This window comes from Macrotis lagotis, chromosome X, assembly GCF_037893015.1.
Source record: "Macrotis lagotis isolate mMagLag1 chromosome X, bilby.v1.9.chrom.fasta, whole genome shotgun sequence".
Taxonomy (NCBI): domain Eukaryota; kingdom Metazoa; phylum Chordata; class Mammalia; order Peramelemorphia; family Peramelidae; genus Macrotis; species Macrotis lagotis.
Genome location: NC_133666.1, coordinates 440,025,384 through 440,292,903, shown reverse-complemented (window position 1 = coordinate 440,292,903; position 267,520 = coordinate 440,025,384). Strand labels below are relative to the sequence as shown.

General features: G+C 35.8%; 1 protein-coding gene across 2 annotated transcripts; it reads right to left on the bottom strand.

The window, feature by feature from the left end:
• Positions 1 to 53,981: 53,981 nt before the first annotated feature.
• GAREM1 (GRB2 associated regulator of MAPK1 subtype 1) lies at positions 53,982 to 266,945 on the bottom strand. Of its 2 annotated transcripts, none has more exons than XM_074203178.1 (6): positions 266,689 to 266,945; positions 188,984 to 189,124; positions 99,680 to 99,810; positions 76,558 to 77,724; positions 62,558 to 62,724; positions 53,982 to 61,771 (listed from the first exon to the last, which is right to left on the bottom strand). In XM_074203178.1, exons 1-6 carry the CDS (start codon positions 266,807 to 266,809, stop codon positions 60,868 to 60,870), a joined length of 2,631 nt encoding a protein of 876 aa, XP_074059279.1. In that variant the 5' UTR covers positions 266,810 to 266,945; the 3' UTR covers positions 53,982 to 60,867. The 2 variants fall into 2 exon arrangements, with proteins under 2 accessions (XP_074059279.1, XP_074059280.1); XM_074203179.1 differs by having other exon boundaries at positions 53,982 to 61,768; positions 266,689 to 266,944.
• Between the last annotated feature and the right edge of the window lie 575 nt (positions 266,946 to 267,520).

The window sequence follows — 267,520 nt, the reverse complement described above, 5'->3', positions numbered from 1 at the left end:
GTCAAGATGACCTGAATTCAGATCTTACCGCAGATGCTATCTAGTGGTATGACCTTGGAAAAGTCACTTAACTTCTGTATGCCTCAGTTTTCTCATCAATAAAATGGGAATGATTATATATGATTCCTAGGGTTGTTATGATGATTAAATGAGATAATATTCTTAAAGTGCAATGTAAACCTTAATACTCTCTATAGATACTAGTTCTTATTCAAGAGATTATGTCTTGAATTTGAGTGGGTGCCAAGTAAGAGAGAAAACAAAGACAACCATTCAAAAGAAATTGTGGAGGAAACATCTTTAAGATTTAGCAAGTGATTAAATATTAGGCAATGTAGTCTTCTAGAAGGATGCAAATTTGTAAATCACGGTGACTTAGAAGTATAGTCTTGTCTTTCAAATAAAATGGGGAAATTTGGAGCAGGAAAAGTTTAGGAGAAGAAAACAAACCCAGTCCATATTGCATCCAATTGCCAAAGCAATATTTCTTAAGTACAGTCCTAACCTTGTTACATCCCTTTCAACAAGCTCCAAGAAGCTTCTACTTTTTGTAGGTTCAAATCCAAACTTTTCTGGTTGGATTTTAAAGACCTTCACAATCTTGTTCCAGTCTACCTTTCCAAACTTACATATTTCTCCTATTCATGTACTAATCATGGTCTATTAGGTGCCTTTCACTCAATATATTCCATTACTCATTTCTGATGCTCATTCCTGAAATGCTTTTCTTTCCCACTTTCCTCTCTTAGAATTCTTGGTCACCTATTGCACACCATAAAAGCAATATGAGGGTGATGATCAAACTTAATGTACTTGCTCATTTCATCAGGGATAATTTTAGGATATCTGCCACAGAGAATAACATCTATATCCAGAGAAAGAACTGTGGAATTTAAACAAGGACCAAACACTATTACCTTCAGTTAAAAAAAAAAGTTGTCTTATGTGCTACATAATTTTGCTGTCTCTAATTTTTTTTCCTCAAAGATAAGATTTTCTCTCAACATATTCAATTTTGATCAATGTATAGCTTGAAAAAATATAAATATTATCAGACTGCCTTCTGGGGGAGGGGGAGGGAGGAGGGAAAAGAGAGAGTGAGGGAAAAATTTCAAAGTTCAAAACCTTACAGAAAAATGATAGGTAGAAGCTACTATTGTATGTAATTGAAAACAAATAAAATATTTCTATAAAAAGTAAAAGAAAAGAATTCCTGACTCCTCCTCTTGAAATTAACTTGAATTTATTTTTTATTTTGTACAATTACATGAACCTGTTTTCTCTATATTAGAATGTAAACACCTTAAGGGCAAGGGCAAGGTGCCATTTTTTCCCTTTGTAACCTGCCACCTTGGCTGAGGGTAGGGTCAGAGGCCTGAGGTTCATATCTCACCTTTGATGCAGGGTAGCAGTATGATCTTAAGCAAGCCAAGTAACTTTCATGGACCACATTTCCTCATCTTTGGGATGAAGAAGTGTGACTTGATGGCTTTGAGGTCACTTTCTTTTCTAGATTTATAATTCTCTGGCCCTATGCTTAAATGATATGGAATTCAGAATTGATTGATTGATTGATCATGTCAGTGTTGAGATGCCAATAAAATATTCCTGTGAACTTGCTGGTAACTTGGAACTTTAGTATAGGAAAAAGATTAGGAATAAATCTTTAGGAGAAAGATTAGGAACAAATAAATACACACACACACGATTACTTATATATACCTATATAGATATAAATATATCTAAATTAATCTATCTATATCTTGGAGGTCTTATTTGAAAAGAAAAGATTAATTTTACACATGATGGCTTAAGCAGTCACCAAAGGAAAGAATGAAGAGAGAGACCAGCAGCCCAGTCTTGAGCCTTAATTGGATGCTCACACAGTAGTCACAAGGAAGCTGAGTCATATTTATTCATCCATTTAATAGTGGATTAATCTAAAGTTAAGGCAGAAATGTATTTCTAAGTTCATCTAAAGCAAAGCTTGGCAAAACAACAGCATTATCATTTGGAGATAAAATATATCTGAAAGTTTCATAGTGTGTACAAATTATTTATGGATGTTAAATCTGTGGCCAAAAGATTTCACATATGCTGACACTGGGTACAATGGGCAAATGTCCTGAAACTTGTTCCTCCAGCTAAAGTTGAAAGATGGCTTGGTTGAAAAGCATCAAGGTTGAATGATTCTGAAGAGGAGAGAAATGTGAACAGAGAGGAAAGGACCAATGAAGTTAGGTGGCTGAGTAAAGTCAAGATATCATCCAGTAAAAATGTAAATATTATTTAAGACATGGAAAGTCTAGGCAGTTAAAAACATGCAAATATCATCACCATCATCATCATAACACATAATTCATTATCTTTTCCCTAAAATTTCCTCTTTTCCTAACTTTCTCCCCATTAACCTAGAATCTCATCCTTGAGATGAACCTCAGCTTCTTACTCTCTTTCCATATCCATTCAACTTTCCAGCTCTATCTTAATGATGTCTTTCCTTTGTGCCTCCTACTCTCCTCTAACATTGCCATCATTCTGGAATAAGACCTCCTCACTTCCCTCCTGGACTTAATATAATAGCCTTTGGGTTGGGCTTTCTCCTCACTCATCAGCTGTCAAACTGATCTCCCTAAAGAGATCTGACCATGTCATGCCCCCATCCATTCAATAAATTCTAGTGACTTCCCAGTACTTCCAGGATCAAATACAAAATCCTTTGGATTTTAAAGTTCTTTATAACTTGGCCCTTTCCTACTGTAAAGTCTAACAAAACCTCAATCCTTCCTTTTGTTCTTGTGTTTTCATATAATATACTTCATATAATACACTCATTCCTTCTCCCAGCTCTACATTTTCACTAGCTGTTCCTCATGCCCTGAACTCAAACTTTTTAATCTCTGGCTTCCTTCAAGAGTCAACTAAAGTCCCACCTCCAAAAAAAAAATAAACCTTCCAATTCCCTTTAATGCTAGTATCTTCTCTTAGAGACTACCATTAATTTATCTTGCATTTATTTTATGCCCCATTAGTCTATGATTTCCTTGAGAGCAGGTCTGTTTTTTTTATCTTTCTTTGTATACTAAGCACTCAACAGAGTGACTGACACTTAATGGGTAGATTCTTAATAAATGATTCTGACTTGACAATATATTTCTTTAAGTTAGACAAAGCACTTCATATTTGCAATGTCATTTTGATCTTTATAATAACCTTTTTGAAGTAGAGGTTATTAATATCTACTTTATACAATAGGTAAAGAAAAAGGAGAAAAAATGATTTTTGAAAAAAGAAGAGAAAACAATTCACTTTTACATATTGTTTTAAGGTTTGTAAGATTCTTTCTTCAAAATAGTCATAAAAGAAAGGTAATGCAAATATTAATACCCTTATTTTAGTGAGAAAATTAAGCCTGGAAAGAATGAAATGTGTTAATGAGAGAGAGATTCTGAGGGATGCTGAGTCAAGATCCTGAACCATTTTTCCAAATACTAGATATCTATTCTCAACAATTAAATACTTCAAGAGAGGGACCATACCTCACTATAAGCTTTCATAGGCATCTCACTGTTAACCAAGGCTGTGGGGGAAGACCTAGGTCAAACCTTAAAGAGATCTATCAAAAATCGTGCCTACCATAACATTTCAGAATCTATATAAAATAAGTCTTATAGGTCAGATTATTCATATGGACAATCTCCCCAGCAGCAAATTTTCCTACAGCTCTTTATCTTGTCTTTATTTGGCCCCTTCCTTGTCATGTTTGTTTCCTATATATTGGATTAGATTTTAGGTTCTTGTGTGCAGAGACAGGGTGTTTCTTTTTTTCTTTTTTCTGTTTTTGCTGCCTAGCATATTTCCTTGCTTATAAGAATTAAATAATTTTCATTGAACTCAGTCAGTTGAATTTATTGAATTTCAAAGGCAGTGGGTATGACTGGATAACACCATTCTAGAATAATTCTAGAATACCATTGATGGGGACTTCATTTTAAAATTTAGATCATTTCATTGGAATTCATTTAACTCATAGTTTTAATGAATGTTATTAATTTTTCACTCTCTTCTTAGCAGAACATTCCTTCCTGAAACCATTTCTAAAGATATAAAACAGCAACGACATGGATAATAGAAAAAAAACTGGAAAATGTCTTGCCTTCTCATCATGGATTTACCCAGGAACAAATTTCAGTTTTTTGGAACTGTAATCACTTTGCTTGTTTTTTTAAAACATGACCTCTTCAGTAATAGAAAAGATTGGCAATGGATTCCCCCCCCCCAAAGTCATTCAATTTCACTGTCATTTCAGTTGTATTGATGTGTTTGAAAGATATAGCTCAGGGTTTTCATGTGGAAAATCCCTGTTCATCACAGGGCTCTGCAACCCTTGAGAAATCTCAGTATCAAGTCTCCAATTCTATTCTTGGGGTGTGGACAATGGCATCTTTCCACTACTTCAGACACTGTGTCATTTGAAACTATTTTCTATGCCTCCTTTGGCTAAAGGTGGCCTAGCTCTCTGTCTGAGGATGTGGGATTGGGCAGAACAAATGAGGAGAACCAGTACTGGGTTTGGTGTCAAGGGACACCAAAGTGCCTCTGCTCCTTTATCTTTATAAATTTAGGTAGGGGTGGGGGGCAGGCACCTCAGTTTCTTTATCTGTCTCATATCCAATCAATTAATAAGTCCTATTTTTTCCACATCTACAAAATCTCTTTTATCCATTGCCTCCTATTCATTTCCACTGCCCCTACCTTCAGAACTACCTGACTGGACAGTGGTGATAACTTCTTTCCAGGTGCCCTTTTCTCTAATTCATCTTTTACAATTTCTTCTAGTAGAATTTTTCTTATGTTTAGGTATTGTTATGCCACTTTTCTTCTCAAAAATCTTTCTTGTCTCCTTAATACAATTTACTCTACTCTGCTTGACATTCAAGTCCTACCACAACTTGGATCACCACATCTTAATTTGAGTCTTATTTCATATTTTTTAACTTTAAGCACTTAACATCCACAAGCAATTATGACATCTCTCCCATTTCTAAACATGTACTTTGCTCTTATGCCTCCAGGGTTTTGATCAAGATATTTTCTAAGACTAGAATACATTTTAATTTCCATTGTCTCCTATTGTAATCCTACCCATCCCTTAGAGCAGTAGTGGCAAACTCAAAGGGAAAAGAAAACCACCAAAATTTTTGAGATTATTTTCCAATTAAATTCTAATCTGGTTCAAGCTATACTTGAAAGAGTCTGGGGATGGGTGTTTAGCAATTTTACTTTAAAGTATCCTCCTCCCTCTCCACAATCATTGATGACCTTGCCTTTCAGACCTCACAGAACACTGCACAACTCTCTAAGGCAATTGCCATCTACTCTGTTGGTGTTGTATTCTTCCACTAGGCTGTAAGATCTTTTGAGTAGGTACTCTGACATTTAAATTTTATTCAGCCCAGATGTCATTGTGGTCTAAGCTATTTTTCATATCTAAGATGTCTGATACAATTACATTCCAATTGACACCTGCAGAAATGTAATGCTTTAGATATAGGATAGAAAGCACACAGGCAATAGAAGGTTCTTCTTCATGCCTTCATGACTAATGCAGTTTGGGTTAACTATTTTCAGGTAGCAGAGTGGTCTAAGCAAGGAGAGTGGCTGGATTTCTCACTTAGGCTGACAGATATTCCCTTGTGAAAGTGGCATGCCATTATTTGGGTAATAACACTTATTAGAAGCTTTTATCCAGAGGGATAATTGGCTTGTCATTGAATCAATAAATATGCTTTTCCTAGGATGCCAATGTGCTTAGCATTGTTTTTTTTTTTTTTTTGCAAGGCAATGGGGTTAAGTAGTTTGCCCAAGGCCACATGGCTAGGTAATTATTAAGTATCTGAGGTCGGATTTGAACTCAGGTATTCCTGACTCCAGGGCCAGTGCTCTATTGACTGCTCCACCTAGCTGCCCCTTAGTATTATGTTTTTTGAAATAAATCTCCTGTAGGAGAGATTCCCATTCCTGTTTTCAATCCAGAATGTGGAAGAACAACTTGGCTGAATACCCTCCCTCAAAGATGGGGTACTGGATTAATCCTTTGTTTCTGGACATCTTTGATCAACTATAGACACAGTAGGAGATTGTTTCTTCATTCAGCACAAACCACTCTCTTTCTACTTGCAGAACCCCTACTCTGGTATAGACTCTTATTGCCTCATGTCTAGACTATTGAAATAACCGGGTTGGTCTCCATGCCTCAAGTCATCCTATTCCAGTCTTTCCTCCAGTCAACTATCAAGGCAACCTTTCTAAAAATCATCCACATTATTCTCCCCATTCTAATCCTAATCAAAAACTTGAATTCTCTCCTATTACACCTAGGATTTTTTTGATGTTCATTTTTAAAATTTTGATTTCTAAATTATATGTTGAAGATTAAATATAAAATCCTCTTATAACCATCCCTGGGAGGAGCCTGGCTGCCCACCCAGTTCAGGAACAGAGAAAACCAATAAGATCTGACTTCACGTGGGGGAAAATTGGAATCTTTTTGCTTTTTTTCCCCTTAATGGCAATTGAAGGGGGAGGTTGGAGGGAGAAGGGTTGTTTTAATTTATTTTGTGGGGATTCTCAGGGAGAAGGGGACAAGGAGAGAAGAAGGGAGAGGAGACAATAGCACCCTGGTGGCAACAAAACCAGAATGGCAATTGGTGTCTGGCACATTTGTAGTTCCTTTTTTTTTAAGACCATGAGGGATGACTTCTATCTAAACAGACAAGCTAGGAGGTACTTTTTTATATTAAGCAATCATCCTAGGGTCATGAACAGAAAGAAACAAACCAGTGGAAAAGGAAGATGCAAGATTTACCCAACCTCATCTTAAATCATGTTTTTGTTTTTCTTAAATTTTTTTCTGCTAAAGATTAAATTTTCTGGATTTAATATTATTTCTCATAAATTCATGTGGCTGCTATCTTTAGGCTGCTGGGTGTCCTTTGTTTGCTGCATGAGGGCACAATGGGAGATACAAAGAATGCAGGGCTGAAACCCTACACATTGTAAGAGCATTGTGCTCACTTATTGGGGTCATATGACATTTTATGATTACCTTTCTTTTTTGTCTTTAGTTTTTTTGCAAGGCAAATGGGGTTAAGTGGCTTGCCCAAGGCCACACTGGATTTAACTCAGGTACTCCTGACTCCAGGGCCTGGTGCTCTCTCCACTGCGCTACCTAGCCACCCCCTGATTACCTTTTAAGTGCAGAATGATTATGAATATGGTCTCATATAAATCTGCCTCATAAATGTAAGTCACATACTCCTTGTTTGATTTTTAAAGCACTTTACAAACTAGCCTCTTCCTCCATTTCCAGGCTTCTTACATTTTATTTTACTCCACACACTTGATCTAATTACAATACAATACATTTTATTCTACTCCACATACTTGATCTAATTACAATACAACAACAATGTTGTTGCTTGAAGACAACACTCCAATTCTGTGAATGTTTTTCATCCTTTTTTTCTGGTTGTCCTCCATGTCTGAAATGATTTTCCTTCTCACCTCAGCCTTTGACATTCCCTGGATGACTTCAAAACTCAACTCAAATCCCATTTTCTTCAAAAGACTAGCCCCAGTCAATGCTAGTAACTTCCCTCTGAAACTACCTTCCATTTATACTTTATGTCTGCTATGCTTCTTTTAACATTGTCTCCCCCTTGAGAATGTGAACTTCTCGAGGGTAGTCATCATATTTACTTTCTTTGAATCCCTAGCAAAAAGTTCAGTACCTGATAAATAGGAAGTATTAATAAATACTTGTTGATTAATTGGTCAATGAGACTATAGCGTAACTATGACTAAAAAGGAAAATGATCAATATTGGAGGGGAAGTGGGAAAACTGGGACACTACTGCTTTGTTGGTGGAATTATGATCTTATGCAATTTTTGTGGAGAGCAACGTGGAACTATGCTCAAAGGGCAATAAAACTGAGCATACCCTTTTATCTAGCATATCCCAGAGATCATAAAAAAGGGGTAAACTCACATGAATAAAAATATTGGAAATTGAGGGGATGTCCATTAATTGAGGAATGATTGAATTGTGGTATATGAATGTGATGGAATGCTATTTTTCTATAAGAAATCATGAGGAGTGGGACTTCAGAATAGCCTGGAAAGACTTGCATGAACTGATGCTGAGTGAAGTGAGCAGAACCAGAAAAACATTATACATACTAACAGCAATATTGAATGACGATTAATTGTGATGGATCTGTTCATTTCAGCAGCACATCAATCAAAAACAATTCTAAAAGAAATACCATCCATATCCAGAGAAGGTCTAAATGCAGACCAAAACTTGCTATTTTCAATTTTTTAAAGTTGTCTTATGCATAGTCTTTTTTTAAAATTTTTTTCCAATTCATTTTTTATTCTTCTTTCACAACTTGATTAATATGGATCTCTGTTTAGCATGTTATACATGTATATCTTATATTAGATCGCTTTCTGTCAGGGGAGGGAGATGGAAGGGAGAGAGGGAGAAAAATGCAAAACTCAAAAAATTGAAAATGTAAAACTCAAAACCTTGCAACAATGATTATTGAAAAATGCAAAATACAAAACCTTAAAAATTATTATTGCATGTAGTTGGAAAAATAAATAAAATATTTAAATAAAAACAAAAAAACAAGACTAAAGAGTAGTAGTTAAGCTGAATGTATTCCTGGGAGGCATAGTAATGGTAAATGGGATTTACTAAAAAAAAAAATTGCTCTGGAAGGTCAACTTAAGATGGAGGAGTAATACAAAGTAGTGTGGTAGGCTTCCCTCCAGAAATTCCTCTAAATAAATCTAGAAAATGTACTGAACATGCTCCTGATGGAGAAAACCAGAAAAAGTCAGAGAGAGTTGTTTGTCCAGTCCAACTTCTCACAGGAGGACAGTTAGGGAGGTATGTGGACACTGGGGACTAGATTGGCCAGGAGCACATACCACACTGGACATTCCAGAATCCAGGGGAAAGCTGTTGACCAGGGCAAAAGGAGATCTCAGGCCATACCAACACTTCACCAGAACTATATTGGAATACCATGATGTGACAAGTCCAGTGAAAGTGTTGTTTACTTATGATCTGACTAGCAAATCCAGGATAGACCAAAGATGAGTCCTCTGCACATGATGGAGTTCCTTGATTGGGTGACCCTGGACAATTTATCAAGAAAAAAAGGAAGTTCAGAAGGCAGCAGGGCCCAACGGCTTAACTCAGACCCAACTCAAAGTAGGGTTACACCTCCAGCATCTAGCATAACTTCAAGAGGAATAACCAAAGTTGGAATCCCACACCAAAGGGAAGCCTATAATTCTGCCATTTTGAAGCCCCAGAACTTTCCATGGGGCTAAAAGGGACAGAGTCTAGCAGCAATTTACTTTTGCAAAAACCCAAACCCAAGTCAGAATTGTACAGAACCCAGACCAGCAAGATAGCATTCAGACTTTGCCCTGGACCAGATCACTCTGAGAGCACTAAAAACTTACAAGTTCTCAGCCTGTCCCTGAAATCTAGAATAACACCCAACATCCAATACCCTAATAAAACAATAACAGGACAAGGTCAGACCTTCCCTCCTGAAATGTGACAGAGCCCAGACCCAATATCAAGTCTAAAGTTAGGAAATAAATTGGAAGAATGAGCCAAATCTGCACCCTCCCACTAATTTTAGCAATTATGGTGATGAGGAAGCTTGACGGGGAAGCTTAAGATGCAAGTGTAGAAGGAGAGAGTCCAAAATATCTACAAACAAAGCCTCATGAAAATCGCTCCTTGGTAACAAATTCATCTAGAATTCCAGTAAGAATTTTTAAAAAATATTTTCATAAATGGAATGAGAATTCTTGAGGAAAAATTAGAAAATGAATGTGAGTTATTGAAAAAAAGATTGGAAAGGGAATTTATAATTTGACACCAAAATTATCAAGCCTCACTCAAGCAAGAAACTGGCTCAAAATTAAAATGTATCAAAAAAATGTAATATACTTATTGTCATACAACAAGAAGAAATAGTAAAACAAAATCAAATCTGAATAGATGAAAGTGTAGATATATCAAAGGGAGATATTTGAGGATAAAAGACTATTTAGAAAGCATTCCAGTTGTCCGGGTGAGTGCCTGTAACAGGGCTGATGCTGTATGAGGGGGAAAGAAGACAAAAACAAGAGATATAAAAGCTAGAATCATCTTAAGATAGGGATGAGTTAGATATGTGGGATGAATGAAAGAAGGGAGTCAAAGAAGACACTGAGATGACAGTGTTTAGGTAACTGGGAAGTTAGCAGTATTCTCTACAACATTAGCAGTATTCATAAGTATACATTTGGAAAGATATGCTGTCAAATGAAGTTTAACATTCGATCATTTGACATATGTATGTGTGACTAAAAGCTGATGAGTGTGTGTGTGTATGTTTGTGTGTGTGAATTTGTACGTCTGTGTGTGTGTGTGTGTGTGTGTGTGTATCCAAGGAATATTCTTAGACTTATCACTGGAAGACTCATCACTAGAAGACAGGCAACCAGTTGATTTTTTTTCCTACAGAAACACATGAAAATCATCTACAAAGTCGTAAAGGATCTAATGGGATCTGTGTTGATGAAGGGTGTATTCACACTAATATTGAGCTATGCAACCAGAAAGGCAGCATAATATAATGGAAAGCATGTTGGAGGTGAAATCTAGAATTCAATTTGTTCAGGCTCAAACAGTTAAATGTCTGAGGACAGATTTGAACTCAGGAAAATGGGTTCTTCCTGATTCAAACATCTATCCATGGCAGCATCTAGTTGCTCACCAATTGATAAAAGGTCATATTTACATGGTACATTAAGGATTGCAAAGTATAATATATACTTTATCTCATTTCATTTTCACAACAACCTTACATTGTTGTGACGTTAAAATAAACTTAATTAATTATTTTATTATCCCCTTACAAATGAGGAAACAGAGGATCAGAAGGAGTAAGTGACTTTTCCTTGGTCCCATAGCTGAAAATTTTCAGGGGCAGGGTTCTCTTGGCTCCATTTTAACTCTCTTTCTCCTACATCATGGTGCTTCTCTATTCTGCCTATTGTATTATTAGCACTATGTGAGAAAAATCACTGCCTGGTAGCAAGTTTGTATATCATATTTTAGGGGATTATTTTCAAGACTAGAGAAATGATCAGTTCTTCCTATCCATTCCTGACAATTTAGCAGCAAATGCTCTCTGAATGGGTGGTTATGCACTGCTTGCTAGGATGGCAGAGAAATGAAGAGAAACCCCACACATAAAACTATATATCCTAGTAAAGTTTGTTGAAAGATCTAGGCTGCAATTGGCTAGGTCTGGATGAAAAAAATCAAGAACTAACAAAACAGGTGCTTTGATTTTTCTCCAATATGTCTTTAACTGCCCCTACTGATTAAATCATACTCAAATCACTTGTGCCAAATGTTTTGGTATCCCCAGATCATTTCAAAGAATATTACAAATAGTTTCCCAAATTTTCCCACATATATAGAAAGTATCCCAATATTTTCTGTTGTATACTTTCAACTGTGTCAGTGATACCTCTTTTGTTTCTCCACTTCTTGATCTAGTTTGAACTTTCTAGCATTGTTATCAATATGAAGATAATGTATTGTCTCTGTTCCCAAATCTATGATTTTGAGAAAATAAACTTTGACAATCAAAATTAATTGGGGCAGCAAAGATGGGGGGAGAGAAGTCTGCCCACATCATGATGAGAGGTGCAATTTGATGGCAAGTGTCAGTCATGAAGACCTGAATTCAAATCCTGCTTCAGGCATTCCCTAGTTGATCCTGGAAAAAAAATCACTTAGTCTCTCTGTGTTTCAGTTGTATTATTTGTAAAATAAGGAAGTAAGGTTTGAGGGCCTCAGCTCTAATCTTTGATCCTATCTATAACTTTTCTTGAGGATTTGAGCTATGTTTTGAGAATACTTTTTTCTGTTCATTCTCAGTGCTAAGCAACTCACCCTTGCAGTCAGATGACCATTATCTATAAAGGCATAACTTCTTGGGAGTTTAGAGGATAAACTCATGACTGAGATATACAAGGTTGGTTAACAAGCCAAGTTAAGAAGTTGGTCCATTGCAAAGATTTATTACAACTCTCCTGAGTCTTTCTCCAAATGACAAAAAAATATACTATGTAGGTGCCATAAACAAGTAACCACTCACTCAGAATTTTTGTTCCATGCTTTATTTTAACCAGTAGATGGCGTTGATAATTCTTTACTTTGTCCTGTTCCATTAAGGGGAGGTCAGTTCTGGATAATCTCCATTTATTCTTGTGATTTACACAAGTCTTGATGGTTAAAAGTTTTGATTGTGCTTGCCATGATTCTATGAGAGTCAGCATTGGGATTATTAAATTTTTAGTGTAAACATTTAGATTTCAGAAATTAGAAAATACTACAAATCAGGACTTTTTAAATTAATTCATTGATTGTTTATACTTAGGAAAGTGATAAAAGGAAATTTTAATAATGTAGCAAATATAAAAGTGTGAAAAGGAAAAAGATTTTTCCCTAGAATAACAATTGTTAAATATTTGCTAGTACATTCCTGTTTCTACCCCTCAGATCTACCATTCTATGGGATAATGTCAACTTGTAAAGAGTTCTATGAATTCATGAATTTAGTCAAGTAGAAATTAACTCTAAGTTCCCACCTATTGACCAAACCCATCTCCTTCTTGAACTTGTCATATTTCTGGTAAGATGGAATTTGCTCTCTACAGATGAATACTAGATATATTGTTATTTTCCCTTAACACAAAATCAGTAAGCAAATAAACAATATCCAAGAAAAAATAATAAAATAATAAGTAAGAAGCATTCAATAAGTATCTAGGAGCCTGTTGATCTCTCTCTCTCTCTCTCTCTCTCTCTCTCTCTCCTACATTCATATACCCCAACTCCCAATTTCTATACAGCAGAAGGGGCAAACAGAGTAAGGAGTAGGAGAACTTGCATTAATATATTCATATATTAGAGCAGATTGCATCCATCAAACCATTCAGTGGGAATAGAGAGGGAAGCTCCTTTAAAATGCTTTAAAAAGATGCATTTCTTTCCAGACTCCATGTGACCTACTGCTACATGGTTTCCCTTGGACCAGAGAGGACTTTTTCACCAGGAAATTCTCTTCACTGAGAAGAATTTAGTGCAGGAATGAATTTCATTATCATTGAATTTTTTAAGCCCAGTCTTGTGATTTCATTGATATAGGGAACTATGTATATTTTAAAAAAAACCCACCAACCACTTATTCATTTATTTATTTGTTCATTAATTCATTTATTTATTTAACTTCCCATCAATTGATTGATTTTAATTTATAGATAGATTCTTCTGGTTGCTTGGAAAATTTAATCTGCCCCCCCCTTTTTTGCCCCTGCTTAAGTAGCCTTAGTAAATCTCTGCTCTGGTGACTAAACATACTGGTGACAAAATTAGTGTCAATACTCACCATCTCAGGAATTATAGGCCTACATCACTATGCCCAGCAAAACTCCCTTTATTAATGCACAATTCAGATCAGCTTTGGCACTGAATATAAAAGTCTTAAAGCAAGGCCACATGACCTTGTTTTTTAAAAAATGTTCTAATAATTGCATTTTAATATTTTTGCTCTATATTTCATATTAATTTTGTCAACTTAAAAACATTTTTTCTGAGATGTCCATAGGCTTCATCAGACTGCCAAAGGAATCTGTGAGAGAAAAGCTTCCTTAGAGAGTTTCTTGGGGGTGCCATTTAATAATAGTAATAATAATAATAATGATGATGATGATGATGATGATGGCAAAATACCTCATATTCATATAATGCCTTATAGTTTGCAAAACGTTATTCACAATAATCCTCTGAGGTAAATAATACACGTATGTTATTATTCCCATTTTTGAGATGATGAATGGCAGAAGTTAATGTTGTGAATAACATCAAGGATAATACATATAGTAAGGGCCCAAGGCATGATTTGACCCCAAGTTATTCAAAGTCCAAGTCTATAAGTCTATCTACCATAATATTCATTGACCTTTTTAAAACTAGGACTTGAATTGCAGAAACTACCAGAGGACTATCTTTTGGCTTTTAGTAAATTTCAAACTTTGTAGACTTTATTAGAACAATAGCATCTCTATAAATTAAACTTAGAGACAGGTTTGCAAATGATTGCAGCATGAATAACATAGTTAAGAATAAGCAATTTTTCCCTTTTAACTTTGAATGAATTTTATTAATATTTTTAAGGAACTGAAATGAACTTTAGTAACATAATAAGGAAGGCCATAAAGCTAGCAAATGTCAGAGAGTGGATTTGAATTTAGATCCTCCAGAATTTAGATCCAGTGCTTTATTCACTGTGCCAACTGCCTGCTATGAAATGATCAACACATAGTTGGTAATGTGGGACTGGAGTTTAGGAGAGAGAATTAGATATAGAGTAGTCTGTCAAGAAGCTAATGGAAATTATGGGAAATGCTAGGGTCACTAAGACAAAGAGAATAGAAAGTGAAAAGAATGAAAGAATAAGAGATTTTTTCAGCAATAACATCAATTTCCTAATGTACCAAAATTTTTGAAATAGAGAAACCAAGTCTACTAGTGCTCAAATTACTAGGACAAAAGCTGGACAAAATTTTATTTCTTCCTTTCAACTTTTCAAACACTGTACAGATAGTATTTGATATTATTATTTTTTTTAGGTTCTTGCAAGGCAATGGGATTAAGTGGCTTGCCCAAGGCCACACAGCTAGGTAATAATTAAATGTCTGAGACAGGATTTGAACCCAGGTACTCCTGACTCTAGGGCCTGTGCTCTATCCACTGTGCTACCTAGCTGCCCCTGTATTTGATATTATTAGGGAAGGTTATGTTAGGAAAGCTCCAACAGTCCCTACCAAGTTATGTTAGTTCCTAACAGTTTGTGATGAAGGTCTGGTGATGGCTTGAATTTCTGTCATCCAAGGACAAATCAGTTCTGTGTGCCTAATCTTAGAAAGAATATTACCAAGTCAAAGCCACAGAAAGCAGAGGGGAATGTTGTATATGAAGTGCATCTAGGAGTCAATTAGCTAGGCCAAAGACTACATGAAGGGTAATAATGTATAATAATACCAGAAAGGTAAGTTGTAGCTAAATTGTGAAAAGGTTTAAAAAACAAAGAAGTTTGTATTTGATCCTAAAGATATGCTCTGGAGGTTTTTGAAAAGGGGAGTGACATGTGCAAGGGATATGATCAGACTTTTGATTTTGGAAAATCTGTTTGATAAAAATGTGCAATCTATTCACTTTAGCTTTATAGAGATGGGCAATGGACATGCCCTTGAACTCCTGGAGGAAAACTTCCTCTTGCCATGTAACCCTTAAAGTTTCAGTCAGTTTTAATTTGAACAATTGTAAATCTCAGCTGAAATGGAATCAGCACTACATGTTTTGCCACATGAAAGTAGTCTAATGGCATTCAAAACCTCTTCTTCAGTTGGAACTTCAGCTAGGGAGGGATTGACTTCAGGTCAATCCTAAGGTAAACAGTCAATGACTTAATCATTGATTGATGATGGTTTCTTGCAAATATCTTCCTCAGTTCATATTCTTATCACTAATCAAGGTAGTTCCAACAGCACTGAGCAATTAAGATGCACCATAGATTTTTGGAACCATAAATAGTCTTCAGGGAATAATAAAAATATTTTGAATTGTTACTATCAACATAAAACTGAATTTCATCTGCCTTTTGACTGAGCCAAGGATCCTCTAAGCTTTGCTTGTACTAATAATGGAATTGATGCCTTCCTATAGATGAATTAACTATCCTGCCAGTGAACTCCGTGGCATTCTTGTTTTTCATTTAGCAGCTTCTGAATTTCCCCATCATTTTCATCAAACCAGTCAAGGTGTTTGTAAATGTTCTAACCCAGATAAGCAAATGCAATGCTAAACTTTCTCTCCAAGTTAGCAACAAACTCTTTCCTGCTTAGAGGACTCTAATCTGCTGACTTTAATTCTTTTAGTAATCATTTTGCCTTGGAGCTGCCACTTCATTTGAAAGTGAATATTTAGGTTGGAGCAGATTAGTGTATATTATGGCATTTAGGTAAATGGAAGTTAGTATTGGTGATGAGATCATGACCAGTCCTCAGCAATAAGTGACCATTGCTTTTTCCTCCTTCTAACTTTATTCCTCCCAAGGATTCCCTGTCATGCCTACTCTAGAATTAAAGTCACCCAGAACTATAATTTATCCTCTTTTGGCACATTGATCATGAGGGTGTCCAAATCTTCATAATTTTTTCTTTGACCTGATCAGAGCTTTTCATGGTGGGAGCGTAAGCACTGATGATGGTGGTCCTATGGAATTTTTCTGCAAGTGTCAATCACATTGTCTTGAGCCTATCATTCATTCCTTTTGGTAGGCATACAAGCTTGTTGAAGATTCATTTTGATTGAAAAACATACACCAGCTTCATGGTGCTCCCTTTCATTGAGGTCACTCTAGTCCAAGTCAAGTACTGAGTCTAGTCCAAGCTGATTTTAGTAAGCTGGTCTTCATTTGCAAGCCAGTGCTGCTATTTAGATATATTACCTGCTGAATTCTTTTTCAAGAAGAGCTGTTTTGTCTTTCAGGTCTGTTGAATCTTGTACTGTCTATGAGTGTATACACATTTCATGCTCCAATGGTGAGTGGAATCTTCTTTGAAGGAGTTTTTGTAGATTTTTAGGGTTTCAACCACAGGATTGAATCCCCTCCTACCAAGGTAATCAGGCCAGGCTTGGTTAAGCAGACAATTTTTAGAGCATCTTTTCTAGGCCCTTCCTCACAACCAGGAATTGAACAGTGCAATCTTTAAGAAGTGGTCCAGAGGCAGCTAAGTGTTGCAGTGGATAGAGCACTGGCCCTAGAGTCAGAGGACTTGATTTCAAATCTGGTCTCAGACACTTAATAATTGCTTAGCAGTGTGACCTTGGGCAAGTCACTTAACCCCATTGCCTTTAATAAATAAAATTTTAAAGAAACAAAGAGGCTGCTCGGAAACCCAGGGGTCACCAAATCCCCTGTCTACTTCCAGTGAGAATATGAATTCTATGATGTAGATCAGGGCTGTCCAAAACATGGCCTGCAGCCCGCAGTGTGATTTTATGCGACTGCATATTAGATTAATTCCATCACTAATAAATAATCTCACTGATGTTAATTTTCTTTGGTGTTTTTAAACTGTATTATGGATGGAACATACTATGTAGAATTTTCAATTGATCTGTGGGATGCCTTCTGTCTGTATGAAGCAGATTAGTCAGTACGCACCTACCTTTATACTATTGTGTTGTTGCTTTGTTGTTTTGTGTTTGCTTTCATGTTCTGTGCCTTCACCTGTTGTATTGATATTTCCCCACTTTCTAAGGAGTTAAAAGTACCATGACTTTTTGTAGTGCTTGCTAAATTTAACTAAGACTACAAATTAACTATTATAACAATGTACCATATTTTTTATTTTGGGTGTGGCCCTCAAATAATTTTTTAAATTTTAATGCAGCCCTAAAATAATCTAAGGTTTTACAGCCCTGGCCTAGTCATCTGTATGCAGGGTTGTGACCACAGCTTCTAGTATTTCTGCACCTGCTTTTTGTCACTTGCTTGTCACCAGAGGACTTTGAGAAATGGTAAAATAGTATGGGTGCTGTTATGTCTTTTGTGCATAAAATGGATTTCAGTAAGGCAGAGTTACATGAAGTCATTGATCTCACTCTCCCCCAGAGTCATCACAATCCAGTGGAAAGACAGAGTCAGGACAACTAGTGATAACTTGAGATGCAGTAGATGACATTGATGACTTCTAAATCTAAATAAGTTTGAAGTGCTCCACAACACCTGCTTCAACTGCCTCCATGAGTATTGAAGGATATTGTTTTCATCTCTCTATTCCACCAGGGTAAGTTTTAACATACTTGGGGGTAGATAGCCTCCTAATTTACTGATGGATTTGAGATCCTTCAGTTACCCTCAACCTGGTTTTTCCCATCTGTCAAAATGGTTTACTAAATGAGACCCACGTGAAGGCTGTTAGCCTCTTGGACCCAAAAGTGACAGTTAGGTAGATTAGGTGGCTACCAAAGATGGAAAGTAGCCCTGAAAGGGACTTAGCAACCCTTACACCAGAGGTACTTATCTTCCCTGAATATCCTTTCTAGCCTACATTATAGCATTTTAGGATATACAAAAGGTTAGAGTCTTTATGATCTCATTCTTGAATGTCATCCACCCCTCTTGGGCCAACAACACCTGTAATATTTTAAGTCATGGAATCTTATCTGCATTTTCTCTATAAAAAATCTAAGGTGCACTTCAGCTAAGATCAACTTTTTAATTTTAATTTACATTTTTACTTATTTACACATTACTAAAATAGTCTTAATTCCCCCTTTGCCCTCCCCCCCCAAATCTTTGTGAGAAATAAAGTGAAAGAAAGAAAAAATGTGTTTCAGTCTGTGTTCTGATACCATTAGCTCTGTCTTTGGGGTGGCTCACATTCTTTATCATAAGTCTATCAGAAGGGGTGGCTAGGTGGTGTAGTGGATAAAACACTGGCCCTGGAGTCAGGAGTACTTGGGTTCAAATCCGGTCTCAGACAATAATTACCTAGCTGTGTGGCCTTGGGCAAGCCACTTAACCCCATTGCCTTGCAAAAAAACCTTAAAAAAATAAGTCTATCAGAGAAGATATTTCCATATTTTTCCAATTGTTGTTGCTGATTGTAATTCCCTCCATATGTTCCTCCCCACTACCATTCATTGTATTTTCTCTCTCCTTTCACTCTGTACCTTTTCAAAAGTGTGCTGTGGGGTAGTCAAGTGGTGCAGCAGACAGAACACCAGCCCTAGGGCTAAGAGGTCCCAAGTTCATATACCACCCCAGAGACCTAGCAACCACCTGGCTCTGTGGTCCTGGACAGGCCACCCAATCTCAGAACCTTGCAAAAAGTAAAAAAGAAAATGTGTTATATCTGATTATCCTCTCCCATGTTCTACCCTCTCCTCTATCACCTACATCCCCACATAGCTCCCCATACTCTTTCTCCCATCCCCTTTCTCTCCTTTTTCCTCAAATTTCTATACCCTATTAAGTTATGTATGTTGTTTCCTCTCTGAGCCATTTCCAATGAGAATGAAGGCTCCTTCATTCCCCCCCTCGCCTTCCCCCCCTCCATACCATTGCAAAAGCTATTTATTGACTCATTTACATGAAATATCTTAGCCTATTCTGCCTCTCCATTCTCTTTCTCCCAGGATATTCCCTTTTTACCCATTGACTCTATCTTTACAATATATTATACCTTCAAATTCAGCTCCCTCCTGTGCCTTGTCTACATATGCTCCTTCTAACTGCTCTAATAAATGAGAAGATTCATATGAGTCTTATCAGTACCATCTTCCCATGAAGGAATACATGCAGTTAATCATCTTTAAATCCCTCATAATTTACCCTTTCCATCCACCCTCTCTATGCTTAACCTGAGTCCTGTACTTGAAGAACAAATTTTCTGTTCGGCTCTGGCTGTTTCAACAGTAACATTTGAAATTCCTTTGTTTCATTGAATGTCCCCCCCCCCCCCCCAGAAAAAGATGTTCAGTTTTGCTGGTGAGTTGATTCTTGGTTGCATTCCAAGCTCTTTTGCCTTCTAGAATATTATATTTCAAGCCCTATTCGCCCTTAATGTAGATGCTGCTAAGTCCTGTGTAATTCTGATTGTAGCTCCACATATTTGAATTGTTTTGTCTGGCTGCTTGTAATATTTTCTCTTGACTTAGGAGTTCTGGAATTTGGCTATAATATTCCTTGGGGGTTTCTTTCTTTGGATCTCTTTCAGGAGGAGATTAGTGGATTTCATAAATTTTCATTTTACCCTCTGCTTCTAGGATATCAGGGCAGTTTTCCTGTAGAAATTCTTTAAAAATGAAATCAAGGCTCTTTACCTGATCATGACTTTCAGGTAGCCCAGTAATTTTTAAATTGTCCCTTCTGGATCTGTTGTCCAGGTCAGTTTTTTTCAATAAGATATTTCATGTTTCCTTCTAGTTTTTCATTCTTTTGGTATTGTTTTACTATTTCTTGATTCCTCACAAAGTCATCAATTTCCCTTAGCTCCATTCTATATTTCTAAGAGTTGTTTTCTTCAGATAGCTTTCTTATCTCTTTTTTCCATCTGGCCAGTTCTGCTTTTTAAGTTATTCTTCTCCTCATTAACTTTTTTGGACTACTTTTTCCATTTGACCTAAACTGATTTTTAATGTTGTTTTCTTCATCATTTTTTTGGATCTCCTTGACTAAGTTCCTGACTTGGTATTCATTATTTTCCTGCATCACTCTCATTTCTCTTCCCAATATTTCCTCTACCTCCCTTGTTTGATTTTCAAAATCTTTTTTTGAGCTCTGCCGTATCCTGAGTCCAATTCCCATTTTTCTTGGAGACTTTAGATGCAGAAGCTTGGACTTTGTCATCTTCTGAGTGTGTGTTTTGATCCTTCATGGGACCAAAGAGAGGCAAAAGCAAAACAAAGCTTGCTGTCTTAGTAGAACAAAGACTCTCCTCACAATTCCAGGGAAGAAAGGAGTGCTTGTGGTCACCTATAAACCAGATCACAGGCAAAGAGAGTAGTAAAAACCTCTCATAAAAGAAGAACTGAGAACTTGCTGGTCCTTAGAAGTATCTCTGAAAATAGCCGTAAAAAACCCTCAAAAGCTTGGTACATGTGTCCTCCACCCTGGATGCAGAACCCCACTTTACCAAAGAGTTAAAATCAAAATCAATTCATAGGCTGGGGAAATGAGCAAGTAACAGAAGAAAATTCCAACTATAGACAGTTACTATGGTCATATGGAAGATCAAAGTACACATTAAGAAAAAGATAACAAAGTCAAAGTTTCTACATCCAAAGCCTCCAAGAAAAATATGAATTGGGCTCAGGCTATAGAAGAACTCAAAAGGAATTTTGAAAATAAAGTAAGGGAGATAAGGAAAAATTGGTAAAAGAAGTGAGGGCAATGAAGGAAAATTATGAAAAATGAGTCAGCAGCTTCCTGAAGGAGATACAAAAACATACTGAGGAAAATAACATATTAAAACCAGACTGGGCCAAATAGGAAAAGAGGTCCAAAAAGTCAATGAGAAGAATGCCTTAAAAAAACCAGAATTGATTTTGGCTCACTGAAGAAAATAATACCTTAAATGTTGAATGAAGCAAAGGAAAGTAGAAGATTTTGTGAGAAATTAAGAAACTGAACAAAACCAAAAGAATGAAAACCTAGAAGAAAATGTGTTCACTGGAATTCACTGGAAAATCACTGACCTGTAAAAAAGATCCTAGAGAGATAATTTAAAAATTATTGACTACCTGAAAGGCATGTCCCCCAACCCCCCAAAAGTCTAGACATCATTTGTGTAGAAAGGAAACTACCCTATGTTCTAAAAGCAAAGGGTAAAATAGAAAAATTGAATCTACCAATCACCTCCCAAAAACTTCCTGTAATATTACAGCCAAACTTCAGAGCTCTCAAGTAAAGGAGAAAATATTGCAAGGAGTCAGAAAGAAGCCATCCAATTATTGTGGAACCATAGTCAAGATAACATAAGATTTAACAGCTTCTATATTAAGGGATCATAGGGCTTGGAATGATATTCCAAGAAGGCAAAAGAGCTTGAATTGTAACCAAGAATCAACTATCCATTAAAATTTCTTGATAAAACAGATAGAGTTGAACAGAAAATTTGATCTTTAAATTCAAGACTCAAATGAAACATAAAAAGATAAAGAGAAAAGGCAAATCATAAGGAACTTAATGTTGTTGAACTGCTTATACTCCTGTGAGAAAGTGGGACTGGGGTAGGTGATAAAAAGAAGGGAAGATTGTGGGAGGGGTGAATCAAATGTAAAAACATTTTTGAGGAGGGAATGGATGAAAGAAGAGAGAGAATAGAATAAATGAGGGGAATAGGATGGAGAGAAATGCAGTTTAAAAACTTGCATGAGTAAGTGTGGGGAAAAATACTGAAACAAGTTTCTCTGATTAAAAAAACTCATTTCTCAAATATAGAGAATTGCGTCAAATTTATAAAAAAATAAGAGCCATTCCCCAAGATATAATAAAAAAGACATGAATAGTTTTCAAGTGAGGTTATCAATGCTAGCTATTTAAATCATTTTTTAAAATGTCCTAACTCACTACTGACAGGAGAAATGTAGGTTGGAACAATTCTGAGATTACTATATACCTAATGGATTGGCTAATAAAATAGAAAGAAAAAATGACAGATGTTGGAGGGGATATAGGGGAAATGATACATTAATACACTGTAGAGCAATTTGTAACGGTGTTCAAAGGGCTATGAAACTATGCCTACCATTTAACCTAACAATGCCACTACCAGGTCTATATTCCAGAAGAGATGAAAAACAGGAAGGAAAAGGAGTTATATGTAAAAGGATATTTATAGCAATTCTTTTCTTGTGGCAAGGAAATGGAAATTGATGGGATACTCATTAGTTAGGAGATGACTGAACACAATGTAGTTTGTGAGTAAGATGAAATGCTTTTCTGTTATAAGAAATGATGAACAGGATGCTCTCAGTAAAAAACTTGCATGAGCAAGTACAATGGGAAATATACTATATACCAAGTAACAGCAGTGTTGTAGGGTGATTCACTGTGAATAACTTACCATTTCTCAGCAATGCTGTGACCCAAGAGAACTCTGAAGGATTTATGAGAAAGAATACTATCCATCCCAAGGACAGCTCTGATGGTGCCTGAATACAGATTGGAGCATACTTTTGTTTCACTTTATTTTTCTTGAGGCTTCTTTTTTTTGGGGGGGGTGGTATGTTTACTTTTACAACTTGACTATTGTGATAATGATTTTTTATGACTACACATTTTAAACCTGTATCAAATAACTTGCTTTCAATGAGGGGAATTAGGGTAGGAGGAGGAAGGGAGAGAATTTGCAACTCAAAGTTTTAAAAAGTAAATGTTGAAACTTGCTTTTGGCATGTAACTGGGGAAAAATAGAATAAAATAGAAATAGACAAAAGAAATTATCATTAGAGTAAGTTAAAATTTTATAAGCTGTTCTTCTTTGGTGAGTGGTGGGGAAAGATAGAGAGAAACAGAAACAGAAACAAAACCAGATAAAGGAGAAAAAGAGACAAAGAATGATAAAGAGAAAGGCAGAGTTAGAAAGAGACAGAGAGAGAGAAAAAATTATATTAGTGTTATTATAAACCACATTTATAGATGGGGAAAAAACTGAGACTGCAAAATATTGAGTGATCTACACAAACTCACACAGAAAAAGACTAAAAAGAAAGGGACAGAGATGGGGGTAGCTAGTACTAGTAGATAGAGCCCCAGCCATGGAGTCAGGAGGATCTGAGTTCAAACCCGGATTCAGACACTTAATTACCTAGCTGTGTGACATTGGGCAAGTTGCTTAACCTTATTGCCTTGCCAAAAAAAAAAAAAAAGACAGAGACAAAGAGGCAGAAACAGATAGATACAGAGAGATCCACAGGTTTAGTAGATATTTAAGTTTTCTATGTCCCCCCCACCCTCCCAGCTATCACTGTTATGCTTCAGTGTCAGGTTTGTGAATTATGTTTCCTAAACTCATCTATTTTTGCTTTCTTTCCATGTTATTTGTAAACCCATGCTTCCTGGGTCTCTTCCCTTGAGCATATCTTTCTTTATAAATTAGAGTTTTTTTTAAATTTGCATTTAATGTTCATCATATGCTGCATTTCAATAAGAACAATATTGATTCTCTATCTGTGGTTCCAGAGGTACTAATTAGCTTTAAGTTACATTTATTGAATGAAAGTGATTGAGTGATTAAAGGAGGTCAGGAAGTAAAGAAGAAGAGGAAGGATGAAAAATCAAAGCACTAAATATACCTGGTAGCTTAATAATGCTACATTCATTGCTAAGATACCCTGAGAACAAGCAGGAATGAGTGGCCACAAATTGTTGAACTCTTACCAGGATCATGCTTTTAGAGCAAATTTTGGCACTGGTTATTTTTTTTTCATTTTTTTTAAACAGCAATATCACTTCATTAAACTGTACAATACAATTTGTAACCAAGCTAAACACCTAATTAATTTTAAATAGTGATTTAAAATTCAGTTTAGAGATTATTAAAAAGAAAAAAATGCTATCACTTGTATCCTAGAGTGAAATAAATCTCCTAAACTTGTTTTACCTCAAGTCTAATGATTTTTGACTGTAATCTCTATTTCTAAATGTTATCTTGCTGCATCTAGAATGAAGAAAACACAGTCATACTAATACAAAAAAAAAAAAAAAACAACCCGAAACACCTTATGCAGTCCTATTAATGGCTTCAAGAACCTAAAATCTGGGTTTTACTGGGACTAGTACAAATATACAGAAATTCACCCTTGCCTCTGGGAACTTTGAAAATTGTTTTTAAAAGAGTGCAGGAACCTATATTCTGAGATCAAATGTAAAAGCCAGATTGATTGGTTCTCCGTGACAATGGGGAATTTGTTGGGGAATAATGCAGTGTTGGTGAGAGATGTATTGTCTTGTTGACTATGAAGTCTCTTTGGTTTTCATCTTCCATATCATAAAGACTAACCCTAACCCTTCTGCTTTTCATCATCACCTTGCATATCTGAGGTCCAGACTATCATGAAACAATTGCATGATAAACATACAGTCTGTAATAGATTTCTTCATTCAGTGTGAAGAATCACTTCTGTGATTGTGTCATCAAAAGCAGCTTTTTCCAACCTCAAGGAACAGTCAGTAGAATTGAGAATTTCAGAGTATAATACAGAAAGCAGATTGTGTTGAAGTCATAAACTGGTTTATAAGATTAAATCATTGTCTATAGTCTGTTCCCTGGAAAATTCAGCCAGATTTTGTCCCCCAAAATCTTGGATCCACTAGTGCTTTTTATTCAAATGGCGTTTGTCTAATACTTTCAACAACAAATTAAATTTTTTTTCCATCTCAATGATTGCCAATATTCTATATTATATCTATTTATTACCTCCTTTATTGTTTTATTTTAAAATATTGATGGTTATCCTTCAGGAGGTTCTTCTAAATCCAATTATATTTTCATATACTGACTCTTTTCTCAATTGTCATTTCCATATCCATTTTGTAGCCTCTTTGCTGTTTCAACTGACACAACAGATCATTGTAATTCATAATGGCAGTAGTTCCCCCCAGTATTTGCACAATGGTTGACGATAGATGATGACTCTGAAACTCTTCTCAGGCTCTTGCTCACTATTCCACATAACAAGATACATAATGCTACTCAACTGCCCCCTTTATCTATTCTCAACATTTTGAACAAGGTATACTCTTCCAGAAAAATATTCCATCTATAGTCCATTCAACAAAGTGTCATTGAAATACATTAGGATCTCTAGACCACTTTGCTTGTTTTGTACACCTTGTCTTCTTGTGTATAAACAACTAACACTATGAGTATGAATTTTATTACTAGTTCTGTTTTGTGAATTATTGATCCTCCCTCCTGTTATCTTTTTTCCTGTGATGTAGCTGCTATTCAATAGTATCAGGACTGGCAAATACTTATGGGAAGTTTGTCCCTCTTCCTCCAATTTTAGTTTTATGATGTCTTCATGCCCCAGGCAATTTTCCAAGACTATAAATTACCATGATGGTACTCTATGGGGTAGGAGAAGCTTTTTTTTTTTTTAGATTCTTTGCAAGGCAAATGGGGTTTAGTGGCTTGCCCAAGGCCACACAGCTAGGTAATTATTAAGTGTCTGAGACGGGATTTGAACCCAGGTACTCCTGAATCCAGGGCTGGTGCTTTATCCACTGCGCCAACCTAGCCTCCCCGAGAAGCTTTTTTTTAAACTTCACTTTCTTCTTCTGAACATCAAACCAGATTTTCTTTTATACCAAAGTAACTACTGAATGGTTGGGTTCTTTTACGTTTGCTTACTCCTTTCTAATGGTACCCATGGGGGTGGGGGTGGGTTGGGAGGGAGAGCATAAAAAAGGAAAGAAAAGAAATTTACAGGAATACTTTGCTGTATATTTGGAAGCAATAGCATTAAATACATGGTAAATTTTCAGATTTGCATGCAATCATCTTTTTTAAAATTGTACTGTTATAGAAAACATTGTTTTGTTGCATGAATTAAAAGTAAAATAAATTAAAAATAAAAATAAATTACTATAAAGAAGGTGCTAACATGAATTTTTAGATGAAGTTTTTCTCATCTAGGATTTCCCTATATTTATGAAAACAGAAATCCAGTCCCTGTTTTGTTCATTCCTTCCCCTTCTAGAAACAAACTATGAAGATAAGAATCATTTTTGGTTTATGTCTGAACCTGCCACACTGCCTAAGGTAATACCTTGACTTGTGTCTGGAATCAGTCTGGAATCAGGAAGACCTGAGATTAAATCTGGTTTCAGACATTTACTACCTGTGTGGCCCTGGGCAAGTGATTTAACCTTTTTTGCCTTAATTGATTGGAAAAGGAAATGGCAAACTACTCCAAGATTTCTGCCAAGAAAACCCTATGATCTGCATGGTCCATGGAGAGTATATAGGGTCATAAAGAGTTGAACATGACTGAATAACAACAAAATAACCTAATAAACATGTATTAAATGAATGAATATATGAGAATAACATGACATTACAATAAAGAACAGTAAAATAATTTTTACTATATTAGAAGACAGTAAAATAATTCATTGCTGTAATAATTATTCTGGGTAACTATGAAAAGCCCAAGTTGATTGATCATACTCTCTTTAGAAAGACATGGATGACTATAACATATTTTATAAAAAATTTCTTTCAAAAGTGGTTTAAATGAAATGATTTTGTCACTTAAGTGGGACTAAAATGAAATCACCAGAAAAATTCTCTTATGTGTGATAATAAAAATAAATAGGAAATTATTACATTTTTAAATTCAATTAAGATGCTAGAAGATAAAAGAGAGTCAAAAAATAGTGAAGTAAGTGATATATAATGTGGAATTTGTAGGTGAAGAATGATAGGCACTGCAGGAGGAATTTCTTTCTGTACCTAATTTACCCAATAACTCCATGCTATTGCTCCATTAGTGGTGAAGAAACTATGAGAAAATTTCAGTATTTTATTTAGATCAAGTTGGAGGGTATTCTAGAATCTGTCAAAAGATAGGACTGGAAGCTCCAGACAATTACAGAGAGATGAAAGAAGAAAAGATACTAGAGAAATTAGTTCCTCAGCTTTGAATTTCCTAAATTGAGGAGTCAGTGAGTCTCAGGGAAGTCTTGAGCATAGTAGCAAAGGTAATGTTGCTAGCTCCTAATGGGATCCTCAGATAGGGAGGCTTAAATGTAAGTGGGTTAGCTGAGAGGTCCTGTGAATTAATTACTAGACCAGGAGGCAAGAAGACATGAATTTAAATTCTATCTGAAACTAACTGTGTGACCCTTGGCAAGCCTGACCCATTGTTGGCTTCAGTTTCTTCATCTGAAAATGAGGATAATATAGTGCTCACTTTACAGGGCTTTTGGGGGATCAAATGAGATATTTGTAAATTGCTTTGCAAATCTTAAAGTATTACATGGATGTTAACTATTAAGTGCCTGAACTGTGTACTAGAAACATTTGAATTTAGAATGTGTTAATAGAGTGATCAAGAACTATCTGAGACTGCAAGAAGCTGTAGGTTTACTGCTCTGCACAGAAAGTTATTTTCATTTTGTGATTTTATTATTTTTACTTATGTGACTAAGACTAAATAATTGTGTAAGGTCAAACTGTGCTTATGTGAGCAACTAGGGGCTGCTAGTTGGCACTGTGGATAGAGCACTGGCTTTGGAGTCAGGAGGATGGGAGTTCGAATCCAGTCTCAAACTAACTGTGTAATCTTGGGCAAGTCATTTAATCCTGATTGCCTCATATTCAGAACCATCTCCAGTCATTCTGATTCACTGGACCTAGATGGCTTTGGAGGAGAAAATGAGGCTGGTAACTTAGCATAGTACTCCTTCACTCAAATCCAAGGTGCTTGTCATTTCATCACCTCCCTGATGCCGTGGTCTTCTTTGGGAATGAAGGACAAACATTATGTGAGCAATTGCATTATGTCATTCTAGCATAACTGAACATAGAAAGGGAAAGGATGATTCTCTAGTAGGTGGAAGCTGAACCAAAAGTTTAATAAGACATATGTACATAGACCTTAGTCCTTAACAGGAGAGGAGCTAGACTTTCTGAGATCTACAAAGCTTAGAGTTTCCCCTACAGTGCCCTCTAGTGCTGACTGGATAGAAGAGTTCTTGGAGTGAGCAGTGTATTGACAAAACTTAATCCTTATTAGTTAGAATTAGGCGAATGGCTAACACATTGTTGGTTAAAAATGCAATGCATCATATAAAGTCATACTTCCACCAAAAATATACATATATGTGTATTTATGTATCTGTGCACACACATATACACACACACAGATATATAAATATCCAAATTCAGAGCATAACATCTGTATCCTTTCCTAAGAACCAATTTCTAAATATCACTATTCCATCAACAGTTCTTCACTTGCCAGAATATAGTAGGAGAGGACTTGGAAATCCTTCCAAAAATGGAGTGTATATGCAAAAATGTAGAAGTTTAGTTCTATTTTTATTCTTATTCACACTAAATCATTAAATTCAAACTGAAAAAACTGAAAAAAAGTCACTCTCTCCTTTTATTCAAATTAACCTGTCCATCTGCTTTATAATCTTTGTTTCTCTCACCATGGCTCATTCTATACCTTTCCTCAAATTTATGAATATTTCTTAATGCCTTTGTTCCCAAATTGTTGGGGCATTTGCCTGACCTACCAAGTAAATGACAAGGGGAATTATTAGGATAATTTATATAGACTGCACTACAAAGAAAAAAAATACTAAGCTTCTGGGGATTTTATCTTCTAAAGTAGCTAAAGCTTATTTTTAGAGCTCAGTCCAACAGACACTACTATTTTTCCCAGAGACAAGGGAACCACAGAACTAAGAATTACAATAGTTTTAGGGGGAAGGGAATGAAGCTACCCAGGCAGCTGAGATTCTCATATGGCAACAAATCCTTCTTTGACACATCCTTTCCATTTGGATCATCAGTACTATCTCATGCTTCATGGCATGTTCCCCCAACCATTGAAAACATGAAATGAAACAAGAGATGCATTCTCTTTTTCCTTGTGCATCATAGCACACACCACACATTAGGACAGTGTAAAGCATTGCCAGATAATGAAAAATTTCAAGTAATTACCTGAATGGTCAGTCTTTGTGAAAGTGCCTTTAAAAGAGGCCACATAAATATGAAATTTGAATCATTGTTGTAAATCAGCTTGTAGATTTTTTTTAAAAAATACTCTGAACTTAACACCAAATAAAATGAGCATTTCCATATACAAGGACAGAAAGAATTATATGTGAACCATGAATTTCTATTATACATATTCTTCCTTTTTTGTATAAAATTCAACAACAAAATAATAACTTTCAAAGCTGTCTTTTTATCTATTTCATTTTATCCTTCCTTCTGTAATTCTCTGGGCATTTAAAATGAATTAATTTTCCTTTCTTTTTATTGACAGTTCCATTACTTCCATTACTTCCTATTGGAAGAGAGAGAGAGAGAGAGAGAGAGAGAGAGAGAGAGAGAGAGCCCTTATAACATGTTTAGTCAAGCAACATTTATTGGCCAATAATATCTCATTTCTCTGTTAGGAGTTGTGTGGCCTGCTTCATCTCCTGTCCCCTGGAATCATCATTGGTTTTTAAAGAGCTTAAATCTCTCAATTTTTTTCTTTAAAATTTTATGTTATATATTTTTTCTCTGGGTTTTGCTTGATTCTCTTCCTCAGATAATACAAATTTTGCTTGATTCTCTCTGTATCAGTTCATACAAACCTTCCCATTTTCTCTGAAGTTCTTTGTTAAATAATTTCTTAAACTGGGGGGTGGAGCCAAGATGGCAGCAGGAGAAGAGCCTCTTTTAGGTGTTCTCTCCAAAGTATTTCAAAAACATTAAAATTATGACTCTAACTAAATTTTTGAGAGACAGAATACACAGAAAGATCCAGTGAGGCAATTCTCCAGTCCAACCTGGAAAATAGTGGAAAAACTCTGTTCTACAGGGTTAGAGGAGCAGTCTGCCAGCATAAAGAAACTTCAGCCTCCTGAGAACAGTCTCAGCATGTCTGGGAGTGCCAGCTCCCTGCAGCAGAAGAAGTTTCCTGACCTGTACCCCAGGGAGCACCAAGCACAACTTGGAAGATCAGTAGGGTGACCTCTGCCAGAGTGAGTGCGAAACCCAGACTCTCAAAGCCATCACAGCACTCTGCAAAGCCCAGGTCCTTAGTGTGGTTGCGACAGTCAGCACAGCCATGGCAACCCAGATCCAGGAAACAGAAGCAGGCTTGCTGAGTCGCCCAGCAGGAGCCTCCAGGCTGGTGTGCCCTGAGTGCTCAGCCCACCAAAGGTAAGGGAGTGGAGGGAGACTCCCGAGGTCTGTCCTCTGTCCCTGGAACAGGACTCTGGGGCTCTGACCACATTCACATCCTGATTGCAGTCTAGGCCCCCCATACAGCAGGGACCCCCTCCCCCAGCCCCGTGGCAGAGGGGTGTGCTTGTAGTCATTCACAGATCATGAGAATAGTCAGAGCCTCACACACTGAGGTCCTTGTGGGAGGATGTCCCAATAAAACTCAAAAGCTCAGGAAACACTCCAAAACCAGGCACAGGCTGGGGAAATGAGTAAACAGAAAAAAAGGAACCAGATCATTGACAATTACTTTGTCTATGATCCCAAGGAGGATCAAAATACTAAATCTGAAGATGAGAAAGTACAAGCTTCTGCATCTAAAGACTCCAAGAAATATAGAAGTTGGGCTATGACATAGCTCAAAAAAAGGATTTTGAAAATCAAGAAAGGGAGAAAGAAGAAAAATTGGGAAAAGAAATGAGAGAGATGCAGGAAAAACATGAAAATGAAGTCAGCAGCTTAGTTAAGGAGATCCAAAAAAATGTTGAAGAAAATAACATGTTAAAAACTAGATTAGGTCAAATGGATAAACAATTCAAAAAGTTATTAAGGAGAAGAATGCTATAAAAAGCAGAATTGGTCAGATGGAAAAGGAGATAAGAAAGCTCTCTAAGGAAAACAAATCTTTCAGCTGTAGAGTGGAGCCAAAGGAAGCTGATGACTTTGCAAGAAATCAAGATACAATAGTTCAACACCAAAAGAATGAAAAATTAGAAGAAAATGTGAAATATCTCATTGAAAAAAACTGATCTGGAAACCAGATTAAGGAAAGATAATTTAAAAATTATTGAAATACCTGATAGCCATGATCAAGAAAAAGAGCCTTGACCTCATTTTAAAAGAATTCCTACAGGAAAATTGCCTTGATATCCTAGAAGCAGAGTGTAAATTAGAAATTGAGAGAATTTGTAGATCTCCCCTGGAAAGAGATCAAAAAAAAAACAACCCCCAGGAATATTATAGCCAAGTTCTGGAACTGTGAACTCAGAGAAAATATTACAAGAAGCCAGAAGGACATAATTCAAATATCATGGAGCTGCAGTCAGGATCATACAGGTCTCAGAAGCAATTACATTAAGGGTTCAATAGGGCTTGGAATATACTATTCCAGAAGGCAACCAAGAATCAACTCCCTAGCCAAAGTGAACATCCTCTTTCAGGGGAAAAGATGGACTTTCAATGGAAAAGGGGAATTTCAAATGTTCCTGTTGAAACAACCAGAGCTGAACAGAAAGTTTGACCATCAAGTACAGAACTCAGGTGAAGTATAGAGAATGGAGAAGGGTAAATTATGAGGAACTTAATGATGATGAACTGAATGTATTCCTGCATGGAAAAAAATTATGCTGATAATATTCATATGAATCTTCCCATTTAATAGAACAGGTAGAAGGAGCTTTTACAGATGAAGCACAGGAAAGAGCTGAATTTAAAGATTATAATATATTGTAAAAGTGGAGTTAATGACTAATAGGGAAATGTACTGGGAGTAAGAGAAAGGAGAGGTGGAATAGGCTAAGATATTTCATATAAAAGATATTTTTTTTTGCAATGAGCTTTTGCAATGGTATGGAAGAGGGAAAGCAAGGCAGAATGATGGAACCCTCACTCTCATCAGAAATGGCTCAGCAAGGAAGCAGCATGCACACTCAGGGTATAGACATCTAAAGGAAAAAAAGGAGAGAAGGGGGGACAGGGGGAAGTGGGGGATGTGGGTGATAGAGGAGAGGGTAGATCATAGGAGAGAACAGTCAGATATAACACATTTTCTTTTTTACTTTTTTGCAAGGTGCTGGGATTGGGTGGCCTGTCTGGGACCATGGGGCCAGGTGGTTCCTGGGTCTCTGTGGTGGTATGTGGGCTTGGGGCCTCTTAGCCCCAAGGCTGGTGCTCTGTCTGCTGCACCACTCAGCTGCCCCACAGCACATTTTAGAAGAGGGACAGAGTGAAAGGAGAGAGAAAATATAATAGGTAGTAGTGGGGAGGAATGGATGGAGGGAATTACGATCAGCAACAGCAACTGTGGAAAAATATGGAAGTAACTTCTGTGATGGACTTATGATAAAGAATGTGACCCACCTGTGACAGAGCTGATGTTATCAGAACACAGACTGAAACATAGTTTTTTTTCTCTTTCTTTTACTTTATTCCTCATGAGGTTTTATATTTTTGGGGGGAGGGGTAATATATTTACTCTTGAACAAGAATATTTTAGTAATGTGTAAATAAAAAATAAAGAAAAAAATTTAAAAAATAAATAAATTTACATCTTCAAAAAAATAATTTTTTAAACTGCAATGATGTTACCTTACATTTTATACCATAACTGAAAGGTAACCCCTTACTTTGTTTTTTTAAATTTTATTTAAGTCAATGGGGTTAAGTGACTTGTCTAAGGTCACACATTAGGCAATTATTAAATGTCTGAGATCAGATTTGAACTCGGGTGCTCCTGACTCCAGGACTCTATCCACTGTGTCACTGAACACCTTACTTTCCATTTATTTGCTAGAACAAAAAAAAGCTGCTAAAATATTTTTGTATCTATAGTTTTTTTCCTATTATTTTTATTTCTTTGGAGTATAAGCTTAATTTGGAATATTGCTGAGTGGTTCACTTTAGTCACTTTTGGGTTGTGTTTAAAATTGTTTTCCAGAATGACTAGACCAATTCACAGCACTACCAATTGTAGACCTAATGGATTTTTTATGGGTTTAAAGACTTTAGGTTAGAAATACTTTTTTTTTGCATTTACATTTCTAGTGGATGCACCCTTATATATCAAGTATAGTCCAATCTCTACCTACTTTTCCCACCACTTTTGATGCTTTATTATAAGAACACAAACTGGTAACTTAGAATAACTACAATTTCTCAATACTTTGGTAGGTCCATGGTTTGGGGGTAATATATTCCCTTCACTGTTACTAGCTGCAACTCCTCTAATGTTTTCTTGTACTGAGAAATATGATTATCTTTTTTTCCCATAAATCTTTTACAGGGAGTTCCCCATTATAAGATGGGGAAGCTGAGACTCAAGAAGTAACTTGCTCATGATCACACATAAAAGGATAAGAATCACTATTCTAATTAAGTCATAAGAAATTGTGTCAAAAAGAGAATTTTGTCAAATGAAAAAAAAGTAGGTCTCTATAGTTTACAAATTCATTTGTCTAGTTGGTGAATACATAGTAGCATAATACAAAATTAAGTGTTGGGAAATACCAAAAATATTCACATTTTTGTCACAGCTCTTCTCTGTGGTCATAATTACAGTCTAGTGCTTTGTGGAATTCTGAAAACACTGAAAAAGGAACACCCAAAGATTCCCAGCTTCTTTTATAAAAAGCAGGGCAATACATTTGGGTTATGGGAAGCACTGGGGAGGTGGCACAGGAAAGGAGTGGGAATTAAGGATACACAAACAGAAAGGTAAATTGAGTTGTGGCCCTAACTCAAGGTGAATTAGAATCCTATGAATTCACAAAGATAACAGGACACAATTTGGGATCAACTGAGACAATTTTATAGAATATAATTCTGAAAGACAGAGACAGAGTGAAAAGAGACAAAGAGACACAGTCAAGAGACAAAAAAAGACAGAGAACTGAGGTTTGAATACTTTTTGATGTTTGTAAGTATATTTCACAGAATTGCCATGAGTCTCAAATGTACTTGCAAAGTTTAAAAATACCATTTCATCAATGGTAGTTAATTGGTAGAAGCAAAGGAAAAGCAAAACTCCAGGTTTATGGAAAAATAAGGTCACAGGTTACTTTGCACCTCTCTTGGGCACTCATCATATTGTTATGGTTATTTGTGTAACTCCTGTATCAGAGTTCATTTTGCCTGATATTATCTTCATTTGTGGAATCTGGCTATTAAATGCTCCATCCTTGTGGGAGGAGCAGGTTGGGGGGAGCTTGAGAGAAGAGAAATTCTGTTTTTGTTTTGTTTTGTTTTGTTTTTTAGTTTCTGGCTTTGAGGGAAAAAAAGGACACTGAATTCCAGATTCTCTCTAGGAAGAGGTCTCTGAAGACAATGAAAAACCCTGAAAAGAAAAAGGTAGAAGAATCAATAACTCAATTATGTCCCTTTCCCCATTTTACTAGATTAGAGACTCCAGGGAATTTTCCCTTGTGGTAGATCTGAGATTTTTCTATAGCTGTGCTTGCTAAGAGTTTGGATAAATGAATTTATTTGCTATTTACCTTGTGTGTTCATTATGGAACTGATAGTGAGTGGAAAAGAAGCTAAATCTTGAATATTTAGCTTGAGGTATCCTTCCCCATTAAGAGATAGGATTTGAAGTGACCTTGAACCTAAGAATTATTTTCCCTAGAATTTTAGCAGATATAATTTTACCCCACCTCTCTAAAGAGAGCAGAGCACCCAGACTCTGATGCCAATCTCATACTTCTCTTCATAACATGAATTCAGTCTCCCTAGAAAATTACATCTAGAGAGACACACACACACACACACACACACACACATAACCTATGTAGGCAATACAAACACATACCCTACACACTTGACTAAATTGCAAGTTCAATGCGGACACGGAATCATGTGGTAGTTGTCTTTATATCTCCCTCAACACCTAAAACAAAGTTTGTCTAATAGATCTTGAATGGATTTTGACCCTCTTCTTGTGAGAAAGACAGAAAACTCAAATTTCCTCCAGAAAACCTTCTAAGCTCCACCCAGTTCACAGAATTTCTTTGTGTTCTTATAGCCTTATAGACTATGCCCTCATTTGCTCCAAGTAGACTATTTTTTTGTGATATGGTTTAACAATTATAACTGACATTTATATTATACTTCCCTGGCTTCTTTCAAAATTCAGCTAATAATCCCACAATCTTCAGGAAGTTTTCTCCCTCTACATCCTTTTCTGGTGTCTTCTTACTCAGTATATATCTTGTATGTACCTCACTACTTGCATGTTGTCTCTATCATTAGAACATGAGTACCTTTAGGGCAAAGACTTCTTTTTTATGTAGCATTTTTAGCACAGTGTCTGATACATCTTAAAGATTGCTAAATACTTTGGGGGGCAATTAGTTAGCACAGTGAATAAAGCACTGGATTAGAAACCAGGAAGACTGATCTTCCTGACTTCAAATCTAGTTCCAAACACTTACTAGCAATGTGACCCTGGGGAAAGTAACTTAATCCTGTTTATCTCAGTTTCCTGCAAAATGAGCTGGAGAAGGAAATGGAAAACCAATCCAATATCTTTGTCAGGAAAATATCAAAGAGAGTAATAGAGAGTAGAATACAATTTAACAACAACAAAAATGCTAGTTGACTACTTAAAGGTTAACATAGTGCTTTATTCATATCACATTTGGTCCTCTCAACAAGCCAGGAAAGTATTAACTCCAGTTTATTTTATAGGTATCATCCTCATTTTATAGATAAATTGAAGATCAAAAAGATGAGGATCAAAGGCAGGGTTTCAACCTTGGTCTCTCTTGACCACAAGGTATCTATTCCTTTAATTTTTAGGGTTGCTTAGTTGTTTTCAGACATCTCTGACCCCTTTTGGGGTTTTTAAGGCATAGGGTGGTTTGCCATTTCCTTCTTCAGTTCATTTTACAGATGATGAACCTGAGGCCAACAGAGTTAAGTGACTTGCCCAAGGTCACACAGCTAGTAAATGTCTAAGACTGGATTTGAACTCCAGAAGATGAGTCTCCCTGACTTTGGAGTGCCCTATGGAGCCATCTAGCTGCTGTTCCTTTAATTACCTGATGCTATTTCTTAAAAAAAAATTTTTTTTTTAATTCAGCCTTTTATATACCTTCATCTTGACTCTTCACCAGGGAAGCTGGGAGGTAAAAGTGCTGAAGGAGAGCATTCCAAGCATAGACAAAAGCTATGGGAAAGATTTGGAGTAAGGGGAATGTTGGTACCAGTAACAGAAAGGATGGCAGTGTCACTGGATTGAAGACAAGGTAAATAATGTGCATTAAGATTGGCAAGTTAGAAAGGGGCCAAGTTGGAAAGGGGTTTAAACATCAATCAGAGGAGACCAATGCTCTAACCTTGCAGTATGTTGCCTTTATAGCAGCTACTCAATAAAGCACTAAATGAAAGTCCTAAAAAGAAAAAACATTCCCCTTCCCAAAATAATTTTTAGATAAAGTGAGTGAATGAAGGGGAATATCCTACATTTATAGGAGGTCTAGCCCACATAAAAGCAAAGTTGTCAGAATTAATTTTAATGGCACTCCATTCCTGTGGGACTGTTGAGCTATCATCTTACCTTCAACCTATAGATTCCACCTCTGATTGCTGGTAAAACCTGGAGGAGAGAGTCAGCATGTACTTGGGGAAATTTAGCGATGGGAAGAAGAGGAAATATAGGACATGAGATGTTAAAAGAAAAGGAGAAAGAAAGGTCAGATGCTCTTTTCCAAGATAAAAAACAAATAACATTTCCAATGAAAAGGCAACCCATTTTTATCTGAGAAAATGATGACAGGGTAATTTTATGAGTTTGCCTTTTTGTTTTCTTGCTAATAATCCATAACAGAATCACAGAAGCATGATGAGGAGAGGACAATAAAAACAAGTTATCAATGCACTATTAACTCAGTGTGCTCTTACCTATTAAGACGACATTGATTATTCCCATGCGTGGTCTATCTTAGAGATTTTTTCATTACCTCCAAGCAGCACACACATACACTAACACACATACACACATACACCTATAATGGTCTTTTTAATATTCCCTTACTTATGGATGCTTGGTGCTAAAAAATTGCTTAAATGGTCAGAGTTCTCCTATTTAAGAAACAGAAACACTTACACTGCACATTACACAGCATTGGAATGGAATCTCATTATCCATTAGCTGGTATTGGTGCCATTTATAACTTTCTTTAGATTGAGTTTTATGGAATTTCCTGATCTTTGCCACATCATCAACTGAAAGCAAAGGTGGCTCCATCTCTTTTCATCAGTTTGGTGATATTAGCTGGGATTATGACTTTGGATATGTTTTCATGGCAGCCAAATTATTTTAAAGAGCTTTTGCTAATTAACTATTAAATAAATGTTGGGATAAAGTTATCTTCATAACAGAGAAGTGACTTTGAAATTGCTCTCCACAAAATGGGATAAGTTAAATTTCTAATTTCAAAATCTAATCTATCTTAGTTAACCTTTGTTCCCTGACTGCTCATACAGAACTCCATGTTTCTTGGATTTTCTTTCCAAAGTTTAACAGAAGGCTACACTCATTCATTACCAGAACCTTTCCAGATTCTGTAGCTTTGAGTGAAATGATCTCCCCAGCATTTGGATAGCTAATCTAATTAGCCAATGTATTTCACATTAAGGGAAAGAAGATGTCTGTTTAAAAAAAGATGTATCATTTTACATTTAAAAGGCAAAATATCTTATCATCTTTAAGAGACTAACTATATGAATACTTTTCACAGAATTGCAAGGAAATATTGTGGTCCTACATTTCTTTCACCATACTGCATTACTACAGAAAAAGATAAACCAATGGTTCAATGTTTAAAGTAAAAACCTTTCATAAACAATTAGATAGCAATACAGCAGGCAAGGGGCAGAGCCAAGGTGGTAGAGAGAAGTCACCTCTGATTGCTGGTAAAACCTGGATCTCTTCGGTTTCCCTCAGAAAGAATATTAACCAAGCCTACAAAAGAGCATGGTGAACCATCGTCCAAAAAGATCTATCTCAGGTGAATCATGAATGTGTCCAGGGCAGGGAACAGAAAATCAGTGCATGGGCAGCAGGAACTAAATGGAGGTTCTAAGCTGCAGGAGAGATCTCTAGAGGAGGCCCTTGGAGTCCAGGCTCAGCAGGTCAATGGCACAGCAGGGTGAACTTCAACACAGTAACCCAGGAGTCTCATTCAGCTGGCAGGACTGGACCAGATGGTTCAGTTCAAGCAGCAAGCTTCTAGCATTCTCAATCCAGAAAGCCTAGCCTAATGATCATGCCCCAGGCTTTGCCAAGTTGGACACTCCAGGCCAGTGAGCAGATCTCTAGGGTTCTCAACACCAAAAATCTCCAAGACATCCCCCTCCCCCAATACAAGAACCTTCGGACAGTGCCCAGTAACAAAACTGAAAATAAGTAAGAAAGGTCAGAAAAAGCAAGGTCTATAGAAAGTTATCTGGGAGATAAGGATGGGCAAAACATCCCAAGTAAGGATGGCAGTTTATATGTGAAACCGCAGAGGAAATATATTGGTCTTCAATCCAAAAAATGATTTTTTAGAAGAGCCCCAAAAGGTTATTAAAAATCAAAAAGAAAAATTGGGAAAAGAAATTCAAGAGAAATTCAACATCTTGAAAAAGGAGCACAAAAATGGACAGAAGATAACAAATCCTGTAAAAATACAATTGGACAAATGAAAAATAAAATGGGTCAAATGGAAAAGGAGATACAAAAGCTAACTGAAGAAAATAATTCCTTGAAGAATAGGTTGGAGCTAATAGAGGCAGATGACAGAATCAGTTAATCAGAATCAAAATCAAAAAATAAAAAATAGAAGAAAATATAAAATACTTCTTGGAAAAACAAAAGACCTGGAAAATAGATCCAAGAAGAGATAACGTAAGAAATGCTGGACTACCTGAAAAACTATGATATAAAAAAAGAACCTAGACAACATCTTTCAGTAAATCATAGAAAATTGCCCAGATATCCTAGAACCAGAGGGCAAAGTAGTCATAAAAGAATCCATCAATCACCTGCTGAAAGGGATCCCAAAATGAAAATGCCAAGCAATATTGTAGCCAAATTCCAGAATTATCAGATCAAGGAGAAAATCCTGCAGGCAGCTAGAAAGAAGCAATTCAAATACCAAGGAACTACAGTCAGGATTATGTAGGATATGGCAGCATCAACATTAAAGGACTAAAAGACCTGGAATATGATATTCTGGAGAGCAAAGAGCTTGGTTAACAACCAAGAATCAGGGGTGGCTAGGTGGCATAGTGGATAAAGCACTGGCTCTGGAGTCAGGAGTACCTGGGTTCAAATCTGGTCTCAGACACTTAATAATTACCTAGCTGTGTGGCCTTGGGCAAGCCACTTAACCCCATTTGCCTTGCAAAAACCTAAAAAAAACAACAACCAAGAATCAACTTCCCACTATAATTGAGCATGTTCTTTCAGGGGAAAAGAAGGGTAAAATAGGTGACTTTCAAGCTCTCCTGATGAAAAAACCAAAGTTGAACAGAAAATTTGCTCTTCAAACAGGAGGCAAATGAGATACATAAAAAAAGATAAACAGAGGAAAAGAAAAAGACTACTATTCCATAAGATTAACCTGGATATGTCTCTACATGGGAGGAACATTCTCATAACTCTGGAGAATTGTAAATCTATTGGAGGGAGTATGCTTAGGCTGAAGGTATGAACTATATTGATTTTGATGGGATAATTTTAAAAAATTAAGACATTGTAATGAGATTACATTAAGATTGTAATGAGATGGGAGGAAGGGGGAGGCAGGATGGGGTAAATTGCATCACATTAAAGAGGCACAGTAGAGGGAAAGAATGGAGGTAGTGAGAATTACTTGAATCTTACTCTGATCAGATTTTTGACTCAGAGAGGGAATAACTCTTACACTCAGTTGGATTTAGAGATTTATTTTATCCTTCAGGCATTAGGAGGGGAAAGGCAGAAAGGAGGAAAGGAGGGACTTACAGAAGAGAGGAAAGGAAAAAAGGGAAAGAGGAAAGAAAAGTGAAGGGCATTGATAGAAGGGAGGGAAATTAAGGGAGGCAGAATTCAGAAACAAATACTGGGGAGGAGGGCTAGGATGAAAGGAAAAAGAAAAATACATATAGAGGGGAGATAGGATAGAGGGTAATAAAGAGTTAGTAATTATTACTGTGAATGTGAATGGGATGAACTCTCTCATAAAATGGAAGTGGATAGCAGAGTGAGTTAAAAACCAGAATTCTATAATACAGTGTTTACAAGAAACACATTTGAAGCATAGAACAAAGGTAAAAAACTGGAGCAATATATATTATGCTTCAGCTGAAGTGAAAAAAAGCAAGGGTAGCAATGCTAATCTCAGACAAAGCAAAAGCAAATATAGATCTCTTTAAAAAGGATAAGGAAGGAAGCTACATACTCCTGAAAGGTGCCATAGACAATGAAGTAATTTCAAAACTAAACATGTGTGTACCAAGTGGTCTAATCTCCAAATTCTTAGAGGTGAAGCTAAATGAATTACAGGAAGATATAGACAGTAAAACTCTACTGGTGAATGCTCTTAAATTCGGTCTCTCAGAATGAGATACATCTACCAAAAATAATCAAGAAGGGAGTTAGGGAGATGAATTGAATGTTAGAAAAGTTAGGTATGATAGACCTGTGAAGAAAACTGAATAGGAATAGAAAGGAATATACCTTTGCTCTGCAGTACATGGCACCTACACAAAAATTGACTAAGTATTAGAGCATAAAAACCCCATAATCAAATGCAGAAAGGCAGAAATGTTAAATGCATCCTTTTCAGATCATGATGCAATAAAAATCATGTGTAAAAAAGGACTGTGGAAAGATAGATTAAAAATTAATTGGGGGTGGCTAGGTGGCACAGTGGATAGAGCACTGGCCCTGGAGTCAGGAGTACCTGAGTTCAAACCCAGTCTCAGACACTTAATAATTACCTAGCTATGTGGCCTTGGGCAAGCCACTTAACCCTATTTGCCTTGCAAAAACCCCCCCAAAAATTAATTGGAATCTAAATACCTTCATTTTAAAGAATGCATGGATCAAACAACAAATCATAGAAATAATAAATTCATCCAAGAAAATGATAATAAGGAGACAACATATCAAAACTTGTGGGATATGGACAAATAAGTTAAGAGGGGAAATTTTCTAAATTCTTGTATGAATAAAATAGAGAAAGAGGAATTCAATGGATTGGACACACAACTAAAAAAGCTAGAGAAAGAACAAATTAAAAATCTCCAATTAAATACCAAAATGGAAATTCTGAAAAATCAAAGGAGAGATTAATAAAAATGAAAGTGAATAAAACTCAAAATTGATTTTAAGAAAAAAAAATAATTAGATGAAACTTTGCAGATGATATGGTATACTTAGAGAATTTTATAATATCAACTAAAAAGCTACTTGAAACAATTAACAATTTAAGCAAAGTTGCAGAATATAAAATAAGCCCACATAAATCATTAACATTTCTATATATGACCATTAGAGCCCAAAAGCAAAAGAGAGAAAGTGAAATTCTATCTAAAATAACTGTAGACAACAGAAAATTCTTGGGAGTCTACCTGACAAGTCAAACCCAGAAACCAAAAGAAAACAATTATAAAACACTTCACACAAATAAAATCAGATCTAAATAATTGGGCAAATGTCCATTGCTCATATGTAAACTGAGTTAATATAATTAAAAATGACAATTCTATCTAAATTTTATTACTTATTCAGTGCCATATCAATCAAACTATTAAAAATTACTTTATTGAGCTAGAAAAAATAGTAACAATTCATTTGGAGGAGCAAAAGGTCAAGAATATCAAGGAAATTGATGAAAAAATTAAAGGAATTTCAGGTCTTATATTATGAAGCCATTTCAGATCTTAAATTATATTATAAAACATCAGTCAACAAAACCATTTGGTACTGGTTAAGAAACAGAGTGATGGATCAGTGGAATAGATTATGTACAAAAGAAACAGTGATAAATGATTATAGTAATCTACTGTTTGATAAACTGAAAGAATACAGCTTCTGGGATAAGATCTCCCTCTTTAGTAAAAATTTCTGGGAAAATTAGAAGACAGTATGGAAGAAATTAGGCAAAGACCAACATCTCACACCCTATACCAAAATAAGGTCGAAATGGGTACAATATTTAGACATATAAGGTGATACTATGAGCCACTTAAGAGAAAAAGGAATAGTTTATCTGTCAGATCTTTGGAAGGGAGGGCAGTTTATGGTCAAAAAATAAATAGAGAACATTACAGGATAGAAAATGTACAATTCTGATTACATCAAATTGAAAAGTTTTTACAGAAATAAAACCAATGCAACAAATTGAAAAAGAATGATACAACTTGGGGAAACAATTTTTACAGCTAATGTTTCTGATAAAGGACTTGTTTCTAAAATTTATAGAGAACTGAATCAAATTTATAAGAATACAAGTCATTTCCCCAATTGATAAATGGTCAAAGGATGTGAACAGGCAATTCTCAGATGAAGCAATTAAAGCTATCTATAGTCATATGAAAAAAATGCTCTAAATCATTATTGACTAGAGAAATGCAAAATTAAAACAATTCTAGGAACCACCTTCCACCTATCAGAAAGATCAATATGACAAAATAGGAAAATGATTTATGTTTGAGGGAATGTGGGAAAACTGGGACAAAATGCATTGTTGGTGAAGTTATAAACTGATCCAATCTTTCTGGAGAGTAATTAGAAACTACCCAAAGGGCAACAAAACTGTACATACCCTTTGATCCAACAATACCACTACAAAGTCTATATCCCAAAAAAGATCAAAAAATGATTAAAAAAACCCTACATGTACAAAATTATTTAAAGCAACTCTTTTCAGGGGGGCAAAGAGTTGGAAATTGAAGGGATATCCATCAATTGGAGAATGACTGAACAAATTGTGGTATATGAATGTGATGGAGTACTATTGTTCATGAGGTATGGGACTTCAGAAAAGCCTGGAAAGACTTGCATGAACTGAGGTTGTGTGAAGTGAGCAGAAACAGAAAAACATGGAACTACGACTAAAAGCAACATTGTGTGATGATCAGCTTTGATGGACTTGCTCATCTCAGCATTGATTCTTGTCCTTCATTATCAAAGAAGACCAAATGACATCACTATGTTTAAGACAAATTACAGTGTGTCCAACTGTGGCTGATTGGACCAATATGATCTTTGAATGTTCCACCACAGGTTGGGCACAAATAGTTCATGTGAACATTTGGGGTGCAGCTCTAAACTTAGGAATGTCATGTTTCTTTTGAGCTGCTTCAATTCTGCCTTCCTCATAGAAAGCACACCCCTCACTGATGAGGGCATGCCATGCTGGATGGTTCAGTGCCAGTCTCCCATGTTGTACAATCAGTTCTAAAGTTCTTCAATGAGACCTTCAGGGTGTCTTGGTATCGCTTCTTCTGACCCCCTTGTGAGTGCTTGCCCTGTGTGAGTTCTCCATAAAAAAAGTTTTTTTTGGCAAGTGTATTTGGCAAGCGGCATTCTAATAACGTGTACAACCCATCGTAGTTGCCCTTTCTGTGGTAATGCTGGAATGCTAAGCAGTTTAGTTAGAGAAAGGACCTCCAGTATCTGGTATATTCTCCTGCCAGGTGATCTTCAGAATCTTCCTATAACAATTTAAATGGAAGTGATTCAGTTTCCTGACATAGCACTTGGTAGAATCCAGATTTCACAGGCAAATAGCAATGAGGTCAACACAATGGCTCTGTAGACCTTCAGTTTGATGGTCAGTCTAATATCTCTTCTATCCCATATTTTCTTTTGGAGCCTCCTGAATACTGACCTAACTCAGGCAATGTCAACCTCATTGTCAATGTGTACCACCTTGGAAAGGACTCTGCCAAGGTAAGTGAACTTGTCCACAGTACTCAAAACTTCTCCATCTGCTGTAATTGATGGTTCCACATATGGATGGTGTGGTGCTGACTGATGGAGCACCTGTGTTTTCTTGATGTTAATTATTAGATCAAAATTAGCACAAGCAAAAGAGAATCAGTCTATACCTTGTTGCATCTCAGCTTCAGAGGCTGCATTGAGTACCCAGTCATCTACAAACAGAAGAGACTGTACTAACATTCCCTTCAATTTGGTCTTAGCTTGTAGCCTTTTCATGTTAAAGAATTTGCCATCAGTGTTGTAGTTGACCTTGAGGTTATGTTCTTCTCAGCAGAACATTAATCAAAGACAATTCTAAAGGACTTGTGATGGATAACAGCATTCACATCCAGAGAAGGAAGAATCTAAATGCAGACCAAAGCTTATTATTTTCAATTTAAAAATTTTATTTTAAGTATTATGTTTTTTCCCTAGATTGATTTTTTTCCCAGGGGAAGGGAGAAGGGAATGAGGGTGGAATGAGGGTGGAAGGAAGAAAAATATGAAACTCAAAATCTTATAAAAAATGATTGCTGAAACTATCTTTGCATGTAATTGGGAAAATAAATTAATTTAATTTAATTTTTAAAAAATGAATAGGCATTTAAAGATAGAGAATGCTTTGGACTAGCAGGTAGGACTACGGACCATCATCAGTTTCAGCATTGTCTTTACCAAGACAGATTCCAAGCCTTGGTGGTGGAAAGGAAAACATGAATCATTCCATACCACCATACCCAGTATACCCAGAGTTGAATCTTTGATCAACCAGTCCCTGGTTATATGTTTTGGGGTGCATCACTTCATTGCTATGAATTTGTTTTCTCATCAAATAATTTCTCCTGCCTGGATTTCAGGGTTCCCCTTATTTTTAAAATCTGAAGTTTGGAAAAGATCATGGGTTCTTGATCTGAAGACTGTGATTTTAAAACAATTGATAATTGTATTGCAATATATTTGTAATCCTATCTATTTTATGTTATACATTTAAAAACATCATTTTGAGAAAAGGTTCATAAGCCTGCAAAGGGGACCACAGCAAAAAGGTTAACAGACCCTGGACTAGATGATCTCAGAAGATCCCTTCCAAGTTCTGATATCTGTAAAATAGGGACAATAATAGCTGTAGTACATCCAGGGGTTGACTTGTACCAACTCTGGGAAAGCCAAATGTTAAATTTCAGTGAGTATATTTACACCTCAGAAATTGGTGAACACTTCAAATCAGAGCTTGATTTATTATTTAGTTGATTGTCTAGACTTAAGAAAGGGAGGGAGAAAATGTTTATTATGCAACTTAAACTTAAAAGAGTGTTATGTACACATTTTTTTCCTTCCAGTGAGCTGGTTATTAAGCACCTATTTTATTACACTCAGAAGAGGTAAGTACTTTGTAAACCTCAAGTGCTTTGTAAATCTCAAGATCAGAGAAACATAGATTTAGAAATTGAAGGAACTCCAAGGGAAACTGAGGTCCAGAGAACTGATGAGATTTGCCCAAGGTCATAGAGAGAGAAAAGTTTTGGAGCTAGATTTTGAACCCAGACCCTCTAACTCCCAATTCAAATAATTCTCTCTTTCTGAGCTCAAAAAGGATGAAAATATTGTTATTTAGATAAAGAACAAATTGTAACATCTTAGGGCAAAGGGATTTGGTTAGATGTTAATGGCTGAAAAAATTTGCCACCTGGGTTGATCTCCTAGTGAGGAGTCTGAGGAGATAGATTGTAGGTAATCCAAATCTTAAGTAGTATTTGCCAGAGTTATGGTAGGCATATTCATCCTTTGAGATCCCTGGGTCTTTCATATCACATAAAGGACCAGCGTGAGAATAGTACTGTAGATCACAGAGTGTAGGATAAGTTATCATATAGATCATAGATTTATATGTACACACACCCACAAACACATCCAGATAAATACACATTCTTTCTCTGTCTCTTTCTCTGTATCTATCTCCTGTCTCTGTTTCTCTTTGTCTCTCTGTCTTTGTCTCTCTGTCCCTCTCTCTCCTCTCTTTCTCTCTCTGTCTCTGACTCTTTCTGCACCTGTCTCTCTGTCTTTCTCTCTCTCTCTCAAATAGATTTGTGATAAAAATCAATATGGGTATTCCTTCTAGTTAAAAGTAACTAGGTAGTACATCACATAAAATGTCAGACCAGAAAGACCTGCCCTCAATACTTATTAGCTATGTAATCCTGGACAAAATAATCTTTCCATATTACTCCTTTGCTTTTAAATAGCTTCCCACTGTTTACAAAATAAAATACAAATTCTTTAGCCTGGAACTGAAGGTCTTCCACCTTTCCAGCATGATTTCCTAGTACTATCCATTACAAATTATACTTTTCATTTAACAGTACAATTCACTGTTCCCTAAATGTGATAATCCATTTTCCAAGGACATCCATTCTCCCTCTCCTCAACCCCACATGACCAAAATGTGCTCACTTCTTATCTTTGCCTTTTTTCATATCTTTTCATATTCTAAGGAATCGGTCCAACCACTTCAATGAAGTTTTCCCCTAATATCCCTAATTGGTTACCATATTTCCTCATGTTTAAGATGCTCCCATGTATAATATGCACCTTAATTTTTGGGACTGAGATTTGAAAAATGTATTGCATATAGTTATTGAACTAATTTTATTCATCATGAAATTCAAGGCCCTTCTGCTCATAGCTTTCAGGCATCTTTTCAGGGCAAGTCTGCTGCATGTACATATGCTTAATCCATTCTGTTTCATAAACCTGAAGCACCAGTTGTGTCCTTTGAAATCAGTCACTTCTTTTTCATCAGGAATTCTTCTTGCCTCCTGCTGAACCATCTTTGTGGATGCAGGAATTCCAATGGCCCTTTGCTCTTCAATCCATTTCTTCAATTTCCTCTATGACTCAGAAAATGTTGCTGTCTTGCCTTCTTCTGCCATGGTGTTTTTAGTGGGTTTCTTCTTCCTCGAGCTAGTCTTGGATTGTTTTCTCAGTTGGAGGAGGACTGAACTTACATTCAGCAGCATGATTTCCATTCTTTTTTTAAAAAAAAATATTTATTTAAGACAATGGGGTTAAGAGACTTGCCCAAGGTCACATGGCTAGGTAATTATTAAGTGTCTGAGACCAAATTAGAACTCAGGTCCTCCTGACTCCAGGGCTGGGGCTCTACCCACTGTGCAACCTAGCTGCCCTCCATTCATTTTTGCAAACTGGATCACTTTGAATTTGAATTCAGCATTGTAGAGAAATCTTTTCTGAGCCATTTCTGGGCAAAATGTAACCCAATATATCTGTAACAAATGCGAAATAATGAGCGCAAAGACTGAAAAAGTGGGAAATGCAAGTTAAAAAAATCTACATCCACTGTATAAGATGTTACCAGTTTTTAGATCCCACATTTTTTGAAAAAGGGTGTGTCATATAGGAGGAAATATGGTAAGTGCTTTCCCCTTCCTCAATATGTTTTCTTTTAATCTCTTTGCATGATATATTCCCTCCCTCAGTAAAATCAAAAACTTTTTTAAGTCATCTTATCCTCAACTCACATTGCAGTATTTTGCATAGATTCTTAATGAATATTGGCTTGAAATAAAGCTTTAGAAGGAAGTGTATTTTTGAGTAGAGTCAGTCTCCTTATAAGCATTTATTAAACATCTATTGTGTACCAAGAGCTAGGTAAGGCAGTGGATAGAACACTGGGCCTGTTGTCAGGAAGATCTGAGTTCAAATCCAACCTCAGATACTTACTAGCTGCAGGACCCTAGGCAAATCACTAACTCTCTATTTCAAATTCCTCATCTGTAAAATGAGTTGGAGAAGGAAATGGTAAACCACTTCAGGATCTTTACCAAGAAAACTCAAATGGGGTCATGAAGAGTTAGATGGGAATGAAATGACTGAATAAGGACAATATGTTCCAAGCACTGTAGGCAAAAGACAGTCCTGGCTTTTAAGACTCTCAGTGTCTAATGGGGGAGACAATATGAACTTAACAATATATACACAATAGCAATGTTCACAAAATAAAAAAATATATATAATAAATCATATTCAGGATAAATTAGAGTTAATAAGTAGAGGGCACTAGTCATAAGGAAGATAAGGAAAAGCTTTCCTGAGAAAATAGGATTTTAGCTGGACCCTGAAGGAAGCCAGGAGAATCATGCTTCATTTTCCTGAACCTTATTCTAGAATAGTCTATTATTACATTCTGGAAACAATACACAGTGAGTCCTGGCCCTTCAAAACATCAGATCAACAGACTTGTTGAGGACTTTGTGGAGGAAGGTCATGCTTCAGAATGATGTAGGACCAGAAGGACAATATGGCTCCTTCCATCTCTAGGGCTCTATGAAATGATGGTGAATTGCAGCATGATGTAGTAGAGTGACCCTTGGATATGGAATGACCTAAGCTTGCCATTTACTACCTGTATGACCTTAATCAAGTCACATGCCCTCAATGGGCCTCATTTTGCACATATGTAAAATGAAGTGGTTGAATTCAGTGGTCTCTAAGGTCCCTTCCAGTTATATATCAATGTTTCTATGAATTCTGATTCTTTAAAATGAATAATATCTGGCATTTTCAAGTGATTCAATTTACATAGGTTGTAACTGATCTTCCAACAACCTTGTGAAGTAGCTGCTATTATTATTCTTGTTTTGCAGATGAAGAAATTGAGGCTGAGAACAGTTCAGTGAATTGTCTAGGGTCACACAAATATCAAGTGTCAGATATAGGTTTTAAATTAGCGCTTTATTCACAATGCCACCTAAGATGCCCTTTCAGCTCTAAATCTATGATCATGTGCATAAGTCTTATTTCTTTGACTCCAGTGCTTTATAAATTAACTAAAATGCTCGGGGGCAGCTAGCTGGCACAGTGAATAGAGCACTGGCCTTGGAGTCAGGAGTACCTGGGTTCAAATCCGACCTCAGACACTTAATAATTACCTAGCTGTGTGGCCTTGGGCAAGCCACTTAACCCCATTGCCTTGAAAAGTCTAAAAAAAAATGATAGGTCTCTTGTTCTACATTTGTATGTTCCAAAATGATCTTAACTTCCTCAAATTTTGTGTGTATTTCTTGAAATGAGAGCACTTGCTTGGATCTGTAGTTGTTGGGTCTGTCCTGGGGTTCTTTATTGAATAATCACCCAAAAGGTCTCAAGGTTCACTCCATGTCAGCTTTCAAACTGGAGCTATGTGTACCAGTCTTAAATCCTAGTAATGAATAGGCTCTATGCCTTAGTAGATAGAACACTGGACCTGGAATCAGGAAGACCTGAATTCAAATTCATGTCTCTGACACATAATGGTTGTATGATCTTGGGCAAGGCACTTAACTTCTTTTGCATAGGAGGTAGCTAGGAGGCTCAATGGAGAAGAGCACTAGGCCTGGAATCAGGAAGACCTGAGTTCAAATCTGCTCTCAGATATTTTAACTAGTTGTGAAATCCCAGGCAAGTTATTTAACCTTTGCTTGCCTTAATCCACTGGATAAGGAAATGGTACACCATTCTAATAACTTTGTCAAGAAAATCTCATGGACAGTATGGTCCATGGTATCACAAAGGACTCAACAACAATCTAGAATTAAAGGGTAGTGATCAGATCAATTTTCCCCCAACTCCACAGATAACTGAAAAAGCATCTATGTGGCAGCCTGTGGAACACACACAAAAAAATAATTCATACCTGGAATAGAAGGTCATCTTTGAAGGTTTTTAAATATAGGATACAGTTTCTTCTATTTGAAAAGTTTTGCATGGTTTTTGTCCTTCATTTTCTAAGAAGACCATGACATCAGGTAGATGATACCATAAGAAGCATGTGAATTGGATTTGAGTGCTGTGCAAAGTCATCAACCTCACGTTCTCCTCCAGAGCCATTTGAGTCCAGTGGCCAGATATGAATATGTTGACTAATATGAAATCAGGATGACTGGGGATAGCCCTGGATGCAAGGCAATCAGGGTTAAGTGACTTGCCCAAGGTCACTAGTAAGAGTCAAGTGTCTGAGGCTGGATTCAAACTCCTGATTCCGAAGTCAGTGCTCTATCCACTGTGCCACCTAGCTGTCCTGAAAAATTTTGCAAAAGATCCTGTCTAAAACATCAAGTGAAGCAGATAATCTCTCTGAGTCTCCAATTTTTTCTTTGAGAAGAAGACAGGACACATGTTCACCACCAGCTTAGCTAAGCTTGGATGTAATCTGCACGCTATGGTTCCCTGACATCCAAGACTAGTAAAACACCAAAGCATACCAGGAGACATAACTAACCCTTGCACTTCTCTGAACTGGAGACCATGCTCCCTACAATCAAATATCTGTGCAACCCCTACTCCTGTACTCCATTTCACTGAAACCTGGTCAGAATTAGAGATCTGCCCATCTTAAAACTTATCATTGCCACTTTGTTCTGAGATGGTAGCTTTAACCACAAGTTTAAAGTTTTGCTTGTGCACCAACTCCATCCAAGTCAGTCACCTCTTTGGAAAGTTATAGCTAAACAGACAAACCTCAAATGTGGAACAGCTGAGCTGAAAAAGAGAACTCAGTTAGTTGGTCCAATAACTGCATTGCCAGCGTCAGTAAATAGCAGTTATAAAACTTCACACTTTCTAGAAGAGAGAGAGAGCTGAAGAGATCAAAGTTTGGCAGTATCATGGATCTCCCTAATCAGGATTTAGCTTTCTTTGGTTTGCTTAGGTCAATTCCAAGACTTGTTATATTTTTAGGAGGAAGGGCAAGATTTGAGAGAGACAACATACGATATTGATTCTAACATTGAAAATTGGTTCTGAGGCCAATTACCTAATATATTTCATTTTATGTAGGGCATTTGGTTGCTCATAATCAGCTAGTGGATGTTGTTGAGTTCTAAAGTAATGAGCTACTACTACTATTACTATGGAAATGGAATGATATCTGGAAAAGCTGACCACCCACTTTGAATGTTCTCTCTTGGCCCCCTAGGAAGAGACTCAAGTCTTCTCTACTTGACTTGTCAAATCCCTTCTGATATTCTCATGACCAGTCAAACCATCTCCATTTATATTAAATGATCCTAAAATGCTTGGGTTAAAGGTCATAAAAGGAGCAGCTGAAGAAGGATCATGTCAGATATAAGGATAATGAAAATAAAGTATTTTATATAAATTGTGACTCCACAGGATCTTTAATTTATAAATGAGTACATTTAGGCTTAAAATAGGTAAGTAGTTTTTCTTGGGAGGAATTATAGCACTCTTCTTCCTAATGTTTTCACAAACTAGCACAATATCTTTCCTATGATTTAGAGCTGGAAGGGACCTTAGAGATAATCTAGTTCCCACTTTTACAGATGAGGAAATTGAGGTTCAGGAAAGTAAAGTAATTTGTCCTGGACCCATAACTAGTTAGTATCCAAGGTAGGATTTGATCTCATTCCCAGATCCAACTCTATTCAATGTTACTTTTTATTACTGACAAAACTCAAAGGTGAGCACTGTTTTCTGTTTACCTGGAGATAATTTAATTACAAGCTGCCTTCAATACAGAAGGGAAAGAACTTTTAAAGATTAGCTCTGTAATAATCTGAAATAACCTATCTGACTCCCCAAGAGAGCAGACCAAGGTTGTCTGAGAAAGTCATAGGGCACATTTTTAGACTTTAGGCTAGTTGGGGAAGACTGGCATCATGTGGTCACATTAGGTATGACACCACTTTAATTTATAAATTCAAATCCGTGTCCTCAAGGAGCTGGTAACACCATAGATAATTATAATAAATTATATCACATATATTAACTATGTTACATGACCATAAACACATCACACACATATAATATATATAGGAACAGGCTTTAAAGAGTCACAAAACAATATATTGCATGAGATCCAAGGGGAGGGAAAGGATATTAATGACAGGACAACAAGGAGGCAGTTTGAGCTGAACTTTGAATGACAGTGTTCTTTGGATATATCATTGGGATATTCCAGGCAAAGAAAGCAGTATAAGTGAAGGCACTGAAACAGAGAAGAATAGATTCTGTGATGTATAAGGATAGTAAGTAGTATAAATTGTCTAGAGCAGAGATCTGTGAAGAAGGGGTGAGGTAAAATCAGGTGCTATGGAGTTTGAAAGTAATTTAGTAGTCGATAAGAAGCCATTGAAAAGTTCTGAACAGAGGAATAATGGGAATGATTTATGCAAAAGTTCTTTGTGAAGGTTGTTTTAATTTGCATCTCTGCAATAATGTTTTAAGAAAAAATTTTAAAGATTAAGTCATTTTGACTATTATAAATACACAAATTAACTACAAAGGACATATGAAGAAATCTGCATCCAGAGAAAGAAGTAATAGAAGTATCTAAAACTTTCTTTCTTTCTTTTTTTGCAAGGCAGTGAGGTTAAGTGATTTGCCCAAAAGCTCACACATCTAGGTAATTATTAAGTGACTGAGTTCAGATTTGAACTCAGGTCCTCCTGACTCTAGGGCCAATGCTCTATACACTGCACCACCTAGCTGGTCTTTTGACTTTGTCTCCCTCTCCCTCCCCTCCCCCCTCCCTCCTCCTCTCCCTCTCCTCCCACCTCCCCCTCTCCCTCTTTCTCTCTCTCTCATTCCATCTTTCTTTCCACATATTTGTATCTAATGGTAGCCATTTCGAAGGAAGGGGAAAAGAACAAAATTTACATGATAACTATTATATATTTAAAAGGAATAGCAAGATTGTACAAATAGATTTGCAATTTCATATGTAATCATTTCTTTATTCTACTGTTATAAAAATGCTTATTTCATAAATCAGAAATTAAATATATAAATATAAAAAGTTCTATCGGCAGTATATTGGATCGGTTGGAAAAGGTAAATAATGGGTCCATGGGAAAGGGAAAAGAGCTGGCAGGTTACTGGAATGGGTATATGTGACAACATTGAAGATGGGAGCTTTTGGAGGTAGAATCAACTTATATGACTTAAGAAGAAAGAAAGAAGAATAGGTGATGGAAACCTCAATGACTGTTCAAAAAACTTTCAGAACTCTTGAGCTCCAATAGTCCCAGCAACTCCACTGGTAGAGATTATAAGTGAGCCATCACTCTTAGCCATTGGGGGGATTTGTGATGAAAACATAAGAAATAACAGGCAGGCTTCCTTCCACATGTGCCTCTCTACAGTAGACCACATTTTCACAGTGTACAACTGATCATGAAGATTATTATTATTTGACCAGATCTGTGATCCCACTGGTATAGTTTCCAGTGATGAATTCCCTTGAACAATGCTAGTAATCATCTCTGGACCTTCTAGTCTTTCTTTTTAAAGAAAGATTTTATTTGAGTTTTACAATTTTCCCCTAATCTTGCTTCCCCCCACCAACCTTCTAGTCTTAAGGTTGTTGTATAGGGGTACTGAAAAGTTAAATGACTTGCTTAGTCACACAGCCAGTGTGTATCAGAGGTAAAAATTGAATCCAGGTCTTTCTGACTTTAAGGCTAGCTTTCTACTCATAACTCTATGCTTGTACAGAAAATAAAATAATAGCTGTTCACTTAAATATATATATATATATATGTATATATATATATATACATATATATATATATATATTGCAAGGCAATGGGGTTGAGTGCCTTGCCCAAGGCCACACAGCTAGGTAATTATTAAGTGTCTGAGGCTGGATTTGAACTCAGCTCCTCCTGACTACAGGACTGGTGCTCTATCCACTGCGCCACCTAGCCGCCAGAAAATTACATATTTTCAGAGAAACAGATTTACTATTCACACAGGAAACACAGCAGTGGGAGTGTTTCCTACTACTGCTATAAGGTTGAGTAATGGATCCTAAGAGCTGATGAGAGGAAGTTTGGTATAGTGGATAGAGATCTGATCTGAAACAAGAAAAACCTCATTTCATGTTCTGTCTCTGATAGACACTGGATATGTGACCATGGGCAAAAGAATCTCTCAGTTTTCCATGAAATCCTTTAGAACTAGAAGCTGAAGACTAGGTAGATCTAAATGGTCAGAAGGAATTTATACCAATGAAATCACAGGTCTGGTGCGTTAATAATAAAAATTGTAGGTGACCTTCAAAGGTCAATGAAAAGGATTTGATGGTTGTAGTTTGGTTGTAATATATTTCCAACGATTATCTATGTAAAACATGGTGCCAGTGATGTCACTAGGGCAGATATAAGCAGAAATGGAGATGGGAGTAAGAGCTAGTCAATGGTCAACATACATGATGCATTGGTATCCACTATATACTAAAATACATAGAGGAAGGAACTGGCACATCGATAAAATCCTTTAGCAAGCACAGTAGTTAGTATTGAGGATACAAAAGTAGCAAAACAGTCCTGCCCTTAAAGAGAATATATTTATCTGAATATACCAGGAAGGGGCACCAGACAAACTCTCCTGAAAGACTTGTTACAGAAAATGGAATCCTATAGACATTTCTAGTTACAACCATAGGTTTGGGAACACAGATGGAGAGTGGGGTATGGCAAGTGTGGCCTTGCATGCAACCTGAGGGAAGGATGGAAAGAGAGCAATATTGATGATATAGGTGCAAGTGATGACTGGGACAGAGACATGGAGACAGATTTTAGTTCATTTGAATTTTGAAGGATTATTTTACTGAACAAAATTATCAGAAAGTAAATTATTGAAGTCTTACACTCAAGGTTGTTAAGCACATTACATAGATTTATAAATCTATTTGATTGTAAATCTCATTTGATCTACATGACTCTAAGAAATAGGTGCTATTCTTATTTCCATTTCAAAAGATGAGGAAACTGAGGCTGAAGGATTGTGACTTGCCAAGAATAGGGTACCTAAAAAGTCTCTGAAACAGGATCTGAATTCAGATCTTCCTGCATCTAAATCCAACTATTAAACCTAGCTCCATCTGCTAGCCTTAAAGGTTTCTGTATTTAATCCGTTCCATTGGCATCACTACCTTTTGCTGCTTCTTTTTTTTTAATGAGCAGATCTAATTGTCTCCTCAAATTCTGGTTTGAGAAGACAAATGTCCAGTCTGGTTCTTTGCTAGTCATGATGTGATGCTATGCCATGCTAGGCCATGCAAGTGGGTTTGATGTAAACGATGTGTGCTATAGTCACCCTTTAGTTGAAGACAAAGCTACCAAGTTGTCTTGGAAAGAAGTCATGATAGTCTTTTCTGAACCTGTCAGGTGACTGGCTTCTTTCTTGATTCAGAGAATACTGCAATTCTTGCCAGTATTTTCCAGAATCTTCCTCAGTTCTTGATAGGTTTCTAACATGAGAGAATCCTTTCAGTCTCCCCATCTCTGTTTCTCCAAGATATAAAATTTTATAAAATGTCAAGTAAAATCTTTGCAATATAAGAAGCATTATACAACAATACAAAAAGAATTATGCAGAAAAAGTACAAAAAAGGAGCAACTTTAACAAAGTTCCTTTTATTGATGGACATTTTTGTAATCATTCAACAATGAGTTTATACTTAAGATACTGTTGATCTTGAGGTACACAATGGATCCATTAGGCAATACTTCTGAAAAGAATGTATTTGTTGATTTATAATTGACAATCCAAGTTTTCCAAGAACTTATATAAAAATGGTTACAAAATACTTTTTAAGAAACCAATACATCTTAGATTCAAGTCACCCCAAACCTTCAGAATAACTAATCATAAATTAAATTCTTTCTAACTTTAGACAGCTCACACAATGTTTTAAATGGGACTTTAACATGGAAATGGGGGAGGGGTAGATTTTTAATCCAAAATATGCTAATACATGCATTGAAGCCAAGAACCTGCAGACCTGAGACAGGGCAATTTAACTGAAGGTACCTATAGTTTGCAGAACAAAGTTACAAAACTCAGCAAAAACACAGAAACCACTTGAATACAATTTTTTACACAGCCAAATGCCAAAGAGACTTAATACTGATTGTTTTTTCTTTGATTTAAAAACTTAAAATGAGGTGAATTTCAAAAGCCGGAGTTTTTATTATAATGCTTTAGCCAGAAGTATTTCTAAGCAATATCACCCCCCCCCCAAGTCTTTTCGGTCTTTTCTTTAGAACATAATGAACTTGTCTTTCAGATTGAAATCTTGACCAAGTTAATAAGATAAAGAAATTGATAATAATTGATCTAATTAATGGAGGACACCTTCTTAAAGTCATATACAATAGAGTACTTTGCTTTTTTTTTTTTTTAATTAGCTAGTCTGGGGATTTTTGGGTATTGGTTCTAACTCTGACCCTAAGGTCTTCACTGACTTTGGGACTATCAATTGTTCAGGAAGTCAGTCATCCCAAATATTGAGGTTACTTCATAAGCATGAGGAATGGCTTCTAGAGAGAGAAGATAGGCCAGAAAGAAGCTTGTAGCTATAGGCTAAATTTAATATAAACTTAAAAATTAAAGCAAGTGGTATATAATAGCAAGCTATGGCTTCATGTACAATCTTTTTCTGTTCATATACACATCATGTGTATACACATATATACATGTTTATGGGCATATACATACATGGACACACATACTTACATATCAGAAATTTAAAAATCAAAACAAAAAAGAATGGCCTCTTGGCTGCTCAAAATGCTTAAAACAAAATCATTAACAGCTATACATGTCCACTTCTTGGGGAAACCTTGCAGATAATATAGAGGTGAATATGGTATGGATTAGTATGTAGTGTATATAAATCAAAATGTTTGATACCAACCCCTTTTATAACATTTTCCATAGAGCTGATTTTTTTTTTGTGGGGTGGTTGCTGTGTTTTGCTACTACCATACAAGGAAACCTTCAATATAGTTACTCTGGGTGGCAAACTGAACCTTCATCATACTGAATGGCAGATTTCCTCATTTGTAAACAAGTTAGGCAGTTTGGGTTTAAGAAGAGAGTAGTCTGAGAAACCTGGAAACTTGTGAATTTAATTTCCCATTTTACAACTGTCTATGCTTTCCTTTTGAGTTCCTGGGATGAAAGAATCTGAAAGTTTCCTCTTAAAATTAGCCCCATTTAAGAGTTTAGTGGGTCTGTAGCCTTATTTCATGATTTCAGAAAGATTACTTAATAGATGAAATAAAAGAAGGCCTGTAGGGTTGAGTTGGGACACTTTCCCTGTCATTGCTGAGTATTTGGTCTCTATTTACTGTGTGGACTTCACCAAGTGCAAAGGAAAATCTACATCTTCTGAGGGATGAGGTAGCCTCACTGACTTTTCCTAACCTTAATGGGCAGTAGGAGGCTTTGCTTCTTCAGGATATATGTACATACTGAGTTCTGGTGGTGAGAATGGAAAGGTTATTTCCTTTCCAACTCTTCGCCATGTTACTTGTTATAGCTATGACTATTTTACAGAGCTATTCATGCTCTGTCTAGTCCGGGTGTCTGAGTATGATTGACGACAGCCACCAAGCTCTATATTTGCTTACTGTAGCTCTTGGAAGAGAACATAACTGATGCTTATTTATGGTTTGGAGAACACAGAAGATATTTATTACAACTGAAGAAAAAAGGGGACCCCCTAATCCATAACAGAAAACACACAGGAATGAATTATTACTAGGAGATGGTAGAATTTTGCTATAAAAGTATTTCTAATGTTAAAATTTTAAATATCATCAAATAGCCTTTTTTAACATCACTTCTCTTCAAATTGACTGGGAAGGAGGGCAATGAAGGGAGAGAATCTATTTCAAAAAAAATTATGTTTATCATCAAGTCTAACAAATTCAGAGGAGTTCATGTCAATTAAACCACATTTTTGTAGGGACAAACAAAAGACAATTTTCAATGAATCACTTTTCTTAAGAAACTTCTGTTTAGGCAGAAACAAACCAATAAGAGAAGAACTGAGCTCTTGTGTAAGTATAGAGTGAAGACTATGCAAAAACTCAGTCCTGCTTTCCCTCCTAAATTGGGGAACTATGCAGCCAAATACCAAGAGACTTAACACTGATTCATCAGGGTGCAGTTAAAAAGGAACCCATCTAGTCCGTAGGTTATGCATATTCTTTCCCTTCTAGAGAAATAGATTCAAAAAGGTTTAATTTGTGATATATTTTTTGATTTTTTTGATTTGAATTTTTGATTTTTCCCTTCACCAATAAATTAGCTCTTTTTTCTGTACCTTTCAAGTCTTAGAAAGTTGACTTGGGTGGAGATTGGGGGGCACTTAGGTAGCAGTGTGAAGTTAAGTGACTTTTCCATGGTCACAAAGCTATGTGTCTGAGGTAACACTTGAACCCAAATCTTTTTGATGCCACAGTTGGCATTCTTTCCAACACATAATATTATTGACTAACCTGCAGACAAATCATTTAACTTCCTAGGGCCATTAAAAAAAATCTATACCATGAGAGAATTGCTTTAGATACCTTTTAAAGTCCTTTCTAGGTTGATTACAAATTTGCATAGGAGGCTATAAATCCCCCCCCAAAATCTTTTTTTTTTTTTTTTAAACAGATCCATGATTTTATTGGTTTAGGGAGATATAGAGAAGAAATTTCCTCTGTGGATGCAGACTAATATCTGCTTTGCAAATTCTAGACATCAATTCTCCAGCAGTGCCTTTTAATGTCTAACTTCAGGAAGGAGTTTTTCAGGTGTTTTAAAGAAAGGAAAACAAAAAAACAAAAAACCCCTCCTGTCCTCCACACCAGCATAGATACTTATGAGAAGAAAAACAAAACAAAAAAAAAGATGAGTGAAAAGCAAAAATTAATTCTTTTTTGTTATGCTACTAAATTGTACCTCCATTGTCATGACATGGATTAAAACTAACTCCTGAATAATGAGAACAAGGGCTTATCATTTAGGACATGAACAAAATCAACTTGTTAGATTGCATCAGGTAGGCCTGCCAGTGCTATGAAGTTGTTCTCCTCTTAAGAACAGACTCCTAAAATAAGATGATGGAATAAGACTCAGGGGAGGGTACCTGCCATGGGGCAGCTATCTCAGCATGGCCCAGTCTAATGATAAAGTTTGCCAATTGATGATGCATCGCAAATACAGAGATATATCTACAAAGAATGACCATGTTGGGAGGACTCAGCTCATGTAACTGAAAGGGTAGAAGAGGTCTTTAAAACTTTGAAGGAAGACCTTGAATACTACTATTGAATTTTAAAACATTTAATCCTGTCAAAAACAATAGGCCAGATTACTATTCCTTAATTTTAGAAGAGAAAGTCAGTAATGGATTTTGGTTGGGGGTAGGAGGTCAGATAGAAGAGTTAATGAAAATATTTTCTGTTCTATAAAGAGGATCTCAAAAAGTCTTAGGTCTTAAGTTTTAATAACCTAAAACTGTACTAAGATCTTTAAGACACAATTTTTTTTTTGTCTCTAATTGGTAGAAAGCTCAGAGAATACAACAGGATAAAATGAATGCCATTTCTGGTTTCTGGGATCAGCCAATGCATGAAACATATGGTGAACATATTTAGATTGATATTCTCAAATTATTCCCTATCAGAAGAATGAATCTAAATTGGATGCACACTGAGTCTCAGCATCCCATATTGATAATGATGCAATGATGCAAAAGGCCTCTTCTCTGCCTCCTAAACTGGACTAAAAAAGATAAAGTCAATCTAAAATGATCTATCTTCTGTTTTTTTTTATTAAGAAGTACAAGGTTCACATAGGAGTCCTAGGGTTCCAAGAATTTTTAGTAGTCACTTCATCCATGCTATTTTTGTGAAAGTAAATGACATGTAAATGACATTTCTAAGTCCTAATAACCCTGATGGAGAGTTTAAACTATTATTTAAATGATATGACTCAGAGCATATTTTTAAAGCATATTGTATATATTGTAATTTTTCTCTGCTTAGCAAAAGCAGCAGCAGTTACAGGTAAATTACTATTATAATAGTTTATTATTACTTAGGGCATGTAACATAGCCTAATTCTATCAACATGTGACTTTCAGAACATTGATAACTTTGGGTAAAAAGAACTGCGCTAAGCTTATATCATTTTCATTTTCAGAGGATTAGCATAACCACCTTTAAAACATTCTCAGGCACTAGAATCAAAAGAATCAGCATTAAGCTGCCAGACAAAGCATAGCATCTAGTTAACGGTCTGAAGTCAACCCTCAAAAGAAAAGGATTCTTGGTCACAAGGATATTTTGGATTTACATCTTTCAGCTTTGGTGGTTCAATAATAAATATCACTTCTTAGTACAAACCTACCTGGGCAAACATCCTAGCATTTCCTTTTCTCTTTTAGCAGCTGCTGGGTGGTGAGTGATTAACAAGGCACACCTCTGAAGTATTCTCTACGGCATTTTTATTGACATACAAAATATAGCCTGGGTTCACCATCCAAAAACTTAATCTGCATAGTAAAAGTTCCTACCACTATATACAGAGGGGTTTTAGTGCAAAAAAAACAATAATAATGAAATTTTGTACCAAGCCCTACCCCTTCCAGCACATTAATCCATCAGTTTTATTTAGTGCCAGATGGGTCCCCGGGCTATATCTTGGGCCTCCAGCCATTAATAAACTGTAGTATTTTCTTCACCTGGAGTTTGCTAAGCTTGAAGTCCTCTGAGAGGATCTCTTCAGTTAGTTGGACTAGCAAATTCCCATCGATCTTTTCAGTAACAAAGAAGGAGATGACATCTTCTGACAAACCAATGAACCGTAGTGATTTGGACACTTCCTCTATAGAAAGTCCTGACAGGTCAGTGGGTGGTTGCCATGGAGAACCGTCACCGCAAGATCTTGGAACTAACTGGAGGTGAAGGGGTGAGGAAAAAGGATAAGAAATGGAGAAAATGTCTTGTGTGCCTTTTTTAACAAAATACTGATCCTCTGAGAGGTCTGGTGAGCCAGGTTTGGGGTCTTCCTCAGCACCATCGATTTGCAAAGGCAAAGGAAATGATTCTGGAGCCAGTTTCTCCTCTGTTAGTTTGGGTGCTCTTGGGGGTAAGGCTGGGCATGAGTGACTCTGTTTTGCTGGGCTAGCTGCCAGGGTCTTCTCATCTGTACACTCTAAGGAGTAACTAGCTGACTTGGGACAACCAGACATCCCACCTGTGAACTCTGTTGGACCTGTCTGGGAGGAGCCTGCATAGAGGTCACACCCTTCAAAATCAAAGGCGGATGGACAGTTTCTTTTTGGTGTGCCTGGTGTCTTCTGTCTAGGGTAGCTATAACTTCTGCTTGGATCCAACAGGAAGTCATTCCTATTCTCACTCTCAGTTGCTCCCAAAAAATGGCTAGGCCAAGACAGTCTAGAAGACAGAGTTTCAGCAGTGGGGCTTCCGAAGGGAGATCGGCTAAGTTCCAGAGACTCAGTCTTCATCCTGTTACATGGATAGCAGGAAACAGAAGCACTTTCTGAAGGACTTGTTGGGTCACTTTCAGTAACACTGCTTAAAAGAAAATATAGAAAAGAAGGAAAATTTCATCAATCAATATCCTCAACTATTAATTACAGACTAAAAGAGTATGCTAAAACTCTTATGAGTATTTCTCAGAATAAAGCATTTATTTACCTGAAACTTTTTAAAGATTAGGTTTTGAAGTGTTAAAAATGTTAACTAAATATCAATAGAACATCACAATAATCCATATTATTTCTGGGGCCTCTTATCCCCACCTCAATTTAGCACCACCCCTGGGGGAAGAAAGAATTAAGGATGCATACTTTTTTATTGAAACTAATTTATCTAACAGCAGGGACTTAGGCCCTAGAATTACCAAGTAAGTCTGAAGGAAGTATTCCTTTACAAAGATTAGCAATTGGGATATTATGTTCAGTTCTGAGTTGCCTTGAGACCATGTATGCTCTCCTACTGTCTTTACTGAACCAACTTCTATTAGTCATTTCCACTGAGTATCCAGTTAACCCGTATCAATGATAAGGTATATCGTTTCCTTTTACAGGAAGAGAGTATAGTCCTTAATAATTTAATACTGAGCTTCACAAAGAACTCTGTTGTTCTTTCTTCTTAGGATAGTGGCTCAGGTCGAAAAAGCAACATTTCAAACACTGGCTCAAAGAGCATCCTCTACATATTTTGAACCTCAAATTCTTTCACAAGATTTTACCTCCTGATTCTTCCTTCCCTTTGTTCATAAACCCCCAAAGAGCAGATGATAGGAAGTACCATGTTGAAAGGTGCTTGCTGGGGAGACCTCTCAGCTCCAACACTTACATGTTGTGCAGCCCTGAAGAATAGTAGGACAGGGTGGGGCTGGGAGAACGAGTCTGTTGCCTCACAGGTTTAGCTGATCTAGGAGGAATGGAAGGACTTGTAGAGGAAGGCTTTGCACTTCGGGGAGGAACAGGTGGCGCATTCAAGAGTCGGCATTCTTCCCTAACCTAGAACAGGAGAGGAAATACTCCAAGTTAGCAACAAAACTAGACAAGATCTTAGGTGCTGGTGTGAATCTGTTGTATTAAGTCTCTCCCCTTAAAAATATCAGAATCAGAAAGGAAGGCAACCAGGGAAGGACTGGCACTCAGGGCAGGCAACTGATGCTATCAATCAGAGATGATATCAGGCACCTGTCAAATACATTCTAGAACAAATTGATTTTGGTGAGTGCTGGTGACTGTTCAAGTACAGTAGTTAAGTTTCCATTAAAAGCTAGTAAAAGAAAAGGCTTAAAAAAACACATTAACAAGTGAAAAGGAGATAAGATTAATATGACATTTAAATAGAATTAGCTGAAGCTCCCATACCAGGGTATTGTACTCATTCATTGCCCTTAAAATGATTCATCTTAATCTCTCAATCAAGATCATGGTTTTTGAGATGCCACTCAGAGACAGTCCTCTAGATCAAAAAATAGGCTTTCTTGCAAATGCAAAAAACTTTATCTTGCAAATGCCAACCTTTAAGCATTCATCATCCCTCCTCAACTTTCGTGTGAGACTGGTTGACACCTGAATTGGGCCTGGGTTCTGGCCTCCATTTTCTCATGGCTCATCTACCAAAAATATATTTTAATTGTAATTGTCTCATTCAGACAGCAGGGGGAGGCTTCTATCTAACTCCAGAGGACAGGAGCACAAGCCCCACATCACAGCTAAATAAATAAATAATTAAACAATTAAACAATCAAATAAATAAATAAATGAATTAGAAATGGGGGGGGGGGGCTCTGGAGGGGAAGTTGATTAATATTGTGGAAGTGCCAAGTCTGTCTGCAGGGTGGCCCCAGCTTTTAGCTAAAGCAGCTCCTATGAGTTCATCCATAGGAGGGGGTAGATTTCTTCACATATATTAATATTTAAAGCTTTACCTTTGTGTGGAAAAAAAGGCAAGGCTGGAAAGGTTAAGCCAAGATTCTCAAAACTACAGGTACTCTTACCCTTCTGTACTCAGAAACTTTTTTTTGGGTTGTTCCACCAATTCCATCCACCCCTACCCCTCTTTTGTTGTTTATTTCAGTTATAAGTATCCCTTATAAAAAAAAGTCACTGGACAGAAAATCAGGAAGACTTGAGTTTCTAGTTGGGATTTATCACTAACGTGTACAATTCTCTAGACTTCCGTGTTTATCAAATAAAAAAAAGCCTGGAATAATTGCTATCTAAGGTCTATTCTGGTTTTAAAATTCTATGATTAAGCCAAAGTACCTGCCTAGGGGTCTTAGGATCAATCAATATTAATCAACAAGGCAGGTTGGGGCTCAGTTGTGAAGGGCTTTAAATATCAAATAAAGGATCTGTAAAGAGCTTTAAAAGCTAAAAAAGGGCCCTTTATATTTGATCCTAGAAGTACTAGGAAAGCCACTGGAGCTTAATGAGCAGGGGAGTAATAGGGTCAGACCTCAGCTTTTTTTAAAAAAAAATCACTTTTGGCAGCTGTGTAGAAGAAAGATAGCAGAGAGAACCATGAAGCAGGGAGGCTAATTAAAACGGGATACTTGGACTGAAAAAAGTAAGGCTAGAAGAGAAAGGGGACAAATAGGAAGAGTTAGAGAGATGGGACAAATAGGAAGAGTTTTTCCCACAAAAGTCTACATGGTGAATTATAGAGTGACTTTTAGTCCACTTGTTTTCTATAACTCAGAACTCTGGGACTCTGATTGTTTTGGTTCCCCTCCCCCATTTCAAATAAATCTGAATTACCGGTAAGCCTACCCAACAGGGAAGCAATGTATCATATTCCTCTTAGCTTACTTTGTAGTCTTATCTATTCTGCAATGGCCAGCAAGATAAACTAATTTTGCAGTCACAGATCTAAGGAATCAAACTCTGAGGTCAACCCAGTCCTGCTTCCTCATTTTACAGATAAAGGAATGGAGCCACAAAGAGCCTACACCCTCTACCTGCCAGGGTTATTGCCTGTTAGTCACTTTCTAGATAGTAGAAGGTGAGAAAGGGGAAAGGGGGATACATTATGAAAAATGGATCTGCTTTATCTAGGAAGCTCTGAAATTGAAGATAATGGATAGAGTCCTAGCCTGGAATCAGGAAGGACAGAGTTCAAAACAGGCGCCAGACACTAGTTGTGTTGGACCTTCAGTTAGGAAGACTCATCTTCCAGAGTTCAAATCTGCCTCAGACACTAACTAGCTATAAATCCTGGGCAAGTCACTTAACCCTATTTGTCTCTTTCCTCTTCTGGAGAAAAAAATGGCAACTCTAGTATTTTTGCCAAAAATCCATCCCCCCCCCCCCCCCAGGCCCAAACCAGTTCATGAAGAGTCAGAAGCAACTGAGCAAAACAAAACTATAGAAGGTGCTACAATCACTTCTTTCAAGGTGTCCTCCCCACCAATGCTATTTGAAAAAAGATTTAGGATTTGATTCCTCTACCTCTTTCCTTTGGATGTCCAAGCATGGCCTGTCTTTAAGCTATTGGAAACTGTGAAGGAGGTTATTGCACAAATTGCCAGGTGAGTAAGGGGCAAGGGAGGGTAGGGAAGAGAAGACATCCTCTACCCTCCCTCCTCTGTGGTAATGGATATTTCTAGTCTTGGTATTTCTGGGAGAGTATAAGATTTGCAGCCAAAGGCCCTGGGCTCAAATCCCAGTTTAATTTCTCTGGGCTTTTGTCTCTTTTTGTATTCTCAGAGATTAGCACTGTTTACTCAATCTATAAAACAAAGAAACTAGACTAAATAACTTTCCAGATCTCTTTTAGCCTGAATCTATGTCCCTATCTATGACAGCACAATGGGGATACCCTAAATAACCTTTATCATACAGCAAACCACATTTATATTCTAATTATAGGAAATGCCATAAGGAGAAAAAATGGAATTCAAGGGAACAATAAAATTTATCTAAGAGCTTCTTTACCCTGATCTATTTTTCCCCTTATCATTACATCATTGGTTAAAATGTATAAGACAAAGACTAAAGGTAGGTTTGTGATTAGAAACATACTTTTTACATGTAAAATTACAGTTTACATATATGTAACATATATATATAGCAAAAATATGAAATATTTCTATATTAGACAAGTTGTAAAAGAAAAACTAGAACTAAGGAGGGGAATAGAAAACATGAGAAAGAAAAAAACACTTTAAGTGTTATTTTTTAAATTTTTTTTTTTTTTAGGTTTTTTGCAAGGCAAATGGGGTTAAGTGGCTTGCCCAAGGCCACACAGCTAGGTAATTATTAAGTGTCTGAGACCGGATTTGAACCCAAGTACTTCTGACTCCAGGGCTGGTGCTTATCCACTGCGCCACCTAGCTGCTCCACACACTTTAAGTTTTAAAAAGTGAACATTAGTATGCTTTGCTCTGCATTCAGAATTCACATTTTTTCCCCCCATGTGAATGGCATTTTCCTTACCGGGTCTCTCAGGATTGTCTTTGATCACTGACCTGCTTAGAGGACTGTGTCCATCATAGTTGATCATCTCACAATGTAGCCTGTGAGTATTTTCTACTACTATGTACACAACAGGCAAAGGTAGTCACTTCAGATTGTGGAGAGAATGCAATCATCCCAAGACAGATTGCAGGAAACATTTAACATTTAAATGTACACAGTATTAGATAGGGTGGTAGTGTTTCTAGCTAGCTAGAATTTAAATAGCTCTAAGATTTGTTAAGTGCTGTACAAATGTCTCATCTCCTCTTATCTTCACAACATCCAGATGTAATTATTATCCCTATTTTACAGATTAGAGCACTGAGGTAGACAAATTTAAGTGACTTCTGAAGATCACACAACTGGTAAGTTTCGGGAGTTTTATTGAAATAATAGATAACTTTGGCCTTGGAGTACAACATGGAGCAGGGCAGAGACTAAGTGTTGTTAAAACAACATACCAATCATAGCAAATTTCTTTTCCAACAACCTAAAAGGTGAATCTACAATGGACAGTTCCAGATGATCAATAATGAAATCAGATAGATGGGTTACATTGTAGGAAAGGTGAAAAAAATTAGACTTTACAATTAGCTAAAGCTGATTGTGACACAGGTTATGAGCTTATTGCAAAATTCAGATTTAAATTGAAGAAAGCAGGGAAAACCACCAGACCATAAAATAACATCCCTTTTGAATATGAAGTGGAAGTAAGGAACAGATTTAAATAATTAAATCTGGTAGAGTGCTTGAAGAACTATGGAAAGAGGTTGTCAACACTGTATAGGAGGTAGCAACAAAAAAATATTTCAAAGAAAAAGAAGAGCAAGAGAGGCTTTGCAAATAGCTGAGGAAGGAAGAAAAGTTAAAGGCAAGGGGGGAAAAAGGGAAAAATATACCCAAATGAATGCAGAATTCCAGAGAACAGTAAGGAGACATAAGGAAGTTTTCTTAAATAAGAAATGCAAAGAAATAGGAAAAATAAGCAAATGAGAAAGAAATCTCTTCAAGAAGTTAGAGTTCTCAAGTGGACATGATAAAAGACAAGAATGGAAGGGATCTAAAAAGAAGAAATTAAAGAGGTGGTAAGAATATCGAAAAGAATTCTACAAGAAAGATCTGAACATCACCAATAACCACAAAGGAGTGGTTACTGATTTAGAGCTAGACATCTTGGAGAATGAAGTCAAGTGGGTCATAGGAAACATTGCTAACAATAAGGCAAGGAGAAGTGATGGAATTCCATTTGAATCATTTAAAATCCTAAAAGATGATGCTGTTAAAGTGGCTGTATTCAAGATGCTAGCAAATTTGGAAAACTCAATATTGGCCACTGTTTTGGAAAAGATCAGTTTATGTCTCAATACTAAAGAACGGCAAGGAATGGCAAGAATGTTCAAATTACCAAATAACTGCATTCAATTCACATGCTAGTAAAGGTAACTGCCTAAGATGCTGCTATCTAGGCTTCAGTAATATACAAACCAAGAATTACCAAAAGAACAGACTGGTTTTCAAAGTAGCAGAGGAGAATCAAATTGCCAACACTCACCAGAGTATGAAAAAAGCAAGGGAGCTTCAGAAAAAAAATCTACTTCTGCCTCATTGGCTTTACTAAAGTCTTTGAATGTATGGATCACAACAAAATGTGGCAAATTCTCAAAAGAGATGGGAGTATTTGATCATCTTACTTGACTCCTGAGGAATCTGTATGTAGGCCAAAAAACAATCATAGCACCAAATATGGAACAATTGATTGGTTTAAGATTGGAAAAGGAGTACAAGGCAGTAAAAACTGTTACCTTATTCATTTAACTTACATGGAGAATACATGCAAAATGCTAGGCTGAATGAATCAAAAGCTAGAAATAAGGTTGCTGGGAGAAATAGCAACAAGCTCAGATATGCAGATGATATCACTGACTGCAAAAAGTGGAAAGGAATAAGAAGCCTCTTAATGAGGATGAAAGAGAAGACTATAAAGGCTAACTTAAAACTTAACATTAAAAAAAAGCCCCCCAAAATCTAAGATCATGGCAACTGGTCCCATCATTACCTGGCAAATAGAGGGAGAAGAAACAGAAGCATTGTCAGATTTTATATTATTGGACTCAACAAACATTACAGAGAGTGACTGCAGTCAAGAAATAAAAACTGTTCCTTGGAAAGGAAGGAAAGCTATGGCAAATCTGGATAGCATACTAAAAAGCAGAGACATCATCTTGCTAACAACGGTTCACATAGTCAAAGTTATGGCTTTTCCAGTAGTAATGTATGGCTGCAAGAGTTAGACTCTAAGTAAAGTGGAGCACTATGGAATTGATGCTTTCAAATCGTAGTACTGGAACAGAATTTCGAGAATCTCTTGGACAGCAAGATCAAATCAAAATTAATTCAGGATATTCACTGGAAAGTCAAATGCTGGAAAATGAAGCTTAAATACTTTTATCACATAATGAGGAGACTGGAAAAGATAAAACTATCCTCCTTACCACTTCTCAAACATGCTAACCTATCTCTCTCAGGTTGTCTCCTATGCTTGGAATGCATTTCCTTCTCACTTTTGTCTCTTTATTTAAGTACCACCTTCAAAATAAGTCTTCTCCTGATGCTTCTGCTTCCCTTTCTAAATGATATGTTTAATATATATATATATATATATATATGCATGCATCGGTGTATATATATATATATATCTGATATATATATATATTCACATATGTATACACACATATGTTTATGGGAAGAAGCCATTTATTTCTGCAGGATAGACTGTAAATTTGCTGAGGGCAGAGGCTGCTTTTATATTTGTATAATCAGTGCCTAGTTCATTGGTGAAACTTAATAAATGCTGACAGATTAACTAAATGATTACAGCTTAAATTCTGCAATAAGCCCTCCTTTTCTTGGAACTTCTGAATTTTTATGCTTTGGAAAGAAATGACATTCTCACAGACTGTCTCTCACTTCCTGAATTAAGGAAACAGTTTAAGAAAGGTAAACAGAGCACTTACTATGAAATATTCTTTGCTGAACAAGCTTCAAACTCCGTTTGAGGGGGGGAAAAAGTGTTTCAATTTCATAACTGGGTTTGCTGTTTTTAATGAAGTAACTAACCACAAAAATGAGTCAAACAGGCAGAAATCTTTAAAAACCCTAGTTTCACCTTTAAGTTCCTGATTGCATATGCAGCTAAAAAAAGGCATACATAGAGTGCACATTTTTAAAATTCTCTTGTTACCTTTGTAATTTGACAGAGAGTTATTGATAAGACTAATGTACTAAATACAAAAATATGGCTAAACTTTATCAAGGCAAACCTGGGAAATTTTAGAAAGATATCATAATTCCTATTAAAACACCTGAAAGGGGGCATTTGTGCAGCTGGGTGGCACAGTAGATATACTGCTAGGTATGAAATCAGGAAAATTTTGAGTTCAAATTTGAATTCAGAAACTTCCCAGCTGTGTGACCCTGGGCAACTCACTTAACCCTGTTTGCTTCAGTTTCCTCATTTGTAAAATGAACTAAAGGAAATGGTAAAGCACTTCAGTATCTTTTCCAAGAAAACCCCAAATGAGGTCATGAAGAGTTGACATAGCTTAAGAACAATTGAATAAAAAAAGAAAAGGGCAAAATTCCTTGGCATGAATTTTAGACTATTATTATCTGGGTAGACCACTTATGACAAGGTCACAGAGACAGAGCTGGAAGAGGCCTCAGAGACTGTCTAGTACAACTCATCTTTCAAAGGATCCTGTATGAAGCCTTCCCAGATCCTCCCTACCAAGCTACCTTTTACTTAAATTCTTTGGATTTATTTGTATTTATTCTGCATGTACCATTTTTGTCATCCCTCCTGTAAGAATGTAAACTCTTTGACAGTATATAATGTTTCATTCATGAGTCTGTATCTCAGGAGCCTGGTTATGGAGAAACTGAGACCCGTCATCACAAGGGCAGAAAAGTGTCAGAGTAAGGGATTTGAACTCACTTCTTATTCTAAAACCATTGAAGAAAAAAGAGAGATCATTTTGCTTTGAAATATGCTTTGAAATGTAAACACTGAAAAGTATCATTTAGTATCTGTGTTGAGAGTTATCTAGTTGTTCTATCTAAATCAGATTATGTATCCTCTATGGAATAATTTTTGATTCATTCAGTGTTACTTTTCTTCAGTAGTACTTTTCAAGATAAAACAAAGGGAGCTGAGCTAATACTAGGGAAGATCAAATGAGAGAACATATAATTTAGTGTTTTGTAAACCTTAATATGCCATGAAAATACTAGTTATAATTATAATTATTATTAATTATGTAATAGTTTTATAATTGTACTGCTTTCTAACTTTCTAACTTTGCTTTCAAAGTTCCCTGGCTCTGGATTTCATGGCCCTTGGATTCCTTCCTCCTCTCCTCCCTGCTAACCACCATTCCCTCCCCCCCATAATAAAATTATTAGAGCCTTAAGAAATCTTATGTATAAAAGGGGCTTTTATACAAAAAGTTCACAACCCCATCAAGTAGCCATATGTGGATGTTTTCAGTCATAGAAAAAAAATTAAAGTTTAGAGCAATGATATAGCAATTTATTAATTGGCAAAGAAGAGACAGGAATTAAAGAGTCAAAAATCTTGTGACTCTCAGACAAATTTAATTTTTAATTTTCTACTTTTATACATTAAAGACAAGGACCTAACACAGACCTGGCTCTGAAATGGACCCTGATATTCCAAGCCTCCGGCAAGAGAGGCAAGTGGGAGGGAGCAGGCAGTCACCAATTGGAAAGCATGAACATCAGCTGGTTCTGAAAAGAAGTAGTTGTTTAAACTCTAGGCAGGCGGGGACAAGGATACTGCCATAGTGCCAATAGAGAAAGTATGCTATTAAAGTGGGGGGAGGGGAGAACCACCAGAGATATGCAAGAAAGACTTGTATTGCTAGAATTCTGAAGTTTATGAAAATTTTGTGAAAAAAAGGTCTTTAGCAAATGGCAGCTGCATTATTTATATGTATATGTATGTGTGTATGCGTGTGTATACACACATACACATAAACACACACACATATATATATATATTTTTTTCTGATAGCATCTAATAGTTGAGTTCAAGAAAGGATCTACCCATAGATTAAATTCAGTATTTTAATTAACACTCTTTTCCTCAAAAGGGCAGTAATTAACAAGAAAGGCACATAGGCATATAGGATTTTTTTTAAAGGTGGACAGTAATCTCGTATAATATGCTTCTGATATAATAAACTTCAAAACTTTCAAACTATCCTGTTCCCCTAGTCTTTCTTGCCAAAAACTACATAGAAATATATTAAATAATGTAAGAAATACTTACATAATGGCTGTATTCTTGAAAAATTTTAGGTAATTTAAAATTTGAATTTCCTAGAGTAGCTTACTAATTAATGAAGCCCTATGGTGATTTCTTTTGTAAATATTATTTTGCAAATGAATGACTACCCCAAAATTTGTCCTTTTCTTTTTGGGATAAAAGACTTTTTCATGTCTAAAGTCCATCATTTCTATCAATATAGAGTCCTAAAAATGAATTATAATCACCACAACTTCTTTTACCCCCTTCTAGAGTAACTGTCATCCCAATTTTTCATGATTTGTTGTCCTAGGATCCTGCTGGAACTAGCCTCAGTGGCTTTGAGTTAGAAGACAGAGCCTTGTTCCCACTGACCACAAGTCGAGGAAAGAGTGGCTGACATATGACTTTCAACTTAGGATTTTTCTTTGTCAAGCTCAAGTTCCATATTTGTTGTCTATCTTCTGGGACAGTAGGAGCTGTGGGTTGAGGGGGGTTGGTTCAATCCACATACTTTCTCTCTATTCTAAGCTGTGAGTGTGCAGGTTGAGTAGCGGCCTGAAGCTGATGACATCATTATTTACAGTAATATTGAAGTATTTCTTAATAATTTAACATGCATAAAACTGTCCTACTATTTTTGTTAGGTTTCTATCGTTTAACTGGACATTGACAAAGTATTTGAGTGTTGTGTCTCTGTCCTCATGTTACCCATAAGCCCTATGGTTTTTATTGTTCAATTTTACATAGTTGGAATTTTGGGAACTCACATACCTATAAGTTAAGTTATAGTAGAACACCTGCATTTCAAATAACAGCCAATAACCAGGAAACTGAGATTATGACTAGAATAAAAATGATTTACAAAATGGAAGAATGACCATGTGATTAGAACTGATGAAGTTTTAGAGAATTCTTTTAAGAAATTAGTCAAAATTGTCACACATCTTTAATTTCTGTGGCCAGGGAGGCTAAGTCTGATGGATCTCTGAAGTTTGCAGGTGATGCTAAAGCTGATCAGATGACTTCACTTAGTCTGAAACCGATATGGTAGAGCCCCAGGAAATGGAGTGCCACCAGGGTGCTGAGGAATGGATGAACTAGCTTGAGTTAAAGCTTCCATGCTTAAGAACTTTAAAATTGGGTCCATTAGTGGCTACAATACTTCCAACGGGGGCAAGATAGGGAAACTCCTTCTCACCCCACTCCTAATAAGATCAAAAGTCCAAAATACAAACCAACAAAAGAATCTACCTATAATAAATGGTCTAACAGGTCCCCAGCTCCTAAGGCAGACTGTGCAAAATGCACATGTTTAAAAACAGAAAAAATAACTACCAAAATAAGTTAGGCTGAATTCAGAGCCATCCAAACCAATTTTGGGTAAACAGCAGTTATTTCATATAACCACAAAAAAAGGGAACAATTTGCTTTTTTTGGTTAATTAGAGGAGGGAAAGATTTTTTTAAAAAGTTCATTCTTTTATGTAAATATGTATTTGAACCTAAAAGATAATTAAAAATCAATCAAAATGATATCCTTTTTAAAGAAAAAAAGGATTTAGTGTTAGATCTTTCATAATAGGTAGCTACAAAGTCACATTAAAGTACATTCATAAGTGCCAAAAAAAAAAGATAATTCTTCCAACAAGCTACTGTCTATTTTACTTCACACACACAAAAAATTAATCTACTTACAATGTAGATAAAAAGAAACCCAGATGTTTTCCTTTTGAATAGTGATGATTTCATCACAATCACACAGAGGTGGTCAGGATATTTTTAAAGGAAAGGATGTTTTGACAGAAGAGGCTAATGAATAACACCCAGTATTACACACTCAGTGTAAGAAAAGATTTTTTAGACCATCTAATATAACCTCCTAAAGATTTATAGATGAGAAATTTGAGGTCCAGGAAGTTAAGTGATTTGCCCACATCACAAAAGTAGTAAATGACCGAGCTGGGTTTAGAACCCAACTATTGGTGACATCAATCCAAGCACTCTTCACTGAACCAGGCTGTCTTCAGAGCTAATGGGAAGTGAAGGCCAGGATAATACAAGATGTAAGAGTGTTTTTTTAAAGATATTTTTAACTTCTATCAATCAATTAAGAATGATTTTTTTTTCCTGAATCTAAATCCTGCCTCAGACACTTACTAGTTGTGTGACTTTGGGTAAATCACTTAACCCTGTCTGCCTCAGTTTCCTCATCTGTAAAAAGAGCTGTAGAAGGACATGGCAAAACTACTCCAGTATCTCTGCCAAGAAAACCCTTAAATGAGTCACAAAGAGTCAGAGAAGACTGAACAACAAAACAATTCAATGAACTATTTTTCCTTTCTAGCTTGCTTTCAAATAGAATTCCTTTCTAGATCTCCTTTCTAAGTTAAGGAGAGATACTTGTAGACTACTCATTTCATGGCTTCTTTTGATGTTCTTCTAAGAGTTGTAGCCCTTCTAACTCTAAGGACTTAAAGTGGTAGTTATCACCTTCCCCGACAAGGTCAAGACTGATATTCCCTGAAACCTTCCTACATCTAGAATTATCTGGAGGAGTTGCTGCTAGACACATGGCACATCTCTCTCCAAGGACTCCATTTTTACCATCTACAGCAGAAGTTGTATTTAATTCTGTGGGAGCATTTGGGTTTATGCCCCATTAAAGTTTCCCTTTGAAAACTGCAAACTAAAGCCACATCTAACAATTATGACTTTTTTGGATCCCACGCACATCCTAAAAATGGAAAAATTTATTTCATGGTCATAAAACTAATAAAAAAATGACTACATATGAAATGTCTAAAGTTTTCTTTTTTTAATTGCTAATTAAGTTAAATTATTTCAGGCTGCCCTCCCATCCCTCCCCATCCAAATCATTCTTATGTTTATAGCATGTCATTAACACTAATTTAACTTGGGAAAGTCTTTCTGACTCCTGGAAATTATCCCTTAGAATTAAGTGGTCAAAAATATTTCTCTCCTGTTCTACAACTTTGATTTAAGGTTTAAATTTAATCTAAGCATGAATTTTGAAAGATGGACAAATAATTCATGCTTTAGGTCTCAATATTTATTTTTCTTACTTGTGCATTAGGTTACTCCCTACCACTCTCTCTTTCTCATTCCAGCCTAAGTAACATAAATTGTCTTCCAATCCTTCCTCTTCAAACCTCAGAAGTGTAATGGAATGGTGCCTCTAGTGGTATCTATTTTCCCCCTAGCTGTGGCCAGTGTTCTACATGAAAAAGAATTCTTTTTCCTGCTTCCCTGTTGGAGGAAAGAGTACCCACCTTCAGGTGAACTGTTTAGACTAAGCAATCTCCAAATACCTATAGCATCTGTAGAAAACAGGAATTTTTAGTTCCTACTTTATTGTCTCAGATATCATTCTATGGACCCAAATGTAACAAAGGGCCAAAATAGATGAATAATTTAACCTAATTATGATGTTTCTACATTAATAATTTAACAATTAGGAAGTTATGATCAGTAGGTGGTAGAGTATCATCAAGAAGAACTGACATCAAACCTGGCCTCAGATACCACAACACATGGCTTAATACATGGCAGGCATATATCCATCTATCTATCTCCATCCTTTTTTCCTCCCTTCCCTTGTCTTCTGTTCTTCTTCTCTTCCTATTTCCTTGTCAAATCACAATGCAACTTCAGGAATAGATGTGGCGGATACAACTACTTCAAAAGTAATTTTCTACTCCAGCTGCTGTTGCCTGATCATGGAAATTTCATTAAACCGGTTCCACCATTGGATTTAAAGGTTACACTAATTTGCTAGGACAACCTACAAGCTTAACTATTCCATAGAAGGGGACATAGAGGGATGCAGAAAGTAACTTCTCAATAAATGAAGATGAGCAACTATTGTATACTTCCAGTCAAAGGAAGATGACCAAGTCAAAAATCTGGTTTTTATTTCTGTCATTTTCAGAGCACATCCTGCACTGAATCATATCATGTTGCAAAAGACCATGTGATTCTTTCTAGCTAATATGGAAATGTGTGCATTGGCCAAAACGCCTGGATCATTAGAGGTGGAATGAGCCTTAAAGATCCTCTATTCCACTCCCCTCATTTTCTTGATGAGGAAACTGAAGCTCCAAGTTTCTAAGTAACTTATTCAAGGTCATAAGAGTACTTCTCATATGTGATGTCCAATTTCCGATCTCTATGCATTTTTGCTACTTGTCCTGATTTCCTTCTGGGTATCTTTAGGACTGAACTCAACTATCTTTTTACAAAATGCTTTGCTTGATCCATCCTTCTCTGAAATTACCAGGCTGTAATTTTTTGCCTTTCCTTGTATCCTCACTTGCTGACACAGTATCTGGCAAATAGTAAGTGCTTAATAAATTGCTTTTTGATTAATTAAAAGAGCCAAGATTCAAAATGAAGTACTGTTGCTGAGTTCAGTCCTCTATAGCAGTACCATGGGAGAGATCTTTAAGTCACTCTGATGATAATCCCTAGTGAGGAAAATTATGTTCTAAACTTTCTGATGTCTGTAAATTTAAGTTATGTAATAAATGTTTAGACAACAGAGGGAAAAAAATTACTTTCCAGCATTCAAATCAGCAATAGAACCAATCACAGCATAGTACAATCATTTTGCACAATGCACACATTTCTATATTAACTGGAAAGAATCTCATAATATTTTGCAACTTAATATGATTCAGTATAGAATGTGTTCTGAAAATGACAGAAATAAAAACTAGATTTTTGATTTGGTCATCTTCCTTTGAAGGAAATATACAATAGCTATGATGCCACTATAATGTATTATATGCCATTTCTATTCATATTCAGAAATGATTCTTTGTCTAGTTGTACCAAATTTTTATTAAAATATATGATACAACAATGTGGCCCTCACTATAAAAAATTAATGTAAGTTTTTTCTGAAAATCCTTCACTGTGTTTCACTTCTCTACCCATCCACTGGGAATAGAAATAAATTAGAGAGTAAGGGAGGTGGAGTTAGAAGCAATGGTTCCCCCCCCCCCCCAACAAGTGAAATTCAAGACTTACAGCTTCAGATTTGGGAGGCACTGGAGGTGGAGGTAGGGCCACATCTGAAGAAGTCGCTGTTGCCAGCGTCCCAGCAACAGGGAGAGAAGTGCCACATTTTGACCGGACAGAGCTTCTGTAATTATCACATTTGTTTTTTTCGCTCAAGGAACCAGTAAGGGGTTGGCTGTCTGTCTTGCCTTGATCTAGCCACAGCTCCTCATAAGGGAGTTCTGGCTTCGAAGGGAGACACACAGATTCATCACCAATTTCAGGGAAAAGGTAATCACTGCCACTGTCACCGGAGTCCTGGTACTGGAGGGGATCATGAGAAAACGGAGTCCACTCCCCTCCCAAATCCCTACAGCCATGGAGGTTCACTTCACTATTGCCATGTAGATTATTCCCATACACGCAGACAGAGAGCCGGTGAAAGGACTGCGTTAATTCGTCTCGGGCATAGCTGAGAGAATTGGGTATGTGACTGTGACCAGAACATCGACTCTTCTTAGGACTTTTACAGTCATCATTCCAGTCTGTCTTCACGTCACGGACAGCACGGGAGTACTCATCGATGTCAAACTGCTCTTGGCAGACCCCAAGCCAATGTTGGACTAGGGTATCGGGCCAGGCCTCTCCCTTGACAAGGTTTTCAGGGAGACTAAATTTGGGGACAGTCAAGTGCAAAGGGAAATGCATGGGGAGGACTTTGTTGCCTCGTAGGACGCAGCAAACCACCACTGTCTTGGTCTGAATGTTTACAAACTTGTACCGGTGACCTTCACGAATAAAGTGGAGGTCATATGGGTTTCTGGGAGGAGGGCTGGGAACAATCACATTGACAGGTAGCCTGGTTTTTTCCACGATGTTTCGGATAGTATGTTCACCCTCTTGCATCTGAAGCTCCAGTGGGCTCCGGGTGCTAAATCGACCCTTGCACTGAAATGGAAGGCTAATGCTTTCGTTGGTCCTGTGGTTCATGCAAATGAGGCATGGCATTTTACCTTTACCCAGCTTGCCAATGGAATTGAGTTTTCCAATCTTCTTGAAGATTGTGTTGAATCGTGACTTCTCCTTGTATGTCTTTGCATAAAGGATTTCTGCCTGCCCCATTAAAGTGAGTTCATCCCCAGTGCAAAGAGTGATGTTGTAAACTTCTGTGTCTTCATTGCATTCCCCTGCAGCTACCTGCAAAATACAAGGATCAGCTTTAGAGTTGGTGATTTCCTGCTCTGCTCAGATAGAGGAAAGACTTTTCCATTAAGAAAAAGAGCAAATAGAATTTTGTTACTAGTCAATGAGGCAACATAACTAAAATCAGTAGATACTGATAGCTATTATTATTGCTAATAAAAATTTTTTGTTTCTTTTTGTTATTTTTGCAAGGCAATGGGTTAAATGGCTAACAAAAATTATGAAAAAGTTTCTTCACCTGTACCTTCCTGATTAATTCAATTGATTCATTCTGATATTATGGAGACCCAGAGGCAGCGAGGTGGTACAATGAATAGAACACTGGGCCTGGAGTCAGGAAGAACTGAATTCAAATTCAGTCTTAGGTGCTTGCTGTGTGACCATGAGTGATCCATATAACCTCTTTTTGCCTCAGTTTCCTCAATTGTAAAATGGGAATGATTAATAAAAGCACCTTCCTCTCAGAAATGGTGTGAAGATGAAATGAAATAATATTTATAAAGTGCTCTTATATAAGTTATTGAAGTCCTTCCTTCCTAAAAGAAGTTCAGATAGTAACTGAAGAAACAGAAGATAATATCTATTCCACCACTGTGGTGATGTTAGACAAGGGACTTAATGGCAAAGCTTAGAATACTAAATGGTTTTAGTAAATCCTGGGTGAAATTTTTTTTTTTGATAAATGGGAATACATTTTAAAATTTATTTGTATAAAAACTTATCTCAAAATATAAATAAATAAAATGGGAATAAAATAAAGCACAGCTCTACATATTTTATGAATGTTAAGCTCCTTCAGGACAGGGATAATCTCATTTCTAACTCTATGTACTTCTCAGGACCTGCCACAGTCCCTGTAACGTAGGAGGCACTTAATCAAAGCTTATTGAATGATCTAATTGATTATGAATGGAGGGCTTGCAGCAGATAGCAATTTATACTCTGCCTATGCAAATAAGTTTAGTTTTCCAACTTTCTCCAGAAGCAAACTAATTAAATACTTCTAGCTTTACTTCATAAATTTTATGGTAAATTTTTCTATTACTGGACCATTCTTGAGTAAACAGCAAATACTCAAACAAAGCTTGGATGACAAAGTACTATTTCAAACATATATGGCATTCATCAGTTGACTGCTCTCTTATTTCTGCTTTCATAGCTTTAAATTGCACCAACACTTGAGACACCTAGGATTTCCAAGATCACTCTTTAAGAAAGGATAATGCTATTATCAATATTTTATAAAGGAGAAAATGAAAAATTTGCCTAAGATCACAGAACATTATCATTTGGCAGGCCCTGGATTAAAACAAATGAGCCCTGAATACCCAAGCACACTATGATTTAAGGAATTTTAGGATTGCTACCTCTTACATTATTCTAAAGGAAAATGGATATTCTTCATGATGCCACTCCTTGGACTCTTTGTTTAATTTTTTCCCCAGGCTTCACATTTCATTCTCAGCATTTTATAACATGTGGGCACTTTAATGTAGCTTGCTAGTTTGACCTCTGGAGATTAGTAGAGAAAAAGCACTGAATGTTGAGCCAGGAGACTTGGATTTTATTTCTTGTTGGTCCTACCTAACCCTACTAAGGGAACATTGAACAACTCTCCTACTCTTCAAGGTAGCACAATAATATCTATCTTAATTGAAAAGCTTAAATAGCTAGGATCTTTTCTTTTTTTTTCTCTCCCTTTTTTGTTCCTTCCTTTCTTCCTCTTTCTTATTTCTTTCCCTGGTATGTTATTTTTCCAATTACATGTAAAGACAATTTTTAACATTTATTTTTTAAAAAATTGAATTTCTAATTTTTTTCTCTTCTTTCCCCAAAATAGTAAACAATTTGATATATATGCAATCATATAAAACATATCTATATTAGTCATGCTGTAAAAGATGAAAAAGATCAAAAGGAAAAAAATCCATAAAAAATAAAGTGAAAACAGCATGCTTCACTCTGCCTTTAGAGTCCATCAGTTCTTTATCTAGTTATGGATAACATTGTGCTGTGATACTTTCTAAGAAAGATGATTAAGAGAGTTAAAGTTTTTTATTGCTTTAATTATTTTCCTCATATTAATAAACTTGACCTATGTAAAGGAAGGTCAGGAGCCCAATCTTTGAAAGTTAACTTTTTGCTGCTATTTTAGTTCCTCTGTCTATTGCATCTTCTCTAGGATTTCAGTTGGACATCAAAATTTTAAGAGGAGATCTCTAGTGTATCTTGTAGGATAGAAGAGGATCACATTTTAAAAAAAAACTAGAAGAAGCCTTGAGTGTCCAAACCCTTAATTTGCAGATGAATGAAGTGGTTTATCCAGGGTCACTTGAGAAGTAAATGGCAAAGGGAGAATCTGAAGCCAAGTCCTGACTCCAAAGCAGTTGCTGTTCTTTCTACTATGTTAAAATCCCCAAAAGGGGCAGCTAGGTGGCAACATAGTGCATAGACTACTGGGTCTGAAATCTGGAAGATGAGTCCTCCAGGGCTCAAATCTGACCTTAGGCATTTACCAACTCCTTGACCCTGGGCAAGTCATTTAACTTTTTATGACATAGTTTCCCTATTTGTAAAATAAGCTAACTAGAGAGGGAAATGACATTCCAGTATCTGTGGCAAGAAAACCCTAAAAATGGGATTGTGGAGAATCAGATCCTGACAAAAATTTTAAAATAACAAAAAAAGCTCTTCTTCAAACAATGGCAAGAACAAAGTCTTGGAGCCTAATTTGTTATCCCTATTGTAGCTGCAAAGAAACTGACATTTAAAGGAACTGAACTTCAATATTTAAGGAAGCACCTCAGCTTTGAAGATTTGACTATCTTTTGACTTCTAAGGCAGAGAGCTCATTATAAAGATTAGCTTGCTAAAATTACCCCTAACCTTTTAGCCTATCATATAATTATTTTGAAAGCTTTCTCCTTCTATCTAGTATCAATTAAGAAGGAAATCATCATATTTCCAAATGTAATTTTGCTTGATATGTGGGCTGGGGAAGATATTTCATTACTTCTGCCTTTTCAAAATGAGCATTAACTTTAACCATTGCCTCATTATTTAGGAATATTATGTTCTTTGGTGTTCAGCCTTTCTAGTTTTAAAAGTAGGACTAAACCATTACTCTGAAATATTAGCCTTCCCTAGGTTGAGCAGGGTTATACAGGACTTATTGAGGATGTATTATCTCATAGGCTGTGTAAGCTTCTTCCTTTACAGAACTGTATAGGCCACTTATGTCATAGGGGAAGTGTATGTGCTACAATATTTGGTCATTGGATGAAGAGGAGAACTAAAGACCTGAGGTGTTGCTGCTACTTCCTCCTTATTGCAAATCTAAAAAAAAGTTGGTTATTCAGGTAAAGGACAAAAGCAGGAGGAATTCAGGAATCTGAACCCCATGTAACTCTGCTATTCCACTCCCCAAGGTCATGTAGCCAACTTCTGCCAAAAGGCAGTGACATAAAATCCTGCCTGAACTATCAGTTAAGTCTGTCTATCTCAAAGCTTCCCTGATTTTCTCATTTGTAAAATGAGGAGGCTGACTGAGATCCCTTTGGAGCTAACAGTCTATGAATTTACCTCTCTTCCATCTGAAGCACTTTTTGCTATCTTAAAGATTGATCCTAAGAAGTGATTAACATATATCCTTGTCCAATTTGCTTTTACACACCCATATATACACCCACCCACACTCATACCTCCCATCTTCATCCCATGATATCTCTCTCTCTCTTTCTCTCTCTCTCTCTCTCTCTCACACACACACACACACACACACAGGCCCCACCTTAGACAGGTGGTAGTTTTTGAGACATGGGCACTAGTTTCTGAAAGGTTCCTGAGCTCATAAATTATTTTTTTTATATTGCAAGAAACCAGAAATAAAGGAGCTAAATGTACAAATTAGAGAAATCAAAAATACCTTTCAAAATATTGCTAATCTGGTATGTTCATCAGGATTTGTATGTGTCTCTCTGTGTGTGTGTGCATGCATATGTATGTTTATTTCTAAAATAAAAAAGCTGTTGCTACCTCATACAGAAAAGAAACAGGATCTATGTGAATAAATCTGAGATTCTTTATTTCTCCATTTGATACCATCATTCATATTAGCAATTAGCCATTGCATAAATTATAAGGTTATCTCACTCACCAATTTTATGGTCAATGCTTGTGACAGATAAATAATGCCATAAATAAATATTCTTCCTCTGGCACTGGAGGTCAACAATCTACCCAGATTTGTGAAGAGATGATTGATTTACTTCTGATTTGCTTCTTTTTTGCAGTCAATAGAAAGTATGCATTCCTCCTGAGCATTAAAATATGTGTGTGCTTAGTTACCATCCCCCCCCCCCCACAGTTTCAATGTTTCCTGAGAGGAAGTCATTCAAACTGTGTTATCTAAACAACCCTAATAGGTCTAATCCAGGAAACTATCAGAATTTTATTATCCATAATACCCATCTAGAATTTATACCCCATGGTAAAGCAACATTTTTAAACACTGATGTAATAAAGAAAAATGTATATATAGTTTTATAGAAAGCTTTGGCAACCATTCTATCTGAGTATCAGTTCTACAAAGGTCCAACCTAAGTAAAAAAGACATAGGAATTCAGACTGGGGGAATTAAGTGTTCAGGATCAATTATCAATAGGAATGCTTATTTTATGAACATTATGACATTTCTTATCAATAGCGATTTCCAAAAAATGTATTTTTTCTGTGAGAATTGATTTTTAACAACCATCACCATTTTTCTCTTTTCTTTATTTTGTTTCTAGAAAGATAATGACCAGGTCAAGGTTCTGAAAAAGTATGATGACGGTTTAGTCTGGGCTAGTAACTACTGATAACTGGGAGCTCAGTAAAGAATCTATAAAGTCTTAATGGTTGAAAATATTTAATTATATCTTACAATACTAAATTTACTAAGTTTGCAAATTTTCCAAGTGTTTCCAATTCCTTAATGAATTATGAGAATAAATTACATCTCTTATTTAAAATATTCTTAGAAGTGGCAAGCATAGGGGTGACTAGGTGGCTCAGTGGATGAAGCACCAGCCCTGGAGTCAGGAATACCTGGGTTCAAATCTGGTCTCAAACACTTAATAATTACCTAGCTGTGTGGCCTTGGGCAAGCCACTTACAGTAAAACTATCTAAATTCTACCCTCTAAAGTGCCTTTTTTCAGTTGCCAAATTTCCTATTTACACTTTATCTATGTGGAAGTAAAATGTTTCTCTCTCTAACACACAAACACACACAAATATACAAATACAGAAAACACAATCAGGAACTCAGAATGTAATTAGAAAAGAAAGGCTTCTGGAACTTTACTAATAGTAAAGCTGTATCAGGCTCACTCAGAGTCTAATATTTACCTATATTATAAAATATAATTGTAACAATCTTGGTTATCTGGTTTCCAAGTCCACAGCAGATTAGAAGGAATAAATCAAAACAAGGGAAAGGACTGTTTTAGGTAGACTAAAAGCAGTAAAAACTTACAACAATTGAAGAGACAAAAATGCTCTAGAATTCAAAAATAGAACAATATATAGTCATGAGATTTGCATAACCTCACACCTCAACAGGTCCTAAATGCAACTGTTAGATGATAGCATGTGATAATGATCACAAATCAACATGAAGATATTAAATTAGGTCCACCATGTTCTGCTTAGGAAACTGTGAGATTTACTTTGAAGAGAATTATATCTAAAATGATTAAAATTCAAATATGGTTAAAAAATTTCTATGATTAAAACTATATGTGCTAGTATTGCTGAGTTTAACTATATGGATAGTTTTTCAAAACATCGATTTATTCACAACTTTTTTTATATTTTTTTATTTTTGGCAAGGCAATGGGGTTAAGTGACTTGCCCAAGGCCACACAGCTAGGTAATTATTAAGTGTCTGAGGCCGGATTTGAACTCAGGTACTCCTGACTTCAGGGCTGATGCTCTATCCACTGCGTTACCTGGACACCTCTCATAACATTTTTTAAAAAAGAATTTATTTTAGAATTTTGAACACCCTTTTAGAATCATTAGATACTTGCTCTACATTAGACAAGAAAAGAAGATTCTCTCCTGAATATAAAGGATAAAAAATAAGTGTTATTGTGGCAGTACATGGGACCTAATAAAAAAGAATGAAATGGATCAAAAAAAAAGTATTGAAGATATTTTGTGATCTAATTTCATGATACAATAAGCACTGACCATAGACAACCAGTTTCAGTGCAGAAGCCCTACCACTGAAACCATCCATGAGAAAAATGTCCTTATGCTGACTTTTACATTAAAAAAAATTACACCAGGGCAGCCAGGTGGCACAGTGAATAGAGCCCCAACCCTGGAGTCTGAATTCAAAATCTGCCTCAGACATGTAGCTGTGTGACCTTGGGCAAGTCATTCAATCCCATTGTCCTGAAAACACCGCCCCCCCCTTGCAAAAAAATTCACCTTTTCTCAAAAATAGCAAACTAGAACAAATGGAATTTTTGACAACAGCAAAAAATAGACATTCACTTAGTCTTCTATCATAATATCAATATAGTGACTTTTGAACATTTATTTGATAAACAATTTTTTTAACCTGGGATTCTCTTTGCTACAAATATGAGAGACATTTTTTGGGGGGGGGAGAGGCAATGTCTCTCTGATTTTAATTTTATTCCACCAACAACCTTTGTTCAGCACCTCCCATGCCTAGATTATAAATACAAAGGAAACAATCCCTCTAGAAAACAAATCACCTGTAGGTGAATGTGACACATACACACCCTACCATATTTTCAAGGTCCCTTAGGTAGCTGAAAATTAGAGTTAAGAACAGTTGTGATCAAGAACTGACTTTTGTCTCAGTTGCCAGGAGGATGGGAAAAATTCTCTAAATTTCTTAGTTAATTGTACTAATTTCAGTATGCTTTTAGGTCTCAACTAAAAATCTCACTGGGCAATATGAAGTATTTGGTGCTTAATCATCTCTTCCAAATGAGTGCTTCCAAAAACTTTTTTTTAAATCTCTGCTTCCAGTAAAAATCTCAAGTGCACAACTCTGTTAATCTAGTTCTACTATGAAAAGCAGCTGTTCACCAAATTTATTTATTTATTTGCTTGTTTGGAAAGTCTGACACTGCAAACTTCATCATGCTCTGATACAGTGCGAGAAGCTTCATGCTATTCTGCAACTTAGCCTTGCCAAAAAAGCCTCTTTAGGATTGCCTGGGGAAACTGAGAAGTTGAAAATAACTTGTCCAGGGTCACACACTCAGAATGTGTTAAAGGTGTGTCTTGAACCTAGGTTTTCTCCAAGGCCACTACACCAAAATGCTCCTAAATAATTGTTTTCTAAAAAGTGATTGTTTGAAGGTCTTTATTTTGCAATGCATTAACCTAATGGACCATTCTTGCTTATACTAACGATAATAATAATGACGACTAGCATTTATACAATGCTTTCAGGTTTGAAAAGCACTTTAGAAATATTATTTCATTCAATCCTTAAACAACCCTGTAAAATAGGTAATCCCTCTTTGACAGAAGAGAAAATTGGCGTTGAGAGGTTAAGTGACTTGCCCAGACCAATAACTTGAGTCTCCCTAACTCCAAGTTGAGAACTTTGAACTGGTAAACATTATTTTTATTTCTTGGATGATTTTCACTCCTCCTACTGAAGAGTAGGATAGTTGAAGACATGAAATGTGCATATCCACAAACAATTCTAGTTGCCAAGCCCTGATTCTCTCTATATAGATATACAATACAGATATCTCTCTCACTACACACACACACACACACACACACACACACACACACACAAACATATAAATATTGTGTGTGACATACCGATAGTTAAGGAATGAATGGAAAGTAAGGAATTGTGATCCAATAAATTGCCAACTATTGCCATTTCTACCTCCTATCATCTCTTCTATCTAACCTTTTCTGTTATACTAACACAACCACATTAATTAAAGGTTTCATCACTTGTTATTGAAACAACTTCCTGCTTGGTCTCTCTGCCTCAAGTCTTTCACCACTCCTTCCTTAAGCACAGATTTGAGTTAGTCAACTTCAGGAACTTTCAATTGCTTCTAGAATAAAATATTCTTGTCTGTACATCTTTTAAAACCTTACATACCTCAGCTTCAGCTCATTTTTACAGTCTCATTAGAAATTACTCTTCCTGAACTTTACAATTCAGTCAAAGTGACTTCTCTCTTTCTCTTGTCCATGCTTTTGAGTCAAAGGCTGGTATTTGACTTTTAAGGCTCTTCATAATTTGACTTCTTCCTACCTTTTCAGATTTACTTACATCTTACTTCCCTCCACACACTCTGTGATCTGATGATGCTGGATTCCTTGCTGTTCCTAGAAAATTATACTCTGTTTTACAAGATTGCACATGTTTAACCTATATTAGATTGCTTATCGCTGCCTCAGGGAGGGAGGAAGTCTGGGAGAATTTGGAACTTAAAACTGAAAGTTAAAAATTATTTTTACATGTATTTGGGGAAAAATAAAATTGTATTAAAAAGAAAGATTTCCATAACATGAATAATATGGAAATATGATAAACATGATTGTTTATGTATAACCTGTATAGATTATTAACTGTCATGGGGAGTGGGAAGGGAAGGGAGGAAAATAGAAAATTGTGGAATTCAAAATCTTTAAAAATGGTAAATGTTGAAAACTACCTTTGCATATAATTGAGAAAATAAAATAAAATAGCATTAAAAAAATAAAAAAGAAATGAGGGAAAAATAAACCTAGCAGCCCCCTGAGTCATATTTTTAAAACAAAAAGCCATTCCCCAATTGACAAATGGTCAAAGGATATGCAAAGGCAATTTACAGATGAGGAGATCAAAGCAATCCACAGCCATATGAAAAAATGCTCTAAATCATTAATTATTAGAGAAATGCAAATTAAAGCTTCTCTGAAGTACCACCTCACACCTCTCAGATTGGCCAATATGACCAGGAAGGATAATGATCATTGTTGGAAGGGTTGTGGGAAATCTGGGACACTATTACACTGTTGGTGGAGCTGTGAACTCATCCAACCCTTCTGGAGAGCTATTTGGAACTATGCCCAAAGGGCAACAAAAATGTGCATACCCTTTGACCCAGCAATACCACTACTGGGTCTATACCCTGAAGAGATGATGAAAAAGAGTAAAAACATTACTTGTACAAAAATATTTATAGCAGCCCTGTTTGTGGTGGCAAAGAATTGGAAATCAAGTAAATGTCCTTCAGTTGGGGAATGGCTTAGCAAACTGTGGTATATGTATGTCATGGAACACTATTGTTCTATTAGAAACCAGGAGGGATGGGATTTCAGGGAAGCCTGGAGGGATTTACATGAACTGATGCTGAGTGAGATGAGCAGAACCAGAAGAACACTGTACACCCTAACAGCAACGTGGGGGTGAGGATCAACCTTGAAGGACTGGCTCATTCCATCAGTGCAATAATTGGGAACAATTTTGGGCTGTCTGCAAAGGAGAGTGCCATCTGTATCCAGATAAAGAGCTGTGGAGTTTGAACAAAGTTCAAGGACTATTCCCTTTAATTTAGAAAAAAACAGATCTTATTGTCTGATCTTGTTACCTCTTAGACTTCTTGTCTCTTCTTTAAGGATATGATTTCTCTCTCATCACACCCAATTTGGATCAAGGTACAACATGGAAACAAAGTAAAGACTGACAGATTGCTTTCCCGAGGGGGGGGGAATTGTAAAACTCAAATAATATCTTTAATAAAAATAAATTAAAAAAAAGAATACTTCTTGAGTCTACTGTGAACCTCTCACATAAACTCAATGGTATAAGACCAGGAGGCAAAACTGTGTTTAAGTAGCACTATGGTACATTAAGGGTTTAAAAATATATATTTCCTGTTGATTCAATTCATTCATACAATTTCTCCTGATAGAAATTAGTTCCTTGAAGGCAATAGTTCTTCATTTTTTCTTTGTACTCTAGTGCCTCACTAAAGCTGGCACATGTTGTTTCAGTCTTGTCTGACTGACTTAATTTGGAGTTTTCTTGGTAAAAATACTGAAGTGGTTTGCTATTTCCTTTTTGTGCTCATTTTAGAAGTAACCGAGGCAAAAAAAGGTTAGGTGACTTTCTCAGGATGACAGCTGGTAAGTGTCTGTGGCTAGATTTGAATTCAGGATTTGAACTATAGACCTAGGGCTCTAACCACTGCACCACCTTTGTTGACTGACTGCTGAAAGAGGGGGCATGAAGAAAGTATTGAGGGAGAAAAATTTTGGAAATAGCTTCTCAAAGGAATGGGACAAGATCAATCAAGCTAATAAGAGTTTTTCTGTGTATCAATGAAGGATAAACTGAAATTAGACTAATGAATTTGTTGAGGACTCAGTTGTCATGGTATTGTTTCATCATCTAATGGCATTCAGTAGCCTGGGAGAATGGCTAGAGAAGAAAGATGATGGAGCCGACTTAAGGTTGAGGATTGACAGAACATCAAAACTAATATACAGTCTTTACAATCATTATGGATACTTATAATTTTAGGGTTTTTTAAAAATGTTTCTTGAACTCTTAATCTATGACCTACATAGTTCAAATCCATAACAGAAGCATTGGTAAAGCAGGAAAAAAACCTAAATAGAATGATAAGATCTTACTTTCAGTCTTGGCTCAGTTACAGACTAGCTAGCCAGTTGATGTTAGGTCAATGACAGACTAGAAGAGAGAGAAGCAGAATAGATAGGATACTGGACTTGGAGTCAAGATTTGTGTTCAAATCCTAACTGGCTGTGTGAGACTGAGTAAATAATTTAACTTTCATGCTTCAGTACCCTGCTCTGTGATGATGATGTTTGTCCTTCCTTGAAAAAGATCATGACATCAAGGAAGTGATGCCATGACAAGGAGAGGAATTGGATTTGAGTGGGGGAAGGGGTGCTGCGCTATGTTACCAGTCTCATCTTCTCCTCCAGAATCATCTGGGTCCAGTGACCAGATATGAATTAAGACTACTGGAGATGGCCCTGGCTGTGAGGGAATCAGGGTGAAGTGACTTGGCTAAGGTACACAGCTAAGTATCCATCATGTATCTGAGACTGGATTTGAACTCCTGTCCCCCTGACTCCAAGGCCAGTGCTCTATCAGAGCATTTATCTTATAAAGGACTCTTTTGGTACAACTATACTATAAATTTGAAAATTCAGAGTTCAATTTTTTAAAATGAATATTAAAAATTGTCTTTAAATGTAACTGAGTAAAAATAAAATAGTATTTAGAAAAAATAAAAGATGAATAAAATTATCAAAATTAAAAAAAATTCAGAGCTCACATGTTGCCTCATACTAAGAATTGAAGATTTTTATAACTTCTACTAAGTTGTTTTATCCTTAGTCATTTTTCCCAAAAAGGTTATACTTTCAGCTGTCCCTGAAGTTTTCTGAGTCTAAGCTCTTTTTTTAATTTCACCTGTCAAAAAGGAGGTAATGCTGAAATATTTTCTCACATGCTTTGGTAGCTATGGTGATGTATACTCATTGCCTTGCCAAAAGCTAGGTACCAAAATAAGTGACCCAGACATCACATGGGTAAGCCGGGGCTTCTATCATGTAGCACCTCCAGAGGTCACTGACTCTGGTTTTCAAGTCACGTGGGGGGAAAGTGTTATTCCAGATCTGAGTGGACAGGGATAACTTCCTACCACCCTAAAACATACCCTGTAAATCATGGTGCCAAAGTTCACATTTCCTTAGAGGATTTCTGTTCCCTGGTCCAAGAACTATTAAGTCTCTGCTCTGCCTCAGGGAAGTTGGTGATGGAAATAATCAGAAATAGGAAATAGTACTGCTTGTAATCATATCTTTATGGAATTTTAGAACATAATAACTTTAGAACATCCAGAATTTCCTAGATCCAGGGTCGGGGGGTGGGTCACAGAATTAAGACTGGAAGGGATCTGGAAAATCATCCAGCTCAGTCCCCTCAATATACAGATGAAGAAACCAAGTCTCAGAAAGGAAAAATGATTCACTCATGGTCACTGAGGAAAGAATAGTGAGTTAGAATTGGAAGAAATTTCATAGGCCATCTTATCCAACCTCCCCATTATACATTTGTAAAATGTGTATCCATCTAATACAGAGAAAGTTAGCTCACAAGTGCTATGGATAGAGATTGGATGTGGGAATCTGTACTTTCATCAGGAGCCTAGCTAGCACTGGTCTCTTACATTGTCTCTCCTCAATTCCTTGCCAAAATGTTTCCCTCCATGCAAGTATGTAGCATCAAAGGTGTAGCAAGTTCTCAGTCAACCAGGAATCACATCTCTTTCATACAATATTACAAGGCTGATCTTAAGGAAGACCTCAGGCTTGGACAGAATTGGAAAAGTGGAAAGAGATTCAGGGAAATTAAGTGAATTGCCCAAAGTCACTCCAAGTTGAAGCCTCGCAGGTGAGATGGAAACCCAATAGCTCTCACTCCAAATCTATTGCTTTATCATGCTAGAAAAGCTGGAATTTGAACCCGATATTTAGTAATTTTTTCTCTGAATCATACTTTCTCTGTCATCAAGTACAGCGGGTGATAGATCTCTAGTAGAACAGAAATGGAGAACAACAGGCTCCATTGCTACCAACAGATAATTTCCACTCTTCCCTCCTTCAATTTGCAAAGATACTGGTAAAATATTCAGGCAGTTTTTTAGCTTTGATTAAAAAAATGATATTTGGACAACTAGACTGTTTACCCTGTAGCTGTGAAGACATTCATCTTCCTGACTTCAAATTTGACACTTCCTAGCTGTTTGCCTCAGTTTCCTCAGTTGCAAAATGAGGTAGAAAAGGACATGGTAAAGTACTGCAGTATTTCTGTCAAAAACACCCCAAATGGGATCACAAAGAGTTGGAAGTATGTGTGTGTACTACAATGCAAAGGATATGAAATTTCTAGGCAGACAGTTCTAGGGGTAGGAGTGGGCTTCTAGATTATTTCCAAGGTCTCTTCCAGCTGAAGGTACTAGAACTTTGTTTCTTCTCCCAATCACCTTGCTTCATTTAGTAACAGAGAGCAAAAATGATTCTTGCAATAATCAGAGCTACCTTACAGAAGGTGACATTTTATAAAAATAACAATTGTAGAGTGATTTTAAAAAAAGTCGCTTTCTATACAGTGATTTGTCTGCTCTATATAGTTTTAGCTGAAGTTCTTGGATTTCTCATTTTTGAGAGATACTTGGCATTCATTTGGGGCTGGACTTTAAAAATAATGGAATTTTTAACATTTTAGATTTTAAAATGAAATATTTTTAAATGCCTCTTTAATTTGCAAGAACTGATGATGAAGTGAGTAGCACCAGATGAACACTGTACACATTAAAGACAACATTGTGAGATGGATCAACTATGATGGATGCAGTTCCTCAGCTAATCAATGATTAAAGACAACCCTGAGAGACCTGACATCCACATCCAGAAAAAACAAAACAAAACAAAAAACATCATAGGGTCTGAATGCAGAGCAAAGCACACTATGTTCATGTTTTAAAAATTTCTTTCATGTTTTTTCTTTTTTTTCTTATGGTTTTCCCCCTTCAGTTCTAATTCCTCTTTCACAATATGACTGATGTGGAAATGTGTTAAACACAATTGTACTCATACAGCCATGGGGGGGGGGGGGGGAAGGTAGTAACAATGTGGAACTCATAAACTTCTAAATGACTGAATGGTGAAGACTACCTTTGCATGTAATTGGAAAAAAGAAAATTTTAAATGCCTCCTTAATGAACAACATGGTTAAGAGTCTTATGACTCATAAAGCTCAAGGCCAGGACACATTTCAATGAGGTAGAAGACCAAACTGTCAGCTGGAGCAGCTGACTCAGGCAGATACCTTTTGCCTTTCAGAGTAAAGTTCATGAGGGTGTGGAAGAAACTGAGATCAAGGAAGCTAATATCAGTCCTTATCTATCCCCACCAACCCAAAATAAAACCCTCTAAACCAACAAAACAGAATTACGTAATAAAAATCAAAACTGGTGATACAGGGGCAGCTAGGTGGTGCAGTGGATAGAGCACAGGCCCTGGAGTCAGGAGTACCTGAGTTCAAATATGGCCTCAGACATTTAATAATTACCTAGCTGTGTGGTCTTAGGCAAGTCACTTAACCCCATTTGCCTTGCAAAAACCTAAAAACCAACCAACCAAACAAACAAAAAAACTGTAGATACAGTCACCAAAGGTAACAAAACTGGTAAAGATGGGATTTTTTTTTTTAAGGAAAGAGAAAAATAAAAGCTTTCAGTATAGAGTAGTGAGAGCTCCTGTGATCTAGTAGGGAGAGAGCCAGACTCAGAATCTAGAAGATTTAGATTCCCGTGCCAGCACTTACACACATGTTGGCTGTCTCTTAACCTAGGTAAGTCTCTTAATCTTTTAGTACACCAGGCAACTCTGTAAGACTACATGTTGTAGAAGGGTTGTTGTTAACACCTTCCTTCCTGGCATCCTTTGTTCTATCTCCCAATTCCATGCTTTACCTCCATGATGAGAATGCTCTCAGTCTTGACTTCTGCCTACTGGCAGTTTTCAAAAGTTTTGTCAAGATTCAGTTCAATTCTAACCTTCTGAAAGAAGTCATTCCCTGTCCTCTTTCTTCCAAGCTGATAAGAAGCACAATGGTTGGAAAGCAGATCTTGGAGTAGGGAAGACCTGAGTTCAATCTTGCATCTGAGATGCATTAGCCATGTGATCATGGACAAGTCACTTAGCCTCTGCCTGCCTCAGTTTCTTCATTTGTGAAATGGGGCTAACAGCACTTATCTCCCTGGGTTGTAGTAAGGTCAAATGAGATGATACTCATGAAATGCTCAGCAAAGTGAGTGGCACAAATTGGTACTTAATAGCTTTTTTGCTTCCAGTGCCTGCCTTCTGTGAATGCTCTTCCATAACTTCTGTATATAGACCATATGTGCATGGTTGTTTGCATGCTATCTCCTCAATTAAAATCTGAGCTCCTTGAGGGTAGGGTCTGTGTTCTGGTCTCTCTTTAACCTCCCCCAGCATTTAGCAAGCAATTAATAAACCAATGTGGACTGACTGACTCATCTGCATTTGTAGAAGGAGTAAGTTACTAAGAGTTCTCTGCACTGATAAAATCACAAGTTTCAAAAACAACTAGAAGCAATTAAAAGAAGGGTCTGTCAACTTCATCTATGTATCATCAGCATCTGGCACAGAGCCTTACCTGGCATGGAGTAAGCAGTCAATTACATCTGCTAAATTGAATTAGATCACCCTTGACTGTAGTACTTAGATTCTTTAGTTCTAAGTTTCCTTTTCTGTAAATTGAGGGCCTCTAAGTTGCCAAGATGGCCTCAAAGGTCCCTTCCAACTTCAGATCTATGATGCTAAGAGTTCTTGAGGATTAAAATTCTGTGGGCTCTACAATTTAACAATAATAATGATAGTAACCAACATTTATGAAGCTCTTGAGAAGTGCTTTTATATGTAATATATAATTAACTTATTTGAACCTCAGAACAACCCTGTGAACTTGTGGTATTATTATTATTATTATTATTATTCCCATTTTTACAGATGACAAAACAGATGTTAAGTGGTTTGCCCAGATCACACAAATGGTAAGTATCTAAAGCAGGATTTGAATTCAGGTATTCCCAGCTGCTTATATTATATCAATTGCCTCTTGTTGAGCTCTAAGGGGCCTAAGTTTCCTCCTTTGAAAAATAAGTGGGTCAAAGAAGTTGATCCCATGAGAATAACAACAATATATTGGTATATTTACACAGCAGGGGAGGGGAGCATAAGTAATATATTAAAACTAGTATTTGTTCATCAGTCAATTGATACACATTAAGTGCCAGTAAAGAGATAAGATGACAAAAATCACCATTTCTATCCCATAAGTAACTTATATTTTATTTTTTAATTTTTTTTAGATTTTATTTATCTTGAGTTTTACGATTTTCCCCCCTCCATTCTTTTTTTTAAGGCTTTTGCAAGGCAATGGGGTTAAGTGGCTTGCCCAAGGCCACACAGCTGGGTAATTATTAAGTGTCTGAGCTCGGATTTGAACTCAGGTCCTCCTGACTCCAGGGCTGGTGCTCTATCCACTATGCACCTAGCCACCCAATTTTCCCCCATTCTTGTTTCCCTCCCCCCACCCCCCACAGAAGGCATTCTGTTACTCTTTACATTGAGCAATTTACATTTTAATAGGAGAGACAACATACAAATAACTACATATCTAAGGTATGTGTGTTTATGTATGAATATATTACATTATATCATACAATATATATGTATATATACATGTACATACACACACATATAAAATGCTAAAAGTGAGCTCAGAGGGAAGATAAGTCTAGGGTCAATGTAGAGGAACTATGAGAGAAGGTAGGAGTTGAGTCTTAAAAAAGTCTGGGAAAACTGGAGAAGAGGTGAGGAGGGAGAATATATTCTAGGCATAGAACTGTGTTTCAGTTAAGCTATCATAATAGTTAGGCATTAATTCTAATAGCCTCTTTCAAATCTCATTTACCTCATTTGGTTTCATTTATGTATTGCTTTAAGTGATCATGTCACCCACAAGTTATATGTTTTACTTGCCAATGAGTATTAGCCAATTTCCTCATTTTTTTCAATGGTAATAACACACACATACAAAGATGCATGTCCTCCCCACTTTAAATACCACAAATATATTTTTATCTCAATTAGCATAATGTCTGTACATTCACAAAAAATTTTATGCTTGGTGAAATAAAAAATGGTCTTGGTTTACTTCTTTCTATTAGCAAGCTAGTTTGTGAACACCTTAGTTTAAATATGCCATTAGACTACTTCACCTCTGTCTGACTGAATTTCTTCATTTGCAAAATGAGGACAACTAGAGTATCTGCCTTTCAGGATTGTTTTGAAGAGAAAATGGGATTTTTGTAAAGCATTTTGAAAATCTTAAAGTTTTGTAAAGATGCAATCTATTATTATTATTATTATTATTATTATTATTGTCATCAGTTATTAGCAAACATACAGTCTAAAAAAAGACCTGAAACAAAGCAAGAACTCCCTAGGCAAGGGTTTATAAGTGGGAAGATGGGCAGGGAGGAGGAGATGTATTTATAGTGCTAATAAAGTCAGTCATCAATATTTACTCCTGGAATACTTTATATTTACTTTCTATAACAAAAGAATATCCTGGTTTCATAAATAAAGTGTCTAGAGTTATTTGCTTCAGGTATTTTAAAGATTTTTTTAAAAAAGTAGTTTTGACAAAGATGGGGATAAAGAAGAAGTGTGATTTTCTGAATCACACTTTTTTTTTAATTTAGAGAGGCAGTACAATATAGAGGGTAGAGTTGACCTTTGAATTCAGAAGACAAAATCCTGCTTCTGATATATATATTTCTCCCAAAAACCAATCTCCAAGATTCCATGTTGGCAGTGGAGCTGCTTTCATCGGTAGTGAGAATTAGATGGAAAGGAGGGAAGGTGTCATTTTATGATAAGAGTCAGTGAAATTTCAGTGATATAATAAAAAATACCTCACAAATGTAATAACACTTTAGTTATTAGCACATCTAACACATGTTAGTCCTACTGTTAACCAATCATAGACACTGAGCATTCATTCATGAGTGTGCATAATTATCTTGTACATATTTAATCAAATCTACAGATGCTTTCAAAGTACTCTTTTAAATTTTTGTCCTATGTGTACAAAACAAATCTCCAGTGTAAACGCAGAAACTGTATATATGCTATAAGACTCATCTTCCTGAGTTTAAATCTGTCCCCTGATGCTTAACAGTTACATGACCCTGGGCTAATCACTTGACCCTCTTTGCCTCATTTCCTAATCTGGAAAATGAGCTGGGGAAGTAAAAGACAAACCACTCCAGAGGCTTTGTCAAGAAAATTCAAAAGAGGTCATGAAAAACTAGACACAAGTGAATAACATGAAAAACTTTATTTTAAACAATGGTGATATTTCATCAAGATAGATATTCCTGCTATACAGAAGATAGATATCAAATATCTTTTTAAATTTAGTAAAGGATTCTCAAGGGTTGAGGGTACTCAAAACTTCCCCAACCAATGGCCAATCTGGTAGTGAAGCTCTTTGAATTTAACTAACTAGTCTAGGAATCAAGCACAGCTAAGAGATATTGTTTCTTGTTCTCTAATACCTTTCTTGTATTGAGTTGCAAAGTGTCATGGTTTGGGAACTTTGTAAAGCAGATCTTTAAGAACAGAACGGGGTGATTTCAAGATCATCTGAAATTTCTTTGGACTATTAATATTTTTTAATTAATCAGTAAATACTTATTGTGTCAGGTCCTGTGATAATACTGAGGATACAAAAAGAGACAAAAGGCAGTTCTTGTCCTCAAGAAGCTTACTCTTACAGAGAGAGAGACAATATGGAAGCATATATGTGTGCAAAGCAAGTTACATTTGGACTATTAACATTTATATTGTTACTGTGCTCCCATTTGAAGCTTGGTAGGATCTTTTAATCAATCAATAAGCTAGCATTTATAAAGCATCTACTAAGTGGCTAGGGCTGGGCTAGAAGGACCAGGAATACTCCTAATGAGATATGGCATCAAAATAGGACTTTACTGATTTGTGAGAAAACAAAGAAAACGTCAGTTTTTAAAGAATGAGTCAAATCAGGATGTGACAACTGAATGGTTGTTAAGTATTAGCAGTTCCTGAGGAAATGTTTTGTATTAACGAGGAAAAAAAATAAATGTGTATGTATGTATATATAATATATAAAATTGATTAAGCTAAATGTTTTCTTAAAGAACATATTTTTACTTTTATCTATGACATTTAAGTAATATAACATTCTGAAAGGAAGTTTTAAGCCATCTCCACTTTAAAATAGAGGAACTAAGTTTCAAATGGTTGATCCAGTAGATAAAAATACTAAGCCTGCAGTAAGGAAGAATCATCCTGAGTTTAAATCTGACCTCAGACACTTACCAGCTATGTGACCCTGGGTGAGTCACTTAATCTTTTTTTCAACTGATATTTTATTTTTCCAATTACATGTTATGAAAGTTTTTCAACATTCATCCACATGCATATGCATATTTTAAGTTACATAATTTCCTTCCATTCTTCCTTCCTACCTCCATCCCCTTAGCAGCAGTTTAGTGAATATTGTACATATACATTTGTGTTTAACATTTTTACAGATTAGTCATTTTCTGTATGAGAATTAAGGGGAAAGAAAGAAAATAATAAGATAGGAAAGAAATACATAAGAGAAATTTTTAAAAAGTGAATGTAGTTCATTCAGATTCTATAGGTTTTTTTGTTTGTTTTGTTATGTTTTGTTTTTCTTTCTCTGGATGAAAATAGCCTTATCTATAGCCAATCTTACTAGTTCTCTGAATTGCTGAGGGGAGCTGCTTCCATCAAGGTTGATCAATTTACAACATTATTTTTGTATATAGTGTCCTCTTGGTTCTGCTCCCTTCGCTCAGCATCAGTTCCTCGTAGTTTCTTATAGAACAATTGTACTCTATAGTATTCATATACCATACAGGTCTTACCTCAGTTTCCTCATAAAATGAGCTGACGAGGGAAATGGCAAATGACTCCAGTATCTTTGCTAAGAAAATTCCAACTGGAATCACCAAGACATGCCTGAAACAACTGAACAATGCAATATCTTGCACTGGATCATTCAGTTAATGAGTAGCTGAGGCAGGATCTGAACTCATCTTTTTTTTTTTTTTTTTTTTTTTTTTTTTTGCAAGGCAAATGGGGTTAAGTGGCTTGCCCAAGGTCACATAGCTAGGTAATTATTAAGTGTCTGAGACCGGATTTGAACCCAGGTACTCCTGACTCCAGGGCCAGTGCTTTATCCACCTGCGCCACCTAGCTGTCCCAATATGAACTCATCTTCCTGACTCCAAGTACAGAATACTTTATCTACTCTATTGCCTGGCTACCTCTAGTATTACTAAGCTATAAATGTGTCATAGTGTCTAACCTGTAATAGAGTTTATTAACATTCCAACAACTCCAGTCATAGGTGAAAAAATTTGCAGTTATAAAGGAAACAAACACATACACTCTCATAAAACATTATAAATGAAGACATACTGAAGAGTGTAATTCCACTGTCACTGAAATAACCAAATCAAAAATCCCTCAAAAATAAAAAAAAACCCAACTCTTAATTTATTTTCTAAAGGTTCTGCAAATAAATGAAAATTATTTACAATATGTGAATATTAAGTGAAAATATATACAATATAAATAAAAATATTCATATAAGCATGGCAACTTAAAGGGTGGAACAGAGCATCTGTTTTTCAGAACAGGAAGTTAAAAAAGTCAATTAAAAGGAACAGATCAACAACTCCAATTAAGAGGTTGTCTTGGGACATTCTTTCCCCTTCTTTTTCTAAGAGGTGTAGGTGGGAGTGACTCACTGGTTTGAATGCTGGGGCACACTTGAGCTCAGACATCACTCCACATAAATGGTAAGTCTGTTTTACACTCAGTGCAGACTTCCAACAGCTGGAAAACTGCCACCTAACTATAAAAATATAGTAAAACCTCAATTACCTGGAATGTTCAGGGAATGGGGTGGTTCTGTTTAATAATTTCCTGCTTATCTCAGAAAATTCTTTATGTTTTAACTCTTGCAGTTGAAAATTTTCAAGATATATTAACATGAGTTCTTGCCTTAGTAAATACATGATAAACCAAATTTAAACTTTTTTTTGATGACTAGGGATCTGAATAAAAATGAGCTTCAGATACTCAAGAAAACATTGAACTTAAGGGTAGAAGACCTGGGTTCAAGTCCTATAAAAAGTTGTGTGTCCCTGGGCAAGTTACTTGAACACTCAGCTTCATTTTTCTCCTTTCTAAAGTGGAGTTAATATTGCTTGCCCTACAAGATATCACCAAGTTGTTCTGAGGAAAAACTATTATAAATTTAAAAATACTGTCCCAGTGTGAACTATCTTGATTTCTTTTATTTTTTTCTGGTTTTTGCAAGGCAATGATGGAGGGAGGGGTAAGTGACTTCCCCAAGGTCACACAGCTAGGTAATTATTAAGGGTCTGTGAGCTGATTTGAACTCAGGTCCTTCTGACTCCAGGATCGGTGCTCTATCACTGTACCACCTAGCTATCCCATCATGATTATTGTTGAATGTGATGTAGAGCAAGGGATAAAGGATTGGGTTGAATGGATACTGAACTCAAGGAATAACCTGATAGTTTTTTACTTTTGTTATATAAAATAAATTCCTAATAGCAGATTTCTTATCATCCTTCTTTTTTCTTCTCTCCTAAAAAGGTATGGTGGAAGATACACAGAAAATAAACCATTAGTTGAGAATTTTGTTTTACCCAGATTTCATTGGAACTACATTAAACTACAATCACACATACTATAGACCAGATTTGGCACACACATGCACACACACACACACACACACACTGACATACACACAACTATCAAGAGCATTATAATAATCCAATTATACCAACTAGCCTTATTCCACAGATTGTGAATCACTCTTGTGTACCAGGGAACATTCAAGGAATTTTAGGGACATATGAGGAGGTTATCTTTTAATTTTATTTACAATTCTAGCAACATTTCGTTGTAATCAAATTTGTGAGTCTGATGGGGATAGCAAGTAGTTTCACTACATATGAGCTTTTGACATTTCAATCTCTGGTCTCAGTCTGCTATGCTCCCACTGACATCCCCCCCCCCCCCCAAGTCATAAGTAAAGTCAGACTACATAAGAGCTCTCTATGAGCCCTCCTATGAGGGACAGCGGATTTATTATGTATGTAAAGACTTAAAAGTTAATACATTCGAGTGGGGATAAATATTTGTTCGTCAAGGACTACCTTCACGTTGAATGTTATTTCCTCCATGACGTAAACTCGTTCAGGAAATGCTTTCGCCACCTCCTCCACACTGTTAAAATACTGCACTGGTTCCTTAATATCCCGGTCTTGTTCCAACAGCTTAAACTGCCCTGAAAACAGATGATAAACAGAAGTGCTGTGAGTGAGATGTTTACACTGGACAGCTGTCACTGTGGCAACTGCACACATCTCTGATCCCCATTATCCTTTGGGGAAGTCTTCTGATTATTACAAAAGTCACTTCAAGGGAAAAGTTCTAACCAGTAAGGAAATGAAAGAAAACAAAAAAAGTATCCTTATACATTTTGGACTCATACTATTCTGTTATAGTGAAAACAAGGACTCTAGAGTTAAGTTGAATAGATGCCTACTAGAAATTTCTATTTTGAAATAATTTAACTATAATTTTTTCAAGACAGTGAAATTAATCTAAAGCTTATAGATCTGGTCTACCTTTTATAGTAAATCAAAATGTTTCCTATACATAAGTAACTCTATTAACATATAAATATAAATCCTTAGCCCCTTCCCCAAGGACTTGAATTTTTTTATTTAAATGATACCTTCAACAGATAAAATACAACTTAATATATATCTACACAGTTTCAGCACTTCAACACTTTAGATATTAAAAAAAATTCCATCTTTGAGGCTTCTGATTGAGAGCATGGGAACAAATAAAGACTTAGTTTTTCTCAAATGTTATTTTCTGAATTCTGGCTGTATTCTAATACTTTCATAATCAAAGAATGAAGTTAAGAGTTCTAATGAGGCAGATTTCACACTGTATGAGAAACAAATATATTTCAGTAGAGAAATTACTTCAGGGGTAATTTGTGTTAGGGTAACAGTACTTGGAGACTATGGTATGATTCAATTAGAACATCGGCCTAGTTAGACAAGAATGCTGATGGCTACAATTCTTTGTTACAATGAAGGTGATGCATTATTCTTTAAGATATATATTGAAGATATGATTTGACCCAATGTGTAATAATTCCTAGAAATGCAGGTCCCTTGAAAATGGGTCTTTATTCTCATTCTAAGCTGTGATGTGAGTAGGTTCAAATTATATTTGGGGTTCCTTCTCTTAACATAAAAATAAGGTTACAAAGAATAATTCAGGGAAATAGTATTTTTAAACACTCTTTAAATAGCTTTTTTTTCCTTCTCAGTACTAGACAGTATTATATATAAAACTCTTGTCTCCAGGAAGGTTGGGTCTATGTAATCACAAATTTATCCTTCTCTTCACAGACTTTGTCACTACAAATAACTCTCTGAACATTAAACAATCCAAGAACAGTGCATGAAAATCTTCACTATCAATAGCAATATGTTGGCTGCTTGCTCTGAGCAGGAGGTTAGAAGTTTTGAACCTCATAAAGGCATAGACTAAAAAGAAAAAATGTCTGCAAGGTCAACATGACATAGAACCACCACTACTGGATGTACTCTTTGAGCTCACTGACAGTGTTTTGTATCTAAGGCTTTAAATTTTGATTATATGAGGATTAAAGAACCAAAGCTTTGGACAAGAAAGAACCTCAGAGGTCATCTAGGCCAATCTCTTCATTTTACAGATGAAAAAACTGGAGCATAGAGGACTAAAGGAATTTGTCCCAAAGATTTTGTTATTGTTCAATCATGTCTGACTTTTTGTTACTCTAGATGAGGTTTTCTTTGCAATATTACTGGAGTGGTTTGCCATTTCCTTCTCCAGTTCTTTTGACAGATGAGGAAACTGAAGCAAAGAGGGTTAAGTGACTTGGTTACAATCATAGAACTGTCAGATTTTGAAGTCATAAAAATAAGTCTTCTTGACTCCATGCAGAGTTTGGCTTTGAACTCAGACTCCCTAACTCCAAATAAACATGACTTCCAAGATCCTTATACCTATAAATCTATGACTCTAAGAGACAACTGTAATGTATACACTTATCTATATCTCTTACTATCTCCCTAATACATGAACACACAAACATTTCTATAGGTATATATTGTATACATGCCTATGCCCACAAAGTTTCTAATTGGTGAGTCACTAAAGATTGGGAAATAGCCCAGGAGAAAAGACAGTTGGGGTAAATATGATCCAATTCCATTTATTCAAAATTTTCAAAACAATACCCTCCTCCCACCCCCACATGGTTAAGTAAAAATATTTTCTGCAAAAACAGCATGTCTTAATAATTAAAAACCTACCACATGTTTGTTGAAGAGTCCCTGAAATTGTCCTAAGGTATACCAATCTTAGCTCATATTGGCAATTCTTTTCTAAGCTAATTAGGGTAAAAAGTCCTGTCAATAGACTTCTCAAGGGAAGGGTAAAACAAACAATTGCTTAATGGGAATGCTTATATTCCCTCAAAATATTTGTTAGAACTAACTGTCTGAGAATTCTGTTGGGATTCCTCTTTGACAAAAAAAGATTTAGGCCACTTAAACCAATGCACTTTGGGTATCTGAGAGTGAAAAGGACCAACTATTTTTTCACAACATGTTTATGAGCTCTGCCAATCCCACGAAATATAAAATTGAATTTGTAGAAATTACATCCCAGAGACCACCTAAAGAGTTAAATGCACCCTCCTCCCAACCTCAATGTGAAATCAATTTACACACACATACACACTACCTCAACCTCCATAAAGGGGAACAGATTTTTTTTTTAACAGGCCATTCCATGAAGAACAGAGTCTTTGTGCCACCAAACAAAAACATCTGGAGGTTTCTGAAACATCTGTTCTAAGATGTTACTGTCAAACTGTGTTCTGAGAGAGGGAGGAAACTGCATTGTCTTTGATGGGTACATAAAACATCTCCATTTGTAAGAGTCTGCTCCATCTGCAGAACTCAAAGTCTCACAAGAATTAATTGTTTCAATAATATATTCATACCAGGGCAGCTAAAACAATAGAAACAAGAACCAAGGATCCAAGCTTATACTCTGAATACAGTCTTGTTTGTATTTTAAAATCTCTACTCCTACAACCCAATAAAAAGTAATGTCTGTTGTTGATTAAAAAAAAATCAGTTTGCTTCCTCTGCTTGAGGTAGATCACAATAGATAGCTCTTAAACTCATCAAAATCTAAAGTTTAGGGACCATGTTCAAAGTCTGGTTACTGAGACTGTAGCTCTGAAGGGGACCAGAGAGGCTTTAACACTAGACAATGAAAAAAAAATTGGTAGTCAGAAACAAAGACTGTAATAATTGTTTCCCAATAAATAAAGCTAGCAAAAGGAGGGATTTATAAAGGAAGTCTAAGCCAGATGTAAACTTTGCCATTTGTCAGATGATTCAGTAAAATATGCCCAGCTGAGGGATTGGAAGGTTGGGAAGTTTGGGGCAATGAGGCTCATGAAAACATACTGGGTACTGTCTATGCCATATCCTTTTCTTAGCTATGATGATGATGCTCTTTGCTAGCCATTTAGCAAGAAACAGTTTTAATCTAGGAATAGAAGAGGAAGCAAGAAAGTTCATTAAATGAGCAAAGAGCATTCCACTAAAGTGTATTCTCTGCATGGTCAGCAGCTGGACCCTGTAAAATATCACAGAATGATAGAAAAGAATACTTTCAAAACAACAATCACTAACCAAAGCATAGCAGAGAGCAAGACTCGGGAGGGAAAAGATATAGATTCAAATCCCACCTCCAAAACTAATTAACTGTGTGGTTCCCAGGAAAGTCAGTTAACTTTTATAGTTAGCTCTATAAAATGGAATAATAATAATAATAATATTGGTAGGTAATGTCTCCTACACAGAACTTTTGTAAAGTTAAAATTAAATAAATATGTGTAAAGTGCATTGCAAACTTTGACATGCTATTGAAATGCAAATGAGATGTTCTAAATTGAAGTCTGAAATTGAAATGTTTTGAAGTACTGTTGAAATTGGTAATAATACTCTACTCAATATTGTTCTCATTTCTTAATAATTATTCATATATATAAAAATACACATACATGCATATCTATATATGTATAAATACATATATATATAGAGAGAGAAAGATTAGATATAGATATCTCTTTTAGATTTACACATACTTTCCTTACAACAAACTACTGAGGTATTTAAGTGCACAAATTATGATCACCATTTATAGATGAGTATATTGAGGCAAAAAATTTAAGTGACCTGCTTAGTCGTATGCCTAGGAGGGCCAAAGGCAGGATACAAAACCCACATCTCTGCTGACTCCATAAAATATCACACAGCCAGTTAGACTATTTCGAATTGACTGAAGCTTGCGGAAAGACAGAATAAAGTACTCAGAGAATTAACTGGTGAAATCCCTTAGCTGATACTTGACTATATTTGAAGATATGAAGAAATGGCAAATACACATAATTTGAAAACTTAAACAGTTTCTATTTTTTAAAAAAGAATAAATCAAATTAGGGCAGGTATTTGGGACATTCTGGTTTGATGAATTTAATTTCTCTATCTGTTAAAAACTCTTGGCAAATGTCTTTTAAATATCTGACTTGCATACATACACACACACACACACACACACACACACACACACAAAGCAGAAGCAGCATGATATTCTTCCAAATAAAGAAATCATCCCCTGCTCACTAGAGACATCTGAGGAAGGGACACAAAGCAATAGCTTCACACAATAATAAAGAAACTTCAGGGTTAAACATCCGGAAAAGCTTTCTGATAGTTAGGTCAGTTGACCTGAAACATTCAGGTTAGTTGACCTATGGTAAGACTTTCACAAAGATATCTTTGAAAAATTGATGAAGTGATCCTTCCAAACGGAATGGTTTTAGTACTGGAAACTTGAGCCTGTTTTACTGTGGGAAGGTTGGATTATGTAAACTGAAGGGTCCTTAGAAGTACTAATTTTAAGTTTGTCTGTGACTCACTGTGCTCTAATGTGAAACATGCTTAGATCAGAACTACTTCATCATTCTCCCAAGCAAGACATTCCAATAAATAATATAGTACACAGAAATACATATTGATGAGCAAAGGGTCATCTATTTATCCTCTCCTAATGAAAACTCTTAAAAATATTTTTAACTTTCCTCATTATTAACTTTGCTTATGAGTTCTCTCTTTAGTTATTACCCTAGGAAAATAAAGTGGGAAGTGTCTGATGGATAAAGCTTAAAAATAAATCCAGACATGGATGAGAAAGAGAGACAGACAGACAGAGAGAGAGAAAGTGAAAGAGAACATTTAGAATACAGCTTGGATGTAGGTATATTCTTAGGACACCTCTCCCCCGTGCTGTGGAGATTTTGCATATATTTAAGTGTATGATCAACAATAATCAATAGATAATTAAAATATATAATTATAATAGAGCACATTAAATTGTCATTTTGTCCCTATCAGCAGCTGGCTAATAAAGTTGAATTGGAAGGAGAGCAATTGGAAGTGCTAGTCAGGGGAAAAATATCTGTGGAAACTCAACTGAAATAGACCAATTAATAGGGCAAAACCTGTATCTTCATGCCTGTGCCATAGAGCCTTATCCACATTATCTAACTGATCTGTTGTGAGAATAAAATTTTATTTGTACATGATAAAATGAATCAAAACCATTCTAGAGAGCAAGGCTTAGAGCTCAAGAGCATGAAACAAATACTCTAGAAAAGAATAACAAACTTCATTGTAAACTATCTGCAAGTTTTCATATTTACTACCTGAAGAATTTGAGATTTTATACAAGTCAACAGAAAATGGTAGTTGGTTTTGAAACACTCGACTTCAATTATATAAATACTCTTTTGTGTGAGTTTAAAGTAGAGTAATTCCTTGGTACAGTCTAGTTGACCAATTTGTTTCCTGCCATAGAACTGATTTCAACTTTCTTTTTGAAAAAAGAAAATTGAATTTTGCTTGTTTTCTTTATCAGTATTTAATGTGTTATTTTTATTTGGTGGGTGGTGGTGAGGAAATAACTAGCCACTGAATTCTTTAAAAAAAAAAAAGAAAAAGTCTTACTTCTGCTCATTAAATGCTAATATACCTGCTAGAAGACTTGCATATGATTGTCACAAATTCTTCATTTTCTTCCTTTGAAATGTCTTTCCTCTCTATCTTTGCGTAGACATGGTCTTAAATCCTCACATCAGCATTATTGCAATAGCTTCCTAGCAATTCTGACTCTTGTCATTACTCCCACTCAGTGTCCCAATATCAATCCATCTTGCATAACTCCATCAAACTTCTTTTCCTGAAATGTTTTTTTTTATCATGTTACTTCTACTTAAAAACCAATCCTGCCTTTCTAGTGTCCAACAAGTCAAGTCATCTGTTAATTTTCAATTAGTCCATAAAGTATAGTCCCAGTACACTGGATGGATAGCCAACCTTATTTCCCAAGTATGTAAAGTCAAGAAGTAATTTTTAAGCCTTTGCTATGTCCCAGGAACTGTGTTGAGTACTTTGGGATATAAACAAAGGTCAAAGACAGTTTCTCCTCTCAAGGAACTCAGGGTATAATGAAATAATAAGAATCAATATATATCTTTTTTTAAAAACCATTCCTCTATACAACTCATGCATCATTCTAGGCCAAGACCCTGATGTAAGAGATAGAATGTCATCTGTGACAAACAGCAAACTCACCATTTTGGTTGGTACAGAATAGAGTAGGTATCATTGAGCCTTTCTGTGAATGCTCCCCTCCCCAAAGATATATTAAAGTCCAAAGATACATAAATGAAGAATGACAAATCTGATATACTTGTGCAATTTCTAAAACCAATCAGAATTTAAATGAAGAATATAGATGTTCCACTTAGCCTGAATCAGAACTGTCTCTGAGGGAAAGGGATAATCACAATCAATCAAAATAAACCACAGTCTTTATGGAAAAGGGTCTGGGCTATTTATCTATAATCAATCAGTGGATAGACTGGGGTTAGAAAGATGAGGCATGATTTGGAAAAGAAAAAAGAAGAGGAGGAGTTAGAGCTCTGAGTAAGGTCCCTAAGGCCTTCTGGATCATTTAAATGTAATAGTTAATATTTAGTCCTATTAGTCAAAGAATTTCAGAACTAGAAAGCACTGAGAAATCATCTAGTACAATCATCTTATTTAAAAGATGAAGAAAGTATACCATAAAGAGGGTTGCTGCCTTTTATAGAGGAATCACCAATACCAACAGACAACCTCTTTTTACAGAAACCTGTTTTAGTTTAACTGAAATGAAGGCAGAGCATTTCTAAAGGAACCTAAGGAAACAAGAAAAACTAAAAGAAAATTAGAGGCTCACAAATCTGCAATTTCTACATTTGTTCACTTTCAACTCACTAACTTCTTGGTGCTAGCTACTACAAGAATAAAAAAAGGAAGATTGACTGAACTTCCACATGAAGTCCCCTCAAATATCTAAGGAGGCTATTTGCTACCCAAACACCTTCTCTAGGTTTAATATTTTCAGGTCCTTTAGCTGCTCTTGATATTAGCTCATCCTTCTGATGAACCAGCATTTTATTGATGATGAATTGAACTTAAGAAGTGGCCTAGAAGACATCATTAAAGACACTGGAAAAGAAAATGGGATATTCACAGGAAAAAAAAAACAAACCAAGGGTTAATATGTGGTTAGCCTGCCCATGGATAACCAGAGAAAGGTTTCTGTCACAGTAAATTAGATCTCTAGGATATAAATGAGAGAATTACAAAAGATACAAAACATGGCTGGATTATAATCTTCACTGGAAAAAGTAGGCCCATTCTGATGAGATCAGAATTCCATGAGACCCTAAAATTGTGTGTTAAGGGCTTTGGGGGGGGGAGGGGGAAGTAGAGTTTCTGACTTTACAACCTAACTGGAGAAAAGAGGACAAGAAACATAAATAATGAAAAGTATGATAGTATGTGATAAACACAAAGGAGGGACTAAACAAATGATGATGATTAGTCTCAATGAAAAATTTATTTGGTTAATTTTGGATCATTGTTTTGACATGCCAAGACCTTTTCTGGAAAGATCTGAAAAGCATTTCATAATTTTCAAAGCAGCTTCCCATGGAAGGCAGTAAGGATATTATCCTGAATTTATAGATGAGGAAACTGAAGATTGGAGGATTAAGTGAGATTAAGTGACTTGCCTAAAGAAATCAGTAAGGTTGAGATAAGGACTTTGGCTTTTTGATTCCTTCTTGTTTCCTTCCCCACAATTCTATCCATAATGTATCTCTCATTATTGGGGATATTTATCACTCTAACACAATGATAGGATCTAGTTATGATTATGTAGTCATCCTCATTGCAAACATAACAAAAGAGCTATGGGGATTAGGAGTAATCTGGTAATTATATATACACCAGCTTCTTTCTTTCAAGGATCTTCAAGGGCTGTTCGGATGTTTGAATCCCTATAATGTAACTGAGATAAATGATGAATTTCACCTTCTTCATTTAGAAACTGTCATGATGGAAACACAGAATATTTTTTTATTTCTGATCGCATAAATTCAGTGGAATTAAAATTCAAACCAAACTTTTTATTATGTCTACCATATTAAGACTAATAATCTTTTTTATTTTCTACCAAGCCTAACTGATCCATATTTAAAAAATCAACTAAGAGCAATGGAAGTAACACATCTTTAATTTGGGGGGGGGTAGGAAGGGAATTTATGATCATTTGAGGAGTACAGTATTCTAAAAATACATTTATATTAATATCTTTTGCTTTTATATCATGCACTTATCCAATAAAATCCTCATATTTCAGAGAGCCATCCTTTTATATTTTTAAGTCTTAAAAAGAAAAGAAACTAGTTCAGTAAAACTAAACAGCCACACTAAAAATTCTGACATTGTTTGTAATGTTCCATACCTATAGTTCACCAGGTCTGCAAAGAAGGGAGGGAAATGCTTTCTCACAGTTTTTATTTGGGGCTAGTTGTGTTCATCATAATTTTTGTATGTATATATTTTTAAACTATTAAATTGAATTCGGGGGCAACTAGGTGGTGCAGTGAATAGAACACCAGCCATGGAGTCAGGAGGACCTGAGTTCAAATCCAGTCTCAGACACTTAATTACCTAGCTGTATGACCTTGGGTAAATCACTTAACTCCATTGTCTTGCAAAAAAACAAAACAAAAAATAAATTGAATTCACCAAATGTTTCCTAAGCATCATTATGTGCTCTATACTGGGGATACAAATAATAAGTCAAGATCCTTGCTTCATTAGTTAAGAAGCAAACCTCATGCCAAAAGTGAAGGATAAAACAAGGTATGGATGAGGGGAGCAAAAGAATAATTCAAAAATGTTTTAGAAATGAGTAATTATTCAATGAATCCAATAAATTTAAAAAGTATATATTGGAGGTTTTATTTTAATTTATTTTGTTTGACCAGAACTGGGGCTGAAATCAGATAGACCTGAGTTCAAATGCAATCTCAGATCTATCTCCCAGCTGTGTGACCTTGGGCAAGTTATTTAACTTCTGTTTGTGTCAGTTTCCTCAATTGTAAAATGAAAATAATAATAGCACCAACCTCCTAGGGTTGTTGTGAGAATTAAAAGAGCTATTTCTAATGCACACAGAGTATAGGAAGTACTATATAAGCGATAGTTATTATTATTATTGTTACTATTAGTATTTCATCATTGCAGAGTAAATGAGTCAACTCTTCTTACCAGTGTAGATCCATCACCATTTGACAAATTATGCTTAGTTGCTTGGGGCAGTGAGAAACTAAATAAATTGTTTAGGGTCATAGAGACAGCATCTGGCAGATGAGATGGGAACCCAGAAATTCTTGACTGAGGCCTACATTCATTTATACTGCAGTGTCTCTCTAGTTTAAATATATTTGAGTTTTCAATTTATGCCTAAGTGAAATAGGCATGAGAGAAAATGGACAGAATTGAAGAGATAGAGAGAATAAAGAAGATGAAACATGTAAGAGAAATATAACACACAAGGACATATCTACATTGAAATAGACACTGTTTGAACACAGAATGAGAGGCAAAAAGCACATTTCTCAGTGTAAGAGCTCCATTTTGTAACTTTTGAAGGTAGACTTTTAAGTGATGTCATTCTGTAACTCTAAGCATAAATCAGCTTAGAGAGGCTGTATCAAATTAAAGGTGAAATCTGGGGTGCCCAATCCTTAAACTAGAGCCTTCTAAAGGTTTTATGCTACATACTTTTTCAGTGAGTTATGAAAGCATTAAAAGAAGAAAAAACTGCTTATTTATCTGGAGCACTGTATGGTCAATAAAATATTTTAGGATTTTAACAAAATTCATGACCATTTTTGCTAGTGAAACATAACACTATTTATGGTTTTTCTCTTTGCTCCTTCCAGCACACTGCCATGTAAACACCCACACACCAATGGGATCCCAGAGGAGAAAAAAACACAAGCAGCTGCTCAGACTATGGTTTTAGCCAAGGAAAAAAGCCTCAATTATGAGATTTATTTTTTAAATTGTGTGCCAAAACTGAAATGAATAACATTTAATGTACAGAAAGTATGGATGCTTGTCAAGTACTTTATTTAATGTGCTGAACATTTGAGGAGGGCAAAATGTGTACTTTAGTTGTAACATTCATATTTGCTCAGTTTATGGATATGTTTCCAAGAGGACATGGTTTCAAAACATCCCATCCCCTCTCTCTCTCTTGAGAAGAGGCTAATTTGCCTCTGAGAAAAGCTTTGGGGTACATTTTATGCAAGTCCTAACTTAGCCCCTCAATAAGCCTAGTTTAAAGAATAATTATATTTATTTAACAACTTCCATATGATTCTACTCTAGCTGAATCAAAATATGGCAAGTAATGGAGTGGCAAAGTTCATCTTCTACAGTTTTCTCAACAATCAGTGCTTTGGCAGAAATGTGACAATTGCTCTATAATCACCCTTCTTCATCATCATTATATCACATCAACTCAAAACACAAGGTCACTAATCCTGAAGTTACAGACCTCTCCTCACCAAACATTGTCTTACATTAATACTTGGGATCTCATTTCCTTCTGAAACTTATATTCAGCTTATAGGAGCTTCTGATTTAATAACATGTCATAGAAAGGCATGGTATAATACAGTGGGCTTTGTTGTTGAGTTGTTTCTTTTTTTTTAAGGTTTTTGCAAGGCAAATGGGGTTAAGTGGCTTGCCCTAGGGCACACAGCTAGGTAATTATTAAGTGTCTGAGACCAGATTTGAACCCAGGTACTCCTGACTCCAGGGACGGTGCTTTATCCATTTCACCATCTAGCTTCCTCAAGTTGTTTTAATCATGTCTGACTTTTTATGACTCCCATTTGGGGTTTTCCTGTACTAGAGTGACTTTGCCATTTTCTTCTCCAATACATTTTTATAGATGAGGAAACTGAGGCAAACAGAGTTAAGAGAAAACAGAGTTAAGAGACTTGCCCAGGTTTTACGGTTATAAAATCTTTTTAAATGTTACTTGATTTGATCTTTACAACAGCCCTGTGAAATAGATAAGGCTGATATCCCCATTTAACAGGTGTCTCCTATGCGGAATGTCCTTTTTCTGTTTCCTGGTTTTCCTGAAAACTCAGCTCAAATCCCACCTTCAAGAAGTCCTCCCAAGTCTCTCCTACTGCTGAGATTATCTTCCATCTCTTACATGTATAGACATAGTTGTTTGAACATTATCTCCCCTAGAAGAATGTAAGCTCATAAAATAAAAAGGCCATGTCTACTTTTCCTTTGTACACTCAGAGATTAGCACAATGCCTAGTACTCAGTTAATTTTTAATAAACTGAGTTCCATAATGGAAAGTGATCTTCTAATAGTGGCACTTTAATCAAGTGCCTATTATATTCATTGTACTAGTTATTGTACATTATACTGGGTACTGGAGAGAAATCAAAAGAATTCCTACCCTCAAGGAGTTTACCTTGCAATGGAGAAACTTATAAATGAACAGATCTGTATTTAAAGTGAACTTAAGGAACTGGGGCTGGGGGAGACAATGGGGATGGAGTCTTGAAAGAAGTCAAGGATTCTTGGATGGGTTGGTAAGGAAGAAGGATATTCCAAACATTGCTCTACAAAGGTAAGGAATGAATGGATTAATAAATGAAAAGGTAATGTCCCTCTAGTCTGGCTAAGATGTTGGTTCTTGTCCTTCATTTTTGAAGAAGACCAACATGAAGAACAAGGCTAAAATGTAGCTTGCGTGAAAGAGACAAAAACTGAAGAAACCTGGAGAGGAAGACTATGGAATTAGCATGGAAGGTTCTTCAATGCCAATTTAAGGAAGTTTTTCTCCCCCTCCTCCTCAGAAGCAATATAGAACCTACTTTCTTGAGAAGGGAGTGGTACGCTCAGAGGTACTTTAGTAAGATTATTTTGGTAGCTCTACTGACATAGTACACCTTTCTCTTTTTTCTAGGATTTTTGTAACTGCTCTTTGTTAGGTGTCTTCATTCCTATTTGACTGTTCCTTCTTGGTCTCCTTGGCTGGATTATCATCCATTTTATGCCCCAATAACAGTGGACATACTACAAAATTATGCTTCAGGTTACCTCCTCTCTTTATACTTTCTCCTTAAATCCACCTGGTCCTATTAATTTATGTATTTCAGTTAAAACCATAAGCATTTTTTCAATGATGTTTACAATATAGAAGATATGCCAGACTTCACTCTCTCAATCCACATAGCTAATCAGTTTTCCTACTCTCAGCACAGCACCTCTCCCATCCACCTCCTTTTCTAACACTCCCAGTGTTACAATCCTGGTTCAGTTCCTCATCGGTGCTTGCCTGGACCATTGCAATAACTATGACTGGTTTCTATGCCTTAATCTCTCCCACTAAAATCAATCTTCCTTACAGCTGTTAAAGTAGAAGTATGATCATGTCACTGCCATTCTCAATAAGCACTAGTTTATGGAGGCTCCTTATCCCTTACAATCAAATGTAAACTCCTTCCTTTATAAACCTCTATCATTCAAACTGACTTTATCATTGTTCCTTGTACCTGGTACTCTAGGTACCTTGTATTTTCTTTTCCTTATGTCAGGAATACACAATTTCTACCTCTTAATAGAGAGATTCAACTCAAGTGACATTATAAACATGAGATCTTTCCTAATGCTCCTAATGCTCTCTTTCCATGATCACCCTGTGTTTATTCTCCCCCGCCCCTCACACACACACACACACACACAGAGTCCTTCCCAAAGATTCAAGATACCTGAGTATAGAGATTGTTTCACTTTTGTATTTGTGTTACAGTGCAAGGTTCCATCATGGGTTCTGTTCTCTTCTCCCTGAATGACATTTCAATCAGTTATCTCATCAGTTCCCATGGATTCAACTACCATCTCAATGCAGGGGATTCTCAGATTTCTATGTCTAGTCCTGCATCTCCAGCTTCTGATTAAACATCCTGAATTGGTCATCTCATAGACATTTTAAGCTTATCTTAAACTGAACTCATTGTCTATCCCCACAAATTTTTTCTCTAATATCCCTATTACCATCAATTGCACCAGCATCCTCTCTGTGACCCAGGCTTGCAACCTAGTAGTCATTTTCAGTTTCTTGTTTTTTCACCTCCCCCATACATCTCCATATCTGATCACTTGTCAAATTCCGTCATTTCTACCTTTATAACATTTCGCTCCCACCTCTCCTTGGACACTGGTTTGAGCCTTTTCACCTCATGCCTATACTACTATTGCAACAGTCTGTTGGGTGGTCTCCTTGCATCAAGTCTCTTTTCACTTCAATCTATCAACTATCAAACTGTTCTTCCTAAACTGCAAGTTTGACCATATTCCACTTTCTATTCAATAAACTCCAGTAGCTCCAGATGACCTCCAAGATCAAATATGAAATCCTCTCTTCAATTTTCAAAGCCTCCCATAACCTGGCCCCTTGCTAACTTTCCTTTCTTCTTACCTTCTCACATATACTCTCAGATCCACTGACATTATCCTTCCTGCTGTTGTGATTTGCAAGGTCTCTTTACTTACTAGCTGTATGTCCCTGGGCAAGTCCCTTAACCTTTGTTTGCCTCAGTGTCCTCATCTGTCACATGGGGATAATAAGACTTATCTCCTGAGGCTTTTGTGAAAATCAAATGAGATAATTATAAAGCATTTGGAACAGTATGTTGTTCATAGTAAGTGCTATATAAATGTTAGTTATGATAATGATTATTATTGCTATAATCATAATCACATAGTTAAATCATGATGAATATTACTATTTCCAATATACCCTGCCAATATTCTGTTTGTATATAGCTATTTACATTTTGTGAGATAGATGAGGAGAAAGAAAAATATAACATGATTTTCAGGTTATGAACTTGTGTTTTGAAGGACAGTGATCCTCCTAACAAAAATAGAGAAATTTCAAGAGAAAATAATGAATTTTGTTTCAGATGTTTGCAGACATCTATATGGAGATGTCCAGAAGACAACTTATGACATGGGACTTGAGCTTAGCAGAGAAGAGAGATGAATATAGAAATCTGGAAGTCATCTGCATAAAGATAACTGAACTCATGGGAACTGATGAGATCACCAAGAGAGGGGAAGTAGATAGAAGAAAGAAAAGATGAATATCCAGAACAGTCTTGGGTAAAAGCCCACTTATATAAGGTCACACCCAGATAATACCTGGTTAGTAATTAAATTCAGCTTTTCTTATTCCAAGTTTGGTATCCTTTTCTGGAACAACATTCCCCTCCACCTCCCCAGACTCAAAGAAAAGCACTTCCTCATTGTCTGACTCATGTCTAAAAATGATTAACTCTGACTATAATAAACCACAATCCCTATAAATACAATTGCTGTCCATTAAGAAGAGGAGCTTGATTTAAGGATAGTCTACTGAATTTACATGCTTAATACTAGGCAATGTAATTCGGACTTAACCTGTTCAGTCTGGATAATATAGGCAAAAAGATATTGGGAAAGCATTACTATCTTTCCACAGTTCTTTTTTTTTTAAATTTCATTTTGTTTATTACTAGCCTTCATTTTCTTATATATCCTCTCCAACCCCATCTTTTATAAAATGAATGAAAAAAGAGGAAGAAATGTATTTCAGAAAAACTAATCAATATATCTTTCAAGTCTTGAAGCCTCTACAGTATTACATTCAAAAAGATTCCACTTTCCTTAGAGACTATTTAGTCATCTGAATACTAAGGAATTAGATCTTCTCTTTTTGAATACTTTTCAAGAAATAACTCAGATGTATCTTCAACAGGCTTGAAGATATGCATAGAAAGAAGAGGTGCCCTAGGAAGGCACTTGGGAAATGACTGTGATGGGCAGAGTAAGTATTTTGAACTTTAGCTGCATTATGACAGGAAACCATCATGAGGCCTCAAGGTTGACATTGGCATAGTTAAAATTATAGATGGAAAAGACAATTTTTGTTGTAATATTGAGAATTAATGGGGACATGGTGGTTCTGGAGGTAGAGGAGCTAACTAGATGACCTAGTTGGTCATCAAGAGCCCAAGGAGAAGAAAGAGGTGGTAATCTTAGCTTTAAAGAAGCATTGTATCCATAATGATGGAGCTATATTTCTACTATACTCCACTAGATACTCTTTACAAATATACAATATGTGGCTGTCCAACATTTGTTTTAAGATCTTAGATTGGGGGGCTGCCTAAAGCAGTCTTTGATCAGCTCAAAATGTTAATAAATTTTCCCTTTGAGACTAAATTTGCCCTTTTTCAACTTGCATTTTTTGCTCCAAATTCAGCCCTGTAGGATTAAGTACAGTTAAATCTTATTAACTCTCCTACATGACTACTGTTAAATACTTCAAGACATAAGCCTTGCCTATGTCTTCCCTTCTCTGATAAATACTATTGATTCCTTCATATGGCATAATGTAAAATGTTTTGTTTTGTTGAACTAAATGGTCACTATCTCTGAGATTCTGTGCTTCTCTGACTTTGAGACCTATACCAATCTGATGATTCTCCTTTGAATACTCTCCAGTCATATGACAATTCTTTCATTCTCTGTGATTCTTCAAAATTTACTGCTGGACACTATTCCAGCAATTACATATTCCTGTTCTTACAATGCCCAAGGGATATTCATTGAGGTCAAGTGACGGTCATCAATCAAGGGCAGCTTGATGCTCTCTTACTATCTCTTTAGTTACCTTGGGTATCAACTTCCATGAATTATTTTTGCCAAAATTTTCTAGATGAAAGCTCTTCTCCTGGGCAGAGAAAACAGAAGTCAAAATAAGATGGTGGTATCTAACTCAGCTTTTTATTTTCCACTTTCATGAAGAAGCAGATATTAGAGAAAGGTTGTTTTCATCTGCAATGGAAAGTGTAGGCACACAGAAAGGTTATAACTTTAGATGAATAGCTTCATCTTTGCCCAGATTAGAAATCAAACGGAACCCTATACACATCTCAAAATAATTCCATTCAATTCTTCATTCATCCAATAAATGAGTATTAATAATTTTTTTAATTGTTGAGAAGGGAGGATGTAAAAATTATAAATGAAGCAGAGGTCTCAAAATTGAAACACACTAGGATATAATCTGTTCTTCAAATAAAGCCCTTTTCACTTCATCTGTATTAATTCTTCACAATGGGATTTAGAACTGGAAGAGAGTTTAGATATCATCTAGTCTAACCTTCTCAGTACACATGGAAGTTGAGGCCTGGAGAGTTAAGAGAATTTCTCAAATTCATAAAGGTGATAATTAGCACTGCTAGGATTCAAAACAAAGTTCTCTGATTGCAAAACCAGAGATCTTTACTGATATATTTAATTTTAAAAGTAAAATTAAATCAACATGCTGTTGATGTGCCTACTTTTGGTTCTAGTTTTTCAAATTATTTAATGATCATATTTACAAAAAAAATCAATATATTCTTTTATCTACCAATAAGGCCTTAATAACTCCCATCCACACTCTGCCACTGCATCTCCAAAAAACTGCTCTGTCTCTTTTCCTTCTCTTCTCCTCCCCCAGCTTTTTATTCTTTGCTGACAAAACTCCCCAGCTCTTGCTTCCCACATCTTGTACCTCTTTTTCATTAGAATGACTTAAGCTTCATTCACTGCTGATGTTGCTTATTGAGCATTCTTTGTTGCCTTTCAGGTTTTGACCCTGTTCCATGTTAAACAGGCTGTGGTGCAAGTGTAGGATGGTGTTGGGTAAAATATTCCATCTAACGAGGACAGTTATATAAACAGTGCTGCTTCTGGTAGAAATGTTTGACGGGACAAACAAGGCTAGAGAAAAAAAATGCTGAGAGAGAGAGAGAGAGAGAGAGAGAGAGAGAGAGAGAGAGAGAGAGAGAGAGAGAGAGAGAGAGAGAGAAAGGGGAAGGAAGAGAGTGAGGGAAGGAAACAAAAAAGGAGGAAGAGAGAGAAATAATATTAATAGTAAAGACAGAACAGCAGCAGCCACTTCCCACATGAACAAAGATATGCTTCACATAAAAAGCACTTTTGTTTTCAGTAAGAGATCAGACTTCTGAAGAACTTAATTCAGTGGGAGGAGTTTTTAAACACAGGAATAAAGACTGAATCAGCAACTATGATTTCTGATACTGCACAATATGCAAAAAAAAAGCACAAAACTGTTCACCCTCATTTTTTTGGTTTGGAAATTTACTATTCATTCAAAGAGAAACCAAGAAATTCAAATCAATGTAAATCTCTCTGCTATCTTCACTACATGTTTAAGTTATCTGAAGCAAATTACTACCTCTTTGGGTCTCAGTTTCCTCAGAAGTAAAGTTAAGCAATTTGACTACATGATTTCTTAGCTCTCTTCTGATTCTAAATCATAGAATTCTTTCATTATAATTTTAACATACATATGCATATCAGGTATAAGAGATGCACTGATTTAGGGATAGAAAGATGGAAAAATTATATGTACAGTCCCTATTATCAAGGAGTTTGCCAACAGAGGAGAGAAGTATACAAATTTAGGATGATATAGAATAGAATATGATAGGGAGAAAGGTAAAATTATAATGAAATCTGAAGAAAGAGAAAATTATTAGGGTGGGGGAGTAATAAGAATTTATAGAGGAAGTGGAACTTGAGTCAAATTTGGAGGGAAATATATTAACATTCAGAAATGTGGAACAAATATATTCTAGGCCTAGAAAACAGTATATGCAAATGTACAAAGTTAGAGAGGACAGGATAACAAAAAAAAAAAAAGAGATTCTAGCTTCTTGTTAATGAAGGAAAATAGTATGAAATAAGCCTGGCAAGCTAGAATGGAGCTGCCTTTTGAATATCAGGGAACAAGTTATTCTATTAAAGAGGCAACAGGAAGCCATGGAAGGCTTTTGAGGAATAAGGTGGTCAGATCTGTGCACTGGAAAGATTATTTTGGTAGCTATATTAATGAGGAACTAAAGAGTGGAAGTTAGGGGGCTCCTATAATAGTGAGGCAAGAGGTAATGAGAATGCAAACTAGCATGGGAAAGAGAGATATTAAAATATTGTGGACTTTCCTTTATCACTTTCACATTTTTCTTAGTGTACCTTTTTTTGTCTACTAAATTTTCAGAAACTTATTCTATATCATTATCTACTTTTGAATATCCAGTACATCTATCATAACACCATAAATACTGTAATAGTTTAGTAAATACTTACATACTGCATCTGATAGGTGGTGTAATGGACAAAGTACTGGACCTTAAAGTCAAAGGCATGAGTTCAAATCTAATTTCAGACACAAACAAGTTGTGTAACCCTGGACAAGTTACTTAACCCCCTATTAGTCTCAGTTTCCTCACCTGTAAAATGAGGATAATATTTAAATCAACTGGTTGCTGTGAGGATCAAATGAGATAATATATGAAAAATGCTAACAGTACAATAAATGCTTAAAGTACAATATAAATATTAGTTATTATTTCTTGGATTAAAATAAGATTGTAATTAAAGACATTCGTATAGATGGGTTCACTAAGAGAGTGAAAATTTAAGTGGAAGGAGAAGAAGAGACACATATAAAGAGATGGGGGCAAAGTCCTGATAATGGGAATGGAATAAAGTATGATTAGCCTGGGTCATTCTTCAGAATGGAGGCATTTAACTCATCAGTAGGAGAAGGCCTAGAAAGGTGAAGGGATTTTCCAGGGTGAGAAGGCCCCAGAGCAGAGGGGGAAATTACAAATTGAGAAGACATTTGAGGAATTACAGCAAAATCCTGAGAGTCAGGAGTAGACCTGGAAGGGGAAGGAAGCTGAGCCCATTCCCCAAATGGAAGAAACTAGTAAGGCTAGAAGTTTGACAACAGGGAGTTAAGGATAAAGGAGGAAAGAAGATGAATTACTGAAAGACTGAAAAATAAGAGTCAGAGAATTATGAGAACCATGAGAAAGCATTTATCAAAAAATCTGAGGGAGTAGGGAATATCATAGAGGAAAATAAATGATGGTCAACAGTATCAAATTGTATAACCCATTATGGTTGCTTTTAGGAATGCTATAGCCTTGAGAATCAATCTCTCTCTCTCTCTCTCTTTCTCTCTCTCTCTGTTGTATGGATACAGAGTCAACTTTTACTCAGTCAATGAGACATCCAATTTGTAGTATTAAGGTATTACTACATGCAATATATTTTCAAATGAAAGCAGTATTAATGGGTTTATCAACTCACACAACTGATTAGCTATTATTTTTCTCTTTTAAATAGCAAAAAGGTCAACTGAATGATCCCAAAGAACAATCTGCTTAAAGTTTCTGAATAGGGCAAAAACTTCTCTGGCATCTAGCCACTTTTTTTTTTCCAATGGGAAAAAAAGGCAAGATAGGCTGGTTGTGGAGGAGAGTATGCAAGGGCATGGGAATGAAGTCAAAACTGCCTGGGTTATAGTCCCAGCTCTTTGGCTGACTTGCTTTATGACCTTGAACAATTGACCTGAATGCCACGTGTTCTTTCCCGGGTGAGAAGAGGGTAAGAGCTCTATAATTCTTTGACAAAAGGCATTATTATGACAGTGGAAAATTGGATAACAAATTTTTAACTTAAAAAGTAAAGGCAATGTTCAAAAATCTAATAACTCAGTTAAAGGCAAAAAAATTATGTTTCCAAATTTATAGATGGGACTTAAAATTTATTAAATTCTATTTCCCTATTTTTCTTATCACAGTTTTAAATATATATATTAAATATATATTAAAATATATATTAAATAAATTTAAGCATTCCCTAGACTGTCCATAAATTCAGGGTGTTTGTATATATTTATATGAAACTCACATTTCTTCAGAGCTTCAACATTTGAAAATAGCTTTCCTTAAGGCAGTCTGCAAATTTTATCATTCCCATTTTATGAATGAAAAAAATGCAGTGCAGACTCAGAGAGGTGGTCAATTGCCTGCATGAGGTAAAATGGCTACAGTTTGATTGCCTTATTGGTATCTCAAGTCACAGAACACGGGGCAAATCAAACTGTCAGTTGCTAAATGTGATATTTTACTGTTAAAACTAGAGGTATTAGGGGCGGCTAGGTGGATAAAGCACCTGCCCTGGAGTCAGGAGTACCTGGGTTCAAATCCGGTCTCAGACACTTAATAATTACCTGGCTGTGTGGCCTCGGGCAAGCCACTTAACCCCATTTGCCTTGCAAAAACCTAACAAAAAGGGGAAAAAATTGCAGGTATTATTTGGAACTGCTTAGTTATGTATCTTGAAGGCAGCATTTTACTTTAGATACATAACTGGTGCTCTTAGGCTCATAATGGCATCACTTGGTTTGGTTTTCAACTTTGAAACCTATTTATTTCAAATGTGATGGGAGGCAAGCTTTAATCTCTTTAAACCTCAATTTCCTTCCCTGCCAAAATGGAGATATTATTTGCAATAAGAATATGACATAATAGCTAAGAATGTTGGTCTCAAACTCAGAAGATTTGGGTTAATCTTTGATGAATTTTTGTGATAACGGAGAAAAAAAGCGCTTTGTAAAATCTAAAGGGTAGAAACATGTATTCCTAGTATCATTGCTATTTGGCATAATCTAAACTGTCATTCTTAAGACAGTTTCAGTTGATAGTCCTTTATGTAATGTGAACTTACACAGTCATGTCAATGTAGAAACCTATTTCTTAGTGGCAGCTAAGGAAAGGGAATCTCAGAAAAATTTAATTCTTTCTCTTCTTCAAACCATTTTCTAAGTCCCCCTGACATCTTAATTGAGAAAAACCTAAGAATAGCAGAATAATAAATTGCTCACATCAAAGAAAAAAGGAAATTTTAACTTTAATAAAGAAAAAAGTATACAACAGACCTTGTAAAGTTTCTTTTAGATTCTCTGTATAATTTCTATTCAGTACTTCATCACAACCTCTAATTAAAACTGCGTTTTTCTGAAGATAGAAAATACTCCTACTCCATTTTATTGTTTTTAGTCTTCTTATTGCAACAGTATAATTTAATGGTAAACACAGAATAGTATGCTTACCACTGATGTACTTCAGCTACTTCATGTATCAAATGGACTTTTGTGATATGACTTGAAAGTGTTTTTTTTCCTCCCAATCAAAAAAATTCAAAGATGAATCCAAGTCTTCCTAGCTTTGAGGCCAACTTTCTTAGATATTATGCCATTCTGCTATTGCAAATAGCCTATTTCTTGGGAAGGAAATTGAAGTTTAGAGAGACTGGACTTGCCCAATCACACATAGCTAGGTAATTATTCAGTGTCTGAGGTCATATTTGAACTCAAGTCTTTCTGACTCCAGGACCAGTGCTTTCTCTTTCTCTCTTTTTTGTTTTTTATAGAGTTTTTTTTTTGGGGGGGCAAAGCAATAGGGTTAAGTGACTTGCCCAAGGTCACACAGCTAGATAATTATTAAGTATCTGAGAGATTTGAATTCAGGTCCTTCTGACTTCAGGGCTGTTGCTCTAGTGTGCCCCATAGCTGCCCATTCACTGCATCACCTAGTTGCCCGCCAGTGCTCTCTCCACTGCACCACCTAGCTGCCCCTACCTGTACATTTATAACTTTATTTTTCTCATAGAAATGCTATAGTCTTGAGTTCAAAATTGTTGTTTGTCCTTCATTCTTGAAAAGGACTATGACATTAAGGAGATGATGCCATGAATTTGAATTTGATTTAAAGTGAATTTGATTTAAAGGAAGAAAGGCTATGTAAAATCACAATCTTACTCTCTTCTCCAGATCCATCTGGGTCCAGTGGCAAGATATAGATCAGAATGACTAGAGATGACTGTGGATGCAGTGGAAGTCTTTGACATTTTTAAACTAAGGTCTTGCCTGGGTCTCAGATTTGACTGAGGCAATACTCATTCAGTGCTTAAGGTTAGGTAAGAAATGAGGCACTGAATGGCCTCATTTACCTAGTCAAAAAAAAATCAATCTGGGAGAGGAAGACTCTCAGGAACTATTGCTATTTACATTCCCTCTGAGCAATCAAGATGCCAACAAAGATCAATTGGCCTGGGATCTGAAGTTGGCCAATCAATGAGAACCAGAGTATTTTAGGTTTGAGGCATGATCCTTAAGGAAGAAATCTAGCCAGTTTTCAGAGATTGTTCCTTTTAGCTGTGGGTTCCAAATAACCAACTTACAAATGAACTAAATATTAAGATGAGCCCTCCCAATCTAGGTTGCTTTCGAGCAGATTTAGTCATCTCATCCATAGACAGACACTGTTGTTGCCTGAATAAGTTCAAAGACCATGTTCATGAGCAGCAATTAAAAGTTTAAATGTTTATTTCTAGAGGTGGGTACCTGACTGCCTACTAGTTGCTAGAGCTAGGACTGCAGACTCCCCTTCCTACTTTGATCTCCTAAGGGACTAGCCCCATGAACCTTTTGTTGAACATAAGAGTCATTTAGTTCTCAGCTGCTCACTGTGAGGTCAATGGTTTCCCCAACATCATTTCACTATAGGTATGTTGCATTTAAAAGTTAATTTGTGGAAAGTCAATGATTTGTAACTCAGAACTGTGACTTTTCTATGGGAAAGGGTGACAAGTATTCAAATTTCTAAACCAAACCATAAAAGCTTATGTGATCTATAATGTAAGCTTACAATTAAATAATATCGTGGCAATATTTACAATTAAATCTCTACTCCCCCCCACAAAAAGAATTAGTTAGGAACATCTTACCCACCTTGAGAAAAGACAGATTTATTTAATGAATGATTAAGCAGTAGAAACATTTATGGAAGTTGCAATAAGGGTTTCTGAGAACATTCAGAAAGGATGATGGGTGGCCAGCTTGTCCTCAGGGTGCTGCTGTTGCCAAGGGAGACCACACAGATGTTAGTGTATTTGTGTTAGTTATTCCAAATGTTAAATTATGTGAAATAAGATGAATCCCTAGCCATTCAGATAGACATGATTGATTGCATATGTATAACTTATATCAAGTTGCATACTATCTACAGGAAGGGGAAGATGAGGAAAGGAGAAAATATAAGCTTAAAAATTTTTAAAAATCAATGTTAAAAATTATCTTTACATATAATTGAGAAAAATATTATCTAAAAGAGAGAAAAAAGATAGTCATGATTGATAAAATTGAAAATTTATCAATGTAAATATAGCCCATGTCTATTTTATTTATAACCACACATTGTCCAATGTAACTAATTTTATTTTTAATTATTTCATGATGTTTATTCAGCTATTCAAAAGATTCTTCCTAGCAAATATCATTGTTTCTTGAAGCAGCAGCTGCCTTCAAGTGTTCCAGAGAGGCCCCCACTGAGATATAACTCTACAAAACTACACACTAGCTTTTGAAGTCAATGTGAAATTCCTTAGGACTTAACTGAGCTCAATTCGCAAGGAACCAGTTTTTCGCCCTTTCCCACTTTCTATGGCTTCCATCAAACTGAGGTCATTCTGAGAATTATCTACTTTCACACCATCAATCCTTTTTTTTTTTTTTTTTGGAAACCAGTTGCACTTCCTAGAAAACATTGTTGTTTGCAAAGAAGAAAAAAAGAAGAAAAAAGCACTCCTTAAAGTTATTCATCTCACTGTCTAAAGGCTTAAGAACTGGGAAGACTATTATACAGGACTCATACATCTGTACACAACCCTTGAGTATATATCATCCCTCAGCAACCCAAGAGGCAATCACACAACTGCAGTGGAAAAAACTGAGCATCAGGGGTCTATGCAATTAATTCTGTTAACATATTTAAGCATATATCCATAGTATCCTATATTAGATACAATGACAAACAGACACAAGTAGGAAACACAGGCTTTGCTCCTTGAAGAGCTTTGAATCTCACTGTGAAGAAGAAACCCTTGTGCAATGTTCAATTTTTTAAAAAAATTTATTTATTTGAGGCAATGGGATTAAGTGACTAGCCCAAGGTCACACAGTAAGGCAATTATTAAGTGTCTGGCCACATTTGAACTCAGGTGTTCCTGACACCAGGGCTGGTGCTCTATCCACTGTGCCACCTAGCTGCCCCTGCAAAGTCTGAAGAGGACAAAGACAATAAGGATCTTGGTAAAGGGTTTAAATAGAAGAGGAGACAAGGAAAATAATGTAAGAATAATATAGCAGGGGATGAGAGTGGGGGTTACAAAAGCAAAAGCACAAAAGTCAAAATACCATGGTTTCCATTTATAAGACAATAAAGACATCAACATGACAAGATAGTAGAGGATACATTGGAATAAGAGGAGACAATGTTGGAAAGGCATGTTATTCTAGGTCTGATTTCAGTTTTTCAGTCATGTCTAATTCTACATGACCCAATTTGGGTTTTTTTTGGGGGGGGCAAAGATACTGGAGTGGTTTGTCAGTTCCTTCTCTAGCTCACTTTACAAATTAAGAAATTGAGGCAAACAAGGTTAAATGTCTTGCCCAGGGTCACTTAGCTAAGACTGGATTTGAAATTGAGAAAATGAAACTTGCTGACTTCAGGTCTGATGCTTAAGAAGTTTTGACTCTATTATCTGTTATCATTATTGCTAAGAGTGAAGAAATTGATCCTATAATAGAAAGATGGCTGAATTGATAGTCAGGAGATTGGGTTCCAAGTCCCAGCTCAGTCAGTGACTTCCTTGAGTTTTCGTTTCCTAGCCATAATTCGAGACTATAGATGAGACAATCTCCAATATCCTTTCTAAGATTCTATGATATTTATTTCAGGTTATATTTTTCTAAGAGGGGTTGATTTGAGGAAAATGATCCATTTAGTTTAGGACAAAGGAAGACTGGCACATCAAAATGGAAATATTCATTAAAAATCTAAGATCTGAGAAACTGAAGCTGGGTGAGAGGTGAATAGGGCTAGAAAGAGTCATTCACAGAGATGTGATGATTTAACCTATAAAAAAGAATGTGTTCTAAAGACAAAACTGATAAGAGAAAAAGTAATGGGGCAAGGGTAAACTAAGCCATGAAGAACCATTTGGGAGTAGCAGTAGACCTGTTAACAAAGGAGAAGTATTAGAAGGTAAGCCAAGATAATATAGTGCCAAGGAAGTCAATATACATGGGGGTCAAGAAGAATGGTTAGAAATAATTAACCTGGGGTGGCTAGGTGAGCACCGGCCTTGGAGTCAGGAGTACCTAGGTTCAAATCCAAACTCAGACACTTAATAATTATCTAGCTGTGTGGCCTTGGGCAAACCACTTAACCCCACTGCCTTGGGAAAAAAAATCTAAAAAAAAAAGAAATAATTAACACAGTAAAAAGTCGTTGGCAATCAATCTCAAGAAAGAATAGCTTATTTACAATGGCAAACCTGAAAGAGTGTAGGGAGTTAAGAGTAGAGAAGAAATAGAATTGGTGGATATAATAATAAAAATAATTATTATAATTATATTATTAACGATGACAATAAAATAAGAATTTATAGTGTTTTGAGGTTTGCAAAGAACTTTCTATACCTGATCTCATTTAATAGCATAAGACTACTTGTGTTAAATATGTCCTTCAGTACTAATGAGTGAGTCACATTTATACTCTCACCTGCTGGTACTCATAATTTGAATATCCTAGGTAATTTCCTTTCTTTTTCTTAAGCTTAGTAAATGATTATAAAAGAACCAATTCCCAATTCAGCTTGATCTCTGGTGAAGAATGGGTTTATGGAAGATCCTATCACTCTGATGTCTTAGCTGCTCTGAAACATATTCATGGGTTGAAGGTTATCTCTAGATATTCATCCTAAATACTTCTGAGAATAGCAGCTCTCATGAGCTTTTGAGATTTAGGGGAGTTTCTCAGACATCAAAATCTACAAGAGGGTAGCATCTATTTTTATTTCACCTGAGCATCTTATCAGGAAGTACTTTGACCGAACACCTGTAGTCTTTAATAAGAATAATTCAAGGTAGGTTTATTCAGGAATTCTGAAGACCACATCATACTCTGAGCAATTCAGAACATTGTGAGAAAGTCAGGAATCAGTCAAGTATCTGAATGGAGAGAAAATGATAGATACCAAGCCCACACATACACAAACAAAAAGGACTGAATCCTTCTAATTCCAGCCTACTTTAGTCATTTTCCAATCTGAAAAATCCATGAGAAAGGGATCTCTCATAGAGGCTTTGTCAGTCATGTGCCTGAGACAGCCAGTTTAGTTCAAGTACTGAGGAGCAGAATTCTGATGGATAATGAGAAAGCCTTCAGGGGCCATGTCATGCTATGGCTCTGCAATGTATATTTAGCTTCCACTGGGATCAAAACAGCCCTGAGACTTACAACAAACCTTGAGTTGTCAAACTAGCTTATAGGACTGAGAACTACCGAAAGTACTTTATTTACCAAAGCCTCACTTAAAAATGGTGCATGATCTCACCAAAATCGTCTGATGTTGAAGTGAGCAGGAAAAAATATTTAAATGAAAAATAAAATTATGTCTTCTCAGTTAAAAATTTCAATTTTACATAGTCAGCAGGGAGGTCACATGACAGAAATTCTTAATCTTCCTTTATAGGGATCTAACAAGGAGCTAGGAAAACAGCTTAAGAGTTAAGACAGCTTTCCCTTTGTCTAGACCACTCTTTCACCAACTACAGATTCTTTTCTTCTTCTTCTTCTTTATTTTCATTCCTATGCACATGTATATTTTTTAAGTTACAAAATTTCCTTCCACCCTCCTTTCCCACTCCCCCTCCCTTCAGTGGCAGTCAGGTTAGCATTGTATATACACATTTTGATAAACATGTTTACAGATTAGTAACTTTTGGCATGGGGAATTAAGATTAAGGGAAAGAGATACAGAAGATAATTTTTAAAAAGTGTTCCAATTCTTAAGGGTTATTTTGTGTGTGTGTGTGTGTGTGTGTGTACTGTTTTATTTTGTTTTGTTTTTCTTCCTCTTTTCCATAGTTGGTCTAATACAATTGTCCTAGCTCTCTGAACTCCTGAGAGGAGCTGCTTCCATTAAGACCAACTACAGATTTCATCCACTCTTCGGATGGATCTCCCACCCTCATACTTTCTCTCCCATATTGGTTGTTTGTGGGTTCTTTTTTAAAGCCCAAAGGCGATTTTATGTGTCATAAATAGTAAAGCTTTCCTTTCCTTTCTCCAAAGAGCAAGAGTTACCATTTTTTTTGGTCTCCTCTTTTTTGTCAGAGGAGAAATATAGGGGATGAAGGGATATGGGTAAGAGGGGCTTAGGACTCAGCCAGCTGTCAAATGAAAATGCAAGGAGGCTAGGAACACACCACAAAGTGGAGCTTCAAGAACTTTTGTTCATTAATATCCGCCTCCCACCTTCAACTTGTTGGCTTTTTTAGGTTAGCTCTTCTCTGCTCCCACTTCTTCCTGCCTTCTCAAACACAGTAGCCCTGCCAATGTTCAACCCTCACGGTGATTCATGACACTGGCAAGAACTTAATTTCCTGTCCAATAGCACAAGGTTGATCTCTAGTCAAAAAGCTCACTCAAGAAAACTATTTCCTCTCCACAGAATTCAATTGTAATTTTTCATTCACTTGTGAGCATTCCCCCCTCCCCCCCATGTACTGTGAAAACTAGATCAAATTGGTCCTGCCATTGGTTGAATATTTACTTTTCTTGCAATTCAAGCAGGGCTGAAAAATTGAAAAGATTTCTGCCCACTTGCTTGTTTGTGCATAGATCCTCCCTGGAAGCTCACTTCATTTTTAACCTAGAAAATAAGTCTTATAGAGGAATATCTCTAGACAAGTAAAGCCAAATCTTCACAAAATAAGTTGCATGAAACCTTTTAATTATATCAATACAATTCATTTACGTTTTTCTGTATTGTTTAAATGTCAACATTGTCACCATTTCTAATTTCCAATGACTACCATTTCTAATTTCCACAATCAGTAGTAAATTTACTCAACACTTCCATTCATTTCTCAGGAATATTTTATTTACTTCAAGGATGTGTGATTTTCTTAGAGGAAAAAAAATTCAATATCATTAAAAGTTTTTCCCTTTCAGCAGAAATTTCCAAAATTTAATTCTTTAATTCTTACAAACCTTTCATTACATAGTAGATGGTTTACAAGTCAGTGTAGCTTAAAAGATTCATTATTTGAGGGGCAGCTAGGTGGCATAGTGTATAAAGCACCAGCCTTGGAGTCAGGAGTACCTGGCTTCAAATCCGATCTCATACTCTTAATTACCTACCTGTGTGGTCTTGGGCAAGCCACTTAACCCCATTTGCCTTGCAAAAAAAAACCTAAACAAAAAAAAGATTCATTATTTGTGTCCAGCTTTCCATATTTAGCTAGGGTCCTTTTTTTAGGAGGCAAGTGTATGATTGTCACTTGCCACACACATTTGAAGCTTTTCCAACTTTGTTAGAACTTGACAGAGTTTGTGCTCCATTGCCATAAACTTCAATAAAACATAGCAGGACTGAAATCTTATAGCTTGACTGGAGATCACAGAAATGCATTATTACTGCCTCCCTGAGTCTTAGCAAAATAAAATTAAGAAAATAGAGGTTTCTGTACATGGGGCTGATTGGTTGGCACCTTCTGCCATTGCTCATAAACTGTCTCTAGATCAGGGATTCTTAACCTGAGATCTGTGGATATGAAAAAAAAATCCTGATTATTTCAATATAGTTGGTTTTCCATGAAAACTATGTATTTTATGTGTCTAAAAACATTATTCTGAATAGTATACCAGACTTCACCAAACAGTCTGGTAGATCATGTGAAAAAAGGATTTTAAAAAAATCAGCTTTAAAACAGCTGCAAGTACTTAACTCTAAAAAATACCTCCTGGCTAAAGCCTAAGCTAACCAAGATAAAGTGATTGGAGGGTCCAAGAATTAATTCAACAAAATCATAATAAAAATAATAACCAGCAACTGTAAAGTTCTTTAAGATTTATATAGCACTTTGCAACATTATTCATTTTATCCAAGGAGGCTATTATTATGCTCACTTTTCAAAAGAAGAAACTGAAGCAGAGGTTAAGTAACTTGATTGAGTCACTCCAGTAATGATTGCCTGAAGGTGATTTTTGAACTCAGATCTTCCAAACTCCAGGGATCCTGTGCTCCATCTACTATGCCACCCAGCTATCTTAACTTAGAATGAATTTCATTTTTATTGTGAGCATTTTTATTTCATTTTTATTGTCAGCAAGCCACTCAAGCTGCCTACCTCAATTTCTTCAGCTATAAAATGAGGATGATAATAGGGCTTAATGTTGTTCATTCATTTGAGTTATATCCAACTCCTTGTGACCTAGTTTGGGGTTTTCATGGCAAAGATACTGGAAAGCTTTCCTGTTTCCTCCTCCATTTTACAAATGGTGAACTAAGAACAAACAGGGTTAAGTGAATTGCCCTAGTACATAACTGTGCAAGGTCATATTTTAATTTGGGAGTCTTCCTGACTTTAGGTCTAGCACTCTATATACTCCTATCTGCTTCCTATCTGCCAATAATAGCATCTATTGATGGCTGCAAGGATGAAATAAGATTATATTTGTAAAGTCCTATAAATACTATTATTGTTGTTATTATCTGTTGGTGATATAAATAATGTGATTTTTCAAATGGGAAATCATTTACAATCTGTTACACACATACTTCATATATTCATATATTCAAGATGCCCCACTCAGAAAGAATGTACACAATTTTTTTTCAAAGTGAAAATAGTATGCTTTGATTTGTATTTAGATTTCATAGTTCTTTCTCTGGATGTGGCTGATATTTTCCATCACAAATCTTTTAAAATTTGATCACTGTATTGCTGAGAAGAGCTAAGTCTACCAAGTCTACCAAAGTATTAACTTAATTAATTTTTTAACATCACACAGTGTTGCTGTGTGCTATGTTCTCCTGCTTCTGCTCATCTCAATCAGAATCAGTTCATGTAAGGCTTTCCAGGCTTTTCTGTAATCTGTCTACTCATCATTTCTTACAGAATAATAATTTTCCATTTATATTAATATACCACAACCTGTTCAACCATTCCTCAATTGATAGGATTCCCTCAATTTCTGATGCTTTGCCACCACAAAAAGAGTTGCTTTTTTAATCGTTTCTCCTTTTTTATGATCTTTTTGGGATATAGACCTAGTAGAAGTTTTGCATGTACAGATTTTTTTTTAAGATGTGATTTCATACCTTTAAAATGAGTCTATATGGTTGAGTTGGTACCCCCCCAATCCATAAGCAATTCCATGTAGAAAATTACCTGGGTGGTTGTTTCATACAACATATGATTATCTGCAAGGACTATCATGGATGAACTTTCAACTAATGCATAAGAGAAAGAAAAAGAAGAAAGACTGCCTAAGATGAGACCATGATCATCTAGTAAAATTTATAAAAAAATCTCAAATGGGTGTCTCATTTCGTTTTCTTTTTTTTAGGTTTTTTGCAAGGCAATGGAGCTAAGTGGCTTGCCCAAGGCCACACAGCTAGGTAATTATTAAGTGCCTAAGGCCGGATTTGAACTCAGGTACTCCTGACTCCAGGGCCGGTGCTCTATCCACTGTGCCACCTAGTGCCCCCAGTGTCTCATTTCTTACTATGACTAAGGTACTGTGGCAAAACACCATACTCTGGATGCTATTCTCACCTGGACCAGTGACTTGGATGTAAAATTGTAACTTATGAATTTTTTGTTATGCTTCTGTATTAGCAAACACTGACAAATTACATTATCCTGGATATTCTGATGTGTTAGATGGTAAATTGTTTATTAATATCTTGTGAGCACTCAAATATTAAAAAAACAAAGTCTATATCTTTTAATGGGTAAGATGCCTGAAACAATCTCCTCAGAATAAGTGTGGGATGCTGGGTCAGTAGATACTTTCCAATGGTTGTAGTAGGTCTTAAAAGGAAATTGTTTCTTATTGAAAATTCAATTTCTGTTCCAAGCTTCCCCAAACTAAAATTAGTGGAAGGCTTACAGTCATCACTCAGAAAGCTCGGCCAGGCTGCCACTCATAATTTGGACATCATTTACATCCTAGCTGGCTCTCGGAAAGAGACAGTATTTTGAACTCCCTTGGTTGAACTCAAAACCCATTAGCTAACTAACCAAACAAACTGGAAAGAGGCAAACCACAAGACCAAAATCCAGCAGACTTTGGATTGCGAAAACACTCTTAGAAAATGCCATCTTGGAAGGAAAAGGCTGAAGATTTCTTTCAACATTTGTTCATCCAGAATTAAGGCCACCAAAAATGTAAAACCCACTCAGGAAACCAAGAAAGAAGGACCAACTGGCTTAAAACTGTAACCTCAAAGTAGCATGCAGTAAGATACCCCCAAGATTCATGATGGGGAGGCGCCAAGCAAAACTTATATTCTTCCTCTGTGAAGAAATGATATTATACTTATGGAAGAAAGAGATTGAATATAGTATTTTCTGCATATTTAATGGTTCTTAGAGGTAGAATATATTCTCATGGCATTTCTGATGAAAATTTCCCTAGTTGTAAGGTAGGTATGATAGGAGATGATGTATGATTCCTCAAGTTAGGTGAAGTCTTCCTTTGTGGCTGATGGTTCTTGAAGGCATTCACTCCCAAAGTGTATGGAAGGGGTCAGATTCTGAAGAGGGAAGAAAAGAGAAGTAGACCTGGGAAGAGACCAGGAAAAGAATAAACATAGGGATTTTTCCTAAAGACAACATGTTAGCAAATATATGATAGAGTAAGACCAAGAAATCAATACAGGGGAAAAGTAGATTTATCAGCCTCTACAGAATACTTAGAAAAAAAAACAGGACCAGATACAGAATTGGAAAGGACATTAGAGGCTACTTAGTCCATCCTTCTTATTTTAATGATAAGGAAATTGAAGCTCTAAAGGTTAAGTTGTCCAGGGTCACATGACTTATAAATGACAAAGATGGTATTTGAAACAGGGTCATGAAGAATTATTCACAACTGAAAAGACTGAACAACAACAAATCCTGAGTTCAAATCCAGTGTCTTTCCTATTGTACCATGATGCCTATCAACAGCCTCAATTTTATTAACAATTCCATGCTTTGAAAGATAGTTTTATTTTATTCTCTTTTCTTCAAGTCCAAGTCCTTTCTAAAATACCAACATCTGCTTTGAATTCTTTAAGCGAAAAGAAGGGGAAAGTTTTCCACACAGGTGCAAGACAATTTGGGGGAACCTTGAGACAGGGATAGCTGACAGAGCTAGGAAGATTTTTGTAAAAGGGATTTCATCCAAGTAATCTGAGGGACAGAAAAGGAAGAAATTCCTTCATAGTTGTTCACTCAAAAAAGAATCCTCTCTTAATTACTCTCATTTCTGCCTTCCTTGGAGACAAATCCACTGGCTTCTCTCATGACTGTGGGATGCTCTGAAATTTAGATGGTGAAATTATTTTAGAATTTAGTTCTCAGAAAGGCCTGCTAAATTCTGATCTCTAGAGAGTAGTCACTAGCTAGCACTCCAAAGGTTCCTTGAAAGCTGGCTCAGAAATATAACCAGAAGTAGCTAGAGTAAATGGATTTTGCCAATTTGGTTAAAAAAGCAACAACTTTTTAAAACAATTAAAGTCCTTTCTGTTATTTGATTTTGTTCTAACTTCTGACTGATAATGTTAGGAATAGCATATGTTAATTAAATAATCAAAAGTCTTTTTGACTACCTATTATACCTATAGAAATATGGGCTTCTGAAAATATGAACAAGGATATGGGTCTCATACAATATGAAAACCTGAATTGGAATTCACTTCTGATACTGCTAGTTGTATGAATCTAGCCAAGTCCTTTAAACTCTTTGAGATTCCTTAACCTCATTTGTAAAAGGGGCATAAAAATAGTACTAATGTCATAGTTATCAGCATCAAAAAATAATGCATAGGGGCACCTAGGTGGTGTAGTGGATAGAATACTGGCTCTGGAGTGAGGAGGACCTGAGTTCAAATCCATCCTCAGACACTTAATAATTACCTAGCTGTTGACCTTGGACAAGTCACTTAACCCCATAGCCTTAACAAATAAAATTTAAAAAAATATATAACGCATGCTTTACAACTCTTTTGCACATCTTTAAGTGTCATTTAAACATAGTTTCTAATTATGATTATTATTATAAGTTGAATGAATAAAGACCTTAAACTCATTGGAGAAATATGACTTCTAGAACCTGCAAAATAAGCCAGTGTATGTCAATCAATAATAAATATATATATATATATATATATATATATATATATATATATATAGTTGAACTATGTGTTAAGTGTTAGAAATATAAATATAAGAAAAAAAGAGGGTTCCTTATGTTGGGGGAGTGGGGAGACAGAACATTTAAAAATAGCCAAAAATGAGTAAGGAAGACGAAGGTAGTCAGTTTTGAGGTGGAATTCACCCTGGTAAAGAATGAGATGTGATTGGCCTAGTTGTTCTTCTTAAATAGAAGTTTTGGTGGATCTATAATCAGAGGGAGAGAATTGGGGTGGGGAGTATCTCTAAAGTGTGAATTCGGGGGGGTAAGGGGTGTCCACAATGAAGTTAAATAAGATATAGCAGAAAAAAGCAGAGTGTAGTTTGTAGAAAAAAAAATGTATGGATGCAAACTCTCTTCCTGGAAAAACCTCTATGGTTCAAAATGCAATAAGGAAGAAGAGCTCAACATAGGCTGGAATTGGTCTCCACCCCACCCCCAGCCCCTGCCTCCAAGCCTGTCAATTGGTAATATATGATCTATCTCCACACCCTCTTAGACCTTATTAAGTATTTACTTTGGAACTCCTCTGAGACACTTATCGTGTAATACTCTTTTATTTATTGTGGCTATCTGTGACTCATCCACCTACCAGAATGAATTCCCTCCAAGAACAGAGGAGATTATATGAACTTTCTAATTTCTTGTATGCTGTATGTAACAGAGTGGGCATTTCTTATCTGTGGACTGTCTAAGCTATCAAATGAATACTCAGAGAAAAGCAAGCAACATGTGGAAAATAAATGGGAGCATCCAAAAGGGAAAGAAGAAACCACTCAAAAGTGCACAAAATGCTTTGTGGCAAAAAAAAAAAATACAGCTTTGCCATAAAATTTGTGTTTGTTTTTTAATGAACTGGCCAAACACACCCCATCTACTTTTCCCTCCACCCTGTGTATTTTTCCATGTTGCCTCCTAATTTTTGGAACAACGCTGTCCTAGTCATCTGGAAACATTTCTTATTTCTCCATCAAACTATGCCCCTAGATCTTTCTTCTAGGACCCTGGATCAGAATTCCTGTTAAGTCTGGGTTCCAGGAATACAATTAAGATGACCACAAATGGATGACAAATGGATCCCTCTTCTCATAATCTCTCAAGTCCTTGAATAATTTGGATCTGGATGGTGTAGACCACAAACTCCTAAAAACAAAAATTGCTCTGTAACTCGGTTTAGGTAGGTTTCATCTGATTTAAAGCAGAAAGGGTCCTTGAAGATCTAGTCTAATTTATCTCACTTTACAAATGAGGAAACTGAGGTGGAGAAAAGTTGAATGGCTCCTAGAGGGTCAAGTGGATAGGACAGAAGACTTGGGAGTCAGAAAGACCTGAATTCATAATCTACCTCAGACTCCTACTAATTGTGTAACTCTGGGCAAATCATTCAACCTCTCCCTGCCTCAGTTTCTTCCTCTGTTTAAAAAATAAAAAGGGTCAATATTGGTAAGAGTTAAGCTTTTTAAAAACCCAGAAAAGTCTTCTGACTCCAAATCCAGTGCTCTGTCCACTATGCCAAACTCCTTCACAAATATAGCTGGAGGATCCAGCTTGATGCTTAAAAGACCTCACTACTTAGAATCAGTCAAACACAAATTTTTACTTGTAGACATGGAAAAAAGCAAGGTGTTAATAAAGGCAAAACTCAGCAAACTGAACAGAATCACTGAGGGGTTTACAGAACTGTCCTGTCCTCTGGGCAGGATGAATACTGGTGCCCAAGCCATGACAGAGGCTGTAACTGGCCCCTCAAAGCCCACATCCAAAGGCTGCTTCCATGAGTCACCATGTTCACAACATCCAGTATTACACAGAAAGGGATTGCCAGGTAACTTCTGGCACAAAACAATTCTTCCTTCACTGACAGATGATATAAAACTAGGGTAGGCAGTAATCAGATATGTTAGTAGAGACCCTCCAGAGACAATGATGTAATATTGAACAATTCTGAATTTATGCCTCTAAAGGCTTGGTGTTAATTAGAATAGGGAGGAAATTCAAAGAGAAATAGAAAAACTAACAACAATTCCAATTATTCAGGTCTTTCTGGCTTAAGAAAACAAAACTAAAAGCTGGGAGGAATCTTAGAGGTCATCTAGATCAACTGTTTCAATTTATAGATGGGGGGAAAATGAGACCCAGAGACATTTACCCAAAATCACACTAGTAAAGAAAGGAGCTAAGATTTGAACTCAGATCCTCAGGTTCCAATTTCAGTTCTCTTTCCATTTTACCCCATTAATTCCTATTGAGAATGAGTAATCAAGTTCTAAATTTTTAGCAAGTGTCTTTTCATTATGGTAATTAGTGTTTTAACATATAACAATTTATATTGTTGTTCAGTCATTTTTAGTCCCATCAATCTCTTCATGACCCAAGTGGAGTTTTCTTGGCAAAGAAACTGGAGTGGTTTACCATTTTCTCTTCCAATCCTTTTACAGATGAGGAAGGTCAAGTAAACAGAGTCAAGTGTCTTGGCCAGGGTCACAAAAGTTACTAGATGTCTGAGGCCAAATTTGAATTCTTTAAAATGAATCTTCTTAGCACCAGTCTTGGAATCAGGAGAACCTGAATTCAAATCATCCTTAGACACGTGGGCAAGTCACTTAACTCTACTGCCTTGCAAAAAACCAAAAAAAAAAAAAATAAGGTCTTCCTGATTCTAGACACGATACTCAACACCCTGTGACAATAACTAGCTACCCCTTATAAATATTAAATAAATATTCATACCCTAACATATTTTACTAAAAATAATATTGATTGATATGATAGATATAATAAAAACATGAAAATAAAGCTGACATTTATATAACCCTTTAAATTTCAAAAAGGACTTTACATATACTCTATATCATGATACATTTATCAGAAAAAAACTTTGATTTTTTGAAACTATATCACATAGAAAATTTTAGAATTTGGTCAAAACTAATACAATCAGAAGGGATTGTGGGTGGATTGTCAAAAGAAAAAAAAGATCATAATGGCTATTAGATTATTTCCATGAAGTCACCAGCAATACAATTTTCATCCAGGATCACAATGATTTGTGTTATTTGAGATTATTTGATCAAAATTACACATTTTATAATGATATTTCATATAATAAACATTTCAATCAATTATATTAGCAAAGAAAATGAAGAATGAGATCCTTAGAATGAAATATTACAATTAGTTTCTTTTAAAGAACAAAACAGTATTAGAAAGAAATATACAAATGAAGTTTACCCAATTGCATACATATAACTCATATTAGATTGCTGTCTTGGGGGGGAGAGGGAGGAAGAGTAAAATTTGGAATTTGAAATCTCATGTAAAATGAATATTGAAAACTATTTTTACATCTAATTGGAAAAAACAAAATACCATTTACAAGAACAAAAAATGTAAAATTAGAATTAACTATGCTTAATCAAAATTACTATACTGAAAGGGGAAATGGTTCACTATGCTAGGGCAACAGATTTTTGCTATGTAAATTTAGTTTGTTATATTCCCTGAAATGCATAATTAATCACACAAATTTCAGTGAAATTTTATATCACACTAAAAAATGTCTGGAGTTGATCAATAGCCAGGACTCAACGCTTTAAGAATTTTCAAAGATAAAATGCATTATGTAATGCTAAAACAGATGTTTAATTTTATATATGAATTTTTAATAGTGTACTTAAAAAGCAAGGAATTGATGCATGAATAATAAAACATTGTCTGAAAAAAGTGGACAGATTATATTTATGAGCTACATAAATTTGTTTACCCAGTGTTTCACAATTTAACAATATAATACTTAATGAGAAATTTATTTCAGTATTTAAATAATGGCACACAGTTAATATAAGATACAAAGGTACAGCCGAGTTTGACAAACCTATAATTTCGGCAAGAAAGTTCAGATATAAACGCCTAAATTTCAGGGATACACTTGAAAAAATGATATAATTTGATGCTAAAAAGAGTAATAATAAAAAGATTGCTGTTAATTGCTTCAGGTGGAAGAGTGTGGGAATAGTAATTAAATGCAAATCTGACAATATATTTTGTGGGTTTCTTTTAGTATGTCTGTGAGATTTTTCCAATACAGATCAAGTCCTCCGAAAATAAATACATTACAGTTTAAAAAAAACAAAACAAAACTCAAATCCTCTATAAAAAAATCGATTATAAGCCTCAAAGATTATTTCAGTCAATGTTTAACAGTTTAATTTGGGTTATTCTCTAGAATTCTTAATAATGAAATCTGATTTGTATTTTGAAACAATTAATGGGGGAACAATTGTTTTATTCTTTTTCTGAATCATTTTTAAGAAAAAGGCACATTTACCTCTGAGAGGAGTATTTTTACAATAGCAAAAATAAAATAAATAAAAATAAAACTTGGAAATTGCGAATGCTTACTGATTGAGGCATGGCTAACCCCACATTTATTCCCAATAGGAAAAGGTGTTATATAGCAAAGAGGGCTCAGGTCTAATAACTATGAAACTGAGGAAGAGTAAGTAAGGAGGAGGAAGTTGAAGCCAGAAATGGTAGTCACCCAACCCAAAGGCAACTAGCAGAAGTGCTGGCTGATTGGTCCTGACTACTCTTGATCCTGCTAACTGCCAGGAACTAGGGGAGGCAACACCAGTCAGTCCTGGCATGATCTGAAAAGTGTATGTTTTATGTTCTAGTGACAGCATTGGAAGGAAGATGAGGGAAAGTGGATGAGGCCAAGAAAGAAGCACTGTGCTGTAGGAGACCATTTTGGGGGCTGTTACTGGTAGAGGAAAAGATACAGAATGGATTCTTGCTTAAGCTAAGTGTTGGACTAAAATAGATTCTCAAAACTTGTTGGTATCAGGACCATATTACACTCAAATTATTGAGGACCTCAAATTGTTTTTGTTTATGTGGATTATATCTATTGATACTGACCATATTAGAAATTTAAATACCTTAAGTATTGTTATAAAAATAGTTTTGACCTTATGGACCCCTCAGAACAATCTGGGAAACTTCAATGGATCTCTGAACCACAATTTGAGAAGCACTAGACTACAAGTTCTCTGAAGTTCCTTCCAGTTATAGGATTTTATAATTCTAATATTCTCTAAGCACTCATAACATATAAAGCTTCTTTAATTTTCACTGGTTACACTCTTTTGGACTTCACTATTATGTCTTTGAAAACTCATCATTCTGGGTTTCTTGAATTTAATTCTTTTTTTGTTTTAGGCTTTTTGCAAGGCAATGGGGTTAAGTGGCTTGCCCAAGGCCACACAGCTAGGTAATTATTAAGTGTCTGAGGCTGGACTTGAACTCAGGTACTCCTGACTCCAGGGCTGGTGCTCTATCCAATGCGCCACCTAGCCACCCCTTGAATTTAATTCTTAAGAATTGTTTTATAACTATTTCAATATAGTTAGTTTCATTAGCAGCCCTATATATTTTATTTAATGCACAGAAAAACATTCTCATGAGAAGGGCATCATAGGCTTCACCATTTCCAAGGGGGTCTTTGTCTTAGAACCCCCATTCTAGATTTTTCTGACATTGTATAGATACCTGCTACAAGTGGGTTCTTTACTGGTTATTTCACTCTTGATATGGCAGCACTCCCTGACCATAATGTCTGTCATATACTAGAAGATTTAAAACTACTAAATGACTGACTGGGGTGGCTCTTCTCCTCCCTAATCATACAAACATCAAAAGTCATTTGAGGGGCTGTAGGCCAATGGTACCCCAAAGCTTTGATTTCAAGATATATAATAATAGTCTCTAAACTGCCCAACATTTTGCATCTTCAAATTTAACTTGAAGTAGCATCAGGTATATGAACCACAAAGTTTTAATGAAATTCCTCTATATTGAAGTTGCAGATCTATCTTGTTCCAACACATGCTGCACCAGCATTTAAGATGTGACAGATATTTATACCTAACAAGAAAATGTAATTTAGCAAAATAACTTTTAAGTGCTCTGTTAGATGGGATGTGACCCAGCAGGGTACTTAAGAAGGGCTACCTTATGCCAATTCCATCATCATATGATTAAACTTCTGCCAATGTTCTCATCTAATTCTTTGTGCATGCGTGCACACACACACACACACACACACTTTCTGTCTGATTGTCGTTACTCTTGTCTAAATAAACTAATATTTATATTATACTTTAATTTCAAAATCATTTCTCAATTAAGCTAAATTATTAGGGAATGAGATAAAAACATTCTACTCCTCCCATTCAACTTACAATTTGTACTTGGGTGTATTCAATTTATTGAGTTTATGAATTTGTTTACTGAAATTATGCTGTTCATTGATTCACCAGTGGCTCAGTCTAGGTATCTTTTGAATGTATTGCTCATCAATCTGACTCAAAATATATTAGCTAGAAGGGTCTATATAGAATTACTGATACAAGCAAGCCAAATACAAGTTCTGATTTAACTCAAATATAAATTATAAGAACATAATGAAAAACCAGATGTTACCCCATGGAAGGAATTTCATACAACTCAATAAATTCTTAAAATGAATTTCTTTTCATCAAGGCTTTCGAAAAAAGTATATAGAAAAATGGGTTCAAGGAGCTCTTAAGTTATACAGAGATTTAAATATATACATATATGCAGATATATTATGTGTATATGTATGTATAGCTATATGCATGCATGTATAGACATACATATATAATGTATATAGTATGTATATGCACACACATAAATATACAAGAAAAAGAGAGCAAGAGGTAGCACTACTGTATACTCTCCTCTTTAACAGAAAAAAAAATCCCCACTTAAAAACAAAAAAACTACACCAGTATTTTATTTTCTTTGCCACCAACTTTCCTATTTGAGTAGAAAATATCATTTAGTAAACAAGAATTAAATTCTGTTAAGTCTATCCTGATTTACCCCAGCTTAGCTAAGGTTGGTCAGTTACCACACAGTAGCATTTTGTCTCAGTGAATTCTTTTAAAAGATGAATTAAAATCCTTGACTCCTTGTTATAGAAGAAATGAGACTCAAAAAACCAGTTTCTTCTGATGACATTTAAATCTAAGGAGGGGCACAGATTTGACACTGATAGGTTTCTCAATATAGATGAAGTATTGTAAATCCATCAAAGTCAAATGACTATCTAAATTTACAAAAGTACGTTTATATTTTCAAAACATTAAGTACTAAATAGCAATGTGAATACTAATAAGCAGCAATAGCCTTGATTCCTGAGGCTGCTTGGAATTTCCACCCTCCCCTGTCATCAGTGTGATCCCATTTTCTTACATTATCCCAGTGCCTTTTCCAAGGCAAGATAAAAGGTGACTTGACGAACAATGATAAAGGAAAAGAGGGAAGCAAATCTTAATCCACTCAGAATTCTGATGTACCAGTGTACTATTAAAGTGCAAAAAAAAGGAGGGAAGCCTTAATTGAAAGAAAAAATGTATGTACTGTTGCTCTCTTTAAGGAAAAATAAAAGAGGAATTATGGTACCAGAAAATCATGAAAAAACTATTAGGTTAGGGTCATTTAATACAGGAAAGATTCTGGGCTGTTCATTAATAGATTAACCTTAATCTGATTAAAATTATAAGATTAACTGAAATCTTGAATTCCTAAATGTCTTCTGGACATTTCCATTTGCCTTGAAGCTCAAAAACAGAACTCATCACTTTTCCCTGCAAACCTGATCCTTTTTCAAATTTCTAACTTTCTCCAAACTCCAAATAATATCTAGTGAAGCTCATTTTCCAAGTCATACAGACTCTCAATATTTAAATAATCCTCAACTCTTTCTTGCAATCAGGTTCACAAGCCTTGTTATATATAATATATGTACACACACACACACACCTCTGTAACATCTCAGAATTGTGCATGGAATTAAGATTTGCTTCCCTCTTCTACTTTATCATTGTTCATCCAGTCAGTCACCTTATATCTTGTTTTCACTTACAAGTCCATCACCCTAGCTCAAACCCTCCTCATTTCTTAGCTGGATGGTTCTAATCTGTTCCTCCTGTGTCCAATGTCTTCTCTCACCAATCCAATCTCCAAGGAGTCCACAAAATAAAATTTCTTAGATAAGGGTGTGACAATAACACCATTCCCTTCTCAACACCCAGTGACCAGTGGTGATTCCATATTGTCTCTAGCCTAAATATAAATTCCTTAAGTTGTCATTCAAGATCCTGCACAATTGGGATCCCATCTATCTTTCTAGTCTTTTTTCTAACCTTAATTTACACCAGATGGATAACAAAATCTTATGCACATTTATCTTACTGAATTCAATTATACGGTTCTTATCAGGGAGATGGATAGATGGAGTTGGTAGAGGGGAAGGAAAGAAGAGAAGAAGGATGATAGATGGTAAAAGAAGAGGAAAAGAAAATAGAAAGGTAGGAAGGTAGATGTGAGAAAAATGAAACCCTACAAATTAGAGCTTTATTGTTTTAGTGATTGTCTAGATGAGGATGAGGAAAATGCCAGTAATGTAGATTAAACTTAAAACTTTGTCCTTTGGGGGCAGCTAGGTGGCACAATGGATAGAGCACTGGCCCTGGAGTCTTGGGAGGATCTGAATTCAAATGCAGACTCAGACACTTAATAATTGCCTAGCTGTGTGTCCTTGGGCAAGTCACTTAAAACCCATTGACCTAAATAAATATTTTTTCTAAAGTTTGTCCTTTATACATTTTTCTCTTTTTTGAAAAGAGGTCATTAAATATTTACACCATGGATGCTACAATAATTAGATATACTTTAAAATGCTACTGAGGATTTGGGGAGCAAGTGATGATAAAATTAAATAGGATAAAAAGTATGATAATATAATATGATAACAATATACATATTAAGTATAAAAATTTTTGTATATGAAACAAACTTATCAAATGAGATAATATTTGTAAAGTGCTTACTTAGCATATAGTAAGCATTATATAAATGCCATCTATAATGATAATGATTATCATTGTGTAACTTCTGTTATCTACAGAATCACCACAATTAGAGAGGATTAGGTTGAATCTCTTTCTCTGAAGGATCTATAAACCTAAAAAGCTAAGTATGATTTGTTCAAGGTCACACAGTTAGTGGCAGTGAACAGACTGGAAATCAGATCTCCAGTGCTCTTTACCATTTCCCCCTTGTATTTAAGTGGACATTATCTTGGAAAGAAACTAGAGATCACAGTCATGATAAGGAAAGAAAGAGCTAGAGAAGAAGCTTCTATTTCCTTAACAACAAATCTACTTTAGGGATTGTTACAGTCAATGGACTTTGTTCCTGAAACAAAACTGTCTTTGTAGACCATAAAAAGAAAGGAGAAGAACAAAAACAATAGCAGAAGATAAAATATTCTCTTGGTCTCTAACAAAAATGAAGAACTTAAATATGTTGTTTATTCCAAGTGAATAAGTGCTTAGTGGTATTTCCACAAACTAACTTTTAAGAGAAATATATAACAGTTATGCCACTCTACAAAATATAAAAGATTCCTTTCTTTAGGAAAATCTGTAAACAGGTAGTCCTTTACAATTAAAATTAGAACAAAAAGGCCCCTAGATTTCTATATTTGATTGATTAAAACTATTTTTGGTTGTAAGATTTTCTTTTGTCATTGTTATTTGTTTTTTGTTTTCGAAAAGGATGAATGACAACAAGGGGTGATATATATGAAGTCATCTGTTTCATTTTCTCTTCTAGAGTCATAGTCCAGTGATAAGACAAAAGTCAAGATACCTGGTGATATCTCAGGATATAGTGGATAACCTTAAGTGTCTTAGATGCTTGACTAAGCTTTAACTACTCCAACAGCACCTGCTTCAGCTTCCTTCATGGCCACTGTTATGAAATGTACTCATCTGCCCATTTTGCCAGGGTAAGATTTTTAGTATTGACTTTCAAAATAATTTTTGCATGAAAAATTTAACTGAGATTATCAATATTATTATTATTATTATTATCTTTAGTTTTTGCAAGGCAATGGGGTTAAGTGGCTTGCCCAAGGCCACACAGCTAGGTAATTAAGCATCTGAGGCCACATTTGAACTCAGATACTACTGACTCCAAGGCTAGTGCTGCCTAATTGTCCCCAATAATATTATTTTTTAAAAAATCTCATCACTTTGAAAACAACAGCTAATTATGCTTCCAAGTTTATTACTGTTAAGTAAATAATTTATTTACTCATTCATCTATCAAATATTTATGAAAAATTTAGGATTTTAAGTCTTGTTATTTTTCCTATTATAACCCTTATTTTATAAGACTGAAGAGGTTAATTTCTTTGCTGAGTTCTTTCTAAGTAAGTCACTGGGATGGGATTCAAACTCAAATATTCCTGATTCCAAATCCAGCACTCTAGCCACTATAAATCAAGATGTTTCCAAATGCCTCAAGATGGTTTTCCTAATTTCCCTAATTTGTCAGTATTCTGTTCCATACTATAAACTCAGAGATTCATTTTCTTTACTTGCTACATTCACTTATCTGTGTACATATTGTTTCTCCTCAGAAGAATATAAGGCCCTTAAGGGCAAGAATTGTTTAATTTTTCTCTTTGTATTCCTACTGTCCACTGGGTCTGGCAAATATAAACTTACTAAGAAATGGTTGTGGAATCAGTTATTTTTTTTCAACCCAGAGCAACCTGAACCTTTTGCTTTTCTAATAAATGCCTTTGAGTTGGTCTAACTTTAATTGAAATAAAGTTATATTTGGTAAAGTCTTAAGCAAAAGAGAATGTACATATGTACTGAAGCAATGTACTTGGGTCAGTTCAAATCCTCTTTGGTAAAAAAGAAGCCTGGTAAAGTGAATAGCATAGCACTTTTCAGTGTGTACTGATGATTAAGGGAGGCTTATTTTAGAAAATTAAATTATCTATAAGCAATACCCTTTATGTATGAGCAAACTTCTTATTATGATATTATAATGAATGATTCCTGGCAATCCCATTTTCCAAATAGACTCATTCCTCCTGAAGAAATGCTTTTTTCCTTCATTCATGATTACGAAGGCAACTGATTTCATCTAGGCAACCAAATATATGACTTTTGGGCCTGTTTCAAGGAAAAGAAAAAAGAATGAATCACTGTGAAGTTGGTCAGATCAGTCATTTGCTCCATTTTCCAAAAAAAGTCACAGTACCCAAAAAACCTTTTCATAAGAAAGTGAGGGCTTTCAAACTTCAGAGATAATTACATATTATGGACATCGAAGGTCAAATTCAAATATTCATTATTACTGCTCAAAATAATATCCCATGTTTGTTTTCTGAATACTAACACATGAGGTCAATTTTTCTTTTTCATGCTATAATGTAAACATTTGTAAAAAGAAAGGAAAGGAATACAATTACACCGGTGCTCCTGTGTTTATTAAAAATCTTTTAACTTTTCCCCATCACCAAAACCAATGACTATTTTTTTCATTTCTGTGACGAAAGGAGTTATCCTAACCAGGCTTCCTTCCTAGGGAGCTCACTTCAACAACCCTGTACCCCATACCCCATCCCTTTAAGATTCTTTTATATATATGCATATATATATATATGCATATATATATATATATATATATATATATATATATATATATATATATACTTAAATTCTACTAAGTTTTTTCACTGTCACCATGAGTTTTGGTAGCTGGATGATATAAACATCTAACATATTTAACGGTAGATGTTAGACAAATATACCAGATTGTGATTGAAAATCTTCAGGTGATAGATGTTTTATGATGATGCACTGTTTATGGAGGTAGATTTTTTTTTGTTTTCTTTTTAAATCCAACAATGTTTTCTGTCATACAGCTTAAAAATTTGTGGGATGACCTTCAAGCTTTAAGTGCTTTAAGTTGGGATACTGTGTACAAATGGGTCTAAATTAGATTAGGAATACCATATCCAAAATATTTTAGTTAAGAGTTAAAGAATAAGGTATTTGCTGCTTTTTCCATTCAAGGAAGAAGGTATCAAGTTATATATGATATAGTGCTGAAGGAACTATCTAGGGACCTGGGTTCTTGTCCTGATTCTACCACCAACTCACTGAGGGACCTTGGACAAGCTATTTAAACTCTGTGTTTTAGTTTCCTCAGGAGCAAAATGAGGGAGTTGGATTAGATGATCTCTTGGGTCCTACTTAGCTCAAATTCTATAATTCTAGGCAGTAAAAAAACGTCAAATGACTTCTATTTAAGGAATTTGCTGTCTGTTCATTAAATTGGTTTCCAACTGCTTTCTCCCAAAGTTATCTTTAAACCCTTGTAAAAAGATTATTTAAAGTTGCCCTCTCATCTTCCATGAGCTTAAGAATTTACACAGTCTCATTTTGACATCCTTGGAGCACAGGGTAGAATTTTTTTTTTAGGTTTTTGCAAGGCAAATAGGGTTAAGTGGCTTGCCCAAGGACACACAGCTAGGCAATTATTAAGTGTCTGAGACAGAATTTGAACCCAGGTACTCCTGACTCCAAGGCTGGTGCTTTATCCACTACGCCACCTAGCCACCCCACACAGGGTAGAATTTTAAAAAGAGCAATGCACCATAGCCAAGTTGTAGATTTAAAGATGAGAAGCACTAAACAACATTAGTATTGGAGGTCACTAGAGTTATGATAAAAACAGCAGATTTAAGAAAAAATGGGAGGAAAAAGAGAGTAAGTTTAATTTTTTAAGAAGCTAATGTACTTAAAGTAGCAACAGGGATAACAATGGATAGAGTACTGGACATGGCTCAGGATGCTGTGGGTTCAGATCTTGTATCAGACAATTAGTAGTACCTGACTTTGGGTAACTCACTTAATCTCTCTTAAAATGAAGGGTATGGGCCCTCCTCCAGCTCTAAATTTAATTCAACTCAATAAATATTTATTAAAAGATTGCTATTATATCTAGTACTGTCCTAAGCACTGGGAATACAAAAAGACAGTTCCTGACCTCAAAGACTAACTATCTAATGGAAGAGACAAGATGCAATATATATATATGTATATATATATATATATATATACATATATATACACACACATACACACACACACACACATATATAATCTACAGTTTAAGAAAGCATGGTCAGGTTACTCTCTCAGACAAATTGACCAATTTGAATTGTTGGGAAAAATGTCCAGGTTGATGACATCACAAATCTGGACCCTTCCTTCCCTTTCCTCTCCCCTGTGGCAAATGAAAGATGAAATGACTGCAGAGACCATGGTTCAATCTTTTGAGCATATAAATTTATGAAGCAATGAATGGCAACTGCCCAATAAACCAAGACCAAACATCCTGAGCTCCTGTTCCCCTCCTTTATTAAAAGGAAATATGCTCACAAAATCTCCTCCACAGGTTGTTGAGAGGTAAGGACTTTGTAACCCTTAAGAGTATAACATAACCGTCAGTTAATAGTCAACAAGTCTTTATTAAGCACTTACAATGTAGCAGTTACCATGCTAATCACCAGAAGTACAAAGGAAGGCAAAAACACCTTCCCTGACTCAAGGAGCTTAGATGAGTTGCCAGCCTTCACAGATAGAAGGAATTTTGGAGTTGCTAAAGTGCTAAAGGAAGGTCCAAGTTTAAATCTGACCTCAGAAACGTATGAGCTAAGTGACCCTGAAGCCTGCCTCAGTTTCCTCCTCTGTAAAATTGGGGGGGATAATAATAACATCTATCTCCCAGGTTGTTATAAGGATGAAATGAACTAATACTGTAATTCGTTATTGTTCAGTCATTTTTCAAGAAAGTCTGACTCTTTGTGACCCATTTGGAATTTTCTTGGCAAAGATACTTAAGTGTTTTACCATTTCCTTCTAATAATTGTACAGATGAGGAAACTGAGGCCAACAGAAACTAAGTGACTGGCCTAGGGTGTCATGGCTAAGGCCACATTTGAATTCAGGTCTTCCTGACTCCAGGCCCTCATCCCCCACTGTATCCTCTAAGCCATTTAGTTGCCACCCAATATTTGTAAAGCATTTTGTAAACTCTAAAGCACTGAATACACACTAGTTGTTTATTATTATTATTATTATTGGTGGTGGTGTTATAATTATTATTTATCATTATCCTGAGATTATTATCAGGATAATAATAATTATAATAATTTATTATTATTATTACCCTGAAAGCACCATACACTAATGCAAAGGCATAGATGAAAATAGTCTTGAATGAGACAAGGTCATTTGATGATTTTTTAGGAAATACAGTCAGATATTTATTTTTGGAGGGCTGTTTCTCACAGTGAATCTCATGGGCATAGACAACAGAGAGCTGTGGGCCTTACGTTGCTTAGTTTGAAAGCTAAAAGAATTTCCACTTTCTTGAGCTACAATCTAAATATCACTAGCAACTTCACTCTGCACCCTAGTTTTATTGACCATTCTGCCTCCCCTTGGCTACACCCAGATTCAACATAGTGATCCAAGAGAGACAGGAGCAAGTTCAAGCAGTAGAAAAACTTTAACGTGAAATATAGTAATAGGTAGAAGCAGACAAATTTCATTTGTGTAACACCTACCAGAAGGAATTGCACACAAGTCAACGACTAAGTGTCAATTTATACAAATCACTGGAAGCAAGAAGTTCATGAATTAATAAGCTGCCTTCCAAGTATTACTTGTTCGGCTGAACAAAGAGAAGCCTTCAATTAGATAATTAGCCCTTGGGGGGCAGAGACCATGCCTCATACCTCTTTTGAATATTCCCAGGGCCTAGTTCAATACCTTGTACCTAATAGGTACTTAAATTTTTTATTCTTATTATTTTCCCCTAATAACATGTAAAAAACAATTAAGTTCCAAATTTCCTTCCTCCAATGCCCTCCCTAAGATTACCAAGCAATATATGTATACATATATATATATAGATAGATAGATAGATATAGATATATACATATGTATGTTGTATATGTTCATACATACACACACTTATACAATCATGGAAAACATTTTCATGTTAGTCATTTTGTGGAAGAAGGAAAGGAGGAAGGGAGCAAGAAAACACGGAGGGAGGGAGGAGGAGGAGGAGGAGGAGGAGAGGAATGAAGGAAGGAAGGGAGGGAGGGGGAGGGAGGAAGGAAGAGGAAGGAAAGGAGGAAGGGAGCGTGAAAGGGAAGAAGGAAGAGAGGGAGTGAAAGGGAAGGAGGGATTGTGAGGAAGGGAGAGAAGGATATGCATTCAGAGGTCACCCATTCTTTCTATGGAAGCAGATAGTATGTTTAATCACAAGTCCTTTGGGATTGTCTTAGATCATTGTATTGATGAGAACAGTTAAGTCACTCATAGCTAGTTGTTCATCCTATGACATCATTTGTACTGTGTACAGTGTTCTGGTTCTACTCCATTTTGTATCTGTTCATGTAAGTAGTTCCAAGTTTTTCTTATGGTAGGTATTTATTAAATCTCCCTTTATTCCACCTAACAGAAGGAAGGGAAAACTTAAGACTGATGGTTCAAAACCTTCAAATTCAACCAATATTTTTGCCTATTGTATGCAAAGCAAAGAGGGAAATTAAAAAATAAAGAAGACTTGGTTTTTGCCCTCAAAGAGCTTACAGTGGGTTAAAGGCAGAAGGACTTGAATCCAGCAAGTTATATAGCTCAGAGGAAGTAATATTTCATGCTTCTTGAACTGACAGTCTGCCATACTTCTGTTATGCATTTTCTCTAATTTTTATTTTTTAAAAGTTTCCTCTATTTTAAATAATTTTGCCAAGTCAGCATTCCATGAAGTTTTTTCCCCCCCAAAATATACATAGTTGACAGAATTATCCATAAATGACTTCTGACACTACCTAACCTAATACTTCTGTATTAGTATTACATAATTATTGCTTATGAAGGCACAGGCTCTTTCAACTAGCCTTTCTTTCTTTCCAAATTCTCTATTCTTTTCCCCATTCCATCAATATTCTCATGCATCAGAGATGACCCACACAGCTTCACAACTGGACTCCCTAGCCTTCACTTTCTTTCCACCCCCTCTAAAACAGATGTTCCACCTTCCACTGGAATCCACCCAAGACACCCAGAGAAATAGGAAACAGAATAAACTTCTCCCTCAGAGGTCATTGTTTCCATTCCAAGCCTAGTTAGCAGAAGCAAATTCTTGAAATGTGATTTTCAGTTAAGTAGGGATACAGTCATCTCTCAATTAGTTACACATGGCAGATACATTTTGGGAAATTTCTGAAGGGAATTCTGAACATCAAATTGACTTTCCCCCCAGTGTTTTGTGGCACAGTGGAAGGAGTTTGGGACTTAGAAGTGAAGACTTCAGATTTTGGCTAGTTATGTCACTCTGGAAAAATTTACAAATTTTCTGAGTCTACATTTTCTAATCAGGTCAGAAACTTGCATTTTTATCTTTGGATCTCAGTCTATTACAATGTCTTACATACAGTAGACACTTCATAAATGCCTTTGGATTGATTTCCAATATGAGAAAATTTGTTCTTTCTATCTCTCAGAGTGGGTTATGAGGGAAATATCTTATAAACCCTAAAGAACTATCCAAGTGTGATATTTCCTTTTCTCAGCTAATACTTGCTCAAGGAACTGTAAATAAATTATCATAATTGGGATAGTAAACCAGTTGCAAATAGCGTATACACCAAAAAGTCAATTTGAAATGATTTTTAGGTTACCCACTATTTTAGATTATCTACAGCACTGAACTTATTTGACTACAGACAGCTGGAAGTTGAAATATCACTTCTAAAGCACTGCCATCTCATCAATCTAATTAATCAAGTTAATCACAAACATTTTGACCATTAGCAAAATTTTGAAAATATTTCTCTTAATTAAGGAATAGTTTCAGGTTGCAGATATTTAGGAATTGAACTCGATAAAAGTATTCAACAAGAAATAAAATATTGCATTCCCTGAACACCCACACATTAAAAAATGTATTTTACCAATCCCCATACCATGTTTAAGCCAAGTACTTTGGAAACTGTGTAAATTGTTTGCTTTTTATTTTTTCTAATAGTTCATAAAATAAACTATGTTTATCTCAATGAAAGTTGACTTTAAGATATTAATTTTGGAAGGAACCAAAACTGAATATTCCATCCCCTTTTTTTGAGGGAAAGATTGAATCATATCTATGATTTCATCAACACATTCCCAGCATAAAAATTTCCTCAACCAATGCAGACTGGCAATTCATCTATGGTCTTGGCATTCATAGGTCACTGAAAGATTGAATGATTTGCTGATATAGCTAGTCATACTGGTAAAGTTTGTCAGAGAATTTGAACCCATGTTCCTGACTCCAACCTCAGCCCTCTTTTGTTAATCAGCATGGTTAGTATTGATCTCTACTGATATGTATCTCTACTGACTTTATGGCAAGTCAAAATATTATTCCATCATTCCAGTTATAAGGATTCAAAATAAGTCAATCAATAAGCATTTATGAAAAATCTAATGTGCTGTCCTGCATTATTCTTAAGTGCAAGAGAGGCAAAAGGCAGACTCTGCCCTCAAGGAGCTTACGGTTTGATGGAGTAAATAACATGAAAACAATTATGTAAAAATAAATAAAGGATACAGTGAAGATAATCAATAGAGGACAGGCACTAGTATTAAGGGGGGGCAGATAAAGAATGGTTTCTCTTAAAAAATTATATTTTAGCTGGAACAACCAACCTTTATTTAGTGCAGACTATTTGTCAAGCAATATCCTTCTCCAAAGCCATTTTGTACCTCCATAAACACTTCTGTCTTTGGGGGAAAGCTCTCAACCCTGAGAACTTCTAAAGGAAATCCTTGTGGGCACTAACAACCCAATTAGGCTGTTTTAAGATCAAATTTCTCCAAAGCTCTCATGAAAATGGCATGCTAATTGTAATTTAAATGAGAACCCTTTTCTAAGTGGCTAGTTCAGGTTACTACAAGAAACTGCTTCACATTTCAAACATTTATTTAGCTTTAGCTGCTGGTATAGAAACAGATTATCCGTTAAGATAAGTTTCTCCTGTGTTTTCTCCCGTAAGAAAATGTGTTGATTTTATATTATTATTATTTTTTTTAAAAAAAGGAGACTATGTCCATGACATAGGAAAAGTTATAAAATAAAGTTGACTCTATAAAAGTAACCATGAGATCTGTATGCACAGAATTTCCTACTTCAGTTAAAGTTAGAATAATGATTTAGCACCTATTTTATAATCATTATCTCATTTGTTTCTCACAACACCCATGGAAGGGAGGTGCCATTATCATCTCCATTTACAGATGATGTTTTGTCTTTCATTCTCAAAGACCATGACATCAGGGAGATGTTGCTATGACATGCACCTGAATTGTATTTGAATGAGGGGGTGCTGTGCTAAGTCATCAAACCTCACTCACTTTCTTCTCCAGAACCATCTGAGTTCAGTGGCCAAATGTGAATCAGTGATGACTGGAGATGCTTCTGGGTAGGTGGCAATCAGGTCTAAGTGACTCGTCCAGGTTCACACAGCAAGTGAGAGGCTAGTATCTGAAGTCAAATTTGAATTCAGGTTCTCTTGAATCTAAGGTTGCTGTGCTATGCACTGCATCACCCAGTTATCAGATGAGGAAACAAGGTAAGCAGAGATTAAATGAATTGCCCAAGATCTGAATTAGGATTTGAACTCCAAAATCCAGCATCTGTAAAAAAATAAATCATTGATCTGGGGCTAGAAGGGACATTAGAGGGCATCTAGTCTAAAGTTAGGGTGACACAGGGAATAGAGCACTGGGTTTGGAATCAGGAAGACTCACATTCATGAGTGCAAATCCAGACTCAGACACTAGCTGTATAACCCCGGGCAAGTTAGTTAACCCTGTTTCTATCTACTTCCTCATTAGTAAAATGAGCCAGAAAAGGAAATGACAAACCAATTCAGGATCTTTGCCAAGAAAATCCCAAAATCGGGTCACAAGGAGTCATACGGGACTGAAAAATGCCAAACAACTAAGTCTAATATTCTTATTTTACTGATGAAGTAACTAAAACCCAGAGATGAAAATGATTCTCAATAGATTCCACAGTTTATAAAGAAACTATTTTATGAACCCACGTCTTTGTCATTGTAGTCTCAGCATGATGCAGGCACAAAGAAAGGTTATTAGATGTTTATTAGACTACTTCACTTCCCCTTCTCCATTTTATCCAATTTCCCCTAGGAAAAATCCTTTGGGTATACCTCACTCCTCTACATTCTTCCTCAGGTATAATGAGTCATATTTACTTTAGCAGAACTTGTACTTCTGGCTAACAAATATATTTTAAAATCAGAGTTTGAAATCATTAACAACACTAGTACCACCCATCCTTGTTGCTAAGCTATGCTTTCCTCTTTTCTCAATTACTTTTGAGTAATTCAATTATATGTTTTCATATTATTTTCTCTATTAGAATGAATATAAGCTCCTTGAGGGCAGGGACAGTTTTATTTTTTGTCTGTGAGTCTCTAGCAGCACCTAGGGACATATAAGACATATAATATAGATGCTTCATAAAAAGGATGAATTTTGATTAGGAAGGACGGAAGGACGGAAGGACGGAAGGACGGAAGGACGGAAGGAAGGAAGGAAGGAAGGAAGGAAGGAAGGAAGGAAGGAAGGAAGGACGGAAGGAAGGAAGGAAGGAAGGAAGGAAGGAAGGAAGGAAGGAAGGAAGTTGTTTCTATTTCTGTATTTCTAGTTTGGGAACAGTACGTCTTGACTATTCAGATCAGATGGCTCATCAGTTATGAAATTTACTAGGACCACAGGAAGCTATAATTATACAAAATCTATAATTACCTTCTCCATTCACTTGCACAACAAAATATAGTTATAATATTATAAAATGAGATTAGTTGAAGGAAATGAAGATGTTTATCCTGGACAAGAGGAGACTAATTCGGGCTGGAAAGTGTTAGAGAGGAAAAAGGGAGAATTGATGGCTAGCCTTGTATACTGGAAGGGATGTCATGTAAAAGAATTATGGATTTGACTAGCTTTGCTTGGGTTTGAAATACAGAACTCTAAGTAATGGGTAGAAATTGCAGAGCAATGGGTAAAAATTGCAGAGACAGATTTTGCCTCCACAACAGGAAAAAAAAATCACAACAAATGAGGTGCTCAGGAGGTAATGAGTTCTCAGTCACTGAAGATTTATAAGGAATGTTGTAAAGAGGATTTTGATCCAGGTGGATGACTTAATGTCTTTAAATGACTGAGCATTCTGTAATGAGAAATTAATTCAGTTAGTTAAAAAATTTAAATTTAAAGAAAATTTAGTCAATATAATGTAAGATTTAACAGTTCTTATTGAATTAAGAATAGTGAATGAAACCATACATTTCTTCAGTGTCCCAAACTTAGCACCTTTTTGCTTCTGCCTAATTGACTAAAAATTTTATGCTGTCAGTTAGTTACATATACTCTAATGGGTCACTAATGGCTACTCCCCTCCAGTCCTATAATCCATCTATCCATATATTCTCTTCTAATTTGACTTGTCGCTAGGTACTTCTGTAAATGTGACCAAGAGTTCATCCAATGTGGTGAAGAACTCTTTCCAGGTCTTTTAATATCACATGGATACCAATGAGGCATTTATAGCATTAAGTTTCATAGCTTAATTCAAATAAAATGTAATAAACACATGTAATATAGCAAGAAAATAAGTTCAATTCCTAACTTGATCTTTTGGGTTTTAACTTTTTTAAAAAGTTTTATTTAAGGCAATGAGGTTAAGAGTGACTTGCCCAAGGTCACATAGCCAGATATTTATTAGGTGTCTGAGGTCGAATTTGAACTCAGGTCCTCCTGACTCCAGGGCCAGTACTCTATCCACTGTGCCACCTAGCTGCCTCCCATGGGTTTTAACTTTTAATAGATCATAGTTTGTATTCATTCATATTCGTTATTTCCTATAGTACAGTAATAATACAGGCAATTCATTTACCACAATTTGCTTAACCATTTCCCAATTTGTTTCCAGTGTTTTGGAATTTAGATCTAGAGGAATCTTGGTTTAGAGATTACCTAGGATACGTCCCTCAGTTGATAAAACAGCAAATTGAGGTTCAGAAAATTTCAGTAATTTACTCAAGAATAAATGAGAAGTAAAGTATAGCTAGAATTTGAACCCAGGTCTCCAATTCCAAATCAGTGGTTTTTAATGTGACCAAAACAAACAAACAAAGAACCAAAAGCCTAAAGACAAAACAGAGTCAATTACTAGGTTAATATGCAATTACTGAATATTAGACTCATAGAAGTTGCTCCATAATTTCTTGTTTTTAATTCAAATGTTTGTAAAGTTCAAATATTAGCTTATCATTAAAAGAGAAATTACTGAAAAAGGAATATCTTACCCTCCTTTAAAACCCAGGATAAGGCCACATGACAAATTGTAGTGAAATCTTCAGCCTTGAGGTGACTTACATTTCACCCCAAGTCAGATAAGAGAAATCTAATTATAGAGGAGTGTCAGTCGAGATAAACAGGACTTAACTTTGCAAAAATGTGCTCATAAAATATTTTATTCAATAATTTCTTCAATACTACTTTCTATTAACCTTTTTTTGGCAGATAATTATTCATCTGCCCTACATGGGGGTATGTACACAATACAAAATATGGTCTATGCCTTTCTGATATTGTTTATTCATAAATTCTTACTTTTATCTTATAGTGCTAAGACAAGACTCTGATGTGAAATTTACCCAACTGTATAAGAATATTCATTACTAGTTCATTTGCCCTTTTCTCAGTACTGAAGGTTTTTCTTTCACCTGTCTAGATCCTCTCCCCAAAGATTACAGAACAAAATTCAAACTTTTAAATTAGGTATTCAAGTTCATCCACAATCTTTATTCTCTATTTTAAGTTCTCATCTTTCACTATACACATTACCCTTTGACTATATACCATGAGGTTTTTTTTGTCTATATATTCTTTGTGGGCACACTGTTTCTCCTGCTTGGAATACTAATCCATTCCCTCCTCTTTTTGCCCACTCCCAACCCACACCCAATAGTCAACACTTCTTTTATTTATTCATTCATTTTCATTTAATTTTTAAAATATATTTTTAATGATTTCTTTATTTTCACCAACATTTTCCCCAAGATCACTTCCATACATAATGTCTAATTTACTCCTTTACAACTTTCATCCATGATTCCAAATTTCATCCTCTGGGGTTAAGTCAAAAAAATCTAATCCATTTTTCAGAAGACAATCCATCAAGGATGCAAAAATAGCTATCATATCTTTGTGAAATGATTTCTTCTCCCGATCAAATTTCCTTGGTTCCTTCTAATGATTCATGTATGCCCTTTTAACCATCCTTCCTGCTCTTCTCTGAATGCTCTCTAGTTTATCTTTTCCTAAAAAATGTAAACAGAATCTCAAACATTGATTATGATGGCCTTCATATCACTTTGTATTTTTCTCATGTTACTTTTATGTCCCTTTCTCCTCTCCCCTTTTTCATCACAGATCCCAAGTTTCCCAATAACCCATTTTTAAAAAGTTACAACTCAGACTCATGACCTATCTTGACAGTACTGAATATATCAAGAGTTGCTAAAATTGATCACTTCTTTCAAGTTACTATATTAAAAAAATAAAATACAAAATGGTATATAGAAATGCAGACCTTGGTCTGATCAGTCAATGAAAGACTATTCTTCTATTTTTTTAAACATCTGCTTTATCTACTCCTTAAGGAGGCAATTCCATAAAAAGTTAAATTCATAACAATTCTCTCAGCATTGGCAGAGGGATTTTCCTCACTAGGAGTGACATCAAAAGTCTGGACCACTTCCATAAAGATGGGGGGGGGGGAGACCAACTTCTCTATTTTGAGATGCTAAAATTCCCACAATAAAGTCTAATAGTATCTATCTATCTATCTATCTATCTATCTATCTAAAACATGCTTAGCTCTCTTCAAATTTGTCTGCAGTTAAAATTTTAACTCAGGTATATAAATAGAAAATGATGTGATATAGTAGATATGAAGTCAGAGTCTTTAAGTTCTGTATTTAATCCCCATCTGTGACTTATGGCTGTGTGAGGACAATTCACTTAACCTCTTAGAAATCTAAATAATTCTAGAATTCTTCTAAATTGAAAAGTGCATACTTTCATTGGTAGAGAGAGTTCCTCATACCAAGGAAATCCCATGTTCAGTCCTCTTTACTGTATAACCTCTAATAATTGGAAATATCCTCCTCTTTTGTTTGAATATTATTTATATCCAATGTTTTGTGCTTTTGTTTGTAAGGCTATAAGGAAAAAGCATGAATGTTATGTTTCTTTGGGATTTTTTCATCATAACATCAGTTGCCACTGCATCTAATCAATGAATAGGGATGATTTTCTAGACAAGATCCAAGAGGATAGAAATGAATTTCTGCTTTGCTTATTACTGAAAGAATATAATTACTTTCATACTCCTCTCCCCCAAAAAGAATAGATGGAAAATTTATTTTTATAAAGAATCAGGTTCAAGGTCATTTTGAATAACTAAATGACTGAGACCAAACCCACTAGGGAAGTGTATAATGCTTGTCTAGGAAACTGAGGTTTACTAGCCAAAAAAAAAAATGGATCTTGTGGCCCAAGAGCTAGACTACCTAATGTTACTCCAGTCAGTCTAGAAGTAAATAGAGATTGGAACAGGTATTGGACTTGTGATTTCATTGCTGGGGGGAACTCATGAAAGATGAAAATTCTTCTTTACCAAAACAGGTGGGCAAATTAGCTGAAACTTTTAGTTTCATAGAATTGCCTACCACATCAAGAGGCTAAGTGATTCTTATAGTCAGTTAAGTGACATAGATGAGACTTAAATCCATATGTTCCCAGTCTTCCACACTGCTCTCCCTCTCAGGAAAATGATATTTTGCCCTAATCAGATGACATTTAAGGGATGTATCCATTTTAGAATTTTAATAAAGATATTACCTAAAGTGAAACTGGTGCTCATAAAGATGGTTAAGATAATATGGGCACTGGTGACCTTGTTATGCACAATTAATTTTGATTACATTAAATTAAAAAGGATTTTGTACAAATAAAACATGCATCCAAGATCAATTGAAAATGGGGGAAATTATAGACAGCTTCTCAAATATATAAAGAACTTGTCAATTCTATAAGACTAGTCATTCCCCAATTCGTAAATGGTCGAAGGATATGAACAGACAGTTTTTCAATGAAGATATCAAAACAATTTATATTCATATATTCTCTAAATCAATATTGATTTGAGAAATGCAAATTAAAGCAATCTGAAGATATCATTTTACACCTATCAGATTGGCTAAAATGACTGAAGGGGAAAGTGACAAATGTTGGTGGGCAAATGGAAAAATTGGGACACTAATTCATTGCTGGTAGAATTATGAACTCATTCAACCATTTTAAAGAACCATCTGAAATTATATTCAAAGAGTTATTAAACTGTCTACAGCCCTTTGATTCAGCAATACCACTACTAAGTCTATTTCCAAAGACGATTAGAGAAAAAGAAAAAGAATCGACATGCTCTATAATATTCATAGTTATTCTCTTTAAGGTGACAAATAACTAGAAAATATAAGCATGACATCAATTGGGGAATGGCTGAACAAGTTGTAGTATATGATCATGATGAAATACTATTATACTATAAATACAATTTGTAATAGCTTCTTTCTAAAATTCCATAGTGCCAATCTCACACTTTCTCCTAGGAAATCTCTTAGTAAATGCATTTCAAATCAAGACAAAATAAAAATTCAATAGTCAGATGGCAACATGATTGCTATTGACATACTCATAATATGCTGAAGACAAGGGCCTGACCACCAAGAACCTCACAGATATGTGGCCCTTCTTCCTATAGGTTTCATAACATGAAGATGCAAAAACAATTCTCATAAGACAACTTCAAAATAAATAAAAATGCTTATTGGTTATCATATGCTTATGATTTGAAAAATAAATTGCTCCTTTCAATATTTCAGAATTTTTGATGAATAAGAAAAATACTCATTAACTTGAGTATATAAAGTATATATTAACTCAAGTTAATGAGTATATATTATATAAAGACTGTTGTCTTTATTTGGGATAGTAGAAAGAATTCCGGACTTAGAGTAAGGGTTAGAATCCTATCTCTGGAGTTTCTGACTGACAGGAAAAATGACTTAAGCTTTTAAATCTTCATTTTCTCCTCTGTAAAGGAGGAGACTCCTTGACAGGGCTATTGTGAGCATCAAAAGATATAATCCAAGGTTTACCAACTCATGTACTCTATCAGCACTCTATCCTCTGAGATAACTGAATCCAAATTGGTTGTGGGGGGGGGTAAGGGAAGTAGGGAGAAATCTATTCTGACAAACTACATCTGACCTTGGACAGAAAAGACCCTAATATATTATATGCTGCTCCCAAGGTCCAGAATTGAGGAGGAAAGTGTATTTCTTCATTGGCTTCACTGCATCAGGATTAGTTTTTGAAAATATTCTCAATTTGGCTGTCTTTTAAAGTGTTTCTATTTACATTATTTTAGTTTCTTGAATACATAGTCCTTCTGGACAGTAAGTAACTGATGCTGGTTACTTGACTCTATACCAGTTAATACATATCTTTCTGTAATTCGCTGAATTTCTCACAGACATCAATGTAAAGGTACATTAGAGTTCACTGCATTCATAAACCCAAATTTTGTTTGTACCTAATGAATGGGCACTGATTCTGTTTCCAGTTTTCTAATTATGGGAAAGCTCTAAATGGAAAAAGAGCAAGAATTAAATGATTTTTTTAGGTCTATTTAATTCTATGAAATAATAATCCTTGAAACAATGAAGACTATTCCAATATTTGACCACTTTTATTATTATTTCAAAATATTCAACTGGATAAGACAATCTGGTCATTCCTCAGGCTGATACTCCTTCCCCTTCATTGAACTGTAAAGAATGAAGTGTGAGGACAAAGTTTGTCAGCTCTTATATCCTCTAGTTTACATTACTGAAGTGGTTTGTAAGACATTAGACGTTAACAGGCAAATGTTAAGAGGCAATATAATCAGTAGGGTTTTATGATCATTTAGCCTTTTGCCCTACATAAAGTACAGCATCCATAAGTCCATAAACATGCATAGAAAGTAAATAGTCAAAATCCCTGGTTACCAAACCTTAAATTCTTGTAATAGCAATCAAGAAACCCTGAAAGGAAGAATAAAAGACAGAGAGAGGAAAAGCAGATGGAAACAAAGAGAAAGGGAGAGAGAAAAAGACAAAGAGAGAAAGAGAGCCTGTGAGTATGCATTTATTAAGGGCTTATTATGTGGCAGACACTCTGTTCAGTACCACTGTAACCAGGGCCAATCTCCAATTGTTCTGATTCACATCTGGCCATTAGACCCAGAGGGTTGTGGAAGAGAAAGTGAGGCTGGTGATTTAGCAGGGACCCCCCCCCCCCACTCAGATCCAATTCACATGTACCACAGCATCACTTCTCTAACATCATGGTCTTATTTAAGAACTAAGGATAGGGGCAGCTAGCTGGTGCAGTGGATGAAGTGCTAGCCCTGGACTCAGGAGTACCTGAGTTCAAATGTGACCTCAAGCACTAAATAATTGCCTAGCTGTGTGACCTTGGGCAAGTCACTTAACCCCATTGCCTTAAATTAAAAAAAATAACTAAGGACAAACAACAACAACTGAAGGAATACAGACAAGACAATCCTTTCCCTTCAAGAAGTTTATACTCTAATGGGGGGTGGGGGAAACACACATAAAAGAAAAAGGGAAATGAGGGTAGAGAGAGGATTCAGAGCTGGCTTTTCAAGGTGGTTTAGGGGAATAATTAAGAATGTTCATTAAGCCAGGACAGGTAAGAATAAGGCCTAGATGATCAAATCAAATAGACTGGAATCTTCCATGTGGGACAATTGATTCCGTTTCATTTATATGTGATACGATTAATAAAAGTTATCACATCTAGAAGAAGGAAGTTGTAAAAACATCATGCCTGGAGAACTTCCACATGTAAGAAAACCATGGACAGTTGTCCTGGTTGGATTGGTCATTCAGTAGCCTGAAGGAATTATAGATTTTATAAGATGTCTCTCTCCTGTGCTGTAGGTAGACTTTAAAGACAAGGAAACTGATGCTTAGAGATATGAAGTCCTCAATCCCTGTGCCGGAGGTCACACTGCTAGTAAATGTTGATGCTATGACTTGAAACCTAGGCTCTGGATTCTTTACTTTAGGCTTTTAGCCACACTGTTTTGGACATTTGCAATAAGTTTCTAATTGTTTTCCCTGCTTCAAGTATCTTCTCTTTCCCCTCCAATTCACCCTTTCTTCAACAGTCAAAATAAAATTTTCCAAAGTATACCCCTTCTGAAAAAACTCCAGTGGTACTCTGTTACCTCCAGTATCATCTAATTTGGCAAAATCCTTTCTTCTCCCCACCTTTTCAGTCTTACTCTCCTCCATGCATCCTACGCTGCAGCCTCACTGGTCCATTAGCTATTGCTCCTATATGAAAATACCTCCCACTTAGTGACTTTGTACTGGCTATTTTTAATATCTAGATTCCTTCCTTTTCTGACCTTTGCCTCTACCTTCTGTAGAAGCAATTTCTCCATTCTCCTAATTACTAGTGCTCTCTTTCTGAAATTACTTTCCATGAACTCTATGTAAATTTTGTATATACATAATTATTTACATGTTGTCTCCATTCAAATATGAGCTTCTTGAGAGTAAGGACTATATTTTTGCATTGTATCATCAGCACTTCATACACAGGAGGTACTTAATGCTTATTGACTTACTAGCTATATGTAAAATACATTGCAAACTACAAAGTTCTTGGCAAATATATATAACTGTATTTGTTAGTCTGAAATTTGAAGTAAGTAAATATTTTAATAACAAATTATATGATATTTATAGGAATAATTTGCTTTTAGTAACAAATAGATGCTTAGGGAAATTAGATGTAAATGAATCTTTCCCATCTCAGTGTGATCTTCTTAAGGACATGTCTTACTTCCAGATTGATCTGCAATTGACAGTGGTTCCTAAGTTTTAAAATTCATCCCATCACAACCCCTGCCACAAGTCACTGCCAAATAGTTGGATTCTGCCATAAATTAGCAATGTGACCTTAGAAATCTCATTTCCCCCTCTCTGAACCCAGTTTCTTAATCAACAAAATTAATAGCAAAGTAATAATATATTGTTTTTAAGGTTTACCAGGCATTTTACATAGGTGATTTCATTTGATCCTCTAGATAATTTCTAAACTTCTATTATTCTAGATAGTTATCCATTCAATTCACCAAATATTTATTGACTTCTGATATGCGCTAGGCACTCTTCTAAGCACTGAGGAGGCAAAGACAAAAATGAGACTCTTGCTACAAAGAACATAATTAGCATTCTATTGGAAAGAAAAATAATGTACTAATATAAATAAGTAATGTAAATTCAGAGATGCTTCTGGGCTAAATGACAAACAAGATGGAAGACTAGATGTTTTTCTCCAGTCTTCAATGACTCTCAAAAACTCCCTTAAAAGAAGAATTGTACATCAGAAAAAAAAAATTACAGCTATTTTGGTAAGTAGTGTCATCAAGAAGCCTAACTTTAATTAATGAGTTAATAGCAACAATTATGTGATTGGTACTGTGCTAGGCATTGAGGGGATACAGAGAAAGGTCTCTCCCTTCCACCCCCCCAAAATTTCTTCTCTCAAGGAGCTCACATGTTCTTCGTAAATATGTTGCCATGCTGCTTCCTCCATTAGAATAAAAGTTCTTTGAGGACAAGAACCATAGTTTTGCCCATTTTTGACTTCCAGAGTTTAGGACAGGGTCTGATACATACTATATTTAATAGATGCTTGTTAACAAACTATCTAAACTGAATCAGATGCTTTGGTATTTTGAGAGGTTAAGAAGGATGAGGATTGATAAAAGACAATTTGATTCCACAATTATCAACTCACTGGTAACTCTGGAGAAAATAATTTACTCTGCAAGGTAATGAAGTCAGTATTGCAGGTATCATCCTAATTTCCTAGGACTGAGATACTTAGACTTCCTTTTCCCCAGTAAATAGAATTCTAAAATATTTAGTTCAGTTCTAACTTTTAACGGTTTAAAACAGCACTGCCACATTTGGAATCCCTATATATAATTTGTTCACAGTTGACTGTATTCTGTCTCCCTCATTAGACTGTGAGCTTTTATGGTCAAGAATTTACACACATACATATACATTCACACACACATGTGTATGTTTTTGTCATCTCTGTCTGTCATCTATGTCTATGTCATCTATGCCTATGTCTAGCAGCCCAGTGGCTAACTGGATAGAGCATTGGACCTGGAGTCAGGAAAACTTGAGTTAAAGTCAAACTTCAGATACTTCCTAGATACATGACCCAGGGTTAAGTCTCCTTGTTGTGACCCCAAATGGGATCACAAAGGGGCAGTCATGACTGAACTAAATGAATAAGAAGACAGATAGACAGACAGACAGACAGACATAGTTTGTTTCTGTTTCAGTCTTATCCAATCCCTCATAACCCCTTTGGAGTTTTCTTAACAAAGGATATTGGAAGGATCTGCCATTTCCTTCTCCAGCTTGTTTTACTGATGAGAAAACTGAGGCAATTAGGGTTAAGTGATTTGCACAGGATCACACAGCCTTTTAGAGTCTGAGACCAGATTTGAACTCAAGAGGATGAGTGTCCCTGACTCTGAGTCCAGCTCTCTTTCCATTGCATCGACTAGCTGTGCCAGTGTCTGCCCTGTGTGTGGAAGTAAGGGTAGGGTGGGAGTTTCTGGAGGAGGTTGCTTTCTTTGCAACCCTAGAATTTAGGCAGGGCCTGACACATAGTAGGCCCTTAACAAATGCTTTCTGAATGGAGAGATTATAAGAATTGCCTGCATCCACATAGCTGGAATTTTGTTAGTCAAAACCTGATCTTTCCACCACAATATACACCAGTTATTATACACAAACAGAAAGGTATATGACCCTGCATTCCAAATATAAACCCAAACCATTTATTATAGAGAGTAGCACTCCACCCACTGCTGAAATGTCTTAGGAGTTTCACAGCCAGTCGAGCCGGAAACAGACACCACCAAACCTTGAACATACAGAGAAAATGGTCTGGAGGCAGATAGCAATTACCTACTTGGAATATGACTAGGGGTCAGCCCCCCAGCCTAACATGAAAAGGGCCCAAGGATCTACACCTCCCAGGAGCAAGACCTCCCAGTGAGCTGCTGGGGGTCAAGATGCTATAGCAAGCCAGTGCCACCCAATGAGTCACTCAGTAGTGACCAAGTCCCACCCAAAGTGGCTTCCACACCTAGTCTTTGTCTCACCACCAAAGAGAGCTGCAAAACAGCCCTCCAATAAGTGCTGCAACACAGAGGCAGCTGGGAGGACCGGTTCAACTGGTACAGCCAGCTGTCTGGCCAGAGGCTGGCATGGGATCTCCCTACCAGGAAATGGGGGCAGGGAGGTGGGAGGTCAAAACTGAGGCATGGGGAATTTATCCCACAGGGCTTTCGGAGAAGAGAACAGGGCTGGGCCCTTCTCCAAGGGAGGAACACTCTGCTTTGCAGTTCTTGAACTATCCAAAGCAGTTTCACTGTTTACTCTCCTTTCTCCTAATCTCTATCCCCACCCACCCTCTTTTCAAAGGACAAGTGGACTTGATTATTGTATCAGAGGGAACATTTTTGATACCATTTCCTAGAATTAATCAGATAACATGTTCCCCCTTTAAATTCACAGTTTTTGACCCTTTTTTTTTTTGCATGTGACATGGATTCCTCTGGCAATGTGGTGAAGCCTCTGGACTCCTTTACAGAATCATGGTTTTAATGGGACAAAATAAAATACATAAGATTATAAAAGTCATAAATGATATTCAAAGTCAATTATCAAAATATAAAAAAAATAAAATCAATTCATATACTCCAGGTTAAAGAACCCTTGTATGCTAGCAGAAGTTTAAAATGATAAATTTTGAATTCATATATATGTATACATATAAAATAAATTTCATATTTCTTGTCTTAATGGGTAGGAAAGAGGAGAGAAGAGAATTTGGAAATGAAAATAAAAATATGCATTTTTAAAATTAGAAATTCACCTCACTTTTGAGCAAAATAAAGAAATATACAATTTACTATTCTGCTAGAGAATTGAACATTAAGCAATTAAATGAGCTAAATGAAGATCATGTGCTTAGTTAAAGTTTCACTCAGAAAATCATAAATTTGTCTATTTGTTGTAATTCATAATACTGACACTTTTCCTTTTGGAGACATCAACTGATAGTGACATGGTCTAATTACATTAAACTAGAATGAATTTAGGAGCAATCACATTTATATCTTTCCTATAAACATGATGTCACTGGTTGGTTTAACCCAACTACTACCACCTTGTTGGCACATGGTGTAAGACTAATGAACCATGAAGATCCTAAGCATATTCCTGGAGGGAACTTAGAAGTGAAAGTCCAAGGTCAGTAAAGGCAGCCACAGCTTTCTTTGGGGTGAGGAATCAAAGGGGACAGGAATGATAACATGCCTTTCCTATAAAGCATTTTGCTTCCTGTCCAGCTTGGTTTAACTGTTCAAGGGAAATGAAAAGCTACTCAGGCCCTCAGGCCCCTCTCCTGTTCTCCACTCATATAGAAGGAAGTAGAAGAGACAGGAATTTTGCTATGGAAGGGGAAGACACCTTAATTCTAGACAACTATCATTTTCACCAAAAGTGATTTTGTCTTTTTCAAGATAAGAATGGTTATTTCTAGAAGAAATTTAAGTAATTCTGTAAATAACAATTAAAAAAGACACCAATTAGCAGCTGACATTAAATATCATTTGACATCCATCTTCTCACTTGATCCTCACCACAATCTTATCAGGAAGGGAGTATAAATAAAATATATAGTAAACACAGTTGATTATATATATATATATATATATATATATATATATATATATATATATATATAAAAACAGTAAGTGACTTGCTCAAGGTCACAAAACTAGTAAATGGCAGTCAGGATTCAGATCTGGTCTCTTCATTCCCAAACCAACTAGGTTCTAATTGAATAATGACTCACTAAAGACCAGTCAATCAATCAATCAACAGTATCATGTCTGCTAATTGCCAGGTATCTGTGGTAAGGCTGGGGATACCATTTTACTTCAAAGACTTAGTGCCCAAGAGTACAATGATACCTGTACTAAGATCTCACTTCACTAAAAGGAAGGATCTAAAGCAAGATCTTTTCATATTTTATCTCCTAGGAATTTTCATAAACTTGATTACAGTTATTTTAACACTCTACAGATATGTTAACATGAACATCAGGAAAAGTCATTCTAATCCACAGAATTTGAAAGTTTGCATATGAAATGTGTGTTGCTGTTTTATACTATGTCATGTCCAGTCTAAGTTATTTCAGTTTTTTGGCAGGTAAGAAATCATTGATTTAGGGTAGCTAGATGGTGCAGTGGATGGAACACTGGCCCTGGAGTCAGGAATACCAAAGTTCAAATCCGGCCTCAGACACAAATTACCTAGCTGTGTGGCCTTGTGCAAGCCACTTAACCCCATTGCCTTGCAAAAAGAAAACAAAAAAACAAAACAAAAAAGAAGTCATTGATTATATTTGGTGTAATACATCAATAAGACATTTGACTTGGGGTTAGGGAAATTAAAAGGAAAAATTCCAGAATATTTTGTCTCCTTCTTTAATTTCCTAGAGTAGATTTTGGGAAATGAAAAGAAAAATCCCTTGCAAGGACTTTCCCAGGGTCACATAGCCAGTAAGTGTCTGAGACCAGATATGAACTCACCAAAATAAAAACCAAAAAACCAACCTATCTTTAAAAGAGTTTACATAAAAAAATTAATTTGCCAAGGAAATATGCTATAATATATAAATACAGTCACACAACTCTCTCAAACTGACCAGAGTTGTTGTTTGCTTTGCAGGTCCAACTCTTGACTTCATTTGGGGTTTTCTTGGCAAAGATAATGAAGTGAATGGGGTGGCTAGGTGGCGCAGTGGATAGAGCACCAGCCTTAGAGTCAGGGGTACCTGGGTTCAAATCCGACCTCAGACACTTAATATTACCTAGCCGTGTGGCCTTGAGTAAACCACTTAACCCCATTGCCTTGAAAGATCTAAAAGAAAAAACAAAAAAACCCCCAAAGATAATGAAGTGGTCTGTCATTTCCTTTTCCAGCTCATTTCATAGATGAGGAAATTGAGTCAAACAGGATCAACGAGCTTGGCCAGGGTCACAAAGGAATAAGTGACTAAGTTGGATTTGAACTCAGAAAGATGAGTCTTCCTGATTTCAAATTCAGTGTACTATCCTAGAGCTACCTAGCTACCCCCAGCTGAATATTAACCACTCCAGTGTCATGTTCTATTGCCAAGAACTCAATCTTTGTTACCCCTTTATTAAATTATTTGAACTTTCAAAAATATATGAACTTGGTAATTTTTCTATCTCCTGTTTTTATGCAGTCCAAATTCTTTCTGATGAATGTCAATTTAAAGAATGGTTTAATGTCTCTGTGGTTTGTGATTATTAGTAAAGTGAGAAATGCAAAATAAGCTATCCACACAATGTACATTGTTTATGAAACATATAATTACAGTTTTCATTTTGCCAATAACCCTGACTGGTAGTTTTCAATGTTTAAGATCTGCAATGTGATGTGGCTGCTTAAATAAGAAACACTGATAGGAACAGATTGGATTCCCAGGGCTTTGGTTTCCATGGAGGGGAAACAGAACTCAATGGTCACACTAACACATTTCCTATGGGGTACTTCAAACATAGTATGCATTGAGAAAAGGAAATTTTAAAGTAGATGCGAGACAAGTGACACTATGTTTAAAGCTAAGTGAGGTCACAGTAACTAAAGTCCATTCCTGGGCAGCTAGCCAACATTTTGCATTTTATGTTCAGGAATGACAACCCACTCTACTCTCTTGTTTTGGTGTATTAATTATAGTATTTCCTTAAATTCTTCAGGTGAGTTTTTGTTCAGTAAAATTTTTTTTAAATTGTTATTTCAAACCTTATAATCCTACAAAAAATGAATATTTCTATATTTAAAAAGAAGAGAAGAAAGCAAGGATTCTAGACGGAACTGCCAGTTTTATTCTGTACAACTCTCTTTCTCTTTTTCTCTAAGGTGAGTTTTCCAGAAGCATGTTTGAATTATCTCCCATCAGTGCCTTATACCACTAAGGGACATAAAGGTTGCTGGCATGGGTCAATTATACTACAGTTCAGGCTCTTTCTATTTGACAGACTATATGACAGTCAAATCTAAAAAGAGTGGTATCTAGAATGATAAGGAAGGCAGTGATGCAGGACATATTTCATTCCAAGCCCCTCTTATGGAGAAAGATAATCATGCAAATACGAACAAGCATTAATTAAGCTACTACTGTGTACCAGATACTGTGCTATAAAGAAAGACTCCCAAAGGAGCTTGCAGTTAATAGGAGAGGCAATAGGGGGAAAAGTGCTGTGCCAACAAGATATACCCAAGAGAACTTGGGAGTTGTCTCAGAGGAAAGGCACTTATATTAAGAGGAATCAAGAAAGGCTTCTCACAGAAGAAAATGGAACTTTTCTCAGGGGCGTGATGTGATCTATACTCAGAGGTCCTGGTGTAGGCAAGAGAAGGAAGATGGAGAAGTAAGAAGGCTGGAACAAGGTATAAAAAGCTAATGGATCCCCCAAATCAGCAACATCCTAAAGTATGTTTTTTTGCAGGGAGATATCCAAAAATGATAAATCAACTGGTAATTTAAAAAATTCGAACACGTTCTTGAATAAAATACTAAATACATAAAGATCTAGCTCAAAGTTAGAAACTTCCAGTTTTTCTTATGTAAGCAAAAGTATTAAAAATTAAAGCTGATTTAGCCACAACAGATAACTCTGATCTTCTTTAACTTTCCTAAATGACTATATATATATATATGTAAATAAAATCCAATCACACAAACCAAGTATGAAGAGAAAAGAAGTGGGTAGGAGCGCGCGCGCACACACACACACACACACACACAGACACACTTTTGCTTTAGTCTAGTTACAAACCAGTTACTCTGAATAGGATGTAGATAATCTAAGAACTAAAAATGGATCAATGGGCTACACTTTTAGTTTTTAAAATCATGTCTACAAGCTGGCTTCTTCTATAAATGTAGATTGATGGCCACAGACACTGAGAAGCACATAGCTGAGTCTGTACTTTAATCAGCATTCATTAAATCCCTTCCAACAGGAGATTTATTTAGATGTTGGTCAATGCTGAACAGAAAACACTAATCCACATCTTAAGGGAAATGGAGGAACAGAACAAAAGGATGATTAGTGGCCTATTTAGATTTAATTTAATATTAATTCCCTTAATACTTTCTATATTTCAAACATTCCAGGCATAGAAATTGAGTTGGGGCTTTAAGACTGGATTGCTTTCTAGAAAATCAATTCCAAAAACCAAACTCAAAGGAAAAGTGAATTCTGGTATTGTAAAATGGAGATTTCAATCTTTTACTAATTTGGAGCCAGATCCATTTCCTTCATCAAATAGATATTTGTTAAATAGTTGCTCCATTCCTTGCAACTCTGCTAAGTCCTCTGATTCCCTCAATGTTGCCTCTATATCCTCTCTTCCAATGAGATTTCAACAACTGAAGTCTAAGAGAATTTGAATCATTCTAGATACAAGGGCTAGACCATTATACAGTTTAATATGAGATGTTAATCTGAAGAAAGAAAAAATTGGCTTTGCTACAAATAATTTTTTTGAATTTCTTCCTGGAGAATGATAGCAGCAAATATTCCTCATAGGGTCACTCAAGAGAATGAAGAAGCAAGAGCAAACTGAGAAAATTCTAGAATCTAGAGGTGTGGAATTACCTTAGAAAACATGGAAGTACAGGTCTTTAAAGAAAAGATAATTCATCCCCCCCCCCCCCCTACATTTTGTACTTACAATTCCTAGGCTACTGAGTCTTCAGATCTTTAACCTAGAGATTAAAAGGACTTTGGAGACCCTTCCAAGTGTGTCAAACCTGTGGTCTGAAGGCTTTATGCAGCTCTCAAAGCTCATTCATTCAACATTATTACATTTTATTATTATACTCATTGGTAATATGGGTTACATTATAGTCATAAATAAATATTAATTTCTAAATATAACCCTTGACAATTTTTGTTGTGCAATACTTCCCAGAAGAGCTAAAAGTTGATCATCCATGCTGGGTCATATCATATTGCAAATGAAAAAACTGGGGACCAGGAGGATTATGTGGCTTGTGAAGGGTGACACAGGTAGTAAAGTAGCTGGGGCAGATTTTGAACCAAGACTTTGGCATTTAGAAGCTCTTTCCATTATATCACATTAAGGACAATCATTTTTTTTCTCTAGTTTCATGAGAAACCTGAACTAGTCTAGCTATCACCTTCAAAAAAAAGTAGTTTTTCTCTCTTGAGAATCAATCTATTTATCTAACTTTCTTTCATCTAGAACTGTTATTTTCTAGCAGAGGCAGCTAGGAGACACAACAGATAGTGCCCAACCTGGAATTAGGAAGAACTGAATTCAACCCTTCAGATTTTTACCATCCATTTTACACTGGGCAAATCTCTTAACCTCTGTCTATTTCAATTCCCTCATTTGTAAAATAGGAATAACAGCACCTTCCTTCCAAGTCTGCTCTAATGATAAGATTTTGAGAATCTTAAAGCACTATATAAATGCTAGTTATTGTTATTACCATATTTTTTTTTCATTTTCAGAAGAAACCTGGCTCCTATCCTAAGATTAATATCCTCTTTAAGTGAAGGGCCCCAAGAAAAGATATATGTGTCATTTGTAAGCAAAGAAAACCTCAAAAACCATTTTCCTTAGACTAATAAAGTTTTCATTAAGAGCACCATATACACACACATAAATAGACAAGGCAGGATTAATAGGTAAAGAAATGGGAAAAACCAGAAATAGTTTCATAAACTAAATCAAGATGTTTGATGTCTACTATTGTTCCTTCTATTATTCACACTTCATAAAGTCTCTTCCTGTTGGAAACACTGGAATACTTCATAGCAAAGTATTTATTCATTATTTCCATTTTATATGGGAAATAGGCATTAGGAAGATTGGGCAACTAGTCCAAGGTCATACAAGGACATAACTCCTAACCTATCTCTAGCCTGCTCTTCTACTCTCTCACACATTCTCTCCTCCTTTCTAACCCTTTCAGACATGCTGAAGTTTTCAATTACAAGTGGAGCTCATTTAGGGAGCTATGTTATTTAAATGCAAATTCTACAGTGAAGCAGATAGGTGGGAGTTGACAATACCTAATAGGTTTCTTTTATCTGATAATTCCAAAATGAGGACAGGGGTGGCTAGGTGGTGTAGTGGATAAAGCACGGGCCCTGGAGTCAGGAGTACCTGGGTTCAAATCCGGTGTTAGACACTTAATAATTACCTAGCTGTGTGGCCTTGGGCAAGCCACTTAACCCTGTTTTCCTTGCAAAAAACCCTAAAAAACAAAGAAAAAAAAATGAGAGGACAGTGGGACCTGAAAAAAATTTTAAGATAAAAGCAGGAGTTGCAAATTAGGAGTGCACCTTTGTGACATCACTTCATGATTACAAACTAAGAGAATGGATTACTGGCAGCCCTATACAATTTGTGTCACTGGGTCATGTTAATTCACAAAAGGTCAAGCTTAATCCACTTGAAAAATGGCTTGCTATAACTGGAAAATCAATTTCTTTGACATATATACATATTTAAATTTCACAACCAGTTCAAATACTGTCCATTTGGAAAATGGCTCATTGAATCTGGAAAACCAACTTCTTTGATGTCAATTATTTTGGTGGAGAAGAGGGACAGATAATTTTACCCTCAAAAGTGAGGGTTTCTTGTCTTGCTTAATTCTAACAATACTGGAAACTGATAACCAACATTAATTGTGTAAGGCTTATAATTATAATGCTGAAAATAGACACTTTTTTGATTAACAAAAATCAAACATGGCATAATGAATAAAATGCTGGACTTGAAAATAAGAAAGATTTAGATTCAAACTGCATCTCAGACTTTTACTAGCTAAGTGACCCCTATATACAAGTCACTTAATTGTATTGATTTCAATTCCTCTTCCATAAAATAAAGGGGGTCTGACTAGATGTTCTCTAAGGGTCACTCCAGCTTTAAATCAATGATGCTGATTCTCACTCTCTCTACCCAGGATACGCTAATCTCCAAGGAAACAGACATGAAACATTATTCCATAGATATCTTCTGAGGGAGACACTCATTCACACAAATAGATTACAGACACATAGAAAAACAGATACACCAATGCAAGACCTGACATCTCCAGTTTCCCAGTTTTATATGTATTCAAAAACAAGAATCTAATAGTAATTCGCAACAATAACTTGCCTTGTGCAAGAAGTAAGTGGCTGGGTGAGGTCACCAGTGGCAACCTAGCCCTGCTCATCATTGATCTATATAGGCAGCTCTGGTCAATAGGAAACCACTGAAGACTTTGATCTGAGGGCTGACATGATCACAGCTATACTTAAAAAAAGATTCATCAGACTAATGTAGGCAATCAATTGGAATTAGGAGCCTGTCTGCATCTTCCTTGGGAATGTTTTGTTCTACTTTGTGTTATCAATTTGTCAATATGCATTCACTAAGTACTGCAACTATGCTTGGGACTAAGGATACAAATATTTAAAAAATGAAAGACATTACATTTATTCAAGGGGAAACACATACATATACACAAAGTCTCAGGTGTCAGTGCAGCTTTGAGCTTTGATAGTCAAAACTTTCAGGGTACTTTGTGCATGTGTCTCTGCATGTGTCTGCATATTCATGTATGTATATATACATGTATGTGAAATCTACCTATATAGATATATGTATATGCATATCTATATCTCCCATGCTCCTGTGTTTGAAATTTTATTGTGTGTATCTCTCTCTATATATATTTATACATAATGTCATATATATGTTCTCTGTATACTGCATATATACATGATATAGATGAAGAAAGGCCATTTTAGTTCATTTTGTATATATATATATATATATATATATCTAACATATTTTTGTGCTAAGTAGGCAGAAGGGGGAAGATTGGAATAAAATAAAAAGCTTCTGTAGCAAAGAAATTAATAACATCCTATGGAACATTTCTATGTAGGAAATATTACAAAATGATAAAGAAGGAACTTGTAATTTAATCAATGATTAATTCTGAACATGCTCTTGAAGAAAATATTCACTATATAGGGATTGAGGCTACACACATACATACACTCAAAAAATCAATGAAATAAATACATGGTACTTAGTGAGGGAAGGCTCTAGAAGTTGGAGGCAAGGAGGTGATATCTGAGAGTCTTTTTGAAGGAAGGAAGAGATTATATGGAGGTGAGGAGGGCTATCTATCTATCTATCTATATATATATACATATATATGGCTAATCTCTCCTATAAAAATATTGTTGATGTTATTATTGTCTTTTATTTTTGAAGAGGACCAAAGAAATCACAAAATGATAGCTTAATTCACATATGAATTGGATTTAAGAGAGGTAGAATTGCACAGTCTTCACTCTCACTCTTCTAGAGATATGAAAATCCACTGGCAACATAAAAGTAAAGACAGCTGATGTCCTAGGATGCAGTGAATGACCTTGGTGTCTTCAATGTCTGAACAAGTTCTAAGTGCTGCACAGTCTTGCTTCAGCAGCTTTTAAGGTCATTGGAACAAACTGTGCTCATCTGCCCATATCGTCAAGGGAAGTTTTCACATGGTGGAGTAGAGACAGTCTTCTAAATGGTTTGAGGGCCATCCATTAGTTACTCTCAACCTGGTTTGGCTTGTCTGCCGAGACAGTTTACCAGGTGTGGCTGCTATGCATACTACAACTTCTTGGAGCCACAGGGGAAAGTTGAGTGCAAGGTGAACATTAAAGGTGAATGAGCTTTCTTCTTTTTTAATTATATAAAAATTGTAATAAACTTCTTGAAGAGAGGAACCACGTCCTAATTATTGGAGCTCCCACAGAGCCTAGTACCTTTTGTATTTAAGAGTTCCAAAAGCGAACAAAAATAGAAGCAGAGATATTAACCTAAATTTGGATGATGGCTTTAAAAATTAAAAGGAGGGGAAATATAATGTTTTGAAGGCAGAATCCTTAATAATTGGCAACTGAATGGTGCAAGGTGATTTAAAAAAATTAAGATATTTAAAAATTAAAATACAATCATAAAATATTAAAACTTAAAAAAAGTACAAGATGATTCCTTAATTTTTTTTAAGTTTGAGTAACTAAAGAAACAGTGAGTGGTACTGAGAAAAAGAGTCAACTCAGGAGGAAAGATAGTAAAACATGTATTTAGCCCTGAACACTTGGCTATGGGGCTAAGAGAAAATGAGTCCCAGTTATGAACCAAAAAAAAAATATTTCAAATGTACATTACATGTAATTTATCTGCACTTTCTTTAAAGTAAAATTCTATTTGGTTGGTCTTACTCTTGACAGGATACTAACAGGGAAATCAAGTTTAACAGAGACAAGTTCCATGATTAATACACCAGTTCCAACAAGTTGAGGTTATCATACAGTGAACATCCCACAAAATCAATATGGAAGTGTATGAATCATCCCGTTTCTCTGCTTTATACCAATGAAATTCACCTGCCACACATAGTTTGTCCCTTTTTTTGCTTCAGAGCATGCTGGGAGAGTCACTCAAACAGTAAACAGGTTACCAGGAGCTGAGTATACTACTTCACTGTTTTATGAGTCATAAAAGCTAGATGACTCCAGCCCCCAAGAAATATTATTATTAGGGCATGGTATTCTCAATAGTAAAGGAGTTACTTAAAGAAGTCTAACCTGGTGAGCCCTCTGGGAACCTATCATTAAGCCCATTCTGTGTGAAGAGAAAACAACTGTTATCTTTAGCTCAAAGTAATATCTGAGAACAAAAAGTGAACCCTTTAAGTTCCCATTAGTTAATCAGATAGATAAACTGAATGAGAAAGAGTGATTCTCAGGTTATATTAGTCCATTTCCATGGACACTCCACTAGTTGTATAGGTCACAAGGTCTTAGGCAGCTTGTTTATAGGTTCTATATAATTCTAATTATACCATCCCATTGATTGAGGTAGATTTGAGTTAGGATTGTCCCTTTTACAGGCTTTAAGGAGGTGCATTCTGTTAGCATTACATGAGCAGAAATTGAGGGGAAATGGCAAATTCAAAGTTCATATCTCCTCTTTGCTCCATCACAGAATTATTTTAAACCTCTAGGTTCTAGATTTTCCCATTTATTGGTAACACTCTGTAGAAATTGAGAGAACAAATGAAGAATAATGTAAAAATAAAGTCATAAATGACAGATTGTGTCTTGGAAATATGACATATTATGTTAGCCTCTGAAAGAAAACATTCAGAGAGATATGTAGTTTTAATTTTTAAAAATATTAACATATTAAAAATGTTTAACTATTAACATTATTTTATTTTTCACCACCCCTTCCCCTTGGAAAAAAAGAAAGAAAATAAAATTATAACAAATACGTATAGTCAAGAAAAAGCTATTCCCACACTGGTCACGTACAGAAATATGTCTCATTCTGCATATCACTTATTAAGAGAAGGGCTGTTTTCATCAAGGGTGTTCTAGAATCATGGTTGATCAGAGTTCTTAGGTCTTTCAAAATAGTTTTAATTGTCATAGTATAAATTATTTTCCTGGATCTATTCACTTCATTCTGCAGCAGCTCATACAAGTCTTTCCAGTTTTCTTAGACTGTCCATTTTGTTCCTTTATTGCTGGTAAGATTTGTACACCATAATTTGTCCAAACATTCCCCTACTGAAAGGAAATTTCTTTGATTACAGCTCTTTGCCAACACAAAAAAGAACTGCTATGCACTTTTTTTAATTCATGTAGATCCTTTTCCTTTTCTGGGGGGGAGGGGAGAGGGCAATCTCTTTGAATTATAGGTAAAGTGTCCAATAAACAGCAGAAATGAGGAAAACTATCACACAAGATTACATTCAAACTCATGGGGTCTTGTGAAGGGGATTTGTATTCATTCATTCTTTAATCTGCATTTTAGTCTGGGCAATGCCATTTACTAATTTTGTGACCCAAGGCAAGTCACAATTAGTCTAATTACACCTGGATTTTTCTTAAAAAAAAAATTGGAGGTCGGCTAGGTGGTGGATAAAGCACTGGCCCTGGAGTCAGGAGTACCTGGGTTCAAATCCGGTCTCAGACACTTAATAATTACCTAGCTGTGCGGCCTTAGGCATGCCATTTAACCCCGTTTGCCTTGCAAAAAAAACCTAAAGAAAAAGTGAATTGGGACTTCAAATACTCAGAGATGCAGAGTAGGTGATTAATAAAAATGCTTGTTGTTGAATTGACTTCACAGGATCAAATGAGTGCATATAAATCAATTAAATACCCATATTAATCATTTCCTATGTTATACAAACTATAAGGATCAGGGATACAAACAATTAAATGTTGTACAAGCATTGGTGATTACTGTTATGATTTACTAAATCTGTAATGTTACTCAAGGAACAGCATTAATTCAGATATTTATTAAGCATCTACTACATCTACTATATATGATACCATACAAGACCCAGAGGAGGATGCAAAGAAATAAAATTGAGTCCCAACTCTCCAAGGGTCTACAAAGATAGGATGCAAATACATAAAAATTTCTATCAATATGAAATGTGATTTTTAAAATAATTGTTTCTTATAGGTAGAAGGTCAGAAGCTTTATGCTTAGATCTTTACAAAAGTGTTGGTATTTGCCTTTTATTAAACAAACTTTGTACTATGTAATAGACAAAATACTCACACAAAGCCTTGTTCAACACTAGTAGTTACTTTTGAAAATGGATGATTCATGCTAATTAAACTCACAACCCAGGAGAATAAAATTAGCTTGTTTCAACATTTCCTTTTGTTCAGTAATTACAATTCGAGGTTATGTTAGATGCTGCATTACTATAATTTTGCCCGAGAGACAGACATTGCAAATCCCAGGTTTTAAAAACAGCCACCGCCTTAAGAACCCAGGTGCTTGCTGAAGAATCCCAGGGATTGTCCTTGTGCAGGGTGGGGGTGGGGGTGGGAAACATGACAACTTTTTAACCATCACAATGCTTATGTGTCATTTACTCTTTTATATGAAGCAGTTTCATAGTTTCTTAAAATTAACTGGAGAATATAGTAGCTAGGAGAAAAAAGGACTTTTACTGTTGTCCAGTCATTTCAGTTGTGTCTTGACTGTCTTTGACTCTATTTGAGGTTTTCTTTACAAAGATGCTTTCTTTCTCCAGTTCATTTTACAGGAGAAAACTGAGATAATCAGGGTTAAGTGACTTGTCCAGAATCCCACAGCAAGTAAGTGACTGGGGTCAAATTTGAACTCAGATCTTCCTGACTACGTCCACTTCTGTCCTGCAATCTATCCACTGCCCTGGAGATTAGGGTTCCTTTAATCTGCCTTACTTTCAGAGAGTTTGTAGGAGGATGTGATAAGTATCTATAAGATTCAAATCAAATGGCTTAATTTTTTTAAAAAAATCTGCTTGAAATTATTTAATCCTATTTCATCATAAAACTGTGCTTTGTGTATCTTAAATTGATCCAAAAAAGATGAGTTCCTATGGCAATTTGAGTTGACAACTGTGTATATATCTCAAATTAGATTTATCAAAACCTGATCTCTTGAACCTCAGTGTGCAGGTTGGGGAGGTGATCTATATTATTCCATGCATTTACAGCTACAGATCTTCAAAAACATTTAATACACCCCCCCCTTTTTTTAGATGAAGAAACTAAGGCCTAGAGAAGTTCAATAACTTAACCACAGTCACATCAGCAGTTAAGTGGCCAAACTGAGATTTGAATTCAGGTCCTCTTAACTTTTATCTGGTTTAATTTCCACTGTATTCTTGTAAACAAACATTTAAGGGTGGTTGTTCAGTCATTTCATTTATATCTTTGTGACCCACTTGAGATTTTCTTGGCAAAGATACTTGCCATTTCCTTCTTAAGTTTATTTTACAGATGAGGAAACTGAGGCAAACAGGATTAAGTGATTTACCCAGGGTCACACTGCTAGTGTCAGAAGCCACATTTGAACTCAGTCTTCCAGACTCCTGACCCAGTGCTATTCAATTGACATTCAATTAAATGCCTTCTGTAAGGGTATAGTATAGTGTTAGGTATAGTGGGGGATAAAGGAGGATAGGGAAGGATAAGGAGGATATAGTTCTTATATCCAAGGAGTTAACAATTTAGAAGCTTTACCCATTTAATTCAGTACTACACACAAAAACCATTTGGATCAAAACAGCTAGAGGAAAGAGAATCAAAGCCAGGAGTACTCAAATTTATGAAGAAAATGAAGGCTCTTAAAATACTGATTTTTTAAAAAAGTCAAATATTGAAGGAAATTCCCTCTGCCTAATTCCTCCCACCTTCAAGTGAACAGTGTTGGATGCCAACAAAAGGCTGATGACAGAAGCGTTAGCAAAATTTAGAAGTCTTACTTCCATTCCAGACTTGTAAAAGCAAATCCCTGTACTTTTAGTAGCCAAAGTTATCTGGGAGGTTTGGAAACACTTCATTTACAATACCTTTTATCTAAATTGAAGAATAAAATTATGGAGCAAGGGAGCAATCACTTTCCTAGTTGCTAATGCCAATTTTTCTCAAGTAGTTTCTCTGTGGGTAGCAAAATATGTTTTGCTGACTGAACAGATTTTTGCTTTTGGTATCAATTACTTGTCACACTAAGAAACTTTTTATCCAAACTTCAAAACTTGTTTTGCCAGAATGGAAAGAAATTTTCCATCTTTCTTAGGGCACAGTTAATGACTTCAGGATCGATTTCAATTACAGGACTTTAAGTCAGCTCTCACTTCCCAATGCAATCTCAAATTTAGTTTAGGTCTCCTGAAGTCATGTGGCTCAGTCTTTGAGTCTGAGTCAATGGTCCTTATTCAAAATGAAATTCCAGAAAAGCTTCATTAATTTTAATGCCTAGCACAGTCTGGATTTCCCCTCCAAAAAAAAAATTTAAAAATCTTTTAAAGTTAAATTATTCTTAAGTGTGGTTGATGCTGATGCCACTTCTGATGATGATGATGATAATGATGATAAATCTCTTTAAATTTTGGGAGGAAATAGAGAATGCAATGGATAAAGTGCTGGACCTAGAGGCAAAAAGACTCATCTCCCTGAGTTCAAAACCAGCCCTTGATACTTACTAGCTGTGCGATTCTGAGCAAGACACTTGACCCCATTTGCCTCAGTTTCCTTATCCATAAAAGAAATGGCAGATCACCTCAGTATCTTTGCCAATTAAACCCCAAATGAGGTCATGAAGAGTTGGACACAACTTAAAAGAACTGAACAACTTTAAAGTTTGCAAAGTCTTTCTATATGGTATCTCATTTTCTTCTCACAATAGCATTATTATCTCCACTTTACAGATGAGGAAACTGAATCTTCAAGAGGATATGGAAGTGTCAGAGATAGGATTTGAACTTTGTCTTCCTTTCTTAGATCTTTGCTATTCACCACATACACCGGGATGCTTCTGTGATGGTGTGAACTGCTAACAAAAATCATTATTTTAAGAGCCTTCACTTTCTTTATAAATTCAAGTGCTTCTGATTTTGATTCCCTTTCCTTTAGCTGTTTTGATCTAAATTGTTTTTGTCTGTAGTCCTGAAATTAATGGGTAAGCCTTCTGAATAGTTAACTCCTTGGATACAAGAACCATGTCCTCATTATCCCTCACTTTTATCCTCCTTTATCCCCCCACTATACTTAGCACTACACTATACCCTTACAGTAGGCATTTAATTGAGTGTCAATTGAATAGCACTGGGCTTGGAATCTAGAAGACCTGAATTCAAATGTGACTTCTGACACTAGCAGAAGCGGCTGGGTCTGCATTAATGGGCAGATTTACTTGTAATTAGTGGAATTTTTAAAAAATAAAATTCAAGGGATGTCTAGGTGGTGCAGTGGATAGAGCACCAGCCCTGGAGTCAGGAGTACCTGAGTTCAAATCCGGCCTCAGACATTTAATAATTACCTAGCTGTGTAGCCTTGGGCAAGCCACTTAACCCCATTGCCTTGCAAAAACGAAAAAAAAATGTTCTTAGAAACAGATTTTCTTGGTTGGTTTTAATACCTCTAAAAGATTATTTGTTCACTTGCTTATCATCCCTCGTCTTCAATGACATAAGAAAAAAGGTAAACTCCTGGCCAGATGATCCTGAATTTGCAATGTGAATCAATGAAGTTTTCTCATGCAAATGAAAAAAGCAAAAAATATTCCTTGAAACTGGAACTTCATTTTCTATTGACAATGATCACAGAATACATCAGTTATATACAGGAGGTGAAAACAATACTTGTTAATAACAATAGTTTACATTTATATTGGCCTTTGTGGTTGGAAAAACACTCAATATATCTTATTATTGTTGGAGCCTGCCACAAGTTCTAAGAGATAAACAATAAAAGTATTATAATGCTGTTTGATAAAGGAGAAATTTGTTCAAATGGTTTAAATGACTTGGTCAACTTTTCACAGCTAATAAATAACACTCAGGGCTAGAATCTATATCTTCATACCTCACTGTTCTTTCTACACCTAGCACCACCTCTGATTTTGTTCTGGAGTTTCACTTTTCCAAAATATGATTTAAAATATGAAAAAATATTACCTCTTGACAAATGAAATACAGTTCTTCTTAAAAAGCAGGGGGACAGACCTGATGAGTTTGGTATTTTCTAAATCCTCTTAGTAAACAATCTCTTGTTTATAGATTTCAAAATCCCTAACCTTTTCATTCAACTCAAAACAAATTTTGAAACACCTAGTGAATACAAAGCACCATGATACAACCAAAAAAAATGGATCAGGATATCAACATATAACTCTAAGACAAAACAAGGTAATCAGAGGAGGGTGGGAAGATTGGAGGGATACTAGAAGGCAATGCATAATAGATGGCAGGAGAGTGGAACCTTGAAGGAAGATGATTCTGAGCTATAGGGTTGAGGAAGGAGTGTTTACTCTTTCAAAAGCATCATAAGATGATTTTTATGAAGTGACTTGAAAGTTGAAATCACTAACCTGAGTTCAAATTCTGACTCAGATACTTAATAACTCTGTGACCCCAGACACATCACCTTAGTTTCCATATATATATATATATATATATATATATATATATATATATATATGTATATATATATATATATGTATATGAATGGGAATAGTAACTCCTTCTTTGATTGCCATGAGGATCAAATCAAATTACATGTAAAGCACTTTGTGAAACTTAAAAGTGCTATATAAATGTTAGCTATTGCTATTGTGTGTTCAGTACTTAGGATAATAAAAAGAAAAATAAATAGTTCCTGGTCTTTGGCAGCTTACATTCTTTTTTTAAATTTTATTTATTTAAAGCAATAGGGTGAACAGTGACTTGCCCACGGTCACACAGTTAGGTGTTTGAGGCTGGTTTTGAACTCAGGTCCTCCTGACTCTAGGGTCAGTGCTCTATCCACTATGCAATCTAGCTACACTGAGAGCTTACATTCTAACATGGGAAAACAAGTCCACAGTGAAGTACATAGAAAAAGTAAATACAAAATAATTTTAAACGCAGTTAGATTGCACAGTGGATAGAGCTACTGGGCTTGTTTGGAGTTTGAGTTCAAATTCTGCATTAGACACTGACCATGTAAGCTTGGGCAAGTCCCTTACCTTCTCTTGGCCTCAGGTTCCTCATCTGTAAATTGAGGGAGTTGGCCTCAGTGTTCTCTAAGAATTCCTTCCACCTCCATGACTATGACCCTATGAGTCATTCACATATGTTTGTGACACAAAGTTTGTGAAAGGAAATGACATGAAATAAGATAGAAAGCAAACTGTTCAGGACATCAAATTGCAAACTCAGTTTATATTTTATCCTAGAAACAACAGAGGGCCATTGAAGTGTTTCAAGCTGGGTAGTTCATAAAAACCGAGTACTAGAAGTAAGACATAATCCTTTCCATGTCTGACATTCCATCTGGTAGAGAATGTGTTCAAAAGCCCACTAATCAGTATCATATGCTGCTATTTATATTTATAATTCATAATCATAACTCCTCCATCAGCCTCTTCCTTCACATCAGAAGCTTTTAAACATCCTGTAGCAAATATTATCACATTAAGCTAGTTAGGTTAAAAAAGATGGATTCTCTGACCTTTAGATGCTAATAAATGAGGACAGACAACTGAAGGATATAGAAGAGCTAACCAGAGAGATATTTCAGGAATTAAATATTTGTTGGAAGCATATTAGACAATGTATAAAAAGCTATTGCTACTATCTAGTCAGGTCATTTGCTGTTTTCACCCCAAAACAAATGAATTAAGTTCCTAAATTTATTATTACACTTCCTCCCACTTTCATTTCACTGGATAGGAATCATTCGTTTTTTTTTTTTGTTTGTTTTATTTTGTTTTTTAAAGAAATGGTTGATGAATGAATAAAGTTAAAGTTTTTCTTGTAGGCAAAGGCAAAGGAGAATCTTAAAAAAGGAGGGAGAGATGAGCATAAAAGTATGTGACAGTATGGAAACTTGTTGAAAATTTCAGATAGCAGAAAAGGTCACAAGGAACCTGAAAGATTTTCTGAGTTCAACACTTGATTTCATTGTGTAAAGATGACATGAACAATTGCTTTGAAAGAAGTTGATTACCTTCCCAATCAAGTCAAAGAAATAGGGATTTCTGGTTATAAGGGGCTCATATTATAAGGAGTAAATAAATTCACAGTTAATGATGTTACCAAAGGTCTCACAAGGTATGAAGTTCCAACTTGGAAGGTCTTGGTGATAAGTCATATAAATTTATTTTAGAGAAAATCAGATTTTACAGTCATTTCAAAAGGTTAATACATTCTTAGGAGAGTCATGTGTTTTACCCAAAGCTAGAGACATTCTTGTTATTTCACTTTCCAGCTGTCATTTCAGCCATTAAAACTGAATTTTGAAATGGAGTATGGTCAAAATAAAAGTTGATTTAACTAGAGAGAAGTAGATATTTTAGAGCTATATCAAATGGGGATTTTCTTTTTTTCTATTTTGGAATCATGGGATTATATACCTAAACCTAGAAAAGATTTTAGAGTTCATCACATCCAGCTCCTCATTTTATAGATAAGGATACTGAGGTCCAGAGAGATTAGGAGAACTATCCTGAGTAGTTATAGGCCCAATTGAAATTAGAACTCAGATCCTCTAACCCTTAAATCTAGTATCCTTTCCATTATATCAACAATAATGAATCATTGTTTAGTTAAAATAAAGGCAGCAAAAATGAATGGTGAAAGAACATTAGACTTAGATTCAGGATTCAAACCCAGGTCCTCCTCACTCTGATGTTGACTGTGTAATCTCAGACAAATCATTAAACATTTCTGAATTGAAGTTTCCTCATCTGAAACAATTCACAGGGCTGTTGTGAAGATAAAAAGAGAATATAATGTGGAGCATTTTGCAAGAACTTAGAATGATACAGAGCTATTTTTTTTAAACCACCAAACTGTACTTTCATACAACTAATTAAAGATGGGCAAGGATTTTGCTAAATTAATAAATTTTTATTGATATTTTGGGGATTTTTCATCATTATCATTTCTTCCAGGATCCATCCTCATCTCTGAGCCATTCCATATTCTAAATAATATTCTTAAAGAAAACCAATTATTTAGCTATTCCCCCATTCTTTGCTAATGTCTGGTGATTTTTTCAAAAAGAAAAAATATTTTTAAAACACTATATTATTTTTAAGGCACTATCTTAAAGGAAAATCTAATATTAAGCAGAGTCTACTCTATGCAAAGCACCGCTCAAATGTGCAGAATTAAAGAATTTAAAGACTTCAAAGATGAAATGTTCAATCCTTCTTCCCTCAGCTTTTCAATTTAGTTGGAGAAATTTAACAATGATATGAAAAAACACCTATGAATGTAAAGCCACAAAAGTATTAACTGAATAGTATGGACAATAAAAGTTAAGGTACCATAAGGAGGGAAAAATCATTATGAATTGTCAGGGTAAGGAGAAAAAGAAGATTTAGAAAAGATTTTGCCTAGAGGAGGCAAGACTTAACCTTGGTGCTGAAGGCAAGCATAGGGAGTATCCATTTGAATCAGGGTGGATGACATCAGCAAATACAGCAGCAAGACTATGCCCAGCATCATCTGGAGTCCCCCCCGCCCCAACACCCTCAATGGAGGAAGTGTAAAGCCCTCCACAACAAGGCTCCCACCTACCCCTCCAGTCTTATTTCACATTATTCCTTTTTAAACACTCAAGCAAACTTCATAGTACTCTAAATACAAGGGTCCATCCCTTCTTTATGTCTTTGTTGAGATGCACAGGTGGTCTGCCATTAGTTAGAATGTGCTGCTCCCTTCTCACTTTCACATTTTAAAATTTGAAACATCCCTTAACACTGGACTAAAATCTCTTCCTAAATGAGGCCTTTTCTGATCCATCCTATCCCATCAAATTGTAATCACTCTGCCTTAAAATTACATTGAATGATTTTTATATTAACTTATTGTGTTATATACTGTGTATTACCTTACAGTCGCAGCATGGGGGAAGGAAGAAGGGAGAGAATTAGCCTTTATATGGCACCCATAATGTGGCAGATCCTTTCTGCTAAGAACCTTACAAATATCATCCCATCATGATTTCTATCTGCATCCAGAGAAAGAATTGATAAATAGATGCATAGAATGATTTACATACATACATACATAAAAATATATTTATGTCTAATAGTAGCTATCTCAAGGGCAGGGGAGTAGGGAGGGAAGAAAAAAAGAAAAAATAATATAACTTTATGATTTTTTAAAAATGAATAGCAAGTTATATATTACAGAATTGCAGTTTCATGCAAAATCATTTTTTCTATTCTACTACTATGAAAATGTTTGTTTTATCTCATAAGTTCAGAATAAAATAGATCTCTGACTCTATGATTCTCTGAGACCCCCTAAAGAAGATAAGTTATTTGGAGTAGGGGAATGTTTTAGTTTTGGTCTTTGTACTCAGCACAATGCCTTCCAGGTAATAAGTACTTAAGAAATGTTGCTGAATCAAGCTCAATCTTATCTGGAGACGAATGCAAGGGAGTAGTGAAGTGGAGAGAAAAGGGGGGGATTTAGAGAGAGGATGAGGCTTCATCAAGTCAAGAAGACTAAAGACACTTGAAATATCTGAGCTAGAGAGTGATGGGATGAAAATAGTGCTTTAAGAGACAATCTGGTACTACTGCAGGTGGGGGGGGGGGGAGCCTATTAACTACAGGGTGTTTTCTGCTACTTTCTGAAACCTGAGCAGTTTTAGTTATCAACAAAGGTTAACTCCAATTCTCAAAGGAGTCATGTGTTTTTAGTCAAAATGATCCTTCTCAGGTTTCCCATACAAGAAAAAACCAGGGGAGCTTAGGGATCTGTAAAAAACAGCATGTATTTCCTCCATAGCTTCAAACATTATCTTGAAAGAGAGAACAGTTGGAGTTAATGATTATGCCTCCTTTACAGCTGCTGGTAAGATGAATGTGCCAGTTCCAGCAGGTGACCAAATTTGTAGCCAAGGCACTTCCAGCAGTCTCATTTTCTTTACTGATTTTTGAAGCCCCATTCTGAGTCTGGGAGCAATATTTCTGAGGACCAAGTTCCAAGCTAGGGGACCTAAAAATTTGTTATTTCCTCCTGGACAGATGATACCCTGAAAAGGCAAATATGAGGCTCTTGAGTGATCCAGGACAAGCTAAGGGGCAAGTAGATCTCAAAGCATAATAGATGGATAAAGGAAAGAGGCAGATGATGCACACAGTTACAGTTACAGGTTATAGGGCCACACAGTGCAGCATTAACACAAAAAGTCTGAGCACAATCTAGTATGGAATAATACTTTCCCAATTATTTAAGATTGGATTTTTGCTTTCTTGGAAAATAGCACAGAAAATTGGATTTTATAACTCCAGAGACCTTTAGTAAGGAAAAAAGGAAGCAGGAACAAGAAAAACACTGATTCTCATATTCATTTGAGTATAAGCTATCCCTAGATATAGGTTATATCTCTAAAATGAAATTTTTGAAAGGGGAATATATATATATATATATAGGCTGAAAATTACTTTATTAAATTATTAAATGCAAAAGTTTTATTCTTTACCTTTACTTTCAAATAAACAATTCTATTTTATTGTTTTTTATCTTTGTCATTTTATGAGAATTTTATTACTAAGTACAAATACAACCAACATTCAGATTTTACATAACCTAAATGATGGGGGGGATAGATATGATTGATGTTGACAAACATAAGAATAAGTTTCAGAAGATCATAGAATCACAAATTTAGATCAAGAAGGAAATCAAAAAAGTCAACTAATTCAAATCTCTATTGTTACAGAAGAGGTCATTAGTCTCAGAGATGTTATTTGAGAAGAGTGGCAAAATTAAGTTTAAAACCCAAATTCCTTAACTCCAAATCTAAATTTTCCAAATAAAATGCTACAAAAATTTTAAGTGAAATGAAGAGAAGACAAATATTATAACCATTTTACAAACAGCCCACCCCTCCTTGCTAGGATTCTCAGAGATGTCCAAGGACATAGAGTCCAGTGGGAGGGGCACAAAATGATTTGGTCATTGTGTAGAACAGGAGCATTATTGTCCTATTGTTCTGTAAAGCAAGATGGTTAGTACAAAGCAGACTTCTTATGAATTCACTGGTGGGAAGCTTCATTCAAACAGCCCCTAAGATTTCAAGAGAAGTGCCCTCTCTACTAGGAAGGGTCAAGAAACCTCATTCTTAGCATCCTGGTACTCTGGCACTTCCTGAGATTCATCATTTCCAGAACTCAACAGAGCTTTTGATCAAGAAACTCCCTTTCCAGCAGCTGTCAAAGGAGATTGTTCAAGACTTCAAAACAATCTTGAAGTTGTAAGGTACTGCTATGACTAGTGAAATGTATCTGGTGGTCTCTCTGAGAAAATGAACATGTGTGTCGTCATTCCAAGAGATGCAATATCATGTCCAAAGATATCTCCTTGATTGGCAAGATATATAGAGAAGGGGCTTTAATGAAGGCAATTTTGTAGTGTTATGTAATTTGATTTTAATTTGTTACATTTTTATAAGCAATTATTAATGATACGTTGCACTTGGCTTTATGTTATTTCACCTTCACTATGAACAAAGGAGAAAAGTGACTGTTCACAGGCCTCAATGTTGTGAGACAGCCTTGTTGCTTCATCAATGAGTTACAACCATGAAGAAAAGAGGAAGTATATTTCTGGTTTCTCAAAAATGCATGTTTCTGTATTTTAGTGATTTGCTGGATAACTAAAATGGTAAGATAGTAGAATTTATATAAATATGTAGATATTGTTTTACAATAGAATTGGTTATGACCTAATCCTAGTGTTTAAACAACTGGAGCTATTAAATCTGACTACATCAGAGGATGAAAGATAACATTGTTTTGTTAAGTCATTTCACTGGTATCCAACTCTTAATGACTTTATTAGGGATTTTTCTTGGCAAAGATACTGAAGTGGTTTGCCATTTCCTTTTTTAGCTCATTTTACAGATGAGGAAACAGAGTAAACAGGGTTATTTGACTTGCCCTGGGTCATATAGCTAGTGGGTTGAGTTTGAACTCAGGTCTTCCTGTCTAGCACTTTATCCACTGTGCCACTTATTTGCCCACAGATGAATATACAAGTACAATTTTCTAAATAAAAAATAACAACCAAAAAAAAAAAAAACTTGGCTGCTAAATAATTCATTATAAGCATTTAATAATTTATAATAGCTATTTCATTTGTTCTCAAGTGAGTGTTTTTAAATTAAACATATTATAGTTGTTTTGTAAAAGTATGTAGAGGAAGAACAGATAGAAGTTATTACCTCCAAATTCAGTATTCTTTATCCTAAACTAAAATGTTCATTTTATAGATTTTAATATAGAAATAGACAGGTAGCATTTAGAACATTGGACTTGGAATCAGGAAGAATCATCTTTCTGAGTTCAATTCTGGCCTTAGAAACTTATTAGTCATGTGATCCAGGGCAAGTCAATTAAACTCTTGCCTCAGTTTCCTCATCTGTAAAATAAACCAAAGGGGAAAATGGCAAATTATTTCAATGTTTTTGCCAAGAAAATCCCAAATGGGGTTCACAAAGATTTGCACATGACTGAAAAACAATTGAAAAACTACAGAAAAAAAACTAAGGCCAGAAGTAATATTTAATTATGAGGGCAGTTTTTATTCACTAAGCATTAGATCTCAGAATTAGATTCAGATGGGAAAGAGAATTTAAGAATTCATAAAATTCAGTCTCTAAAGCTACAGGAAACAATGGATACTGGGTCTAGAGTTAGAAGACCCAAATTCAAACTCAACTTCTGACATTACTAGCCATTTGACACTGGGAAAATCTCTTAAGTTCTGTCTGCTTCAGTTTCCTCAACTGAGGAAATGAGTTTAAAACACCATTCTCCCAAGGTTCAAATGAGATAAATGTAAAGTGCTTAGCACTGTGACTGGAACATAGGTTGCTATTGTTGTTGTTTGTCCTTTTTTTTTTTTTTTAAGGTTTTTGCAAGGCAAATGGGGTTAAGTGGCTTTCCCAAGGCCACACAACTAGGTAATTATTAAGTGTCTGAGACTGGATTTGAACCCAGGTACTCCTGACTCCAGGGCCGGTGCTTTACCCACTATGCCACCTAGCCGCCCTTGTCCTTCATACTTGAAGATGACCATGAGGTCAGAGGAGTGATACCATGACATTTATGTGAAATTAGATTTGAATGAGGGGGTGTTGTGCTAAGTCACTAGTCTCACTTTCTCCTCCAGAGATATGTATCAGGACCACTGGAAATAGCCCTGGATGTGAAGCAATCAGAGTGACTTGCCCAGGGTCACACAGCTTATGTCAAGTGTCTGAGGCCAAATTTAAACTCAAGTCCTCCTAAATTTAGGGTTGGTGCTCTGTGCCACACAGTTGCTCTAGCAACGAGTTTCCCTTCCTTCCTTCCTTGCTTTAGCAGGGAAAGTAGAGGTTCAGTGATTTGCTCAAACCAGAACCTAAGACTTCTGATGTACCAGCAGAATGATCTTTCCATCCAAATGAACTGCTTCTCATTATTTTTAAAACCACAAAACCAATGCTTTTAACATTTTCATTTACAATAGTTGATGAAACTCCCAATGCCTTACTTGGGGGTAAGGGGCTTGATTGCAATCCTCCAAAGTCAACAGGCATCACAAAGGAAGAATTCTTACAGATACTCCTCTCAAAGTAGAAAAAATAAGTGCTCATTCTTCACCCCAAGTATTCTCATAGAAGAAGAAAGTCTCATACCTGCATAATGGACAGGGATTTCTATCTTTGGCCCAATTACATAATGACCTTCCTCCAGGCTATGCGCTGTGATGGTTGTCCACTGGCGACAGGAATGAATTAGAAGATAGTCATTCTCTCGAAGACCTTCCACAGATTCTCCTGGAAAAGAGCATTTCATGTCAGAAGAACAGAAGTAACCCTTATTCAGTTCTGCATTTTATGATAAATAGCTATAACTTAATGCAGATTTTGATCATTTGAAACTTGAACAAGTCTGAAGTTTATCCCCTTTTTGTTATGGAGAAAAGTTTAGCTTGTAAAGAATGTATTTATTCTATTTGAAAATGCACCTTACATTAGAAGAGAGGTATTAAACTCTTGAGTGCTGCCCAAACCAGATTGAAATGTCATTGAGAAACACTTAACAAAGTAATTAAAAAAATAAAACACAACATAGGTAATATTAATATGTGATTTTTTCTATGTCTTCATCAGCTGTTGGAGTTTAACACCACTGATCTGGCTTTTCTTATTTCCAAATTAATTCTAATTAAAATTAAACATTTATCCCTTGAAAAGAATATCTGTTTCCTCACTTTATTCTTACTGACCAAAATGTATACTATATAGGTATGTGTGTATAATAAATACACACACACACACACAAATATATTCTATATTCTTTTTTTTTAGGTTTTTGCAAGGCAAACGGGGTTAAGTGGTTTGCCCAAGGCCACACAGCTAGGTAATTATTAAATGTCTGAGACCGGATTTGAACCCAAGGGCTCCTGACTCCAGGGCCGGTGCTTTATCCACTATGCTGCCTAGCCACCCCTATATTTTATATTCTTGAAATAATTTTTTTTATTCCAATTGGGTGGTTCAACCAAGAATCATAGACTTTAGAGATCATCTGTCACCTCATACTTCCTGGGTAAATTGAGGCCTAGGTCGATAAAGTGACTTGCCCACAAATGACACATAGCTAAAAGGCAGTAAGGGCAGGATTTAGGTCTCTGAGTTCACACAACAATAATTTACAATCTCTTTCAGGCATTCTGTTTATTTCACTTTATATCTTAATATGTTTAATAAGTTCAACAGAAACTTGTACATTCTCCTCCAAATCAATTTTTCCTATTTCTATTGAAAATACCACCATCATTCCAATCACATAGGTTCATAGCCTTGGAATCATGAGTCTTTCCATCTTATTTACCCCTCAACATCTCATGAATCCCCCCTCCCCGTTACTCTGCTTTCACAGTAACTGTGGTTCAGGCATTACTCACCTCCCACTTACACCAATAGAATGAACTCTACTCTCCAATCCATCTTCTAAAAGACTGCCAAGCGCACAGACACAATTACATCACTTCCCTATTCAAAAAATTTGTAGTGGTTCTCTCTTATTCTCTGGGAAGGAGAAACTTATAATTCCTCTGTTCAACATTTAAAGTAATTTTTCTACAATCTGCCTCCCACTAAATCTTTCCAGACTTTTCACATTATTCCTTTCATGCACTCTAGATTACATTTAAACTGCCTTACTAGCTATTTCCCAAACTCATAATTCCATTTCCTGTCCTTTGCCATTGTTTTAAAATTTAATTTTTTTCAATGAATAAAAACCTGCCTTTTCTCCCTCCCAACACGTGAGAAAGCAAGAAAAACAAAATCTTGTTACAAACACAAATAGACAAAACAAATTCACTTTACTGACATGCTGTCTGTCTCTACCTTTTTCATATGTGTGTGTATGTATGTGTGTCTCTATGGGTACACATACATTTACACATGTGAATATATATGCATATAAATGTCTCAATCTGCATTCAAAGCTTAGCACAGTCCATATTAGTCACCTACTAATTATTTGTTGAACTGAATTAAGTGCAAAGTTACTTTGAACTACATTGTCTTCTCCACTATAATCAGATAATACATTTAAAAAGGCTTGTTCCTCATAGTTATTTTTACAAGCTGTTACTGACCATGCCTAGTAAAGCAGAAACCCTTCTATCTTTTAGAATCCTCCAAGAAACCCTCTTTGCATCTGATCTAATTAAATAGACATTTACTAAGCTCCTACTATGATACAGGACCCTTTTGGATCACATCCTTATTGTGGAGAATGAGCTTGTGCATATCAATGAAACTATGAGTTATCCCCTGCCAGGTAACCCAGGATGGACAAGTTGAAGTAGAGAGTTCTGACAAAAGGAAGAAAATGGCACTAGAGAAGGAAATGACAAACAACTCTTTGCCAAGATCTTTGCCAAGAAAACCCCATATAAGTGGTCCTGGGAGTTGCAGAGTCAGACACAACTGAAGCAACAACTATAAATGTACCAGCATTGTACTAAGGATATACAAAGAATCAAAAAACAAGGAGCTTACAATCTCATGGGGGAGAAAACATGCAGAAATAAACAAGAAATGATTAAAAGAGGGAAAGTAAGAAGGATTGGAGAAGGCTTCCTATAGAAGGGAGATTTTAGTTGGAACTTTTAAAGAAGTCAGGAAGGTCAGTAGTAAGGGCAGAGAAGGGAGAGCATTCCAGATATAGTAGACAGAGAAAATGTCTGAGTCAGTTCTCTTTCTGTCATCAAATTAATTTTGATTTCAATAGAAAAATAAATTCAGATACATCTGATTTGATTTAGAGGCATATATATTGTATGTGCCAGTAGTAAAATTCATGCTTCTGGAAGGAAGGAATATCTTCATGGTTTTCCCTGGGCTCTCAGAGTTTAGTACAATCCATATTAGGCACCTGCTAATTATTGAATTGAATTTAACTTTGAAGTTACTTTGTACTACATTATGTTCTCTACTATAATTAGATAACATTTAGAAGGGGCTTTGTAAACAACATGGCACTATACAATATGATGAGTTATCATTAATTATTATTAACGACTTTCAGAAATGCCAATATTTTTTTAAACCAAAAGACAAAAATGTTTTCAATAGAGTCAAGAACATAATTCCTGCTGTTTAAAAACATTCCAAAATAATCTACTCCATTTATGTTTATATTTAAATATAAGAACATATATCTAGAGAAGGCAAATTATTTTATTAGCAATTATCAACTTTTTTTTTACAAAGGTTTCAAACTGAATTTTTCCAGTCTTTTTTTTTTAACTTTGGAAAAGATCAATATATTTAGACTCTGAGAACTTGGGTTCAAATCCTATCCTCTAAAACTTATTACCTGCATGAACTTGGGTAATTCCTTTAACTTCTCAGGTTCGTCATCTATAAAATGAGGGAACTGAACTAGATGACCTGTAAGGTCCTTTCCAGCTCAAAGTTTGTGGTCCTGTGATGGTCCAGGCACAGTGACTAGAATGGTGGACCTGGAGTCAGGAAGACCGGAGTTCAAATCTAGCTTCAAACACTTACTAGCTCTGTTATCTTGATCAAGACCCATAACCCATAAAAGATGAGGTTTCCTCATCTGTAAAATAAACTAAAGAAGGAAATGACAAACCATTCCAATATATTTGCCAAGAAAGTCCAAATGTAGGTAAGAAGAGTCTGGCACAGCCATAAGTAAATGAACAAGAAGTTGTGGATAGTGCATGCAGAGATATGGGCATGTGCACACATAAATACACACACAGACACATGTACAGATGTGAAGTATAATTTCTCTCTTTTTTAACATTTGAGATAATATAAATTATTATCTATTGTTTTATCAATGCAAAAATGGCCAAGAAAGCAAAAACTATCTTTCCCACCCCAAGTCAGATTCTACAGGAAAGTTCAAGAAATTTTTGAAAAAGAAGCACTGAAAAGGACTCAGCACAGGTACTGAACATATCCCAACCCCCATTTGAAACAAAAAAAGTACAAAAACTTCTGCTAAGATGATTCCATTCATTGTCAGTACATGAAATATGCACACACTTCTGGACAACAGTAAATCCAGTAGACCTGAAAGACAAACAACTCTTATAAGATACCTTAGCAAGCATCACATCCAACAGCCCTAGGAGAAATAAATGAAGGCTGGCAAATGAAAGCTTACTGCATTCCAAGATGGCTAGATGTTTCTCTGGAGCAGCAACATAGATTTTTGCAAAACTAATTTAGTTAAGCTTGTTTGACTACCAAAAGGAATGAATGACAGGCTCATAACAATGTGATTACCACTTGCAGGAAAATGCCAGGCTACCACCATAAGTGTCTATGCTCCCACTAAGATGAGATTCAAAGAAAAATTTTATGAAAACCTGGAGAACTTTATCATCAATGTGCCAAAAGAGGTCAAATTTATAATTCTAGATGACATTATTGCAAGAATAGACTCAGACTACCAGACATGGCAGGGAGTCCTTGAGAGGAATGGAGCTGAAAACAGCAACAGTCACTTACTACTGAAGATTTGAGCATTTTATGACCCCATCACCAGCACTGTCTTCTATTTACTTAAACACAATAAAACTTCATGGATGTACCCTCACAGCAAACATTGTCATTTAATAGACTTTGTGATTGTAAAGAGAAGAGACAGACAGGATGTGAGAGTGACAATGGCAATTTGTGGAACAGAGTGTTGGGAATGATCTAAGACATTATCGCCAAGTTAATATTTGCATTCAACAAAAGGAAAATGACTACTAGCAGAATTAATGTCACCATATTGGAGCTCTTCTTTGAGCAGGAATAGTTCGTTGCTAACTTGGAGTGAAAATTGAGCCAAGACACATTTGGAAATGGTGGAGCAGCAAAGGAGAGGGTGGTTTTCAGAGATATGGTGAACAGCACTACATTTGCTTATCTGGATCATTCACAAATATCAAAAATGGTTTGACAAAAAATAAAGGGGAAATAGAGAAGCTGCAACCTGAAAAATGAGAACTCCATTGGATTTACCAATGAGATATTTCATCTAAGAAGGCAGCATTTAACTCCATTAAAAGTAAAGTACAAGCAAACCTTAAAGAGATGTAGGCTTCTTGGCTCAGTAAGAAGGCAGGTGAAATTCAACTTTATGCTGAGAGCAGCAATCCAAAGTGCTTTTATGATGTCCTGAAGACTATTTATGGACCAAAGGCATATGGTACATCTTGAGTACTCACTGATGATGGAGCCACATTAACTAGTGATAAGGACAGCATCCTGGAGAGATGGGCTGAATACTTCTATAGTGTTCCCAAGAGATAGCCCTCAATCAATGCTAAAGCCATTATTTATCTCAGGTTGAAGTCAATCCCTCTCTCCCAATTTCCAATGGAAGAAGTGGTTTTGAATGTGACTGAACTCCTCTAGTTTGGCAAAGCACCTGGTGATGATTCTATTCTATCTGACAATTACAAGGCAAGAGATCCACTATTCACACCAAAGCTGACTGAAATTTTCCAGATTCAATGTCCAGAGGAGGTTATCCTTCAAAAGTTCAAGAATTGAACCTACATTGTCCATCTCTATAAAGGGAAATGGAATAAACTGTACTATGAAAAGCACAGGAGCATCTCTCTCTCTCTTAGACATTGCTGGAAAGATTCTTGTCAGAGTTCTCCTTAATAGGCTGGTCCTTTACCTAGAAGATGGTTCATCTTCATAAAAGTCAGTGTGACATCAGAAAGGGCTGAAAAACTGTTGATATGGCATCTGCAACTCCAGAAGAAATGAGGAAAAGAACAATGATCTGCACAACATCTGTAGATCTGTTCAAGGTTTTTGATACTGTCAGTCATGAGGGTTTATGGCATATTACATCAAAATTTGGGTGTCCAAAGAAGTTCATCAGTATTATAAGTGAACTTCATGATGACATGGTTGCCCAGGTTCTGGATAGTGGATGATGCTCTTGCACTTTTCCAGTCACCAATGGAATAAAATAAGGATGTGACCTTGCTCCCATGCTTTTTAGCATGATATTCTCAGTTATGTTATCAAACAACTTCTCTGAGGATGAATACAGCATCAAGGTCAGCTACTACACTGCCAGGAAATAATTCTTCAACTTTAAAAGGCTACAAGCCAAAACCAAAGTGGAAAGAGTGTTGATGAATGTTTTTTTTTTTTGTTTGCAGATGATTGTGCCCTCAATGCAGCCTCTTAAGTTGAGATGCAACAAAGCATCCCTGCTGCTTTGGCTAATTTTGGTCTAATAATTAACACCAAGAAAACACAGGTGCTCTATCAATCATATGTGGAACCACTGGTTACAGTAATTGGAGAAGTTTTGAATACTGTGGATAAGTTCAGTTATACATTATCAGAGTTAGCTCAGTGTTTGGGAGGCTTCAAAGAAAAGTATGGAAGACAGGAAGCATTAGACTTACTCCCAAACTGAAGGTCTACAGAGCCATTGTGCTGACTTCACTGTTGTATGTCTGTGAAACTTAGACAGTCTACCAGTGTCATACCAGGAAACTATCACTTCTACTGGAAATGATGATCATTTGGCAGGACACAGATGTCTTTTCTCAAACTAAACTATCAAGCATTCAAATTATTGCAGAGGATACAACTCCAATGGGTGGGCCACATTCAAATGCCAAACATACACTCACCTAAAACATTATTTTAAGGAGAACTCACACAGGAAAAGTGCTCACAATGGAGTCAGAAGAAGCAATACAGGGATAATCTGTAAGAACTTTGGGATGGGAGCAGCTAGATGGCATAGTGGATAGAGTGGATAGAGCTTTGGAGTCAGGAGGACCTGAGTTCAAATCTGACCTCAGACACTTAATAATTACCTGTGTAACCTTGGGCAAATCACTTAACCCCATTGCCTTGCAAAAAAACAAAACAAAACAAAACACAGAACTTCAGGATGGATTGTGTGACATGGGAGACCCTAGCACAGGACCACCCTGTATGATGTGCCCTCAGGTGCTGTGCTCTATGAGTAAAGTAGAACTGAAATAACTCAAAAGAAATGTGAGATGCATAAATTCAGAGAATCCACTCCAAATGGTCACATAGACTATTTGTGTCTGACACGTGGAAGAGCATTCTGAGCTTGTGTTAGTCTGCTCAGGCAGTCAGACATACTATAACTTGACTATCTTAGTGATGTCATGTTGATCCTCTTCAAGAATGAAGAATAACTGTCATGGATTTTTTAAATAGCAGCAAAAAAATTAAAACATTAACACCTTTATTCACTTTTGAAGGAAGCAGAGGGTGAGAAAAGGAAAAAGAGCTTCTAAAGTAGTTTTCCAACTGTAAGAGCTCATTTATCTTTGGAACGAGAGACCACTCCAAGAAACAAGGTTCAATGACCTACTAAGTTTAAGACTCCTGAATAAAATATTTTTTGTAAAGACGTTGAGTTTTAGTGCATAGTCTCCCAAAGGTAAAAAAAAATATTCATTTGTATGAACAAATGTTCATCTATTTAAATAAAAGAAATATTTACTTTAAAAACCATTGTATTAAACTAACACAATTTTTTTCACTGTATTCTCATATGAAGGATTATTCAACAGTTAAAGAAAATGAAAGCTTAATGTCAAAAGTTTCTGCTATCTGGGACTATAAATACCTAAACTAAGATGATGCCAAAAAACTTCCACTAAGCCTTGATAAAGAAGGAAAGTAAATAATGCCTGAGGGAGGAGCTCATAAACTCATCATTTATACTAATGTTTGCAGGAGAGGGACCACATTGGTAAACACCAAAATGTGATGGGCAAAAAAATGTTTCAATATCACTGTTTTAAGATATTTAATTATATTTTAAGTTGTTTCCTTACCCTGGGGTTTATATCCTTTTAAAGAATTTTGATGTTTCTTTTAAAATATTTTGAAATTATATTCTAAGGAGTCCAGAGAGGTTGCCAGACTGCTAAGGAAGTCTAAGATAGGAAAAAAGGGGGAAAAAAGGGCTAAGAACTATTGCTTTAAATAGTTAGTTTCTCCCAAACATTTTAAGAGGATGTTGTACAAATATTATTAAAAAGTGGAAAATGTTTCTGTGATATAAATAAACTACTCTAAAATATCAGTTTTGTTAATTTAAATCATTTTATATTGTGAGCTTTCTTAAATTAAATCTATGTATATGTCTATGTGTGTATGTAGATTGGAAAAAGTGAAGTTTATACAATATGTATAAAGTCTCACAACTCAGTGAAAAGATATAGCAAAACCTTAACTGCAACCTAGATTTTTCTCCCATCTAGCAGTGATTTTAGGATGTGTCTCTCCTTAGTCTAATTAGTACTTATCCCTTTCCATTAGAATTACTCTATCATTAGGGGTGATGGTCAACCTTAATGGACTTGCTCATTACATCAGTGCAACAATCAGGCACAATTTTGGGGTATCTGCAGTGGAGAATACCATCTGTATCCAGAGAAAGAATTGTGGAGTTTGAACAAAGACCAAAGACTATTACCTTTAGCTAAAAAAAACTGTTATCTTATTATGTAATTTTGCTATCTCTTATACTTTATTTTTCTTCCTTAAGGATATGATTTCTCTCTCTTTACATTCAACTTAGATCAATGTATACCATGGAAACAATGTAAAGACTAACAGACGGCCTTCTGTGGGGAGGTGGGGGGAAGGGAAGCAAGATTAGGGAAAAAATTGTAAAACTCAAAATAAATAAAATATTTCTTAAAAAATTTACAATATCATGATTTCAGAGATGGAAAGGTCCTCAGATATCATAGAATACAAAGTCATAATTTTATAAATGAGGATGATGACAGATGACATGGTAGATATTCTACTCAGAGTTGGGAGGACCATAATTAGAATCCTTCCTAGCTTTTTGACACTGAGAGCAACACTTTACATCACTGACTTTTGGTTCTCTCCTGTGTGAAGTAGGTAAAAATATAATCTGCAGGATTATTAATTAAATATTCAAAGATTATTATGAGGATCAAAAGATATAACATATGTAAAGTGCTTTAAAAATCTTAGTGCTGAGAAAAAAAGATAAGTATTTGTTCTTCTACAGAAATTTCTCAATTTTTCTTTCTTTTTTTTTTGCAAGGCAAATGGGGTTAAGTGGCTTGCCCAAAGCCACACAGCTAGGTAATTATTAAGTGTCTGAGACCAGATTTGAACCCAGGTACTCCTGACTTCTAGGCCGGTGCTTTATCCACTACGCCACCTAGCAGCCCCAATTTCTCAATTTTTTCGTGATTTAAGATATTACATATTATACAAAGGTGCACAGGAGCACTCAGTAATCACAAGAAAACTAAAATATCAATTTTTTCTAAATTTTATTGAGATTCTTAACTTTTCTTGTTTATTTCTTAGTGGTAGGAATAAATTGAGGCTTTTATTATTATAGCTCTGTGGTCTATTTTTCTTTCAGAGTTCATTAATTTTTTCCTGTAAGCATTTAAAAATTGGTCCATTGGGTATAAATTTATTAGGTTTTAAAATAAATTCATTTTTTATGTTATCTTTTAGCAAAGAAGTTTCCCTATTTATCTCTTTTAATTAGATCTGTTTTTTTCCTCTTGCTTTGAGTGAAACAGTAATTGCTATTCCTACTTTTTTGGGGTTCTTCATAATAGAGTTTGTTCCAACTCCTTAATTTAATCATGTGAGTCTTTGCGTATCAACTGTGTTTCCAGGAAACAACGTACTGTTGCTTTCTCTATACTCTTTACTCCCTTTTTATTTCAAGTATCTGTGTAACAGAAGGAAATCTGGCAGGATGCCTTTCACTTGCTATTTTTGCAAACAATTACAAACAATATTGGAATTTTTTTAATGTTGGTTAGAATTCACTTTTGAATCCATTTGAATTTTTCTCTTTGGAAGTTCATTTATGATTTGTTGAATTTCTTCTTATTGTTATTTTATATATTTTATATTTTTATAAATACACATTTATTTCATTTGTGGGTTTTATTGACATGTGGTTTGGCAAAATAGTTTCTACTAACATTTATTCTTCATTTTTTGTGATTTCTTTTATTCCATTTTTGATACTATTAATTTGGTTTTCTTCTTTGTAAACAAAATTAGCTCATGGCTTATCTATTTCCCCGTCTTCCCCCAAACAGCTCAAACCAAGAGAGTTTCTAGTTTTTATTAATTTAATGATATCTGCTTTTAATTTTGTTAATTTCTTTTTTTAATTTTTGGGATCCTTATTTTATTGTTTAATTAAGGTTTTTTAATTTGTTGATTTTCTATTATTTTTAATTGCACTCCCAATTCATTAATCTGGCTTTTTTCTCTTTTTTTGTGAACAAAAATATTTAGAGATATGAATTTTCCCTTAAAGACTATTTTGACTGAATTTCAAAAATTTTGGAATTTTGTCTATTTAATAAAATCATTCCTATGATTTTTTCTTTGATCTACCAATTCTTCAGGATGAAATTATTTCATCTTAAATTTATTTATCTTAAAATTATTTAATATAATTTTTACTGTATTGATCAGTAAAGGATATGCTAGATATAGAGAGAATGATATATAAAGACATATATATATATATGCCTGCATATACATACACATATAACATATACATACACATACATATATTTGAATCCAGAAATTGAGGGAATTTGTCTTGCATGACTATGTAAGGGATTTGTTTTTCTTTTCTATTGTTTTTCAATAGAGTAAAGGGGGGGCAAGAAAAAAACTTTTTTTTCTTTAACAAGGAGGTGAAGGTGTGCTGCAGATGTAGATTGTTGCATGAGATGAGATGAGGTCACTGTAATATTTTAATTTACTAATAATTTTATTCTGTTACAAGACACTTCTCATGGAGTGGGTGGAGTTGTAAATGCTTGCAAAATAAAAAGAAGATACATCTATAAATCTTCCAAAAAAACCTTTAGCACCATACAAGGTCACATATTAATATGATTATAATGATGATGATGATGATTATTGCTAAGTGTCTTGCCCAATGTCATACAAGTAGTAAATGGCAAATGTGACATTTGAACTTAGGCCCTTTGATGCTAAATCCATCACTCTTCAACTATATTATACTGCCATTACATGGCAAACATGTACATGTGAAAAAAATTCTCTTTAATAATTTCATAATATTATGATCTAATTAAATCTACAAAAATACATAAAACAATTCAAAATTCATTATAATTGAACTTTTCATTATTTCTGCCTCTGTTTAAATACAGATCAAGTAGTTATAGAAATGCTCCTAATACTTCCTTTTAAAGTTGAAATAGGAAAATGGTCATGGGATTGCTTTTTCTTAATTTTATATATACAAAGTGAATCTCCATTAAAAAATGAAATCTTCAGACATAAGCAAATTTGTGCACATCAAGCAGATGCCTGGTGTAGAAATGTCTCATATCTTTTCTGTGGACCAATTATTAAATTAGTCTGACTCCTAAGGCAGAGCCTATATTGGATCCATGGATAGATTATTCAAAATGGCTAATCATCCCTAGATAATTGAAATAAAGATCTAGCATTCTTTTGGTTAGTCATCTTTGTATTCCAACCATACAGGAATGAAAGCCCAAACTGCAAACATGGGAAAGCTCTTAAAGTTTTTTCAATGGTTCCATCCATCCATGGCTTAAGAATAAATTGGGGAGGGTAACTTTCAAGGTCTACACATGATTCTTCAAAAATATTAATACTCTGTCTCTACTTAAAAATATTTTATTGATGTCTTTTTCCAATATATCCCTGGTCTCACTCCAAATCCTCCCTTGTAAACAGGAAGAACAGTTAAGCAAACTAGAAAGACAAAGCATTCTCATTGGACAATCTACATAATACTCTACAACCATAGTCCCCCAGATGTAGCCAAAGAATTTTTAATACTTCTTTGTATATAGATGGACATCTAGACTAATAAAATGAGGATAGTAACTTCTTTTTTCAGTTCACTTCAGTCATGTCCAACTCTGTGACCAATCTGGGTCCAGATTCTACAGTGGTTTACCATTTCCTTCTTCAGTCCATTTTACAGATGAAGAAATTGAGACAAATAGGGTTAAGTGACTTGCCCAGGGTCACACTACTAGTAAGTCTGAGACCAGACTGAATTTAGGAAGATGAGTTTTCCTGACTTCTAGCACTCTATCCACTGTAACCCCAAAAGCTCTGAGGATAGTAACATCATAGAATTACTATGAGACTTAAATGAAATCTTCATGAATTCCTTTGAAAATCTTAAAAGTGCTATGTGAATATGTGATGATAATGATGATAGTGGTGGTAGTGGTGATGAAGCAGTATCATGATCAAGTTTGATAACAACATTATTTGTAAGAACAGTAATAGGTGGAGAATATTGAGAGAGGCATACATATTGAAGGTCCTGGAAATGGAGATTTGATCTATAGGAGAAAAGACACAATGAGATACATGATGGCTATTCATTTAATATCAGGAGGATTATTACATGGAAATCAGATTAAATTTGTACTTTTTGCTCCTGAGGACAGAACAACAGGTTGAAGTTCAAGGGAGACAGACTTGGGCTTGATTAATATGAGGAAACTCCCTAACAATTAAAGATATTCACAAGTAGAATAGGGCAGCCAGGTGATACAATTCATAGAATGCCAGCCTAAAGTCAGGAATATTGATCTTCCTGAGTTCAAATCTTGCCTCAAATACTTACTAACTGTGTACCCCTGGGCAAGTCACTTAACCCTGTTTGTCTCCGTTTCCTTACCTGTAAAATGGGAATAATTGCAGCAACTACTAAGGTTATGAGAGGCAAATGATATAACAAACTATAATATTGTACTTTGTAAGTCTTAAAGCATGTAGATGCTGGCTTTTAAAATTATTATTGTCTTATCTATTATAATTCATAGTTCAATGAGAAGTGATATGTTGAGAATACTTTCAGAACTTTCACTCTAATGGCAAAATCATAAGAATCTCAAGGTTTCTTCTACTTCACAACAAGGGATCTGAGTAAAATTTGGGTGGTACATTGAATTGTTACTGCTAGTCATATGAGGGTCCTTTTTTCATGAGTGTGAATTTTCCCTTCACTTTGATAAACCACAGCTTCTCTCCCCAAATTTTATTTTCCTGTTAAGAGGACCTATTTGTCCTAGGTTTAATACTGGGACATAAAGACGAACTCACAGTTAACAAAGGAAGTTTTCCTACGTTATACATAAAAAGGATATATGATAGCAGTTAGCTCCAAAAGAGACATCCAGACACACTTATTCCATATGAAAACAAGAATGAACAGCAGGGCAGATGTGGTGACCTTATCTTTGGAGTTTCGCCCAAATTCAATGGACAAATACTAACACGGGGCATTTTATATTCCCTAGATGACCAGGAAGCTACCAGGAAACAGCATCAAGTTAGGTAAAGCTTATTAAGCCTTGCTCCATAGTCGGACTAATAAAAGAACTTCTCCAAAATTACATATGATGACTTTTCAGAAGAAACTCAGCAGCTTTCAAGAAAAAGTTTCCCCTACAAAAATAGGAGTGGGAATCAGAGTAAGATTTTTATGACAGATTTATTATCCAATAAGTAGATAACAAGAATTGGGGTTAAAACAGAGAAGATTAGATGACACTGTAAACCTTCTAAAATCACAGAAGGGATCACATTTAATCTTTTTTTTTTTTTAACATCTGATGTGCTATGGAAGGCCACGAAGGGATTCTGAAGAGAAATAATAAGAGAGGAAAATAATTTTGGCAATAGCATCCTGAGTCAACTAATTCAAGGGAAGGCATTAGAGGAGCCGAGATGAAGATGTTCAGGAAAGGATTAAAGCACCAATAATGGTTAGTGGACATACAGGGAAAATGCATAAGCTCTTGGAAAGGAAGTAAAATCACCTGGTTGGCAGGAATTTGAGTGTAAGAGTTTTTAAAAAGAGAAGAAAAACCATGTGTTTAATCCTTTTGTTGAGCTGACAAAAAAAGTCTAAATATTATATAGATCTGTTGGAGGGGAAAAAGAAAAACCTGAAAATACAATCTTAATAATCAGTCAAATGAAGAAGATAACACACCAGAAGACAGGCAAAGAGTCTAGGGAGATGAGAAGAAAGCTTTTAGGATAATCTATAATGAATGAAAGAGAAGTCTCAAAAAGAACAAACACAATGGATCATTCTCATTTCCTAATAAAGCACCTAATGTTAATGTATATTAAAAATGACAGACTCATCATATATGTTTACCTCAATTTCTACATTCAGCTCTTGGTGACTCATCAACTTAATGCATGCTAGGGCATTCTACAGTTCATGAAAAGGGAGGGCTTTTTTTTTTTTTTTTTTTTAGCTTTCTGCAAGGCAAACGGGGTTAAGTGGCTTGCCCAAGGCCACACAGCTAGGTAATTATTAAGTGTCTGAAACTGGATTTGAACCCAGGTACTCCTGACTCCAGGGCCATGCTTTATCCACTACTCCACCTAGCTGCCCTGGGGGGGGGGGGGGCCTTTAAAAAAAGATTCTAGTCATGTCTAAAATGAAGGTTTCTTTATACATTCCACTTTGCTTTTTTAACTTCTTTAAGTTCTTTCCTTTTCTTAAGACCCAACTTAAATTCCTTCTCCTTGATAATGACATTGCCTGTCTATGGCAACAACATTCATTTCCCTTAGTAGGATTAAACATAAAGAACTAATTAAATTTGTTTTGCGACTATTTACATTCAAACTCAGCTCACATATTTCAGTTATAACTCCTCCTACAATTCTTAAATTGAAATGAATCTCCCATTTGTCCATTTCAACATGATCCATTTTTCTTCTTTTATGGGTTTACTGCTGGTTTACTTTTTTCAGATTTTAGTTTTTTTAAATGTTTTGCTTCATTTCATTTCATAAAGGTCTTTTCCTACTCCTATAATGCTGTTATAAGAAGCAATTTTTTAAATCATATTTTCAGGATATATTCCTAACAATGGAAATACTGGATCAAAAAAAACATAATCCTAATTTGTTCGTACTTTTTCTGAAAAATTGCTCTCCAAAAATATTCTATGAATTTGCAATTCTATGACTTATTTTTGTATCTTCTTAAAACCCTGCTAAATGACTTTTATGGCTTAAAAGCTGCTGTTGTTGTTGCTGTCCAATTGTTTATGTACAATTGTTGAGGACTCATTTAGTTTTTTGTTGTTATTGTTGTTTTAGTTATTAAAGTGACTTGCCAATTCCTTCTCTAGCTCAATTTACTGATGGGGAAACTGAGGCAAACACGGTTAAGTGACTTACCCAGGGTGATATAGCTAGCAAATGTTTAAGGTCAAATTTGAACTCAGTTCTTCCTGACTCCACCACTGGTGCTCTATTTTCTGTGTCCCCCTAGTTGCCTAAATATATGTATGTGTTGCTTCCCCCAATTCTTTGAAGGCAGGCAGTGTTCTTTTTTGGCCTTTTTTTAATCTCAGGACCCAAGTTGGTACCTAGCACATAGGTAAGTGATCAATAAATGCTTGTTAATTGTCAGTTCATTTCTACATTTATTGTCTACTTTTTAAAAACACATCTAAGTTCTCTCCCATATCATTGCAAAATTAAATATAATCCCCTTGAGTGGTTAATTGTTGACTAGGTCAGATAAATTCACAAATTTTATAATCCTTAGTTGCAAGTTATTTATTAACCCCCTGACTGGATACAATGACTCTAGACTATGAATTCAAAAGAAAAACATTAATTTTTGTGAGTGGGGAAAAAAAATCAGAAGTGTTAAGAGAGATGTAATTATTGCCCCTGAAGGTCCTAATGTGTGTGCCCAATGCCAGAACATTGAGATATAAAGCCAACTATACATTCTATAAAGAACAATGTATACCAATATATACCAATATATACAAGGGCTCCTTAGGAATGGCAGAGTAAGCCATTCCTAATACTTGTTATTGACTTTGAGGATGAGGGTTTAAAGATATGCACTGAGAAAACAGAATCCAGAAATTCTCTGTAATTCATAAGATCAGGAAAGGCATGACCTCTCTGATTCCAAAAATAAAAAAAAATCTTTAAGAAAATGAAAAGGAAATTGTTTAAGGATTAAAAAAGCAGAATCCACAAACCTTTACCAAGTTCTATTAAATGGAGTTTATGGTTTTATTCCCCCACCAAAATGTCCTTATTCTTAGAAAATAACCTGAAACAGCTAAATATCTGCTGTTAAATCATTCACATTTCAACTCTATTATCCTTATGGGCTAAAAGCAGAGATAAAAAGATAGGATAAAATAAATGCTAAAGAAGCATCACATTTACACTACATGATCATAGATTTGGAACTGAAACAAACCTTAGAGATGCAATACAATGTACAGGAGAAGATGTAGAGATGTAAGGTGATCCCCTCTAAGAAAGTAATAAAGTGAGAATATGAACCCAGGACCCACTGACAAAAAATGCATGGTTCTATTTCATGACATTGGTTGATCCTTTTACTAAATTAAAAAAAATTTTATTCAGGGGAAGCTAGGTGGCACAGTGGATAAAGTACCGGCCTTGGAGTCAGGAGTACCTGGGTTCAAATCCGGTCTCAGACACTTACCTAGCTGTGTGGCCTTGGGCAAGCCACTTAACCCCGTTTCCCTAGCAAAAACTTAAAAAACAAAACAAAAATTTTTTATTCTGAACTTTACCCAAAAAAGAGCATTTCCAGACATATCAGAATAAAAAACAACTATTCTCTATAAAATATGAATTTCCACTTCATACCACATGCTTTTTTTTACAAGAGGAAATTCTATATACTACTTGCAAATTTGTCTTGTTTATCTCTGCTTCTTTCTGAATTTCTATTTTATGCAATTAAAAAAAATTTCCACCCCTTACCACTATAAAATTCCCCTATTAGCTGAGAGAAAAGGAAGGGAGGTGGTGGTTTGCAAATAAACATAATCTAGCAAAATTGACCCACTCCCCCAAAAGTATCTATGATGAAATATGTAGATCTTTTTCTGCATCATTGTACAAATTACCTCTCTAACTGGAGGTGGGTGCCATGCTTGATCATAAGTCTTCTTGGAGATGTCATTAACATTGATCAGAATTCTTGTCTTTGAAAATAGCTTCTCTTTACATTGTTGTTGACCTTGTTCAGATCAGTCTCCTGGTCCTGCTCATTTCACTCTACATCAATTCATACCAATTAGATTTCTCTGAGTACAATGATATTTCATTACATTAATACCATAATTTTTTTCTCTTCTTCCTCAGGTGTCTAAGAGGAAAATCTATGCTACCCTCTAGTTTTTTGCTCCCCCCTCTTTTTTTTTTCAATTTTCTCTTCAGGATCACTGTTAACGTATTTTGTTTTTATTATTATTATTATTATTATTAATATTATTATTAATTATTCCCTCCCTGGTATCATCTTCCTTTCCTCTATCTCTACTCATTTTCCTGTTTAGTTTTATGTGTTTCTATACCAGACTCTGTGTGTGTGTGTGTGTGTGTGTTTCAAACTTCCCTTGCTTGCTTTGTCCATTTCAGATGAGAATTAAATTCATTTGATAGCCACTTTCTCCAACCTCTTATTTCTCTTTTCACGCTTTATATACTCCTCTTTTAAAATTAAAAGGAATACTCCATTTTTTTTCCTTCTTCCTTTTTTATACTTCTTTCCCTTTGCTCTCTTCAAACATTTAGGATAGAACAAAATGTATCAAAGTCCTCTATTCTATTAAGGATCCATTTTCCCCCCCATTGGGATTATACTCAACTTTTTAGACTATTATTTTTAGTTGTAGGCTATTAATTTTGTCTTTGGGAATATTGTATTCAAATTTTCCTATTGTTTGTAGTAGAAACTACCAGGTCTTGTGTGATCCCTACTGCATTTCCCTGATACTCAAAGAATGTTTTTGAATGTTGGCAGTATTTTTTCATGTGCCAGTTTTTGAATGTTTGCAGAATTTTTTTTTTTGATGTGCTAGTTAGGACTTTTCCATTTAAGGTTTCTTGCAGAAGTTAGTGGGTAAATCCTTCCTCTCTTCTCTTTATTTGCTGGTTCTGGTACATCTGTGTAGTTTTTATTTATTATTTTAGTTACTTATGCCTACTTGGTCTATCCTAGTTTCCAGACAGCTCAAATCTTTAGAAAGTTTTATCACTTTCTTCTAAGTTATTTTCTCAAGAATTCTGATTCCATTTTCTATCTCTTAAAGAACAAGTTTATTAATATTTTATGTGTTATGGGCCCCTCCTCTGGCAGACTGGCAAAACCTATGAACCCCTTCTTAGAACTTTTTTAAAATTCATAATCAAAGAAAATACTAAATTTCATTTCAAAGTTAGTGAAAATCAATATGTATTTTTTTTCCAAACAAATTCACAAACTTCCTGAAATCTGTCTAAAGATCATTTCCTGAATCCAAGTTTGAGACCTATTCTAGGTAATCATGTAACCCTTGAAAATTCATTTTTTCTTTGCATTTCTGCTTATAGTGATTATATACTCTCTCCTTTTGGGGGGAGGAAGGTCTCTAGATTTACATTATTTTTTAAAATTGGTCTGTGTTTTCTTTAATTTACTTTTTCATTTCAATTTTAACTCTTAAATTGGGGCTTTGTGCAAGGATGAGGCTAGTATATTTTTGAATAGGGCTGATCCTGCTTGGTCATGCTTTGAGTTCTTCTTTTTACCACTACCTACCTCTCAGGTTAAACCCCCTTAGATATCTGAGATCCAAAGCACTTATCTTCAGGGTCCTCTGTGGACCCTGGCTTAGCAGGACAGAGTATTAGGAACCTCATAACCCTTTGTTCCAGTATAAATGCTGCAATATGGTTTGTCATTGCCCACTATTACTTTGCAGCTTTCTGTCCACCATGGGGCTTTCTGAGGGAGCCCTCTGCTCTATCTGCCTAAAGACATGTAGCTTTGACCAGTCTCTGGTCAGGTTGGTCAGTTATACTAGTGCAGGTATTGGTTTTGCTAAAGGCCTACTTTCTTGTGACTTCTAGTGGACCTTTTATAGATATGAGTTCCTCTTTTAGATTTACTGATTATTATTTGGCTGTTGCAAACTTCAAGGTTTTGTTGGAATAGGTATGTGATTTAAAGCAGAGAGATACAGTGAGGAAAAAGGCTGAAGTAAAATTTATTATGCTTCAGCTGAAGTAAATTAAAAAAAAAGCACCAAGGGTAGCAATCCTGAACTCAGACAAGGCAAAAGCGAAGGCAGATCTAATTAAAAGGCATAAGGAAGGAGAAAGGCATTGTAAGATTAAGGCTAACTAATAGATATATTTGTGAAATTTTGTGAAGTACTCCATATAATGTTCATCAATTAAGAAATGGCTGAACAAGCTATGATATATGAATATTATGGAATATGATGTCCTGTAAGAAATCATGAGTGGTCTGACTTCATAAAAGTATGGAAAGATTTACATGAACTGATGCTGAGTAAAGTGAGCAGAACCAGAACCATTGTACACATTAATAACAACATTGTAATATGATCAATTATGATAGAAGTAACTTCTCCCACCAGTTCAGAGATCAAGGACAGTCATGAGAGACCTAGTAAGGAAAATGCTATTCACATCCAGAGAAGAATCTATGGATTCTGAATACAGGATAAAGCATACTTGTTCACTTTTTTGTTTTTAAGATTTTGCAAGGCAAATGGGGTTAAGTGGCTTGCCCAAAGCTGCACAGTTAGGTAATTATTAAGTGTCTGAGGCTGGATTTGAACTCAGGTACTCCTGACTCCAGAGCTGGTGCTCTATCCACTGTGCCACCTAGCCACCCCCACTTGCCCACTTTTTAAAACTTTTTTTTAGGATTTTGCAAGGCAAACGGGGTTAAGTGGCTTGCCCAAGGTCACACGACTAGGTAATTATTAAGTGTCTGAGACCGGATTTGAACCCAGGTACTCCAGACTCCAGGCCCGGTGCTTTATCCATCGCACCATCTAGCCAACCCTAAAACTTCTTTTAGGTTTTTTCTTTCTTTCTCATTTTTTTTCTCTTTAGTTCTAATTAGTTTTTCAGAACACTAATATGGAAATATGTAAAACACAATTGCATTTGTACAACATATATAAATTCTTTGCTGCCATGGGGAGGGGGAAGGAAAGGGGGGTGGTAGAAAAATATGTAACTCAAAAACCTGCAAAAGGAGAAATGTTGAAAACAAAAATTAAAATATTCAGGAAAAAAAGGAGTAGGTATGTGAGAGCAAGGCAATCTGCTTCCCTTTCATTTTGGCCAGAAATGTTGCTGGCTCTATTTTTGCTTTGAATCAAAGTCTAATTGTTTCATGAATATTATATCTTGTCTCACCAGCTAAGTTTTTCTGTACTTCTTTTCCACAACACAGGGACAGCGCCAGGACTTAGTAAATATTTTTGAATGAACAGGTCTGGAAAGAAATGGAATATTATTGCTAAATAAAATTAAGCATTAATTATCCAATTCTTAATCATCCTCTAGTTGGTCAGAGTATATTTCACTATTCTTTAGGAATGGTAGTGGGAATATAACTGTCCAGAAACACTGTTGGGATGATAGGTCCCTTCACTTTATTTAAGAGATTGAAAATAAAGTTTTCTTTACTCCTCTTTCTGCCTTAAGTATACCTGTTTATTGTATAATCCTACAAGTAAATAAGGAAACAAATTAATATAGAAAAGGAACTAAACAGTTCTAGTTCTGCTTGGTTCTTGTCTTTTGTTTTCGAAGAAGACCAAAATGACATCACTATGTTTGAGACAAATTACAGTATGTCCAACTGTGGCTGATCAGACTAATATGAGTTTGGAATGCTCTACCATACAGGTCAAGCACAAATATTCAATGTGAACACCTGTGGTGTTTAGTCTAAACTTATGTTTCCTTTGAGCTGCTTCAATTCTACCTTCCTCATAGAGTGCAGCACCCTCACTGATGAGGGCACACTACTGGTGGGCAGTCATGTACCAGGGTCTCCTATGCTTTACAATTAATTCTAAAGTTCTTCAATTAGACCTTCAGGGTATACCAGTATTGATTCTTTGACCCCCTTGTAAGCATATATCCTATATGAGTTCTCTATAAAATACTCTTTTTGGCAAATGTAGATCTGGCATTCTAATATTGTGGTCAGTCCATTGTCATTGAACACTCTCTGTGACAACTTATCTATGCTAGGCAGTTAGCTAGCCAGGTGATCTTCAGATTCTTCCTAAGACAATTTAAATGGAAGTGATTCAATTTTCTTAAATGATGCTGATAGATTGTCCAGGTTTCACAGGCATACAGAAACGAGGTCAGCATAATGGCTCTATAGACCTTTATTTTGGTAGTTAGTCTAATACTTCTTCTCTTCCACACTTTCTTTTGAAGTTCCATCAGTCAGCACCACACTATTCAAATGTGAAAACATTGATTACAGCAAATGGAGATGTTTTGAATACTGTGCATAAATTCACTTAAGTTTGGCGGTGTACTTTTCAAAGAGGTACATATTGATAGAGGTTGACACATGCATTGCCAGAGCTAGCTCAGTATTTAGAACAATCTATTCCCTTTACCTTTATAAAAATGGACAATGGAGGCATACTTGAATACTTGGGGGATTTCTTCTGTATGCCATATTACCTGGAAATTTTGAGTTAAATTTTAGATGAGCCAAGGACCACCATCCTTGTAGATCTCAGATGGAATATAATCAGCACCAGGTGGTTTGCCACTTGAAAGAGTCTAATGGCATTCAAATCCTCTTCTTCAGTTGGAGCTTCAGTTACAACTGGATTGACTCAATTTGAGGTAAACAGTCAATGGCTTCTGCATTGCATAATATTATGGAAGTTTTGAGCCAATCTCTCTAGGATCAGATTCCTATCACTTAACAATGTGGACCCATCAGCACTGAGCAGTTGAGATGCACCATAGGTCTTTCATCCATAAATAGCCTGCAGGGCATCATAAAAGCACTTTGGTTTGTTGCTATCTGCATAAAACTGAATTTCTTCTTACTGAGCCAAGCAAGAGTCCTACATCTCTCCTTAGCTTCACTTGTATTTTACTTTTGATGAAATTAAATGCTGCTTTCCTTGAAATGGAAGAGCTATCCTGCTGATAAACTCTAGAAACTTTTCATTTTTTCATTTAGAAGCTTCTGTAATTCCCCATCATTTTCATCAAACCAGTTTTTATGTTTGAGTGTTCTGACAAATGAGCAAATGCAGTGTACACCAGATCTCTGAAAGCTGTCCACTCTTTTACTGCTCTACTGTTGCCAACTGTATGTTAGCTCAGCTTTCCCTCCAAGTTAGCAACAAACTATACCCACTCAGAGAGACACTCTAATCTCTTGACATTAATTTTTCTGGTAGTCACTTTGCCTTGGGGCTACTGCTTCTATTGAATATGAATACTTAGCCTGGAAAGGATGAGTCTGTTGTCAGTCCAGCACTCTGTACCACATATTGCCTTTGTCACTCTTTCATCCTGTCTGTCTCTTCTCCTTACAATCACTTAGTCTTTTTAATTGTCAATGTTTGCTGCTAGGGTGCATCCAGGAAATTTTATTACATTTAGGTTATCAGAAGTTAGTGTTTGTGATAAGAAGGTCATAAGGTGTAAAAGTTTTCAGTAGTAGGGGTTCCTTACTGTTGCTGTTTGCAACTCCAATCTTCCAAAGGATTCTCTGGCAAGTCTGGTAGTCTGAGTCTACTCCAGCATTAAAATCATCTAGAATTATAATCTTGTCCTCTTTTGGTACATTGATGATGAGGGTCTCCAGGTCTTCATAAAATTTTTCTTTGACTTCATCAGGGTTTGTCATGATGGTGGCCTGAAAGTGACAACTTCATTGTCATGAGTCTGTCATTCACTTCTTTTGGTAGGCATTCAAGCTTCTTGACTAGATTAACTTTGATTGGAAAAACCTATCCCAGCTTCATTGTTCTCCCCTTCATTTCCACTCCAGAATGTGTATCCAGCTCTGACTTTGGAAAGCTTACCTTCACTTGCAAGTCTTGTTTCCCTCATTTGGATATGATACCTGCCAAGTTCTCTTGCAACATGAGCTAATTGTCTTTCAGGTCCTTTGGATCTTGTGTGGTCTATGAATGTGTGCATGTTCCATGCTCTGATGGCGAAAGAAATCTTCTTTGAAGAAATTTTTGTAGATTTTTTAGTGCTTTGACCACAGGGTGGGATCCCCACCTGCCATGCTAATCAGGTCAGGGTTGGGTAAAATAGACAATATTTAGGGTACTTTTTCTATCCCCTTTCTCACACCAGGAGGTGAATAGCACAATTCTTAAAAGTGCTGCTCTGACACTCAGGGGGCTGCCGAATCCCACTGCTGCTTTCAGTGGGGAAATGACCTCATGATCTGGGCCACCTGAGTGCATAGTTGTAACTATAGCTCCCAGTGTATCTGCATCTACTATTTCATCTCTTCCTGTCACCACAAAACTTTGAGATAGGAATGGTAAAGTGGTATGGATGTTGTCTTTTGATTCGTTCATAAATTGGATTTAAGTGAGGCAGAGTTGCACAAAGTTGTGGACCTCATTCTCTCTTCCAAAGTCAACATGATCCAGTGGCACATTATAGTCAAAACAACTAGTGATGGCTCTAGATGTAATGGATGACCTTGGCATCTTCAATGTCTAAACAATGTCTAAGCACTCTACAGCTCTGCTTCAGCTGGCTTCATGACCATTGGAACAAAGTGTTCTTATCCATGAAAGCCTTCATATGCTTGGGGTAGACACCCCCCACAACTCACCAATGAGTATGAGACTTCCTCCGAAACCCACAGCCTGGTTTAACCCGTCTGTCAAAAGTTTATTGGGGTGTGGCCACTGTGCATGCTGCTTCTTGGAGCCATAGATAAGAGTTAGGTGACTCAGGTGGACATCAAAAGTAGAAAGCAGCCCTCAAATCAGAGATATTAGTCTTCCTTGAACACACCCTACACCCCAACCATTAGATGGTAATAAAGTAATGGGGGAAAAAAAGTTAGTAAACAGCATAGTATAAAACAACAGAGAAATATATAAAAAGAAAAAGAAGTAATGGGGTTATAAATCTCTTTGCCATGCTTCAATCATCAGTGAATCAAAAAAAAATCCTCTTCCTTTTCAAAAGAATACCAACTATTTGGCTTTTTTTTTTGGCCATAATTTTTGCTACAAAAACATGTTGTTTTTTTGCTACAAAAAACATGTATCGTGTTGTTTTGAGACATAACCAAAATTTTAGTTATGAAATAGCTCATTTTAGCATATTAAATAATTAGAAATCTTTAGCTAAATGGCAAAAAGGAAGCAGGCAATTTATTTTTAAAAATTCTAATATTATTAAGACTATGTTAATTTATATTGGTAGTTCTCTGAACCCAGACTGTGAAGACAAAGCAATATTTGTGTCTTGTGAGGAAATATTCCATTCATTAAAATTGATCTATTTGCAAATTGAATAAAGTGATACACATTCTACATCAATTAACTAGGGATAGGAAATGCTCTCAATCCCAGGTCAGAAATTCTGATTAAGATAAGTGATTGGATCTGTGATTTCTTTGCTATGAGAAATTTCCAGCTGATAAAACTTCTGCCAATTTAGGTAGGTAATTCTACAAATTATAGTTAGCCTTGCTTAGAGAACTGAGAGGTTAAGGCACTTGCTCAGGGTTGCATAGCCAGTACCTGGCAGTCTTGAAGACATATCTTTCTGCCTCAGAGACCTGCTCCCTTTCCATCATATCACATTGTTTCTCCCATGATTGAAAAACCCATTTTATTTCAAGTAGGAAAATAAGTACCAATCACACTTAAAGAGCATTGAGAACCAAGTTTAGTTAGTTCCCTAATATGAAAAATGCCATGTAATCAAAGGGAAATAGATTCCAATTTAATATAAGCATGTACTTATAATGAACTGTGTGAGCTACAGGAGATACAAGAAAAAAACAATATCAAACTTCACTTTATTCAGATGATTGATTTACTTCATTGTTACAGAAGACACTCCTAATGCTTAAGCCAAAGAAGGAAAGAGGATTAGAAAGAAAGATCTATAATACTTTTTTTAGAATGATTCTACTGGATGGGATACTTAAAAATTGATGCTAGTTTGATCAGTAAGGCTTCAAAAATATGTGCAATTCAATTTCATATATATATATATATATATGTATATGAACAATTCTATCAGAAGAGGATGCTAGAGTATATAAAATGCCATTAACAACTCTATATGCTTTGAAAAATAGATCAACAAAACTTGCAGACAGGTTAAGGATCTTATAGAATGCCTTAAAGCTTATAAGGATTCTTAATTTTATCTAAGGGATAATTCATGAGGTAATTCTAATCATGTGTTTGAACTTGAAAAACAATGAAAAATCACCTCCCATTTCCTTAAAAAATGAAAATTCTTTAATCTATTGCTAAAAGAACCTTTCAAAGTTGTTTTACATAAACCACCACATAAGTCAATATATGAGTAGGCTACAATAAAAATTACTCAAAATGGCCAAAGAAATTAAACAGATGAAGTTTACTTTCACATTTAACAGGGATGGTAATTTGCTCATTTTGCTATCTAGCAAAAGAAGACATTTAGAGTTTAATTCATTTGAAAGGATGGAAAAATAATCCTATCAAAGTATAGGTTCAAATAACTTCTTTCTTATATTTAAACTAGTCTCCATATTCCCAAACTATTATTTATAACTAAAAGAGGTGAGTGAAGAAAGCAATTTCAGTTCAATAGTCATTCTGCATCTATGTGCTAAGAACTGGATAAAAATCCAAAATAAAACAGTTCTTGCTTCAACATTAGGCCCACTAATAACAGGTATCTTGATGAATGGAAAAGATTGCTATTCTAATGGTTTGTACATAACCTTTCAATTTTTTTTCCAGTTTGACAAATGTAATCCATAGGGGGAGGAGATCCCACACAAAAGCATTTCACACATTTCATATTGTGCCTCATTCTGTGGGTTGACTCCCTTTATCCAAACCAGATCCTCAGAAAGGGATCACTATAATACAATATCTTCCAAATTTTCTCAAGTCTAAGAGGTAACCCTGTGGAGAAGATATATGTCTTTCTCCTTACTTATCTCTTCCTGTACAGTAAAACAACTCAAAAATCTTTCCCCTTTCTTATTTTCCCTCTTAAGCCAGAGAGATGGCAGCAGAGAGCAACAGGTACTAAGATATTTTGCCTCTCTTATAGTCCAATACCTTGGTATGAAACTCTTATCCAATAAGTACTTCCAGTCTCTACCAATCAGGAATTTTGTAGCTAACATTTTCTTTGTAGTAAGTGCCATTCCAGCAGGCATTTCTTCACCCAATCCAAGTGGAATTGGCATTTCTGTTGAGTTTCTTCTTCCTTTCCTGTTCATGACCATTCCAGCTAGGCTTCTTCAGACTCTTGCTTAAATTTTTAATGGCTTAAATTATATCCTCCTGACAGTTACCTTTTACTTATGATCTAAAAATTCACTAAATCTTTCCTATAAAATCAACAATTCTTATTTAACCATTCATTTTATATGAAAGTCTTCAGTTACATACAAATGGGGGGGGGGAAACCACAATGTCTTGGATCTCCAGAAATTTATCAAATTTTTTTTTTTTTTTGGTTTTTGTAAGGCAGTGAGGTTAAGTTGCCCAGTCACGCAGCTAGGTAATTATTAAGTGTCTGAGGCTAGATTTGTACTTCAGGGTCAGTGTCCACTGAGCCACCTAGCTGCCTCAATTTATCAATTTTCAAAGTGATTTTGATATCGTTGATTATCTGAATCACTAAAATACTGTTTGCCCAAAACTTACAAAATAAGTATTAACAATGTCTTCTGTCCCTATAAGTCAAATGAGTTATATACAAAAGAGAAATAACCTTACATTATTTACAAGAAGATTTAAACCTTTACATTTATGGCAGAGCTCATTTTTCTGCACCAACATGTTCATCCATGTGACAACTATGTTTCTTTACACCTGAATTTTAGCAGGTTTATTTTTGTTTTATTTTTTAGAATTTTTTTTCCTATTCCTTTCAAGCACTGAAGAGTTCACCTATAAAAGAAGCAACTCCTTACATTCTTATCCAGATAATTTATTCTTTTAATCTTCTTTCAGAAATACTTTTTCTGGCCCTTTTAGCACCAAACTGCTCCATAAAAAAGAGCAGAATATAAAAAAGGAAAATACTTTACCTGGACATGTTTTTTGGTTGTTTTCAAGAAGAGAATAATGGCATTACCATGCTGATACAAATGATCAGGTAGATATGAATCATTTTTTTCAAGGATTAACACTGAACTAAATTACACATAAGTAACTAAAAGTATTTTGTGGCTTATTTTTGACAGTAAAATAGGAATTTGACAGGTTTCAAACTTGAATAACTTAATGTCTGAAAACTTTTTTGGATGCTGATGGAACTGTCCTTTTTATAAATACCGAACAACTTCGATGTTGCAAAATCCTTTGATTTTATTCATTTTAGCCAAAACTTCAATTTTCCTTTGACCCATTGATATACGTTTTTTTCCCTCTCCAGACAAGAAAGAATAATTTTATCACACTCTATTTCAGAGCAGAATGGAAGTCCAAGGAACTTTTGCAATATTAAATTATTTTAACTCTATTACAATTAGGTGGACAAAAGACCAGTATCTCAGTCTTAGCAGGAAGTCTGTTTTAACTCTGATTTTTATATGTGGGCATAACATAAATACTTACCAAAACAAAGAGTATTTCTTTATTAAGCAAATCAAATGGAAAAAATAATCCCAAATGACATCCTTATATATTTTTAATTTACTGATACCTGATTTCATTTCAATTTTATCAGATTTGCATTAAAAATATAGTACATATAAAGCTTTTTTTGATAGGTACAACTGGAACATATATGTTTTAGAAGAGTTTCATCAGAAATTAGTTATTTGATTGCTCAGTAATGTGAATTTCCTCTAAAATATAATTAGTCTTCACTAGTTACAGAAAAGGTAATCAGATAAGATGTATAATCTTTATACATTAAAAATGAATTTGGAAAAACAGCATTTTCCTCCCTCCAGGCCTAACACATAATAAAGTACTATAAATTTTCCTCACAACCATTGTCTAAAGTTATTTCATGAACATTTCAAAAGCAAGAGATGAGTGAGAACTTTCAAATTCTGTATTTATCAATTTTCCCCTGAGGCAAAAGGCCTACTAGATGGAGGTTCTAAAATATATTTGGACTTTAAAAACTGAAATACAGCACACACAGACATGATAGAGCAAGTAACCAAAAAAAGAATGTTTTCCCACTGTTAAATGGTCTAACTGAAATACTTTTTGTTCTCAAATTCATTGACTTGGTTCAGCAGACATGTAGTTTTCTATTATTTGTATCCCCTTATTAAGCAAAAGCAATAGTTCCATCATTTTTTAAAATTTTTTCCCAACTACATGCAAAGTTAGTTTTCAACATTCATTTTTGGTAAGATTTTGAGTTCCACATTTTCCTGCCTTCCTCCCTTCCTTCCCCTACTCCCCTTGTCAAAAAGTAATCTGATATAGGTTACAGCCCTGCTATTGGGCAGTGTTTGAGAAATACTTACCAGCAGGATCTTGGAAAAGTCAAAACCAATATATGTGATGAATTTAAAAAAGACACTGTCTTCTAAATACTTAAAAGAATAATGAAGTTGTGTACAAAATATCTATATTGAGCCATCAAAAATATTAAAAGTCAACAAGTACAGCAACAAAAACAGATAAAAAATCTTTCAGTCACCTTCCAAAATCTGAAAACCCATGATCACAATTAGTATAGGGATTTTTTAGGGAGGGAAGGCTGAAGAAACAGAAAGAAAGGAAGGAGGGAATGAAGAAAGAAGGGAAGAAGAAAGGAAGGGAGGGAGGGAGGGAGGCATTAAATTGATAGACCAAAAGCCTAGCAGAAGCCTTAATACCTGATAGCTACTAGCACTAAGAAGCTATGGAAGAAGTATGGGAAAAATTGATGGAATAAAAAAGGCACTGAAAAGCTTCTAATGAATTATAGGGGATCAAAAAATTTTGGAGGAAAAAGGAACTTTAGAGAATATCAACCCAAACTCTACATTTTACAAATTGGGAAATTTAGACCCAGAGATATTATTAAAATACTTTCATGTGGTTGCAAAGCTGGCTAGAGACAGCATCACAGTAGAATCTTTATTTCTTAGAAATAGAGTGCTTTATAGATGAAAATGGCCACTGAAGTTATCAGAGATGTGATATTAGGTGTGTCCAAACTACAGCTTGACCCATACAAGCAGCCACTGTAGCATTGGCTAGGATGCTTGTAGGTGATGTGTGTTGCATATGAATGGGTAGTGAACTCTGCATGTGGCTCTTGAGGGGTTTTGCAGCCCAGAAGAAAAAGTTTGGATACCCCTGTTTTTAAATGTTAGAGCCAAGTGCAAAAACTGCAATTCTGAGTTCCCAAGTCTATCAAGCATTGTGTCTTTCTAAACAAAGATGGTTCACTCACTTCATTAACTGTGATTAGATTTACTTAAGTGAGAAATGGACTTAAGCTATGAAACTTTTCAGGTCTTTCCACTTTATATTTAACCTCTATTTAATCTCAGTTTACCTCAGTTTCCTCATCTATAAAGTAGGGATAATTACAGCATTATCAAATGAGATGCTAATTATAAAATGTTTAGCATATTGCTTAATACAGTAAGCACTCTATAAATGTTATCTATTATTATTATTATTATGATGATGATGATGATGATGATGAAAGTACATTTTGCCCACAGGGTCAGACTGTGCAAAGATAGAGCAAGAGGGGCAGCTAGGTGGTGTAGTGGATAGAGACCAGCTCTGGAGTCAGGAGTACCTGAGGTCAAATCTGGCCACAGACACTTAATAATTACCTATCAGTGTGACCTTGGGCAAGTCCATTGCCTTGCAAAAACCTTAAAAAAATATAGAGCAAAAGAAAGGTTGAGGGTTAGGGCATAATTAGTAGACCAATTTTGGCCACATGTGAAGAACTCAATGAAGTGAGCCTGGAAAGGGAGGGTGGATCCAGACTGTAGAAAGTTTCAAGTGCCAGGCAAAGGTACTTGGAGGAGAGAGGGAAGCACTTGTAATTTTTGAGCACAAAAGAGACATGGTGAGACCTGGGTCTTAGAAAGATTATTTTGACAGCGGTGTGGAGAACTAATTGAAGAAGGAAACTATTAGCAAGGATAACAATTAAGAGGCTTTGCAATAGTCCATGCAAGAGACGTGACATAGTAGGAGTAGTAAGTAAGCAGTATGTACATGAATGGTAAGAAGGTAAAAATGTGAGAACTGTGGTGGATTGTGGAGGGGAGAGGGCCAAGAGGAATGGAGAGTCGAGGATTTTTTTTAAATTGCTGACATTTACATTGTGTTAAAGTTTGTATATATTATGGACAGAACCTCATAATTTCAAAGACTTCTCCAAGGTCTTGAACTTGCATGATTTGGAAATACATGGTAATGCCATCAGAGTAAAAACAGGAAAATTTGAAGTAAATGTAGTAAAAAGAAAGGTAATGAGTTTCATTTTGGACTTGCAAAATTTGAGATGTAAACAGGAGACTGTCTTGTCCAGGAGGTTATCACTATCATCAATGAGATAACTCAATCAGTGGGAGCAGATGGGGTCACCAAAGTGGGGAATAAGAGAGAAAATGTTCACTGTCTCCCTATTCATATGTGATCCCAGGGTAATGAAGACACTTAATCATATCCTATGAAAATGGGCAGAAGAAACTGAAGACACTTAGAAGGGAAGAGATGATTAACAGGTAGGTAACAAAACTCTTTAGTGTTATATGGAAAAGATAAGACAATAGATTTACCTGGTTTGGGAAGGGCAGGGAGAGGGATAAAGTAAGGGTCAAGGGATTATGACTAAGAAGCAATTACATATTTCAACAAAATATAAGGAAAAATTTAATTTTAGCTCAATGAAAATAGAATGGGGTCTACCCTTCAATTTCAGTGCTAATTTCACATCACCATAATGTCCATTTTATGTGACAAGTGTTATTACAGGTTTGGTGGGCATTGTGATAGTAGTTTAAAAATCTAATCTTTGGCCTTAAGGAAATTTCCAGTCTTGCTAGGTGGTAGCAGATCATAAACAATTTTATAATACAGACCATAAGTACAACAGAAGTTCAGAGAGAAATTTAGTTTGACAGCTTCCCTCCCACCCCTTCACACCTCTCTATCCCTCAGGTAACCTTCCACCCTAACCATTCAGAAAATCAAGAAGGAAATTTTCAGAGTTGTCTCAGAGATAGAGATTCCACAGTTTTCCTCCATAAAACTGGACCAGAGATTGAGATCTTCCTTTCTTCCCCAACAAAGGCCCCCTGTATATTTTACCTCAACTTTTCACAGTAACTTAAACAAACTTCCTTTATTTTAGTACTTCATGGGGAGAGCAAACAGCTGCTCACAATCCCCCTTGTAACAACCCTTCATATACTTGAAGACAATGATTGTGGTTTCTTAAACTTCTCTTCAAATTAACCTTTTCTTCTAGGTTATCTTTTCCAAAACCTTTCATCATATTCACTGCTTTTCCTTGTTCTTTTTCAAGTTTGTTTATTTGAATATTATTTTAAAAATGGAGCCAGATTCAAAAAAACATTTAAATAAAAGCCTGTCCAATGCTGATTAAAGCAGTCAGATTATTTTCTGCTTCTTAAATGTCATTTTCCCATGACAATATCCAAGTAACCAGGCTGAAAAACAACACTCCACTCCACTGCTGACTTATAGTCAACCTGTGGCTCATTATCACTAACAAATCTTTTTCTATTGATTTGTCTCTGGCCTCTCAATCTCAGTCTTGTACTTGGTGGAATTGCTTTTCAGTCCCCAAGTTTATCATTACTCTTCATTTGTCCCCACTGTAACTTTATCCTGCTATTGCAAGCTTTCTCTAATCAGTTTTCAATCTCTTCTTATCTTCCAAGATTTTAAGAGAATCCAGAAAAATGTGTGTCATCTGGAAATATAAGGAATATGCTACCAAAACCCACTAGTATTCCCTAATTTCCTGTTTATTATATAATGTCTTTAAAATACAGCATCACTAGAAATCAGTCTTCTACTAGGAAACAAATATTCTGTTTAACTCCTAAAGCTATATTAGCCAAAGAGCTAGGATTCTAAACATGCTTTCACATACTTCAGCTATGACTAGGAAATTCGGAGCTGTTACCCTGGGTAAGGTAATAGCTGTGGTTAAGTTGGAGGTAAGTATAAAAGACATGTTTGTTACCAGAAACTATCTGCATACTGAAGTTTTCCACTCAGGTGCTTGACTTCTTAGATTCTACAACATCATCAAAATGAGTTTAAAAAACAAAGTACAATTTTCCATCATGGTTCTATAATATTGACATTCAACTCACTTACATGACTGAAATGATTCACACAAATGTTTCTGATTTCCCAACTATAAAATGTGACCTTTCAAAATGTCACACCATTTTCCAGTGTAGTAAAGCCATAAAGCCATATTTTTCTGCATTTCAAAATTTGAAATTTTTAAGTCTCATAAAGAATATTTCCAGCATAACACACAGGGGTGAGGCACACACAGAGTTTATAAAGAGAGAAAAGGGCAGGGTATAATAAATACATGAGAGAATAAGGGTACATAGAAAGGGATAAAAGTAAATTATGCTAAAATTATGCTCCAGTGTTGCAGATGGATTATTACCTAGTTGGACAGAGTAACATCTAACACATTACATCTGGGATTGGAGTACTGGAGGAGTATATCAGTCATGTAATGGAAAATTGGTGGAATAATTACTTATGGACAGCTCAGTGATGAAGTGGTAGAGTCAGGAAGACTTATCCTCCTTCAGTTCAAATACAGCCTCAGACAGTTGGGCAAGTTACTTAAGCCTGTTTCCTTATCTGTAAAATGTGCTGTAGAAAAAATGGCAAACCACATCAGTATTTTTCCCAAGACAATCCCAAACAGAAATACAAAGAGTTGGACAAGTCTAAAATAATTGAACAAAAATAATATAATAGTTTCTGGGTCAGAAAATTCTCTCAAAAAGAGCTCCTCAAACCTAAAACTGTAAAGACAATTTTGTAGACTGAGGTGTAGGAAGTATAAGAGACTTAATTAAATTACCTGCTTGAGCTGAATACTTCCAAAAGTATTTCTAACCATTAACTCTGCCTTTACATTGCACTATAAATAATGCAAGGGGAGCAAAAATGAAAATAAAATTCTTACCTTTCTCACTTTAGAAAGCAAATTCCAAGGTCAGTTTTTGGAAAGTTCTACATTTTAACAAACTCATCTTTTATTTCCTCTTTGATAGCAAAGAAGCACCACATATTTTCTATTCAACACTAGTCTTGATTAGATGAACAGTTCTCTTAAGCCATCATACCCTCAGCATTGGAAGAATAAGCCTTCTTCAACCCCTCCCCATTCACTAGTAAGGTCCTAAATCTTTATTTTATTGAATTTGCATCTAGTGATTGTGAACTACTAACTTAGCTTGATATTTATTATGAGAAACAAACATAAGCATGTTGTGAAGTGGAGTCTTTCAATACATAACTGTTTTGGCATAGAGATGGTTAATGAAGGAAATCGGATCTCAGTATTTTTATCTGCAAAGTGGAACCAATAGCAACTGCACTACCTACTTGATAGGGTTAAGAACACACTGTTTTGACCTTTAAAGTGTTATTGAAATTTTAATAATTGATATAATATATATATATATATATTGAGAGAGAGAGAGAGAGGTGTTTATGACTTCACAGCATATAATTTCAATCAAAAATAATGCCATATTTTGATGACCTGACTTGGGGTAAGTCAATCTTGCTTCTTTGCTTAAGATCTTGAGGCTCCCAATTTCATACTAGTTAAACCCATATTACTTCCTAAATGGATGAAAAGTACATGCCTGGCTAAGAAAAACTTCCCCTATAACTCAAGCTATGCATTGTTATAGTTCACACCTTCATCCTGCAAGGTAGTAATTAAATATTTTGGTTTAAACAGATAATTAAAGTCCATAAGAGGACTTCATGTGGAAAATGGATACGACATTCATTGTAACACCAGAGGGCAAAACCAAGACCTATTAGTGAAAGTTAAGCATTTAATAAATGCTTGTTGATTAGTTGATTAATTATAAGTTAGAGCTTTCTAAAAATTAGTACTGTCCAAAATTAAAATGTATTACTCAAGCAAAAACTGAATTCCAGGGTAGAAGAACAGATGAATGTGGACTAAATGAATTTTAAGGGCCCTCTATAACTCTTATTATGCAATTATCAGATAAAAACTACTGATAAAACAGGCAACGTAATGTAGTAATTACTTACATTGATATAACTTTTCCAGTGAAGAAGGTAAGGCAAGTATCTCTATTTTACAGATAGAAGGAAGAGTGCTTAGAGAACCAGGTTTTGAGTCAGGAAGACTTGAGTTAAATTTAACCTCAGATGTTAGTTGTGTGACCTTGAGAAATCTAGTTAACTGCTTTCTGCTTCAGTTTCCTCATCTGTAAAATGGGGGTTTTGATAATGCTTACCTCACAGGGTGGTTGCATGGATCAAACCAGACAACAAATATGAAGCATTTAGCATTGTATCTGGAACAAAGTGCTATCATCATTATCATCATTCCCATCATTATTATATTATCATTTTTATTACAGAAAAGAAACAGGTTCAGAGAGGTTGATGACTTTTCTGGAATTCAAACTCTAATCTTTCATACCCTCTTCATATGTTCTTCCTACTACCCTTCTTCTCAAAAAGGAGAAATGGGAACCAGAAGCCCTGGCTTCTGGACCTACTTTGCCATTAACAATAAATAAATCGCAACCCTTAAGAATCTGTTTTCTCATTAATTAAATAAGTTAGGTAGAAAAGATTATCTCTAAAATTCTTTCCTACCTCAAAGTTCTACCATTTGTAGATCTCTATCAAGATAAATTGAACTACTTAATAAGAATTAAAAAGCATAGTTTGTCATAAATAATCCAACAATATGAATTATGTAATGTATGGATTACAACACTCATAAGCTATGATGCTAGCATTTAAACAAAACAAACCCAAGAAATTGTTTTTTAATTAATGTAACCTTAAATTCTGATCCTGGAAGAAGCTTAATTAAAAGATTGTGAAGAAGTAGATGATAGGCAAATTATGAAGAGAAGTTCTGAATGTTGTCAAGGGTTTAGAAATTAAAAGTCATAGTATTCTAAAGTAAAATGATACCATAGGGATCTTTTTTGTGAATTTATATATTTTTAATATATAAATATATTTTTACATGGGGAAAATTCTAGTAATTCCCTCCTTTTCTAGGGAAGAAAGCAAATCAGGAGAAAATAATCACTTCAATTCCAGAGCAAAGTATCAAATTCTACAATATAAAGTGAGTTCTTAAACAGATAACTTGACTTCCAAACTTCTCACTTTTTCTTTCTTCAATAAAGGTAAACCACTAGAGAATATAACTACCTGAATTTATATATGGCTCTATAAAGTTTATAGAGCAATTTTCTCTTTAAAATCCTTCAGGAAAGTAGTACAAATATTATTACAATAATTTTATACAGAAGGAAACTGAGGCTGATGAAGATTAAGTAATTTGTGAAGAGTTTCTCTACTAGTAATTGTCAGAACCAAGATTCAAACCCTGGCCTTTCTTAACTTCCAATTCCATAATTGTTCTCACTATTCCATGACATGTATATAGAGAGAAATCTGGAGCCTGGAATCAAGAAGACTCCTCCTGACTTCAATTCTATCCTCAGATACTTACTAGCTCTATTATCTTGGCAAGAAGCTTAACCCTGCTTGCTCTAGTTTCCTAATCTACAAAATGAGCTGGAGAAGAAAATGGAAAACCACTCCAGTATCTTTGCCAAGAAAACCCCAAAAGGCATTAGGAAGAATAAAACACTGCCGAACAACAACAATTCCATGCTGCAATCTCACATTAGTAATTACTCTTTATCAGATAAGATTAAGATTTTTTTTAAAAAAAAGTTACCCATAAACAGGAGAAAAACAGAAGGAAAGAAAAAAGAAAAGGGGGGGAAGGGAATGAAGGTAAAAGAATAAAAGAAATGTTCTTGACATATTTGTTCAATAATCAGAAGAGGAATTGTTCAACAATCATAAGAGGAGAGAAGAATAAAGTACTGAGCTATAGGTGATCAAAGAGGAAAAGTGGGAAATTTCTGTAAAATTTCTTTATTAAGAAAAAAAGGACATGGTGTGGAAGAGAAGTATCAGATGGTTCATTCATGCTAACCATCACATAGTATCTGCCTAAAACAGCAATGAGAGTGGTCTATATGATTGGGAAATACAAAGGTTTTGGGAAAGTGAGATTGTGTTCGACATCCATAAATTGAATATTCTTTATGGAGAGGACCCTGAATATACCTAAATTACGCCTCTAAAATAATTCTCATTCCTTTCTGCATAAAAATCCAAAAAGACTGAACTCACAGAAATAATACAAGGTCTGTCACAGAATTATTGGGTGGATTTTTATGGATTTTGTACCAGCCTTAATAAAATACTCATAGTGGTTACTGCCAAAGTTTTGCATCTACCGGAAGAACCACAGTCAAGACAAATAACAGCTTTTCCATTAAGAGGGCAGCACATACTTGCCTATATTTATCTAACTGAAAAGCAATACTTCAAGTAATAAGTCACAACATTGCTAAAATCAGATTAATTAAAGATTTTTCTCTAGAGACACACACACATACACACACACACACACACACACACACAAAGAGAGAGAGAGATTTTATTTTTAATCACAAAACTTAGTTGTTTTTCCTGCCTCATTAATGAACTAGAGAAAACTATTAGTGTCACAATTATTTCACAATCATTGAACAGCTTAATTATTTCATATTCAGGATTTTACTAATTTAACAATTTTTTCAAATCTTATCTTAAAAGGTAAGGTAAACTAGGGTTCACTTGGAAAACCCTTTATACACCCATGTTATCTATAACTAGACAATTTTAGACTCCAAATCACAATTTCTTGACTCAAAGTGTACTTATGCATAAATTAAAGTTAGCAGAGGAGACAACCACAAACAAGGTTTCCCTAAAGTTTTCAAACAGTTTTAAAACTTTGGGGATACTCTATATAATTTTTCATCATCTCATCTTTATTTCAAAGCAATAAATCCTCTCAATTAAAAAGTCATTCATATTTACATGGGCTTGTTCTTCATATTAATATACATATTTATTATAACCAGGACTATAGCTTCAAATTTACTGCATACTGTCCAGTATATTTTACCGTAATATATTATTAAAAACAGGTTTAGGGGGTGGCTAGGTGTTACAGTGGATAGAGCACTGGCCCTGGAGTCAGGAGTATCTGAGTTCAAATCCGGCCTCAGACACTTGATAATTACCTAGCTGTGTGGCCTTGGGCAAGCCACTTAACCCCATTGCCTTGCAAAAACTAAAAAAAAAAAAACAGGTTTAGCCTCTTCTGATGGAAAATTTAAAACAACTCTTAAGTTTCTTTTAATGATGCATTTTTAAGATCTTTTAAGACTAAGTTCATGACAAAATCTGGACTTGTCATAATTTATAATAATCACTGATATGAAGTCATTCAATTCAGGTCAGAACATGAATTCCCTCTATGCTATAATCAACAACTGTTTACTTAGACTTTGCTCAAAATGAGGAAGCCTATACCTTCAGAAGTAGCTTTTTCCACTTTTAGAAAGCTCCTAATGTTAGGAAGATTCTCATAACATTAGCCTTTATTTGCTGCTTTACACATTTTACCTATTGCTACTAATTTTACCCTCTTCCAAATGACAACCTTAAGGTTTGTTTCACACCTGACTTTCTCAAGATTCTATTGCAGCTTATTTTGGGGCCATCATACTCCCTTACTTCTTCTCCAGGTTAAGTGCCTCAGTTTCTTTACATGAAAAGAAATCAAGGTTCTTCATATCTTTACTGCTCTTCTCTAGGCATTCTTCAACTTACAAATATTCTTCCTAAAACTGTGATTTCTAGAACTTGAAAGTAATGCCCTTGATATAGTTTGACCAGGACAGAGAACAGAGAGGAAACCACCTCCCTGGAGCTATATACTGCCTCTCTTGGTGAAGCTCAAGATTGAATTAGTTTTGGCTGTTCTTTCACACTGTTGACTCACACTGAGCTTATAATTCACTAAAGTCCCCAGATGTTTTCCAGATTAAAAGCTGTCTAGTCTCTTATACTCCATCTTGTCCTTGGGAAATTGATATTTTAAATCCAAATATAAGATATATAACCTCTCCTAACTTTCATTTTTTACATTTGATCTGTCAAGATTACTTTGAAATTTGACCAATCCTTCCTAGCTTTGTGCCATTTACAATTTTGAACAGCATATTTCTGTCTCCAAGGTACTGGAAAAAAAGTGACCCTAGGAAATTGTACTGGAGACCCTCTTGCAATAGGATATCAAACAATTAATGAATGTGTGTCTGACCTATCAAGGCAGGTAGTCTGAATGCACCTAGTCAATACTATCATCTATAATCAATCTCTCTCTCTCTCTCTCTCTCTCTCTCTCTCTCTCTCTCTCTCTCTCCCTCCCTCCCTCCCTCCCTCCCTCCCCCCTTTCTGAGTAAACTCTATTACTTTAGCATCCCCTCACTGTCTTAATGCTATATTCTGGAACATACAGAAAATTTATACTCTTCCCACCAGCCTTCTCCAAGCAACAGAAACAATAGTATGTGGTAATAAAAAAAGCAAAATGTCCAATTAAATATATTTATGAAGTAGACTTGAGAATACTGACTCTTACTCATTTACTTCCTTCCAAGTTTATGACAAGAGGTCCCAGTCACATCTCTAGGTCACTAATTCTGACTGAAGGGAACCCATCCAATCAATAAGAGTAAGGCACTACATGTTGCATGTAATTTTTGGCTCCAAATCTGTAATATCTCTTTCATCCATCCAACCTTATGGTTCTTATTTAGCAGAATGTTGGTTTCCAAAGCCTTATCTTGCCTTGAGGGAGGGAAATTTGCTGTCCTCAAAGTTCTTCAAATGAATATACCACAGGTTTTGAAGAAATTCCAAAAGAAAAGTTCACAAAATATCTAAAGAAGCAGACATCCCTAAAAGACTTGTATAACTTCCTAAAGTGATAACTTATTTGGGTATCAATTCTCATGGGCTTGTTTAAAAACCCAGTCCCCAAATATTAGACCTATGTCTTTGCATCACAGTACTGGACCGCTAAAACAAATTTAGAAAGAACTCCAATCACAATGTTTTTCTCACCCTTGAAACACACTCCAAATGTATTTGTTTTTGCCCTTAGCAACACAAGCCCTTCCTAAGATAAACTGTGATATCATCAGCAATCAGGTGTGAAGAACAGTGCTAAAATCCCATACAGACACACTTGATAACAGATACAATTCACTGGTCTGTGTTCTTTCACTTTTAGAATGTGGAAATGACTTAGAATTAAGTTAAGCTTCTATAACACATGACCGGGAAATGTATAGGATCAAAGATTTAGAAGTGACCCTGCCTCTTCATTTTACAGTTAAGAGACCTGAGAGAACTAGAAGGTAGTGTCCTGACCAACACCTAAGTTTCTGAAGTTGAGTCAAACCTAGGACTTCCTACTCCAAATTTAACACTTATCTACCATACTTCATTGCCTCAAGTTTCTGTCTGAATGCAGCTTGTTAAACTCATTTCAGAGGTTTAAAAATAGTGATTCACCTTAAAAGATGACTTCAAAGGATGCACAAGAGACCAGTCTAATACTAAGATTCCACTCTTGGAGAAGCAATATAATATAGAAAGGATTGCTGGACTAGGAGTCAGAGGAATTGAGTTTTTGACCTGGCTACTCCATTGACTTATCTGTGACACTGGAAAAGTCACTTCTGCTCTGAGCCTGTTTCCACATCTGAAAAATGGGGTTATTTGTAACAAGTACTTAGCATAGTGCCTACCATGTTTTAGGTACTATATTAAAATTTATTTCCTTCCTTCTCCTCCCTCCACTCTCACCCCAGTACCAGCTACTGTTTTTATTCAAATGGTTCCATATGTTCATAGAATTATTATTCTTCCATCAATTTCCCTTTAAACTTCTTTTCAAAGTCTATCTCTTCCAATAAACTCTGACTAACGCTATATTACTTTCTTCCTCAACAATATAACTTCCAATGACCCTATCTTCCTAACAGTTATTTATATTTACTTAGAGGGATTACATGTCTGGGTCTTGTAGCTTCTTGAGGTGTGGACAGTGTCATCTAAGTATGGCCAGTGACATTCTTAAATACCTGCCCCTAACACTTAGTATTTTCTGTTCCCTTGATATAGATATTCAACACCCTCCCCCTCTCTCTCTAGTGTACACATATAGATATATGAATAAAAAGTGTCCCCAAAGTCTTAGTGTTTAATGTCTGCTTCTAGTTAACAATTTCTTCTCTCTTTGTCCTTTGGATAGAACAGTAAATGGAGAGAGTTATTAGAAAATTTTGGTACATTTAAAGATTGATTTAAGTTATTCTTATTATATTCCATTTTTCCAGCTAGTCAGATATTTATTAAGTATTTACTATGAACAGGGCATTGTTCCAGGCAATATAAGAAATTCAAAGAAACATAAGACATGGTCCCTGCACTGAAGGGTAAAATTTGACTGTTATGATTAATATAAGGTACATTTGGATTTGTGGTGCTAGAGATAAATGAAAGATATAAAGATAAATACCATGAGAGGTGAAGGGGAGGGAGCAATCCGTAGAATAAGATAGCTAAGTCAAGCCTTCCTGGAAGAATGGATACCTGAATTTAGCTTGTCCATTACTAGGAGAGGAAGAAGAAGAAAAGGAAATTAAGAGAGTCTTGTTTTTTGAATAGAAAAAAGTGAACTACTTTAAGTTCATTCTAAGAAAAAAAAAACAACAACCAGTAAAATCCCTGGCTAACCAGAATCTTCAGGGAATGAGTCACTGTGGGTAGCCAAGTTTTCTAGACAGCTGAGAATTTGCCCTTTTACAACACCTTACCTTTTTTTTAAAAAATATCTTAACCATATTTAGATGGCAAACTTTCTGAAGTCAATAACATCTATTTTTATCATCTGAAACCAATTAATTTTTTGGCCTAGATGGTCCTATGATTTCATTGGTAGAAGGAATTCCCATTGTGGATGCTTCTTCAACCAATGGAGATCAATTCTTCTCTGAGTATAATCCCTGAGATTATAATTTCATTGGTTGGGACAATAAAATGTTAAGCAACTTGCCCAGCATCATAAAGCCTACATCTGTCAGATGAAGGACATGAAACCCAGGTTTTCCTAATTCTGAGGCCAGTTTTCTGTCTGCTAAGGGGCTTACTATGCAAAATAAATTATAGTGAACATCATTTAACTTTTTTGTTGATGATTTGGGGTATTATTAGAAACATGAATGTATATTACAAGACTATAATGGAGCATTGCATTCATGGCCTGAGATAAAAATGACCTTTTTTTATTCTAAAAGGTTCAAAGCTGCTGTGCTCTTTTCTCTTGTGCCTGTTTTAAATATAACTTTTCCCTGCTCCCTTGCTTTCAGGAAGTCAGCTGTCACTTTTCATTGGTGATATCTTTTCTCTTCTCTAATTTTTAATTTCTCTCCTTTTAACTCATGACATCAGATAATTTTTGTTAGAATTATATCTAAAATAATAATTAATTCTCTAAAAATACAATGATGCCCTGAGGGGTTCTCCTAGAAATGAAATAACTATTTCAGTAACAGTGGATAGAGTGCCAGGCCTGGAGTCAGGAAGACTTATTTCCCCAAGTTCAAATGCAGTCTCAAACACTAACTAGCTGTGTGACCCAGGACAAGTCACAATTCTGTTTGCCTCAGTCCCTTATCTTTAAAAGGACTGGAGAAGGAAATGGCAAAGTAGTCTAGCATCTTTGCCAAGGTTACAAAGAGTCAGACAGACTGAAAACAAATGAACAAAGTTTGGCAGCTCAGAAGTTTGGGGGGGGTGGAGAAGGGGGAGTGAGGATTACTACTGAATTCAACTACATTTCATATTAGGTAGAAAGACAGCTGTTTTTTGCAAAGATGGGTTAACTGCATTTTCCTCTGCATATTAAATATTGGTCATGGTTTCTGTTTTTTTATAAGCAATAGCATTTTGATTTCATTCACATTCATCTCACCAGCCAAAACTCTTAAGTGCGAAATACATGTCTCAGAATTTGTCTCAGCCATATTTGGCTAGGCTGATCCTGAGAAAACAATCTATTGCTGAAACAAGTCAATTGATTAAATACTAAGCTTTAAGCAGGCAAAAGCAAAGCAAATCCAGTCCCTGTCCTCAAGGAACTCACATTCTAATGGGAGAGACAACCAGCATGGTAGAACCTGCCAAAGAAAGCTTGTGATCTGCCAGCATACACAGCTCTGACAATAATCCAACTCCAGACTAGTCATGAACGTAGGACTTCACTGAGGTATCCCAGAATGACAAAAAAAGGAAACATGATTCATTTCTTTGTCCCTCATCCTTAGTTTATTCTTTAAAAACAGATACATATAGTAATAAAACTCTCTTGTTCGGCTTCCAGAACATCAGAACAAATAGACCTACTGACACTGACACCAGGAACACATACAAACACTATCTGAACAGAATTGCTTTAATCAGTGAGTTAACCAATTACTACTTATGTTCAATAAAATCATTGCCAAGATTAATCAAGCACATTCTAGATAATGAAATTCCCCCTTTTTTTTTCCAGTGTTCTCTGCACAAATATTAAATAGCTGAAACAGAGGAAGAGATTCCAACTTTTTGTCCCTATCTCTAAGCCAAGAATAATTAAAATGACAATTAGCAACAAATGTTAGAAAGGGTGACAATGGTCCTTTAGACCTCAGGTCTCTTTACTTCTTCTTGAGAGGATCAAGAGTCCCTTGGGAAACAGAGAAGCACAACAAAAGTTCTTCCAGAATTGGCATTTAATTAATCTGCACTTGCATATGATAAAAGCATGGCTCTGTAAGACTGCACATTTAAAAATAAAAAATCTAAATATAACTTGAACAGTGAACTTTCATACATTCTATTTATAGTAAGAAAGCAGACTCCTATTTAATATTTAACATTACAGCTTACAAAAACCTAGGATTCATAGCCTTTCTTCTCTAGTTCTCTATCCACCCTAGCATTGCTCCCTACTCTCTCTTACTTCCTTTTGGTGACAATAAAAGAAGTGATCCCTTCTCTTCACTAAAGCTGATTTCTCAACTTTTATTCTTGATCCAATTACCTGCTGCTTCTTTTGATGCCTTTTCTCTAGCAGTCATATTCTCTAATGATCTTTCATCTCCTTTTGCACTGGCTTTTTCACATTTGTCAATGAACATACTTGGGTTTTCTGAATTTAAAAAAAAGAAAAAAGAAAAAAGTCCTTCTTGGATGCTACTGCCATCATTCTTCATCCACTGACTTCATCTACTCACTCAGCTAACAGTTTCCAAGAAGCTCTCTCTGTTTGTCTTCTTTAACAATCCTATAAGCACTTTTCTCTTGGATCTCACTAAGGACTCATTCTATCTTGAGATCTACCCTGAAGTGGAAGAGACTACACATATCTACTTCACTAGACATCTTACCACAAAGTCTGAATGACTTTTCAGATACTGTAGCAAGGATTCTTTACTTAGATGGTTGGCCTTTAAGTCCCAATCAGAATTTTGACACAATTTTTCACCTCTCTAATATACCAATGTATCACTCTGAATTATAGCTAAACTGTTTATCCTCTCCCCACTTTTTAGACTATAAATTCCTTGAGGATGAAGGCAGATTTTTATCCAAACTTTCTGTATCCTCATGTACCTGACTTAACATTGAACATGGTTTTAAAAAAAAAAGTTACTGAGCAAATGAAATCTGTTTTTCACTTTCTTTAGAGATTTCTTTAAAATGATTTTTCACTAAAACAATTTTTTTTAAAGTCCTACTCTTTTGTTCAGAAACAGCATCACCAATCACAGGACAAACACACATAAAAATAACTGGGAACACATACATGTATATACATATATAACATGCATATATGTCACATACATACATATATAATTTGCCCTGCTCCTGTTTTGATAATTGAATCCAAATCTGAAAGGGTTTCTTCTAAACACAAGCCAAACCCACACAGCCTATCTTTTAACACACAACCTACTTTCCAACCCACACTGAAAGAAAAGTACTTTTCAAGTCATCTGGAGAAACAATGTTCCAATATTTTTGCTTGCATTCCAAAGTACAGTAAACTTCCTGTCCCTGCTACAACCCACCACTTTATGTGGTAAGGTCACTGGAATAGTACTTAAATGTAACTCACATCTGGTCATAGACCTCAATTCAGCTGTACTGAAAGGCAGTTCTGTATACATTACTGCAAGTCAGGTGTAAATTATAATATTTTTTAACTAGAGAAATACAGAGATGCTAAAGAACTTAATTACTAAGCCACTAAAGAAAAACATTATCTAACTTGCTTGAGTTGGGACTCTGGATTTTTTTTCAAAGTTGAAAATCGGTTTAATTTTGCTAAATGATTAAAAAATATTAAGACTTTATTGTTTTTTTTTGCCCTCAAAGATCTCTATAGTTGATAAAGCCTGAGTATTATCACTTTTCATATTTAGTTTTCCATTTAAAAATTTAAGTTCCTAGGTTAAATGTCTGTGAAACTGAATTTTATTTATTATACCTGTTATGTGCAAGGAACTATGTTGGATGCTTGGGGCATGAAGGTAAAATAAAAATAATTCCTGTTCTCAAGAAGCTTACCTTCTACATAAGGATAGATAATATAAATAAAATAGGTAAGTTTACATATGAAAATTTGAGGAAGACTAGAAAACTGAATAGGTATTAAGGAGGATGATTAAAGGAGGAGAGAGAGAGAGAGAGAGAGAAAGTATTCATATATATATATATATATATATATCCATATATGTGCTTGTGTGTGCTTTTATATATACACACACACATATATATTCCATAAATAATCTACAATAGAATGAAAACCATCCTCCACTCTATTTGAAGTGCCCAAAATTCCTTAAAAGATACAAATCCATTTGAAATAAGTCAACATTCAAACTTAAAACAATGGACAATCACAATAGCACTGACAAAAAAGCTAACATTTAATTTCATATTATGTTAAATTCATTACCATTTTAGAGAAGGAAGAAAAACATAGAATTCTTTAAATTCATAGTTTCTACATGGAAGAAGAGTTTCCTAGGATAAATTAGAATTAAAGAGAAGAACTTGCATGATATGAGTGAATGGGATATGACTCCCTCAGAATCATCTGCAAATCTTAAATTTTCCTTCCCCATCTCTTGTGGATGTTTATTTGTTTATTTTATAGAGAAAGGGACTAATGGAAGAGAGGGGAGAGAGAATACTGTCATTCACAGATCCAAAAAATATTCCCCCAAAATGAAGATATTGTTCTAAAACAGAAAGCAACTGTTCAGGTTAGCAGCAACAGCTGATAGAACTGACATGCATTTGCAATATACTGTATTAGAAAATATATTTGCTGCTCATGAACATTCAGAAAAAAAATTAATAAGAGATTGGTAAGATGGATGCCACAAAAACAAATTGTTATTATTATTATTGTCATTTTCCAATCATGTCCAGTACTCTATGATCTCATTTGGGGGTTTCTTGGCAGAAAAAGTTCAGTTATTTCAGTTATGTCCTACTCTTCATGGTCCAATTTGGGGATGCCTTGGCAAAGATACTGGAGTGGCTTGCCATTTCCCTCTCCAGCACATTTTACAGATGAGGAAACTGAAGCAAACAGGGTTAAGTGCTTTGTCCAGGGTCAAACAGCTAGTAAGTGTCGGGACTAGATTTGAACTTAGGTCTTCCTTACTTCAAGTCCAGGCTCTAATCATTGCACCATCTGACTGTTCCTGAAAAACAAATGTATTACTGAAAAAGAGAAAAATGTAATTTCTTAAAAACACTGGAAAATGAGGTCATAGAATCAATTAAATATATAATTATTAAATTTGTTATAAACAAAGTTGAGTCCTGACTATTCAAAGTGACAAGTCCTTTCACTCAAGAAGTTTGCAGTCTAGTAAAAAAATTAAATTTATATATAAATAATCCTAATTCAACCCACAACATGATTAAAGATATAGAAGAAGGTTAGAGTGGTGTAAGAGATTTAAGGACAGAAGGATGACTTTGATGAAGAGAGATCAAGGAAGATTTCTGGACAAGGTGCTGCATTTTAAGACTCTACATTACAGAGAAAGTTGCATAGTATATATGGCATTTTCTCATTTGAGAGTTGCTCATGCCAGTGAAATCACAAATCTGGTTCACGAAGCACTTGAACTTAGTCTTGAAGGAAGCCGATCCCTTTCAGATGGTAGTAAGGAAGCAATTCCAGGCACAGAATATTCAAATTATGAACAACAAGTAAGTAGAATGAAATTGGAAACTGGTGAGCTTCTTCTTCTAGGTTACAGAAATTATTTCCTGGTGGTCAAAATTTTTTTAATATTTCAAGGGTATCTGAGGGATATAAGGACTAAACGTTAAATGAATAAACAGGATGATATGGTTGTTGAGATGGTTAATATAATCTTGTGCTGTATTGTTAGGAAAAATCTATTGTTCAGGAGCACTCTTTAAAATATTGAAGGTGATGAACATCCAAAGAAAAATGGAGAAAGTACATAGTGGCAATATATTACAAATGATAAAACATGCACAAAAATCTGAGTAAAAGATGTCATTAGAGTAAGATTGGAAAATATAATAGCTAGAGAAAATATCTAATGGCCAGTCAATAAAGCTCCACTGAAAGCCCCCAGCAAAGTAGATGGAGCAAAGAGAATCTGCATAATGTATCAGGAAGAGATAACTGGCCAGTCACATTGAAATATATCCAATAGACAGTCAACATGCTCAAGTGAAAGTCTCCAATAAACTGGGTGGAGAATTTGTGCAAAATATGACTGGAAAAAAATTGTCCAGTCATTTAAATATTGAGAAGATAGTCAATGAATTGTCAATGTGCTCAATACACTAGTCCCCAGTATACCAAATGAACCCCTCCATGGGTAGATTTACAAGAGGACATGGACAATGAGCAATAAAGAATGGACAGGAAGGGAAGAGCTGCAATAATCATATTTAGATGGAGTTCCTACATCTGAGATAGTTCTTTTGTCATGTGTATTCCCTTTTCAGATCGCATCTAGAGCACATATTTAGTGGGAAGAATTTACTTTGGGAAAGACAATAATAAGTTGGAGATTGTTAGAAGGTAGCAATCATGTTGGTGGAGGGACTCATGTCACATGAGAATCAGTTGAAAGAACTAAAATGATTAAACTAGAAAAGAAAACTCGGAGTACATGAAGGTAGTCTTCAAATACATTAGGGCTGTCATGTGAAAGAGCAATTAGATTTTGCTTTGCCTCTAAGCACAAAACTTAAAACAAGAGATGGAAATTGCAAAGAAACAGATTTAGATTTGATATAAAGAAAAACATTATAATAATTGGAGTTATTTCAAGGTGGATCAGCCTATCTCAAAGAAACAGGATCATATGATCATAGATTTATAGATGTTAGGAACTTAAGAGGGTCATCTACTTCAAATCCCTAATTTTATAAACAATGCAATTAGGTAGTGTAATGTATAAGCAAGTGAGATTTGGAATCAGGAAGACCTGAGCTCAAATATGGCTTTACATTCTATACTAGTAGTGTGACTTGGGCAAGTCACTTAATACTGTTTGACTGATTTTCCTAATCTGCACAAATGAGCTAGATAAGGAAATGACAAACTACTCTTGTATCTCTGCCAAAAAAAACCCAAATAGGGTCACAAAGAGTCAGACATGATTGCAAACAGCTAAACAATAATTTTAGAGATGAGCAACCTAAGTCCCAGATACTTGTCCAGGGTCACACAAGTAACAATGAACAGAATCAAAAATCTGAACCCAGATTTATCAAATATATCATAGACAATGGGTATGAATTATACTAGATAGCTTCAGAGATTTCTTCCAACTCTTGAGGTTCTTTGAAGTTTTAGCTACTTTAACAGCTAGGAAGGAAGCAAGAAATAATGGAAAATGACAGCTTAGTTCACTGGCAGTTCTGCTGGTTGTGGTACAAGTCCTACGACAACATACTTATTGGTCTGTCAGTCCAAGAATGAAGGTAAAGCCATTATGTCAGAGACTCTTCATGGCTAAAATAGCAGCACAACCTTGGATATGAATTTCCATAAGAATCAAGTGAAAAGCCTACATTTTTGCTTTTTCCAGCACCCCTTCAGGACCATAAACAATCTAGTAAAACTATTTCCCTCAGTCTTTTAACCAGCTGTAGACTTCCCTGTGGCAGTCACTCTGATTATACTAAAACACTGGCCAAAGTTAAACATCTCAAATCCTAGACAGCCTGGTCTGGAACTGGAAGGGAGGGGTATTTGGAATTTATATAACTCTTTCCTTGATCCCCGATACTCACAGAATACTTTATCTCAATACTAAAAATACAACTTATTACACCAAATCAAACACAGATGGATCTGGCATCAGGACACTGTTCTCTTCATTGGGCCATGATAAACAGAGCATTAATAAATGCAGGTGGTCATATGAATTTTATGAGGCAATTAAAAAATTCTCTCCCACTGAATTAGAGGTATAATATGTGAGGGCAGCCATATAATGTCATTACCAAGTTAAACTGATTTCAAGATGGGTGCTATAAATGCATAACCCAGACAATTTAGAGTTTTAAGCAGGGAATGAAGTGAGGTATACATATAGACAAATTATCTACCTAGACCCCAATATTCTTGTTAGAGTAAAAACTAAACTTAGAGACAATTTGCAAGTTTCTCTATGTTAAAAATCAACTTTAAATTTTCATGAATTTTTAAATTCACCCATTTAGTGTAGAAAGTTAATTATTTTTCAGTCAATTGATCAAAAGCTGTTAGAAACTACAATGGTATAATGGCTTAATGACAATTTTATTTACAACTCTATGTAAAACCAATTAAAATTCATATACATAACAAGGATATTTGTGAATTTTGGAGTACAACACTGTATCTTTACAGTGTCTTCTCTGGGCAAAGGTAATCCTTTTTCTTTCTGTGGTAATTATTACCCAACTACTCTGCAAGAAAAAAAACCATAGACTGGTCTTTACCTGGAACATTGTTCAAATAATTCTATATCTGAATTAGCTAAAGGAAAATACTAGGCAACACTGTGGGAAGTAAGTTATGAAGATCGATCACAGTCTAAGATTCTATATCACAGAAGTAGGTAATTCCTATTCTCCTATCATTGCTTGTTATAAGACTTCATATGTATCAAGTACATGGAATTAGTTCTTACAGAGTCTTAGATATGCTAGAGCTCAATTTTCAGATAGGTGAAGAAAATTTCACATGTACCATACTTTTAAAATTTTAATTCTAAATTGTAAGATATTTTTGTCCTTCTCAACACTAATAAGCACATGTGGTATGGTGTGACTCCTAAAGGGGCAGCATGTATTTGAATTCACATTATTCAAAGTTATACATAAAATATGTTCATTGGTCCTAGTCCAATAGAAATAAGTAGTACAAACCTGACTAAAGCCACCACCTCAGAGGATTCGTTTTTTGCACTAATTTAGGACCTAGCTTAAAGAAATTAGGTGGTTAATTTAAAATCTTTTCTTTTCTCCATGTGAAAAACTGAATTCATTCATTCATAAATCCCAATTTAACTGATGGAATTCATTGCAAATAAAAAGACATCCTCACATTCAATTTGTAACATAAGCCACCAGGGAAGGGCATTTTCATTATTCATAGAATATCTTTTTAAATCATCTTACCATAGCACTAGTAGGAAAAAAAAAAGGATTGTTGGGAAGAAAGGGAGAATATTATAAACAGTGAAATAAAGTTATCCACTATTTTAAGTAAATAGAGTGGGTGACATTCCAGATATAAATTATTCCTAATTTATTTTATTTATTTTATAAAAGTAATTCTTTTTTTCTTTTTTCTTTTTTTGAAAGCTTTTTTATTTAATATTTATTCTCATTTTGTACAAATAATGTTTTTTTTACATTAATAAAATATTCTTGTTTAAGAGTAAACGAAATACCCCCCATAAATATAGACTTGTTGGAGCCATAAAGTAAAGGGGAGAGGAAAAACATTAAAATTAAAAAAATAGTAATAATTGTAGGTATGGCCAGGTGGCGCAATGGATGGAGAACCAGCCCTGGATCCAGGAGCACTAGAGCCCACATCCAGCCCCATACACCCAACAATCACCCAGCCGGGTGACATGCAAGCCACCTGAACCCCACTGCCCTGCAAAAAACCAAAATAAGAAAAAAAGACGCAAAATAAAAATAAAATAATAATAATAGTAGGGGTGGCTGGGTGGCAGACAGAGCATTGGCCCTTGAGCCAGGAGCACCTGTGTCTGAATCCGGCCCCAGACACCCAAAGATCACCCTGCTATGCGGCCCCAGCAGGCCACCCAGCCTCATTTGCCTTGCACCCCCCCCCCCAAAAATAATAATGATAAAAAATGTGCTTGAGTCTTTGTTCCACCACCAAGAACTCTGTTGCAGGTAGATCACATTCTTTATGATAAGTACATAGCAAAAGTTATTTCCATATTTTTCACTGTTACCATTGCTGATCGCAACTCCCTCCTTTCGTATTTCTCTACTACCATGTACTATATTTTCTCTCTTTTCACTCTGACTCTGCTGTAGAGTAGCTGAGTGGTGCAGCAGACAGATCCCTGGTTCTGGGACCAAGAGGCCCTGAGCCCCCATACCACCCCTTAGGCCCAGCATCCACCTGGCCCTATGGTTCCGGACAGGCCATCCAATCCCAGCCCCTTGTGATAAGTAAAAAAGAAAATGTGTTATATCTGACCACTCTCCCCCCATGGTCTATCCTCTCCTCCATCACTCACATCCCCCCCTTCCCCCTGTTCCCCTCTCTCCCTTCTTACTCCAGATACCTATACCCCATTGAGTATATATGCTGTTTCCTCTCCTAACTACCTCTGATGAGAGTGAAGTTTCCCTCATTCCCCTTTGCCTTCCCCCCTTCCATATCATTGCAATAGCTCATTCTAATACAGAAAAATCTTATTATATGAAATATCTTGGCCTATTCCCCCCTCTTTTTTCTTTCTCCCATTACATTTCCCTTTTTTTTCTATTGACTCCATTTTACACCATATTTTATCTTCAAATTCAACTTTCTCCTGTGCTTCAACTATAAAAGCTCCCTCTACCTGCTCTATTAACTGAGAAGGTTCATATGAGTATTATTAGTGTCATTTTTCTATGCAGAAATACATGCAGTTCATCCTGATTAAGTCCCTCATATTTCCCCCCCTCTTCTAATCTCCATGCTTCACCTGAGTCCTGTATCTGAAGATCAAACCTTCTGTTCAGCTCTGGCCATTCCAAAAGGAACATTTGAAATTCCCCTGGTTAATTGAAAGTCCATCTTTTTCCCTGGAAGAGGACATTCAGCCTTGCTGGGTAGTTCATTCTTGGCTGCATTCTAAGCTCTTTTGCCTTCTGGTATATTGTATTCCAAGCCCTACGAGCTTCCAATGTACTTGCTGCTAAGTCCTGCATGATCCTGACTGCGGTTCCACGATATTTGAACCGTGTCCTTCTGGCTGCTTGTAATATTTTCTCTTTGACTTGGGAGTTCTGGAACTTGGCTATAATATTCCTAGGGGTTGGGATTTTGGGATATCTTTCTCGGGGGGATAGGTGGATTCTCTCCATTTCTATTTTGCCCTCTGCTTCTAGAATATTAGGGCAATTTTCCTGTAGTAATTCTTTGAAAATGATGTCAAGGCTCTTTTCCTGATCATGACTTTCAAGTATTCCAATAATTTTTAAATTGTCTTTCCTAAATCTGTTTTCCATATCAGTTGTTTTTTCAATGAGATATTTCACATTTTCTTCTAATTTTTCATTTTTTTGGTTTTGAAGTATTGATTCCTGATTTCTGCTAAATTCATCAATTTCCCTGAGTTCTATTCGTTGTCTGAAGGATTTGTTCTCTTCAGAGAGTTTTCTTATCTCTTTTTCCATCTGGCCAATTTTGCTTTGTAAATCATTCTTCTCCTCCATAACTTTTTGAACGGTTTTATCCATTTGACCTAAGCTGGTTTTTAGCATGCTATTTTCTTCAGCATTTTTTGGATTTCCTTGACTAGGCTGGTGAATACATTTTCATGTTTTTCCTCCATCTCTCTCATTTCTTTTCCCAGTTTTTCTTCTAACTCCCTCATTTGATTTTCAAAGTCTTTTTTGAGCTCTGTCATAGCCTAAGCCCAATCAATTTCTGTTTTTCTTGGAGTCTTTACATGCAGGAGCTTGTGCTTCCTCATCTTCAGACTGAGTGTTTTGATCCTTCTTGGGCTCATTTGCAAAATATTTCTCAATGGTGTTCCTCTTTTTTCTCTGTGCTTGCTCATTTTCCCAGCCTTAGCCTGTTTTGGGGGTGCTTCTTGAGCTTTTGGGACACTCCCACAAGGATCTTGGGGTGTGTGAGGCTCTGTCCTCCCTCCTGATCTGTGAATGACCATATGCGCCCCCCTCTGCCATGGGGCTGAGGTGGAGGGGGCCCCCTGCTGCTCTGTGGGGGGGGGGGCCTAGACTGAGATCAGGATCTGAATGTGGTCAGAACCCCAGAGTCCTGTTCCAGGGACAGAGCTAGGCAGTCTCTCTCTTCACTCCCCTCCCTAGGTTCAATGGGCTCATGCCCTGGGGGATCCTGCTTATGGCCTGCTTCTGTTTCCTGGATCTGGGCTGCCCTGGCCATGCTGCTTGCTGTGTGCCCTGAGGGCTGGACTTCACGTGCTAGCTCTGGCAGAGGTCCCCCACTGTTCCCCCAATTTGTGCCCCGTGCTCCCCGGGGTGTAGCTCAGGAAACTCCCCCGCTGCTGTGAGCCCAGCTCCCAGCACCCTGGGGCTGCCTCCAGGAGGCTGAAGTTCTTTCACTCTGGTGGGCCACCCCTCCGGTGGGCCACCCCTCCAACCCTGGGGAGCAGAACCTTTCTGCTCTTTTCCAGGTTACCTTGAGTAGGAGAACTGTCTCATTGGGTCCCTCTGTGGGTTCTGTCTCTTGAAAATTTAATTAGAGTCCTTAGCTTATGAGTTTTATGAGAGAGCGCCTAAGACAGGATCCGTTCTTGTCACCATCTTGGCTCCACCCCCGTATAAAAGTAATTCTTTCAAGTTTTCACTGGGTATTATCTGGAAAGTTTCTATCATAGATCATTCACATTGTACAAAGCAAGATATCTTTGTAAAAGTTTCTGAATTTTGAACTACAGTGAAATTGGATCTATTTAATAAAGTCAGACTGGACTGAAAGGTCATATGAATTAGTAAAATTCTGAATAATGTAATTTTCTTAAAAAGTAAAAAAACTACCATTCTCAAGTACTAACATAAGGATCAATGAATTACTTAGTAAAGTTGAGGGTTCTTGTCTTTGTGAGAATTGTTTATAACTAGAAGATGTTTCTGTAGTGTGAGAGTAAGGCAAACACTTCCCTTGTAATCTTGTTTAGGATCTTATAGTGCTATTAAAATTGTTTAGCAAACTCTAATTCATAAATAGCAGATAGTCAAAAGTTGACTAATTTCCTAAATGGAAACAACTAGAATTCAAAGTGAATATTCCAGACTCAAATTTAAAATTATTTTCCTGTTCTCACTGGTGAAAAATGACTATGAAATCTAGCTAAAGTTAAAGTTCAAAATTGACATAATTAAAGTCTATTTATAAAGATTTCATGTTTTTAGAAATCAAAACAAGAGACTATTAATAAAATCTAGTGATCACCAAAAATTATCTCTTTTCCTCCCTCCTAAAAATAGTCAGAGAATCACAGACTTAAGAATTAAAGGAGCTTAGAAAGCAATCTTATTTTTTTAAATGGAGACTATAAGAAGTAGTGTAGAACAGCGGCTAGAGAGCCAGCCTTAGATCCAGAACAATCTAGTTTTTGTGATATAGAGGCAAAAGTCTTACCTTTGAATTCAAAAACCTAGTTCAAATCTTACCTTTGATACTTATTACCTATATAATTGGCAGCTAAATGACATAATCATGGAGCTCCAGAACTGAGTTCAAATCTGGTCTCAAGCACTTAAACAGTGTGACCCTGAGCAAGACACTTAACCCTGTTTACCTCCATTTCCTGAACTGTAAAATGAGCTGGAGAAGGAAATGGCAAGCCACTCCAGTATCTTTGCCAAGAAAATTCCAAGAGAAGAGTCAGATAGGACTGAACAACAACAGCCTATTAACTAATATCTGAGATATTACAACTCTAGATATGTGATCGTTAAGTCCTATCCCTCACACTCACTAGTTGTATAATTCTGGGCAAGTCATTTAACATCTCTATGACATGGACAACTCACCAAGAAACTGTTTAGAGAGAACAGTAGCAGTCAGGGGGATACAACGTTCTATAACAATGAAATTAAAGGTGGGACCAAAAGAAAAATAATAAGTGATAGATTAACTACATTCCTGTTCTTAATACAAAATGCATATAACAACTGCATAAATCAGTAAGTATGCTGACAAATTACATTTTCAAATGCCAGATTTGTGCCAATTAAGCAAATATTCTTGTTCTTCACCACAAGAGGACCACAATCTTCAAGGTAATTCAGTTAAGAAAAGGAATATTGGAACAATAGGATCTAGTTGGTCCAGTTAAGTTGTACTTTTATGAAACCATATGAATAGAAATACCATAGTAATTGTAGCTTTTGGCAGAATATAGATGGCATTTAACACTGCTTGGGATATATCAATTAGAATGCTCTTCAATTCTCAGGGGAAAAAGCAACAATAGATTCACTTGTATAACACACTCAGTTTCTCACTATGTCTAATTACTAAGGTTAATGTCATCCACTCAAATGGAGTATTTAAAATTTACAAAAGAGAAAGATGACACATTTTTGCAGAGGACCACAATCTTCAAGGTAATTCAGTTAAGAAAAGGAATACTGGAACAATAGGATCTAGTTGGTCCAGTTAAGTTGTACTTTTATGAAACCATATGAATAGAAATACCATAGTAATTGTAGCTTTTGGCAGAATATAGATGGCATTTAACACTGCTTGGGATATATCAATTAGAATGCTCTTCAATTCTCAGGGAAAAAAAGCAACAATAGATTCATTTGTATAACACACTCAAAGTTTCTCACTATGTCTAATTACTAAGCTTAATGTCATCCACTCAAATGGAGTATTTAAAATTTACAAAAGCAAGAGAAAGATGGCACATTTTTGCTTCATTTGTGTCTGTCATAAATTGTTCCAATTATCAAATGAGGTCAGTTATGTGTCTTTCTCATATCCGAGGTATAAATGAAAACAAAACTGGATTGAAATTCAGGACAGCTAAATTCTGGTGTTATGCCATTTACCATCCACATGACTGGAATGAAGTCACAACATCTTTGGGCTTCTGCTTCTAAGGGTTCAATCATCATTTCTATGCCTCAGTCTTCCAAATCTATAAGCCCTAAAATGATTCCTCTCGACCATAAATCTCATCTGTCTGTATACCTATTGGTCATCTCCACCTGGATATGGACTAGCACCTTAAACCTATATGTACAAAACTAAACTCATCATCCTGTTTTAAAGCTGTCCCTCTTTTCAAGATCTGTTTCTGATGGGAGCATCATTTTCCTCCTGAGCAGCCAGGTTCATAAACCTTTGACTTCCATTCACTGAACACAATTAATCAGTTTCCAAATTCTAGAAATTTTAGCCCCACCATATTTTTCAGATTTGTTCTCTTTTTTCTACTTAGATGCCATTCTAGTGCAGAAGGAAAACAAGGTCCTATTACAGTCTCCTCATTGCTCTCTGATGCTCATCCCTTCCCTGATCAAAATATCCAGCTTATGGTTGGTATTCAGTCATTTTAATCGTGTCCAACTCTTCATGATCTCATTTAGGGTTTCCTTGCAAAGATCCTGGAGTGGTTTGTCATTTTCTTCTGCAACTCATTTTATAGATAAGAAAACCGAGGCAAACAGGGTTAAATGATTTGCCCAAAGTCATAGAGTTGTAAACATCTGAAGTCAGATTTGAACTCTAGAATATTAATTTTCCTGTCTTTTGTTTATATAGCTGCCAAAATAACCTTGAATAATAAAGATCTAAACACTCCACTCCCTTGCTCAAAAACCTCCTGTGGCTCATTCTGATTTCTATCTGGCTTTTATTCCATAATATTTATTTTTTTAGGTTTTTTTTTTTTTTTGCAAGGCAAATGGTGTTAAGTGGCTTGCCCAAGGCCACACAGCTAGGTAATTATTAAGTGTCTGAGACTGGATTTGAACCCAGGTACTCCTGACTCCAAGGCCGGTGCTTTATCCACTACGCCACCTAGCCGCTCCTATAATATTTCTTTTTTCACATACATTCACGAATATTACCAGTTCCTTACCAATGTGCCTTTTTCTATACCGTCATAGCATAACCCTTCATCTCCAACTTTTCTAATCCTTACCTTCCTTCAAGGCTTAGCTAAGGTGCCAACTTCTTTAAGTAGACTTAAGTAGACTTTCCTATCTTCTCCAGATGCTAGTGTTTTCTCTCCCTGAACAAAGATCCCTTCAGTCCCCTGTCTAGAATTCCTGTTGTTTGGCTCAAATAAGCTTTTTGTGGGGAAATATTGTTTCTTTTTTGACTCTACAATTCTTTCCTGCTTTTAATTAGGTGCATAATTAATGTGTGTGGATATGAAAATACCATAATAGCACATATTGATATAACAATTTAGAATTCACACAGAACTTTCCCTTCCAATTCTAAAATTATCCAGTTTTCTAGTTCAGATGTACTCTTAAGTCTCTGGCTCCAATTCCCTTGCAGCTCTAACTTGACCCTGCTTCCTGTAATTTTATTAGGCAAATAAGTAGAAGAATTTCATTTTCAAGACATTGATGGAGAAGCTTTATCCATAATTAGGGAAATTTTAAAACTCAGCTCTGGTTAGTGTTATTTGCCAGTGATCAAAACTGACACTGGCTAACAGTATCATCTTATGGCACAAGTACATGAAATACTACTATCATGCTGAGCTGCTGAATGCTCATCAATGGTCTGTATTGTGTCACTTGCATACAGAACATTATCCTGCAACTTCTCTAGTTTTAAAAGCTTTATATGCTGGTCTTGCCCCTTGCACACATTCAGCTAGTTGGCACAGTGAAGACAGAGTTGGACACACTCTCCAACATTTTTACTGCTGTGGAGCTGGTCAAATTTGGCAGGGGAAATCTATCTGAGATATCTAAATGATGTAGTTAATACAGCACTGGACCTGTAGATGGGAAGATCTGAGTCTGGTGACTCAGCTAGGTGGCCTTGAGCAAGTCACATAACCAATGTCTCCTTGAATTTTCCATCTATAAAATTAGGAAAATAATAAGGTCTACCTTCCAAGATTGAAGTGAGAATCAAATGAGATTATATATATATATAAAGCTATGTATATAAAGTACCCTTTCTAGTCCAAGCTAGCTATTAATTTGATTTATTGTACTTATGTATACACAAGGGCTGCAACTATTTTGAACATAGATATGTAATAACATCTTATCAATGTATGTCATGTTGAATAGAAATAAATACAGGAGAATATTAATAAAATGTGTTGATAATAAAACGGTCTATAAAAGTTGACTTCTGACTTAAGGGGAATATAACCTCCATATAGAAACTGTAAATAAATGAACCTTAAAGAACTTTAATAATTATAATCTAGATAGGAATCTAGGATTGGGGGGGAAGTCTAGGATTAATGGAATTTGAGCTAGATAAACATTTTAGAGATTATGAGTAACCTTGGACAATTAACCTCCTAAGATTTAGTTTCCTTATCTTTAAAATGAGATTAGATTAGATGGTCTCATAAACCACTTCCTGTTTTAGATCTATTAGGCTTCATCTAATCTAGCCTATCCTGACCTTATAGGAATTTCCTCCACACCACCCCTTGAAGATCATCTTCATCCTACCTGAATTCTGAGTGATCTGGAGCTGACTAATGCACAAGGTAGATTATTTCACTGGTCAACAACTTTGTTAGGAAGGTATTCCAATTGGGCCAATTTCCTGACTTGAATGCCTACCCAGAGGCCCAACATCTGCCATCCAAAGTAACATGAATAAATTTAATAACTTTTCTATATGACTTCTGCTTTCAATTATTTGAAGATAGGTATTCTTCAGATTAATCACCAATATTTCTTTCAGCTGTTCTCCATATAATATGGCTTTGCTAAAATGAACTTCAAGGAAAGTAAGATAATGATATAAATCCCCGGTCCTGACATTTCTCATATAGTGAGAACAGAGCACCAGAACACATTTGTTTGAACCATTAAAAACAAGGCTGTCCTACCTTTTAGCTCTTCTGGGCCACAACACCCACACCACCTAGGACCACCACAACAAAATACCAACAACAAATATTACGTGGCACTTGAATGGGCTAAAGGATGGATCTATATTAAAACTTATAAAGAGTATTACTAAAATTCATGAAAAGAAGTCCAGAGTTAGAATCAAATAAATTGGTTTAAATTTTGGCTCTCTTAACCTATGAGACCTTGGGGCTCAGTTATCCTATCTATAAAACAAGATGGTTCATCAAGTCTAGATTATCTCTAAAGCCCCTTTTGGCTCTAAATCCTCCAATCATATGATTAAGTGCTCTCCTACACACAAACACCTCTCTCTCTCTCTCTCTCTCTCTCTCAACTCCAGTGATTCCCTATCATTATTATTATCATCATTAATTTTAAATCTTAATAACTAATATTAATATTATTAGTTGGTTTGCAGAATCCTTAGTAATATAATTTCTTCTTAACTTCTCAGTCTTCTTATATTTTACCCCCTTGACATACTCTGTGGACTGAGTGGCTATCTTCTTGTTCCTTTAGCTAGATACTTTTTGGTTCTAGGGCAATTTCCCTGGCTGTATTTCATGCCCGAAATGCTCTTCCTCCTCATTTCCATCTCCTGAATTCTTTGGCTTCCATCCATCTGAGATTAAAGTTCTACCTTCAGCAAAAAGCCTTCCTAGTTCTTCTTGATATCCTCCTCAACTTGTTCTGCATATATATCGTGATTTTATAAAATTGTTGGAATATTACCTTCCCTGTTAAGCCGTTTATTTGATCAGTAGAATGTAACATAGTGTCAGGAAAACAGTAGGCAGTTAATAATTGCTAGCCAACTAACAGGCTGACTATGTAGTTAGTATAATTATTACCCTTTCCATTTTACAATTAGAAATTAGAAAACTGAGACTCCAAGAGGGATTTTGTTCTGCAACATGTATACTTAGAGTGTTTCTGCTAGGACTTTTCTAATCCCAAGACCAGGGGTCTTTATACTATTCCATTAAACCTTTAAGCAAGGCAGCAGTAAAGTGAAGAGAGCTTGGGACCTGGAGTCAGGAAAACCTGAGTTCAAATCCAGCCACAGAGGTACTAGCTGTGTGACCCCAGGCAAGTCACTTAATCCTATTTATCTCAGTTTCCTCATCTATAAAATGAGATGGAGAAGGAGATGGACAACCAAATCAGTATATTCATCAAGAAAACCCCAAATGGGATCACAAAGACTCAGACATGATTGAAAAGAAAAATTGGACCGGAGGATCTCAAGTCTTGTAACTCTAAAATTCCAAGTTTAAAAGCAAGAAAGATTTTTAAAAAATACATTTAAGTATGTCATATGTGAGAATAGGGGGAAAGAAGTTCACTGTGACTATTCAGTAGTATAGGTTTAGAAGGAATTTAAATTAACCTGCAAATTTTTTTTCAATTCTAAACACATGCCTGTTCAGCAAAGTATCATTTTAAAACAAACTCTTCCCTAGGGGAAACTTGTTGCCAAAGCATCTGGCCTATGATTCCAGAAGGCATTTTACAAGTTATTATCATTTTCACAAGTACCCTAGGGTAGCACTAGCTTTAAAAATGAATTAAAAATTTCTTTAGAAAAACAAATTTCTCAGGCCTCCCACAGGCATGGAAACAGAAGAGTAAGTATCTATTAGCAAGATCCAATCTCTTCTCTGCCAAATAAGATGATATACACTAAAATCCAAGTATAGCATTAGGCTGTTGGTTTTCCCCCAGTGCTATGAAAAGCTAAATAAATCACATATTTGACTTAACTCTTCTCATTCTCTTGTCTTCCAATTCCAGTGTAGCAAAAGGGTTAGCTTAGAATCTATCACAAAATAAGGACCACAATGCCCTTATGAAGAAAGAAGAAATGAAAGCATTTCACACTTTTTATGTGTACTTTAAAATAAATTCAAGGCTGCTTCTTCAGAGCACAATAAGCTCTAAAAATAAAAACGGTTTCTGAATATAGTCTTGTACTTTAGTTTCAACTATTACAGGCAACTAAAATCCTGATAAGCTTAACTATTTATAGCTATCTCAGACCACCCCCCCCAAACTGGCTAATGGTGTGTTATATAGAAGTTCCTTGTCTGCTCATTGATTAATTATTATGACCCTCTGTTGCCTTCTTTGACTCTACTTTCCCTGTTTTGATGTCCATTTCAGTAATCTTTAATACCTTCACCAGAAGCTGAATAGAAGAAATTAAAAGGAAATTAAACTCAAAATAACTGGTTTATTACTCTGGGGCAGGTCAAATGGGGTGAGGATGGGTGGGGAGAGTTTATCTAAGATGGGTAGGTGATAGGGAGGCCAGGCACCAGATCCGAAATCAGGAAGTTATCAATTAAGACTCTTTGCAAAGATTAAAAAATGTTGTCAAAAACAAAGTGAAAGATTAGATAGCTTAAAGCAGTCCAGTAGAGCAGCACATAGAGTACTTTACCTGCAATCAGGAAGACCAGATTCAAATTTGACCTAAGGTGTGAAATAGGAAAGTCATTTAACTGTTGTCTGCCTTGGTTTCCATATATGTAAAATGGGGAATATAAGACTTCAATTATGTTTTTTAACACCAGTTGCACAAGTCCTAAAATCTGAAGTCTATGTCCTCAATATTTATGATTTACTCCTAACAAAGAAGAAAGGAATTGCAACAAGAAAAGTGGCTTCTTTTGCCCAACACCTGAACACCAGAAATATGGCACTTGGGCATTTTTACATGAAACCCAAGCAAAAGTAAGAAGAGCTTTTGGAGAGCATTAAGTATTAAAATCACTCATAAATTTACAATGAAGTTTAAATCCATTTAATTCTCAAGGTGGACTACAATTTTAATTTTATCTAACTTGGATTCTAGAGTTATCTATACTTTTAGTTTCTATTTCCTTAGTCAATTCAATAAGCATTAAGTACCTACTATGTACCAGACTCTGTCTTAAGTGCCTTATAAATATCAATCATTTAATTTTCACTTCAACCATAAGGTGTAGGTTTTGTTGTTATTTCGAGTTTATAGTTGAATGAACTAAGTCTTTACTGTCTTTCCAACTGAGTGGAATATTCCTTCTTAAGAGTTAATATTCTGAGGCGACTAGGTGGTGCAGTGGACAGAGCACCATCCCTGGATTCAGGAGTGCCCGAGTTCAAATCTGGACTCAGACATTTAATAATTGCCTAGCTGTGTGACCTTGGGCAAGTCATTTAACGCCATTGCCCTGCCAAAAAAAAAAAGAAAAAGAAAAAAAGAGTTAATATTCCTAGTGAAATCTCAGCAGGGTTAAAAATCATTAAAACAATTACAGACTATTACTCTTAGACTATACTTAGAAGAGAGAGGGAGAGAGACCTTGCATTCCAAGCCAGGCACTCTCATGATTCTGTTGGGGGAGGGAAGGGGGGGGAATAGTGGACTATTTCCAAAGAGACCTTGCATTTTTAGTTAGTCACCTATTTGATGATAAAACTATCTTAATGGGAGAACAGTAGATTCCCATGAGAAAAACCTTGCATTCCAATGAAGCTCATAAGACTCCTCTTGTTTGATGATAAGTACACTGTTCCTAGACCTTGTGTTACTTCAATAAGATAGTTATAATCCTGAAGGTTATTCTCACCATCTGGATGGTGAGGTAATATTTTATGAAAACCTTGCCTTCTTTTCTTTGTTGCTGGGGTAGATTTTCACAAGTAGAATGTAACTCTGAAGACTAACCAATGAGTTGACAGAGAGGGACAATAGGGAGGAGGAGGGAATTGAGTTAAGCCATATAATCTTGCTTGACTGTCAATTTGGAGCAACTTCTTGATCTTCATTACCTTTGTGAGACTTGGAGTGTGCCCCTTTCTCGAGAAAAGCCAAAATAAATGTTTTGTTTTGTTTTTTGCTCAGAAGAGTCCCTCTATTTTTTTTTTTGAGTGAATTTTTATCCCACACAACACCAACCCCTGGCAATTTAGCTTTGTCCCAACCTATCAACAATGATTCCAAATGTATATGTGAGTTACAACCTCTTCTATGGAGAGTTGTTAGTGCTTTTTCTCTCTCCTTATTAAATTACTTTACCTCAACTTATATTTAACTTTATATTAACTTCCTTGGGTTCATGTTGCATCCCAAAGGGAAAGATAAGCTCCTTCAGTTCAGAGACTGCTGTAGTCCCAATACTTGGCACAGAACCTTGGTCAGAATAAGTATTTAAAGATAATTGAGAAGTGCCTCAAGTTTTGTTTTTTTTTTAAACTATTCAGATTTGTGCTACTCAAAGTAATGAACAAATTCAAAAGCAATTGATCGGAACCCAAAATAATGAAGGATCATATTAATGGCAGCTCTTTCATAGATAAACTTTAATTGAAAACTCCTTCAAAGTCACCCTGGGATCAATCTAGCCTGCTTATCTCTCTCTCTAAACTGAGTCAGGTTCAGATTGGTAGGGTTTCATGATCAGACAATATACATGGAAGTGATTGCTGGCAGAATGGTACTATGGAACTAGGACCACAACAATTACCAATTGTCCTTTCAAGAACAATCAATCATTATTTATTTATTTATCTTTTGGTTTTTGCAAGGAAATGGGGTTGATTTGTCCAAGGTCACACAGTTAGGTAATTATTAAGTGTCTGAGGGCAGATATGAACTCAGGTCCTCCTGACTTCAGGGCTGGTGCTGTAGCCATTGTGGGGTAGGTAGGTTACCTACCCCAGTTACCCATTTCTTGACATGGGTCAGCTTGCTCTGATAGAAATTTCTTACTAGAACAATACTAGTCAGTCAACTGCCTCAGTTTCCTAGCTAATCAACATAAGTAAATGGGGATAGGAATGAAGGAAAAGCAAGTGTCAAAATGAAATATTCCCATTGACCAAACTGAATATTTCAATGTTACAAATATGCACAATTGAAGCACAAATACAACAGCTGAATGCAGTTGATAATCACTGCACTCCCAGTCAGTTTATCTAGCCAATACAAAATACCTGATCTTTTACCTATAAAGAAGAATGCTTCTTAATTTTCTTGTGTGTCATAGATCCCCTTTGGCAATCTGGTAAAGGCTATGGACTTCTTTTAAAAATCGTGCTTTTAAATGTACAACATAAAATGCACAATTTTAAAAAATTGAAATTTTCTTAAAAATTAAATTAAAAAAATTTTTTAGGTCACAGGATATAAAATATCCACAAATTCTATGTATTCCTATATATGTATATATATATATATATATATATATATATATATATATATATATATATTACTAACAAGACACAGCAGTAAGAAATAGAAAGAGAAATCCCATTTAAAATAACTTCAGACAACATAAAATACCTGGGAGTCTACCTGAAACTTTATGAAAATAACTATAAAACACTTCTCACAGAAATAAAATCAGATCTAAATAACTGGACAAATATCATTTGCTCATGGATAGGCCAAGTTAATATAATAAAAATGACAATTCTACCTAAATTAAACTACTTATTTAGTGCCATATCAAGCTTCTAAAAAATTACTTTAGTGAGCTAAAAAAAATTCATATGGAAAAACAAAAGGTCAAGATATCAAGGGAATTATTGAAAAAATGCAAAGGAAGGGAGTCTAGTCTTACCAAATCTAAAATTATATTATAAAGTATCAATCATCAAAACTATCTGGTACTAGCTAAGAAATAGAGTAGTGGAATAGATAAGGTGCAAAAGAGACAGTAACTATAGAAATCTACTGTTTGATAAACTCAAAGAGTCCAATTTTTGGGATAAGAACCCACTCTTCCATAAAAACTACTTGGGAAAACTTGAAGATAGTATGGCAGAAACTAGGAATAGACCAACATCTCACACCCTATAAGATAAAGTCAAAATGGGTGTGGGATTAAGACATAAAATATAATATTATAAGCTAGTTAAGAGAAAAAGGAATAGTTTACCTGTCAGATCTATGGAAAGGGGAGCAGTTTATGATCAAAGAAGAGATGGAGAACATTATAAAAATCAAACTGGATAATTTTGATTACATTAATTAAAAAAGTTTTTGCACAAACAAAACCACTGCAATCGAGATTAAAATGAATGCATAAAATCGGGAAACAATTTTTACAATTAATGTTTCTGTCAAAGGAATGCCAAAGTCATTCCTGAATTGATAAATGGTCAAAGGATATGCAAAGGCCATTCTCAGACAAAGAAATCAAAGTTAGCTCTAGTCTTATGAAAAATTGCTCTACATCACTATTGATTAGAGAATTGTAAATTAAAGTATCTCTGAGATACCACCTCACACCAATCAGATTGGCCTATATATGTTTGTCCTTCATTTTTTCTTTTAGGTTTTTGCAAGGCAATGGGGTTAAGTGGCTTGCCTAAGGCCACATGGCTAGGTAATTATTAAGTAATTATTAATTATTGAGACTGGATTTGAACCCAGGTACTCCTGACTCCAGGGCCGGTGCTTTATCCACTGTGCCACCTAGCTGCCCCCTGTCCTTCATTTTCAAAGAAGACCACAACATTAGGAAGGTGATGCTATGACAAGCCACATGAACTGGATTTGAGTGTGTGTGTGGTGGGGTGCTGTGCTAAGTCATCAGCCTCACTGTCTCCTCCAGAACCATCTGGAATCAGTGGCCAGATATAAATCAGGATGGCTGAAAATGGCCCTGGATGAGAGGCAATTAGGGTTAAGTGACTTGTCATGTAAGTGATACAACTAGTAGGTGGTAAGTATATGAGGCTGGATTTGAACTCCGTCCTTCAGACTCTAAAGCCAGTGCTCTATCCACTGCACCACCAAACTGCCCTAGATTGGGCAATTTGATTAAAAAGGATCAATGTTGGAGGGAAAGTGGGAAATCTGCAGTGTTGGTGGAGTTGTGAACTGATCCAGTCTTTCTGGAGAGCAATTTGGAAATATGCCCAAAGGGCAATACAAATAAGCATATCATTTGATCTAGCAACACCACTGCTGGGTCTTTATACTGAAGAGATCAAGAAAAGGGGTAAAAATCTCACATATACAAAAGTATTCATAGCAGCTCTTTCTGAAGTGGCAAAGAATTGGAAATTGAGGAGATGCCCATGAATTGGACAATGGCTGAACAAACTGTGGTATATGTATGTGATGGAACAATAATATTCTATAAGAAATCACCAGAGATAGGATTTCAGAAAAGCCTAGAAAGACTTGCATGAATTGATGCTGAGTGAGATGAGCAAATAAAGTGCATCATAACATAAACACCAACATGGGGTGATGTTCAACCATGATGGGCTTGCTCATTCCAGCAGTGCAACAATTGGACAATTTTAGGGGACTTGTTTACCATCAGTATTAAGAGAGGGGAAATACGAGTTTAAATGAAGATCAAAGCTTATCTTCAATGTTTTAAAGTTGTCTTCTGTATTATGCAATTTTGTTATTTCTCTAATGTTTTCTTTCTTCCTTTTAAATCTGATTCTTCTCTCACAACAGATTCAATTTCAATCTATGTTTAGCAAGATTATAAATGTACAACAGCCTATATCAGATTGCTTTCTGTCTGGAGGAGAGGGAAGAAAAGGGAGGGAGGGAGAAAATTTAAACCCTTGCAAAAAAAATGACTGGTAGAAACTATCATTGCTTGTAGTTGAAAAAACAAATAAAATATTTATATGATAAGAAAAAATTAATCAAAAATTTAAAATTTAAAAATTAAATTAAAATTATAAAATTATAAATTAGTTAAATTAAATATTAAAAAGACCAAAAATTAATGAATCCTAGATTAGGAATTCCTGATTTAGGACCAAATATAAACTTCTTTGGGAAAGTTCTTCACAACCTGGCTCCAATTTGCCCTTATTACTTGACCTATATGCACAGTACTATTCAGCTAAACTGGCATTCTTAATGCTGTTCCTATAAAACAATCCACTTCCCATAACTTCTCCTTTACAGAGACTTTTCCATTCAAGGAAGGCATTCTTTCCTCCTCTCTGCTTCCTAAACTCTCTAATATCCCTCAAAACTCAGATCAAGCACCTGTTTTCTGCACTGTTTTTCCTCCCAGTAGTAGCTAAGGGAGTAGCTTTCTTACTCCTAATCCCTCTCCTAGTATTTATTTTCTATATTTTTTCCATTTACATGTGTTCCTTAAGCATAAATAAGCTGCAGATCCCTTTATGGAAAACAACCCATGAGTTAATCAAATAGGCTCCATCAGACATCTTGATTACCTTTTCCTGACCAACTCACTCTTCAAGATTTAGTCACTCACATTGGCAACAGTTAGATATAATACAACTGTATAAAAAAAAGTCAAGTTTGCCCTCCTCCAACTATGTCTGCTTTTCAGAATGAGATTCCAGATAGAAGTAGCACTGTCATTTTAAACAATGAAACCTAAAAGAGGTACTTTGAAAATCATCTTAAGAAATACAAGTGGCCAAATGAATTTTTCCCTATGGAACAAAAAATATATAATATGAGTTATATTAAAGCTTTATAAGAATACATAATTAAACACTGCAAACAGATGATAATATTTTCCTTTAAGCTTTCAACCAAACATGCTGACTTTACAAACAAGTAGCATCTTTAATGATAAATATCTTCATAACTACAAAGAATTCAATATTGCATTTTTTAATCAAGATCTCAAAAGTGTTTAACAAACATTCATTAAGTCTCCACTGCTCAACAAGGAGCATTTAAATTCTTCTCTTGAACTGAGAATTAACAAAATCAGAATGCCCATAATTGTAGGGAATGAGTCAGCACTAGAGTTAAGAAGAGACTTAGGAGTTCTGATTTCTTCATTCACCACTATGGAACACTCATTCATTGGCATAAAGGAAACCTATTGTATGGGAATAAAACAGAGACCATGGTTTCTAGTCAGGGTTGAGACAGTCTAGAAAGATGGGTCACTGAATAATATAAGCAGTCATTTTTTTTTTTTTTACAACCAACTCCTTACCACTGGACCTAACAAAAGAACAAGACATTAAGCTTGCTTTGCTTCAAAGCAAAATTTTTGTTCTCATCTCAAAGTGAAAGACAATGGGCAAATAAATGGTTTGCAGTCAAACACACAGCTTTTTGCTTTAAATATGAGTCAGTCACATCCTTGGACTAATGGTAAAAATAGATCAAATAAGAAGATTCATGTGAAGTACACAGCCAACCTGGAACTGCTAAATGCATATTAACTTTATTTTTATACCCTGGCACCATTTCTTTCACAGGGTTGTGAAAAGCCAATGTGATAATTTATAGAAATGCCATATAAATATAAGTTAATAATGATGACAAAGAAGAAATACACAGGACCTGTTCAGGGAAAAGTTAGTATCCAATCTTCCTAGAACAAAGAATGGTTACAGAGGAGTCCTTTGCCATCAGACTGAGAAGACTTGAATGCCACTGGAGATTGTTTAGGTTCATAGGGAAGCATAGGGAGCCATTAAAGGTTTTTGAGCAGGAGAGTTAACATGTTGCTGTGTTTTAGAAAGATTAATCGGACAATGTCATAAAAATAGTTTGGAGGGGAGAAAATAAAGTAAGTGAATATGCAAGGAGACAGAACAACAGTCTCTATTTCAAGAGAAGCACCAAATGGGGAAAAGAGTAGCTTATGACTATTCCTTTAGTCATACTCTTAAAAAAATATACAGCAGATGAAACTGATTGAGGTTGGCCGTTTTTAAGGGAGATTACAAGGGCCTTCTGATGTGACTAATTTGGGTAATTAATTTCATCTAATTGCTTCAGTTCTGCAATTGTGCCTGTTCAGAATGGGCATCCAAGGAGGGTTTCCCAAGTCTTTTTTGGCTTAAACGTTTATTACTGTTCTCTCCCACTTCTGCTGACTTACTACACCCTGCAATCTGTTTTAACTGGGGCTTAGCCAAGTTGGTGTCATACTACATAACTAGGCAAAAATTGAGAGGTTCTGACCTGGAAGGCAGAACCCCATCATTATTTCAGTTCTTCCAAGTGAAAGGGATTTATTTTCAACACCTGAGCTTTAATGCCATTCAACTTGGTACAAGATGTTGAGCTCAATTCTGATACTGCTTATACCTGCAATTCAAGTTATCATTCATCCTACTACTTGCCTCTACTAGCCTAGATGCCCATCTTGCTTCCCACTCTCCCTAGCCCAGTTTTTCACATTTACAGAAATATCAAGCATTGGCTTCTAACAGTCTGCACCTAGCCCTTCATAATCCCTACCCTGGTCTATTAGAAGAATATTGGTCGAAAGTGTGTCAAATGTGTCAAAAGACGCATTTTGGTGTCTATTTTCTTATATATAAAAGGGAATTCTTCATATTTCACCTATCTCCCTTTGAGGTGTACTGTGACAGGTTTAAGTTGTATGTGTGGGCAGGGGGAGGTGAGGTTTCAAATGAAATACTGTGGCATTTTTTTAAAAAGTATGAAATACTATAATTTGTCTAATTATGACACATTTTTCTGCCCACAGTTCCCATTCATCTAGTGGACAATCTGAAGAATTCAATTCTGCTTTTACATAACATCAAGTATAATTCTGAAGCACAGGAGTCAGTACTCAACATTGCTCCTCAAAAGCTATTGGATATTGTTTGGAAGCAACAAGGAGAGGGGTGTTTGGAAACAGGGCTGAGATTTCCTTAACACCAATCTTATGGGAAACTGTTCACTGAGCACTGTTGATCCATGGAATGGGAATAGTAATCTAAGAGAAACTATTCGTACTATAGGGCATCATCCTATAATATTAAATTTGAAATTATAAAATAACCACATGTAGCAATCATCAGTATGAAAAGGAACTTTCCAAGTTTCCTTGAGCCATCTCATCCTCCCCTACTTGATCTCAAACCTAGAAAGGACCTCAGAAGCCAGCTATTCCAACTTATATCTAAATAAGAATTACTTCTCAAAAAATTCCTCAAAAATGGCCATCCTAATGATTTTTTCTCTCATCACATTCAACTTAGATCAATGTATACCATGGAAACAATGTAAAGCCTAACAGCCTGCTTTTTGTAGGGGGTGGGGGGGGGAAGGAAGCAAGATTAAGGGGAAAATTGTAAAATTCAAAATAAATAATTTTTAAAAAATAGCCATCCTAGCAGGTACTTGAAGACCTGTGTGAGAAGAACCTCACTATTTAATCTAGCAAACTATTTCATTTTGGGACAGACCAGAGAGTAGGTTTACCCTCAAAATCTGCCCCAGCTACTTAAACTTATTGCTGTTAGAACTCTAATTCCATAAGACAGTTTAAAGTCCATTATCAGTCTTCTCTTTCCTTAATTATACTCAAGTGACATAGTCTTGTCTTTCTTTGGTTAACTTCCTTGCTCATCCATGTCGTTCTGGAAACATGGTACCCAGAAGTAATCAGTTTCTATAGATGGAGTTTGACCAGGATAGAGAGTTCAATGGAATCATCACCTTCTTCCTTTTAGATACCTTATCTCAGAGAGGGAATTTACTATTTTCCAGGGCAGTCTATTTCCCTTTGAACAGTTCAAGGATATTCTGTACCCTCAGACTAGCAGTGACTTGCTATAAAATTATTACATTTAAAGACATGAGGCTAGAACAGTTTAGGAAAGGTCGACTTTCAAACTTTAATCAAACCAATTTGAAAGAGGGGAATTACTGCAATGAACTAGAGAACTCTCAGCTACTGGCAGGTAACTATCATGAGGAACAGAGAGAAAAAAGAATATTATTGATGTTCTTAAATCTGTAACAAAAGATAAATCTCCCCTACTGGTTAGGATAGTTGCCATTGTTACCAATATATGCCCTTGCTTCTATTTAGAGCAAATGGTGTCATTTACCTTTTATCAGCTGCTTTAGATCAGTACTGTTAAACTCAAAAAGCAAAGAGACCACTAATCCACACATCCTGCTGGTACATACTGACTTTGTCTTAAGATGTAATGCTATCTATCATTTATGGTATTTTTATTTATTCCATTATTTATTTCTGTCAAATATTTTGTTAACTGATTCATGAAATCTAGCGAGTTCTTGTTTTATGTTAAGCAAAGTCAAACCTCTACATAAAGCAATTTTTACTCAATAAGAATTTGCTCATGGATATGTGGAAGGGAAAGAGGGAGGGAGACATAGGTTCAAGAACTACTGGAGACCAGGGATAGGGAATAGGAGAGCAGGAGTTAGACTATCTGGGGACTGGGTCAACCACACCAGAGCCTGGCCAGAAGCAAGAGGAATTACACCCAGGAGAGAGGGGGTTAGGACACAGACAGGAAACTTTAGGCCACACACCAGGACTAAGACAAGAGGTGGTACCTAAGGGTGGACAGACACAGGCTCAATCCACCAGCAGGCAATGCTAAGCAATGGTCTCCTCTGGTCTCAAGCCAAGTCCCCAAAGCTTGCAAGTAGTGGTGTGCAGCCCAGTTTTCTGTTTTCCCTTGGATTTTAAAAAAAAAAAATTTAGGGTTTGGGTTTTTTTGTTTTTTGTCTTTTTGGTGGAGAGGGTGTGGGAACCCATGGAACATAATGTCCAGGGGCAGAGAAGAAAAAGAGCCCATAGTACTGTACAGTAGTGTTTGTTTTTGGAATGAGGATTCCTTTCAGAATTAAGAAATATATAATTTGCATAATCCAAATTTATGCAAAGCAAGGACTGTCTATGCTCAGACATACTGTTGGTAGGACCATATATTTGACACCTCTGCTTTAAATCAAACTTTCTGCACAGCTCTCACTGCACAAAAAAGGGGCCTTTCATGGAAGGTGGGGGGAGGGGGGAAACACCCTACAGAAATAAAAATTGCACATACTCTATTTTCAGTGAGACATATATAAAATAGAGAATTTGTAGGGGAAGTTAAATTTGAACTCTCTTTTCCTCTTCATATCCTGAACTTTTATCTGACTTTCAAAAATAAAACAGAATCGGTCAATAAGATTGTGGGATATTAGAAATCATTTGGTCTACCTTCATTAGTTTAAAATTCAGGAAAGTGAAGCAAAAGGAGTTAAGTGACCTTGCTCAAAGTCACACAAGAAATTATAACAAAACTGGCACTCCAAATTCAGAACTCTTTCCAATTAAAGAAATATTGCCATTAAGTAATATTATATTGCCATTAAGTAATATTATATGTTGATTGCATGCATATATATATATATATATATATATATATATATATATATATATATATATATTACATGCCCTGTCTTGGACCCTGAAAATACAAGAATAAATACAGCTTGAGTTCCTCTCAGGGAACCTATCCTCTAATGGGGTGGGTGAGAAACATGTAGATAAATAACTATGAAACAAAGAGCAATATAGAAGTACAAAAGAGAAATCAAAAATCCTGTGCCAAAATCTGAGGAGTGAGATCACTCACTTTAGAGAAAACTTCATGAAGTTGCAGAAGGCCTTGAAGGAATGAGTGGGGGGGGGGGTAGGGGGTAGTAAAATAAATTCTAACTAAGGGAGATGGTGTGAGCAAAGCTGAATAATGTTTGTCCATCCTCAAAGACCATAATCTCAGGGAGGTGATGCCATGACATGCAAGTGAATTAAATTTAAATGTGAGGCTGCTGGGCAAAGTGACCAGTCTCACTTTCTTTTCCAAAGTCATTAGGGTTCAGTGGTGACAGTTTGCCTGAGTCAATGCCCCTTCAGCAATTAAGATTAGGTAAAAGAGAGATGAGGCAAGAGGCCAAGAATGACCACTTACCAAAGGAGGAAAAAAAACCCCTAAACTGGGAGGGTAAGAGACCCTCAGGGTTTCTCAGTGATTAAGACCAGTAAGAAAAAAAATTCATTTTGGAAGGGGAAAACTCTCAAGGTTTCTGGCCAAAAAGCCGAAACAATTGCTATTTACTTTCACTTTGAACCAATCAGGGTTCAAACAAGGATCAAGTCGGTTTAGGTAGAGACCCATTGTTTACCAATTAAGAAAAGTCAGAGGGCACAGAACTAAAGAGATCAGAGGAAGGAGCATAATCCAGTTTGGTAAGGATGCAGATTGGATGGAAGTGGAAGTGGGACTGGGTTGACTTTGTCTGGCCTCAGTGGGCACAACCAGAAGTAAAAGGTTTAACATTAAGGAAAATCTTCCAAATTGAATGACCAAAATAAACTAACTCAGCAGATGGTCCTTACTGGATCTTACTAGAGGTCTTTAAGGTAAGACTAGAAGACCACTTGTTCAGAATTTTGCAGGTGTTTCCCCTTCAAGTGCAGCTTGCCCTGGAACAAAATCAGTTTCTTTGGTTTCTTCCAACAGAAATATGGAAAGGTGTGACAGATAATACATAATAAAACTAACATGATAGGCTCAAGGTAGGTTATGGAAGGGTCTTACATGCCCAATAAGAAATTTATATATTATTCAACAGACCATAGAAAAGCACAGAGAAGGAAAAGAGGGGCTGTGTGGAGGCTGAAGAAGGATTTTGCAACTTACCAACAGTATGCAGAGAAATGGAAAATGATTCCCTCAAAAGTGAATGCCAGAGGGGCAGCTAGGTGGTGGGTGCAGTGGATAGAGCAAGGGCCCTGGAGAAAGGGAGTACCTGAATCCAAATCCAGCCTCAGACACTTAATAATTACCTAGCTGTGTGGCCTTGGGCAAGCCACATAACCCCATTTGCCTTGCAAAAATCTAAAACAAAACAAAACAAAAAAAAGTGAATGGCAGAATGAGAGAACTATTGTCATAAAGTGAGAAGTCAGAGGATTATTTAAGAGAATAGTAGACTTTGAGAGAAAGTCAATGAGTTTGGTAAAGGAATTGTTCATTCTAAGTTGCTAATAGGGTATCCAAGGAGTTATATCCAGCAAGGAATTAAAAATGCAAAGACAGCTCTAAGGATATTTTGGGAAGCAGTGAAGAAATTTGAAGTCAGGAAGTCTCATGTGAGTTCAAATTCAATTTCAGTCACTAGATATGGTGCCCTGAGAACATCCCTGAAATCTGTTTGTCTCAGTTTCCTCATCTATAAAATGAAGTGGATAAGGAAATGTCAAATCACTCCAGTATCTTTGCCAAGAAAATCCCAAATGGGATCACAGAGAATCAGGAATGACAGAAAGAACTGGACAAGAGAGAAATAGGTTGAAGAAACCTCTGAATAGAGATAGAGGTAATAACTAAAACTAGAAGAGTAAATATAATAATAAGGTGAATTCAGAAAGAGTAGAAGGTCTAAAATAAATCCACAGGAAATCTAACCTCAGAAACTTAATAGTTGTGTGATCCTGCTTAAATCACTTAACCTGTCTGCCTCAGATTCCTCAATGGTAAAATCGAAAAAAATAACTTGAAGAGTTGTTAAGGATTAATGAAATAATATTTTTAAAACTGCTTAGCACAGTGCCTAGAACACAGTGATGATATATAAATGTTTATTCCCTCCCTTCTATGGACTCCTCAGAATAATGGTTTTAAATACATAAAATAAATAAGATTATGAAGAAAACCAATTATATTCAAATACCATTATCAAAAATGCTTTAAACAAGTTGACAAATTCCATGTGAGGAAACTCTGCTCTCAGTCCCTTGACAGTGCAGGGCTATCACATGTGGACCTTCCACTGGTAACCAAATGATCAGTCCTACTTTTCAGATCATACATGGATTGCCCTGACAAAATACATGCAGCTAGGTGGCACCTAGATAGAGCACCAGCCCTGGAGTCAGGAGAACCTGAGTTCAAATCTTAACTCAGACACTTAATAATTACCTGGCTGTGTGACCATGGGCAAGTCACTTAACCCCACTGCCTTGTCAAAAAAACAAAATCTGTTACAGTGCTTCTCCTGCAGAAATGCAATTTTGCTTCCTTAGAAATTGGAGTATTCTATGATTCACATGCTAGAATGGATTAAGGAAGTTAGAGAGATGGGCCTTTGTTTCAGGAAGAAGTTTAGGCTCATTAAAAAGTACCATGAATATTTCTGGAAGCAATCCAGTCCATTCTCCTCTTATTCTATTTTGGGTCTAACTCACTGTCTATCCACATTATCTGTCCAAGATTCAGGTTTATTTCTAAAGGTTGTCCATCCAACTGTCTAGCAAAGCCAAACAGATATTTGGACTCTGCTCCTTGTTAAAAAAAAAATGGCACAACAGTGAGAGTGGATGTTTCATATACCTTCATAATTTTCTTATCCAGACATGCCCACGACTTCAAAAGTAGCACCCATACAGTAGACACAGTTTAGAAATGTTAGCAAGACAATGCCAACTCATCCTTTCTGCAACTTGCTCATGCTCTCCCACCCTGTCCCTCAACAATTTTTGAAGACAGACAGTAGTCTAAGAGGTTATGAGGCAAGAATTACATTGTGCTCACATGTTTTTACAAAAAATTAAACTCTCCTGATTCCAAGCACCATGAATTAGGTTTGACAGATATGATGTTGCTATTTAAAACAGTACATGAAGAATAACATGCCTTTTGCCCAAGAGCAGAAATGATATGGTATTCAATTCTCTTCAAGTATTACTTATAGTTTAGATCCTTGCCAAACTAGAACACATTTTTCACCCTCTTCTCCCTTTTTTTAAAAACAAAACAGAACATGATTAGTAAAGTGGACTTCAGTGGATGAGGAGATATATTTACATGCACATGCTAGAAGTTATTAAACACATCCACAGAAATGTGAGGTTTATTAATTCTGCATAATGTTGCATAGAGATTGTGACAATATCATAACCATTTGTAAGATGATTTCATCTCCCTAGACTGTGTCCTCTATGAGGGTGATGACCACGTCTTATCTAATTTTGCATCGCCCCCAGCAACTGTTCAGCACACAAGAAGAGCTTAATAAAGGTTTACTTAAGTTGATGAACAGATAGATGCTTGACCTTGCTGAGATAGATGCCTAAAAATCTATTCAGTGCTTAACAGTGTCTGGAACATTTTCAGTCATTTTGCAGTATAGCGTTCAATTCTTTGTGATCCCATTTGGTTTTCTGAGCAAAGATACTAAGAATGGTTTGCATTTCCTTCTCAAGGTCTGCAACATAGTAGATGCTTAATAAATCTTGCTGATTAACTAAAAAAACAATGCTAGAACTGAAGCTGACTGACTCATCTCAAGTTCTACCCAAAATGTATTACTTAAGAATCACAAAGGCCTAACTAAACTTTATGGAGAGACATATACCAACTACATACAGTAAAAGCTTAGGGGCAAGAAAGTTTGGGTGGAGAAGGGAGGTAGTAAAATGGGCAACTTAATTAGTAAATGATTCAGTACTACTACCTGTAACCAAGGTACATTCCATGAGAAAACAAACTTTGCATCTTCCTAAGTGCCATGAAAGGAGCAGCTTCACAGCTGCATCAAGTGACATGATGATATAACAGCAGACTCACAAATACTGCCCTCCAATGAGCAGGGTGTGCAAGTTCAAAATAAGGGATTATTTGAAAGAAAAGAATGTTTTAAAAAACCCTTAAAAAATTTTACCCTTTACTTCAGCAAAACAAAGGATAAAGGAGTGAATTTCTGATTCAGATCTCTAATGGCAAGGAAGGAAGGAAAGGTAAGGTGGGTCACAGATTGATTTCTAATTGTAAATTTATTTAATTTAGTCTTTGTGGGAACTTTGCTCCGGTTAATTCAATGCCTTGACTTTTAAAGATAAATCAGTTCATAGGGACAGTATGAAATAGGGGCAAAGGGGTGGCAAAGCACCATATTGTGGTATGAGAGTGGGGAAATCTTACAGGATTAATTTCTGCAGTATATTTATGCTTTAGTTTTTTCCTCCCAGCTCTGGAGAGAAATATCTCCCCAAAGCACCTGTACTGCTTTGCCCCCATGTCTGTAACTATACCCCTTCCCAGTTAAGGCAAGAATTAATAATAATATAAAACATTATTTACACAGCCTTTCAAGTCGAATGTTCCCCCAATAAGAATCCTGTTCCAAGATTTTCCAGCTCCTCCAACTTTCCTGCTTTTTAAATTGTGCCCCACAAGCTGACCTCAAGTTCTGAGGCAGAGATAAGAACAATGAGAATAAAAATTCCTTTGGTGATTTATAAATCTCATGTTACACAGTTTCATATGCCTATTGCTCCTGAAAACAATGAGGAACAACCTAAGCCCCTCTGACTTGAAATGAAATAGCCTTCTTTAGTGTTCCTTTTGACGTGGCCTTGAAATAGTGACCAGACTATTACCCTGGCTGCCTGGACCCCAGGTGTCTCAGGTAGCCCCAGAACAACAGCACCAGGGGGCTCTGCAGTCTGCGATGACATAAATCTCAAATTCAGTCCAGCTTCTCTGAAAACACATCACAGGAGGACCAAAAAGCTTGTCTGAATTTTCACCTTGTAATTCACTCCAGCTCTCAAAAGGAAAAAAACATTACTGGAAGGTGTGACAAAGACAAAACAAACAAGTCTTGTTTTAAAGGACTAGAGTTCAGAGGTGGGATATCAAATGAAGTTTTTGTTTTTTTTTTCTCCCCCCCCTCATTCTGGAAATGATCAGAGCTAATAAGCTAACTGCATTCAATGATTTTACACTCAGTCCCAAAGTACTTTCAATTCAGGTAAAGAATGCAGACGTACAAGTAATAAAATTTTGAAAAGGGATGCCAGATAATCCCTCGGAAGACCCTTCACCTAAACCTAAATTGAATCCTACCAAAACCCGACGCCAGTTAAAGATGTTACCCAGGGTTGCAAGCTTCCCTGCAATGGGCAAACGACTTCTTTCAGAAAGTTGCTTGAGCTTCGCCCCTCTGTGTTTCCCCAGCTTCAGTAAGTGGGGCTGAGCGATCGCGAGGGTCAGCTTGCTTTCAGATGCCCAACTGCCCTCTCAGAACCAACCAGCATCGTTTGGGTTGAGGCTTTGTTTGGGGGGGGGGGTTCCCTTTTCAGAGTGTCCGGGAGGACGAAGTGGCTTCCAGAGCAGGCGGCTCCAAGTTGAGGGCGCTAGCTGGAGTCGCTCCCCGCTCCGCCTGGGAGCCCCGGGCTCTCCGACCAGTCCGGCCAGCCTCGGCTCCACAGACAGACACAGGACAGACACACACACACACACTGCGGCTGGCAACAACTGCCCCCTCTTCCCCCCGCTCTGGCTGGGGAGGGGGTGCCGGGGGCCACTAGCGGGGGCCGGGGCTGTACTCACCGCTGTCCAGCCGGGCGATCTGGGGCAGCCGGTACGTGCTGACCAGCAGATCCAGCGGCACGACCCCCGAACTCCACTTCACATCCTTCAGACTGCAGCCCTGCGAGGGGGCTGGGTCCATCTTCCTCGCCTCCTTCACCCCGCTCCCCTTTCCAGTCCACGACCACGACCACCGCCTCCTCGTCCTCTGCCTCCCCCGGCTCCGGGGGGCTTGGGGTGCGGTGCGGGTGGGGGGCCGGAGCGGCAGGTCGGGCCGGTGTCCCGGGCTGCGGGGTCCGCCGGGCCGGGAGCTGAGGAGGGGGAGAGCGGCTCAGCCGCTGCAGCCGCAGCTGCGGGACATGGCTGAGGCGCCCCGGCTTCCCCTACAGAGAAGCCTCCGGGAGAACCGCGGCGGCGGTGCCCGCTGCTCTGCCCGCTCCTCCTCCTCCAGCCCCGCCACTGCCGCTGCGGCGGCCGCCCGCCGCTCTCCGGCTTCCCTCCGCTGCCGCTGCCGCTGTGTGACGAGGAGCCGCTGGTCCCAGAAACGCCATAGCAGCGCTCCCAGCACTGACTAATCAACAAGGTGCGAGCAACGCCTGCGCAGCTCCCGGAAACACCGCCTCCTCCTCCTCCTCCTCCTCCTCCTCCTCCTCCTCCTCCTCCTCCTCCTCCTCCTCCTCCTCCTCCAGCTCCCGCCCTGCAGCAGAGCCGGAGCTCCGGGCGGGCTCCATCCCACTCTCCCCTCCCTAGTGCTTTCCCGGCTTTCCCTTCCCACCGACACGGGTGCTCGGTGCAAAGCCTTTAGCTCTCGCTCCACCCTCTGACCACTCCGGCTCCCTGCAGGACTCACACC

What these genes read in the sequence shown, in the direction of transcription:
- GAREM1 (XM_074203178.1), bottom strand. Translation starts at nt 266,809, where the DNA reads ATGGACCCAGCCCCCTCGCAGGGCTGCAGTCTGAAGGATGTGAAGTGG. An exon ending in AATCCCTGTCCATTATGCAG is followed by an intron (nt 99,811 to 188,983) that starts GTATGAGACTTT and finishes ATCTGTTTTCAG; the next exon opens with GGCAGTTTAAGCTGTTGGAA. An exon ending in AAATAACATTCAACGTGAAG is followed by an intron (nt 77,725 to 99,679) that starts GTAGTCCTTGAC and finishes TGTATTTTGCAG; the next exon opens with GTAGCTGCAGGGGAATGCAA.